At 38.3% G+C, this 241,608-nt stretch overlaps 8 protein-coding genes and 1 long non-coding RNA gene across 16 annotated transcripts; 2 read left to right on the top strand and 7 right to left on the bottom strand.

The window, feature by feature from the left end:
- Positions 1-4,307: 4,307 nt before the first annotated feature.
- On the top strand, positions 4,308-23,745 carry mrpl39 (mitochondrial ribosomal protein L39). Its single transcript, XM_030157781.1, has 10 exons — positions 4,308-4,490; positions 6,612-6,818; positions 8,289-8,428; positions 8,655-8,754; positions 9,179-9,246; positions 11,323-11,435; positions 14,170-14,235; positions 14,334-14,487; positions 18,908-18,955; positions 23,587-23,745. The coding sequence occupies exons 1-10, from the start codon at positions 4,454-4,456 to the stop codon at positions 23,656-23,658; spliced, it is 1,005 nt and encodes a 334-aa protein (XP_030013641.1). The 5' UTR covers positions 4,308-4,453; the 3' UTR covers positions 23,659-23,745.
- Positions 23,746-31,529: 7,784 nt separating this feature from the next.
- Positions 31,530-60,713, top strand: jam2a (junctional adhesion molecule 2a). 3 transcript variants are annotated; one of them, XM_030157801.1, is made up of 11 exons: positions 31,530-31,959; positions 39,180-39,245; positions 39,432-39,542; positions 42,841-42,990; positions 44,123-44,310; positions 44,492-44,594; positions 47,681-47,788; positions 47,931-47,943; positions 51,381-51,452; positions 51,737-51,770; positions 59,784-60,713. In XM_030157801.1, the coding sequence occupies exons 1-11, from the start codon at positions 31,911-31,913 to the stop codon at positions 59,820-59,822; spliced, it is 933 nt and encodes a 310-aa protein (XP_030013661.1). In that variant the 5' UTR covers positions 31,530-31,910; the 3' UTR covers positions 59,823-60,713. The 3 variants fall into 3 exon arrangements, with proteins under 3 accessions (XP_030013661.1, XP_030013653.1, XP_030013671.1); XM_030157793.1 differs by having other exon boundaries at positions 47,928-47,943; XM_030157811.1 differs by lacking the exon at positions 51,381-51,452 and having other exon boundaries at positions 59,784-60,710.
- A 4,964-nt stretch (positions 60,714-65,677) lies between these two features.
- atp5pf (ATP synthase peripheral stalk subunit F6) lies at positions 65,678-67,520 on the bottom strand. Its single transcript, XM_030150260.1, has 4 exons — positions 67,412-67,520; positions 66,564-66,734; positions 66,092-66,216; positions 65,678-65,777 (listed from the first exon to the last, which is right to left on the bottom strand). The coding sequence occupies exons 1-4, from the start codon at positions 67,501-67,503 to the stop codon at positions 65,749-65,751; spliced, it is 417 nt and encodes a 138-aa protein (XP_030006120.1). The 5' UTR covers positions 67,504-67,520; the 3' UTR covers positions 65,678-65,748.
- Positions 67,521-69,370: 1,850 nt separating this feature from the next.
- Positions 69,371-126,641, bottom strand: appa (amyloid beta (A4) precursor protein a). Its single transcript, XM_030150396.1, is given in 18 exon segments — positions 69,371-71,924; positions 72,365-72,511; positions 75,083-75,174; positions 76,620-76,673; positions 78,103-78,315; positions 81,804-81,903; positions 82,012-82,140; positions 84,319-84,477; positions 85,892-85,966; positions 88,361-88,494; positions 93,664-93,744; positions 93,747-93,830; positions 96,270-96,592; positions 98,446-98,636; positions 98,751-98,863; positions 99,237-99,366; positions 104,885-105,052; positions 126,466-126,641. Coding segments are annotated over 18 exon segments (2,355 nt in total). The 5' UTR covers positions 126,526-126,641; the 3' UTR covers positions 69,371-71,822.
- Positions 126,642-129,414: 2,773 nt separating this feature from the next.
- On the bottom strand, positions 129,415-141,679 carry cyyr1 (cysteine/tyrosine-rich 1). The gene is made up of 4 exons (XM_030150407.1): positions 141,329-141,679; positions 136,819-136,918; positions 134,537-134,697; positions 129,415-130,570 (listed from the first exon to the last, which is right to left on the bottom strand). Exons 1-4 carry the CDS (start codon positions 141,414-141,416, stop codon positions 130,437-130,439), a joined length of 483 nt encoding a protein of 160 aa, XP_030006267.1. The 5' UTR covers positions 141,417-141,679; the 3' UTR covers positions 129,415-130,436.
- Positions 141,680-143,352: 1,673 nt separating this feature from the next.
- Positions 143,353-150,359, bottom strand: LOC115430417 (uncharacterized). The gene is made up of 7 exons (XR_003936934.1): positions 150,123-150,359; positions 149,310-149,383; positions 145,059-145,116; positions 144,786-144,847; positions 143,961-144,006; positions 143,739-143,781; positions 143,353-143,535 (listed from the first exon to the last, which is right to left on the bottom strand). It is a non-coding gene; the product is annotated as an uncharacterized LOC115430417 (long non-coding RNA).
- A 2,008-nt stretch (positions 150,360-152,367) lies between these two features.
- Positions 152,368-159,451, bottom strand: adamts1 (ADAM metallopeptidase with thrombospondin type 1 motif, 1). Its single transcript, XM_030157586.1, has 8 exons — positions 158,338-159,451; positions 157,148-157,488; positions 156,925-157,057; positions 156,383-156,840; positions 155,350-155,536; positions 155,020-155,198; positions 154,587-154,762; positions 152,368-154,200 (listed from the first exon to the last, which is right to left on the bottom strand). The coding sequence occupies exons 1-8, from the start codon at positions 158,954-158,956 to the stop codon at positions 153,462-153,464; spliced, it is 2,832 nt and encodes a 943-aa protein (XP_030013446.1). The 5' UTR covers positions 158,957-159,451; the 3' UTR covers positions 152,368-153,461.
- A 4,553-nt stretch (positions 159,452-164,004) lies between these two features.
- adamts5 (ADAM metallopeptidase with thrombospondin type 1 motif, 5 (aggrecanase-2)) lies at positions 164,005-189,232 on the bottom strand. The gene is made up of 8 exons (XM_030155165.1): positions 187,896-189,232; positions 174,098-174,230; positions 172,344-172,511; positions 170,620-170,903; positions 169,416-169,599; positions 169,122-169,297; positions 167,651-167,826; positions 164,005-166,938 (listed from the first exon to the last, which is right to left on the bottom strand). The coding sequence occupies exons 1-8, from the start codon at positions 188,997-188,999 to the stop codon at positions 166,272-166,274; spliced, it is 2,892 nt and encodes a 963-aa protein (XP_030011025.1). The 5' UTR covers positions 189,000-189,232; the 3' UTR covers positions 164,005-166,271.
- A 3,773-nt stretch (positions 189,233-193,005) lies between these two features.
- On the bottom strand, positions 193,006-239,800 carry LOC115433711 (sodium- and chloride-dependent GABA transporter 2-like). Of its 6 annotated transcripts, XM_030155199.1 has the most exons (17): positions 239,717-239,797; positions 236,637-236,704; positions 236,096-236,126; positions 218,412-218,656; positions 215,897-216,031; positions 211,279-211,419; positions 209,276-209,366; positions 209,071-209,203; positions 205,308-205,442; positions 203,232-203,335; positions 202,686-202,810; positions 200,985-201,097; positions 199,652-199,789; positions 199,454-199,556; positions 197,067-197,167; positions 195,152-195,322; positions 193,006-194,397 (listed from the first exon to the last, which is right to left on the bottom strand). In XM_030155199.1, exons 4-17 carry the CDS (start codon positions 218,623-218,625, stop codon positions 194,242-194,244), a joined length of 1,860 nt encoding a protein of 619 aa, XP_030011059.1. In that variant the 5' UTR covers positions 218,626-218,656; positions 236,096-236,126; positions 236,637-236,704; positions 239,717-239,797; the 3' UTR covers positions 193,006-194,241. The 6 variants fall into 6 exon arrangements, with proteins under 6 accessions (XP_030011059.1, XP_030011051.1, XP_030011066.1 ...); XM_030155191.1 differs by lacking the exon at positions 236,096-236,126 and having other exon boundaries at positions 239,717-239,800; XM_030155206.1 differs by lacking the exons at positions 236,096-236,126; positions 236,637-236,704; positions 239,717-239,797 and adding an exon at positions 220,459-220,522.
- Positions 239,801-241,608: the final 1,808 nt, after the last annotated feature.

Raw genomic sequence — 241,608 nt, 5'->3', positions numbered from 1 at the left:
GTGTCAGTGTCATTTATCTTAAGTCACACCTGATATGTTAGTAGTCCGATGTTCAGAAACACTTATTTTCAGCAAAAAATAAATCTTTATGCACAACTGTGTCATGAGTATTTATTGAGAAGTTGCTTCATTTGAATGCTCAAGCTTTATTCTTGTGTTTAACCCTTTATAAAGCACTCATAGAAATACTCTGAAACTCTAAATGTGTGTTATTGAAGGACATAACAAGACTTGATTACTTTGGTGAAATATTTCAACATTTTTTTATTATTTTTGGGGCAGCTGTGGCCTGGATGGCTGGAGTTGGCTTGTGACCAAAGGGTTGCTGGTTCGATTCCCTGGACCGGCAGAGAGTTGCTGGTTAATTGAGAAGTCTCTAATCAATCTCACATAAATACAGTAAATAAATCATCACAGTTAACGGTGCCTTGTTCCCAACAGGCTTGTCTAAAAGGCTTTTTAAAAACTTAACAGCAAATGGGATAAATGATTTGAGATATGGGTTTGATTTGGCTCTGCATATGTGCCCTTGAGCAAGGCACTTAACCCTTTCATGCACAAATTATGAGAACCTTAATCAAATTTTTTTCCTGAGTGTTTTTATTCCTCTTTAGGCATGAAAAAACATAATGCGATTGAAAACTTTCTTCTGAAGAATAAATTTTTAAAAATGAAATAAAATAAATATAATTTTAAAAATTTAAAAAATACATTAAAAAAAAGAGAAAAAAAAATTCTTACGAACCTATTTTTCATGAAGTTGCAAAAATGTCTACTTAGCTGGACACCACACATTTAATTTTTGACACAGAAATATTTATTTTCTGATAAATTGTGTGAAAACTATGGAGAGGGCTTGTGATTCTGGGGGTTTATGCTCAGGAGAGATCTACATAATGTTACCAATTCATGTCAGAAAAGATATGTAGTGTCTTAAAACTTTAATAAAGCTATGTGTAAAAAAAAAAAAAAATGAAAAGAACAACAAAACCCATGAATATACAAGAGAACAGCTGTAGAATAGCTGTCCACTGTAGTGACCAGTATGCATGAAAGGGTTAATCCCCTATTTGCTCCCTGGGTGCCTGACATGGCGAGCCTACTGCTCGTAAGGCAAGGCAAGTTTATTTGTATCGCACATTTCAGCAACAAGTCAATTCAAGGTGCTTCACACAGGACATTGAAATGCAACGACAGGGAAAAAGAAACACATTTAAAACATTACACTGGGTTACAAAAAAATGTTTTTTGCAAGTTGTCTAGGTTTTTTCAACTGAATTAGGAGCATTTTGCACCGCTAAATCCAAAAATGACATGTGTTTTTCTCAATCAGGTCAGGTTTTTTTGCTAATGTGATTTTGAAAAATTTGATCTTCTCACAAAATTGATTACATTTTTGTGACTTTATCAGTTGATTTTTTATATAGTTCTTACCCAAAATAGTTTTTAAGAGAAAAAAAAATCACTTTCTAACAGGATTCCTGTTAGGTACAATGGTGTATTCACCGCAGATGTAGCAGAATATGTCAGGCTTATTTTTGCAAGATCTTCTAGTCGAAGCCATTTCATTCACCTGTAATATTAAAAAAAAACAATCATAAATTGGCAAAAGTAAAATCTTCAGAACTCGTTTATTGCAAGAAATATGAAAGAATTTTGTACCATATGATGTGAAAATGCCCATAAATGTAAGCAAAAATGTTAAAAAGCCAATATGTAGCATAGTTCAGAAAGTTGACCTGATTGAGCAAAATTAATGTGATTTTTGGATTCAGCACACCAAAATTATCCTAAATCAGCTCAAAACACTTAAACAATAACAACAATATCTCACAAGGTACTCTTTAGGTGATTATGTCTTATTTTAAGTGTGATGAGATATTTTGACCAGAAATGAGAAAAATACACTTGGTAAAATTTAGATTTTTTCCAGTGTAGAGTCTTGTCTCTTTGCTTTTACATTGTTAGAAACAGCCTTTATTTATTTATTTATTTATTTATTTATTTATTTATTTATTTATTTATTTATGTCAGAGTTGAACGTGAAAGAGCAAAAATAATACCAGTCTAAAACACTCTTATTGGAAACTGGCCCCTGTAATCAGTAAAATTCCCTTTTAAATGGATGTTTTTGTCAGATTATCAATATCCTACATCTCACTTACAAGTTACTCTTTAGGTGATTATGTCTTATTTCAAGTGTGATGAGATATTTTGACTAGAAATGAGAAAAAACACTTTGTAAGATTTAGATTTTTTACAGTGTAAAGATGATGTTTATGTGGGATGTGTTACTTCAGCTTTCATTTCCAGCTCCAGTTTATGACATTTAGGGGTATATTTGCACAAATGGAAAATAATATTCATAATTACTGCATGTTTTCTTTGGTGTGTAATAAGAAGAGTGTTTTTGTTCCCATGGTAGCTCTAAATGGACATCCTCCCCCTCTTCTTTTTTTTATTTTATAGCTGGTGGTAACCATTAAGATGCATTTCCTCACCTTCCATGTTTGAGTTCATTTCCCCTGAACTAAAAATCCAACAACAGACAAAACAAACACTGGCTTTAGAGACTTCTATTAATGTAGGTGAATGCAGAGGTTATTAAGTTGGTGTCAAACTGCAAATTCACTGCAAGATGTTGTTAAAAATTATGCATTAAACCTTTAATCCTCGAAGATTTAAACAGCCGCTGGCGACCAAAAGCCTATACTGATGTTTGATAACTTTTCACCCACTAATCTTATCAATACTTACAAATAATTCAGGTGAAATGCAGGTTCTGAGCTTTGCATTAGCATTAGATTTTGACGATCAGAGGCTTTGTTGAGAACATTGAAACAGCACTATCTCTTGCAACATTGATTTATTAATAAATCCTATGTAATCTGACAGAATGAGAGTGGTTTTCGATGCTTGTTTTTATGTTTAGTTAATGATATGTTTCGCTGGAGAAGTCACTTTTTCTTCAGTTTTCTCTGTTTTGATATCATAAGCTTTGAATTCACTCTGGGATTTTATTAGCATCTGCAACGTCAGTAAATTAAACATAGAAAAATGCAAAACACAGAAGATAATGTTGTAATAAATATTGATAAATCACTTCAAAAAAGTTTAATATTGAGAAAAAGATATTTTGAAGTCACAACAAAAATAGTTACAGGTCTTTAAGGGTTAAGGTCTTAACCGTGCTACTCATATACACAGACATTTGACTTTTTTTTGGTTTTTTTGTGCATATTTTGTTAAACTTTGGTTATGTGAGGTGAGACTACTGGCTAGTTCTTATGTTTTCTCTTCATAATAAAACGCGAGATATGAAATAAGGGTTAAAAATGACCATGAAATCTTTATTTTACATAGAGTTTTGGTTTCAGGAATGAACCAGAAGTTATCTGCTTTTTATTTACTTTTATATTTCAGGTATTATGACCGAACCTGACATTTATAGAAGATGAAAAAAGGTGCGTTTAAAAAAAATAAAATAAAAAAAAATCAGAATTTATTACAGGTCCCATGCTGATTTTACCTTTAACATCTATTTAGTTGTTGTTTGTATGTGGATTTAGTAGAATGTTTTGTCAGATCAGATCTTTTTTCACTGCTCGATTTATTTTTAGTCCATTAATTACAATAACCCTGATGTGAAACCAGCACCATTTCACCTTGAACATCTCACTTCTTCTCCTTTGACCCCCAGAGGTCACTCCTTGTAAAAGCCTCCTCTCTGCTTTGCTGTTTAGTAGTAATAATAATCTGGCTCTGTCTCGGCCAGTATCGAGATGATTTATGATGTTTTGGTCTTGCTGCAGCGTTCCCTGGCTCTTCATCGTCCTACCCCTGCTGCTGATATTAGTGCCAACACTAACTGCTGATTCTGGTCCTGAAAAATCCAACAAGCATTTGTCAAATTCTGAGTGCCATTAGAGTCCATTAGAGGATGAAACTGGGGACATGTGAGATTGTAGAGCCACGGTCATAATTTTGGACTTCATCCAGTCTATATGAGAAACAATCATTCATACATTGTGAATGCTGAGGTAATTGAAGAAGAAATTTATAGATGTAACTATAGTACTGGGAAAATATATCAGAGATCTCAGTCTATTTATATAGCAGCTGTCTTCATGTTAGCACTACTTTGATACAAACACCATATTTTATTGTCCCTACAGGATATAATTAAATGTGCAGTGTGAGTTTATGATCTATTAATTCAATTCAGTACTAACAGCGACACGTGGTGGCTTAAATCGGAACCATATTCTCTAGTCGGAGTCACACGGAACCGTCAGTGTCTGACTTTTGTTCCCACCGGAACTAAATACGTGTTGCACACGAAACAGGCATGGCGTCCTTCAGTGAAATTCAATAACAGAATTCAGTCATTTTCTTGTCCCTCTGTAAATATAAAGGGTTGTTTTGGTATTTATATGAACATATTTTCTTCATAATGGCGACGAGGAGCGTGTGTCTATTTCTCCAGCGACGTAAGTGACGTTAATTAGCGGAATTAGCATGTGACCTGAGCTAGCAAGTAGTAGTAATAGCATGTATCCTTAGTGTTATGTTATGGAATACGCTAAAAGTAAGTTAAGTCTGAGCAGTAATGTATTTAAGCTTTATCAACAGTAGAGGGCTCTATCTGTAATGAATATAACACTGTTAATTAAGCATTTGTCTTATCTTGGCTTCATATTTTGTGACAGTTACAAGTGCATATTGATTTTTTTCTCACCATGTTCAGTAGCACATATTTTAAATAGAATGGGCTAAAGTTGTATTAACATGACCATATAATAGGAACTACGGTGACTTTTATAATATCATTAATGGGTGGATAAATTCTGTGAACATATTAGAAAAAAAAATATTGAACAGCCATCTCGAGTTTTTTTTTTTTTTTTGTCATTACAGTATCATTACAGTACTAAGTTATTATACTTACATACACATTTTAGATACTTATATTTAACTATAGTATATCCAGGATCTATCTATCTATCTATCTATCTATCTATCTATCTATCTATCTATCTATCTATCTATCTATCTATCTATCTATCTATCTATCTATCTATCTATCTATTTTTTTCATTAGCCTTTATTTTCCATTCCACTACTTTTTAGTTCACTAATTTGTCTGACAGCTTTCACTACAGGGCATAGTCAAGCGGTTATGTAGGGTAAAAAAAAATGTTCAGATGATAATGAGTGGGCCTACATTTACCTGGCATATAAGTGTAATGCATGGATGGAAAGGGTATTTCTGGTACTTTGAGGCCATGTAAAGACATTTGTTAATTTCAGCCATTTTCACTGAAATCTTTGTAGGGTAAAAAAAAAAAAAAAACTACATAAAAAATTTGCAAATATTTTCAGCAGATAGAAAGTTGCTGTTTCACTTGAATTTGCCAAAATTAACATTATCATAGTGTGAGGTATATTGTTGACTGTAAGTCCTGCAATTTTGGTGAAAAAAAAATTAATGGGTCTAGGATTGGGGGATATCAATATGAAGGGAAGTCTGGTTACGTAGGGTAAATTCTCAAGTGTTAGAGGCTGGTAATCCAGACTGTCTGTCAAACACAAATGATTTAATATTATCCCAATATCATGCTTGGAGTGAATAAGTATAAATAATGCTTAAAACCCATAATTTTTTTTTTGTTTATTTTGAATATGCAACAAGACAAAGTAATCTTATTTAGTCCTTAGAAATACAACAAAGTAAGAAGACATGGGAAAGCATTAAGCATTAAGGTTGAGATATAAACCAGTACTCTGGTGAGCAGGTAAAGTATGAGACAAAAAATGTAAATGTGGATGTCAAACATAGATGTCAAAAACAATGAAAATCAATCTGCTTTTTTTTTTTTTTTTAAAGACATCATTTAGAAAGAGTAAAGTTGGTTTTAGGACTCCCAAAGAGTTATGTATCAGCTACAGCTCTTAAAGTATTTTTTTGTCACCCAACATGTTCATAGTCCTCTGACTGTGCCCTACAGCGCTTTACAGATTACAATTTCCATCCTCCTCTTGTGAACTCAAAACCATGTATCTTTGTGAGCACTGGTTTTGGATGGCTGCATTAAACTGAAGAATGATTTATTTCCTTTATGGGTAGAGAAGCCTGTCTTCTGTATTAAGATGAATAACTCTAAAACTCTTGGATTAAATTAAGACATGCATCATTGCAAAGCTCAAAAGAGGCCTGTTTTTCTAAACTTATGTGCTCCTCATAGAACAGCAACACTATGCACATATAGTTATCTCATAGAAAAGGATGCATTTCTGTTGATTAAACGACTAACAGTATATAAAATAGGTGAAATAAGTTTAACCTCAAGCATGTAAAGCAGTCAAATGTAACATATATATTAATTAAGCTGGAAAATGAATCCAAAACTATCCTATATTAGAGTAAATCACTTACAATGACACTTTTATTGCACAGTAGACATGTTTACTTTGATACATTTTGATGATAACGCTTACAAACTCTTACTTAATGCACACTTAAAGCACAACTTTTACTGAAGTCAGACATTTAAATACTTGTTCCCTCTCTGTTTATTTGTTGCTTCTGTCCTGCTCCTTCTTCTCCACAGGCTTTGCTTCTGCTGCAGCTGCCGTCCGTCCTCCGCCTTCTGAAGTTCGCAGCCAGCGTAATGCCATCTTTTCCAGAGAACAGGCCAGGCAGAGAGCTCTGTACCCCCGTATCGAGAAGATAGAAGTATCCATGCAGGGTCCAGGTCTGGATGGGACGCTGCTCATCATGAACAAAGGAATGTCCACTCCACTGAGCTGTGCCCGACGTGAGTAAAAGGAGGAAGGAAGCTGATGTTAGAGACATGGATATGTTTGAGTTTCCAGAATTTCTGTGGAACTTCACACTTTGCTTCATTTGCATCCGTGGACAGTTGATATGACTCAAACCTCACTCTGATATACTGTAGGCCGTTTCAGATGTCAGGAAATGAGCAACATATCACAATATCATACAATTTCTGTAAATTCAATTCATAAAATGACCACATTGGATAGACCTTAAGCTTATTATATTTTATATTGCATACTAATCAAATGAATGGTTACTGGCATATTTTTGGTTATTTTTCTTTTTCCACACTTTATTATCCACTTATTACAACTTTTATGCTGTAATTATTAAACTATACATACATACATATATAAACAATATAAATACATCCAACATAATTAGCTATTTATTATTATTAATATTATCATTATTACCACCTTGCTACTCGTTGTTTCTACTAGTACTTTACAGTGTGCAATTTCCCGTTTTTTTTTCAATACTTTTTTTTTTCTTCTTTTTTTTTGGGGGAGAAATTCTGTTTATTGACATTTTTTTTGTTGAACACATACAAATCACAAAATCAGTAAATGTACACAGCGGATGCCCTCATTCCCCTTGTTCCCCCCCTACCCCACCCCATGATCCCAGATCCTCTAAAGGAAAAGAGAAAACAAAATACAAAGGAGAGAGTGTTGTGATGAAGAAGGACTAATAGAACAAAGTGCAATATCCAAATAAATAAAATTAAAATGAATTAAAAAAAAAAAAAGATAAATAAATAGTAATAGTAGTAGTAAGTAAATATATAAATTTAAAAAGAAAAAAAGAGGGTAAAAAAACGGGAAATGAAATAAATAAACACAGCATTGGTTAAAGTTGCTGTTTTCTTTTTTATAGTTATTGTTTTGCTATTTTCTTGTATTTTTTTTCTTGTGTGTATATTTGGTGTTGTGCTGCTATTGGAACCTCAATTTTCTGAGGGTTTTGCCTGAAGGATCGATAAAGTTCTATCTAATCTAAACTAATCTAATCTATTTAGAGCATTTGTGCAAAGACTGAAATAAATACATAATAAATATAGGTGTAAAGTAGTAACTGAAACAAAAATTAATGTAACATAAATATAAGTATATAAACTGCCAAATATAGACGTGGAAGACTTTCAAATTTCGCAAAGTAAGGCTATAAAATGTAAAATATTAATTACTTTATAAAATAAAGTAATTAAGCTCCTTGTTTTGTCTTGGCTGGTCACACTTCTCTTTTCAGAATTACCTCTAATATGAAGCAATAGATGTTTTTATATTAGACTTTACTAATTCTGTTTTGATTACTGTTCATCTAGAATTTTGTTGGACAAATAAATAATGCTTTATGTGCCTCCAAGTTATAGCTAAGCTTTTTTTAATCAATAAATTGTTGATAATTTAGTCAACACGCTCTGAAACTGCTGTGTTTTCCACAGACTTGACAGAACATCATGTGAACAACTCAGTCCTGGCTTTAGTGGACGGAGAGCTGTGGCCCCTCCACCAGCCGCTCACCCACTCCTGTACACTGACACTGCTTACTTTTAAAGACAGTGACCCCACTCTGGTCAATCAGGTACTGAACACCACATCCAAACAGAATTTAAAGCAGAATATCATCTCATTTTAGATGTTTTTGTGTGTTCATTTCATGCAGAAGCTCAGTTAAGGTTTATTCTAATTAATTGAGGATCTATAATAAAATATTGTAATCAAGTTACTTTGAATTATCACCACCTGACCCAAAACAGTTCATTGAATGTTTTATTACACTTATTCATTGTGTTCTCTTTCCCTCTCAGGCTTATTGGCGTTCCTGCTCTGCCCTGCTGGGTCAGGTTCTGGAGACCGCCTTCAAGGATGAATACACGGTGGATCTGCTCAACACACCTGAAGTTCCAGGTAAAAAAAAAAAAATATTGAAATTTTATAAACACATAGTCACCAAAAAAACCAAAAAACTAACAAACAAACCTTGCTTGGGTATACTACACAACAATAAATTCACATTATTCAGTCTTTCCACCATTCCAGGTTCTGTAATCAGTCCATTTATTCCATTTTTTGTCCATTTGTGCTTCTTGTAGTCACAGTTTGTGAGTTATTTTTTCCATTGTATATATTCCCTCAATAATTGTGATCCGTTGGTCCTTTGTTGGTGGTTCTGTCTTTCCCCAATTCCTTGAAATAGCTTTTTTGTAAGCCACTAAAAGCAGAGTTTCCAGGTTCATATACACAGACTCACAGGACGTTAGTTATGACAGAGGTTTACAATGACTGACTGACAGATGGGTCTGTTCTATGTATTTGACTCTGTTTCCTTTAGTCACTTCAGGAGCTTTCTGCTGTGATGTCGTGCTCGACTCTCAACTGGACTCGTGGACAGCCTCTGAGGTGAGTGTCTGTGTTGGTTTATCTACAAAAAAACCTGTCCTTTTGCAGGATTCCCGTGAGGTCTTAAAAAGTCTTATAAGTCCTGAATTTACTGCATTTAATACCTTAAAAAGTCTTTAAAAGGCATTAACTTATAAAGACCCAAACATCCATCAGCGACCAAAAGCATCTGCTAATCTAAAATGTTTAATATCTGTTGGTCCACTAATTCCATCAATACATGTAAATAACTGGTGTAAAATACAGTTTATCATCTTTTCTTGGTCATCAGATATGACCCATTTGGACGTTCAGAGGCTCGGTAGTTACCGTGGAAACACCATAATCTTCTACAATATTGATTCACCAGTAAAACCCATGGAGTTTGATAAATGGCAGTGGATGGAGACACTTGGTTAATGGTATATTTTGCTGATAAAGTCGCTTTTTCCTCACTTTTCTGTGCCTTTGATATAATAGCCCTCAACTGTAATCTGAGTTTTTATGCACATCTACATGATCGGTAAATTTAATATAGGAAAATACCTGATTTTCACTTAAAAAAATGTGAAATACAGAGGATAATGTCATAATAAATTGTGATAAATCACTTAAGAAAAGTTAAATATAAAGAAAAAAATTGTTGGAACTTCCACAAAAGTAACACTGGGTCTTTATGGGTTATATTTGACATTGTAGGTCTTAAGTTGTGTTGTGTTTAAATGTGTCTGTTAAATGTCCAAACTGCAAAGAAAGTAACATTAGTCGACTCAGTTCCACCTGTTCCAACCCGATAATTTATATTAAAATTAGGAACTGATTACCGTTAACTTTGCAGCCCCCAGTGAGAGATGACTTGGAACGGTGGGAATTAAGGCGTTGGAATAAATAAATAAATTTTCCTAAATTCTACAACTCACAAATTTTTGCCAGTTTGGCTGCGAAATAAGCTGTGAAATGGCCATTAAATTCTGTTCTAAGTAGTCTTAAAAGGGTCTTAAGAAGTCTTAAAGTTAACTTGTAGAAACCTGTAGGAACCCTGTTTTGTAAATATGGTCTTTTAAATTTCCATTAGCTGTAGCCGCTTCCTTCCAAACGTTGAGACGTAGACTTTTTAGTTTTTAGTTTATGATGGTGTGCTACATTCAGGCTGCAGATCTTTCAAATCAAATGGAATCTGATTTTTCTAAATTTTATTACTGATTTGGTCGATTTATATATGTGGTCCTAAATGATTTTTTTTTTTTTTTATTACAATGCAGCCTCTCTGTAAAGGTTCCATAACTCTACCCTGGTGGGAGTTACTCAATGAATGCTAAAATGGACAACCTTGACTACTGTACAACCAGAGGGGATGTATAGTAACTAGTGTGTGTTTGACAGCCAAGTTAAAAAAAAATATATATCAAAAGACAAGAACAAAAAAAAAACATGATTAAGGTAAATGTGACTATTTCTCCCCTGGGTGTCAATTACATATAAGCTAAGATGGATAAAAAAGTCAGAACAGACAAAAAAAAATCATCTCTGTGTAATAAATGTAGCACTAAGGCTGACAGTGTGAACATAAACTGCCAACATTAATATCATTAAACAAACTCTGAAGTGATAAGAGCCGGACTCACCACTAGAGGTCACCAAAACCAACATTTAGCTGGATTCAAGTCTGATATAGTATTTAATTCCCATCTGTTTATTAGAGTGATTGTCCACAGTCACCATTATCGCTGTGAATGACGGCCCTTAGAATATCCACAGTCTTTATAATGAGTCATTATTTGGATTTATGCCGTTATTAGAGCTGTCTTCCACAGAACCTTTGGCATAAGGATTGATTTTTTTCAGTGTCTCTGATAAATGTGTGACTAAATTTAGTAGTGGGTAGTGTGAGACAGCTGGTGTATCCATAAGTAGACGTAAATGCGTTGAAGTGTGATTTCTGTCTCTAAACTCGTCGCCCTCCGAAGTGAAATCTGTGTCTGGCATCAGCAGGTGCACAGGAGGCATGAATCAGAGCTTCAGCAGAACATTGAAATGTCTTGGGAAGATGGAAACAACCTGTCAATCTGTTTGTGTTTTTTTTTTTTTTTTCTGCAGGAAGCGTTGCGGTCTCTGACCCGCGGAGCTCAGCAGCTCATCCACCAGGACCTGGCGTGGGAGCCCCTAGAAGTGATGCCTTCAGTGGCCCTCGAGGTCTTCTCACACAGCAGGTAGATGCATCATCATAGACTGAGACAGGCTTTATTTGTCATTCTACATTTACATCGGAAAATGAAATTTCAGTGGAGTTGGCTCAGGAGGCAGCAGCAATAAATAAAACAGACGCTATGGGTGCTCCTATGAAACTGGGCTCATTTTGGTACCAGCTTTTTAGACCCAATAATAAAAAAGAAATTTAGACATATTTCGCCTCAGGATGCACCCAATGATGACCTCAGATAAATGCAAAAAAAATTATACTCTTGTTCTGAGCCATCCCAAAATTAATGAATTTTTAATAAAATACTGGGGTCAAAAATAGGACCAAATTTCGGACATGAAAATCTACCTTGGTGTCAGTGCATTTTACCAGGAAAATATGGCTTGAAATGATCTTATATACCGCTATAAATAAAGACACTGTGTTAAATTTGTTGATCCTAGTGGTTTTTCTAATCCAGACTTGCGGGTTTTTCATGAATCTGCAGTCTCATTCCAGGTTTTGTATGTAACCCATCGTGTCCACTTGCGTTACATGCAGAACCTGCCCAGTTAAACACAAATAATTGTGAGTGATTTTGCAACAGCAGTCATTTTTGTGAAACACTCTGCCTAGCATAATTAGTTCAATTCCTAAAATGTGCCTGTGAGAGAATAAAAGATATTTAAGAAAAAAAAAAAAAAAAAATTGTGTGTAATTTTCTTGTCCTTTTGACCATGTTACATGCAGATTTTTGTATAAAAATAAGAAAAAAAAAAAACGATAAAAATGTGTTCTATCTGAAAAATAGTTTCTCTTTTATCTCTGTAAATATTTATTTTTAAAATAGACCCAGAGTGCTTCCAAATTTGCTTCCTAACATTAGTCTACATCTGGTTTGAATTTTTAGCCCCTCTGTCCTGTTTTTAGGAACCAGTTTCATAGAAGCACCCATATACAAGTTAGAATAAATATGCGTATAAAAACTATGGTTTATGCTCCATTCATTGGGTGCTGTATAAATATGATGGCCTTTTGCTGTTTGTTGGCCAGGCGGCTAATCTTGTTTAAATGGAAGTTTGCCCCCCCCCCCACTCCACCCCCCACATATGGTCAATGGATCAGAGGTTATGCACCATATTCACCTAGAAAAAATTTGATATATCATTCGGGGTTCCACCAGAAATTTCTAACATATCTATGTAGCTTCAGTATCTGTGTACCTGTTTACTTATTTATTTTTTCATTCATTTTTAATTTTCTTTCCCCTTATTTATTTATTTGTGTGTATGTGAACTTATGAATATGCACGTGTATATATGTATGTGTCTGTACATATATTTGAAGGGGGTTTATATATTTTTGTGTGTAAGTATATTATGTCCGGCTGCATATAAACTTAACGAAGGTCCAGTACTTAGGGTGGGTGGGGGGGCAGTTGGATATGAACTGGATACAACAGTTTCATGTTCAAGTTGTATGTTTCTTGTTGTACAGGGTGGGGAAGCAAAATTTACAATATTTTGAGGCAGGGATTGAAAGACAGTGTATGACCAATTAGTTTATTGAAAGTCATGAGAATTTATTTGCCACAAGAAAATGTACATAATAGAAAATATTTTTATTCTATGTGTCCTCCTTCTTTCTCAATAACTGCCTTCACACACTTCCTGAAACTTGCGCAAGCGTTCCTCAAATATTGGGGTGACAACTTCTCCCATTCTTCTTTAATAGTATCTTGCAGACTTTCTTGTAATAGTTTTGCTCATAGTCATTCTCTTCTTTCCATTATAAACAGTCTTTATGGACACTCCAACTATTTTTGAAATCTCCTTTGGTGTGACGAGTGCATTCAGCAAATCACACACTCTTTGACGTTTGCTTTCCTGATTACTCATATGGGCAAAAGTTTCTGAAAAGGTCTGGATAATAGTGTTAGGTATGATTATGACATCAATATATGTTTGGTTTCAAAACAATTGACGTAGTGCCTGCTGAGAAAAAACAACTACATGTTCATTGTAAATTTTGCTTCCCCACCCTGTACATTTGACAGGATTTCCGCAGGTCATTAAAAAGCATTAAATTTGATGTCCAGATGCATTAAAAAATTAAATATACTTGATGGGAAAAAAAGCATTGTTATTCACAATTTATTTTGATGATATAAACATTTAATTATTTTAATCAGAAGTATAGTGTGATGATTGACAGGTGGAACCCTTTAATGGACTGTTGTTTATGGCCGATACACGATGTCACAACACCGGATGCTTGGAATGCAACGAGCTGTGTGTGTGCTCATGCTGTGGTGAAAGAGCGGAGGGAATATTAGCAAATGTGGGAAAAATTTAAAAATGCAAGTTTCAGCAGGAGTGATTGGAGGAGGAACTATTCAGAACCTGATTAAAGCCTGTTGATGGGAAACTGTCATTAAACTATAAATATGAAAGTGTATGTGCAGTTGGACATAGGCATTAAATTTGTTTAAAGTGGCACTAAAAAGCATTAAATTAGATTTGCTGATATCTGCAGGAACCCTGTTTGAAAATTCACAAAATAAAAAAGACCTTGACAAAAGAAAAAAACTAGCTCAGTGATTTTAAAAAAAACTATTATCAGTTGTAAAAGCCATGAATCTGTTATCAGTTGACTGTTTTAGCCTCTTTATGGGTGCTTCTGTTCTCTTTATACCTCCTCTTTCAATGTTTCCTTCCATGGACTGCAGTATCAGCATTTACTGAGTGTTTGTTTTCTGGTCACAGTGTCAAACAGGAAGAGGTGGAGCAGAAGGCAGCAGACAGCCCCAAAGGCACAGTGTTATTGTACAGGTAACGTCCTCCGCTCACACTTTGGTTAGAACCTGTTTTTTTTTTTTTCTGTTTTTTGTTCATAGTGGACCAGTCACCCTTATCTGACTGTGTTGTAGGTGTGGGGACCATGTTCTGTTGAGTGGGGGTCCTCTTGTGGCCAGGACGGGCCTGTGTTCGCAGTATGAGGTGACGGCTCTCCACAGTCTGGGTGAAGGGCCCCGGGGTTTACACCGACGAGCACAGGGCCTGTCCCTCCCCCTGCAGCTGCAGGTACGAACACAGACACAGCCTCGATAAGAAAGATAATAAGGGGCTGTTTTTGGTGTGAGTGACCACCCATTTCATTCTGTCAGTGTTCCATAAAACCAGCTCTGGAGGTGTTCAATCCAGAGTCTGGACTACTCCCATCTGGTTCATGGTTATGAACGTTATGCCTTAAAACACAGGTGTCAAATATACGGCCCGACAAATGGTCCAATCTGGCCTGGGGGATGAATTTGTAAAATGCAAAAGTTAAACAAGGCTTTCATAATCATTTTAGTCCAGGGGTCACATACAGACCAATTCAGTCTCAAATGGACCAGGAAAATACTATCATAATAACCTGTAAATAATGACAACCCCAAATGTTTCTGTTTGTTTTAGTGTAAAAAAGTAAACTTACATGAAAATGTTTTACATTAACAAACTACCCTTTCTCAAAAATGTGAATAACCTGAACAAATATGAACAACCTGAAATGTCTTAAGAGAAGTTCGTGTAATGATAAAGTGCGGCCTAATATTGTTAAAATTGCACTTATTTTAAGACATTTCAGATGGTGTTTGTTATTCACATTTTAAATCAATTTCATTTTATTTGGAAAGCTCAATATCACAACAAGTTGCCTCAAAGGGCTTTACACAATTCACTGGAAAAAATCAAAATCCTACCAAATGTATTTTTCTCGTTCCTCGTCAAAATATCTCATCACACTTAACACAAGACGATAATCACCAAAAGAGTAACTTTTTATTGAGAGATATTAACTTATTTTTAGACAATAGATCAATGAAAATCGTGTTTGAAGAAATCTTACCAAGATAATTTTCACTTGTCCCATTGGCAGATTTTTTTTTTTGCTGAATTCAAGATGGTTTTTTTTGCTAAATTCAACCAAAGAAATGTGCCAGTGGAACAAGTTAAAATTATCTTGCTAAGATTTCTTCAAAATGAGATTTTCAAGATCTGTTGTCTAAAAATAAGTTCTTATATCTCACTGAAAAGTTACTCTTTAGGTGATTATGTCTCATTTTATGTGTGATGAGATATTTTGATTAGAAATTAGAAAAATACACTTGGTAAGATTTAAATTTTTTCCAGTGTTTGTTGACAGTCAAATAAACAGTCGATAAAGTAAATGGATTAATGTCCCAGGCTTGCCCTGTCCTTAGACCCTCCTTCTCTTCAAGGAAAAACTCCAAAAACCCAGTAGGAAAACTATGGAAACTTTGTAGACGTAAACATTCTCATGATGTACTTTGTCTTTCTCCACTGTTATTGTTTTACTGGTCCGGCCCACTTTAGATCATATTGGCCTGAATGTGGCCCTTGAAGTAAAATTAATTTGACACCCCTACCTTAAAATATGTTAAACATGACTGTAACAGGCCTTAAAACTTAATCAGATTTAGTGCTTTGTTGAAATCTGTTGAACAATGTACATGAAACACCCAGATTAGAATCTTAAGCAGGCCTATAAAGGTGCATGTGAGTCAGAAATACATGACATAAAAACGTCTGACACCACCCGTTATAGTTTTGCATTCACATTTGGATCCCCAGAGTCCACTACCAGCACAAGAGACAGGAAACCAAGTCTTACATCACTTTCATAACGTTTTTTAAAAAGGTCTTACAAAAGCTTATTATTAGTGAGTCCTGCAGAAACCCTGTTCAAGGTTTAAATACAACCACCGCAAGAACCCCATTGTTCCTTTGTGTTCTTACAAACACAGCCTGACCAAAAAAAAGGTTTTGTGCTGAGTTTATCTAAAAGTTTAAAGCAAGACATTTTATTCTTACTAATATTAGGACTTGATTCCTAATGATTGGTATCATCAGAATCATAATATCAATCCAATCCACTTTATTTACGTATATAGCACATTTAAACAACAAGAACATTTCCAAAGTGCTGCATATCATACAAACAATAAAACAATTAAGAGAAATACTAAAAACAATAAATAAGTAGATAAAACTACAGGAATGCTCTAAATAACACAAAATCAAATAGTTAAAAAGTAATAAAATCAATAAAAGTAAATAAATAAAAGACAGAGTGGACGATACAAGTCACACAGAGTTAAAAACCAGAGAATAAAAGTGGGTCTTAAGATGAGACTTAAAACACTTCACTGTGGGGGCTGTTCCGACGTGGGGGGGGCAGGGCATTCCAGATAATATTTTATTAATCCCAGTAAATTATTGTGTGTTAGAACAACAATTTGTAAAATATGTACTGGACAATGTATTATTAATAATTAAAGAAATATATATAAATATCTAAAATCTAAAATATCTAAAATAAAATAAAAATTTAAATTGCCCATAGGTGTGAATGTGAGAGTGATTGTTTGTCTCTATATGTTCAGCCCTGTGATGAACTGGCGACTTGTCCAGGGTGTACCCCGCCTTCGCCCCTATGTAGCTGGGATAGGCTCCAAGCGACCCCCGTGACCCTAGTGAGGATAAAGTGGGTTCAGAAAATGAATGAATGAATATATTAATATGTGCAAAAATATTATGTTTTTAAAAATTATGTGGTTACAATGATATGTATCGTCGCTGTCTGGTTAAACCTTGTAAGTCCATTTTTGTGGAGGACAGAAAACAGAATATATACACTTACAAAAAACAAATATAAAGAGAAAACGTAAATCTGCTATTTATATAAATATTTGTGTAAATTAAGATTTAAAATTAAGTATTATGTCCTCTTTGGTTGAAGATTCTCAGGTATGTTGTTAATGTTATAAAAAGACAATTTATGTTATGCCCAAGTTATTTATATTAGGAGATCCTCAGTTTTGTCTGCATTTCCCAAACCACTAACAGACTGGATACAGACTGTTCTAATGACTGGATGACAAATTATAATGAGCAACTGGAAGAAATATGGAGATCCTCTGTTCCGGGAGTGGATGACGGAAGTGGGAAAAGTAGCGGCATATGAAAAAATGTCATATAGGATGGAGGACAAGACAGAATCATGTCTTTTGAAATGGAGCAAATACCTGGAATCTTTAGATTTCAAAGACTAAAGGCTAAGAGGATTCACACTGAAAACACAAATATCACATCCCTTCTGTTTGTACACTACAAACAAAAAGTTAAGGATATTTTTAATTTTTGGGCTATTTTTTTCAGTTGGGATTCTTGCACAGCGCTTTTTACTTTTTGTGTGTGAATTGAATTGAAACACATTTTTTAATGACCAGACCTAGTTTTATTTACAAATGGCAAAAATGACCAAAACAGATAAAAAAAAAAAGAAATATCCTGAACTTTTTGTTTTGTAGTGTATGTGTGTATATTATGATTAGACACCTCTGTGTAGATATTAATGGTGTATGTATGTATTATACATGGATACTCAAAGTTTATGTGTGCAGGATAGAAAGCCACTATGTCGATGTGAAGACCCCTTTTGGTTTGGTTACGGGTGCGTGGGTAATTTACCAATGCTCGAATGTATTTGATATGTTTTGAAAAAAGACATAAAAAATGCAAGTCATAAACAAAAAATATATATATTTCCTGACTGTTGGGTGAAAAGCTTGTTACTCCATTTTTGGCCTTTTTTTTTTTTTTATTATAAAATGATTTCATTGGTCAGTCTTCATGTTCGCCTGATGGTTTTAGCGGTATTTAACCAATGAAAGGTGTTGAAAACGGCTTGTGATTTCATCTTTTAACTCTGTTCATTTATGTAGAAAATACACTGTTTTTCCAGTTTCGTGAAAAATAACCGTTTTGGACATAAGACGTTTCTGTCCAACCGCGACGATATAATGATTTAATCATATCAACTCTAAAATAATACACCTGCACTAAAGCCACACTGACCTGAAATTTAATTAAACACCATATTTCACATTCACATTCACACCTGCAGTCCATGAGTGTAAATTATTATCGACTTCTTTCTTTGTAACACCCTGAAGAAGGCACATGCAATACACGTTGGTGTGTTTTTAACTCCAGCCCTAATTAGTTAATCTACAGGCCCTCATGAAATAAAGGTGTTTTACAATTTCTAATTTCTAACCGAGCGAGTGCCTGGATTTTTGTCTTTTTCCTATTGTTCATGCCTTCTCCGTGAGCACCTCTGGTTTGTCTAATACCAGCAGCTCCCTGTGAAATAGTTTTTTTTGTCTTACCGTATTTCACATTGTGGAAAAAAAAAGAATTTCAGGCTGCATCTGTTTAAAGTTGAACACATTTGACTTTTACCCACATTCCAACAAAGTTCATGACATTGACTGCAGTAGTTTTTACGTAGTCCTGCTGACAGACAAGATAAACACCTGACCTCAACATTGGCAGGATTTGTTTGTTTGTTGTTGATTTGAGAGTATCTGCCGTTAAAGTACTTTGTTATAGTTTACGTGAGTCTGTGATTGACCTTTTTGATTTCTCTGTGCAGGCTCACCACACAGTTTGGAGGAAACTGCGGAAAAGAGCAGAGAAACTGGTGAGAACAAACCTCGCACACGTCCAACAGCAGCCACTTCAAAGCCAAAGCACTGAGGCCAGCTCAGGGACGGAGGACTGTGGGGGGTGGGGGGTTTGGGGGCAACGGTCTGGTCTACGCACTGGATACTTGTCCAAAGCGCCGGCTGTTCCACATTCAGCCAGCCGCGCTCCCTGGCTGCAGCCGTCACTTCACATTTCACAGAGTAGCCAGGGGTTAGGATTTAACACAGCTATTTTTACTGCTTTGCATTTATATTTTGGCAAAAACAGAGTGAGGAGGCGCAGTGTGGGCTTGAGCATGGAGGAGAAAACAGGTCTGATCCTCGTCTTGAAGGACAAACTGCTGTTTTGTCATCTCCGCATCAAAGCGACGAACACTAACTCCAGATCCAAAGGAGGAGTATTTTTTAATTCTCCTCAGGTTCATGGCTCCTACTCAAGACGTCATAATACTCGGATTGATACGGAGTCAGATCCATCTGAGAATAACCAAGTTTGACTTCAGCGCTAAAGGAGAAGCATAAATTCTTCAAATTCAAACTAGGCTACGAGTTAATTTTGGATGGAGCCATCTAGGCGAAATATATTTTGCTGCAGCCTTTCTGGCTTTCTCTGTGCATCACTGATTACGTAATGAAAAAAAGATGTTCTCATTAATAGCCACACTTGATTTGGCAACTGATGACATACTGCGCTATGTGGCCTACATTTTATTTTTGCAGACATTTGGTTATTCAGGGAATTGACGTAGCACTTAATAAAAAACAAAAGTACGAACATGAGAGTTGGACAGAGATTAGACACAGACGATATTTGGATCACCCCTTTGAGTTTTTCTAAGATCAGGATTAGCATGCAGAGCCACTCCCGAGGAGGCTGGACGTCACTTTTATGATCTTAGAGGACGCTGTCCCATATGAGTACCTGACACACTAATGTCTGCCCTGTTGAGTGTGCATGTGATGCGCATGGAGGACAGTCGTCTTGTCCTTTTTGTCCTGTGTTGTAACCACGCATCACAATCACTAATCAGCCAAGGAGCTATAAACTGTAGCAGGCTGAAGGGCGTTTATACGGTGGGATTTCCAGTAAACACAGGCCACATGCATGCATTAGTTAGGACACATATTCTCAGTTTTCATGAGACACTGATTTGATGCGTCGTGTCTGAATGCTTGTTTTTCCGTGACCTTTTCAACCATCGATGTCAAACTCATTTTAGTTCAGGGGCCACATATTTGACGTCAAGTGGGCCAGAGCAGTAAAATAAGAGGGTAATAACTTAGAAATAATGTTTGTTTTAGAACAAAAAAGTATTACATTTACAAGTTATTGTTAAATAAAAAATGTGAATAACCTTGAATTTCCTTGAACAACCTTAAATTTCTTCAGAAAAATTCGTGCAATTTTAACCCTATTATGCCACAGCTCATTATTTACACATGTGCATTACAACTTGCAGATCACAGTGGATCTACAAATGCACAAAACATTTAGTGACAGGCATCTGGAACTGAAAAATATAGAATTTAACTTTGTGATCAGTACAAATTGATTGTCAGTGTCTTTTGTGTTATCTTTGCAAAGTCAACCCAGGGGCCAGATTGAACCTTTTGGGGGGTTTTGCCCTTATGTTTGACACCTGTGTTTTCAGTGGTACCACGACAAACATTAAGCAGTAGAGAGTGAAGTAGAAAACTACATTCTAAGCAGGTATGAGGAGGTAACACAGCACTGCAACTAATAAAACCATAAAAAAAAAAGCCTGTGTTAACACCTGTGGTTATGAACGTAAAGTAGGCACGCACATTAACAGGGTAAGGTCTGAAAACACTGTGTAAAATTAAAATAATAAAACATGTGACAACAAATATTCAGGGTTCATACGGGTGCTTGAAATCCTTGAAAATGATTGAATTTCAGTGTTGTGTTTTCAAGGTCTGAAAAGTACTTGAATTTTAGTTGAAGTGCTTGAAAGTGCTTGCAATTCTAACTCTGTGATGGGATTTATTTATTTATTTTTCATATTAACTGAAGTCAAAGCTACTTACAGAGAGGTGATACTTTTTGAAAAATAAAACCTTATGTCAAAAAAGAAAGTTAGTGGGTGTTCTCAGGTCAACTCCAGGTACATTTTTATCTTAATCTATGTCTCGGTGCGAGTGTGACTGAAGAACGCTAATTGGCTTCCTTTTTTTGGGGGGGATAAAACTTTGTGTTCTCCTTTCATTTCTAAACTTTTTGCTATTAGAAACATAATTTTAGATGTTTATAGCACGACAGTTTATTAGTGCCACATAAGAAAATAAAAACGCTTGTCACTACAAGAATAAAGTCATAATATTTCAAGAATAAAGTCATAATGTAATGAGAATAAAGTCAATGTATTTAAAAAACAACCTCAGTATTTAATGAAAATAATGTTGTACTTTTATGAGATTAAAGTCATAATGAGAATAAAGTTGTAGTTTACAAAAAACCTCATTATTTAACGAAAATAATGTCGTACTTTTATGAGATTAAAGTCGTAATATTTTGAAAATAAATTCAACAGAGTTTCCGGTTATAAGCAGCAACTTCCACTTCTGTTGGACTGGAAGAACCCTGAATGAAAGTATAACCTCACGAAATGTTCCAAGTTCTCCATTATGTGACGACTGGGTACAACTTTATTCTCTTAAATTATGATATTTTTCCCACCTGTTCGTATTCTTGCAATATTGTGGCTTTATTCTCGAAATATTACGACTTTAATCTCATAAAAGTACGACCTTATTGGTGTTAAATAATGAATCTTTTTAAAACTCCGACTTTATTCTCATTATTTTATGACTTTATTCTGAAAAGTTTTGTATATTTTTTAATTAAAAAACACAATATTTTCTCGTGGTAGGATCCCCAAACACCACACATATCTGCACAAATCTTCCACAAATGCACCTCAACCCTGTACGCGTGATATGAAATGATGATAAAAATATAACTCAACAGAGTCACATGTCGGAAAAAGAGGTGACGTGTTCACAGGTTGTACATAAATCAAGACTAAAATGCCCAACAAAGTGTAGACAATGACAGCTTTGGTTTTATATCTAGAGTCTATAAATCAAACACCTGCCTTCTATAAACTGGAGTCGGCGCCAAGAGGGATTACACCAGCTATCTTTTAAAACAACACACAACTCTGAACATTTGTGAATAAATAGCGATAATAAATAGTTACATGTAATTCCTTTAGTGTGGCCTGAGTGATTTGTGGGTATTTATCCATGAAGAGATTGCTTATTGAGCATTAAAATCCACGTTTTCTATAAAGAGGAAGAAAGAAAAGGGTTCAGTTACAGCAGAGAAACAAAGATAAAATAAGAATAAAATATCATTATGTATCTTTAGTTTATTTCAGTCTCTGTTGGTTTTTGTTTTTGTTTTTTTTACTGAATTAACGCATAAAATATTCAACAACACACTATAATCGCATGGAAAAAACAAATTAATCCGGAAAAGGTGTAGGCTGATGCTATAGATGATTACACCTACCTTTTGTACATATTAAAGCAAACAGGGGCATGGGTTAAAGCAACACTGAAACAAAAACCAAAAACATCTTTATTTCTGTATGAAAGATGGGTAGTTAGCCGTATATATAATAAAAAAAGACACAAAAGAAAATACGCAATAAACATGCAGTGGGATCATGTATTATTTTTATATTTTTTCACCACCTTTTATAAAAATTCAGTCGCTAAACCAACAAAAAATTGCAGAAGAATCCCTCTACAGAAATGAATGAACTTGCGTGTATTCTGTAAATGCTCAGAAAAATGAAATGAAATGTTTATTTTGAAAAACTACTACTAATTATATTCTAGTTGAACTCCCAAGAGAGAAAAGCATTAAAAGCAGCACTATGTCTGTGTCTGATCCCTTTAAAGGAGGCGTAAAAGGCCTGTCGTAGATACTGAACGCGGTATCTACGGCTCGACTAAGCGCGTTTAGTGGAAACGCTACAGAATAAACGACCTTCATGTGGCTCCTGTGCCCCTTTTGGTTAATAGCTCTGAGACTTGGGAACACATACACATGGCCGTTATCCTTGAAGCGTGTGGTCGCCGTTGGATCAAACATGGCTCATGTTGTCTTCAAAACGTGCTTTCAAGCTTTTAATGATGTGAAGTAAACATGCACCTACTGATTATTAATTATTTATTTTATTCAGAGCTTTTTGGACAGAATAAGTCGAACGTATTCCAGTTTTGGAATTACAGTGTTTGGGTTTTTTGGGGTATGCGCGCCACCGTGCTGGAGCAGGTTTTACAAGACGAGCGTGGGCGGCGGTGAGTCGGCTGGAGGCGGTGGAGAAGCAGGTCCCCCCGTCTGCCTCCAGCTGGCGCTCCAAACACAACCGCCCACGCTCCGAACAGATTCTCCCAAATCGTCCCTGTGGGCAGCATCACGCCCCTGTCTTCCATCCCAGTGAAAAATGTTGCTTTAAAGGTTATTTTTAGACTATTTCTGCACATCAAACGCTGCATAAATACAGAAAAGAGGCCAGAAATGTAGCAGTATTAAATAAATAACATTGATGCCTTTTCCTCTCTCTCCCTCTCTCTCTCATTTTTTTTTTTGTAGATTGAAGTTCCGAGATCTGAGGCGACTCCGACATCTCCTGCTGACTCAACTCAACCCACAACCACCCAGTAACAACCTCCAAATGGCCACACACACATATATAAACATGTATCTAAAATGTATTGTTTGTTCAATAAATGCTTACAAATACACAACAAATTACTTCCATTTTCACTCTTTCTTATGCAAATCTCAGCAATTTGAAGGGAAACGTTCTCTGACCCCATTGTGGCACAAAGCACCGACTTATGCATTTGTGTGGAGGAGAAAAATCTGTATCTCCGCCCGGGGTGGGAGCGTTTTATTAGTCTTCAGCTGATTGTGGGCGTACAGGAGCGAAAGACACGTGTGAAAATGGAAATGTGTGTGTGTCAGCAGTTTGCTTAATAACAAAAGCAGAGTGTGTGTTGGCTGAAGGTCAGGCGGCCGCGCAGCTGTTGCGTCTATCAAGTCGGACAGGTGGCTCCGAATCCTCCGAGTGTGTTCAGGGGCAAGTGTGAGAATGCGTGAGCAAGTCTGAGGATTCAAGCCATGACACTGTTTTTTTTTTTTTGTTTGTTTTATGTGTTTTTTTTCCCCACTGTTCTTCGCAGGATTCTTCACGCTTTGACACTTAAGATGCAACACTATTGGTTTCTTAGGGATTTCACCTAAGATGCCGTCGTGTACTTTTTTTTTTTACATTATGACGTTACTTGTAGCCTTTTTTTTTTCTTTCTTTTTTTGTCGAAGTACAGCTGGTTACAGACAGCTGGGATTCTCTAATGAGCAGCAGTGAGTTTTACACTGATCAAAACAACAACATTTACTCAAGCACTTGCATTTTACTTGATTTAATATATGTTTATTTATCTACTCCAAGACATCTTTACAGGGTTCATATGGGTGCTTGAAATCCTTGAAAATGCTTGAATTTCGATGAATTTTCAAGGTCTGAAAAGTGCTTGAATTTCGTTCTTTCGTAACCTTTATTGAAACTCGGAGATATATTGAGGAAGCAACCTCATTTACAATATAGCCGAGACAAAACAAAACATTTAAAACATACAATGAACATATCAGAAAGTAAAAGTGGCAAAGATGAATTAAAAACAGAGAAGGCTACTTAAAAACATGAGCAGCTGAAGGTAAAATAAGATACAATTATGGATTTCAATTGTACTAATGAGAAACGTGTGGTAAGTTTCAGATGGTTTCAGTTTAAGTGCTTGCAATTCTAACTCTGTGATGTGATTTATTTATTTATCTTTTACAAATATCACAAAAATCTACCACTGCTATCAGTAAAAGCACATCTTATATACTCATAGTGATATTGGCTGATCTGTCAGTACATCCTTAAATTGATTTTATCTGCGTTTATTATTGATTAAAAACCTGTGTGTGACCTGACATTGATGAAATTTACTCCTGAGATGTTGTAATGTATGGTGAATCAAAGTTGTAGAAGATGGCGGTGTTTCCATGGTAACTATAGAGCCTCTGAACATCCAAATGGGTCATATCTGATGACCATGAAAAGAAGACAAACTGTATTTCACACCAATTACTTACATGTATTGATAGAATTAGTATTAAACAGTTTAGATATCAGTGGATGTTGAAGTATGTTATTGTTTTTACACAACTGAAACTATCCAGTTTTACTTATAAGAACACAAACTAAATCTGACAAATCATCACAAGATAAATAAGCGAGATACTGATTCAAAAATAAGAATGGGTGCTGAAGTTCAATACAGTCAGTAGTTAATTAAAACCCATAGAGTTGGATCAATGACACTTGGTTTTCCAGTTATTGATAACTTTTCTAAAAAAGTCGCTTTTTCTTAAGTTTTCTCTGTTTTGATATAAGAACCTTTGAATGAACTCTGACTTTTCATAAGCATCTAAATTAAATATAGGAAAATACATGATTTATAGTGAAAAATGCAAAGCACAGACAATAATTTAATAATAAATGGTGATAAATCCCTTAAGAAGGGTTAAGTAGAGAAGATTTCATTTGGGAACTGCCACAAAAGTAGCACTGGGTCTTTATTTACTTTACTTATACTTACATTTTTAGGTTTCTCATGCAGGGCTTTCATTTATAATGAAATCTAAATGCTACTTCTACTGTTCCTTTCTCTGTTATTCTGTTATGTTATAGAACTTCCTTGGACAGTCAAGATCATCGGGCTCAGTAGGGAATATATTAACCCTTAAAGACCCAGCGCTACTTTTGTGTCACTTCCCAAATGAAATGTTCTCTATAGCTAACCTTTCTTAAGTGATTTATCACCATTAATTATAATATTATCCCCTGTATTTTGCATTTTATCAGTATAAATCTGATATTTTCCCGTATTTAATTCACTGATCATGTAGATGTTTGTAAAAGGTTAGATTAAAATTGAGGGTTATTATATCAAAAACAGAAAACTGCAGAAAAAGTGACTCGTTAATTGAACATAAACCAAGCATTTCCACCTACTGTCATGTATCAGTCTCCATGGGTTTTACTGGAGAATCAATGTTGTATTAAATACATACTAACGTTTTTTCCTATATTTAATTTCCTATGCTTAATTTAGATACTTGTGAAAAGTCAGAGTAAATTCAAAAGAAGGAAAAGTGAAGAAAAAGTGACTTGCTTTTTTTTTTTTTTTTTTTTTTTTTTTACCTCCGCCAAGGAGGTTATGTTTTTGCCAGGGTTTGTTTGTTTGTCTGTCTGTTTGTCTGTCCGTTAGTGTGCAACATAACTCAAAAAGTTATGGACAGATTTTGATGAAATTTTCAGGGTTTGTTGGAAATGGGATAAGGAAGAAATGATTAACTTTTGGGGGTGATCCGGAAGAAATCCTGGATTCTGGATCACTTTGAAATTTTCGTTAACATTGTGGTAAATGGGGCCAAAATTTTCGTTTCCCAATATCTCGCTTAATTATTGACCAAAACTCATGAAATTTAACTCAGGAATTGACAATGGGGTCCTCTATCACATTTCAAAGGCTGATCTGGATCTGATCCAGAAGGCGGATTTTATTTTAAAAAATAAATGTAGGATTTGTATCACCGATTATGTGGGGAATTTTTGCGCTTGGCGGAGGTCTGCGCTCTCCGAGTGCTTTTCTAGTTTTTTACTGTAAATGTGTTTTCCTATGTTTAATTTCCTACATTTAATGTAGATATTCATGAAAACTCAAACTTAATTCAAAAGTTATTATATCAAAACAGAAAACTGAAGAAAATGTCACTTTTTCAGCAAAGATATCTATAACTTTATGTGAAAACAAGTGTCTCTATCAACTCATTGATCAGACTTCATGGGTTTTAATGGTGAACCAATGATGTAGAAGATGACGATGTTTCCATGGTAACTACAGAGCCTCTGAACGTCCAAATGGGTCATATCTGATGACCATGAAAGGACGACAAACTGTATTTGGCACCAATTATTTACATGCATTGATGGCTTTAGTGGATGAACTGGTATTAAATATTTTAGATGAGTAGATGTTTGGGTCTTTATGGGTTAAAGCAGATGGGATATAGCATTAAGTAGAAAACCCTGTTGTTTTTTCACATGACAATGACAGACGTTTTCCTACATTTCATCAGTCCGACTGCATCATGCTCCATTAGCAGGCAGCTGAAAATGGAGCCCAGAGAAAAGTTGGCCACTAACACAGCTGTTGCTCCCACTCAAGTATCCCACCACAACCCCCCCATACCATCACACACACTCACAGCCTGAGCCACACCCAAGGACATCTGCCTTTTGGACTTCCATCCAGTCACACCAGCAGCACAATTGAGATGTTTGAACCTGTGCCCTGAATTCCTCACTGCTAGCGCCTGAGCTGGAGAGATGTTTAGGAACGACTGCTGCGCCTGTGACGCTGCTGCTCAAACATTATTAAAATTGAATAACAACTAAAGCACTGCGGAATAATGCATTCGTAGAAATGAATTTATAATGTGTTTTTGTTCTCTGTTTTATGCTGAGGAGTCGATGCAATCCGAGTTGAGTCAACAGCCAAGTCACCCCAGAGGTTTTCTCATTTTAGCTGCGAGCTGAGGCTGACTGAAAGCTGTGAAAGTGTGTGTGAGTCTTCAACTTTAGCCAGATCCACCTTCAGTCCAGTGTGGGTTCAGTCAATAGTAATTCACTGGGGGACCATTGATCTGCAGGACTGGGGTTAATCAAACAGGCTGGATGTAAGGAAGTGGTGCTTCTGCTCTGACATATAATCTCTATAGGACTGAGATGAACCCCGAACCCCATTACTGACTCATGTACTGATTTTATTTATTTATTTATTTATTTATTTTTTTTTACAGTAAATCGATTAATAGGTCCATCTGTGCAAGTTTAGAAAATGATTTAAAAAAATGAACTGCTTGTTTTATTCCACCATCAGCCTAAAATCTAAAAATATTCATCTTATTATTAGAAATGACAAAGAATAGATCTGCACATCTGAGAAGTCTGAGTCACAATGTGGCGTGTGGAGTGTTTCCAGCTTTAAGAAGCACACTAATACAATGCATGCACCTTTTACAATAAAATAAACACAGAAACTTGAATACACTCAATACTTTTGGTGGTTTGCTTTTGTTTTCCGTCTTCGTGATGGTTTTCCACCCAATTCCTATGCTCAGATGTGAACTCATTCCTCCTGTTAACCTTCATTTAATCGTGGAAAACAGCAATAATGCAAAAGGAAATCCAGTTAACTACAAAACCTATTGAATAATTGAAGGTACAGTACTGTGCAGAGGGTTTCAACCACCATTAGGTTCTTTTCATGAGGCCATACATATGTGTTTCTTGATCACAGTATTAAGACACAGTTCATTCTGTGTATAAATAGCATTCAGAGCAAAAAATTAAGGAAAAAAGTGCCAAGTATTTAGTGTGACCTCCCTATGTGTGCAGACGATTAGAGATTGGTTGCATTAATCTGTTGCATCATACGTTTCATTCAGTACATAACAAACATGCACATATTTCCAGTATTTTCTCACCGTATCTTAATAAAGAGATGGAGAAATATATATACACGCTCATTATAACCATTTGAAATTAACAAAGCTGAAGATGCAGATACAGACAAACTTTATTGATCCACAAGGGGAAATTTCACTAAAGATGGTGTGTAAGACTTTGGCATGCTATAGTGATTCAGAATTTGCCTTTTTGTCATGGCAAATATAGAAAAGCTGTACTGTAAAAAAAAAAAAAAAAAATCTGTAATTTCTGCAGTAAAAAATTACAGTAGCTTCTTGTTCCAACTATTTACAACAGAGGTCTCAAGTATGCGGCCTGGGGGCCAAATTTGGCCCACCAAAGGGTCCAGTCTGGCCTGTGGGATGAATGTGTGAAATGCAAAATTACACTGAAAATATTAATCATTGTAGTTCAGGTTCCACATACAGACCAATTTAATCTCAAGTGGGTCAGATCAGTAAAACACTATCATAATAACCCATAAATACTCACAACTCCAATTTTTTCTCTTTGTAAATGTAAACATTTTCATGTCATTTTACTGTATTTACACTCAAACTATTATTTCACAAAAACGTGAATAACCTGAACAAATATGAACATTTTGAAATGTCTGAAGTGCAAGTTTACTAATATTCTGCCTGTTATTAAATGTTTGGTGTATTTGTTGATCCACTGTGATCTCTAAGTTGTAATTTGCATGTGTAAATGACAAACTGAGACATAATATTGTTAAAGTTGCAGTTAGTTTGCTTGAGAAATTTCCGTTTGTTCATGTTATTCACATTGTTTTAAAGGATAGTTGGTAGATGTAAACATTTTCAGTGCGTAATTTTACTATTTTCGCTCTAAAACGTCGAGGAAAGTTTAGTTGACATTATTTATATATTATTATGTTATTTCTGGACCACTTCAGATCAAATTTGCCTTAATGTGGCCCCCGAACTAAAATGAGTTCAACACTCCTTATTTACAAGATGTAACTGTATTCTGCAATGCATTATGGGTAAGAAAAAAATTACGATAATGTCAAACATTTGTTCACAGGATGGTTGTGTTTTCACATGGTCCTGACTGTAAACGATACAAATTACAACAATTATACACTGTAAGTAGTAGATGGCGCTAAAGAGGACATGAAGGCAGACATCCATCCACTTAATAAATAGTAAGTAAGACATTATTAGCCCACAAAATTCAAATGCATTGTAATTTGATCGTGTAGATGTCTATTTTAACTCGGCGTGTCATGTAGACATGTCAAAACTATCATTTTAGAAAGAATAATGGGTCTTTATTTGTGTGAGTGACTGTATTTCATATTATTATTTTTTTTTATCTTAGTGTTGTTTTTACGGAATATTCAGGATGTGGGACTCAAAATGCACCGTTTTTGCAAATGTTAGCTAACGAAAAACTGGCTAACATTAGCTGCGTGCATTAGCCTCGTTAGCGGTGACGTCACGAGTTTTCCAAACTAAAAAAAAAAAAAAAAAAAAAAAAAAACTAAAATGCAATAAATGGTTGTTTTTAATATAAAACAACAATACATAAAAAGTATCCCAGTAATTATTTTTTTACAGTAATTAGCAAACAGTTTTGCAGCACTTTATTGGCAGCTTGTTTTGCTGGTATTGACTGTAAATTCTACAGGGAATGTATTATTCCAGTGTTGGGTCAGAGGGATGGTGGATCTGGGGATGGCAAGGGTGGTATTGGAGGAGGGTACATGGAAATGGACGCGACAAAAGATCCACAAAATCATAGTGTGTGTGCAAAACAAGACTGTGCAGCTCTTAAAAAGTCAAAGTATTACCAGCAAAATGAAAATATGCCACAACAATTACCATTTCGGCTTTAAAAACTGCAGTTTTAAGGAGGTTTTTAAAATGAACATCCCACAAAGCTTCACAGTGGCAGTTTTGGGAGTAATACCTGAAGGTCTGGATAGAAAAGCAGATAAATACATTTTGAATATATTATTCACCGCTGCCTTAAAGTCTATAACCATCAGTCGGATGAAACCAGAACCTCCCTCATATAATACATGGATTCAAAAAGTTTGGGATATTTACCAGATGGAGCAGATCACATACTTGCTCAGGCTTCAGAAAACCATATTTACTAAAAGATGGGAACCTATGTTATCTTTACTATTGCAATAATATTTACTGGTGACGCAAGAATACTCCATGTTAGGTGCTGTCATTCTACCTCTGACGAAGATTTATATCTACAGCCTTTTTTATTTTTAGTTTTTTAGTTTTTGGAGTGAACATTGTTTGCTATAATTGTTATTGCTTTCTCAAATGTCATCATATGTGCCTGTGGTGGTGTATGAGAATACATTTGCAGCTGTGTAGGGGGGAAAGAAATTAATTAACTGTACTTGAATGTATAATCGTACCGTTCTGAAAAAAGAGAAAATCTAATAAAAATTGAGTAAAACAAAAAACAAAAAACTGCAGTATTTGCGTGTAAGATGTGGTGGAGCAAAGAAATACAGCACTTTTCAATCACTTTTGGTCAGTTTAATATAGGTGTGAATACTCTGGGATGCTTTTGTTATACATGGACGTGAATCAGAGCAAAACCAAAACTAGATGGAGCTCAACAGAATATAGAAAATAACTCTGAGGCAGTGAATCAGGAACACTATAAAGGATGTAAATACAAGTGAGAATTTGACTGGAGTGCACAATGATGTGGATCTGGAGGGAAATCCCCGCTTTAAGTTTGGGTGAAATCTCAGTCCTCCCACTCGTGTTTTTATCCACTCCAGGGGCTGACACACCTTGTCTCCGTCCCCAGTTGCCTCCTGTGTAATGTGTCCATTTGCCAGTGCAGTGCGCGTCTTGGACACGGCGCTGCGCTCTCGACGCTCCGTCAAAGCCCACCCCGCCCTCCTCCCCCTCCTCCTCCTCCACACCTCCGTCTCCACCTCAAACCAGCGCCGAAGCCGCACACGCACCAGGAGCGAACGGCACATTCACGTCCGCCGAGCAACGCCGACTCCTGCAGCCGGGACTCCTCCGCCGCTCCACCCCGGATCCTCCGCGGAGGTGCGTCCTGTTCATCCATCCGCTCCTCCGTGTGCCAACGCCAGCCGCTCCGCTCCGCGACGCACCGTCAAGTGCCGGCCCGGTCCGGTCACCCCCCCTCCCTCCCTCCCCAACACCCCCACAACTGGAGAACATTTTTTCCCACCCTGGACGCTGGATGCATCATTGGAGAGTTGTGAACAAGTGCGAGAAGAAAGCTGAGGCTCGGGATCTGCCTCGTCGCTCCGTCCAGGGAAGACCAGACGCAGCCGGAGTTGTGGATAATCATGGAGGGGACGTCCCTGTATCTTCCTATTGTTGTTTTACTGATGCAATGTAAGTGGAAAATGAGACCTACTCACTCAGAAGAAATAAGTCTGTGTTTGTGTTGGGGATTCAACTTTAGTCTGGACGCACATCATTACTGTTTAGGGTAAAATTTGATCATGTTGGAATCTTTATTTACTTTATAAAGTCAGCTAATGTGTATTTATAACAATTTCAGCGGTAGTTTTACAGTACACATTTCAATGTAGACCATGTTTCACACAAAAAAAATACTTTGACTTAATTAGTTGATAATCCTTGTGATTTTTTTTCACCCAACAAAGTTTATATATTTGTAAATTTTCAGTGGGCATGCAGATAAATCATGTGAATGTAATGGCCAAGTGGCTTCTTTCAACTGTTTATTAACCCTTAAACACCTAATCAACCACTTGCAATCAAAAACATTCACTGATCTAAAACTTTTCAGCCACTGATCCTATCCATACGTGTAAATACTTAGCGTAAAATGCAGTTTCTCAGGTTAATATGTTCTCAGTTTCTGTGACATTGATTCACGAGTAAAACCCATGCACTTTCATAAATGATTTTATCTGCAGTTAATGATATATTTGTCAGAAAAAGTCTGTTTCTTCAGTTTCCTTTGTTTTGATGTTGCAACCTTTGAATTTACTTTATGAACATTTACATGGTCAGTGAATTAAATATAGGAAAATACTTGATTTTTACTGAAAAATGAAAGATGCAGAGGATAATATAACAAATGGTGATAAATGACTTGGGAATGGTTATATGAAGAGAAAGATTCACTTGGACGTCGCCACAAAAATAGATAATAGGTGTGAAAATAACAAATTTGAGCTGGAAAATCAGTTTAAAGTAAGACAATGAATATGAGATACTAGTGTAGAAACAAGCAGAAGTGCTTGGATCTAGTGTTATTGAGCTTTATACTTAAGTGACACCTTGAATTCTTATAGGACATAAAACAATCATCTACTACTGTTAGGTCTTTGTTAATATTTCTGGACCTGTTCTAACGATCCTCCCAGTTTCTGCTGTGATTGTGGGTCATGGTTTCAACACAACCAGGCTGGACTCCCAGCACTTGGCCCTAAAGTTGTATTTGGCGTTGCTCCACCTGAGGGGCGTGGGCGGCACATTGGTAGCGGGTGGGCTCCCAGTTATCTGGCAAACACAGGTGGCAGATATGAGTGTGAGGTCAGCATGTTGGATTTCCACCAAAAACTTCAAACTGTTCTCAGTTGTGATGAGGTGTTTTCATAGCAGGGATGTTACCAGGACACTGTGAGGAGGAACAAAAACAGGGAAGTGGGGACGTTCCTGTGGAAATGAAGGGAAAAATGCTGCTTTAAATAGTAAATAGATTCTCTGTGATTTGCCTCCGTTGTGTGTAAAGGGAGTGTAAGTGTTGCTGGGACTCCTGGGGAGCAGTTGTGAGATGATGTGATGAGACAATGTGAATGAGTGGCGCCACCTGTCAGGCCTGGAGGTCATGGGTTCAGAGGTGTGTATGTGTGCGGTGGACAACCTGACAGGGATCACTCATGGAGAACATTTATAAGTAAAGAGGAGTGGACTGAATTATTTGGCTACAAAAAAAAAAAATGTAGTAGGAAATGTTTTGGGTGGGACTCCTGTGGCAAGAGACCCAACATCCCCCATCACGACTCATACGGTCTGACTGAGACAGCTGTTGCTCACAGGGTTACAGTCATACAGAGGGGCTTTGTTTCAATGAGAACACACACACACACTCAAACACACACACACACACATCCAGAGTCCTCACCCTGTTTTTCTCAGCCTTCAAACGTGTCCTGTTCACGTTATCTCCATCACGCAGCCAGACAGGATATTTCCTATGGGTCCATCTCTTCCATGTCTCATTTGTTCCCTGTTAATTTGAATAAGTGCCTTAATTATTACTGCGCCATCCTTTTGACCTCGGCTCGGGCCTGGCAACACCCACCTCCCCAGTCTCTGTAACACTCTGTACGGACCACGTAATGAGAGTAAAGCTGCGTGCCAAGGAGCGAGCAAGTGTGCCATCTTTCTATTTTTTGCTCAGGCGGGAGGGTGGCCGGCCCTGTGTGAGTTGAAGCTGTCGCAGTGTTTGCTTGATGTTAATGCAACACAGGAGTTGTGTGTTTGTGTCTGCGTGCTGACGTCTGTTTAGATGTCTGAGTACTGAGGCAGGCGTACATGACGTCTTCATTTTAGGACCAACAGGGACGAGCATAAAGAACATTTAAGAAAGTAAACTCAAGCAAACGTCTGCTCACAGCCTCGGAATATCTTTTTTTTTTTTACCCCTTTATAGTCAAACTTACTTTCAATGGCTCTATTCCACTGCCAGTTTTAGTTCCTAGTTGGGCAAAAAAAAATGATTGGCTCCCGAGCACATTGAGCCTGGCACACTTTCACTCCTGACGGGTGCAACACCAGAATATTTGACAAACCACAGGCGCCAAAACTGTTCTAAATCTGGCTCAGGTGCTGCTAAATGAAGCTGATTAATCTTATACCCAAACCAGATTTGGCAGCCGGATCTGACTCCGATTGATCCTCACAACCGTGTTTACAAACTCCCTTCTGCGATTTGCCTGAGTCAGCAGACATGTTTTACTGTAACGGTTCCTCCTTCTTGCATGTAGAAAACCACATCCAGGTCTGGACTGCAAACGCTTAAAGAAAAGACATACTAAAACTGAGCCCATTTCTGTGCGACACGTTCTAATTTTGAGTTTATCTTTCCTGTAACGGATCCATTTCCTTGATAGGATCACCCATTCAGCTCGCTTGGCACTCAAGTCGGCATGACTCACACTTTGGAAACATCAGTTCTGTGACCCAGGTCCTGCTAAAAGTGAGCTTAATTTTTTGTTCTGCTGCTCCAACTATTTAGCAAAATATCTATAAATAGATTATCATAAAGAAAAATGACGTTAAAGAATCACCAGATACATCAATCACCATTTCTCTGAGCCGTAGACAACACAGTTTACTCTCACATTGCCCACGATGGTGTCATGATACAGCGATTCTGCGATACTTGATACATTACAAGATATTAATCTGCAATACATCATGATGTCTGTGTAACTGAAGAAGACAACATACCCCTAAAAAGACAAAAAGTAGGAAATATCTATTTAATCACTGTGCTGTGGCGTCACTTTTACAGAATTTGACAACTGAGATGAAACAAGTACATAGAGCCACAGCTTGAACAGACACAAACTGTGGCCTCCGTCTCCACATAGATGTAAAATAATACCAAGAGGCAGGAGGAGAATTAATTTTTTAAAGAAAATCATAATATTTGGCATCATAATATGTGATATATTTGGGTTAGGGCTGGGCAATGTAGCCAAAAAAATCTAAACCTGACTGTTTTATGTGTGTCTTGAATGATTCATGATTTTATTTGATTTTTGTTCTATAAAAACATAACATCACTATCAAAAAAAGGCTTCTTTGAAACCCTATGTGCCAAATGCAACATGAGAAACATATTTACACTGAATGTAAAGAGAAAAAAAGGTTATTTAGCAAGAAAAGTCTCCAGAGGAAATATCCAGATTTTGCAGTTTTGACAATTTTAAGCAAAACCTTTATTAATCAAATGAATTGTATGTCATTATCTCCAACCTGTAAATGTAACATAATCCACAGCCCTGTTCTTGGTACTAAAAGATGATTTACCAAACATATACTAAACTAAAATATACTAAGTGTAGATGCATTAACTGAGCAGTTTTCCACAAACTAGAGCATGTCTCCTAATACTTTTATTTTCTGCATGATTTTCTAAAAGATATAGATTTTTAAGGGAGTAAAAAGTGGATTTTCTGTAGGTGGATTTCTCTCCTCCCTGTATGTAGAGTGATTATCGAGGTCTATTGTTGAGTGTTATTCCTGTTCATTCTCCACCACTTTACGCCTTTCGTGCAGACCTGCTGAGGTGTGGATGACTCCTCCATGTTCACATCTTTATATTTAGTCCTTGGCCCCAAAAACCGAAGCGTGACGACACGGTCCGAGCTCCTAAATGGCGGCCAGTTGTCAGCGGGTCGGCTTTGGCATACTAGCAGACCCTCCTCAACATATGAGCGGCTTTTATTACTTAGTTCTTGAACAGCGGCGGGTCTCAGATTTGGAAAGCTGGCTCCTGTTAGCGTTAGCCACCACGCAGTTGTAAAACGATGTGAGCGGGCCATGTGTTCACTGTGTGCCTCAACGCCTCTGTAGTTAATTGAGGCCATTGAAGCTGACAGTGTTCATAGTAGTACAAGCACGACACTGGGGCGGCGGGACCACACCAACACACATCTCTGCTCAGTTCTAAGAGTGTGTGTGTGTTGTTTTTTTTATGTGTGTCAATCAGTGTGACAGGCAGCCACGCAGCAGTAAAGTGCGGGCATGTTGGCAGCCCTGCTACATTTCCTTCCTCTCAAAGAGACACCCTTCAAGGTGGTGCTGGGCCTGGTCTCACACTATGTGACAAGAGCTTCTCCCATTCACATCCCTGCTGTCTGAGAGGATCTCCCTCGCCTTCAATCCCACTCTCTCTTTTATTCATGCTTCTACGGGTCTCTGCCCCCCCACCCCCCCATCCCCCACCCATCTCCTTACCAACCTCCACCTCCGCCTCTTTCTCCTCCACTCCGCTTCATTTGTATTCTATTCTTAGGGCCGCTCATCTCTGCTTTGTCGTTCATTCTTGTCCCTTTTTAATCTCATTGTATCTCCCTCCCTCGTCTTGTTCATCCTTTACTGAGACAATGCTCCTCAGAGGGTGTCGAGGTACGCCAGCCAGAGCTATGATGATAATCCTGTTACACTGCCACAAGTCAACACATGGCTCGGCCAGAGGAGTGAGAGTGTGCACTTTTAATTCACTTAGTTCAAAGTTTAACATGTTGAAGTTGAGACTTGTTCAGGGGAGTGTTCGGTTGGGTGGGTCCTCATTACTGTTATTGTCTGAAAATAACTGCTGCTGTTGAAATGAGTTAGACCTTTAGGTGCAACATGGCCGCCTTCCTGTTTCAGTCCATCCACACTTCCTGGCCTTTGTCCCAGTTTTGTATTCTTCAGGTCACCCCTTCCTTCGTACAGGAAACGCTCTTTAACTCCTTGTTATTCAGGAACAATGAGGCTACGCAGGAAGTCTCTGACAAACAGGAAACCAGAGAAGGCATAGTAATTTGTTTTTATGTTCTGGAGAATGGTCTGATTTAATCTACATCACGTCATAGGAGGAAGAAATTTCCAGTACCGTTAAATTCATGCATTGGAGTTAAATTGTGTAAAAGTTAAAAGCGGTGCCTGTCAGTGTTTTACTATGATGGTTTCAGGTTCATTTTACAGCTGCTCAGGTCCGTTTTGTATGGTGTTGGGTAATTTAACCTACAGAGATGAATTATATTCCACAAGATCATCATTTATTTGTAGTGTCACTGTCAACCACACATCTCTAAAAAGTCTATGTTTCATCAGCTTAGAAAAAATAATGCAATGACAAAGTATCAGGGCTTTAGTTTATGAAGGAGGAGGATTTTTCAGCCCATAAAGGAAAGGTTTATTAAACTAATAATGGAGATATGTGGTTTTCACTGGAAAGGAAGGGGATAAAGAATGATTTCAGCTTGGTGATGATGGATTTTCCACCTAATCCAAGAGGGTTTTATCTTCTTTAGAATGGGATAGGGCAAAATGAAGAACTGTAAATCAAATATGCATGACTTTATTTGATTTATTTGCTTCTGTATTTGAACATGGCTCCAATGTGACCCTTAACCAGAGAATATGGGTGACCTGGTGGATGTTAAGATGTTCAATGTCTAATGTATCCTCTTGAGACTCAGCTTTGCATTTTTGTTGTCTGTTGGGGAAAAGCTTTGTGTAAAAAGAGGAAGTCCAAAGCAAAGGACATTCCATTAAAAAATAACAAAAAAAATCCATGCATCCAAAACAGTTAATTTATACAAAATAGCAGAAACCTTTACTTTCCTGGGTCTCAGAAGGATATGGGAAGAAATACTTAATCTGCATCCTTAACAACTGACTGTCAAGGACTAAGGTGAATTTTCCACGCAAATCCTTAGGTGCACTCCACAACAACACCATCAACAGTCAGCTTAGAAATGGAAAAGTCCCTGTACAAAACACACTCCAACACAAACTCCTCATGACCAAAGGTGTTACATATTGTAGGAAAGTTTTCTCAACTGGGTAAACATAGTGTGTTAAAATGTACAATATTTGTCCCTTAGATGGAGGAGAGTTGAAGCATAAAGTACTATGAAGTGGACATATTCAAGTAAAGTAGCTCTAAATGTGTGCTTAAGTGCAGTACTTGAGTAAACGTACTTTGGTTAGATTCCACTGATGGGAATTATGTGAAAGTTAAGTTACCGAGTTTGTTAAAAAGCGTGTGAGAGTTGCTCCCCCCATGACACCGTAATTGCACCAAATTAAAAGTTCTCCAGCCTTAAACCCAAAGTTTTTCATCGCTTTTAATGTTCTTAGACCTCCTGAGGCCCATTCAACATTTATAACCTAATTTCAAAAATGCATGGCCTTCAGCCTTAAAATCCTTCTCTGTTTCTTAATTGGTTCACTTGTGGGAGCTTTCAGATGCCGCCCTCGCTCCCCCATGTCCAACTCCCTCCTCCATCAGGTGACCTTGGCCGACGTTTAACCTGCAAACAAACAGGACGACGCACAATAATCCCAAATCTAAACCAATCAGCGCACAGGAAAGGCAGCTCCAGCGTCTTCTTCCTGTTTAGATGTATGTTGGGTATCAGTGACACACAGACAGAGTCGAGGCAAACAGGGACACGGAGGCGTTTCGCCGTATGATAACGCCCCGCCATACATCACTGTAATCTGGACAAGCCGCTGTAGCAATCTTGGGAGATGCTCCCTTGACCTTGTCTTAACCTGCGCTTAAATAAACATACGGCTGCTGCTGCTTAGCCTGGTAGGATTAAAGCGAAGGAGGGAGTAATCCTGCCCTCACCTCAGATCTCCTGGAGAAAGCCTCAGTCTGCTGTAGACAGTAGAGCAAGAGTCCAAACACAGCCATTAAGCATTCTCCTCTTGCAGTTGGCGGGCAACGTGGAGCACTTTACCCAATTCACCTTGCCCCTTAATGGATGACAAGCGATATTACGTTCTGAACTGCTCTCACCCTTCTACTTTATCTCTTCCTTCTGCCTTTTCCCCGCCATCTCCAGGTTCCCCTTCTGTCCCCGTCACCGTGTCGACCAACAAACACAAGGTGGAGGTGCGCGAGTTCTCAGGTGAGGCAGCAGGAACTTTTTTTATCCCCTCAAAGGCCTTCTATCAGACTCCCTCTGTCAGAATACACTAAAAGGCTATAAATAAACTATAAATAGACCAAGCAGTTAAAACAGCCTGTGATTTGGCTTTGCTATGCCACCATAAATATCTCATTGGCTTCCTTTTTATTATTTTTTTTTTCCCAGACGCGGTGCTGTCTTGCATGTTTCGCACAGAAAGAGACCCGAACCCACGCATCGAGTGGAAGAAGAAAGGGAAGGATGTTTCCTTTGTGTACTTTGATGGACACTTCAGAGGTGAGAATGCAGCCTGTCACTGTTTATCCCTCGGGTGACAAACGGGGCATTTGTTTTAATCAGCTTGCAGTACCAGCTGGAGGGGGGGGGTTTGCCACATGGGAGGACATTTTGGCCGTGAGATGAGACTCCACCCGGGTGCAGACGCACATAGACAGGCAGGGATGATGGATAAACTGCAGGAGACGTTTTAGCAGTGATGTCAAGGCATAAAATCTTAACCGTCTTCTACCCTTGATCTCTCTCCTCTGTGGTTTCTGGTGTAGATTTAATGGGGGGGGATAAATAATGAATCATAACGTTGACACTATCAACCTTCTTAATGAACATCGCAGTTAGCCTAACAATTTCGTCAAATCTCAAAGCGTCAAAATGTCTCTTTGACCCATCACCTCCTCCTCCTCCCTCATCATTGGCAACTCCACTTTACTGAAGTCAGTTTATGAAGTGACATGAATAAAGAGTTAGCGATTTCTTAGAAAGAGCTGCTGCCAACACTTGACGATGTGGAAATATTACACAGCAGAGGGAAAAAAAGTCTTCATTTGATTTTATTTATGCGGTTCTTTATGCATTTTCTGGTACAGGATACAAATGCTCCACATCAGGCTCTCCATTTACAACAGACAAACAAAACACACAAAAATGCACAATATACTTGTATAAAATAACAACAGTTTCACAAATAACAAGTCAGGGTAACTTGATAATGCACAGTGCTCTGAGCAATGAGACCTCAGTTTAATTCCTGAAAAGATGGATCATTTACTACACCTCGTACCCCTACTCTTTTTTTTTTTTTTTTTTTTTTTTTTTTAACCTCACACATTTCCCCATCTTTATCAGTTAAAGGTTAAAATGCCCAAAAATGAGTCAAATGAAGGAGCAGTATGACATCAACTATAAGCATCTACTGAGCTAAAATGTTTAATAACTCCTGAACCACTAATCCTATCAATACTAATCCAGGTAAAATACAGTTTCTCAGCTTTTCATCTGCATCAGATATGACCCATTTGGATGTTCAGAGGCTCCATACTTCACTTGGAAACACTGTCATCATCTGCAACATTAATTCACCAGTAAAACCCATGTTGTTTTACTATTGCAGTGGTTGTAAATGCTTGTTTTCATGGTCAGTTAATGATTCATTTTGCTGAAAAAGTCGCTTTTTCTACAGTTTTCTCTGTTTCTATATAATAACCTTTTTAGCTTACTGTGACATTTTATGAACATCTGCATGATCAGTGAATTAAATATAGGAAAATACCAGATTTTTGTGGAAAAATGCAAAATGCAGAGGATAATATTATAATAAATGGTGATAAACTCTCTTAGGAACGGTTAAATATAGAGAAAAAAATTATTTGAAAGTAATAATTCTTGGTCTTTGTGGGTTAAAACATCACTATTATTATTTTCCATGTAAATTTGCTGTTTCTTAGACAAAGTTAATGTAAAATTGCAGCTTTGATGAAACTGAGGTTCCCCGAAATCACATGTTCCATACCCGATTCTGACTGATAATATAGAAATACTTTAAAAAACTAAATAAACTAGAACAGATCCGGTATCATATAAATATATTCCGGTTCTCTGAGGGTTAAATCATACCTTATATTCCAGAATTGGATATGTGCCCTCCTATAATCTGTAGTCACTCCACAGGTCATCTCAGGACACTTGACCTTGTACGGTTAACACCTTACAGTATTACAGAGAAAAATCCACCAAATCCCCTTCAAGGAAAGTTTGGAGGAAAAACTGTTTTTAACGGGAAGAAGCCTCTCAGGGTGGGCGACCATCTGCCTCGAAATGGTTGGCGTGTGTGGACAGTGGCAGGAAGAGAAAACACATAAACAAACACTGGGAAGGCAAACACTTCAGAACAGGCAGATCCAGGTACCTGCAGAACGGAGCAGTGAGAGACAAAACAGAAATGATACTAAACCAAGTTAACCCTCCGGTATCCCACCCCGAGAGGCCCTTCTAACCACCAAGTGTGTGTAACAGACACAGCTGCGGAATAACATTAAAAAAAAAAAAATAGTTTTTTTTCAACTCTTATACAGCTTTTTATATCTGATCAACTTGAGCTGTAAATAAAAATACCAAATACTCATTCCTTTTCATGTTTTTTAACCCTTTAAATGCCATGTTTGTAATGTAAACGAACCATATTTTTTGATGCAAAAAACTTTTTTTTCAATATACTGTATAAAAATTGGAGTACTTATTTTTTCATTTTTGCAGCCTGGCATATGTCAATGATTAACACCAACACTGGGTAATATGCATAATGATTTTTTGCGCTAGATCAAATGTTCTAAAATACTAGTACCTGTCACTGGGTGTGCCTAAAATGCACACCTATAAATCAAGCTATTAAATGTAATGAATTTGGTTGTTTTACATTGACGGCATAGAAGCCACAGATGAAGACATTGGGAAATATACAAGTGATACAATGATGGAGTGAGTTATGATGGACTCAAACATGTCCTCCATTAATGTTGCTATAATCAAAACTGGGTAAAATGTTCTGCTTCCTTCTGCAGCTTTCTCCTCTCTGTCCAAATCGAACTACTAAATAGTAATACACATGAGCCTTGACTTTGTTTCATACTTCCACGTTGAGCTAAAGAGTACAACAGTAGGCAGAATTTGATCAGCGGTGTACAATTACAGCTTTCCATCAAGTATTTAACCTCTGATCTCTCTGAAAACACCGGTGATTAGCCACAGGGTAGATTTTCTACAGCAGGAAAACGCAAGCAAGGAGTAGATGCAGAAGTGTCATGTCCTCTAAGACCACTTGAATTGCAATATGCGGAAAGGTAATAATGGATTTTTTTCCCCAGCGATGCTACAACACTATCAACCACTGCAGCTGCAACATGATTAAAAATAGTCAAATGCAGCTCTCATGTCTGGTATGTGGAAAGAAAGTGGAAATCAGCTTCCAGTTTGTGTTTTAGAAATGTCATAAAAGCATGGTTTCTGTGCTGATGTCTTGAAAAATTAAAGGTATATTTTCTCACTCCGACGCCAAGCCCAAGGTGGATATGCTCTGAGTTGTGTGAGGATGAGGAAGAGGTCTAATTGTATTGGACTGTATTGCATAGTATTTTGACCTTCTAGGATTTCAGTTTTTTAGATTTGTTGTAACTGTGATGCATTATGGACATGTAATACATTCCATGAGTCAGTAGTTGTTTTATTTTCTCCTACTCGGTCATTTTATGTGATTTTTTTTTTTTTTTTTTTTTTTTTTTGTGTCCTTACTCCCCATTCTCAGGTCCGTTCGAGGGTAGGGCAACCATCGAAGGGGCCACGGTGACTCTGCAGAGGGTGACCCAGGAGGATGCGGGGGACTATCGCTGTGAGATCAGCGCTCCTCTGGACTCCGTAAACCTTGGCGAGACCAATGTCACCCTCAAAGTCCTGGGTAGGTCTCAGTTTTTGCCTTCTTAGGCTAGTAGTTCTTCAGGAATGCAGTGTGCAAAATGCAAATCAGTACATTTACTCTTTTTGAAGTCTATTTTTATATGACGATTATTTTACAACTATCTTAAGGCAGTCACATATTTTAGGATACTTCATGATTTTTTAGACACTTTATTACATCAAGATGACTATGATGCTGCTACTTGGAATTCTACTTAAGACTGGTCATATTACTGCCATTATAACCGGCCGCCTAGGTGTCTTCATGTTTTCTTGGCAATAAAAGTCAGAAAATGTCTTTTTTTTTTCATCTTTGTTTTGCAGGAAGAACTTTACTTTCAATATCTGGTCATTAATTATCATTATTATAAATAATAAATGCTTAAAACAGTGTGTTTTTGTAAAAAAAAGGAAAAATGGACTTGAAGTTTTTGGCATATTTATTATCAGATACAACTGTAAATGTGCGTAATGAAACTTTTTGAGACTGCAGAAATAAACTTTCAGCTATTTTACATCTTCTCAAACATGCTTTTTGGGCTAGAACATTCAGTATCCACATTATGGCTTCATATTTTTTGTTATTTCCAGGTGTTTTTTAGCCTCAAACAGTTCCTTTCTACTTGTAATAGAGTCCCACATTGCTGCCATAAAGTGTTATATAGTATTGAAAAGCTCAGTGTCTCAGCTTTCCCATGTCATTTGAATTTTGTGGATTGTGCAAACGGTTCTGGAGTTACAGTAATTTGAATGCTGTGAAGTGCAAAATGCAGCGCCGGAGAGATTGTGGTTGTTAAAGGGTTAAGATAAGATAAGATAACACAACACAACACAAGACTTTATTGATCCCACCATGGGGAAATTTCACAGTTGGCAGCGGCAAGTAACAAAAATAAAGTGCAGGGAAGACGGGCTGGAAATATGCAGTGTGAAACATGAAATATAAAGACAAAAAAAAATGTGCCGTTTATATAAGTATTTACATATATATTTAGGTGTACTTATAATATACATATTTAGTTATTGATCAGTCCAATGACAATAAAGCATCAGTCTGAAAATCTGTTCTACACAGACAAAATACTGTAGATTTGAGTGTTTCTTTCTTTTCTGTACTTTGTTCCATCGTGCAGTGCCACCACACACCCCATTCTGTGAAATCCCCAGTTCAGCAGTGACTGGCTCAGTGGTGCAGCTGCGTTGTAAGGACCAGCAGAGCATCCCACCGGCCACTTACTCATGGTACAAGGACAACCAGCCGATGAGCCCGCCTCGCCGTGCCAACGTTACATATCTAATCAACTCTCACACGGGAGTACTGGTGCGTATGTGTGCGCCTTAGTCCCGATAAGAGACAGAAGAGGGATTGTGTAAATACTGTACACTGTCTGTTGTCTCTGTGGGGATTTGCTGAAGACAGTGTTTGTTGTGATAATAGGTAGCGGTTTCAAATGACGTCCAGTCAGCTCCATCCTCACCCTCAGTCTCCATCTCTTCTGCAGGAGTTTAAGGCTGTAGCCAAAGAGGACACTGGCCGCTACAGCTGCCTGGCGTCCAACGGCGTGGGCCCGGCAAAGATGTGCGAGGGCAAACACATGACGATAGGTGAGTGTGTGTTCGCGTGTGTGTTCTCTCACTTCCTCCCTCCTTATCCCCCTGCACATCCACCTCTCAGTTCAGGATAAAATCAGGGATGCAGTGGAGGGGAAAACCCAGTAAAGTTGTTCCACCCCTGCTTTAAAAATCTCAGTATGTGTTCTTACTTTTATGAGTTGACTTAAGAAAAGTCAAAGTCACTCACAAATTTGACCAGACAATATACAACACTTTGTCCTTCAAGCCTGAAAAGCCTGAGATAGAACCATCTGCAGGGATGGATGGACACCGTTACAGGGCTACAGTATCCTTTTTAGGTCAAAATGTTTTAAAGCACTTGCAAATAAAACAAGAAAGTAGGAAAACACTCTAGACTGACAAGACTGACCTCAGTATGCTGCTAGAACAGCGGTACAGACACTGAATTAGCAACAAATTAAAGTGTCAAATTATATTTCACCATCTATGATCATTTATACCATTTGTGATTTGTCTCTCAGATTCGTGCCCACCCTTTCTCAGAGTGGAGCTAGTTTTGTACTAAGATCTACATGCCTGGTGACATTATCAGCCTTGACTTCTTAGCTAATGGTAGCTTGTGTTGCTGCACAATGTTACTGCTGTAGATGAGCAGAAAGGAGTCACAAGCACATGGCAATCTCACATATTGAAACTTTATTAACTCTTTAAGTGCCAGACAGTTAAGGGGCTAATAAGCCTTAAAAGTGCCACAGAATTTGGCCGTTTTTCAGTATTTCGCGTCGTTTTTATGATATTTGAAGAATCCTGCAGGAAACCGCTCGGTAACATCCGACCGATTGCTGATTAGATTCAAAACGCACCGGACGCAGCCGATTCATTATTGATCGTAATTTGCATAATTTATAATAATAATAATAATAATAGTAATAATAATAATAATAATAATAATAATAATAATCTTTATTTATATAGCACTTTTCATACATTAAAAACTGTAGCACAAAGTGCTTTACATATCAGTTTAAAAATCAGTACCGCCCCCCACCCGCACACACACACACACACACACACACACACACATATACATGCAAACCCACAAGCTCACACATACTTAAGAAGACTGACTGAGCACGGGTAGACCAGAACAAAAATGTACAAGTAAAAGTAAAAGATCAATTTAGGAGGCGCTGTCTCAGGGAGCCATCCGCACCAGGATGCAGCCGCCGACCCCGGCGACCAGGCACCAGCAACACAGCCCCGCATCCCAACTAGTGGGAGAGGGCCAACTGGGACCCCCACCCACCAGAAAGGAGCGGACCCCAGTGAGAGAAGGCGCCACAGCCCCCGGAGTCCACAGCCGCCCCCTGGCATGGAGGGCTCCCTCTGATGAAACACCGGAGAATAAGAAACATTAAAAAGATAAAAAAATTATTTTTTGGTCGCGTGACCTCAAATTCCCGTCTGCTTGGTCTCAAAAGGGGGACACAGAAAGAACGTCATCGAAATGTGAGAAAGAAATGGGGGTGGATGGTTTGTTTGTACACAAATGTGGCGTGTTCTCCAAAGCCGATCTGATCGGCCCGTGGCACTTTACAGGTTGTTTTCGTAAAGCCGATTTAATCGGCCCATGGCAGTGAAAGTGTTAACAACATTAAATTGGTACAAGAAGTGTAAGCTACTGGTAAAAGACTTGTATTTTTTATGTGAAAAGTCAAAACTTTATCAAATAATTAGGCTAATTGCCAAAATCTACTTACCTCTCCAACAAAAACAAATGCCAACTCCAAATTCACTCTTATTTTGGAACAGTCTTTCCTCACTTTCCATTTAGTTCCATTTCGCTGTATTTTTTTTTTACTGTCCCGTCCTTTTCCGGGTGTCTCCCCATGGGATCTCACTTGGAAAAATATATGTACAGTAGTCAATGACAAGATCCTGCCTGATTTACACATATGATGTTTTTCAATGTAAAAGGTAATTTTGGAAGTTGAGAAACTCACAGTTGGATGCAAATCTGATGGTTAGAGAAAATTTGTAAATAGAAAATAAGTGATATCCTAACTAATCTCTGCACAAACTGCTCAGAGCTACTAAAAAGGTCTCTGCAGCTGCAACATGACCAGACCTGTATATGGTTTTCACCTCTCTTGATACTTTTCCACTCAACAAAAAACTAGGTGAGATGTATCAAGGTAACAGTTGTTTTGGTGTTGATGAAGTCTTATCATGTGAGACAAGAGATGAAGTCCACTGAGCCGTTTTTTTCACGTTACTGTACAATCTTTACTGTAAAATATGACTTTCTTGGAAAAAAAGTCATCTTTTAATTGAGAAATATCACATACTATAGGTAATAATAATAATAATAATAATAATAATAATAATAATAATAACTTTATTTATGTAGCACCTTTAAAAACTGAGTTTACAAAGTGCTTTGACAGACAAAGCAGAAGGGCATAACAGCAGAATACAAGATGCAAGCAGACACTAAAACATAGAAAACAACACAATAAAAGAGATATGTACAGCAAACGTGAAAACATGACACTCTGAATAAATTTGAGTGTATGGAAGTAGAGAGGGCAGAAATAATGTACCATGATGCTGTCAAATCAATGCAAACATGCAAAAATGAAGGAATGAAATAAAACAACATCATGTATGTCAATATAAATGACTAACCAGAACAGGGTAAAATTAAATATTCAACATTAAAAAGGGACAACATCACATAAAGGCAAGTCTATAAAAAAGTGTTTTAAGTAAGGATTTAAAAGATGTTACCAATTCCACAAGCCTTAGCTCCTGACAGCATAAATGAAGTTTCTTGTCAATATGTTTTTTAGAAGTGATGTCCCATGGGTCACACCGGAAAGGGCCTGTACTTTGGGTGGGGGCTGTACACCCATTGTGTAAAGGTTGCAGCCCAGAAACATCCTGAACACTGAAAAACAAGAGGATGATTAGAAAATACAGGCTGTAGAAGTACACCATCACACCTGCAGCCAGTTTTTAGGAATATCCTGCATCTGATGCTTTTAGTGTCGCATCTTTCCCCTGTGTTGTGTTCTCTTTACACCATCATTAACACATCCTGCTCTCACCCCCAGAGGATGTTAACGTCACGGCCGTGGTGGCGGCGGTCCTGGTGGTCTGCCTGGTTGTTGTGGTCTGCAGCTGTGGGGGGTTCCTCTTACACCGCAACGGTTTCTTCTCCCGTGAGTTTTTTTTTTTTTTTTACTCTACATGATAGTCTGTCCATTAGTCCATCAATTACCAGCAAAAGAGTTTTTACTTTGTCTGAAATAAGTGACATTTCCTGCTCTCCTTTCCATGTCCTCCCGACTCATCCGTCAGCAGGCCACAGAGGAAGGTAAGAGCTCAGTGATTGCATTAACATTGATGTGAACAAACACAGAAGCACGCTAATATCGTACACACTGAGGATTAAGGGACAGGGGAGGAAGAGGAGGAAGAGGAGGAGGAGGGGTGTGCGTGGGTTGTTGTTGCACTTAGACAGTGTGTCTGCGTCTGTGTGCTGAGTCAGGACTGTATGGAGTGACAGCTGTGGCTGTGTGTGTTTAAGTGTGTGTTAAAGCCACAGCAGCGCCTGTGTTTCTACTCACTTGGTGATTGGCGCCAACAGATGCAAAAACCATGGGAAAAGGTTGTTTTTATATTGATTGCCACTTCAGAGCAGATGTTGAAATCGTGTCAAATCGTACCCCGACAGATGATCTAGCAATGTCGGAAATTAAAGTGGGGAGAAATAATCAGTGCGACGTAATTATGGAATAATTACTGGCTTGTAATCAGCAAGGAGGAAAATATTGGCAGGAGGAAGAATTGAAGGCAATTAAACTGATTGGATAGCTAATTTGGAATAGATTGTTTAGATATGGTTGGATTGAAGAATGAGAAGGTGACATAACAGAGAGCTGTGGAAGTCCTGTGGAGGGTAAACACACCAGAGTGGGTTTCAGGACACGGTAATGCCCAACTGTCCGTTAAGGCAGAAACCACAGACCTAAATGCACGTCGACCTCGAGTGACTCGCCTAACTGGCCTGACTCTCTGTTATTTGATTACTGGCTTGTTACTGCGCAGCATTTGATGGAGAGACAGCGCAGAGCTCTCCTTGAAGCTGATGCGAAAGCTCTTTGTCTAGGTTAAAGTCTGATGCTTATCCCACTGAGCGAACCGGAGCTGTCAGTGTCAACTTCCTATTTATAGAACAGGCTTCTTCACAAAGACTCAAAGACAATGTGACATGATTTCTGATGCACCAATAGTCGGCACAAGTTAACAGAGGAGTGCACATCAAGGGTTCGGCCCTGCTGATTTTTCAGCTGGTTGTAGCATCCATGAAGAAAACAATGCACCTTATGGACACTTTACCTCCTGTTTACTTCCCTAAGTTTTCATAAAATGAGAAAAAAAATCAGTGTAAATTTAAAAAAAAAAACCACAAAACAACTATAGAATAGAATAGAATAGAATAGAACAGAATGGGCTTTATTGTCATTACACCAGTTGTGCAACAAAATTGAGGTGGTCTCTGCCAGCAACAGTGGACTTACATCTAAATAACAACAACACAATAAGATACAGACATACTGTATACTAGAAAAATATAAACTATAAAGTAGTGTGGAATCGAAATACGTGCAAATTAGAGATACACTGTATGACAGGGTAGAATTTAAGAACATAAAAGTAGTATAAAAATGTATAAATGTAACAGTGTAAACAATGTAAACACATGTATTCAGTATAAGTGTTCAAGTATAATAAAAAGTAGGTGGAAAGAAATCATCAATACAACAAAAAATAAACAAAATATACAAAATAAAAATGCAATCAGCAAGATGGGGAATAAATATATCCAAAAGTTTTGAGTTGTACATAAATAATGGGTGTCATGGGTTTATCATACTAAAACCAAAAGAGATAAATGAATACATGAACAGACGGAGAGCACAAAAAGGACAAGGTAAAGTGTGTTTATGGTATTTACACTAAATAATCACAAGATTGACGATATCTGAAAATTAATGCTGAGCAATATGGATAAAGTATTACATTTATCTCAGTGGTTTGGACCTGCTGTCTATATTTTTCTGTCACTGTGAACCAAAGATAAAACATGATTCCAAAACATTATATGTGCAATGTCACAGGCAACAATAACAAAAAACTAGAAGGACATTCAGAGAGCATTCACTGTTCCTCTCATAGACCAGGAATCTACAGTGTTTAAGTCAGAGGAACATAATCCCAGACTGTGCCACTTCTCTATGGATCTGCTCCAAAATGTAAAGTGTTCACCCTTCTACCATCCCGTTCAAGTCTCATGACAATCAGTGCTGTGATTTTTGTGTAATCCTGCTGAGGATTATGTAATCATTGCAGTGGTCAAAGCTCTCACAAGGGTGTCAATGTGGTCTATTTGTAATAAATATTATTTTGTGTTTAGTGACGGGACAATGTATTCACAGTCTTCAAATCTTAATTTTGTGATTTACAATTCGATATTACTAGAAATGAGTCAAGAACTATGATGAACTACGTGTCTACAAATTGAATATATGTATATGTAACTGCAAAATTACAATTTCACACTCAGAGGGTCCTGTTTGTTTTGATAAAATCATACATTTCAGTGCATGTCGTTCATTTTTGTCAGTTTTTTGTTGTAGGGCTGGAAACAACATTTTCAGGCACGTGTTACAAAAGGTCTGCCCCCATTGGTTGAGCTCTGTTAAAAGATGAATTGAATAAATAAATGAATGAATGAATGAATGAAAAGTTGGAGGGAAAGAGTTCCTTCTAATTTTTCTGTATTTATTTTGTGTAATTATGAATAAACTTGCAAATAGATCTGAATTGAGAAATAGTATATATTAACCCATAAAGACCCAAACAGCCGCCAGTGACCAAAACCGCCTACTGATTGAAAATGTTTAATACCTGTTGATTTACTAATCTTATCAATACATGTAAATAAATGGTGTAAAATGCAGTTGGTCATCTTTTCATGGTCATCAGATATGACCCATTTGGACAGAGGCTCCTAGTTACCATGGAAACACTGTCATATGCTACAACATTGATTCACCAGTAAAACCCATGAAGTTGGATCAATGACAGTGGATGAAGACACTTGTTTTTACATTAAGACTTTTCTAAATTAAGTATAGGAAATTGAATATAGGAAAATACATGATTTACAGTGAAAAATGCAAAATACAGAGGATAATATCATGATAAATGGTGATAAATCACTTAAGAAAGTTTATTAGAGAGAAAAATTCATTCATTCATTCCACATTAGCACTGGGTCTTTATGGGCTAATGTTAAACAGGAGTCAAAACTAAAAACTGCAATGAATTAAATTATTTCAATATATCACCCAGTCCATAAGGAGTAAATGAAGGCATTTTTATTGAGGATCAGCCACAAACATCAGAACAAAAAATCATTTTCAGCCTCAGATGCTTTAAACTTCAATCTGTCATATATAAACCACTCCATTCCTGGTATTCCAGTAAGTGTTTCCTGTGTAGAGGGGAGGTTGACTCCGGTCTGCTTGCCGGCGTTTGATTGCTGCATGTGACTGGCTCACCACTTGACCTGCTCACCAAAGCAAAACGATTTGGCTCGACTGCATCATGACCGGCTGCATGTCCAAACAGCGTCGCTGCTAATAAATAACCCCCCACCTCCTCTTAAAGCATGGCGTGCAGTGTGAAGCCCAAGCATTGACCCGGTTTTTTTATATTAAAGCCGACCAAACTGACCCCCTGCAGGTCGTTTTGGATCTCCCAGTGTCCTGGGGCAGCCCACATCAGCAGCCAAACCCTGCACAGATCTGAGGACACGTGAGTGTGATGACAGACACATACTGACACAGATGATTTTTATTTTTCTGTGCAGCAGCATGTGAACTTCCTGACTTCAGCTTAATACTGGCCTACTCAGTCATTTAGAGTTCACACAGGCAGTATTTCCTTTTTACCCACTGGGGGAGTGGCCATGTATGATGTGCATTATTTATGCAGGGCAAAGATATGAGTCAGGATGCAGCTGTCCGCCTCAGGTTTCTTCTCCTCTTCTGTGACTGTGTCAAACTGTCCAATGCACTTACAGCATCTTTGTCTTTCAGGTCCAATGTCAACTACATCCCACCGCCCCAAGAAGTAAGTGTGACTTTATTTTATCTGCCCTTTTCCTCCTTTCACCCCCACTCCCTCCATTTCTTTTCACTTTCCTGAGCAAAAGCCTGATTTGAGACAGAGTGGAGATTTGATTGACATGACACCTCTGGGGGATGAGATTTGTTCCAGTAGAATTAAAGGTAACGCCTTCCTCTGAAGGTTAGTTATTTCCACACAGAAACCGCGCCATTTTGTCAATATTTTCCCTTTAATGGTGTCACATATTCTGCTGATGGAGCCGAGTTCGTTATCGATTTCTATAGAAATTGCCTCCAAAGTAAATATGTGTCATTAATTATTAAATAACATTCTTATTATGTAACACTATATACATTTCACATCATATTTCGTGTGTTCAGCTGATCTGCTGTGACTAAGAGTGAGTCAGAGTTACACGTGCTCAGCTTTTGAGATGTACAGACTATTAAATATGGCTTTGGAAAAAAATGAAGGCACCCAACTGTACGATGCATGGAAAGGTCAGGGTTTGTCATAAATGTGGATCATAAACCCATCAGGGGTTTTCTTTGGTGTAAATGTTAACCACAGACTCCAGCTAAGAACACTTTAAATGTTTGCTTTACAATTTTTATAAAGAAATACATTTTTGTCCTCTGTAGGGGACAAGAGTTTCACAGCTTTACTTAGAAAAAAAATCCTGTCCACTGCAAAGGACATTCCATAAAAAAATTAAAATTAAAATTGTATCTGAAAAACTGTTGCATCATGCTTTTTCCAATCAAGACAATTATTTAATGTAAAAAAAGCCAAAATATTTACTTTCCTGGGTCTCAGGAGAATATAATGATAATTGCAATCCAATATTACTAGAAATAAGTCAAGAACTATGATGAACTAGGTGATCGATTGATCAATGAAATGAGCAAATTATTTAAAAATGACTTTAAAGATGAATGAAAAAGTAAAAATAGATATATAATAAATGTCATAAAATATATAGAAATATATATGAGAAATATATTTCATTGTCTGCATGTAAATAAAATAAAATACAATAAAATAAATAAAATTGAAAAAGAATATAAATAAATTGAATATGTAAAAATTGCTTAAATAAAATAAATATTTTTCACATTCTGTTCATCAAAATAATAAATAAAATGACAAATAATAAACTTGCAAATTGATCTGAATTGAGAAATGGTATTTATTAGGTCTATCAAAATTAACACGTTAACAGGGATTAATCGGATTCATCATGATTAATCTGATTCAAAAAATTTTACGTAATTAACCCATCTGCAATTCAGAATGACTCTGAATGTCTATGACGATGCATTAGGGGCAGTTTGTCCATGTAGAGTTAACGCAAATGGGCAGTTGATCCAGTAATGACAGGAAGATATTAAACAGCACGTTGGCCCTCTGGATGGGAAGTATGAGTACAAAAAAAAACAGAAGAGCTGACCAACATTAAGTATTATACACACTCTGCAGGAAGGAGTTTTCTATTCACCGAAGCACTTCCAGCTTAAAATTCCACATTAACATGAAGCATACGTTCGTTGGGGATTCTGCTAACACTCCGGCTAATGCGTCGCCCAGCTTGTGACAAACACGTTAAGTGCATATATATTCCCTTCTTTCATGAGTCTGTTTCCTCATGCAAAAATGAAGCACAATTAATATAGATTAACAATGAATGATATTCAATTGTGATTAATTGAAATTAATCCACAGCAACCCTGTGATTAATCGAATTGAAATTTGAATCGTTTGACAGTACTAGTGTTTATTAATATTAAACAGGTCAGCATTTCTAAGTGCTTTTTTTATGACACCTAATAAAGCAAAAGGAAATGACCTCTACCGACTATTCCCTACCATGTTTCCTGTCAGTTATGGGATGCGTCCGAATAGTCCTTTTTGCTTCGTTTTGCTCCAAATTGAGTGAAATGTCGCGGAAGTATCTAAGTGTCAGCCATGATAAGAGTTGTTTGAATTCTCTAAATGCAAAGGAAAGGAGCCTCAATGCTTCCTTTAGTGTGTCCTTCAGTGTAGGATACACTGGACCGTCCTTTACCAAAGGAGAGGACAAAATGATGACCCACAATGCACTGCAGCAGCAACATCAGCCAACCCCTCTGCTCATAAAACAAACTTTTAACATGTAAAATGTGAATTAAATGCATTTGAATCTGTCCTCAATTTGCATGTTATTCAGTTTCAGCCCATAGGAATATTATTTTATCATTTTTGCCTCCGTCAGTGAAATAGTCCTTAACAAAACTAACCTGTAAACAGTGAAACCAGATTGAATCAGGCTGAAGGAAGTGCATCTGTGGTTAAAACATAATAGTAAATGCAGGAAGATGATGTTTTTAATTTGACATATAAACTAAAGAAAGTCCGCATGTGGGATAGTAGGTTTTTAGGCATAATTTATGCTTATTTGGCATGGATTTGCTATTTTGATACACTTGTGCTGATTGATTGATCCATATTGACAGATACGAATGAACGTGAGGATGAGTGTAACTGACTATTACAGCAATTTTAGCCTTCGGGGCCGGCCGAGCAGTAACGGATGGACAGCCGCGCTGCTTTTTTTTTTCTGCCCTTTCACAACTATTTATGGTAGAAAGATGAATCATACCACATTTTGCAGGCAATAATGAGCACATTTAGATGTGTGATTGAAAAAAATGTTTTAATCTAATTTTGTGGCTTTGTAAAAACTCCTCAGTACCAGATGGACATAAAATTAACATCTGTTTTTGACCACTTTATACACTGCAAAAACGGGGTGTGAAAACAAGATAAAAACACTAAATATGAGGAAAAGGGTATTCAAAACAAGTGAAATATCAGTCCATGCAGTAAGGTCATTTCACTTTATAAGATTTCTTGAATTAAATCTAGAAATAAGCATGTCTACAGATGTATGATCACTTAAAATAAGAAATTAGCTTTATATATATATATATATATATACACACACACACACACACACATATATATATATATATATATATATATATATATATATATATATATATATATATATATATATATATATATATGTGTGTGTGTGTTTGTTTGTGTGTGTGTGTGTGTGTATATATATATATATATATATATATATATATATATATATATATATTATTGCAAAGCCTTATCACAATACAGAGTTGAGATCCCCTGATTGGTATGATTGTGCTTGATTTTTGATATCAACCTAACAAATGCACAATCAGAAATGAAAAGAAAACAGCACTGATAAAGTAAGAGGAAAAAAAACAGAAAGAAGGGGTCAGAAAAACAAAAAACACAAAGAAATTTACTCTTAAAACAAGATAAATTATGTAGCACCTCTAAGTACTTTGCAGTAAAACCTGCCTTAAAGTGTGGTTCCAATTTTCATGAAACTCTAAAATCTTTACTGTTGCTCCTCTAGGGCGTCTGTTTTGGAAAACAGTAAACAGTTTGTATTTTTTCAACGTAAGTAAAGGCATAAAATAGCAAGAGTTTTGGTAAGTGTTTCAGTATTGGATGGACGAGGAAGAATAATTACAAGTTTCAGTTGTTTATTCAGCATATTTATTAGTACATAATATCTACAAAGTCAAATACCTTAATAAACTAATTTAATACTTTTTAACATGTATGTATCTCAGTTTATTAGATATTTGTAACCACTGTAAAAAGAGTAGCAAAAGGTTTTTAAATAGACCTTCCAGCTGATCATAAGTATAATATAGGTCCGGTAGAAGAGGATCAAAGTGATGCTTTAACCTCCTCAGACCCAGCTATGAGTTTTCTGTCCACATTTGTGGACAAGAGTTTCACAACTTTATACAAAAAAAGAAAAGAAAACTGTCCACCACAAAGGACATTCCATAAAAATTTTAAAAACTGCATCTGAAAAAACTGTTGCATCATGATGTTTCCAATATAGGCACTTATTTAATAAAAAACAAAAAAAGCTTATAGTTTGCTGACATTTCCTGGGTCTCAGGAGGTTAAATTGCAAGCATACATTTATGCTGAATATACTGACATCTAAGTATTTTTAAAACATTTTTCTAAAAAAATAAAACTTGTACTGGACACTAGAAGTAATGTACTTTCAAAATAAAAGTCTTCAAATGGTGATTTTAACCCATAAAGACCCAGTGTTACTTTTGTGGCAGTTCCAAAATATATTTTTTCTCTATATTTAACTTTCCGAAGTGATTGATCACCATTTATTATAATATTATCCTCTGTATTTTGCATTTTTTCAGTGAAAATCATGTATTTCCCTAAACTCAATTCACTGATTATGTAGATGTTCACAGAAGCCCAGATTAAAGTTGAAGGTTATTGTATCAGAAACAGACAAAACTGAGGAAAAGTGGACTTTTTCAGCAAATATATAATTAACTTAAAACATAAAAACCAGAATCTACCTTACTGTCATTGGTTCAACTTTTTGGGTTTTACTGGTGAATCGATGTTGTAGAAGATGACCATGTTTCCACATTCACTACAGAGCCTCTGAACGTCCAAATGGGTCATATCTGATGACCATGAAAAGATGACAAACTGCATTTTACACCAATTATTTACATGGATTGATAGGATTAGTGTATGAGAAGTTACTAAACCTTTTACATCAGTAGATGCTTCTGTTTGCCAGTGGTTTGAGTCTTTCTGGGTTAAATGTATTTTTTGATCTAGATGTTAACCTTCCCTTGACCAGCCCCGTTTATTTAGTTCTACTTCTGCTGCAAACTTGATAATAAAGGCACTTTTTTGCCATGTTTATATCCCACATTAAGCAGGATGATAAGAGCACACTGGGGAAGTATCTGAGATGTGAGTTTTTTAATTGCGCATTTTCATGATACTGTAGTTTAACCACAGCTGATCCATGTAACATCTGTTGAGTGTAAGAGCAGGCGGATTTTCTCAGCATCAGTGTCTTTTCTTATAAATCCTCCTTATCATCTTTGGAATCCTCCCCTGAAAAATGGTTAGGAAGAGTAGATAAGAGGGATTTTTTGGACTTTTTGGAAGATCAAAACCCTTCACTGTCTTTGTAATCATTATTTTTATGGAGCACAAATGCAATTCTGTGCAAAAGTCCCAGGACAACATTAGGTATGTTGGTTTGGTGAAGTTCTAATGCCCACACATATGCATTTCTCAGTCTCTATATTAAAGTATAATGTGGATGTATATGTGAAGTATGTACAGCAGGAAAAACAGGTTTAAGGAAAACAACATTTAGTGTGACCTCCCTTTGCACTTGACATGATTTTAATGCTTTTGTTCAGACAATATGAGATTTATGGCATTCATTTTCTGATGTTTTAAACCAGGTTTCATTCAACACACTAGATAGTGACTTTAACCTTTAGAACCCATTTAGTTCATTTTTTTGTGTGTCTTTTAAGGCTATGCAAATATTTCCTGTGTTAATTTACTGTATGTGATGAAAAAAGTATGAGAAATAGATGTTTGCTCATTGCAACCCTGCAAAAACAACAACAATAAAGGTGGCGTCAGATTTTTACAGTACTGTATGTGAAGCATTACTCAGGTCAATGTATTTAACTGATCCACTTCTTACTAATACAGTCGTGGAAAAAATTATTAGACCATCAAAAGTCATCAAAAACAATGGTTATGCAATCAGGTACTCAGTACTTCCACCCTGCATACAGGTGCTGTTCTCAGCCCGAGAGTCCCAGTACAATCTTAGGGGGACCTGTACGTTCAAGAAAACAAAGACAAGTACCAACACAAAAGACAAATGTATGTCTGTAATTGGAGTAAAATTATGGAACAACCTTCATAAAGAATTAAAGACATGCACATCAGTCGCCACATTTAAAAGGATGTTTGAAACTAAGGTATTCAGTAAATATAAAATATCAGGATAAACTAAGCCAATTCTCAGTATGAATCAAAGATTTTGTTTAGATTATATTATTTGTTTATCTATATTATTGTTTAAAACTGTGCTTTTATCTTGTTTTGTTTCTGCAGCTTTCCTTGTTGTAAACAGGGTAGGCATAAATAAGCAGTTGCTTTTGCCTACACCTTTTCGCCCATGTTTAATATAGAAATCCAAACTGTATGTATGTATATATCATGTTTTGTTAAATGGACAAATAAATTACTTACTTACTACTAAGTACTAACTCCTGTGTGTATCATGTGACTAAAACACACAGAAAAGAAAACATGGAATGCCTAAAAGCACTGTTTTTGTCAGTACAATGCCATAGATACTGATGTAAGAACTGAAGTGATTTTGGTTATTATCAAGAAAACCATGGAAAATGGATAGATATCAGCTCTGAAATTAAACTCTTATGAGCTATTTTTGATGTTATTATTATATTTGTCCAAACAAATGTACCTTTAGCTGTACCAGGCATTAAAATGAACAAGAAATTGAAGAAAACAAGGGTGGTCTAATAATTTTTTCTGCAACTGTATCTTTGTGTATTAATCAAAACAACCTAATAGACGAATATTGCATGAAAAGTGACAGTTTTTAGTCAAATAACGTCCAACCCTCTAAACCTCAAGACTAAATAAATGACCCCTGATTCCAAATGCAGCTCAGAAACCTCAGGAAAACCTGCTGGACGTCAGCAAAAAGCAGCAGTACTGTAGGGCCACTTTGTCTGCTCTCAGATAACTGAAACCAAAACGTGAAGTTCAAGTTACTGTCTAATTTTTCTCAGTGAATACTAAGAAGCAAGACGATATATTATTGCAAATAATGAGCTTAGAAAAAAAAAATCAGAGGGGAATCAAATGTAAAGGAATGTGAGCTAGTGGGAACAGTACAGTAAGTCATAAACACTTGACCTTTGACCTTCACTGCAACAGCCGTCCGCTAATGGGGGCTCGATGTTGTAACACCTGCTGAGCACCAGCTGTGTGTCAAAACTCACACTGAAAAACACTGAAGCGTTCAACAAATCAGAGAGAAGAGTTGGGAATGCCAAAAATCAGGACCTTTGACTGCTGGGGCTCCATGGTCAAACACTTAAAAAAAAACGTAAGACACTTTAAACTGCAAAAAATGGTTTTAGTGCAGTTTTTCCAGTATGTTTTTTCTTTTTTTTCCTGTTTGGCATGCTATATATACTTGTGTACTCTAATAATATTAACACTACATGTCCATAACTTGCGATTTGTTGCAAATTAAGCAGATATGTCTGTTATTTGGCCATTTTTTTCCTTTCTCTGCTTTTATTATCTTATCTTATTTTCTTTTTTGTTATTATTCTTATTCTTATTCTTATTATTATTATTATTATCATTATTATTATTTTAGGGTTTTTGTTTTTCTGAGTACTTTGCTATTTTTTTATTACTATCATCATGTAGGACCAGGGGTGAGGGGTGAGTTAATACCTCTGAAATGGAATATTCAAATGTTCAGTTTAACTTAAATCTGTACCAAAAATTGCTAAATAAATATGCTAAAAAAAACAAAATCAGGACCTTTTTTTTTATCTTGTGCAGCTACTGTTTTAGTTTTTACTACAGTGCATTAGAATCAGTCTTGGGTGCTGTAATAATTCATGCTCTCACTGACCCTGAAGGTTTTCCCCCCAGAATGTAACGACACAGTTAGAAACTAAATCAGTTCCCAGAGTCTGGAATAAGGAAGAAGATAAAAGAGAGATTTTGCATTTGAGATACCAGCAAGATTGAACTCATGTATCTGCTTTAACCAACGTTTTCCCATGTTTTAACAGAGGTCGTAGTCTGAATTCTCATATTCTCATTGAAAACAAAAAAAAAAAGAATGTCAGCTTTACGTTTATGATCAAGTATGGCAAAGAAAATTACTGTTCAGTTCTTAAAATGTTGCATCTATTTTCAACTTTCTAAATGTAACTTTCATAAATCTCTAGAGGATGCTGTGGTGAATTCACATATTAAAGTATAAATTGTCATGTTGTTTTGGCGTAGTTCTCTTGAAATAAATCTAAATCTCCTCTTTTTCTTCTTCTTCCGCAGCCGCAGGACTTTAAACACACCCAGTCGTTCATGCTATGAGAAGCTGGCCTTCCTTTGAGCGTACATCCGTCCTCGTGAAAAGGTGCCAACACTGGATTCTCATTGGAGTTTCTTTTCTTTTCTTTTCTTTTTTTTTTTTTTTTTTTTTTTTTTTTTAATGAACTCCGACTGAGCTCTTCCAATGATCTTCCAATAAAAGACGATAGCAAGGCTTCTTTTTCCCTCTGCTTTGCTGTGTGGGTCACCTCTGTCATTTGACGTGTTTTCTGCTCATGTTGGATTCAAATCCACTTTACAAGGCGCTCTGCTCCCCCCTGGTGGTCAGAGGTGGGAACTGACTCAATCTCTGCACAGCCCAGGGATGAACAGAGCCTTTTTTCTCTTTTTTTTTTTTTCTTTTTTTTTAATACACATTTTCCTCTTCCCTCTGCAGGCCAATCATTTTAACTTAATCTTCAGTTTTCTTCAACCAAAGACTGATGTTTTTCTTTGCTTCTCAAAATCACAAGGGGATTCTCCTCAAAGCCATAGGGAAAGCATTGTATTACTCAAACACACTGTACATGCAGTTTACTTCTACAACATCTGCCAACGTTTTTCTCATCTCATCTGTGACCCTGGAGTCTGGACGCTCCAGCCAATAACTGAGACCGACCCCATTCCATCCTAATGTGCCTGCATGGTCTTTTTTATATACCTTGTGCCTTTTTAATTTGTCATATTTATCTATGGATCACTGTTTTTTGTAAAGAACTTGCCTTACTTTTTTCTGTCTTTATATTTTTGTGCCACAGTTTATCAATGTTTATCAAATGGTGTGTCTGTTTTTAGAGTGTGAATGGATTGTACAGAGTTTTATTTGAATGGTATACCAGTAATTAAAGGTTTTCTATTAAAAATCAAATGGGATTTAATGGATTTATGCACAAATACAACACTAACAAATGTAGTCTGTCTGATGGAGCAGATGACATCCTTCCTGTGCACATGTCCATTGGACAGTCAGGCTTGTGTGGGCGGGCCTAGGTGGATCGTCAGTGCACCTGTTTGCCACATGGTGCAAATGAGAAGAAAGCATGTCCAGTTACCTTCTACTCGACACATTTACATGTTCTACAACTTGAAATCTGCAAAACAAAACAAGACCAGAAGGTTGGTCAACTACTGTACATTTAATTGTCACACTTCTTATCAAATGTTGTGTTAAACTAGGTCAGGTCTCCATGGTAACCTGGGCTGCAGAGAGGATAAATGGACTAATCAGCCACAGGTGTTTACCATGAGGCTATGGGGGAAATGTGTTAGGATTTAAGTCAAACTGTGGAGTTTTCTTGTACTTTGTGTGACGTAATACTTCATCTCAGAGGTAAATATTGTACTTGTAGTCAAAATCCACACATTTGGAGATGTGAGCCCTTCACTGTAGAGGAAAAACACTTAAAAACACTTATCTGAAAGGTAACCAATGCTGTCATGTGAATGTAGTGGCTTTGGGTACTTGTCAGATTGCAGTTTTTTCATCTGTTCCCTGTATAGTGAAGGCCTCACATCTCCATATGTGTTGATTTTTGCATGTTGTGATGCAGCATTAAGTGTTCTATCATGAGCTGAGAAAAATCTGATTCTACTTACAGGACAGTGATGCAACAAACATGCTCTGATCAAATATGATGCATTCCTGTCAATTAACTACCAGCAGTATATACAGTTCTGAAAATGAGCTCAGCCTTAAGCGTCTACAACAGTAAAATGTGGCATCCATGTGAATGTAAAAGTAAAACTAATGAAGCAGGGAGCATTTTACTGTACACTGACTACTTTGACTTTTATATTAAGGCTGGATATGGGTTGTGGATGTGTTTTTATTGGGTCACCAGTTGTTATTGAATTAAAAAAAAAAAAAAACTGCCTGAGATGAAAACTGTATAATAGCTTACGTCCAGAATGCTTTGTAAAATATTTTTAATCTTAATGAGTCTACTGGTAAAATGTAATTCAAATGTAAAAGACTACAGATGAAAATGATTTAAAACATGGACAATAACAATATAAGAGACTAAATGATAGATAAGAGGGTCAGTGTATAATTGAAGAACTTTTGAAGTCCATGGGATATATCTGGCATACATCTTTATTCAAAGTAAAAAACATACTAATGTTTTTTTTATGTTTATTATGGTCATGTCTTTAAAAATACCCTAATTATTTAATTACGGAAGCACAATCACTTATTAATAAATAATTAATAAATGACTAGATCTGCTAAAATATCAACTAAATAACCGTCCAAATTTAATCACAATCACCTAATTAGCTAAACAATAATAAAATTAGCTAATTAAAAAAAAAATGTTTGATTGTGTTCTTTTTATAAAGTTGAGGTAATCATGACAGAACTTTCTTTTTTGTCAATATATCAAATTTTATATGGAAAATAACAAATTGTATCAGTGTCTAAGTTACCAATTACAAAAACGCCTCCAAATCACATGACCTGCTCCACATGATGTCATTTCCTCCTGAAGAAAACACCGGCAAGACTCCAACATGTGTTCTTTCTCCTTTTTCTTAGTTATTTAATATAAAGTAGTGTGTGAGTCAAGTGTATTTATCACAGTTTTGTGTCAACAGTGTTCCTACAATATCTTTATAAATAACTTTCAATTTTATTCAGTTGTATATATGATATTTAGACGAATCTTTCGGTAAAAATGCCATGTGCTGTTCTGGTTTTGTTGATTTTCGGCCTGAAAACAGCAAAAATATCAACTATACCTGTCCACTATGTTACCCTGTAGAGGAAACTCCAAAAGTCCCTCAATTAAATATTGACCCAAGAGACTTTATGCAAACATTATGGCAATTTCAAGAAATATGTGGGTACCAAGGAGACATAAATTTAATTCTGTTTAGGTCTGGAGCTGAATAGACTTGAACTAAATGCAGAAAAGTATTATTTTCAGTATCATTTAATCCTCTCTTAGTGTTTAATCTGTGAAACGTCCTTAAAGATAGTGAAAAAAACAAAACAACTAAAGTAATGCTTTCAAAATGCCTGTTTCGATCAGTCAGCAGTTAAGAGCTAAAAGCTGATCAGTTTATGTATCATTTTCACTTACTTGTCTGGCTTTAATATGGATGTTTTTCTCGAATGCACTCAGATGCCAGTTTTTATCTCCATCCTGATCATCAGAAGTCATTTCCTTGTCTCGCCTCTTCGCTCCGTCTCACCCAGGCTGAAACACTCTCTCCACTCCCACTGAAGGGAATACTCAAACTCACTGTCCCTGCCAGCAACATGAATCTTTCAGGCACATTTCCTCCTGACAGACATGTTGCATCAGAGACAGGTTGGCAGCTTGGAGCTTAGTGCATCAGTCCAACCCTAATTTTTAATTTAATATTTGAGAGAGGGACTATAAATAAAGCTGTGAAAGAACAGGTTTTTTAATTTTAAGTTTTTAGTTTGTACAGATGCTTTCATATACTTCCAAATACAGAGTTTATTTGTTATAATAAGGTACACATATGGGTGTTTTTAAAGTTTGGCCTGTGATGTTTAGTATCTTCATTAGTATGTATATTTTGTACCTAAAAAAAAAGGTTAATTTTTTAATGTATTTGTACTGAACACTTAAGAAACCCTAAGGATAATAGGTAACATGTATATAAGTACTTGTTGCTAAATCAAACGGATAAAAAAAAGTAAGAAATCATGAAGGAATATTTATGAATTTTATATAAACTGTGAAATATCCAGACAAATGGTTATTTGTCAGCTTTCATAATGGAGATTTATATATTTCATGTCTGTAATAACGATTAGAACTTTACCCATAAACAGCTAAAAGTCAGAAAACATAAACTTCTAAAGCTCTATTTGATGAAATCTGTCGCAATCAGCTTTTTATGCAACAAATATGTATCTGTAATATGCATCGGTCAGCCATAACACAGTGGTTTTAATGTTGGTTATTTCATTACAGTGGGACCTGCCAGTGGGTGGGATATTAGGAAGCAAGTGAACATGCAAACCTCGAGGATGATGTGGTAAAAACAGCATCTCCAGATCTTGTTAGTACCGACCAAAGGTGGTCTAGAGAAAAACCAGATCTTAACTAATCCAGCATCTGAGGTAGAACATTTTGACCACCTGTCTAAGGTTCAAGGTGACTTTATTAATACTCGTAGGTAGATTTGTTCTGCAGTTTGGAGAGGGCATCTCTAATAAACAACATTAAAACCACAGGATACATACAGGGGATAGATTTAAAAGAGCACAGACAAAAGACATGGACATGACCTCCCAGCAGCTCACCGATCATGGTTAAAAAAGACGAGAAAAAGCAACTTGTGAAGATCGATGGGAAAAAGTGGACAATGTACAGGACAACTGACACTGTTCTAAATGTTTGTGTTGTAAAATTTCAACAATGAAACAATAAAATATGAGTAAAAAAAACAGACTAGACAAAAATAGATAAAAAAAAACAGACTAAAATAAAATAAAACTAATCAGATATCCTCCTGAGACCCAGCAATGCATTTTTGTCCTCTGTAGTGGACAAGAGTTTCACAGCTTTACTTCAAAAAACAAAACAAAAAACTGAAAAGGACATTATATAAAAAATGCATCTGGAAAAACTTGCATCATACTGTTTCCAATTAAAGCAATTATTTAATGTAAAATGGTGAAAATGTTTACTTACTGGGTGTCAGGAGGATATCACTAAAATGCCAATATAAAATCTGTAAAAAGCATGATAAAAACATGTCTAATATTCGTCTAGGTTCCAGTTTTCCACAAAAACAGCTGTGATCCGACACCTAAGACTCCACCAGACCTCTGAAGGTGAGCTCTGGTATGTGGATCAGGATGTTAGTAGCAGATCCCTGAAGTCTTGAAAGTCGAGAGATGCTTAATTGGTCTGAGACTGGGATGTTCTTCCTTAGTCCATTTTTGGTCAGTACTAAAACCACCGCAGACCAGCAGCTGTAGAGAAGCACCATTAAAATATGACCCTGGTCAAAGTCACTCAGTTCAGTTTGCTAATTTTACTTCCTTCATCCACTAAATGTTCACTTGCTGCCTAATGTATCCAACGCAGTGAAAGGAACCATTGTAATGAAATAATTAACACTTCTGTCAGTGTTCAGAGCATTATAGCTGATTGGTGTATGTATTATCTATATTTATGTGATGTGTATATCAAATATCCTCTAGGTAGAAGATAGACATGTTCTATATTAATCCTTTGGCTTTTTTTTTTTTTTTTAGTTTTCTGTATAAATTTCCACCTCATCTCTTCCTATTTTTGTCCAAAATAAGAGACTGGCGAGTCTTAGAATATCTATACTCATGATGCAGCCAAGGATAAAAAAAAAAAAAATCAGAATAAAACTGTATTTAGGGTACAGATTTAGGACTTCACAAGGTCCTGTGAAATTGGAGGTTTTCACTTGACTTATTAAAAAAAAATCCATGACATTAACTGGGAAGTCTCACATGCTATTTATCAGTTTTAAGGATTATTGGTACATAAGACACATTAGATTTATGGATAAATGAGTTCAGTTTATGTGTGAGATTAACTTCAGTGCGCTGTTGTTATTCAAAGCAATTAATGAAAAAAAGTAATTTACTTTTCAGGCGCATATGCGTTTGAACAAAAAAGAAAACTGAAGATCCTGTGTGTCCCATTTATGTCAGTCGTTGTATACAATGTGTTCTAAGGCCTAGCATTCTCATTCTGACTTAATTAATTTGAAATATTGAGAGATATGTTTTTTTGTTTCTGCAACAGTGTGTCAGAGTTTTTGTTTTTTTCGATCAGTGTAAAAAGACACTAAAACTCAAAGTAAAATACAATTAAATAACAACCGGTGACTCACAATTCAACCTATTATCTTTTTTATTAAATACAACTTATTTGTGACATGTAGAGATTTACAACATGGACAGCATTCACTTGGGCACTTCATCCAGCTTGGGGTCTGGGGAGGAAAGACAGTAGATGAGAAATGGGTGTTTGCCAATGATGACACAAAGTGAAGAGATGAAAAGAAAGAAGAAAATTTCAATGAACATGTAAACAATACTGTTCATGAAAGTCTGTCATACCAACAAAAATACACTGAAACTGAACTAAAAAAATAACTTCATTTTAGTATTTTATGTCAAATTTTGTTTAAAAAAAAAAAAGGGTAATATGAAATCTTGCTCCAGATATTTAAACAATTGTGCTTGCCTCTAGGTAAAGTTTAAATCTGTTTGAATCTCAGGAAAAAGAAATGAGAGCCAAACTAACCTGCAAATTTGAAATCCGGGAACTTGGTCAAGTCACCACCACCGTATAGCCTCTGCAGCTTGGTCACCTCCTCAGTCAGGTTCTTCTGGTACGCAGGTCCAGCATCAACAACGCCACCTGATGACCTGGAAGAGCCAAGACGTGGAAGGATATTTAAGAGATAAATGTAAACGAGATAATTAAAACCAGGTTCCAACAGATTAAAAAAAAGGTCCATTTAGAGACAACACTGCACAGAGCTGGGGCGATTAAAAGAAATAAACCACATAAACTATTCTGACAATGCTCAGATTGTTTAGATAAGTGCAAAATAAAGATAAGCATGCAGGGTAAAAAAACCAGTTCTTTAACTCCGTCAGCCTTAGAAACGTTCCTCTATTTGGCCTGCAACCTACAACCTGAACAGCAAATAAAATAATGAAACTGCATGCAATGTGGAGTTTAACAGTAGTATGTGTGTGTTATGACTGACTTGCTCTTGGTGTTGTAGTCCCGGATCTTGTCCAGGAACAGCTTCTGGACGGGGTCGAGGTCTTTGGCCTTGTTGAACACCACCGCAGACAGGCCGATGTTCCTCCGCAGGGTCAGGCTCACGGCGGAGCGCAGCAGGGAGGACAACTGGAATAACCGATGCAGTGCCATTCTGTTGGGTAAACATAAACCAGTCCAGCTCTTATCAACTGTCACACATTTACCTGCAGCTGTTTGCTTACTGCCGGTGTTGTGCCAAGATATGTACCCCTGCTCAGAATTGTTTCCCCTGGCCGCAGGTGCATAGTTATGAGTTTCTCTGTCATAATTTCGCCTTTTAAACAAATAATTATTAATTTTTTACCCTTTTTAAAAGAAATTATCCCCGTGGTAAGTCATAATTATGAGATATAAAGTCGAAATTATGCTCTTGGGGCCAGGGGGAACAATTCTGAGCAGGGATACGTACTTTGACACAACACCGGTTTGCTAAATCCCTGAGTTAGCCTATCTAAGTTAGCATTGGTGCGTTACTGCTACACAGATGAGCTAAGTATACCTACTACAACTACATAAAAATGCCAAACGAATATGTTTTTGTCCGGTAGGTATCAAACAAAGTGTGTTTAGCACTCATGACCCGATTTGTTTTTCATTCAAGTTAACAAGCTAACAAGCTAAACTAGCATTAGCATCCAAACTGCATCTTCTTATCGTTTATTTTCCAGGACGTAACCGCAACAAAGTTTATCTTATTTTAGAAAACACAAGTGAATTCGTCAGACTTCAGGTCAATGACGACGTAAATGCACCTCTTTATTGACGTTCTACTTGTTACTCCGCACTCACCTTGGATTTGACACAAACAGCTCAGAATCCAAATGTGGAGAACCGCGGTGTATTGTGGGACAGTGACGTAAAGACGTATATGCGTACGTCATGACGTCACTGGTCCCTTGTGTGCAGTCTTCATTGTGTTTGTGTGAGGAACAGCAATGAATCATCACCTTGTATTGATTAAAACTCTGACTTTTCAAACAACAAATTACTTCAACAAATAATGATGATAATTAGAAGCTTGCTGTCAAACAAAGGCGGGAGATTGTTATTGATGAATAATCATAGCCAATTTAATCCACTCTTATTTGCCTGCTGTTTGTCTTTTCACAGTTTCCTCTGAAAGACAAACCTGCACACCTGACTCCATATGTGTGTCACAGAACTGGCACTGGGTAAGTAAACACATCTGATGAAGCTTGAAGGAATGAAAAAGGACTCCTCAAATACTAAATATCACCATGTAAATACTCCACTATAATGAAATCCAAAGTTGGAAATATTAGTGAAGTAAAATACAAGTATTATCTTCAAAATGTTGGCAAAAGTATAAAAAGTGGTGAATTCATTCATTATACAGAATATTTTCATTAGTGTTATATGATTCTACTATGATCACTAGTAAATACATTTTAATAGTTCCACAATGAGCCACATCTAGATAAATTGTATACTATTATTGTAGTGTAGGAATAGTGATACTGTGGTGCTGCATCATATCCATATCATAGATCACATTTTCTTTCCAAAAAAGAACACTGTGTCAAATATAGTGGGGTCATTTGTATAACAGTTGCCTGCGTTATATTTGACTACTGCGAATAAATAATAATAGATAATCAAAAGCCAACACCAATTAATACCATGAGTTCCAGTCTTTTTAATTTATCTATGCTTGGATTTCCATTGTTAGTTATAGATACTAATCTTTAATGGTTGTGTTTTCTATTTATTCACATGAATATTAACCCTTAAAGACCCAAACAGCCACTGGCCACCAAAAGCATCTGCTGATCTAAATGGTTTAATACCTGTTGATTCACTAATCCTATCAATACATGTGAATAATTGGTGTAAAATACAGTTTGTCATCTTTTCATGGTCATCAGATATGACCCATTTGGACGTTCAGAGGCTCCGTTGTGAATGTGGAAACACCGTCATCTTCTACAACATTGATTCACCAGTAAAACCCATGGAGTTTAATCAGTGACAGTGGATGGAGATACTAAGTTTATGTTCAGTTAATGAGAGACTTAACTGAAAAAGACACTTTTATTTCACTTTTCTCTGTTTTGATATAATAACCTTCAACTTTAATCTGGGTTTTAATGAACATCTACATGATCAGTGAATTAAATAATACATGATATTCACTGGAAAAAATGCAAAATAGGATAATATTAGAATAAAGGGTGATAAATCACTTAAGAGAGGTTACAGATGGAGAAATATTTATTTGGGAACTGCCACAAAAGTAGCACTGGGTCTTTATAGGTTAAACAAAATCTAGTATCCTCACTCAGTCTGTCATAAAGCAGTGTTTTTTAGGAATAGTGTCAATTTGGTTTCAGCTGAATCAGTGACCTGGCTCAGTTTGTGTCAGGATGCTTTTGCCCCGCTAAGGTGTCCTTGAAGGCAAAACCCTGTATATCTGGCATCTCCAAGGCCTCTGGTCTCATTCTGAGACAACACTATCTCCTTAAGACAAGGATATCAGCTTAGTGCAGACATTAATGCTGAATGTATGAATGCACAAGGTCACAGAGTGCTGAATAATGAATTGTAATTGTGTTGACTTATGTATTTGCGCAGTAAAAGCCATGTCTTGTACTCAGTGAGCTACAACAATGTAAAGTAGAGACTGTGCTGCACCATATGTTAAATCCACATCATTATTATTATTATTATTATTATTATTATTATTATTAATGAGTTTATTATTAAAATATCTCGAGACGACACAGCATCTGTATGTACATTCAAAACTTTATTATGGAATACAGTGTAGAAAGCGTTTTCCCAGTCAATGCAAATGGCCTGCACAATATTACACAGTGGAAAACAAAACTGATATAATACCCACAGAAAAAAGATAGAAAGAAAATCCGGCTTCCTCTTCTACTCTACTGCCCTCTGTTGGGCTTCTAATGAGCACCCTCTGAAAACCAAGGACCCACCCCACTGCAGCCTCCATATGTACATTTCACCCAGCGTTTCCTATAGATCTTAGCAGAGTCAGAGGTCACGCTGTATTTCTTTGACTGTCACGTTGAGATGCTGAGAAATATTCTGACTATTCCCAGGAGCTGACTATATGAGGATGAAGGTTGAAGGGTGCGGGGGGGGGAGGGGGAGTCTTCCCCGACGATTCGATCCCTGTTTTCACATCTCCGCCTGCGACTCACTCTCAGCTCTCTGGATAGTGAATGCCTATATCATCTATATATACAGACTACAGTGCTCTGCCTCTGAGGAGTCAAGTGTGCATTGATGGCAGAGAGGTGAGTAGCATGCCTGAAGGAAAAGGGAGGCGAAGGAGGGAGGGGGAGGTGCGGAGGGAAGTGAAAATCCATTATATATACAGACTGCCTGCCTGGCTGGCTATCCATCCGGAACTGCAAGTCATTTCCTCTCTACCTCGCCCTCCTTCCTCCTCTCAGCACTCCACCTGTTCTGTCTGCTGAAAGCGAAATGATTACAAAACCCAAAAGCTTACAACTGGACAAAACACCAGACTGAAAATGACAAAACACGTACACGCAGAATTACTCTTAACCCATCCCCCACGCCCCAAATCCTCACGTCTTCTCGCGTCCCCTCCCGGCTTGTGAAAACCTCTCTAAACATGCCCCTTCTGGAAAAACACAGAAAATATGAAATGAACAGAAAACCGAACAAAAATTAAATAGGGTGATTTCTGCAAAGGAGTTTTAACACAATATATTTTTTTAGTGAATAATATACAGACAAAAACAAAGCCCTTGCCTGGTCCTGCAGTTTCAGGAACAAAGCACGGTATAAAAAAAAGAAGAAATGACGAACACGTAAATCTGAAAATCACAGATTTCTCTTTTTAAATGTGTATTTTACATGATATCAAAGCAGAGCCCGTTCATCTAGATTCATATATATTTTTCTGTTTGAAGTCACGTGATCACGAGAAGATACTAAATGTACAATCTTGCTAAAATGACAATCTATACGTGAGAAAGGATCTCAAGAGCAGCGTTACGATCTTGTTTTTTGTTTTTACCAAATCCAGTTGTCATTGTTGTCATGCACTACATAGGAACAGCTAAGACTTCAGCATTACTTCAGAACATTACACGCAATTTAAAAAAAGGACTTTACATCGGTTGACTTGGTTGTTTGTTTGTTTTTTTTTCTCTGTTTTCGTACTTTTTTGAAAAAACAAAACTGGAAACGATAGAGAAACCTCTAAAATAAAAACAGCTCATTCGGAATACATAATTACTACCGTCACCGTCGACATATTTCATTATCATCGAGCATCTCCAGATATCCTTAAGAGCCTTGTGTGACTTAACACAGCCCAGCTGTCGTAAGAATGCGCAAAGAAAAGTGGATGGAGGGAGGGATGGTGGAGGAGGGGGAGGGAGGGGAGGCTCACTAATACTCCAGTGTCGACTGTAGAGTGAGTGCAGTAGTGGTGCATTAGGTGGGGAAACACTGGGCCTCAGTTGGAAAAATCACGTTGCCTGTATTTCATTATGATATTAATTAAAAACAATACAATCAAGACAAATGAATATCTTTATGTCAACACACTGATTAATTAAACCCTTCATTTTGAACAAAGCTTACTACGAATCTGCATGCAACCAGTTTTTGTAAATGAGGCCCAGGCCTATGTGCGCCTAAAATCCTACTGATCAGCGGTCAGATTTGCCAACACAAGTCCACGCCTAAAACCATCTCAAGCAAAAAAAAAATAAAATAAAATAAAACTATACACTGGCCCTGAATCAGTGTGGAGAGAATGCGCTTTTATTCCCATACGGGTGGGTTTGTCTCGATGCACTGGGCGGGGCCTTTTCTATACATCAGCAGGCCCAGACGGAGCGACCTATAAAAACCCCCTTTCCTTAATTAAAAGGCGTCTTTGCTCCAATAAAGTGAACAAACTTGGTGCAAACTGGCTCGGCCACAGTGTCCGCCCAGGCAGAAATGAAAGAAACCCTGGCTACAGTTGCTCCGAATGCTCGTAACTGACTATTTCAGTCACTCCAGGATCTAAGCCACACTGCCTTTTTGGAGACATGGGACTATTTGGGGAAGAATGGGGAAGGGAAGGTGCTTGATGAGAGGAGGAGATGTTTGTGAACTTTTATGTATGTATGTGTGTGTTTGTGTGTGTGTGTGTGTTTTTTTTTTTTATATGTTGTGTGTGACATTCTCCTCAGTTCTGCATCTGCTCAAAGAACTTGTAGGTTGGGTTCTCGTAACCGTTCTGCTGCATCTTAGACAGGTGGCGCTCCTCGGGGGTGACGGCAGCATCCACCTGGAGGACAGCCAAAGACAGACAGAGGGGGAGGAGTCAAATATACAGCACAGCCAATGTATACCTCTTAAACGTGCACACTAACACAAGCTTCATTTAATGCTTCCTGTGATTAAATTTAAGTGTAATTGGCTTTTTATGGGGGGAAAAAAGAAGCGTCCACAACTAGCCGACTTTAATTAAACCGCTAATGAAAATTGTAAAACGATAAACCAGGATAATTAGAGAAGCAGGAAACTGATAGATTAGGGACATATATTAAATTACAAATCCAGATAAAACCCCCAGTTCGGTCTAATATTTATCATATGAGCAGTCCATATGCACACATTTGCATTGAAATCCTCCACAGCTGATGAAAACAGCTTTCACCCCCACACAACAGATTGACTCCCATACAGCAGAACAGCTTGGATGCACACAGGTCAGCCGTTTCTCACCTCGATGACTCCGTGGTGGATGGACGTGTACTGCTTCTTCCTCAGCATCACCAAGGTGATGACGATCACGGTCGCTATGACGACACCTCCGACCATCAGGCCAATGATGGCGCCCTTGTTTGAGCCCACGTCCTCGGCAAAGAAGACCTCCAGGAGGTAAAGGGCAGAGAGCCGTTAGGCAGCTTGACAGATGAGGTTAAAACCGTTCACCAAAGTGAGGAAAATTACCCCTTATTTTTAGGTAAAGGCCAGAGATGGACTTACAAATCAGTTACTCTTGTTACTATGGCGAAGTAGTCTTTTGTGTCTTGATACTTACTATTTAATTTAAACCTGTAATTTCAATTGAGTTGATTTTAAGGTATTTTACTTAAACTACCCCTGAAAATCAGCATCAAGACGTGCTGTGATTTCCTGTGTGACATAAATCGCTTATTCAATGCAACATAAAAATAGACAAATAAGATATAAATGCAGATCCAAATGAATCTGAACACCAGGGTCATGTTCAGGTGAGACTGAAGTTTAACACAAATAACTTTTAATTCCACATTTCAGGGACTAGTTGAATTTTAAGTCCATTATGGCCTATAGTGTCTCTTACAAACTCTGCATTCAACCTGTGCAAGGTCATTTTAAATGCAGTGATAGTAAAAAGCAGTAGGTTTGTTAATGTACTGTGTGTGGTCTAGTGGATGTTTGCTGTGTGGACTATGAAAGATGGGAATCAACAGTTAAATCCAGTGGTTTCCAGCCTTTTTGGCTCGTCACCCCATTTTAACATCACAAATTTCTAGTGACCCCAGACATTCAAAACAGAGACTTTTTTTGTGTGCTAAAATTAATTTGTTTTTGATCATGTACTATGTGGCAAATAAACATTAATTTTAGACAACTTTTAGTCTATATAATGTATATTATTATGGATGGAGGCAGAAAAGCCAGGTGTAGATTACTGCACAAAGGGAGAATTTTAGTTTGTCATGTCTTTTATGGATTGGGATTGTCTCTCTCAACGCACCATACATTTTTTATAATTTATTTATTTTATTTTATTTATTTATTTTTTTTATTGGAACAGGTGACAAGATATCTTCAACATTACCATTCATATATATGCTATTTATTAGAGTCCTTTTTGTATTTCTTATTTTATACATACAAAAGTGTAAAAAAAAAAGAAAAGAAAACAAACAGTACAGGTACAGTTTTGGTATTTTTCATGTAAAAAACAAAAACAAAAAACAATCATAAGTTATAATACCTCTGGGTTCTTTAAACATTATGCAGATTTATGCAGAGAAAAACATAAAACAAAGAATAAATACAGGGAGATTATAAAAAAGAAGATATTTTTAGAGGAGTGATACAAATTCTGGGTGGCTAAAGGATACAAACTTGATCCATTTTTCCCAAACATGATAAAATTCTGATAGAGTAGTCAATTTTTCCATTTTGAATATTTGCAAGATGGTTTTGTACCAATCTTCTATTGTTGGAGTAAGTTTTTTTATTATTATGATTTTTATCAATTACTAGAAATTTCAGGTGACCCCATTTGAATTCCAGGCGACCCCACGTGGGGTCCCAACCCCATGGTTGGAAAAACACTGGTTTAATAAAACCAAAAAAATCTGAAAAATTGTTCCAAGTTACTTTTCTTTGTGTGCATTCTTGCTTAACTTTAAAAGTATATTGTGATCAGTAATTGTTGTTTATATTGTAAGCCTCTGGTAAAAGCTCACACCAGATTATTTACAGAAACAAATACATAATATTAAGTACTCAACCAGCATGAAGTCTGACAGCAAAACAAATGAAAGCTACAGTTCTGTGAAGGGTTCTGTCATCTGCAGAAGTCACATTAAAAGGCAGAAGGCAAATGGTGTCATCTGAACAGGAAAAAAAACACTAATACTCCTGTTGGTGCTGACGGTGCATTGTAGGATAACGGGAGGGGAACCTAGTCGACTGGCACACAGTTCACACAATCTTTCAAACTGCAAATAATCTAAAAGAAACGCATCTTCACATCTGCTTGTGTCTCAACACTTTTAGTGCTTAATTTCAGGCTGCTGCCTGCGGTCTTCACCTGAATAATCCTGTAGAAAGCTGCTGATTGAGGCGGCCGTGAATATTAATCTAAATAGTTAAGGAAAAAGAGTGCGATGCAGTGACTGCTCATTGTGAACGAGAAGAAATGTGATATGTAATAAAATGTAGGGATTAAGGGATTAAAGCCTTTAGGTGAGAGGAATAAGGTGCGTGGATTTGGATTTGACTGAGGATGGATAGAGGTTTTTGTGCTGGTATTACAATATCGAATGAGATTAAAGAGCGAGCGCACAAGTGGGCTGAAGCGCTCTAATGTTGGGTACGTTATCCCAAGGCTGACCGAGTATAAACAGAGTGAGATACAAACTGAACTGTGATCTGTAGATAGTGGATTTTTAGAGAAACGCAGACAGGCATGACGCACACATTATCACGGTTGTGACCATAGACACCTGTCTCCATGGACACCTGTCTCCATGGTGACAACCTTGGGAGTTGAATAGGACAAAGTGGAGACGATGTGAATGTGACTGTTGTTATGGGCAAGACGGAGCAGATGGCTTGTATGGCTTTGTTTTTTTTGCTGTGGAAGTCTCAATAGATGTGTGAATCATTTACTGTAGACATGCATTTGTGTACATTTGTGTGTGTGTGTGTGTTTACCAGTTTCTGATGGTGAACTTCATACTCAGTGCTCTGTCTGTCCTCCGTCTCCATGCGGAGCTCAGGAATAGCTTCCATCTTCATTCCAGTCACTGGCAAGGGAAAGAAAAGTACTATCTATTATAGATGGTGACACTCACCCGTGTACTCTATCCGTCTCTTACACACACACACACACACACACACACACACACACACACACACACATTTTCTGAAATCAAACTCACTCACTCAAGGAGGACGAACAGCAAAGCGTTGGATGTAACTGCACTATGAATTGAAAAGCGCTCACACTGCGCAGCATATATAGCATATACAATGACCCTGCAGCTGCAGCACAAATCTAACAACCACAGCTGGGCCTTAATGGGGGTCAAGTGGAGCCCACTTAATGGAAAACAGAAGGAGAGATGGTTAAAGAATACTGTCCTCACTTCTCATTTCTTGTCTGTACTTGAAACACGCTCGAGATTTACTCCGACAATCAGCTGACTTAACCAGAACAGGTGTTTTTGAAGCTTTATGTCACTGTTGGTATGCATCGATACCCACGACTTAACAACATATGGAAATGGAATATGTATATACTCTGAATTTCCATAAATGACACATGTACATATCATATGGATGCATTTCTACAAATAATATATGAAACCTGTTAGAAATTTAATCAAGTCCATATGTCCTTTCCATACAAATATATTATGTGCTTAATATGTAAAATGCATTTTGTCATCTGAAAATTAATCGTGTAGATATTTCTTGTATATGTGCAATACAAACTGTGATATGGTTATGTAATATTAATATAAATGGATATCTTCATATATTCATTATATGAGACTTATATGAGACTTTTTTTCTGCTTACAGTTGCGGAAAAAATTATTAGACCACCCCTTGTTTTCTTCAATTTCTTGTTCATTTTAATGCCTGGTACAACTAAAGGTACATTTGTTTGGACAAATATAATAATAACAACAAAAATAGCTCATAAGAGTTTAATTTCAGAGCTGATATCTATCCATTTTCCATGTTTTCTTGATAATAACCAAAATCACTTCAGTTCTTACGTCAATATCTATGGCATTGTACTGACAAAAACAGTGCTTTTAGGCATTCCATGTTTTCTTTTCTGTCTGTTTTAGTCACATGATACACACAGGAGTTAATACTTGATTGCATAACCATAGTTTTTGATGACTTTTGATGGTCTAATAATTTTTTCCACAACTGTACATACATCAGTAAATATTAAGATGATGATTTCCTGGCTGACAATGTCTCAAATTAATCGAAACATTAAATTCCATCCACTTTATTATTTCATCTAGTCATTTTTTTATGCTTTAATTAGAATTTTATTTCAGCTATTTTATCACAACTCAAAAAGCAACCAAATTGATACCACTTAACCTCTTGTATGACCAGCAGAGGGTGCATTCCCTCATTGATTACTAAGAAAATACTGATGAGGAACTGATCAAAGTGTGCTGCGTCTTATCTGCAGGGTCAAAACTTAAGAGGCGGTTTATCACCTGGCCGTGTGGGGATGCCTCTGTCCAGGTTGGGGCGAGAGTCCACTGGTTCAACTAGAGGAACAGAGGAGCACATTCAGGTAAATGTCATGATGAAGCACAGAAATAGTGCAAAACGCAAAAGCAACTTATGTTAGTCACACACTGGGGATATGGTCATATTCCAGCTGAAAAAAGTGTATAAATACAGAACAATGAGATTATATGAACAGTTAAGAGTTTTTACATTTTGCTTCGTATTTGTTTTGCATCTTGTGACATTTATTGACTCATTTTGGTCTGGTATCGTAATGGTTTTGCATCATTTCATCAGGTATATATTTATTTATGTTTTGCTTGTTTTGTACTTCCTGGATATGTAGTATTGCACTTGGTTTTGTATTCATTTTGTATTATCTTTGGATGTATTTTGTTTGGTTTGTCGGACTTTATACCTAGTTGTGCATAGCTAACTATTAAAGCTATTATTATTTAGAAGGGGGCAGGAAATATAAGATTTTCTTCATCCTGCTCCTTTTTTGAGCATGGGTGTGCACATGTTTGTTCACCTGATGATTATTGAATGTCTGCTGATGAAATGCACAACCATGAACAAAAGAAATGAAATTAAATGTAATGTAGACCTCAGTATAATGTATACTTGTAATGTACAGTCACGGAAAAAATTATTAGACCTTTAAAAGTCTTCAAAAACAATGGTTATGCAATCAAGTCTTAACTCCTGTGATTATCATGTGACTAAAACAGACAGAAAAGAAAACATGGAATGCCTAAAAGCACTGTTTTTGTCAGTACAATGTCATAGATATTGACGTAAGAACTGAAGTAATTTTGGTTGTTATCAAGAAAACCATGGAAAATGGATAGATATCAGCTCTGAAATTAAACTACTATGAGATATGTTTGTTGTTAACATTGTATTTGTCCAAACAAATGTACCTTCAGTTGTGCCAGGCATTAAAATGAACAAGAAATTGAAGAAAACAAGGGCGGTCTAATAATTTTTTCCACAACTGTATGTAACAGGACTCAGGTTTATGTTTAGCGATGGACATTTACATTATGTTACGACTTCTTCTTTTTTTTTTGACACTTAGTTTTTATTTGTCATTTATCATTTCATCACACAGAACATAACGAACAACCATCGGCAACAGATAATAGTCACAATCTAATAGTAATGATAATTTAGGTTACAGTTATGAAATAGCAATCAAGTTACCTAATTAATTAAATTTTTAGAGTAGCAGTTTATAAAGCATTTCACAGGACTCTTAAATTAAACTCTTATGAGCTATTTTTGTTGTTATCATTATATTTGTCCAAACAAATGTACCTTTAGTTGTACCAGGCATTAAAATGAACAAGAAACTGAAGAAAACAAGGGGTGGTCTAATAATTTTTTCCACGACTGTATAATTCATTGGTACAATTTGGATGCATTCTGAGATGACCATCCACGTCCACTGGTGTCAGATGTTACCTTGGTTGTCAGTGTTGGGCTGGTTGAAGCTCTCAGGATGGATGAAGCCGACTCCTGCCAGGCCCAGGTTGTCCTCCTGAGGCAGCAGGTCGGTTTGGCCGTCTCCCAGCTCCTGGTCGGGCATCAGGGCGTCGTTGCCATAGCTCACCCTCACGTCGGTCTGCAGGTTGGCCAGCTGCTGGGCCATCTCCGCCTGCTCCCTCTGCAGGAGCTCTGGTTAGACACAAAGAGGAAGGACAGAGGTCATAAGAGATGATAGAAAGGGAGTTTTCAAAGAGGAAAGGGTCATTTGTACTGAACTACATATTTTTCTCCCCCTAACCGGAAGGAACAGAGATCGTCCCAGAAACTGTTTTGTTGGTGGGATTTTTTTAATAGACCAGATGCCGAGCAATAACTGAATGGGGCTTTTTCTTCAGTGTATGTTTGTTCCTGCGTGTTTGGCTGGGCAGTACAGACTGTGACAGTCTCGGCGACAGAAACGCAGATGGCTGAGTGACGCACACAACTCCAATAAACCCAAAAACCCACAGAAACCTTACAAATGCAGCAGAGGGAGGGGTGGAGGGTGGAGAGTGGAGGGAGAGGGATTTATCTTCCCAACAGTTTCATTTGACTCTGAACAGAAGAATTAGGCCAAATGGCTCCGATGCCCTTATCAAAAAAAAAATTGCATTTTTCAGAGCTGGAATTTGGTGCTTTCAATCCCTCTATTATATGTATCACAATTAGGACAGTGTATCAGTGCATCTTTGGTGTGCCAAGGTCAGCACAAACCCTGGAGCCTGGAAGACGATCTCCAATCTAACCTTGGCATTCTCCCCGCATTTTAACCTTGTATGCACCAGGGTTATGAGCAACAAAATCTATCAGTGAAAAATGGAGCAGGGCATAAACATACGAAGCCAAATATAAAGTACAATGAACGATTCGGTACAAAGTCAAATTAAATGGAATCGGCTCATGTTTTCCGCTGTTAATGAGTCGTGTGAAATGCACAAAAATCGACCTTTTCACTCAACAGTTTTGTTAATCATATTTCATGTCGTGCCTTTCATCCTACCTCTTTCAGCTTCTAAAAATCAAGGCTTTCCTCGTAATATCTAAAGAAAATTAATACTAAAACTAATTAAGTCGTCAGAATGAAAAGGAACCAGAGCTACATATGCACTCACAAAAATGAAAACTGAATTTAAAGCAAAAAAGAAATAAAAATCAATGATTTAGTGAGTTTTTTAATACCTGTAATTGTGTAATTCAGGATCTTATACATACTATTGTAAACATACAAGTATTCCAAAAATTAATTTCATTCCAAATTTTAAATATTGTTTTAGTAGAACAACCAAAGATGTAATCTGACTATTTTTATTCTTTATTTAAGGATCCCCATTCTTGCTGGGGTCCATTCCCAAAATTAAAATATTACAATTTTTACATTTACAAAGCACATCGACAGAAAAAAAAACATAGTTGCATTAATTTAGCATGTTTCATTACTGATTACAGATTTCTTAAGATTTGATACACTGACTGATAGTAAGACAAATAATATATGGTGCATTTATTAAACACATTTAGCACAGGCAACATATTTACACTGGATCTGAACTTTGTAATTGGTTTAAGTTGGGAGTGTCGCATCCTGAACCTTGCCTGACCCTACATTCAGCTCTGTTGCTAGCTCCATATCATGCTCCACCAAGACATGAACGTGTGAAAGCCTTAATTAAATATCTCTCCAGAGAGATGAGGCTAAAACAGACTTGTAATATACTACATATTTCCTGATTCTATTACAATGATGGTGGTGATGGTAGTTACTATTTGCGTTTTTAACACATGTTCAAACTGGTTGTGACTGCTGTTTGCATGAGTCTTCATAAAAGGGACAAAAGACACGTTTCTGATTCTGTTGTCATTTAAGTTTTAGTAAACAGTGTGATTTATGAATATGAACTGGGTGGAGAGTTTCGTCACCGTTAATTCCAACCAAAAGTCACTTGTTCCACCCATATTACCATGAACTGCAAACTACAGTTGTGGAAAAAATTATTAGACCACCCCTTATTTTCTTCAATTTCTTCTTCATTTTAATGCCTGGTACAATTAAAGGTACATTTGTTTGGACAAATATAATGATAACAACAAAAATAGCTTATGAGTTTAATTTCAGAGCTGATATCTATCCATTTTCCATGTTTTCTTGATAATAACCAAAATCCCTTCAGTTCTTACATCAATATCTATGGCATTGTACTGACAAAAACAGTGCTTTTAGGCATTCCGTGTTTTCTTTTCTGTCTGTTTTAGTCACATGATACACACAGGAGTTAGTACTTGATTGTTTTTGATGGTCTAATAATTTTTTCCGTATTAGTAAGAAGTGGCTCAGTTAAATACATTGACCTGAGTAATGCTTCACATACAGTACTGTACAAAAGTCTGACGCCACCTTTATTTCTGTTGTTGTTGCAGGGTTGAAATGAGTAAACATATCTATTTCTCATACTTCTTTCATCACATACAGCAAGAAAATACAGGAAATATGTGCACAGCCTTAACAGACACACAAAAAAAATGAACTAAATGGGTTCTAAAAGTTAAAGTCACTATCTAGTGTGTTGAATGAAACCTGGTTTAAAAAAGAAAACTAATGCCATAAATCTCATATTGTCTGAAGAAAAGCGTTAAAAACATGTCAAGTGCAAAGGGAGGTCACACTAAATGTTGTTTTCTTTGCATAACTATTCTTTTTGATGACTTCTGATGGTCTAATAATCCTTTCCACACCTGTATGTATCTAGCTGTGTATCCACTAATGTAATATTAAATGTAACGAAGCATAACTGATTTATTAGCTTATTTTATTTATTTATTAATTTAAGTCTGTATTTTACAAACACCTTTAGCTCTGATGTTGCTAATGTTACTAGCTGAAAAGATGCCAATCTATACAGTCTTGAGAAATGGTCTAAAAAGCACAATGAGCTGTTCATGGACCACAGTTATAATAGTTTTGGATTTTTCATTATAGTTTTATTTAGTTCTGATGTTTTTCTCTAATTCAGTTAGTGTTAATTAGGTTTTAGAGTGGGTTTACAAGTTTTGTTAGTTTTTGTGTTTTTCTAAATGCTTAGTTTTAGTATTGGTTTTAGTTTTTTCATATCTTTTATCTTCCTCGCCGTCATATTCAAATAAATCCTGTACAGGAGCTGCTTTCTCCCAACTTTAGTCTCCATGTTTCCAGGTAGAGTGGGGACGAGAAGACGACTATAAACGACAAGTGACGGACCGTGAAGTGCCGTATGGTGCCGCCAGCTAAAATTGCTCGAGTGAAATAAATGAATTTCATACCACTCCAACATTGACAAAGACAAAAACTAAGGACATTTTATCCATAATTTTTATCCGTTTTAGTTAGTTTTGTAAGCACACAATTCAGTTTCAGTTATCGTTTTTTTCTTTCAACTATATTTTTTATTTAAGTTAACGAAAAAATTTTTTAAATTCTAGTTTCCTGCATTTTGCTTCGTCGGACCAGACTGTATAAGAGTTATGAATGTTTATTTACACTCATGCATTTGTGAATACTTATGTGACACTCAAGTTGGATATCATATTTTTACTGTTTTGTACCAGGTTTCCAGGTTGTATCCAGTGCTGCTTCGAACTGAAATGAAACTGATCTGCAAACTCACCAACTTGGTCCTGGATGTCATCAGCCACGCCTGGTACCTTGTACAGAAGTCCCAGAGACTGGTTCATACGCTCCTCGATGACACGCAGGTGAGTCAGGACCTAGATATATGAGAACACAAAGGAAAAGTCAAAGCGTGTCAGGGAAAACGGGAACATGACCCTCTCCGCCGGTACTTTGTTTGTGATGATACTCTGTGGGTGAGGTACCTGAGGTCTGATCTGAGCCGCCTTCTTGGGATCCACCATTCGGACATGCTCGAAGTGTTTGAGGGTGTGCTGTCTGTCCTTCTGCTCGGCACGTACATACTTCTTCAACAGGCTGAAGACATGACGGGGCTGCAGAGAGAGAACGAGACAGATGAAGGACGGACTGATGTGTTTATAAACTGGATCCAGAAAGTTAGTTTTCAGCTGTGAATCAGGAACTGTACAAACTAATGCATGTAATTTTTCAGTTGTTCTAATTTCAGATACTTAGCAAAAACAATAGCCAGGGTTCGTACACAGTGTTCAAGGTCAAATTCAAGCACTTTTCAAGCAGTTTTAAGGTTATCGCTAGGGTAAAATACATATCTACAGGAATACATATACTCATGATTATTTATTTCACTTCTTATCCCAGTGATGTACATTGTATTACACTATAAACATCTAAAATGATGTTTCATAATAGCAAAAATTCAAGGAAAACACAAAGTTTGATCCAAAAAACGGGAAGCCACTTGGCATTCTCCAGGCACCGAGACAAAGATTAAGATAAAAATGTACTTGAAGTTGACCTGAGAACACCTGATAATTTTTTTTTTGACATAAGCAGCTTTGGTTTGATATCTAACCCGGCAGAGTTAATATTAAAAATAAATAAATAAATCACATCACAAACACAACATTGAAATTCAAGCATTTTCAAGGATTTCAAGCACTCATACAAACCCTGAATAGCACCTGTGTTTGTGTATTAATTAAAGTTCAGACATGGAAGTTGAAATAAGTCCATTTTTGTACAGTGCACTGATATATTTAAGCGATTTATCTGTACTGTAAGTGATAAAACAAAGACAAAAGACGAACAAAAGAAAAAGGATTCATCTTTTGCTGCAGGTCAGACAAGATGACTCATGAATATAACAGTGTAGAGCGAACACTAAGAGTGAAGGTGAAGACTCTTAAAGGAAAACAGGCTGAAAATGGCAGAAGAAAAGTAAGAAGTAACAGAACATGAAAGTGAAAGATCCGTGTAGGTCAGTTCTGTCAAACTTATTTTAGTTCAGGAGCCACTTTCACACCTATATGATCTGAAGTGGGCGGGACCAGTCAAATAATAACAGTGAAAAAAAGTCCAATTATATTATGATAATGTTTACATCTGCAAAGTTTCATTAGAAATGTGACATGAACAACTGGAAATGTCTTAAGAAAAAGACATTTCAGGTTATTCAAGTTTTTTGTAAAAGGATAGTTTGTTAATGTAAACATTTTTCATTAATTTTACTTTTTTACACCAAAACAAAGAGAAAATTTATGTTAATATGATAACATTTTATCAGTCTGACCCACTTTAGATCTGATTGGTCTGTATATGTCTGTATGTGGAACCTAAATTAAGATGATTTTGACTCTGTTGATTGTTAATATCTTCAGTGTAATTTTTGCATTTCACAAATCCATCCCATGGGCCAGATTGGACCCTTTGGCGGGCCGCATGTTTGACACTTGTACTGTAGGTGGTTTTGATCATTGTTCTGATCAAGGTCTTTTTTTTTTTTTTTTTCAATTTTCAAATGCAAAAGAAGAAACATGACTTGGACATGAAACAATTGTATCCAGTTCCTGTCCACCTGCCCCCCCACCCACTCCAAGTCCTGGACCTTTGTTAAATGTATATACAGCCAGACATAATAAACTTATGTACAAAAATATACACTATAAACAAAAAGTTAAGGATATTTCTTTTTTTTTTTTTTTTTTTTGTCATTTTTGCCATTCGTAAATAAAACTCTATCTGGTCATTAAAAAGTTTTTCAATTCACACACAAGTTAAAAGCGCTGTGCAGGAATCCCAACTGAAAAAATAGCCCAAAAATTAAAAATATCCTTAACTTTTTGTTTGTAGTGTATAAATCCCCTTCAAACAAAGTACATGTACAGACACATATATACACACACATATATATATATATATGTACACATACACACACTCCCATATCTGTAAGTTCACATACACTTAATTAATTTACACTTACACCTAATTAATAAATAAGGGGAAAGAAGATTAAAAAAAAAAAAGTTTAAATAAATAAATAAATAAATAAAGCAAAAAGGAACACAGATATGTTGGTAGCTACCATGCTGTCTACAAAGCTTATAAATGGCTGCCAAGTGGCGTAGAATTTTTCGGTGGAACCCCTGATGGTATATCTAATTTTTTCTAGATGAATATTTGATCGTTGTTCTTCAGCAGTCGTCGATCGTCTGTTTCTGTTACAGGTTTTTGTGGATGTGTGCGTGGCCTACCCTGGGTGGGTCCTGCTGCAGGGCGGTCAGGTAGCTCTCCAGAGCCAGACGGCGCCGGTCGTTGAGCAGAGCCTCCACTCGGGCCATGTGGGTCTCCACCAGCTGCTGCCGCTCGCTGGCCGCCTCCTGCTCCAGAGCCTCCACCTTCTCCTGGAAACGCTGTAAGAATGAACACGCAGATCACATTCATTCAACACAGAGCGATGCACGGGTATTACAGTAAATGACCACTAATGAAACGCTGACAGCCACGTACATATAAGCCTCATAAAACACACTAGAGTGCAGTAAACTGACTGACACACATCTGCAGCTGTCTGTTGTCGATGGCAGTTCATTTTTTCTATATGCAGGGCTCGTATGCATTCTTTAAGGCCAAATTCAACCACTTTTAAGGGTCATTGTACAATTTTTTCAACACAGACCCTTATCACTGGGGTAAATACGTATCTACACAGAACAATACATACAGTCGTGAAAAAAATTATTAGACCATCAAAAGTCATCAAAAACAATGGTTATGCAATCAAGTACTAACTCCTGTGTGTATCATGTGACTAAAAAAGACAGAAAAGAAAACATGGAATGTCTAAAAGCACTGTTTTTGTCAGTACAATGTCATAGCTATTGATGTAAGAACTGAAGGGATTTTAGTTATTATCAAGAAAACCATGGCAAATGGTTAGATATCAGCTCTGAAATTAAACTCTGGTGGGCTATTTTTGTTGTTATCATTATATTTGTCCAAACAAATGTACCTTTAGTTGTACCAGGCATTAAAATGACCAAGAAATTGAAGAAAACAAAGGTGGTCTAATAATTTCTTCCATGACTGTATACTCATGATTTTTTTGATTTTTTTTCATTTTTTTATCACAATGATGTACAATGCATTATGGTATAAACATCTAAAATTATGTTTCATAATAGCAAAAAGTGTAGAAATTAAAGGAGAACACAAAGTTTTATCCAAAAAAAGGGAAGCCACTTGGCGTTCTTTAGACACAGTCGCCAAAGATTAAGATAAAAATGTAGCTGGACTCAACCTGAGAACACCTGCTAATTTTCTTTTTTGATAAAGTTTTATTATATCAAATGTATCACGTCTCTGTAAGTAGCTTTGGCTTGTCTAACCTAACCTAACCTACCATCTAACCTTCCTGGTGTGTTTCTTTTAAAACTCCTCTTCTTCGCCTGTTGTAACATTCGTCAACATCCATTTTTTTTTTTTTTATTCATGTGACTCTAGTTGTGGAAAAAGGTCTTTCCATTGCAGTTTTGCGTGATAAACCATTTGCACTTCGCCCAAAAAAAACACCGCTTGCCAGTGCAAAAACTGTTAATTGAAAAATTAAGAGTTTTGGCAAAATTGTTGTATTTCCAAATAGGCAAATTTTTATGCGCAAGTTATATTCACGCAATTTGAGGGTCAATGGGAAAAGAGACTATTGATGCTAGTAAAACTTATGTTCTAAATTGAAACCTGAAACTATTCGAACTATACAAACACAGATCTGGTATAGCGCCAGAAAGAGTTGAACGCCTAAACCGCCACATTTTGTGCGTCTCTTACCTGAATGACGGCCTTCTTGTCAGCCCGTGGCAGGTTCTTGGCTTCCCTCTCAGCCTCCTCCCACTCTCTCATCACCTAAGTACGAGAATAAGACGGAGAACATTAATTAGACCTGTCTATCTCCTTCATCTTTCCACAAGAGAACATCACAGTTGAGCGGAACATCTCGTTGCTCTTTGTGGCGGGGATCTGATCTTTTCCACGGCTGTCGAAGGAGAGGAAAATCTGACATTTTACGCAGCTATGGAAAATTCCAGAATGTAAATATCAGATCGTTCATAGCTGTGGAGTAATTATTTCCAAAACGATGCTGATGTGGAAGATTTTTGCTTTTTCATTGCGTCACAGATGAGTGAGATACAGCCGACAGAAGTCAATCAGTAGTTTCTATCCCCTTTTGGTCAATTGTGTTTTTCCGGTAACTTCTGTCCCCTGTGACTCACTGTGTAGATTCCTCTTTAAATGAACCCAGGACTTCTACCAAAGACATGACCTCACACTCTGTAAGGATGAAGTCGACTGTGTGGAATCAAGACACTGAGCCTGGAGCTACCTACACAAACAAACAGACCTACAGAGAGCGGAGCACAAACTCTGGCACAAAATAAACTCTGTTAGCGCTTTGAAAACTGTGACGTTACGACGGACCATCTGGCTCTCTGCCGGAGAGCGAGCCGCTTGATTAAAGAATACAATTAAAGTGGAATTGGCTCTGTCGGCTCACCCGGGAGGGATTAACAAACGCACCTATTTGTCTTATTTGCCACAGCTTTCCTTTTCTACTCACATTAAAATATCCTTTTCTCTGTGTGAATCAGCTTGAAGTCTAATAAATTAAAGGTTTGCTATGTACAGTTTTGAGGGATTTAGGAGGATCTAATTGCAGAAATGGAATAATTTTGTTTTCATTAGTGTATAATCTCCTGTTGGTAACCTTAGAATGAGACATTTATATGTGCAGAGGGAGCAGTTTGCCTTCTGTACTCTGCTTTACAGCAGGTGGAATCCAGTGTTGCATAAACCATTACCTGCTATGTTTCGGTGGGCTGGAGTTAAAATCTACTTTACCAAAAAAACTAAACGCAGGCCCTATGAGGACCTTCATACATTTTTCACATTTTTGGTATTTTTAGAGGCCACTGTTGTATGTAGAGGCAAGAGGTATTCAGGTGGTTACAGTCTGTACCGTCATCTAAAAACAACACTTTTGCACCTACTTCATTTGTTCAGGAGTTTCTGTTTTTTTTAGTTTTGTCCAAACTAAATTTGCAGGGTTGTTGCGTAGTTGGAACTGTTGGCTCATTACAGGAAGTTATGCAAGGCTAGTGTCACCGATAAACAGATGAAAAAGAGTAGAATTATATGTCACACTAGTTTGACCAGTGCTTATCTAAGGCCATGTCCTATGTCCATTTCACCTGTTTTGATGTTTTTTTTTTTCCTTTTAATTTTTTTTAATATCACAGCTTTCCTGTTCTAGGGAGTTTAGTTCTTCATTTTGTATTGTATAAATTATATCTTTGGTCCTCCCTCAGCAATACAAATCATCCTTATCTGTGTTGTCTGTGGAGTCACGGGGCTATCGATGTGTGATTCAATTGTAATTTTCAGATGAATGGATGAGGATGTTGAATTGTTAAGTGAATAAACATATAAACCCTGGAAAATCCTAATAAAAAGAGAACTGGAAAAAAAAAAAGTAGAATTAACAACACGCTGATGACAGACATACACCTGCTGATAAACACAAGTGGATGTTGATGAGAAGACGTACATATATGATGCAATACTGAATGAAGGAAGTGAAACTGATACCCTCATTCATGCACATTTTCACTTTTATTGCATCATGGGAAGATGGAGTTTATCAGCCTGTCAAAACTGGCATTGACTGAAGGTGCAAATATGTACAATGTAAAAAAAAAAAAAAAAGGTGAATTTTGGGGGATTTTGAGGTGTGAAAATGCACTAAATCACCATATAGGCTTGATTTTATTTTCACATATCAACGGTTGTGTTGTATGTACCATGGAAAAGATCACTCCCTACTTGAACATAGTTTTTTCTTTTTTTTTTTCTCTTCTTTTATTTGGTTATCTGCCTTCTTTTCAGTATTTGGACATAAAACAACAATATTAATTTGGCATTTAGAGCAGACAACAGATGTATGATATACACTACAAACAAAAAGTTAAGGATATTTCTTGTTTTTGTCTTTTTTTTTTGTCATTTTTGCCACTTGTATGTTGTACCTCTATGTCTGGTCATTAAAAAAATGTTTCGCTTCACACACAAAAAAGTAAAAAGCACTGTGCAAGAATCCCAACTGGAAAGAAAATTTAAAAAAATTTGTTTTTAGTGTATGTACATATGATGTACCAAATGTCTGATACTGAATGTCTATAAAAAAGAAAATGCACTAAATCGTATATATTTTTGCTCATATGTTCCCATGTTTTTCTTCAGTACCTGGGACATCCTCTCACGGTGCTTGGCCTCCAGACTCTCCTTGGCCTTCTGGAAGTGTGCGTGTTCATTTTCATCGGCAGGCGTTTCCAGGTAATGGTCCACAGCATCAGAGGAGCTGGGTGAGGCTGTGGGTACTGCAGGAATGCAAGGAAAAGAAAAGGAGGAAAAAACATAAGTCAGTTAGAGAGGTGAAAACCCTTCAGTGGGAGATCTTTTTATTCTATGCTATTGTCTGGACCTGCGTTGCCTCAGGACACACAAGCCTGAAATGGGTTAATAGAGTTAGTGAGACGAAGAGAGACAGAAAAAGAGACAGTAGCAGCAGCTGGAAGCCCGCACCCTCCAAAAGCAAACAAGTGAGTGCCTCGGATGACCGGCAGTCTTTTGTCGAAGAGAGACAAAACCTCTCTCTGATTTATACAGCTTCATTCAAACCATGACGTGGCTCTCATGCAAAAAAAAAAACAAAAAAAACCCAGCAGCTAGAATTTATCCCGTGGGCTCCGAAGCTGTGGTAGACTTTCCAGTCGAATAAATGGATCAGCCATTGCGTGAAAAGTGGATTTAATCAGTGGAGAGTTTATTATCTATTACAAGTATGCTATCAGGAACGGTTGGCGAATTTGTTAGTGTGTGTGCGAGCGTGAAGGTCGAACGTCATTGTGAAATTGGTTATGTCTGATGAAATCGCATGACTGCACAAGATACAAAAACACCAGGGATGTTATTTACTCTGACCTCAGTGGAGTATCAGTCTGCTTCTTTAATAACATTTAAAGGGGTCGCCAACAGACAGGAACATATTTTCTCATTTATGTCTGTCGTATGTGGCCAAAATTACAGTTCTCTACTGAGTTTTTTGTGGGTTTTTTTTTTTTGTTTGTTTTGTTTCTGGCTCAACTCAGTGGAAGTGATTGAAATTTTAGTTTTTTTTCGGTACAACTTTATACATCTTTAAGCTTCTACTCCACTACATCTCAGAAGCAAATATTATACTTTTTACTTCACTACATTAGTCTGATAGTCATAGATACTTTTCAGATTCCGGTTTTTCACCACCTTTCAAAAGTTTTGGTTGTAAATATCTGTAATAAACTGATGGACAAGATGTTACTTTAAGTCTGAACAAAATTCCCCTCCTTATGATAAATAAACTCTTTAAAAAAAACCTTTTGAGTGAAAACAGGTCATGAGAGGTTGCTTTTATCAGGGTTCCTACGGGTTTCTACAAGTTAAATTTAAGACTTTTTTTAAGACCACTTAGAACAGAATTAAAGGCCTATTTTATGGCCATACTGGCAAAAATTTGTGACTCATAGAATTTAGGAAAACGTATTTATTTAATCTAACACTTTGATTCCCACCATTCCAAGTCATTTCTCACCAGGGTAAAGTTAGTAATAACTGGTTCCTAATTTCAGTATAAATTGTCAGGTTGGAACGGGTGGAACTGAGTCGACTTTGCAGTTTGGACATTAAACAGACATTTAAACACATTTATGGCAACATAATTTAAGACCTGCAATATCAAATTTAATACCTTTTTAAAGTCATTTAAATCCAGATTTGTAAATTCAAGACTTTTAAGACTTTTTAAGACCACTCATCAGTATACAGAGACGAGGAAATGAGCTCAACCTTGAACATGTGTCAGTAAAATGCAACATACGCAGGAATATAACTAAAATTAATAAAAACCATTATATATTATAGTAAAAACTGAAAAGAACCATTTTCCTGTACATCGTCCACCTTTACTTTTCATATGTTAAAGGGGTCAAATTTTACTAAACCCACTTTTATTTGTCTTTGGTTCATTTATTTGTGTATTTGGATCCTAATAGTTAAAAAAGTTTGAATTTGAACCCTCCAGCTGCTGCAAAGCTATCTTTATATTCATTCCAGCAAAAACTGAGTGGATTTCTACAACCCGTTTTAATTCCTGTTTAACTTGTTACGTTTTATAACTAGTTATGTCACGACATTTGCACATATGAAGTCAAGACTTCCTACGAACATTTCTAAAAGTACGCCATAATTGTTTGTCAGCGGCAGCAGTTGTAGTAGAAACTGAAAATATGTCCAAACTTCGAGCCAAGTACCTAAAATGTTCAGTTGTTGGTTGTATTAATAACCACAAGTGGCTGAACGGGACAGGAAGCACAGTCAACAACCTGGAGGGGGTGGAGTCATGTGCATTTAAAGGGCCAGCGCTCAAAACGACCTTTCTGGTGTCGTTACTCAGAAATAGGGTTAAAGATGGACCTGTGGAGTTGAATTAATGAAGAATTCAGACCCAAGCAGAGCATTTACAGTTAATGCAGACCACAGGGAAAAGTTATAAAATGCATAATTCCATTTAAAAAAGCTAAATATCACTCCTTTAAGTATATTGTAGTGATTTTGACTTGTACTGACTGAGTATATTCTGTTTAGTATTGCTATTTTTACTTCAGTAAATTATTTGACTACATCCTCCTCCTCTTTATTAGACTATGCTTCCTCCGTCGCACAAAATTCTTCTCAAGTACAACCCTTAATAAGAGCAAAGATGTCACTCTCACTTTATTAATATTACAGTGTTGGAGCCAAAAAAGATATTTGCAGGAATGACTAATTAGTGTCACTATTATCATGTAGTTTCTATGTAGAAAATCTGCCCAAATGCCACCCTTAGCTGTCCACACATGTCCACAGCTGCAGTGTGTGGAAATGTGTATGCGTGAGCTGTGGCAAAAAGACACCCAAGCACTTTCTCACCTCTAATATGCTCAGCAGAGCAGAAATCCCACACCAAAACACACAGTATAAGCACACACTGTGGGTAAAATTAGATAAAAATATAGGGAGATGGAGAAGGCATTGCAGTGTTTTGCTGCAGGGCAGATCATGCACTTGCTCACACACACACACAAAATATATATATATATATATATATATATATATATATATATATATATATAAATATCAAGAAAGGTCAGTGAACCTAACACTGAAATCATAGTTGGCTGTAAACACACAGATTGTATGCCTTCAGGTCAGCAGCCGTAACACACAACCCCCTCTGAACACACACACAAACTACTCCTTGGAGAAATCGGTTGGTGTTCAGGTAGTTTGTGACTGAATGATCGCGTCTAACATCAGGGAGGTGAAAAATACTTTGCAAAAAAATCTCCATTGTCTCGACACCCTAATGACCAAACACATTACAAAGGTGGGAAAACGCTTTTCCTCATTTTCCGTGTTGCCACTGCTAATCAATCTTCGCACTGTGCTGAAGAATGCAGGTACGCTTAGTGTGTAATGATGTATTGATGAGTTTTCCCTCACAGCTGCCTTGGAAACATTTCACAGTTTTTTGAAATTACACCGGCATAATTTGACATCCGATTTTTAAATATAAGAAATGATTGAAGCGGGACTTTTTGCCAACGTGACGAGGGCTAAAGCTTATGTGAGCGGGCCCAACAACACATGGAATATAATGTGCTGGACGATGACTGTTACTGCTACAAAAGGTCATGCTCAGCTGATTTTATAACTTGTCTTTATGCTAGAGCTTGTGCCCATGAAATGATTGTAATTACAGAAATTATAGTAGTTTTCATAAATGCTCTATGTTGCCACGGCAACTGCCAGAAAAAGAACCTAAAGCATGTTATTTCAGGCTTCCAAGATGTCCACGGAGATTAATCCTCTGTATCTGACCACGGTTTTTAAAAGCATGCCTATTATTTGGCAACCTCACGAAAAGCTAAGTTACGTAACATTTCTCCATAAAATATCTAAAATCAATATTATTTGTATTTGCATTGTATCAGATATTTCCGATAATGTTACAATTCATTGCAATCCTTCCATTTCTTCAATGCAACAGCCCTTTTCGATGCCATGCTTACATTAATATTAAGCATTACTTGCTGCTAATTCATAATAAGTAACATAATCTAGAAGGACTGGTTGAAAAATTGTTGATGAAATTCACAAAATGGAGAGATTAACATTTATGCTGAGGCTGCAAGCTGAACTTTACATAATAAGATGGGGAAAATGGATTAGTTTCTTTAAATACAATTAATGGGTGGTTTGTGTCATAGTCCTGTGAAATGCTATAAACTGCTGCTCTAAAAATTAAATTAATTAGGTAACTTGATTGCTATTTCGTAACTGTAACCTAATTATCATTACTATTAGATTGTGGCTATTACCTGTTGCTGATTGTTTATGTTCTGTATGACAAAATGATAAATAACTAATCAAACCTAAGCTGAAACTTGCATTTTCCCATTTTTCCGACCTTTGCTAATATATTGCATGAACACACTCATAGCACGTTGCATTCCAAGCATCTGTTGTCGTGATTTTCTGTATCGGTTATAAACAATAGCCAATTAAAGGGTTCCGCCTTTCAATCATCACACTATACTTCCGGTCAAAATAATTAAATGTTTATATAGTCAAAATAAATAGTAAATAACAATGCTTTTTTCTCCATCAAGTGTATTTATTTTTTTAATGCATGTACTTTAATGCTTTTTAATGCCTTTTAAGGCCTTAATTTTCACAAAATCTATTTAATGCGTTTTAATGACCCGCAGAAACCCTGATAATGTAAGTGTCCAACACTAAACACAAACCTGAGTCCTGTCACATAGATGTTCATTGATAGTTGTGAGCAAAAACTCCCACAATCAACTAACAAACTCAGCGACAAACCAAACAAACCAAACTACATCTTCAGTGAGACCCCTACTATAGTGCTGCTGTAATACAGTTGCACTTACACTGTATAATCTGATCATCTGTTATTCATAACTACGAAATAAAAGCTCAGAAAACCGGGTCTTGAGCCTGAAAAAAAAAAAGCTTTGAAACGGCACCTCTTTCAATAAACCACAATATAAAATGTCAGTGCCTCAGCAAATATAATAAAGCACAGGTGAACACACAGCCCCGTGGATTCCAGCTAACTGACCTGGGTGAAAAAATAAAGGGAACAATGACTTCCAGACTCCACAAAGGATTATGGGAGAGGTAAAGTCTGTTTATGGGGCAAACATATGAACACACAAAGACAGGCAGTCTGGAAAAGGTTAGCCAAGTAGAGATAATCCAGTACTGAAACACACACAGGAAGAAACATTTTTTTTTTTGAGTAACTGTTAAGATCTGGCAGTTGGTGGAAAGTTCAGATCCAAAGCCAGGAGAAACAAAGGTTAGAGACGAACCAGAGGTGAAAACGGCTGGTACGGAGACCAGCCAGCTGCTAGTAGTTGTTAGCGGCCGTCGGCAGGACTTACTGACACTGCTGCAGACAGACACACAGTACTCCTCTGACTCAAAGTTATTCCTGTTGCCTCCGCAGCCACCGTAGATAACTGAACACAGCGGCCCTCCTGTCGGTCAAAGTACCAGCGGGGCAGCATGGCCCGGCATGGACCTGTCTCTGCATTGGCCCAGCACACATCTTCAAAAACACACACACATAAACACACACACACACACTGGTCACCACTCACCAGAGATCACTGTACACTATATACTGAGGGCATGTCATCATTTGTGTGACATTCTGTGCAAGTTGTAGCCTCTAGTGAAGATGTCAAGCACCGTTAAAATAAAACAATCCAGTGTGAGAAGTGCGCTTATTTGTCAGGGGTTAAATGTACTTATGCAAAGGCTACCCACAAGGTATTGATTTCCTCTTCTAAATCTATGCCAAACAATAAATTAGCATATTTCTCAAAATGTCAAATCATTCTTTTAAACCAGGGATACTCATCTGACTTTGTACCCGGGGGCTGCTTTTACAAAATGAAAGACTGCCAAGGGTTAGTTCAGAAATATTCAACAGATACAAGATATAATCATTAGAATGTCCATATCTCCTGTTTTTTGGACATTATGGTCAATTTAACAGACTTATTAGAGATTCAATACATGTGCATGTGTGGTTGTGCTGGCAACTGTTTGACGTTTGTTAACTCCATTAGCTTGTGTAAACAAACAGCAACAACAGAAAACACTCCAATTCAAACTAGCATACACATATTTTTCATAATAAAACTTTAACTTATTAACTTAAAGCTGCTTATGACTTTCGCCACCAATTTTTCATCAAATCTGTAAAACCCGAGTCATAGCCTAAGTATCACGAATCCGTAAGTCTTTCTGTGATTACGCACTTCCATGCAGCCGCATTATGGCTGCAGCGGCAACAAACACGGAAACGGCTTCATTGCCTCTTCTACTGCGGCTGCATGGAGCTCCGCTTCCCTCTATGTATGGTGCGACAAATTTCCAAAAACGCCTGAGTGACCTACTGGCTCTGTTTGTAAACAAATGGATTGTTTGTGGAGGAATACGCTTCGAAATTGTTCACCGTGAGGGAAGAGATTGTGGTGTGTAATCACATAAAGACTTTCGGATTTGTGACACTTGGGCTATGACTCGGGTTTTACAGATTTAATGAAAAATTGGTGACGAAAGTCATACGCAGCTTTAACCTTGATATGAGGATTAACACTAGATCTACTGTATATGATGGATACATTTGATATTTTAAAGCATTTTAGCTATAAATGCTTTAAATATACTTTGAAAAAGTCAAATAAAAAATGTGTATTTTTTTTTTTTTCCACTGTGAATTAGACAACCGTTGGCAGGCCAGGTGACTCCATACCTACAGGCCATAAGTCAAGTATCCCTGCTTTAAACCTGGGGATGAATTCTCCAAACACAGTTCTTGACGTTAAAGAACAAGCTTTGAACACTGCAAAAATCCAAATCTTACCAAATGTATTTTTCTCATTTCTACTCAAAATATCTCCTCACATTTAAAATGAGACATAATCACCTAAAGAGTAACTTTTCAGTGAGATATAAGAACTTATTTTTAGACAATAGATCTTGAAAATCTTATTTCAGGAAATCTTACCAAGATAATTACCTCCGCCAGGAGGTATTGTGGTCACTTGGCTTTGTGTGTTTGCGCGTTTGTTTGTGTGTTTATTTGCACGTTTGTTTGTTAGCAAGATAACTCAGAAAGTTACGGACGGATTTGCATGAAATTTTCAGGAAATGTTGATACTGTTACAAGGAAGAAATGATGAAATGTTGGTGGTGATCGGGGGGGGGGGCAAGATCTATCTTGGCGGAGGTCTTTTCTTGTTTTCACTTTTTTTTTGCTTAATTCAGCAAAAAAAATCTACCAATGGAACAAGTGAGAATTATCTTGGTAAGATTTCTTGAAATAAGATTTTCAATATCTATTGTCTAAAAATAAGTTCTTATATCTCATTGAAAAGTTACTCTTTAGGTGATTATGTCTCATTTTAAATGTGAGGAGATATTTTGACTAGAAATGAGAAAAATACACTTGGTAAGATTTTGATTTTTGCCAGTGTACCATAAGCCACATTTCAGTTTTCTTAATGCTACCTGCGATTCAATTTAAGACCCAATGAACGCAAACATGAAGAAATAAAGCGGGCACAACCAATTCGATTTCTAATGGAACGTAGCTAATGAAGGCCCTGAAATGATAAACGAGCACGATAAGAAATATGACAGCAGGAAATTAATTGTTAAGGAACATGAAGTTCAATTGTGTTTAGCAAAGCATAGTAAATGGGAAGGAAAACATGGTTTGCATGTTGCACAAGCTTGTTCGGCGTTCATCTAAACTGACACTCAAGGAAACGTGACACGGCTTTCAAGATTGGAATTCTGAAAACTGTATTTAAGGCTTTAACCTTTTTCTATAAATTAATAAATGACATGAGGCTTAAAGAGTTTGATGTACGCTGGTGATGACATAAAACACAACTCATGTAGAATGTAATTATAGCAGCAGATGACATCTAAAGCAGTATACACACACGCCTACGTCAGAAATGTTCCTCACCCCTGACCACCTCTTCCACAGACTCTGTTGTAGTGGTGGTGGTCGTCGTCATGGCGATGTTGGTGGTGCGCTCATCATCATCGTCATCGCTGTCATCAAGCGTGTCGATGAAGTCGTCGTCTCCCCCTTCCTCTTCCTTTTCCTCTACCACCTCTTCGTCCTCCTCTCCGTCACCATCCTGGTCATTGTACAGTGCCTCCTCCTCCTCTTCCTCCTCGTCATCTTCCTCAGCCACCTCCTCCTCCTCTTCCTCCTCCTCCTCCTCTACCACAGATGGCCTGGTTTCCTCTTGCTGCTCAACTGGCTCCGGCTCCCGCACCATACTGAGAAAGAGGAGGAAGGAGGAGACATATGGATGAGAGATGAGGATGATGAAGATGAAGAACTGGACATACACTCTAAATGGGGGGTCTCAAACAAGCCTGTGGGTCTTTCTCCATTGCCTTCCATCCCATACAATATAATCCGGCATCTATTATTATTTTCCATTTGGTATTTATTTTCTATTCTTTTTTCTGTTGGCGAAAAGATGACATTCATCAATGTCAAACGTTTATCTGTCCTTTTCTTTTCTAATAGTGCTAGATTGAGTTTAAGTGTCTTGTCTGATTCTGCAGTGGCCTTGTGTGCGTCTGAAGTGACGCAATGGCTGATTTAAATACACTGATGTTAAGTAGAGGTTTTGTCTGGCAGTGACTAGCACGATGAAAAACAACAAAAGAACATGAAAGCATCAGTATCGACATCGGTCCAGAATTTCCAGATCAGTGTATCCCATTTATTCTTTTTTTAATATAGTATTTTTTTCCCAGTTCTTTCACTTCCCCTTATATATTATTGAATACAACCACAAATGGCTGTAAACAACAAATGTCTCTTTACAAACTGACAAAAAAAATAAATGATGACAGTAAAGTACAGTCACAGGAAAAAATTATTAGACCATCAAAAGTCATCCAAAACAATGGTTATGCAATCAAGTACTAACTCCTGTGTGTATCATGTGACTAAAACAGACAGAAAAGAAAACATGGAATGCCTAAAAGCACTGTTTTTGTCAGTACAATGCCATAGCTATTGATGTAAGAACTGAAGTGATTTTGGTTATTATCAAGAAAACTGTGGAAAATGGATAGATATCAGCTCTGAAATTAAACTCTTATGAGCTATTTTTATTGTTATTATATTTGTCCAAACAAATGTACCTTCAGTTGTACCAGGCATTAAAATGACCAAGAAATTGAAGAAAATAAGGGGTGGTCTAATCATTTTTTCCACAACTGTAGAGTGGAAATTCTAACTAGGTGATGCACAGTTGTAGATCTCTCATAACCTTATTAGTATGAATAGATACACTGACATTCATTTTAAGATAAAATAGTTACAGAAAGGGAAGTCTGTCTAATGGAGGTGTGAAATAAATACATTTTTGCAAATTTTTGGTGTGAAAGGCCAAGAATGTGTACACTGCAAAAAATCAAAATCTTACCAAGTGTATTTTTCTCCTTTCTAGTCAAAATATCTCATCACACTTGAATAAGACATAATCACCCAAAGAGTAACTTTTCAGTGAGATATAAGAACTTATTTTTAGACAATCTTACCAAGATAAATTTCACTTGTTCCATTGGCCGATTTTTTTTGCTTAATTCAAGATTTTTTTGCTTAATTCATGCAAAAAAAATCTGCCAACGGAACAAATGAAAATTATCTTGGTAAGATTTCTTGAAATATGATTTTCAAGATTTATTGCCTAAAAATAAGTTCTTATATCTCAATGAAAAGTTACTCTTTAGGTGATTCTGTCTTATTTTAAGTGTGATGAGATATTTTGACTAGAAATGAGAAAAATACACTTGGTAAGATTTTGAGTTTTGCAGTGTATAGAATTTGTTTGTAGTATATTTTTGGTTGAGTATAACAAAAATGATTTCATAATGAAGTACACTGTCTAGAAATGCAGAAGTGGCCCTTTTATATGTAATGACAATATCAGTACTAACCCCACGCAAATTTTAGTTTGAGACCTCTGCTCTAAATTTATCACAAACCTGAAATTTGCTTTCAAGGAAAAAAGTGTGATGTTTCTGATAATGTTGCCGGTGAAAGTGGCAGTATCTGTGATCAGCTGATGTATTAGTCTGCTGGCGCCTCGCTGTCATTTATCAGTTTGTACCTGTTGTCAGAGTAGTCAGTCTCCGCTCCACCCCACCAGACATCAGAATCATCAGCATCCTGTTCGGCGCTGTCGGCGTCGCGCTCGGCCTCTGCAGGACAGCACACGAACTCCACACCTCGGAAACGGTCAATTCCGCAGGGCAACAGCATCCCGTAGTCATGGAGGTTCATGGTGCGGTCTCCACAGGACTATGAAGAGACACAGTGAAAGACAAAGAGATTAGATCAGGGGCTATTTCTGGTAGTTATTACTCTGGGATGTGTGTTTGTGTGTGTGTGTGTGTGTCAGGTGTGTGTCCTTACCTCCTTGGCCACAGTGTGCCAGTGCAGGTGGCTCTCACACTGATCCATGCGCTCCTGATGCAGAAACTTGCACTTGTCAGGAACGAGCAGGGCATCGCTCACAAATTCTCCCACTGTAGCACAGACAATATCCATATTTAAAATTCAAGCCTCAGTCCAGCTGCCTCACTACATCTGACAGAAACTTTGCGGTTGCTATGGCAACTGGTAGCCAGCACGTCTTTGTTTTTTGCTCCTTTTGATTCCTATAAGCCAAGACTACATTCTAGGAAATGAAAATTCTGAACGAGCGAGTCTGCAAAGATCTACGCGTTAGGGTCAGTGGCTTTTCAGAAACACGTCGACTATTGTTTCTTTTTCACGCTCTTACTCTGTAAATGAGTAAAATTTCTATTTTCCTGCTTTCTAACCCATTTATGAAATGAAAATTCACGATCTAAACAAACACTTAAAACAGCTCTCTTATGAGACAGTAACCAGACTCACCCAGGCAGCGGTAGGGCACCACAATGTGCATGTGACTGCGACACTGCTTGCGGCCTTTCTTGCACCAGTTCTGGATGCTGACTGGTTGGTTGGCCTCCACCACATTAGTGATCTGGAGCTCTGGGTACACCTACAGACACAGGATTATGGGTTATAGTTAGAATAGCACGAACAAGTGAAAACGATTCAATCCTGTTTTACTGTTTGAGTAATTACAGTATTCCTAACACAAATGTAATATTGACAACACAGGTTAGCATCTGCATATGCTTTAAACCAGGGGTGTCAAACTCATGTTAGTTCAGGGGCCACATTAAGCCAAATTTGATCTGAAGTGGACCGGACCAGTGAAATAATAACATAATAATATAGAAATAATGTCAACTCCAAACTTTCCTCTATGTTTTAGAGCGAAAAAAGTAAAATTATGCGATGAAAATGTTTACATCTGCCAACTAACCTTTAAAACAATGTGAATAACATGAACAAACTGAAATTTCTTAAGAAAACTAAGTACAATTTTAACAATATTATGTCTCAGTTTATCATTTACACATGTAAATTACAACTTACAGATCACAGTGGATCAACAAATACACAAAACATTTAATAACAGGCAGAATATTGGTAAACTTGCACTTCAGACACTTCAAAATGTTCAGATTTGTTCAGGTTATTCGCGTTTTTGTGAAATGATAGTTTGTTTTAGTGTAAATACAGTAAAATGACATGAAAATGTTTATATTTACAAAGAGAAAAATTTGGAGTTGTGAGTATTTATAGGTTATTATAATAGCATTTTACAAATCTGACCCACTTGAGATTAAATTGGTCTGTATGTGGAACCTGAACTAAAATGATTAATATCTTCAGTGTAATTTCTGCATTTCACAAACTCATCCCACAGGCCAGACTGGACCCTTCAGTGGGCCAGATGTTTGAGACCTCTGCTTCAAACTGACTGCTTGGAAAATATTCCTACCCATAAGAACATCACAAGTAAAGGCATCAGCATGATACACTTATTTCACCGCATCGATCATCATCACTCAGTGCAGTTCACTGATAATTAGATAATTTGCTGTTGAATTCATACTGATACTTAGAGTAGAATGTATGGTGGCAGTTTACCTTTTTAGTTCCATATTGGATATTTAATATATAATATAATAATCATGATCACTAACTTTATCACATCTTCTTTTTTTGCCTTATCTCAAATAAGGCAGTCAATTAATGTCAGGTGGTAATAAAAACAGGCAAGGCAAGTGGATTCATGCAGCACATTTCATACACAAAGGCAACTCAATGTGCCGTGCATCAATAAAAGGAACATCCACAGGGGAAAAAAAACAAAGTGAAGAATAATAGGGCAAAATATATTTTTTAAAAGATCCAAAATATACATACATATAAAATATAACTAACAAAATATCTTAAAAGGACTCGTGTCTACTCGACAGTTCAAAGGTATTTCATCTGCAGTGAATTAAAGCGGTCGCTGAGAGGCTGGACAGGGCTATACAGTTTCCTGTGAACAGCTGATCTTGTATCATCTTTACTTGTATCCTTTTGCTAAGCTTCTATTTCAGGGGCATTTCATTTCCGTTGAACTCTGACATCAGAGGCCTTTGCGGTCTGTATGACATTGCCTGGACCGTTCCTTCAACAGCCACGAGTTTTTAATTTCCACCTTTTTCATCGTTCGTGTTCATGTTCGTCCATATTCTGCTTCCTTATATTATGCGTGAATCGATTTGTGCCAGACCCACAAACATCTATGTGTTTCAGATCTCGTGCATTGCTGCAGCGCTTGTTGTGCTCGACAGATTCCGCTGCGTTCACCTCCATGTTCCTTTCAGCCATGCATGACATCTGCCTCTGCACAACACTGTGAGACGACGTGCCATCCCTCTCCAAATACCGCTCCTTGTCATTCTTTTTCATGACATTTCTTAGTGCGTTTTCTCCTCCCTCGTGCCTTTCTAAAGGCAGACGAGAAGAAAAAGTAATCCCATAACCACCTCGGTTCCTAGTCACACTCCTCTTCGCCAACTCCTCTTGTTTTTCCAGTTCAGCAGTGGGTTGGAAATGTTTCATGTTTTCCACTTCTTTGATATTTCTTATTCAAAACACTCATTTCTTTTCAAACAGGGACCTTAAACTAGTTTGGTAAGCCTGCGTTTACGGATTTATCATTCGTAGCAATGGAAGGATGATCTTCCAGAGAAATCTCACCACCTCCTCAAATCAAACATCATTTTATATCATTTCTTTGCGTCTTTTGCGCATTCCTGCTGTAACACTCATCATTGATTGAATTTTCCCACAAGAAATGACCTTGAAATTCCATAAGACTAAAAAGTGTCAGTCTGGTTAATGACTACCAGCACCCTATTGTGCAAAATTATACTTTTCCACAACTGAATATTAACTGTGTGGATTTTTGGATTCGGCTTGGTTAGTCTCTCTCTGCCTAATTACAAGCCAGCAAGAGCTTATGCAGAAATGTCACATGGACTTAAGCAGCTTGTTTACCAAGCAGAGTTTTGGCATCGTGTCATCATTCCAAGTTGGAGGATTGTCTGCGCTTGTGGCTATTTCCTCTAATTTTTTTATTCTCTCATGCTCCCAGAAATGGATCAAGAAATCCTTACCCCAGTTAAGATTTCAGTTTTTCGCTGGAGCCACTGGTGTAGATAACATTTTTTCCGGAGCCTTCAAATACCTTTTTGTTTCTGCTCTATCTTGCTTAACCCATAAAGACCCAGCATGACTTTTGTCGTAGCTCCCAAATGAATTTTTCTCCCTTTTTTGCTTTTCTTAAGTGAATTATCACCATTTATTATAATATTATCCTCTGTATTTTGTCAATTTTCAGTGAAAATCAAGTATTTTCTTCTATTTAATTTACTGATCATGTAGATGTTCATAAAAGCTCAGATTAAAGTTGAGGATTATTATATTAAGAACAGAGAAAACTGAAGAAAAAGTGACTTTTTCAGCAAAGACATCATTAACTGAACGTAAACCAAGTGTCTCCATCCACTGTCATTGATCCAACTCCATTGGCTTTACTGGTGAATCAGTGTTATAGAAGATGACGGTGTTTCCATGGTAACTATGGAGCCTTTGAATGTCCAAATGGTCATATCTGATGACCATGAAAAGATGACAAACTGTATTTTACACCAATTATTTAAATGTATTGATAGGATTAATGGATTGACATGTATTAAACTGCTTACATCAGTAGATGCTTTTAGCCATCAGTGGATGTTTGGCTCTTTATGGGTTAAAGATCAAGTTTAAAATGTGGAGCTCTCTAGAATCTTGCAGGAATGACTTAAATTACTCTTGGTGTGTGCTCCCCTGACGTGTTCCCAATAAAGAAACTGCACCGCTACCTGCTCAATCATTGTAATTTGCTCTCAAAGTGTCAGCTTAATGGCGAAAATGTAAATTATCCGACCCAAAAATCCAACTAAAATGTCAGGACTATAAACATTTATCATCCTGGCTTATTGCACATTCAAAACAAAATAAACGCTGGGTAATTATAGTTTAAGTATTGCATATATCACAGCATACATGGCCACATGAGGGACAATTTCGAGTCATACAAGGGAGGCAAAATTAAAAGAAAATGAGGTGTTCACACTGCATCCTGCACATCCTGAACATGCTTAGCTTTATGGTTATTTTATTTATCTATCTGGAAATAAAACTTTTCTTTAATGTGTCAATTTAGGGCAAATATTTCAACATAATGCACCTTAGTTAAAGATACAATAATAACTGAAGACATAAAACTAATGAAAAATATGATTTCTTTCCCCCCAGAACTGTGTGTGACGGTATGTGAAGATGCAGAAGGAGTTCTATGAACAATTATACTGATTCTAGCAGAAAAAAAACTCACATTTTAATGCAAATTAGGCTCTGCAGATCCAAAATCATACCACATCTTTCAGCTGGTGACTGTAATGAAGCCAGTGGTGGAGCCTGTACCAGTTTACTTGGAAACGTATGAATCTGTTTTATGTCTTTGAACTACTGCAAATATTTGGTTCAAGCAAGACAAATAAAATCTCAGTTGCATCTACAGTGAACCTTCACTGCACCTGTTTTCACTTACTGCGTCATAAAAAATGTAGATAGAGCTGAAGTAATGCTTTTAAACCGATCTGTGTTGAACTGTCCTCCCTTATGGCACTTTAAGTGATTAAACATGAACTCACATTTTGAGTTTTCTTGCTTTTTAAATGTAATCCGTCTGTGATTTCATAGGAGTGTATAAGAGTTAATTTAGTTTTGGAGGTGACAATAACTGAGAGCTGGAGATGAATGATAAGGAGAAGGCTCTATTGAAAAAGAATAACTCAGAAAAATCGCATCAGTATAGATTATTATACACTAACTGTCGTATATTTTATCAAATTTGATTCATTTCTTTCAGTGTTCACTCTCCTTCATGTTTGTTTGTGTTGCCTTTATGCTAATTTTCTGCATCCGACCTGTGGGATGCACAGATCCAGGACCCGAATGACAAAGAATATAGCTGTTAAGAGTGCCATTTAGGAAAATATGCGTATTTTTCTATCATTACACAACATATAGCACAGCTCAGTTCTGTATTTTAATATAGTTTGCCTGAATGGCGATGTACAGTATCAGAGCTCTATGTTTTCAGCTGACAGACTCTATACTCAATGCTAAGGTTTGTCTGTAAAAGGCCAACACAAGAATTAAACTGTATTTTTTGGGGGAGCTGACGAGAGCGGCTAAGTGGCACGCGATCTCAGTTTCTCATCTGGGCAAAAATGGTGGCAGGTCAAGATGCTTATGAGCTGAAGAGGAAGCAAGTACTTCAGTTATCCTGGAAATAGGTGTGTTCTTATGTAGCAAGGCCGATAAAATCAATCAAATTTTATTTATAGAGCGCCAAATCATAACAAAAGTTATCTCATGACACTTTACATATCGAGTTGGTCAAAACCAGACTCTAAGCCAATTTACAGAAACCCAACAGAATCCTCCAGGAGCAAACACTTGTGACTGGTGACAGTGGCGAGGAAAAAGTTCCTTTTAACAGGAAGAAACCTCAAGCAGACTCAGACTCCTGGAGGATGGCCGTCTGCCTTGACCAGTTGGGGTTAGAGATAGAGGGTAAAGGAGGAGAAAAAGAGAGAGCAATAGAGATAGAGAAACAGAATTATTTTTCAAAGTCATGTCAAGTTTCCAAAAACTCTCGCTGGAGTATTGCTATATATAAACAATTTGTATCAAGATGAGTAAAAATCAATGTTGGCCAAACAGATTTCTGACCCATTTGTCCAACAGAGTATGCGAAAAAAAAGACATCCGAGCCCTGATGGTTCATTTAAGTCTGTGTGAAATGACCTTTGAGCTGGCTCTTACAAACACTGTATCCTGCACACTCCTTTAACATTTAATATCGACACTCCTCCTCTGTTTATGGCCTCAGGCTTATACTCCCATACTGCACATGCATAAAGATTGATATCAGCTATAAAGGCTGTTTTAATATGGTCATAGGCTTAATTGACTCTGTGAGGAAATAAGTGTTGTTTACATATGTGATGTACAGTATATAACAGAAGGTGAACCCCGCCCCTAAACCTCACCTCCTGGCAGTACTGCAGGATGCCCTCCTTGGTTCCGATGCAGCTCTTGGTGCCCGAGGGGTCCGGTTCCCACTTGCCGCTCTGCACATTGATGTGCATGTTGAGTTTACCGCAAAACATGGCCACCTGGGGCTCTGCCAGCAGACCCATTGAAACATCTGTAGGCACCTGGAGGTGGAGAGAGCAAGAGGGAGAAGGATTTAATGAGATATAGCACTCACGTTAAACTCCCTGAGAACTTGCATTGAAAAATGCAAGACGGATGCAATTAAATTTTATTACTTGGATGGAAGGGGGGCCGGGAGAGGAGAGGAGATTAGCGTGTAAGATGAAACGGAAGATGAGGTGAGCTGGTTTAAGATGAGAGAAGCGGGAGAGCGATGAGGAAGAAAAAAAAGAGGAGGAGGGAGGGAGGGAGGGTTTCCACAGAGATGGGGAGCAGAAGAGGCGAGCCAAAGATGAGGTGTTAGCAATTTCGCCAACATAGTAGGTTTAATTTTTCTTTTCTGTGTGTTAGCTTGAAGCACCTCTGTTCTCTGCTCACAGATTTTCCTGTTTGTTTTATTTTTAGTGTAAGTGATATTTCAGAGCAAAATAAGCAAAGAAAACGTGATGGATATGGATAATCAATAGCTTTACAGGGATAAATTGCCTCAAACAACAGCCCTGGAGCAATCTGATGCAGAGCACACACACACACCCACACAACTGCCCTGTGTTGTGTTGTGCCATTTATGGGAATAGTGTACATCGGTGCCTATGCAGGACTTTTATTTATATTCTTCCAGGACACCATCATGTTTATATAACCCTCTGATGATTTGTGTGCATTCAACTCCCTCTATTAGTGCAGAGCAGGTTGGTTGGAGACAAGGGGGTGTGTGAGAAAGTCCGCCTTTGGCATGAATTTATTAATTTTTGTGTTAATTTACTCTTCTGTGTTGATTCGTGCCTGTGAGTGTGTGTGTAACTGTGTGTGTTTATGCCATTGCTGTCTGCCTGCATAAGGAGGTTTTGTGCTGAAGTCCCCTCAGGAGAGGAGGTGCAGACAAACCGCTGAATGTCTGCATTGTACTGGCAAATGAGCTAGAACAAAGTAGGAGGGAATACGAGGGGAAAAAGAGAAGGAGACAGAGGGAGGGAGGAGAGGGACTGTTGCCATTGTGTGCTCCCTAATCTTGTTAATGGTTTTGAAGGCCCTGGCAGGCAAACAAATGTTGTTTTGTAAGATGGATAGCATATTTTTTCCTCGGGACCTTATTCTTTCCAAGCAGCCAGGGGCTAGTCCTCCTCCAATATGAGCAAAGCCATAATTCTGGATGAAATCTGAAGCTGAAAACTTAACATCTTTGGATCAATTCAGTGTGCTTCTATGAGGCAGAGCAGGGAAGAAGAGTGACTTTTACTGCTGTTTCTTATGTTTAATTTGCACACAGATGGAGCTTTGTCAATCTTTATGTGATTGCGTCCTAGTAAACCAGGTCAGACAGAACAGACGTCTTGCCACGTGAACCTTGTAACATTTAATTTTGAAAGCTGTGTTGAGGTCACGTTAACTCAACCTTTTTGTAAGCTTGTATTTCAGTGGTTTGCAATTAAGAAAACACATCAAGGCTGAAGTGTATGGGTGCAAGACAAAAACTGAAGCAATATCACAGCTAACAACACCTACGCGAACATTTTCTCCAATAAGATCACACTAAACGTTTGTTTTGTTGGGGCTGCATCAGTCTGTATGTTGGGTTTGTTACAGAAATTAAAACTAGAACCAGTAGACGATGTCTTCAAGTGAAATGAATGAAAACATGAAAGCTACATAAATACAATGAATGGTGAACTAAAACTAAATCGCAGCTTTATTTCATTTAATCACAGTGTTTCTTTGTCAACAAGCACTAAACGACTGTGCACAATGTAGAATCTAGTCAAGTCATGCATTTTTCCATTCTTTTACAGCTTCTACAAATTTACTAAAACCCGAAACGAACATTAAAATGAAATAACTGTGTCGTTATGACTGCGTTCCCCAGTTAAAGATTATAATCTAAACTGTTTATGAATACTCTTGAGCTACAATTTGGATAAAATATGTGCATAATAAATTCATCCGGTCATGATCATGATGCAAATTATCCACTGGGAACACTTGTATTAGCTAAAATATGGAAAGATTTCCATTGAAAACGGCAAAACTAAAGTCATAAAGCTGCTACAAAGGCAGAAACTGTCAAAATATGTTTCTGAGCAGAGGTGGGTCACCTTGAATAAAATCAGACCTCTGTGTTCAAGAGCAATTGCATTTTTATGCCGTTGGTATAATAGATGTGACACTGCCCTGTATACAGTACATATGCATACATATTCATGGAAAATTGGTTAATTTTATGATGTGTTCACACCCCTGATCTCATGTAATTTATGCTGCATGTTTTAACTCTGGTGTTTTGTATATGGTGGTGTTTTTTAATAGCAGAGTATTATAGAGTTTAGATTTGATCAAGAAAAACGCATGCCCTGCTCTTGGGCAGGGAGATTAGATAAAATAACCGAATCTTGATTTTTCAGTGTTATGGACGAGTGATGATTTTGATCTTTCTTCCTGTCGACATGAATTCTCCATATAATGTGATTTAAAGGGTATTTTTCATCATTAAACCTACACCGGTGACCATAAAGTTGGAATAATTTTGTTTTGAGACACCTTTCTCTTTTTATTCATTTTAATGCACATCAGTTATCACCTTTGACCAGATGCCAGGTACACTTTATCAAGAATAGATCACAGTCACAATCATTTCAAGAGATCAAGCAAAAAAAAAAATGTTATTCCAGCTTTATGAACAACAGTGTATGCAGCAAATATGCAATACCGACTAGCAACAACAATAGCTAAAGGCTGCTCTTGCAGAAGTGCGAATGTGCATTACTTATAAGGGAAAAAAAACAATTACTTAATAACATAAAGCACCACTAGAAGGCAATGAAAGGAGAAATATATTCACAAAGAATATATCATAACACATAATACAAACAGGTTGTCTTTTGGAAACCTTAATGATTTTCATAAAGCAAAATCAAACTAATTCTACTTATAACCGGGTGCCACTCTGCATTATATGAAATATATTGTTATTTAACATGACAAATAGAACATGGTTAATGACTTTGGCTGTTGCTTGGACTGCCTCTTGCAATAAAATCTGATCACATGAAGAGATGTGTTAGTTCGATTCTATTCTTGACTAAATGACTTCCTGAGGGAACCCCTGAACAGGGCCCTGTGTGGTTCGACCATTTACTGCTGTCTGATGGGGGTAAAAACAGAGCGTGCACACACAGATCAAGTTACACATCAGAGCCACAGGCTGTAGTAGCATGGAAATCAGTAAATCCCACCCACACTTGCACACACACAAAGTAGGGTGTCAAATCCCCTCTTGCCCCCGGCCCTCCTCGGCTCCGACACATGGCTACTTCACAGTGGTGGCCATCACTCTTGACACTCAGCCATCTGCACTACACAGGGTTATTTAGGGGTCTGCCTGCTCCATTCCCACACCGCCATCTGCGAGTGAGCAACGCTAACACTCGTAGATCACATCCCATGATGCTTGTTAATGGTAAAACTCAAGACAAACTAAAAGCGGAAAGTTTTCAAATAATCTTTAGAAAGTCGTTCCCATGTGTGCTATCTTTTAATTAACAGGCTTTCTGAGTGCCCAGTTTCATTTTGACCTTATCTGCACACCCTCTGGCCTTTCCCTGTCCCTTAATGAAAGAGATAAACCAACTTCCTCTCTGCTTGAGGCAAAGGTAGGCAAATCACTGCCAACAGCTCGCTGACATTCAAATTCTTTGTGTCATCCTCTTTTGGCTGGCAAATCATATCCTTGCCAATCGCCCTCTCTTGCTTCCCTTCCTGCCCCTCAGCCTCTCCACTGATATCTCTTCACCGCTCTGTCTTCTGCTAAAGGAGGAGGAGGAAAGGGGAGGAAGGGAAAAAGGGGTGGGGGGGCAGCTGAGCTTTCGCTGCAAGCTTATAAATCAGAGTCCCAGGATGATGGCAGAGGCAGGAGCAGGAGGAGAGGGTGAAAGAAAGAACAATAACCACAATGGTGAGAGACGGCGAGAGATTGGAGGACAGATGAATTGGACAATAAGCCTTCAGGCTTGAGCAGAAGGTCAAGCACTCTGTAAAGCAGAAAGGATATGGGCATGGAGGGCCAGGGAAAGAGAGAGATGCTGGAGGGGACGGTGAAGGCTTAACAGAGCAGCGAAATTTGATGTCAGTTTTAAAGAAAAAAGAAAGTTTGACGCTAGTGATGATGAAGGGCTGCACCTGCAGAACGGTAAAGCAACTCCTCTGATCTTTCAGTGCAGAAGAAAGAAAAATAACAATAGAGGGCTGCTTCTTGTTTCGGTAGCATTACAGGGAAGCTGGAATCTACCCTGAGCTCGTAACAGATGGACTGAGAAAAAAGGCAAACTACCAAATGATGAGACATCAGCCGCAGACAAATTATCGGAGGAAACCCCACGCTTTATTCCTCTACTTCGCTGTCTGTTTCTGTCCTTATCCCACCAGTCTGCCAGCCGGTCATCCTGCAGGGACGAGGGGAGGGAAGGGGAGGGGAGGGGGAGTAGTAATCTGGGCATTGAGGATTAGGACGACAGCCTGGTCAGGATAAATATCCCCTTTTGGTCTCAATCTGGCATGATAGCCATCGCTGTAGCGGCAGGGAATAAGCCAGAAGGGAAAGGAGGCTGATGCTATATGAGATTGACCCCGAGAAGACAGTTCAATTAAAGTCAGCACAAATTCAGGATGCCACATATTGCTTGGCATGCCACTTCTCCCCAAATAGAAGTATAACTAAAGCAGTGATCCATCAAAAATGTTTCCAACCTCTTGCTGTTTTTATTTGTCACAGCAGCCTGAAGAAAGATTTCCATAGTTTGACAAAAGTGCAAGCAGTAGACCAAAAAAAACTACAACATAACAACAAATTCGATAATGAAATGATAAATGATAATTATAACCGGCTGTGAATATACTGCTACACACTGTACAAAAAAAAAGAAGTCAGACTTAATTTAAACTACAGGGCCTGCTGACCCATATGAAACCACAAAATGAAGTTGCACATGTACCATTCTATATACACACATGCCATGCCACAAAAAGCATTCACCATAATACTGCTGAAGATGAAGGAGATTTTACGGGACAATTTACCCTGAGGGAGGCCGACTCGGGAAAAGAAGAACACTAAAATCCTAAACAGACAAACCAACAATCTAATAATGTAATGCAATAACATACAAGTTTGTCTTATAAAGCGATTAAAGTGAGATTATTTGAGACTGCAATTTGATAAAGTGGTTTGCAACCACAAGGAGGTTTACGATGAGGATGACGAGCCTGCTGCAGCGCCTCAAATGGGCTGGTTGTACACATGTGTGAGAGATTGTGTTACAAGAACAATTCCAAATCACAGCTCTCATCAAAGACAGGTGACCTACTTCCTCATCTGACCCAAATTACGTTGAGGCGAACCTTAGGCACATGCTGCATGTTCCTCAGCTCAGCGTCATGTGTTTGACGGTCATATGTTCTGCCTTAAAGGGTAATTCTGCTGCAATTCGATCACTGTGCATTTGTTTATAAAAGCACTAAAATAGAGTTAATTACTGAGTAAGCAGCTGGGTCAGAATAAGAGTCGGAGATAAAAACACAAAAGTCATGAAAACCTTTTTGGATGGATTTGTTACGTAAAATGCAGAGTCTTAACACGACTACACGCACTGAAACCTGCAAGAAAAAATGTCATTCATAAAGCCATAATAGTTTAATTGACGTTATTTGCATTCATGTACATGCATTGGTGGATGTTTAGTACATTACTACACCAGGAATAAGATTTTAGGGATATTGGAATACTTTGATATGTGTCATGTGGGTGTTGATTGACAGTTGTTATGTCATGTTATGTTTGCTGTGTTTGACACTCACCAGTGGAGTCACATTTTCTACCTTCTATTTATGAAATAAAAATATATAACAGTACACCCCTACTTTAGTTTTGTACCTAACTAACAAGATTGCCAAAATAATTCTGACACGCATATGTGTCATGACATTTGGTTTTATTCCACAAAGCCTGTTAGCATGATTAGGCTACATTAGCTAATGTTAGGATTAATTTGTTGTTGCATTATCGGTTTTGTCAGATAGCTTATGAATTTGGCCAGCTAACCTGTTAATTATTGTGCATATGCTCCATGTTAGGTTTATAGGACTATTAATAAATTACTAAGTAGTTTTCCTTGGTGGTGTTTAACATAACATTTCCTCGTTGACTGTCGTGTGGCCTGTGTTATAAGTCATAGAAGTAACGTTTCAGGTCTTACTCTTCCACAGCTCCACCCCCTTTTCCTAATATGATCACTTTTGGGTCCAAATATGGTAATGGCTAAAATTCCAAACATAGGGGCATCAAAACAACAATTGTTTGTTATTTGTATTTATTCATTTGTCTCAAAATTTGAAGTAAAAAAGAAAAAACAACTAAAAAAAACCCAATAAAATCAGTCATTTACATATGCACCCATCAATGGTCATTAATCACAGAAAAAGTAACGAAATACAATAAATTTAACTAAGTGTACCTACGAATCAACGCGTAAACACAGTTTTAGAAGGGACAGAAAGAAGCAAAGGCTTATCTAGTCCTGCCCCTTCCTTACTTTTATAACCAAATATATTTCCTCCATCGGCAATTTAAATTAGAAAACAAGGAAAAACTAGTCAGAGCACCTTTATACTGGTTGTATCACCATTGCACAACCATTCTGCCAAAAATAAACATCAACAAACTGCTATGGCCACTTCTGTTATAGAGTTAATGATACTCACTGACTTTCTGCTTTGACTTTGACCTATAATGCTTCCCACACTCGTGTCTGCACACCCGTCTTGTGCAATGATTTTATTTTTATTAGAGGCAATGCCGAAATGCTCACTTTGGCTTCATTCATATTCTGTATCTGCACTGGCTGCACAGTGCTGCATCATGTAAATTGTCTATCCATTCATGTCTAAAAATCATTGTGCTCAGAAGACTGCATAAAATGTCCTGATACCGACCTGCTTATGGCTGATGCATTCACAGATGTGATAAGCAACGCTAAAAAGCAGGATAAGGTTTATTACCCATTACATGTAAACGTGGGTGGGTGGGTGGGGGGTTGTGTCAGAAAAAGAAATACTGCATCACCGTCGTACTAACTGCAAATAAATCCATTCTCACTCACATACACACACACCATATATCTTCTTCACGCTCATAAAAGCTGAGTAACATTTTAATGTATTCAGGCATACGCTAAGCACACACATACACACTCATAATCTTTGAAGTGTCCCTGTGGGCGCTGGTCCTGCGGTGCTATTAATTGTACAGTCTTATCTGAGTAGCCCAGGCCTGCCATGGGGAGTTGGGTGAGGGTGGTGAAGGGTGGGTGTTTTGGGGGCGGTGGGTGTCTTAGATCAGTTCACATCCCAAGGGGAGACTCCCGAGAGAACGAGGTGTGTCACAGAAAGACACACAACTAAAACCCATCTTATTAGTTGAATCTTTAGGTACATCACATAAGTGAGGACCTAACAGGACAAGGCCGAGATGTACTGTACTGCCGCATGTGAGATAATGTCAACTAGTGACAGCAAAGATAGTAGACAAAGGCTTAGATCCACAATCACTGTGTAGCAGAGGAAGCAGAGGCCTTTCCTGCAAGTGGCAGAGTAACACGATGTAAATAAGAGCTTTATTGTGTTATCCTTGGTAGCCTTTAAACATTTATGAATGGTGTTGCGCGATACGATACGCTTATATTGCTTTTCTTCAAGTCATTAATCAATCAATTGTGGTGGAATTGAGCAGAAGCGCTGCTGTCTGTGGGTTGTTTACAAGATGCATCACTGTGGGAATTTGTTTGCTTAGCTCGGGAGGATATGTGGCAGCTGAATTAGATAAGACCGGTGAGGCGACGGGACTGCTGGGCACTCACTTGTGCACGCCCATACACACACACGGCCTGTAATCACCTTGGCAGAGCAGTGCCTGATACCTAAAACCTTAAGATCATCTTTGACCGGACTTAAAGTGTGTGTGGAAGCGTATCCCACTCAAGTGTGTGTGAGTAATGCTATCTCCGGCTGATGTTTGGGAAGCGGTGATTACAGGGCAGCCAGACCCTCTTCCTTTATTCTCACACAGCCAAAGTTGAATTACAGAGTGCAAGTAAAAACCATACAGGCTCTTATTCCAAAAACCAGGGCAACCCGCAAGACTAGCCCTGAATATGTGGCAGAAAGGATGGAAAAAAAAAAAAAAAAGGGTGGAGAGTAGGATTGATTCCTTGTCTAAGCAGTGCTGCCAGTGTGTTGAGGTGGGGTGAATCAGGTTAGGGTGAAACATGAGCATCTCAAGAAGCACAGACCAAATCACATCACGCTCATTCAGGCATTTTTTAAATCACATATCTAAGTTTGCCCGGGAAAAAACAATTTATCTCCTGACTTCTTTGAGCTTAAAAGGTCAAACTGATGAATGAATTGCTCCCCCTATTCAAGACCCCCTATCAGATAACGGACATCCTTTTTTTAATCTTCTGGTATTCCTGAGTCCCATCCCCCCATATGCTGTGTATTTTCTCACTCTTTGCTTTTAGCAGTATCCTCAGAAGTTTCCTCCAAGTCTGTAAGGAGAATTTAAGTTTGTTGAAACAGTTATCTTCATTCATATTCAGAGCGATTAAGCTTTGTCTTGAGGGTTTCTCCGGAATTAGCATCTCAGACAAATCTGTTGAAAATCTGATTAGAAGTGTGCAAGAAAAATAATTCTGACTTGTGCCCACTTAATTTGTCTAGACGTGATGGGAGAGACTCTCGGTCGCCTTAGTTGTCGTCGCCATGGATATGCAGCCGCCTCTCGAACCCCGGGGAGAACGTCTGCCATAACCTCCCTGTGTCACTGCTGCGGCAACCAGAGGCAACACCATTATCCAAGTCACCAGAGAGCAGGAATTTCATCATCAGGTTAGTTTACTTTCATATGGTAGCAGGTGTGTGGTAGTGTTATCTTCACGGAGTCGGCTATGCACACAGTGTGTAAAACGAACATTAATCCAGTGTAATGGATTCAGGTCGGCGTGTTTAGTATCCGGCTCGCTAAACTGGCTCTGACCTCACTGGTGTCCAGCTGGGAGTTGCACTGCAGTGTATCGCCAACATACACAGATGGAGCACACACACACACACACACGCACACTGAGGTCACATCGTGGCTACTCGGATCTGTTTACAGCCTGTAAAAGCATGGCACCGAGAAGCTTTTAATATCAGCATATCGTTTTTTACAATCTAAGCATTTGGTTTAGTTTAAATTGTCTTCCTCTGCAGACTAATGAATCTGTAACGGATAATTTCATTCCATTTCTGACTAGAGATTATCTCTAAATGGTTGAATTTCTTGAGTTGATAAGCGTAACTGCATGGACAAGTGAAAGAAAAAACCCAATAGGAGTGGTTTCTTCAGTCATGACTGTCCCCATCTGTAGGGTGTGGGGGGCCATTGAATGGTTTGATGAGTAACAGTATCAGTAATGCGAATCAGTCACCATATCCCAACACAACTGATCACCTACGGGAGACTTTAATAATAGCGTGTAAAATCTTGTGGGATATACATGTATAATGGCCTAAAAATAAAAATAAAAACAGTTTTCATAGAATGGCCATTTAGTGGAAATAATTATTAGACCATCAAAAGTCATCAAAAACAATGGTTATGCAATCAAGTACTAACTCCTGTGTGTATCATGTGACTAAAACAGACAGCTACTGACAGGTACATATGAGTTGTTCATATTGTGTATTATGTTCTATAGCAGGGATATCAAATTCATTTTCTTTCGGGGATCAGACTCAATTGTCACTCAGTTTGATCTCAAGTGGGTCAGACCAGTAAAATATCAGCATAATAACCTATAAATAATGACAACTCCAAATTTTTCAATGTGTCTTAGTGTAAAAAAATAACATAAAATTATGAAATTACGGATTGATATACAGTACATTATTAAATTATTACATCATCAAAAGTCATCAAAAACAATGTTATGCAATCAAGTGTGTATCAAGTGTGGTTATCATGTGACTAAAACAGACAGAAAAGAAAACATGGAATGTCTAAAAGCACTGTTTTTATCAGTACAATGCCATAGATATTGACGTAAGAACTGAAGTAATTTTGGTTATTATCAAGAAAACCCTGGAAAATAGATATCAGCTCTGAAAGTAAACTACTATGAGCTATTTTTGTTGTTATCAGTATATTTGTCCAAACAAATGTACCTGTAGTTGTACCAGGCATTAAAATGAACAAGAAATTGAAGAAAACAAGGGGTGGTCTAATAATCTTTTCCGCAACTGTACATGCATTAATGTAGTCTGCACTGGCTGGTTTGTTCAGTAGCCTAGAATTTCCCACTACTTTTTATTTCTTCTTTATTATGGCAGGTGATGTACATTTTAAGGTGCGTTGCTGTCTCCTGCTATGTTTAAATATGGATCAGTCAATACCCAATTAACCAAAAAGCCCACAAACCATGCTAATTCATGTTTTTAGTGGCCACCAAAAGGGAGTGTGAGGCGCAGGGTATTCAGAGTTGCACTTAATGGAAGTAAATGTCACACTGAACCTTTAAAGGGGTCATATTTTGCACTTTTATTAGTCTTTGGTACATTGTGTATTTGGACCCTAATAGTTCCAACAGTTTGAATTTGAACCCTCCAGGTGCTGCAAAGCTATTTTTTATATTCATTTTGGCAAAAATCGAGTGGATTTCTGCAACCTTTTTCAATTCCTGCTTAATTTGCACATATCAGGTCAAGATTTCCGACGAACATTTCTCAGAGTACGCCATAACTCTTGATCAGCAGCAGCGGTTGTAGTAAAAACTGAAAATATGTCCAAACTTGGAGTCGATTACCTAAAATGTTCAGTTGTTGGTTGTATTAAGGAACACAAGTGGCTGAATGGGACAGAAAGCAAGATCAACAACCTAAAGCGAGTGGGGTGTGAAGCGGCTCATTTGAATTTTAAAGGGCCAGCGCTCAAAACGACTTTTCTGGTGTCATTACTCAGAAATATGATTGAAGATGGACCTGTGGAATTGAATTAATGAAGAATTCAGACCCAAGCATAGCATTTACAGTTTATGTAGACCACAGGGAAATGTTTTAAAATGTATAATTCCATTTTAAAAAGTAAACTAGAAAAGCACTCAGAGCTCAGACCTCCACCAAGGCAGATCGGTGCCCCCCACCCCACCCCAATCACCACCACAATTTAATCATTCGTTCCTTGTGCCAGAATCAACATTTCCTGAAATTTCCATCCAAATCCGTTCATAACTTTTTGAGTTATCTTGCACATGGACAGACAGACAGACAGACAAACCAACACCAGCAAAAACATAACCTCCTTGGCAGAGGTAAATATCCCTCCTTTAAAAATGTGTTTTAAAATGTAGCCTGTTTTACACCAAAAATGCACCAGTATGGATGTAGCCTAAAGCGCTTTATATTTATTTTTCCTTTAATTTGTCACCCTGTGTATCATATGTATCTATCAGTCTTATCATATGACAATGACACGCCTGGACTCTTGGCGTGTCGTACAAACAATCCAGCATATCCGCCCTGCTACATGACCCCGCCTGTTGGATCACACATTGGAGTCCTGTAATAAACCAAAAGAACTCAAGCTCACCTCTCAGCTCTCACTCATAATAATAAAAAAAACAAAAACAGTCTAGCTGAGGTCTTGCCCCCACCTTTGTACCGGTGGGAGTTTTGACATTTATTTTGGGTGCTGTACATGAAGTGTGACATGAAGAGGCTCCACAGGTTTAGTTGGTGAAAATCGGAGAAGCATACAACATTTGCTATGAATGTATTTAGATGCCAGTTACTTTTAAAAAATACATGCTTGCTAACAACAGCAGTACATTTAATACTGGGTTATCCTTTAATTTCTCACCCTTTGTGCACATCACATTCAATCCCACTTGTATGGTACCTTTGACTGCATTCACTTTGCATCATGTTACGTCATCTTTTCCATCCAGACTGACACACACTGAGCGTGCTGTCAGTCTCTACTTTGATAACAGATGGTTTGGACACATACGATATGTGAACCAAGCAATCTCCACCAACAAGAACATTCAGCGTCTTGCCCCATAAGTATCGTCTGTCTGGGATTATAAACAACTCCGGCTGCAAAAACACAGTGAACACTACTGTATAATTTAATTTGTTCCCGTTGAAGGTGTTTCAGGTGGGATTCAATTTCAAAGGAGTGAAAGCAATACAAGACTGATTTAAGGTTGAAATTATGCATGTGAGCTCAACAGGATTCCTAAACAATGGCCCGTGTATCAGATGTACACATACTGGGCTATCTGTGCTCTGCATCACCTCTGTCGATTGTTGAAATGCAGGAAGTCAACCTCTATCCTGGGAACCAAACAGGAAACTGGTCCAGAAATAGCAGAGCAAATGCAAGAATACCCCGTCCACTGTCTGACGCAAATCTCCATCTTTCCTCTCTCTCATTTACACCCACACACACAAACAGACACATGGCATTTCAAACAAGCGTTCCAATTTCACACTTGGACTCCGAGAAGACTCGTCATCTACAATTGATGGTGTGTCCCCCGACGCGTAGAGGTAACTTGTTTCATGAACCCTCTGAACTGTGAATCTCAGGCCCACAGCACAACGCACGTCACTTTCATGCTGTCAGGATGACACGGCGTTTCAGGACCAAAAAAAACCCCCATAAACGCACAGCTGACATATTGTTCTATACGAGAAAAGGAGGGAGAATACGAGGAATGGGTGAGAAGATGGACGGGAATAACACAGTAGCCTAATTATAGTCCATACACCAAGCACCTGGGGAAGACTCTGGCGCTATGGCAACGGTGAACACCCAGGATGGTGACTGGAGACTTGGGAAGAGAGAAATAAGAGGAAGAGGGGGATGAGATCATTTCTCTAAGTGGAGGGAGATAACCTTCGAAAACAAGGACCCTCGTGGGGATTTATGTGTGTTAGTCTGAGCACAGAGAGAGTGGAACGAGTGGAAGTTCATCATTAAGACGAAATTCTGCTCCATCAAAAGATCCCCATCTTTAAAATAGTGACTCAGCAACTATGAAATATCTGCAGGAATCAAAGATGTACTGGGGCAAAGCAGTTCCTTACCGCTCGTCCATTTAATGTCTTTAAGATGTGCTGCACAGAGTCCAATTTTACTGCAGATCCTGTTAATATTTTAGAGGTTGGATTGATTTTTGATATAAAAGACTGCGTTTGTGAATGGAACATGTTTGAATTTGTTAGATTGAAGTGAAGATAAAATAAAGATGTTTAAATGAAATGAACGTGCAAGTTAAATTTTTAATCGGGTTTGGCTTCGATTTAGTTCAGCGACTGAAAACAGAGCAAATAATAAAAAAGGAAGAAAAAAAACATCACAGAATGCACTGGTAATACTTTCACTTTTCTCAAAAAACCTTTTATTTTTCAGTATGAGACTTTGAAAAGTTTTTTGTTGCGGCTAGTCAAAGCTACAATGATGTGAGCTTGACTTTTTAATTAATTTATGTAAGAGAATCTTGTATTAGTGAGCGTTGTTCATTCCACACCTTGCTGAGAGGTCCAAGGGTAAATAAACTCATGCAGCGCGGAAAATATTTTTTACTTTCGAAATAAGTTGTGTTTTTCTTTTGATGTAAAAAAAAAAAAAAGCGCCTTGTCACTGCCACTTTTTTTTTTCGGTGTTAGATTATGGAGATCTCCTTTATATGAATGCATCGTCCAAATGTCTTCAAATGGTTGACACAGTTTATCATGCTACTTTTAGGTTCATTACTAATTCTAAAGCCATGACACATCGTTGTGAGTTGTATTCCAGAGTGGGTTGTCTGTGATCAAATGAGCATTTGTTCCTCTTTGTGCCATTTGTCCGTACAGAGCTGGGTAAAAGGGAATTCATCTACTCTGCTCCTTCCACATGGAATATGTTACTAAAAGAATGGAAACTGACTGTATTGATCTCCTTGAATGCTTTTAAATCCAAACTCAAAGTGCTAGAGAATAACTCAATGACTTGCACTTGTTTTTCATAGTTTGACTTGTCCTGTAAATTATTGTATGTTGTAACTGTATGTTGTATTTCATGCTGCCTCTTGGCCAGGACTCCCTTGGAAAAGAGGTTCTTAATCGCAATGGGATCTTTTTTTCCTGGTTAAATAAAGGTTAAATAAAAAAAATTAAAAAAAAACTTTCTTCTGACTCAATTACATTTTAGCCACTTTCAGTTAGAGAGCATATATTTTTATTTGTAAATTTGTGTGTTTTCGAACCAAATGTGCTGCTGTATGTCCGTCTCGTTTTCATGACAGCACCTCTTCACTGTCTAAATCTGTGGAGCCTCTTCATATCGCTCTCAGTGTGCGGCACCCAAAATAAATGTCAGAGCTCTCTGTGGCCAAAAAGGTAAGGCCGGGACCTCTGTTGAGCTGCTTTATTATGAGGGAGAGGCTGAGAGGTGAGCTTGAGCTGGAGCTTGAGCTTTTTTGGTTCATTACACAATTCAAGTGTGCCATCTAACAGGACGGTCACAGGCGGCTGGGCGGTGGGCCGGATCATTAAGTACAACATGTCAAGGTGCCAGGCGTGTCAGTGTTATGAAATGACATGACTAATACATACATGCGCTCCTCAGACAGGTGACAAATTGAAGCAGTGTCTCAGTCAGGTGTTGGGCCACCAGAACAGCTTCAATACGCCGTGGCACTGATTGTACAAGTCTCTGAGGGAGAAAAGGGATGGACCCCATTCTTCCAAAAGATATTACCTTATTTTGTGTTTCGATGATAGTGGTGAGGCCGCTGTCTAAGATGTTAGTCTTCTATAGGTCCTCAGGTGTCGCAGCATATGACTAGCATCATTTTCATCAAACTATTCAGTGAGTCTGCATGCCCTATGAATGGAGGTATTGTTATCCACCACTCCCATCAGGTTTTTTCTTTCTTGTCACCTGTCTGAACCTACAGTCGCAGAAAAAATTGTTAGACTGCCCCTTGTTTTCTTCAGTTTCTTGGTCATTTTAATGCCTGGTACAACTAAAGGTACATTTATTTGGACAACTATAATAACAACGAAAATAGCTCTTAAGAGTTTAATTTCAGAGCTGATATCTATCCATTTTCCATGTTTTCTTGATGATAACCAAAATCACTTGAGTTCTTACATTAAATGTTTTAGTCACATGATACACACAGGAGTAAGTACTTGATTTTGCGTAACTGTTGTTTTTGATGGTCTAATCATTTTTCCCGCGACTGTATACAGATTTCAGCGCTAGGCATATTATTTAAGTGCAATTATTTTGCCTAATTGTAATACTTTTATATCCAGATGTGGAAAACTAACTGGATGTAGGTAGCACAAATGTGTATTTCCACATGATTTTCCTACATTTTTCAGATTGACTGGTGCTCTTTAAATGACGTCATATTGTTGAACCTGTTAACTCTGACATAAGGGACTGTAGCCCTTCATCTTTCTTTCCATTTTACAGCAAGAAGCATAAAATATCACTTAGGAATATCACATACTATATCTTATTGTGGAGCGGATTTAATATCCCCTTAAATAAAAAGCGAAGAACGGCTGAAAAACAAACAGTTGCTAAAACAGGAGCTTCTACATTTTTGTGGACACTGTAGGGGGGGTATTCAGATAATTCACTGCAACTTCATCATTAGATATCACACACACTAAAGCAGAGGTCTCAAACATGTGGCCTGGGGGCTAAATCCGGCCCGCCAAAGGGTCCAGTCTGGACTGTGGGACGAATTTGTGAAATGCAGAAATTACACTGAAGATATTAGTCATTTTTGTTCAGGTTCCACATAAAGACTACTTTAATCTCAAGTGGATCAGATCAGTAAAACACTATCATAATAACCTATAAATACTCACAAATTTTTCTCTTTGTAAATGTCAACATTTTCATATCATTTTACTGTATTTACTCTAAAACAAACTATCATTTCACAAAAACATGAATAACCTGAACAAATCTGAACATTTTGAAATGTCTGAAGTGCCAATATTCATCTTGACAATATTCTGCCTGTTATTAAATGTTTTGTGTATTTGTTAATCCACTGTGATCTGTAAGTTGCAGTTTACATGTGTAAATGATAAACTGAGACATAATATTATTAAAATTGCACTTAGTTTTCTTTAGAAATTTCAGTTTGTTCATTTTATTCACGTTGTTTTAAAGGATAGTTGGTAGATGTAAACATTTACTTCAAATAATTTTACTTTTTTTGCTCTAAAACATAGAGGAAAGTTTGGAGTTGACATTATTTCTATATTATGTTATTATTTCACTGGTCCGGTCCACTTCAGATCAAATTTGGCTGAATATGGCCCCTGAACTAAAATGAGTTTGACCCCCCTGGTTAAAAGTATATGCAGATGCTAACCTGTGTTGTCAATATTACATTTGCGTTATGAATATTGTAATTACTCAAACAGTAAAACAGGATTGAATCTATTTCACTTGTTCATGCTATTACAGCTATAACTTATAATCACCACATAAACAACCACAAATTTGGCTTAATGTGGCCCCTGAACTAAAATGAGTTTGACACCCCTGCACTAAACCTTTAAACTTAAACCACATTTGACCTTCTGCAAAAAAAATTTGCTGCTCCCACTATCCGAATACTGCATGTCTTGTATTGCAATCTTACAGAATTTTGATAACCAGTTCAGCCCTTATGTGTACTGAGAAATACTCACACTGACAGTCATACAGATGTCAAATTAAACTACACAAATCCACAAATAAACCCTGAATGAAAGCACACCAGCATATCTTTTAGTGCAAAGGTCAGTGACTCATACTTTTACACTTTAGTGGGTGTATTGAACACACCAGCACTGAAGCCTTGAAAAGCACCTTGTAGCATCATGCTTTCAGGTGGAGGTTTTGTGCGTATGATTAGTGTGTGTGTGTGTGTGTGTGTGTGTGTGTGTGTGTGTGTGTGTGTGTGTGTGTGTGTGTGTGTGCATGTGTGCGTGTCGTTGTAGTGGATGTGCTCCGTGCTGCTGCTGAGTAATTGCGCAGGTCAGGGCAACTTGTTTCCCGGCCTATTATTCAGATTCAGTACCAACGGCTGCTTAGTCAGCAGCAGAGAAATGAAGAGTGTGTCTTCATGGCGCACTGCTGATATTTACAGATGGAAATAACGCTCCAATGGTGATGAATGGAGCTGCCTGGTGGGAGATTCGCTCACTAATATAAAAAGTGGGAGCAAGATTGTCATGTTCTTTTAAGTCTACAGCGCACCCGGCAATAATGCTTGGGCTGTTTGACCTATTAGAGCTAATTAGGAAACAATCATAAAGAGGGAAATGTTAATGGATTGAGTTGCAGCTACATTTTTGAGTTCTAACACCCTGTAAGCACAATTTAGATTTTCAGGCAGTGAAGACAGCATACCAAGTAGCACTGCCACACTTGAAACAGCCTTTATGTTTTGTGAACTCTGTCAGAATAAGCACTGAATCCACTCTTGACCTTACACCAGTTTCTGACGATGGTATACTTCCTCAAAACTAATGGCTACACATCCTACTGCTGAAACGGTCAGTTTCGAGTTATATTCTGCAGCTTTGTGGAAAACTCCTAAAACATCTCCATCCTCCATCTATACCTCTGTAAATAAGCACATTCTCTTTAAGTCAATAAACGTGAAGCCTGGATTCTCAGAGATTAGACGCTTGTCGGATCTTATCAAACCTTCTGGCATTTCTCCACAGTGTCTCATACACTGGCCAGGTTGCAGTGCACAAAGCAGGCTTTTGAGTTGAACACTGGGCCGAAATCAGCACTACCAGATTCCTACCATGCTTTGAAAGAGGGTGGGGGGTGCTATCTTTCAGATAAGGCAAAGAAAGGGCACAGGTGAAACAATATTCATTAATTTGAACTAAAGGTAGAAAAATAAAATCTGTTACTTCTGTACAGAGGGAGGGAGTGATGGATGGGCAGCTCTGGTAGACAGTGAGGCCACCCGTGTCCTCCCATTTCCAGAGACCATGACAACAGAAACAACAGTATCCAAAGGTCAGGAATTCTTTTCTACAGGACACAGACACAGGGGGATGGATGGGGGGGGGGGCATTAATTGGGAGCGCTGCTGTGTCACTGTTATTGACACATGCATGATGGAGAATGTGCTGTGTTTGGACAAGGAATTTTTACATTTTGATGTAAAAGATTTTAGAAAGTGGAAGAAATTCTTCTCTATTCAGTCTCACCATAAGGAGCCCATATCATAAGAGCTACTACAGGGATAGACAGTGCATTAAAATGAGATAAATTATCACAGTAACTCGAATACTAGCTGGGAGGAACAGGGAGAAGCACTTCAACGCCATGAACTTTCCTGGGTTGCATTTTTTCTTAATTAATCATCTCTGTGGGACTTATTTCCACAGATAGCTGTCAAAATAAATCATGTGCCATTGCAGAAATATTTCTGGTACACCATGAGGGAGTTTGACAGCAGAAAATATTCTCATTAACTGAAAACACATGGTTTTGGTGCTAGGCACTGACTTAACAAAATACTGATTGGGAAATGTATTGGGTGTAGGCTCATTTGACCTGAACAAAGTACAGTCAGAAATAAAACGCAAAAGTCCCTCACCACACTTTTGCTTTCAGTTGTCTACCTACAAGCATGCAGAAAGCCCTGGGTTCTCTTTGTGGGCTGTCAAAAAGCACAGTGGAAAAAGTAAATGATGAGTTGGAGCAAAAATACAGGCAGGGCAAAAGTGGTACAATAAAAAGTAAAATAAGAAAATGGAAAGCAAGAGGAGATATATTAGTGTTGGGAGGATTTCTCCTTCAAAGAATTGAAACTGCAGCGTGAGCAGCAAGGAAGGTGCCAGAGAGAAACACTGGCACTGCCAACAGGCATAATGGCATTAAGGCTCACTAATAAGGGGAGAGGGCTGGTCCGCCCCAGGCTGAAAGACTGCAGTATGCACACAAACAGACTGCCTGCACCCATCCAAGAGCCATTTCCCAAGGATTTACAAACACACAAAGGCTGGCATCCAGCTCCCATGCTCCACTCAGCGGCCCCTGTGTACAGGGCGGGCCCCGTCAGGAAAAGCAGCTTCCTAAGAGCTTTAAGAAGTGAAGTGTGTTTGTCCGACTGGGGGAGTCACGCAGCCTGTAAACAAGCTCAAACAAGATCAAGAACTCTCAACATCTCATTTTCAAATCAGATTTAATCTCACTTAAATCAATCCTGAGAATTAAACACGCAATTCATCACTTATGCTTTTGATGTCTGTAAAGTAAATAGAGGACTCAAAGGGTAACTCACAAAAACATAAGCAATAGATTACGAACAAAGCCAAAGCTCTGCTTGATGAGCAGCTCAAACTATTCATTCCAAGCCCCATGATTACAGACTGTGCGCAGGAAACAATAGAGATCAGTTGGTGCAATTTCACCTGATCCCTTAAAAAGAAAAAAACTGAAAATACAACTTGAAAGCTGACCAGAAATGACCCTGCCAGTAAAAAAAAAAAAGAAGCCCAAGTATAATACCCATTGTTTATTCACTACCGATCTATTACAAGTAACACCTTTGTAGTGTATGTGAGCTGTAATTTGTTACAAGCAGCGATTCCACAAATGGCAATAAACAGCAGCTGCTCCTCAGCCTCAACCACAATTGTTGGTCTAATCTGACACAATGTGGTTGGTGGAGGTTACAGGAATGTGTCATTTCTCTCACAACAGAGTCACGCTGTAAATAATGTTGACCGAGACAGAAAAACAGATCAGTTTCTCAATGTGAAATCACAGTTATTGCTCATAAGAAGAGGTGGAAATGTCATGACGTGTCTCAAATGTACTCCTTTTTTTCTGTAGAATTTTCCCAAAAAGAGGAAGTATACATGATATCATAGTATAAAAAAAGGACACTTTTGACAGTGATGGCATGACCTTAACACATGTGAGCCCTATAGTACCTGACCCTGGTAGACAAACTACTGCTGTTCACATGTTAATAACACACTGGTAGCAGGTTAAGGACGTGTTAAAAACAGGCATCTTTTACAGTGTGTGTTCACAAAGAGACATTCTTGGTAAAGACGCTTTAAAAATGGATGTGCAGTGATTATGTGAAACCAGCACCTCAGTACGGGCATATTTAGGGGAAAACCTTAGCTTCCCAAGCGGCTATCATTTCACCCAACTCTACAATAGATGAGAAAAGGAGCCGTGAACGCAACAATGCCAGTCAAAGCTCCTGTTGGCTTCCCAGTTCTCCGACCCTCGATAAATGCTGCAGTGCACCGCCGCCATCTTACTTCTCTATTCTCTACCATCTGACTGAAATATGAGGGAGAGCGTCAACAATATGTGTTTTCCCTGTTAGCTGACATCTTTATGTGTTATTTTGCGGTGTTTCAACCAATATCTGGCATTAATTTTTCATTACGAGCGAACGAGATGCCCCGTTGAGTAAATTTCCTTCCCAAACACGCCCACTCCCTTAAAAATTAGCCCTCGGGATATGGAAAATGAGACAATACGCTTTTCATTTATCACTGTAATTACTTTAACGAAATCCAATTACTCTGAACGGACAGTAAATAAGAACAGTTTCAGTAACAATTAGTGCTAGCGACAGTAAATAATTTGTTGTCATTCCCAACTAGTTCGTAACGTTGTAATTACGAAGGTACAAGTTACGTATCAGTTATATATAAAAGAAAAGGGAAATTTGATGCGTTTGATTCTAAGAAAAGACTGTCGGACATTTTCTATATTGTCATAAAATATCAATAAAGGCTCAAAAGGAGACTTTAGGGACAACCGAATAATCGAGTTAGATTGGTTAAATGTATTACCTATACTCATAATTCAGTTTTTACCTGATTTCATTTAAAATTACGTAACAAGAATTACTAACATAAGTTTATATATCTACATTACAACCACATTTTTGTTTTCCGAGGCTCTGAAATCGCCCCTTTGTAGATAACAAGCTCGGAAAACCCAAAGCCCTAACTTCCCTTTCGGTATTTTCAGCATAAAATATAATAAAACATATGCAACGTTTATTTCCTTTACACGATGTAAAACGCAAATGTAGATTCAAAGCCAATACATGAGTTGTAAAATTGTTTTTTTAAGTCGCTATTTTATAGTAAAAAATGTCAAAATTATACGATTCTGTCCTCAATGACACTTTCGATCGTTTTACGCTAAAGGTACAGCTTCCGGTTTGGACGTTGCTAACTTTAGCTAGCTCGACATTTTGGACCACAACATTACGGTGGAAAATGATGATAATCGCGTCCAAAAACACGTATTTCTTACCTCGGCAGCCAAAGCCGAAGCCGCTACAGCCAGCAGCAGTAAAGCCACTCGATCCCCCATGTCTCTTCGCGGTCACGACGCTCCTGAAGGCAGCGTTTCACTGAACGGTTCGTCTCGGTGAAAACTGTGTGTGTTCAACGCCGGTGACTCCCGTTGTCTGATGGTGAGCGATACCGAGGCTGCACAGCTGCTCAGCGCCGGATCACCTGACCACAGCCGAGTGGGATTACACACACACACACACACACACACACACACACACACACACACACGGACACAACGAGTCACGCACAGTTTCTCTCAGCTCAGTTCAGTATTATTTACTGTCCTGTAAACAAGGGATGAAATGATAATGTGTAAAATATAGTTCATTAAGTTAAAAAAAAAAGGGCGAAGGAGAAAAGTATTGCACATTTCCCTGTGCTCCATTGGCAGCTTCTGTTATTAGTTCATAATATACTTAAGTTTTACACCATGCATAACAAACTTTTTAATTCTGTACACTGAGGGAATGATCACACGCCATTAAACCACAGCATATTGTTAATTACAACTTATAATATTTTATAACCTGGTAATATTTTTGGTTTTCATGAAGAAATGTTAAATTTGTTGGCAAAAATTGTTTTTACCATCTGTTATTACCAAATTGCAGTTTGCACAGTGAACATTGTTTATAGTCTGCGCTGTGGCGTGCATACTGATCACCTACTGTTTTGTGTCACTTCGAGGCCAAGAAAACTGCACAAAGCCTTCATTATGCATGATGAATTTCAAATGTTTTATATTCTTTGTTCTCCTGCCAGTGGAACAAACAGGCCACAAAGTTATGTAAAGGTGTAAATACCTACTTAGGGAGAAAGGGGGGAAAAACATGAAGCTTTAATGTATTCTCTTGAAATATACAATATATTTTGTTATTCCACCCAGGACTATTGCCAGGTTATTAGACAACATATATATAAAAACAAACAAACAAATGTAAGTACTTTGCAGCCTTTTTTCCCCCATTACCTGACATTTTAAAAATGCAGTGTGTTCTCAGTGCAGTTAAATAAATTTTTATTTCTTTTGTCAAGTTCAGCAAATGATTTCAAAGGGCTTTACAATGTGTACAAAATGTAACACCCTCTGTCTTTCTCCTGGATAGAGTCCAAAAATGTCCTTTAAAGGACAAAAAAGGAAAATATCAGGTGGAGCCAAGGGGACAAACATATGAATAAACAATAACTACAGAAGATTTATGAATTTTATGTAATGTTTTGTAGCTGGGCTCACCTTTCAGATTTCTGTGAGGTAGTAACAGCTTTACCACACTGTAATTTCCCCTATACGTAAACCTTTCACATGGTTTAATTATATATTTCCGAACCTCCAATATCTCAAGTAATTCGAAGGAAAAAAAGTGCACAAAATGAAAACAGATTTGTGCATCAGAATGTTTTATTTTCTCCTGTTAATATTTATGTGATGAACCCTCAGGTTTATGGGATATCCCTGTATTTAAAGGTGTGAGTAGTACTTCAAACCAGATTGACCTCCCATAATAACATGCTGTAACAACACTGGTGCTTCAGTATTAAAGTAGTAATAATCCTATGGTGTTATAACAAGTACTCATTAAATTTTGCTGATAATATATATATGTACTATTATTTATATAGTCTGCTTCTTGTAATGTTATATAAATTGCAGTATTTATACTTTTTCTTAACCAACAAGTCACAGTTTTCTTACTCAGCAAGTCACATTTCTTTAAGTACTCTATAATTATGTTGTTAAAATTTTAAGAGGAGGCGTATCTATGTTTTTACCTCACCTGTCATATAACGTCCATCTCAGGTGCACCCCATGGATAATTTACATCTGTGGTTTAGAGTTAGATTGAGTTTTGGTTTGATTGCACTTTGTTCCATACAAGCATCTTTTGTTAATGTAATAATCTGATTTTAGTCGGATTTGATGAATGGTTGGAAAGCAGTGCTGGTCTGAGGTTATTAGAGGTGTTGGACTTAGGACTCTTTTGAGGTTCAGTTCTTAATGCCTGAAATCTCTGCATGTTTTCAGTTTTTCACGGTTATAATCTATAGACAATGGACTGGTTGTGCCTTGTGTGCAGTTGATGGTGTATTTCTGTAGAGTTTAAATATGGATCTGCAGCTCTGCATGCAGAGTCTCAGTGAGATGCTTGTCCCAGTTACTGGAGAGACAGATTTTGCTGACTGATTGATGATACTGGGTTTGTTGAAGTTGACTGTCAGGGTCTGGGTCAGACCCTGTCGCTCCAGGAAGTCCAAGTGCTGCTTTTGTCCTTGTGTGGCTGCAGAAGCAATGTAACTTTGTCATTGTTAAAGGTTGTTACCCTTGAACACCTGTTCCTCAAGTGACCAGATTTGTAATATTCTAAACTCTATAATCGAATTTAGAGTCATAAATGTTACAACTCACAGAAGGAGATCTGAGATCTGTGAAACTGAAGAACTGGTCTCTGTAAATACAAAGTCATTCTAAATCGATGGGAAAATGATAAATTTGGATGTTTTTCAAATTGATTGACTAATTGACTTTTAGTACCTTGTAAATTATTGATGTTTAATGATTGATGTATGGTTTTAGAACTGACTTATTGTGTTTTTTGTCAATTTTTAGTGTGAATGTATGGCTGTGATTTCTGTGTTGTGTAACTTCTCCTGCTGTCTAGGTTAGGACACTGTTGAAAAAGTGATTTTTAATCTCAATGAGCTTTTTTCCTGGTTAAATAAGAAAAGATAAATTAATTAAAATCCCTCTTTCCAAATAGAAAATAAATTACTTTTTAAAAATCAATAAAACACTCAAAAATAGCATCGATAATACCACACAAATCCCCCCAGTTGACTGTTCACACAAAGGCCTCAGCGTTTTGAAGTCGTACTTAAAAAAAAACAACTTAAAAAAAACATGATTTAATTGGATTTTTAATTTAAAACAAAGCCACTGAACACATTAATACAGTTAAATCCGTTCCATCATTCGTAGTCATCCATCACATGAATTACAGAGATGAATTCACGTTTGCTTATAGGCATTAATTAGGCTACAGCCGCAGTTCACATCGATCAGTCATAATTTGGAGGAAAGAATGTTTAAAAAAGAAAAAAAAAGGCAGAAGATGTACATTTTCCAGTTTCAAAGAGAGTGTACTTGGGTTGACTGAGCAGAACGTGACCCCCTGTCCACCCACACTTTGTTTCAAGTAAGACAATAAAAGCCCGTTCATTATCAACAACCCTCTTCTTTCAAGTTGTTCATGCTATTTAAGGTCAACATTATTATGCATTATACTCAATCGTCTGCGTTGGCGTATGGCAGGTCCAGACATGACTCCATTTCAAACAGCTTTAATCATCAGCTTTTACCTTCCACCACTGACATGAATCAAGTAAAAAAAAAAAAAAGTAGATAACTTTCCATAAAAGGACAGTCTATACTGTGTCCTGGAAAGACTTTTTCCCCCTCCAGTGATGTGAGGTTCCCCTCCATGCTGACAAAAGTGGTCTTCACCTTCATCAAAGCGGCGCGCTCCCTTTGATGTGCGCAGTGGGCGACGGATAAGGATATTGGTTATTAGTGGGGAAAAAGTAGCAGCTGCAGGCCAGTGGAGCTGCTCCGAGTTAAGTCTGTCCAAACCTGCTCATGTGGAGAAGTTCTTCAGCATCATGACCTAAATCCTTTGTTTCATCATTAGTTTTCCACCACTTGGCTGAGCAACTACTGAGCAAGAGAAATGCATTGACATTTACATAGAAGTACCAGTCTATAAAATGTGCACTGGCCTCTGGTTTTTTAAATACAGACTCTCTAGTGTCTTTAGCCCCATCTGTGGCTGCACAGCTTTAAAGGCCAGGGGTGTCCAGCCATCTTCAGTTTTGGAAAACCAGGTCATAGGAGCCCCTTTGAGCCAGCCAGTGGATGATCTCTGCAGGGAGGATTCACTTGCGGGTGCAGCCAGGGTAAGGAGGAGGTGGGGAGTAGTTGGCAGGCTGGGGCTGAGTTGGAGTGTAGGGCGGTGGGTGCAGTGACGAAGGGTACATCTCATAATCATAGGTGTATGGAGGTGGAGGGCCTACGTTGAAGAGAAAGAAACAGTAAGCAGTTAGTACATAAAGTTAGTGTCTCTTTCATGTAATTAAAGCTCCAGTGTTTCTTGCATTGTTAAAGGTGAATATGGCCCACCACAGTTCAGGCTGTCCCCATTTTTAAAGCCTTTAATGGGACAGCTCCTCCCTCTAGTGGTTAAACTCAGAAACTACATGTCCTTGAAAAATGACACAACATGACCTAACATTGACTAAAGTCCAAATGTGGCAAAAAGAGGTTTTGTTGACCTCGGTGTTTGAGACTCTCCAAGGGAATGTGAATTATTCACTGAAACTTCAAAGTAGCAAAGATAAAAAGAAGAGGCCAGTGAAGAAAGTCCAGGAGTTGCATCAGCAGAATCTCACATTTTTTAATTTTTTTTTAACAGCACAGCTGGACACGGATGTTATAACAGGACACGAGCTTTATTACTAAAATATCTATAGCTGATCTGGAATTTTTAGCATGATTTCACAGGCTTCATAAATATTCACTAAGGCATTGCTTCTTTAATAATTAAAAGGGATTTGTTGTCAACGCCAATCACAGTAAATTAAAATCACTGATCAGCATGGAACAGCCCATCTTTGTGTCGGTAAAGAAGCCCAATAATCTTCCAGCAGCAGCTCCCAGTCTGTTGAAAGGTACAGGAAATCTCCGTGTTACCATATCTGCTTGCCTACATATTGATGTTCTATTGCTTTGTGTGTTTGAATGTCAGGTTTATGAAACATGATCACAGCTGCAGCGCAGAGCCAATGGTGCTGGGCCAGTGTAGCATGAAGGCGATACACTGAGGAGAATGAAACGTGATAAATAAATGATGAACCCCAGAAAAAAAGCAGCATTCCTGGGGCTGGAGAGTGTCACAGCATGCGGTGTCTGATGTGCAGGCCATGTTCCTGAGAGAAACAATGTGGATGTGTTGTTTTTCGCCTTTCAAAGAAGATTTAACATAACGAGAGATGGAATAACACAGGCTAAAGTTGCACGTGGCGTGTATACAACAGAAGATTCAGTTCCAAAAACGCATGAATAGAGCTTATTTTTGGCTCATTTTAAGACTTTGCAAGTCGAAAAGAAGCAGATCTCTTTGTGTTACTGTATAGAAATTGTGCTCGGGGCCAAGGTGGAACTATGACTCATGATACACCTATTCATTCTGTTGCGACTACCGTTTTCTTTTCTTACAGCCTGAGGTCAACAGATGAGGTTTCACTGTTAGACAATGAGGCTGAAGTCGTGCTATAACTGTATAATATATCATGATCAGGTAGTTACTGCTAAATGAGTTTGTGCCCTTTTGTTTTCCCAGGTCAGTTCAGTTCAGACGATTACATAATTCACACTCTCTTTATTAGAATTCCTAACCTTTCATTTAAATATACAGTCCCTCTGTTAGTTCACTTAGCCCTTGTACTTTATTTTGAAATTTCAGAAAAAAGATACCGCATTAAAATTTAGTAGCATCGCCTTCAAAATGAGGAGCTGTAGTCAAACACTAGCTGACTACTGATTTCACACTCTGCAGGAACCTGGTCCTGGATTCTTATTATTATTATTGACCTGGGATGTTTAAAAACCTTTCATCCCATAATGGAGGTCAGTGCAGATCTCCAGTTTGATGGCTCATTGATTGTTATCTGGAAAAACTTTGATCAGACTGATGGAGCGTAGTAATTTTCTCAGGTCTTGGGTGACTTTTTGGAGAATTTCCCATGAAGAGAAGTGAAATGACATGAGATTACTGTGGAATTTCACTTCATTAAAATACAATAGTTGGGCTAAATTAAAAAGCCAGTGTATCTCTGTCAGAGGGGAACATCTTGGGAATAATCTGGGTCAATTTGTGCATTTAAAAGTTTGTATAAATCCAGTATAATAACAAAATATAGAACATTATCTGAATAAGTGAATATCTAGTTGTAATATAAAAGAATGCGGACAATAAGATATCATTGTGTATTGCTTATTTGTAAGTAATTAATTAACTGACACAAATATCAGGATTAGGAGATATTATCACATTTATTTAACTCAATTCAGTTTTATTTGGAGAGCCCAATATCACAACAAGGTCACCTCTCAGGGCTTTACAGAATTTGTTGAATATGAAAATAAGCAATAATTGTATTTGTTGTAAATAATTAAAGTGAATATAAATATTATAGTTAATATTAAAAAAAGGTTGATTATGCAAATGTCTTTTTGTGTGAAGTGACTTAAAAAGTGTTTGGTGAATGTTTTGCATGGATGTTTTGTGTTGTAAAAATGTAAAATAAAAAAAACAAAAAAAGTGTTGATCAATTTAATTATTAGTTTGTAAAAAGGGGGCGGAGTCTATAAGTTTACCTTCTTCCCACTCTTTTTTCGAGCGCCACAAATTTTGTTAGTCCATGTCGTATTGTTCTTTGTGATTCTTTTTTTTTGTGCTTGAAATAAAACTGAACTAACTAATTGAAGTATTAACGATTAAGGATTATTTGTAGTGTGTGTTTCGAGGCCCATTCAAAAGACACTTAGAAGCTCTTCATGGATATTTATGAGTAAAATTCAGCACTTTCCAGCTTTGTAGTTACATATCAAATAGCTGTTTTATATGGCGTTGCTGCAATGTCCTTGTTGTTTGCTATTGTGAATATTGATTATGCTATTAATATGCTGCTTCTTGAATGTAGGATCTGAGGCCAAAATATGTCATGGACCTACTTTTGTTGGGTTGCCAATTGGCTGTTTAAAATACATAACCATTGTATATATTAACATTTAAATAGTCTGTGCTTTCTGTATTCTGTCGCGTGTTGCTGGCCTTCAGTCGGACTTAACTCATTAGCTAACTTTGGCTGCTCTACTGGCTGATTTTCTGATTAGAATAAAGTGTAAATACATGTTGGATTACAGGAAGTATTGACAGGAAGTAGTAGTAGGATTTTCATCTCTTAAATTGAACAAATCAGGTTTCCAGTGTGGATTGGAGAGTTAAAGTCACTTTAATGCTGAAAGTTGTTGTTTTCTTCAATTTCTTGTTCATTTTAATGCCTGGTACAACTACAGGTACATTTGTTTGGACAAATATAATGATAACAACAAAAAAATAGCTCATAAGAGTTTAATTTCAGAGCTGATATCTAGCCATTTTCCGTGGTTTTCTTGATAATAACTAAAATCACTTCAGTTCTTACATCAATAGCTATGGCATTGTACTGACAAAAACAGTGCTTTTAGGCATTCCATGTTTTCTTTTCTGTCTGTTTTAGTCACATGATACACACAGGAGTTAGTACTTGATTGCATAACATTGTTTTTGATGACTTTTGATGATCTAGTTATTTTTTCTTCGACTGTATGTCATGGATCTACTTTGTTGGGTTGCCAGTTGGCTGATTAAAATACATAACCATTGTATATATTAGCATTTAAATAGTCTCTGTGCTTTTCTCTATTAGTTGATCTGTTGTGTGACTGATTAGAATAAAGTGTAAATACATGTTGGATTACAGGAAGTATTGACAGGAAGTAGTGTTTTCATCTCTTAGGTTGACCAAATCAGGTTTCCAGTGTGGACTGAAGAGTTAAAGCCACTTTAACGGTGAGAAGTGTCAGTATAAAATGTAGATGGGGTTTTTTTAAGTTTGGGTCTGGTCTACATGTAAATAATTTGACATTTGTATTATTTGAACTGACTGCTTTCGGTGTGTAGTTTGTGGATTTTCTCTAAAATACCCAGAGAAAATCCTAGTGTTAGTCATCTCTGTGATATTTAGAAATGTGAAGAAAATGTGTGCGTGTTCATGAATTGCCTCGTAAGTCACACTTTTCAGCCTTCACTAAAGTTTAGAAATCATAAGAAAATATTACTCATTCCTCACATTAGATAATCTTCGGGCATGTGCGTGGTAAATTGGTTGGTGCCACATTTTCAGATTTTTTTTGTACCATTTCATAAACCCACCTGGGTAGCCTTGGGTCACAGTGTTGATATAGGAGGTGCTGAAAACACCAACCCGTGCACCACGTCCGTTCTTCATGCACATGCACACACATAGAAACAGCGCCGCCACCGCCCCCATCAGAAACACCACCCCGAAGACGATGCCGGAGATGGCAGTGCCCCTAGAACACACACATATACACACATGAACACACACACACAACCACCCAGTGAAGTGTGAGAGGAGGCAGCTGTCTCAAACAGACATGCTACCAATACTTCTAAGTTGCTGCCATGGAGATGGACTGCAGCATCTGATGTAACTCAGCTGTGCGATGTGTGTTTGCGCCAAGTGTGCGACAGAGCGAGGGAGTGTTTGCACGTTGATGTGTGTGTGGTGTGTTCAGTGCAGAGGAGTCTGTGAACTGGCACTATAAAATAGAAGAGCACGCATCATTAACAGGTTGGTTACATCTTTGGAGTCAGCATTAGTCAGCGTGTTCCTGCGTGAAGGAGCAGGAAATTCAGACTTTGACAAATCATTCAAGGTTTTCTAGTAGGTTTACACAGTTTGGAGATAAATTGAAGAAAAAAACCAAGACAAAGTAGACTTTGGAAGCGGTTGGACAGGTTTGTATTGATCCTACAATGAAGTGAACTCAACTGGAGGGATGAACTGTATTTTTCTAAATTAGTTTTTTTCGGTGATCGTAGTGAGTGAGCTGTCTTCTACATCATTCCACAATTGAAGAAAAAAAAAAAAAATCAGTTGAATTGGGATCGAATGATTATTAGGCCACAGCGTGTGACTCACACTGCTGAATGAGTGCTCGTGCCTTATGAATGGGGGAACTGTCATCCAGAAAGAGAGCTATTTTTGTCTCGTCACTTGGAGATAGCGTAGAAATCCTTTAAAGAAACTGAATTTGTGTCAACGTTAAGGAGAAATCTGAGAATGAGGTGAAAGTGTTGAAGCAGCTGTGCTGAACTGAGACAGGACCAGGTCAAAGGTCAGATCTTTAAGGGGGTCTTCTGGCACATTTAAAGACAGCTGGTTTAGACATTCTCTCTTAGTTAAGCTTTATTTTACTAGTGCATCAACCACACAAAGATGATAGATGAGTCATGGAAGTACATTTTGTTTTTTATTTAACTTCCTGATCTCCATGATCCAGTGTCAGTCATTTGACTCCTCCACTCCACAGGAACAACAAACAGGAAGCAGTGCCCCCTGTATCAGCATATATCATATTGCTATCCTTGGTTTAATTAAATACATGTAAAACTGGTTTTAAATTGACAAAATAACAATGACAACAGGAGGTGCCAGGCACAACAAACCCCACCCCTCGCACGTATTGTAGCTTATTTTGGCATCGATCCAGCTGATGTCATCATGTCTATTTGTGTGCTAATGTCAGCATATCAGTTGCCTCTATATATGTGCCAAGTTTGAAGTAAATTGAAACAAAATTGATGTTTTTAAAGACGTTTGAAATTTCACCTATTATAAGTAAATGGGGAAAATATTTTACAAATTCATAAAAAATTTGAACTTAGACCAACTTTTCCCAAAATGTAACCATTTCTATTCTAGGTTACTGGCAATCTATAAACCCAATTTGTTATGAATTCAACCAATAGTTTTGCTGCTACAAACATGTGAAATTTCACACATTATAAGTCAATGGGGGGGGGGGGGGGGGGGGGGGATTTTTAAAAATTCATAAAAAACTGAAACTTTTACCCACTTTTCCCGAAATCTAATGACACTGGGTCACTGGCAATATATAAACCCAATTTGGTATGAATTCAACCAACAGTTTTGCTGCTTAAGTGTTAACAAACAAACCAAACCAAAAACAATACCCCTTGCCTCCCCTTCTGGAGGGGGTGGGGTAATAACTACTAGATTAAGTAAAAGATTCTACAGTGTTGTTTTGAGGACAGCAGATACTGCAGTAAACCTGTTGCTAGACAACTGCAAAGATAAGAAATAGTGATTCAAAACCAATTAAGGCTGGACTGAATCCTTCACCAACCTGCTATTATATTTAAATACAGAGACCTGGATGATGTCCTTGCCTATATTTAGTCACAAAGCAGCTAGGCGATGACAGAAAGTTGCTGGTAATAAAATAGACCTCAGCTTTGTATTATGAGGTTTTATCTTTATATTTGAGAATGAGAGAAGATGTAGAAGCACATATAAGGGGATAAGTATTTGAATGTAATGGTTCAGACTGAGAATGAGGACAGACCATCACTTCATTAGCCTGGTGTGGGTGAGTGTGATGACTTACGAGAGGACGTCCCCCACATAGGCGTAGTAGGAGCAGCAGAACGGTGGCGATCCATCACAGCAGTACTCTATGCAGCCCTCACACTGGCCATCGCTGCCTCCTGTAATACAATAAGATCATTTTGTGCTTTTGTAAGTGGCTCTTGTAGATTTTGACCATGACTATGTCTGGAAGCTATTCGATTTCCTGTTTCTATCTTAATAATAATAATAAGCAAGTAATATGTATAAATAAATATAATAAAATGGAGAACTGAGGAAATCCATCTTTTGTTGTGTCAGGGTTCCTACAGGTTTCTACATGTTAAATTTAAGACTTTTTAAGGCCTTTTTTAAGAGTAATTAGAACAGAATTTAATGTCCATTTCACGGCCATACTACAAAAATTCATAACTCTGAGAATTTAGGAAAATGTATTTATTTACTCTAACGCCTTGATTCCCACCGTTCCAAGTCATTTCTCAGCGGGGGTTGCAATTGGTTCCTTATTTCAATATAAATTAACAGGTTGGAACTGAGTAGACTAATGTTACTTTCTTTGCAGCTTGGACATTTAACAGACATTTGAACCTAATACAGTGAACTGAAGACCTACCATATTGAATTTAATACCTTTTAAAGACTTTTTTTAAGGCAGATTTGGTAGATTTGTAAATTCAAGACTTTTTAAGACCCCGCAAGAACCCTGTGTGTGTAGCCGAGTTGATAAATCTGTACCTTTTTAAGACTAAATCAATATTATATTGATGGTGTGTCCTCCCATCTAAATGTTTTATGGTTAGTTTGGATATTCTCTACCACATTTATTGATTTATTGATTTATTTCCTGCTCCAAACTGATCAGCCTTTACGTTATGACATATTGATATAAACCGGTGTATAAAATGGTGTTTTTTAATGATTGTCATAAATAACAGATGAGGTGCCTTAGTAATGTTTAAGTTTTCAGATTCATAAAAAGCCCACATTTGATGCCTTGTTATATTTTGAACAGTCATGAAGTCAGAAGCGTCCTTTTAAAAAGCACTTAAAGGGAATCATTAAACCAGCCTTATGTTATCTTGGAAAGTTTAGACTTCTTTTTTTTTTAACCTTTCCCCAAATGAAAAATGGCTTGAAAGCTGTGAAGAAACCTTTCATGCACTAACCTCCAAAGCAAACAGCCCATGCAAACAGCCTCTATTTATACCTTCAAAGACTGATTTAAAAGCATGGAGACATTTGACTCATTATGGGCCCAAAAGAGCCCTGAAACAGCGGGACTAAAATAAGAAGCAATCGATACCTGTGGAGCTTATAGGGAAAGGGAATTTTAAAAAGGCTCGTACAGGGACCCTGGGTTTTGTTTTAATAAACCCTGCCACCTCTGCAAGACTGTATTATTTAGATGTTTCATATGGGCTGAATCCGGAACAACAGTGCACCCACTGACAGAATAAAATGAGTTTCCACCGACAGCAGGGACTAACAGAATGAAGATGTCATATTTTTCCTGAGAAAACCCCCACATACATTTAAAGTAATAACAATCAACCGCCGCCGTGTAATTGCTGTGCAGTAATGAAGCCAGTTAATAGTAGACATCCTTGATTTATTTTCGTCAGCGCCTGGGCTGAACAGTTCAATCAACAACTGAAGGCTGCAGAGTTTCACAAACAAGTCTTTTCACAAAGCCTGGAAATATAGTGGGTACATGGGATTACTGTCAAAACTGGGTTCTGTTTACAATGTATTTCATCTCGGTCTTTTTGATATGATGATGGGAAAGCTGCAGACCAGTTGGTTTCTTTTCTTAACTTTGTAGATGGAGTTTTTGTTGGGTTGTTGGGACTCTTTAAAGAAACACTGGAAGCTACATGTGACATTTTCACATTAAATTATCATAATTAAGTATTAATTATTAGGTACAATTTCAGATTCATTCGTGCTATGGGAATTATGAGTTGGAATCTGTCATTTGTTTGTGAGCTATATTTCAAAGCTAACTAGCTAAAGCGAACAGTCTGAGTTTGTGAGTTTGTGTTTTTCTGCAAAAATACATATTTCATCTCCTGCGTTCCTCAGTGTACTATGGAAGAGGATTAGGGCCACTGGAAAAAAAAAGAAGGTCCAGTATATATATATATATATATATATATATATATATATATTTTTTTTTTTTTTATTATTATTATTATTATTATTATTCTGAGAAAAAAGTCTGACTTTAAACTCAGAATTCTTACTTTTTTTCCTCAGAATTCTGGCTTTAAACTCAGAATTCTTACCTTTTTTCTCAGAATTCTGGCTTTGAACTCAGAATTCTGATTATTTTCTCATAATAATAATAAAAATACATATTGGAACTTAATTTTGTTTTATTATTTCCAGTGGCCCTAATCCTCTTCCTCGGTGTACAGCTGTTGTTACCGTTGGATTAAAATGCAGTCAGCTAGTGGCAAGAAACAGCCAGCATAACACAGACTGACACAAATCAATTAGTCATCTTCATATTTCACTGTTACCCATACTGTGAAGTCAGTCCTGTTTTTATTCAACTCCTATTTGAAACTACTTTAGAATGAGCTAACAAAACTCAAATCTGTCACGAAATATCTGTAAACGTCACAGTTTTCTTTCTAGAAAACTTCAAGTGAAGCAAAAAATGCATTTCCGTGAACTGGTTTTTTGAGCAAATGAATGAGGCTGTGTAACGTCTGAAGGTGGAGGTACATTATAGATGGCTCTAATTAGCAGAGTAGAAGAACTAGTGCGTATTGTTGTTATCATCCATCTAAAATAGTATTTATGTTTTTTGTTGTTGTTGATCATACTACCTGCTGTACTAAAGTCATCTTTTAGTGCTTGATGTGAATATTTGGTGAGATGCATGTGCCATTTCCATAAATATTTTCTATGCAGACTTAGTTAATTTTACGAAAGATGGAAAGATCAATGTTTACTTTGCTCTCTTTGACCACACTATGGAGTAGTGTCATCTGTTACTGTTTTGATTGAGAGACATTGAAGTTTGATAGAGTCTTGTTTGTCGTTTAAAGGAGTACACACACCACTGTCTGAAGCTGTAACTCATCCTGTGGTTGAGGCAGACTGCGTCGTGTCTGAGATAGAACCCTGATAATGTCATCAGGCAGTTACAGCTTTCAGACTGAACGTTTTTAAGTGAAAGCAAACTGGGTGGGATTGTCTCAAAGAGTGAGAATCAGCCGACAAAGTGAATTACTGGATGTGTAGGTTGACTCAAACTCCAACTGTTTAGTGCCAGTGCTGTAGTTTAGAGGTTTACTTAAAAGCTTCACCGAATAACAAAGTGTGATTACTGTGCATCACATGTAGATCAGACTGTGGTCGTGAGAGACAGACGTGCCAAAGTGATCCAACCAGTGAATAAATTACATTTGAGTGGGAGGTCATTAGTACAGGACACAGCGGGCTGGTGTGTGTTTTGTGATTTAGAATTTGAAAACCCACATTTACCATTCGTTCACTGACACGATCCATGATCCTGCATGATCATTTTATGTCTAACATGCTTCTTCCCGCTATAGGCAGACGTGGATGCATTACCAGCTTTAGTGTGTGATTAATGTGGTTCATTACCCTCATTCCTGCTGAGCTTAAACCTCCCCATTCAAAGGCATTGTACACACAGCTGTGCCTCTCGTCGTACTCGTCTCAACCTGCTGCCGCAACAGGACTTTTTCATCTGAAGGCTTTTCCCCTCACAAGTTTTCTATATTTGTGTTTTCTTACCATCACGTTGAAGGCAACCATGCTCTTGTCAACACACTTCAAATACTGAAGGACACTGCAAAGAAAAGAAGCTCTGTGCATGTGTGTCTTTGGAAAGGATCTGCTTTTTCTCAGCAATCACTCACACTTAAATGATCTGCAGGCTGCCTCAAGGCACATATGCACATTCCCAGGTAGAGAAACCAATGAATCTGACCTTCCAACAAAAGTTTACACATCTCTTTTTTTTTGCGTCGTGTTAATCTTTCCAACCTCTATTAGGGTGTTTTTAAAGCTTTTTTTTGTGACCGTAGCATAGTATTTGATTTTTGATGGATGCTTCCTTTTATAATGAAGGTCACAGTCAACCCACTTTTTTTTAATTTAGCATTAACATCCTATTTCCATGTTAAAGCCCAGAGGAGGTCCCATTAGCAGACTTCTGGTGGCTCTTTCTGGGTGGTCCTGGCTCCTGTCTCTCCACACGCAGGAGACAATGGCACTATGTCCTTCACCCCCCACACTTTTTTTTTCACATCCACCACCACCACCACCTCCTCATTCTACTTCTACCCCTACCCCCCACTACAAGACTGTACTGCAGACTTGAGTCAGATGAAAGTTTTCCAGCAGTGTTTAGTCTGTAGTATCTCTAGACCAGATGTTTTGTTTTTTGTTTGTTCGCTATATGATGCTGTAGAAGGCACCTCATTATTAGTAGTAAAGCAGGAATGAGCTCAAGAATAAAACCAAGGGAAACAAATAAGATCCAAACTCACCAGTGAATAAACAAAGCAGCAATGAGCTCCTCAGCAATTTCCATCTCACCGCCTGCGTCCTCCTCCTCCTCCTCCAGGGGCTTTCCATGACCCCTTCTGCTCCCACTTTTTAATGTTCTCAACTAGTGACAGATTAGAAAAAAAAAAAAAAAAAAAGGTGCGTCTCCTCTGTTTGCAGCAGTCACCTATTTGGATCCTCCACACGCATTGTTGTTGTCCAGTCAGCACTTGCCCCTGTTGTTTTTATTCTTTCTATTAATGTTTATTTCCTGTTAAAAGTAAAGCTCCATTTGTTCCATCCACGTGTGACCGTCTCTGCTCCTCTGCCTGTCGTTTCCTCTCTTCCTACACCCCTGAGCGTTCAAGTTTTTTATCTTCCTCCCCTCCCCCTCCCCCTCCTCCCTTTGCTCAAATTACCCAGTTGAGTTTACACTGAGGAGAGAGAGAGACACAGGAGGAGGAGGAGGAGGGAGACGTGAATGGAGAGGGACTTCCAGTTGACCCTTTCAAAATAAGACAGATGAATGAATAACAATGTCACATTCAACGTTATGATACATGATTGTGGAAATGCTTTATGTACACTACAAACCAAAAGTTAAGGATATTTTTTTATTTGGGGGCTGTTTTTTTCAGTTGGGATTCTTGCACAGCGCTTTTTACTTTTTTTTGTGTGAATTGAATTGAAACACATTTTTTTAATAACCAGACATAGTTTTATTTACAAATGACAAAAAAAGAGAAATATCCTTAACTTTTTGTTTGTAGTGTTTAACATATTGTATATAGTTATATATGTGTGGAGAAATGGTTTAAAAAAAATAAAAAATTTAAGGAGGTGACACCAGGAGCGGATGTCCAATCTAAAATTATATTTGAATGTATTTCCATGTAATCATTGTGATTAATAATAATTCCTTTCTTCTTATTGTTATTAATAATAATAATGTCCATCAGAAAAATCAATTTAAAAAAAAATCTGTGAGAAAAAAAAAGTACAAAAAGTGTAAAAAGTATTTATTTGTTTTTTACAGGTGAACTCAGCTCCATGCTCTAAGTGGAAGCTTTGGACTCCAGTCACCAACTCTGAGAGGAACCAGGACAAAGCTGTTGTTCTAAAACGGTATGAGTTTGACAATATATCCATGTAATGCACTGTCTAGACTTTCTAGAGTTTATGTGATATATATCGTATGGTAGAGTTGTGTAGGGAATGAACCCCAGAGTTTATGTCATATCCTTTGGGCTAAAGCAGAGGCTCTTAAACTTTTTACAGTGGAGTACCCCTGAAATATGTATTTTTAGCCAAGTACCCCCAACTCCTGAACAATTTGGATTGAAAAAAAATTAGACAAAACTTTGTAAACAAACAAACATATATTTAACTTTAATATATCAACAATAACAAATCTTTTTTAATAAAAAAGATAAACTGAAAAGTGCCCTCTGTCATTGCTAAGGAAACCAAATTAAATGGTCATGAATGAATGAACCTTTCATCACCAGAAAATGATTTAATTATTCAAACTCATCTCAAATAATATGCAATAGAAATGTTCTTAAAATATTGCTAAAGCTTAAACAAGATTTGAAATGAAATATGTTCACGAGTGTCAATTTTATTATGAGTGTATTTATTGTTTGTTTCAGCATTTTCATTATTTATTTTGTATTCAGTATATAATAAGTTATTTAATGTTTAAAAATAAATAAATTAAGTACCCCCTGGGTGTACATGTATCCCTCTTTAGGAACCCTTGGGCTAGAACAATGAGGTTGTACAGTGTTTAATCTGAATCCTTAGGGATTAACTGTAATCTTAAAATCTACCACAAGATGGCAACATTGCTACTACTGTGTTGAGAGGAGAGTCCTTTTTCTAGTTTTCCCATTGAGAGTGTTTATAGTTAATGAAGTTACAAGTTAATATAGTTTGTTGGTTCTCCAGTTTACTACTACCACCACCACCACCACCCACCCACCCACCACCCCCCCCCAAATGTACAGTCTAAAATTACATTGCATAATAGTTATAGTCTGTCATCCAAGTCAAATGCTGATTCCAAAGTTTTGAATGTATTATGTGATGTATGAATGGAAAATAACCAAACTACTTTTTCATTTTTCAAACTTTTATTTTAAATCCAGTTCCATTGTCCTTATGACCTCCATGGAGAAAAGAAAACTCTTCATATGCTGCTTCAGACCTGAATAATGACAACAACACACACCAAGATGTAACATGAAATTGTTTTATTGTATTTAAGTGTGTGTGAGAGAACAGTCAGAGTAGGAAGAGTGAGAGGAATGGGGGGGGTCAGAGAACTGAGAGAGGCGTAAGGGGAGGAAAGAGAAGAGAAAGGAAGAAAGAAAGAAAGAGTGAGGGTGGGTAGAGAGAAAAATGACTTACCCAGTGCAGAGAAGATGGTTCTTCATCTACTGAAGCAGCAAAACTACAAGTGTGAAAAATGAAACAGCTGTTATTTATTTATATATTGAATTAAAGGCTAAAATTGTGGAAACCTGTGTGTACAGTTGTATATGCAACATTTTACACCCTGTCTTCTGTAACCACATTGCTGATGTTGCTTGATAATCTTTCAGTTAAACTGACGTGTTGTGCATGACTTACATGTGTGAACTTGTCTTTGTGATGGCACCGCTCACAGCTGTTAAACCTACAAAAATGAGAACAATAAGAGGTGGTCACGTTCATGAACACTAACACATTAAAAAAGGAGACAGTAATGATAAAGACCTACTGTGTATTATATACAGTAGGAATAAAAAGTATGTGAGTCATCAGTACAGTATCTATAAGGGAATGTTACATTATATACAGTCTTTAGCAGTGGAGACATGAAAGTAAAGCAAAAATGTATATCTGAACACCAACTCCGCCCACTTCATAAATTCATGTAAAATTTCAGCTGTTTCTCTTCTCCTGCTCCATAACCCCTCCCTGACAGATCTGCAGAAACCCAGAGGGGACACGGTCCCCTCATTCCCTCCCTCCCATTCAATTGCTTTTTGGTGCTCGGGCTTCGCGGGTCTCGAACCAGTGTCTCCCGCTGTGGAAAACCCAGGACGAAACCACTACACCAACACCAGTGCACTGGAGACTCTTCTGACAGCTTTTAACACAACTACAAAGACACCGCAACAAATAAACCTCCTGACAAGCAAGTCTGAATGTCATCCATCTAACGAACTGACAAATCCAGTCACATGACACAATCACTGAGCAACTAAACAACATGTGAAACATAAACAATTCAAACCAGACTGTGTTAAAGCATAAGATCTAAACCAAAAAGACCACAAATGAGCAAATATCTGAAAAACAACACATCCGTCAAACAATATCAACACTATCTCTGCATTAGTCCTCACAAATCAACCCCAAAACACTAAACTAAGACACAAAGCAGAAGGTAATGAAGATAAAATGACTTACCCAGCGCAGAGAAGACAGTCTAAGTAGGTCTGCATGTTTCTCCATCTACTGAAGCAGCAAATCTACAAGTATGAAAAATAAAACAGCTGTTGTTATTTACAGCGAAGAAGTAAACATCCTACAGAGAACACGTGCGCGTGCGTGATGATGATGAAGGCCTATTGCAAACATGTTTAGACATTACATTATTGATATACTGACACAGGAATAACAAAAGTGATGTTCAATATGAGGTAAAAACAGGAGTTTGGACACAAATGGACAAATACTCACATTCATGTGCTATTCGCCTCCTTCACTGTCTCCATGGTGCTGCGTTCACGGACCACACCTGCATGTGCACATGTGTATTTTAGTTAGAATCTCTGAACTATTCTGGAAAATGTGTCCTTGTTTCAAAAGCAGGTAACTGTATGTACCCTGTATCTGTGTTAAATCTGTACATTTTTATACAAATAAAACACCCTGTGCCCTGCAATGAACTGGCTCTGCCACCTCTGAAGTGGTTAAATGAATGAAAACAACCTGTCTTGCTTATAAACAGCTCTGGAAAAAAGTAGGAGACCACTGCAAAATTATCACTTTCTCTGATTTTACCATTTATAGGTATGTGTTTGAGTAAAATGAACATTTTTGTTTTATTCTCTAAAAAACTACCGACAACATTTCTCCCAAATTCCAAATAGAAATACAAACAGCAGTTATTCAAGGTTTGGAAAAAAAAATGGCAAAAAGTGCTGTTCCTCAAGGAAAGTGCAAATATATAGCATACCACACTTTACTTAAGATCTGAGAGTCCGTTATATCCAAAAATGAAACTGATATCATTTTTACTTTAGTTTTAAAAGAAAGTAATTCATGGTAACGGAATAAGAATCCAAAAAAAGTAACGGAGTGAGGAGTTTGTTCAGTGTGATGCACCATAATAATTATTAAAGATTTTATTTAGATACTGATAAAATTATCAGTTTTTGAACACAAATGTTTGATTAATATATTTAATACACATCTTACTTAGGGCTGGGCGATATGGGAAAAAATCATATCATGATATCTTTTTCATCTCAGACGATATCAATATGGATCATCATATAAATCATATTGCTATTTTTGTCAAGCTTAAATTTTCTGCTACTCATAAGTTAGTTGTGAAGACATCAGAAGGTTATTTTTGATTTAAATATGATTTATTTTCTGTCAGAGGTTGAACATGACAGAAGTGCTTAAGAACAATACAACTGTTTTTTTAAAATCATAAGTAACTTTCAAAATCATTATAGTATTTGATTATTATGAAATATAAGATTAGACACAGGCATATATTTTGAACATATTTACACATTGCTATTTACATTCTGAATTTATGCTGGATATATATTAATTTACAACCTTTACTATTTTTAATGTACACTGTATTTTATTTACATAAATTGTACATTTGTCTTATATAAAATTATATAATCATATAAAATATAATTCAGTTTTACATAACTCCTAAAATTACAGCTAAATATGTGTCCAGAGTTAAACCTTGTTGAAGAGAATGTGGAGATGTCAGTGTAAATCATGGTCAGGTCTTTTGTTTATGTCCTAAACTTGGATGATTTTGGGATAACATATATTCAACAACTGTTAAGATATTGGGTTATACAATTCCTAAAACATGTTTGGTGATGTATTTCAGATGTATTATTGGTAATAATGTAATTAAAATGATAGACATTTATTAAAAATACTTTTGGCAGCCTGTAAAAAGGATATTACCAAATAATGGTGCAGATTAGAACCACCTACAACTAACGACTGGCTACAAATTGTAAATGAAATATTTGAGATGGATTTTCTGACCCATAGATGAAGGACTTGAGAAGAGCAGTGTCAAGATAAATGGGAAAAATGGACAATTTTCATTTCAACGTCATATTAATAAAATCAAATGCTAATCACACAAAGGGTTTTTTTATAGTCAATGTATCCCAAATTTCCCTTATGTTTGCATTAGCTACACAAAACTCAAAACAACAATAAAAATAAAGTAACAACAAAAAAGGGCCATTCTACTGAATTGGTTCAAATTGCAGTCCCATACTAAAAACCTATTTAAAAATATATATATATTGAGATCCTTGATGTTTATAAATGTCATTTTATGATCTATTCAATCCAAAAGCATTAGTTCAGATTATATTCAATTAAATATATAAAATGTCCTCTTTTTTATGTGACATTGTACTAGGAAGTGGCTGTCCCATTTAAATGTTTTGTTTGTTTTTTTTCTAAAATAGGGTCCTGTATCTTTTTTATTGATTTTGTTCTGAATTAAACACATTTTTGTCAAAAAACTGTTCCATGTTTTCATGTGATTACTGAAACATAGGAGAAGCCTATTTTCACCACATATGCCAAATGTTTCAAAAATATCTATTTCTGCAACTACATAAATAGTTATATATATTTTTTGATAAATGTTATGTTTTTCTTTATGAACATGTCTTCATATATGTAACTGCTTACCATTTCTGACCTAGCTGTGCTTAGGTCTTTACGAATTAGCTTAAATTGTCACTATGAAAACAGTCACTACTGTAATATATAGTAAAGTTACAGCTGTGACCTGATTTGTTTTGATAATGACAGAGTCAAATCATGTTAATTACTTTTTATACAAAAGAATGCATTTATGTTTTTTACACACAGAGATAAGTCTTATTTTTATTTTATCAGGTATTTTCCAAGGGAGACATAAAACCAGGGTTCCTACAGGGTTCCACAAGTTAAAGGTAATACTTTTTAAGACCTTTTGAAGACCACTTAGAACAGAATTTAATGCTCATTTCACAGCCATACTGGCAAAGATTTGTGACTCCTAGAATTTGGGAAAATGTATTTATTTACTCCAACGCCTTGATCCACATCGTTCCAAGCCATTTCTCAGCCAAGGCTACAAAGTTAGTGATAACTGGTTCCTAATTTCAATACGAATTATGAGGTTGGAACAGGTGGAACTGAGTCGACTAACGTTACTTTCTTTGCAGTTTGGACATTTAACAGACACATTTAAACACAATACAAGTTTATGGCAACATAATTTAAGACCTACCCTATCAAATTTAATACCTTTTAAAGACTTGTTTTAAAGGTATTAAATACAGACTTGTAAATTCAAGACTTATAAGACTTTTTGAGACCCAGTGGGAATCCTGTATAACATTAAAACGCCGACCAAAAAATGAAAATGTGGGGCAGAGTCATCAAGGCCATACACAGAAAAACAGAGAAATGACCCATGACCCAGTGATATAGATGTTTAAAGCTGAAATCAGCTGAGAACAGTTAAAACTGACATTTATTTTATTTTTGAAATTTGAGAAAACTTTTCTGTATTTCTGAAACTTAGAACACCTTCTTTGTTCATATAAACAATAATACTGATTAAAATGGCTGTTTTTATAGAAGTCAAAAGATTAACTATTATTATGTTTGGTTTGATTGAGTAAAGGCTCTTTTTGTTCCTCTGTGACAGGAGTGTTTAAAGTTTATCAGCTACTGCTCACACCTTGCAGCTTTAGTTATGTAAAGTGCACACACCTTAATGCCTTCTTTATCAGTTCCAACTTTCATCTGTAACTTTACCCAAATGAATGCGTAAAATGTTTTTAGTTATGCACCTTTGTTGTCCATCCAAATAAATGGGTATAGAAATTTTTCATCATGATGTTGTATTAATATATAACTATCTTTCACTACAATGTTCTATGACCACCTCTTTTATGTTTATGATTGACATTTGTCATTATTTAGGCCATGTGAACATTCTAACAAAAATTATGTCACAAGTTAAAGTTTGATCTAACTAGTTACGGTATAATAATATAACTTTTCAATCTAAAAATGATCACATCAGTAGTTAAATAGCACTACTGAAACACGTTATCAACTAACATTTTATGATAATGATTGTTTAGGTCTATGTCTAATTTCAACTATCCAACACTGCGAAGGCAATGTAATTATAAACACAGTCATACTTATAACTTTTACGAAGAGAGATTGTAATAGACTTTTACTGAATCTTAAAAATTTAACATTAAAATGTGATAATATTTCTCAAATGTATTTTGTAAAATTAGTTATAAATTAATTTTTGTAAAATAGTCTGCACAGGTGAGGATGAAGAAAAATTACATAAAACAATGATATTTATTCTGAATTAAAGCATTTTTTGGTAGTAACAGATTTCAGGAAAATAAGTTATTAAGAGATGGTTTGAAAATACATATGAAAACCAAGTATACCTTTACTAAATATGCATTGATTAAATATAACATAACAGATATATGACAAAGGTTTTTATGACATAGCATAAAAACTGCATCAAATTCCAACAACAACATTTGAGCCAATTCAGTAAAACCAGCACAAGGAAACTAAAAATATCACTCAATTAAAAGCTCAAATAATATGAGGTAAATGTGAGGAAAACACAAGGATTTTTATGCAGGACAAATAAAAATAAATACTCACATGTTCACGTGATGTCCAAGTCACTGCAGTTCATCTCCATCACTGTGTCTATGGTGCTGCGTTCATGACTACACCTGGATGTACACACACATTTTCAAGTTAGGATTGGTTAGATCAGAGGTGTCAAACTTAGATCCTCGAGGGCCGGTGTCCTGCATGTTTTAGATGCGTCCCTCTTCCAACACACCTGATTCAAATGATCAGCCTATCATCCAGCTCTGCAGAAGCCTGATAATGACCGTCAGGTGTGCTGGAAGAGGGGAACATCTAAAACATGCAGGACACCGGCCCTCGAGGATCTAAGTTTGACCCCTGAGTTAAATCAATAGGGATTATGTGAAAAGTCAAAATGAAAGAATTAGTGTGTTTAATACATTTTTTAAAGCACAATGTGCTCATTAACCTACACAGACCTCTAGTTCCTTTACACACCAAAATAGTTTGATACATCACTGATGTTGCTACAAACTCTTAATTCTACGGTAAAACTGTAACACTTTTATATACACAGTGAGATAAAGATGCCAGTGATGTACTTGTGTGAAATTATTTGTGTAAAAGTTGATGCAATGACACAAATTTCGCTTTCCAAACTTTGCTGCGCCAGTTTTTAACCACGTGTGTCGAAGCTATGTAGCAGACAATCATCAAGTAGGTTTATATGTTTCGGATACATTTATTAGCAAATAATTACATTTATGCAAAGAATGAATTTGTGTCACTGACAAAACTTTGGCTGTGGACCAGTCAAATGTAAACTCAGCAGGTGTGGGTGAATTGTTTACTCGCAGGAATGAGCTTTAAGCTAGTCACCTTAGCTTTTTAGCACGTGCTGAGCTGCTCCCGAAGAGAAACGTCGGCATTTTTCTTCCGTTAGTTGTCTTTTCATTTCTTACCACATCCGCATGATAAATACTTTTTAATGACCCGCAGATGAAAGCTAAAATATTGACTCTGAGTTTTCTTTTACGTACTTTATATTCAAACTTTTCGCCGGTAGCTTGTAGCTTCAGCCCTGCTAGCTACCATTGTTGTCAGCGTCAACGCGCCTGCGCAGTAAGTGATTTCTTCTTCTCGCATAAGAAGAGACGCTACTTGTCGAAGTGCTGCCACCTACTGCTCTTTATAACAGCGTAAATTGTGAGACAAACCCTGTGGTTGCGTTTGGCAAGATGGGACACGTTCCCTAAGCTACAAAAGGCTTTCTTTTCAAAGCTATAACTTCTGTCTCATGTATAAATACAAACTGAAAATCATTAATTAAAAAACACACAAGTACATTTGTCTCCTCAGATCTACTTCACAAGACCTGTTCTTCTCGCACCCTGGTCCTAAACACAAAATGTTAACCAGAAATAAAGTTGTGTAAGTTATTCCATGCTCACTGCTTTCTCATAATAAATTAAAACAAAAAATATCAACAAAATGCAAAATAAATAAATAAATTCAATACTCTGCTGATTTGAATTTTTTCATAGATTGTATTTATTTGCGACTTTAATTCTGCCTGAGACTCAAACGCAGATCCAGGATGCCATAATTTAACTATACTTTTATGGGTAACAACGGGAGGTGGTGAAAGGATGTAGATAATTTAGTTCTCAGAAATGCCACCCACGTTGAGCGGCAGTGATTCATAATGTCTTCCAGATGTTTCTTTTAAGCTTTAAGGATATGACGTAAAGACATTAAAAACATGTAGGTAATTTAATTGCAGACGTTCATATTCACAAGGACACTTTACTCCTGGTTTTGCATTTGCTCCGAGTTAAAATAAATCATTCAGATCTGAGGGGAAAAAGGAATATGGAGTCGTCTATTTTCCTGAACCCACTTTTTTTTTTGTCTTGCCTTTCTGAGAGCGGTGACACATTATGCTCTTATGTAGATTACAGAGATGGCTAATCTTCTTCTTAACCATCCATAATTAGAGGATAATGATTTCCTTTGTGCTGCTGTGGGAGCCGGCAAAGAAGGAGATCATCTTCCTCAAGGCAAAACAGGAAGTATTACAAGCTTCAGCTTTTAAAGGCAACACTGAGTTTCCCTTTTACAGAGAAGGTGTTCAGAAAGTCAGTAATATACGACAAAGACACAGAAAGTGAGGGAAAATATCTAAAGGAGGGAAGAGTGGGTCCAGCTTATGGCATTTGATAGTAAGTGTCTTACTGTTTTTAAGGCAGGGCTGTGGTGTGGCAGGTTAATGCTCACTTCCTCTCATTTGTCATTCTGTGAACACCTCAGGGCCTGAAGGAGTCGACACACCCTTTTCCTGGATATGACTGGGCTTTAACCACTGAAAGCAGAGAAAAAGACAGATGTTTAACACACTGGACTTCTTCCTGTGTAACTTTTCTTCTGTCAGGACATTACCTTTATTACATTTACTTTTTTTGGGTCCATTTCTGTCATGGAATGGTAAGTGTGAGGTGTCCAGTGCAGGGACACAAATAATGACTTTTTATTTATATCAGGAAAATACTGCAGGTCCTCCTTCATTCATAATGTTAACATAAGAGCAAACTGTTTGAAACCAGGACTTTAGCATCATCTTGTGGTCATTTGGCAGAATTGCACCCCCTGTTCCTTAGGTATCAGGACAATTCAAATGTAGTCATTTTGTAAACTTTATTTATTTATTTTTTGTGTGTTTACCTGTTTGACATGGATGAAATGAGAAGGAATTGGGAGAAGCACTTATAGTACCTTAAAATAAACATAAATACTACTGAAAAATATTACAATTAAAAAGAGGTTACTATAGGCTTTGTTGGTAAAATGCCTACTAAAACATGTGAGAGATTTTTAAAAAGGCACAATAATTTGCTGCTGAATACCATAATGTTTTAAAACTCAGCATACCTGAGTGAATACAATTAGTTGAATAAAGATAAATACTACCATCTAGTGGACAAAACCTAAAACTACAACTGCTTTTTTTTTTTTTTTTTTTTTTTTAAATCAAGACATAACACCATCATGACAGTGTCACCCTTAAATCTTGAGAGTGATTGCTTCAGACAAAAAAAACAAAAACAAAAAACACCAGAGACATTAGTTGCAAAGGTCAATGTGATATTTTATTCATGAACCTAGGACCATATATATATAACACTGTATAAATACTCTATATATTCTACTTCCTTCTGTGATCTCAATAACAAATACCCAATAAAAAATATTAAAAAGCCACATGATTATATTTAACAGGCTGTACAAAAATAAATAATGTTTGGATATTCTGTACAAAATGGAAAAAAAAAAAAAAAAACATGCCTTCGCAGAAGGCAGGAGAGACTTACTTATGAAGTAGTAGCAGGAGACAAGTCCCTCTTTATATCTCCATACACACTTAGAAACACACGTCATTCACACTGGCACACACTCCTCTTTGGTCTTTGAAGAGTTCCCTCATTAACAGCTGTGTACATGAGGGCAAGATATGGCTAAAGGACATAGTACTGAGGCATTTAGAAACAACTGGGTGTTAAAATGTGCCGCTGGCAAAAACAAAGATGAAGTGCTACAGATTTATGATAAATAAAGGTGAACTGTAAAGTTTGATATAAACACTGACTCTTAACTATCAAATTTCCATACCTGATGGGGTGAGCAAGTACAATATGAACTTTTCTCTTTCATTTGTTTCTTTATAAACTCTGCAATAACCTCCCCCACCCTAAAACGTACAGGTCTGTCCAGCCCAGCTTGGACAAACATCATATACATTTAACATTTGATTCACACACACACTCACACTCCCAACACACACACACACACACACACACACACACACACACACACAAGCATGACATTGGCACGATAAGCAGCATGCTGTTAAGGAAATCAGGAATGTCCATGCTTTCTTCTCCTTGATGGGAGGCAAAATGTGCCACTGCTGTGGCGCTAGCAGTCATTATCGCTGCAAGGCCACATTGGACCAACATGTGGTCCAGAACAGCTGGAGGGGGACAGTCACTGCTGAACCAGCTCGAACCCAGAGAAACCTGCAGCCCCTCAGCTCTGGATGTAAACATTCAGCAGCCTCTGGGATTGAAAACAGAGACAGTGAACAGTCTGAGGTCTGGAGGAGGATGGAAGGATGGATGGAAGGAGGGAGGGAGGGAGGGAGGTGGGAGTAGGAGGCGGTCTTTAGCAGGGACCCTGATTACACAGTTCCAGAAGGGGTCGCGGCCTGTCTTTGGGGTCACAGCTGTCATTGGTCAGTGTGCGTCCGTCGTGGCCGATGCAGCGCAGTGGGCGTTTCCTGAAGCCTCTGCCGCAGGTCTTTGAGCAAACCGACCACTCACCCAGAAGCCAGGAGGGACAGGACTGGGATGCGCAGGACCGTGAGGCCAAGGGGCGGAGCTCTTCAGGGCAGTCTTTTGATTGGCGGCCCTGGGGGTCCAGACACACCACTTCCCTCTGCTGCGTACCTCCGCCACAGGTCTGGGAGCACGGGCCCCACTCCCTCATGACCCACTCGGCTCCACCCACCTCTCGGATGGCGTTGATGGACTGGCGGCGACCTCCGCTGTTAGAGCCTGAAGCAGCATTGTTAGGTCTGGGGGCGAAGTAGCTGTACTTAACCCGGGGCCTTGGGGCCTCCCCGACAGACAACACCTGGATGGTCAGGGGCTCAGGGAGGGGGGCAAAGCTCCGCAGGCGCTCCAGGGTGGCAGAGGAGCCGCTGTACCTCAGCAGAGACCCTCTCAGGGCGATGTCGGTCTCCATGGTCATCAGCTTATAGTCACCGTTCAACAGATAGGTGCCATCCTGGCGACGCACCGCCAGATAGCTGTTGTCATGACGACCGTTGCCAGGCGCCCGTTGTTTAACATCCACATGGGTGGCACCAGCAGGGATAGTAACAACATCCTGATAACCAGGCCTGAAACAGATGAATTAAAATGAGTTAAATTAGAAAATTAAAGATTTGCTGCCATCAAAACTAATTACAATGAGGATTATTCAAATTATTTGTCATGTTGGGGTGACACAGTCTTTAGTTTACACATGAATCATGTCTTAATTGCTATACCAATGTGACTCTCTTAAATAAACAAACAAACAAAAAAAAACATTTACTTGAAATATCACATTAGCCTCTTAATTTGAACTATTTCTACATTTTCAGAGAATCTAGGAACAGCACAGTTCATCCTTTAATTGCACTGAATAAAAATAATAATAATAAACTAAAATCCCACTGTGGTCATTATAGGGTTAATAAGGCCTAATGGTTACATAAAACATGAGTGGATGTGGTTTCTTTACCTGGCTCGCTCCAGAGACCCAGACACCTTCTTGCAGGTGGAACCGTCGCCGCCACACACACCACACTTATCAAAGCGCTGGTTGGAGCCAATGACGCGATCACATCCAGCCTTGACGCACTGGCCTTGAACGCAGACGGAGGTAGAGTCTGGGCTGCAGGGTGTGCCGTCAGCCACCTGGGGGCAGCAGAGAGGTAAATACAATTGAAGGGCTCTGTCTGTAACACTGTTACATAAGAGACTGAGTCAAATGATAAAAAGTAAAAGTAAGGCTGTAGTAAGGCCAGGGGGCTGAGACAAGGTGCAAGAGCTGATCCTTCAAATTACAGCAGGACTTATGAGATAAATAAGACTAAAACCCTGTGAAGGTTTTAACACTTTCAAACACATTATCAGTAAAAAAAAGGGTTGTATTTTGACATTGAAAAACTCACCTTAGATTTGAGCACAAAGAAGTACCCGGTCCCCTTGGCCCTGCACACCAGTTTGCAGCGGTCTTTGGGTGAAACTCCGGCATACTTCGGCACCCACTCGACTCCCTCGCCTGAACCCAGTGACACTTGGGCCGACATGTCGTTGTGGGCCAAGCACTGTTCCTCCCTGAACGACAGGCCTGAGAAGCAGGCAGAGGAGGGTCAGATTTACTGCTTGGTCAGCCTGACCTGGATGCTAACTCTCACAGCGATGTGACAGAAAACATCAAAAGTGTGTGTTCTGCAGCCATGAAAGCCACAGGGTCATCCATCAGTGTTTGTGTCTCTTACCGTTAGTATCAGGGCAGGTCTCGGTGTTACAGGAGCGGTACTGGATCCTCTTGCCCTCGCAGTATTTGCCTCCGTTCTTGGGTAAAGGGTTATCACAGGAGCGAAAGGAATACTGAACACCTCCTCCACAGGTCCGGGAGCAGTCACCCCAGGGACCCCAGACCCCCCAGCCACCATTGACAGGTGTCTGAAACCACCACAGACATGAACATTAGGACTTTAATCTTTGAACATATAGGTTTATTTGAGCAGTACACTCTCAAAAATAGAGGTATCAGCTTGTACTTCAAAGGGTACACATGCTTGTCGCTGGGGGTGTACTTTTTTGACAGACATTTCTGTACCCTTTCGAAATGGTCCATTTTTGTACCTTTAGTACTTTACATGGAAAGAAAACTCTCGTATAGTTGATAATGCCATGATGTTTAAAGTTTGAACTGGTGGCCTAACTGAGAAAAAAAAATAAATAAATAAAATAATATATATATATATATATATATATATATATATATATATATATATATATATATATATATATATGGCATAGGCAAGCTACGACATCAAGACATGGAGGTGTGAATGAAAACTTGATAAAACAGAGATTATGGCAATAATCAGAGGTTCTAATAAGCTAAATAAATTATTAGGCTATTATCAATGAGCTAACTGGGATATTAAATTAAAACAAATTATTATTAAATATAATAGAGTAATTACAGTATAATATATAATAAATAATGTGCTAAGCCTAATGTTTGAACTATAATTAGACCTACTGTTCAGTTCTCCTAGCCTATAGCCTGTTCTCATGGTATACACACATTTTTTAATGCTGCAGGGTACCTTATAGTACAAATTTGTACTTCACATAACTTTGGACCCTTTTTCATAGTCTAAAGGTGCAATTCTGGCCTCCTAAAGACCAATATTGTACTTCTGAGAGAACATTCTTAAAAAATGTCCTTAAAGGTACATAAATGTTCTGATCTCGTACCTCTATTTTTGAGCAGTACCAGTTGGATCTGGGTCCTACCTGGTGTTTAGCAGCTTGGGTTTTCGTGAGACACTGTCCAGCCAGGCAGTAGCTGTCATGCCCACATGGTGTCCCATCAGCCCAGGGGAAGTTCTTGGTCTGACACACCAGCAGACCATTGGATGTAGTGACAGTACACCACAGAGCGGCGCAGGTGGTGCTCAAGTCCGGGCAGTGCTGCGAGTCTTCTCCAAACGTCAGCCGACACTGATGGTCTGCGTCGTACACTGTACCGGGCAGCGGCTGGGGCAGTGGCTGAGGCTTGACCGGCTTGTCCAGCAGACACTGACCGTGGCCGTTGTCCAGGAATGTGGTGACCATCAGGGCAGAGCAGGGCGACCACGGCTGCTGCTGGTCCAGGTTGGACAGGGTTGAGGCCATCATGTGGGAGCCCCAGTGAGCACCGTTGACCCCAGAGCAGAGCTGGGCGTCATCATGAGGCATGTTGAAGACGTGGCCTGGAACAGAAACATGTTCTGTGAATACGTCTGACCGATAGAGTCACAAAATTTCATGTGTTTCAAGCAAGAACATGGACTTACCCAGTTCATGAGCCACGGTAAAAGCTGCCTGGAGGCCATCGTCTTCAATGATGGAGCAGCTTCTGTCAGGGTCACACACAGTTCCAACATCTGCCATGCCCAGAGTGTCACAAGAGTGGGCGCCGCACAGGTCCTACACCCAGAACATAGAGCTTCAGCACCTTTGAACTCAGCTTTTCTGTTTCTGTCTGTCATTCAGTCGCTGCATAAACCCATTACTCACCGTCCTGGTGAAGAGCACGGCGGTGTCATAGTGCTCCGGGTGGCGGTCGCTGGGTGGGTTGTGCTGTCTTTGCCACTGGCAGAAGTTGCGGAGGGTCATGGCAGCGTTAGATGAGACCTGGGGGCCTCGCTCCTCCTCGTAGACCACCAGCAGCTTCACCACAGCCAGGCTGATGGAGTTGTGGATGCTGGGGTGGCGGTAGAGGCGGGATGCCACAGCCATGATGGTCAGGAGGTAGGGTTTGAGCCCAGCACCATGAAATTCAGCCATGGACTGGTCAGCCACCAGCATGATCTCCAGGTAGCGAGGGGTGGAAACAAACCTCCTGGTTCTGTGATGGGCTGAAGGAAGGAGAGGAAAAGTGGGAAAATGGGAATGAATGAATACACTGCAGTATGTTCCAGGGTTATTAATAGTGATTTCTGCTTCTGTTTTACATTTTCAAACACCTATTTTTGCCTCAAATCTATTCAGTTTTGTAGCTCAGTTTGGTCTCCAGACTGTTGAGCCTCCTACATAAAAGGCTCGTTTCTGTTTGAGGGACTGGAGCTCCCACAGAGCTCCGGATATGCCTGGAGGAGCGTGGCTGCCGTGACTCAGCGTCACACCACCGGCGGCTCCTCCTCCTCAGGCTCCACATTCCTAAAATGACCTTTTCTGGTGGAAAAATATGCGAGTGCGAAAGGGCGACGGGAGAAAATCCTTTCTAGGGAAAAATGTCTGCCGGTGCGATTTGTACCAGGAGGCGAATTTGGTCTCAGCACCACCGGGCTGCGGCTGGCCCCAACCCCTACCCCCTCCTCCTCCCCCTCCAGTCACTCCTCCTCCTCTTTCCCCTTGGAGAAGTCTCCCCCCACCTCCTCTCCTCTCTGCGTCCCCTCCTCTCTTGTAATGCGTAGACGGACTGTCAAAAAAGCAGCCAAGTCCGTTGCGCACGCCGCGCGCCATGACGCACCGAGCTCCAAATGAGCGCACTTAGGACTCACATTTAAAGGATAACCTATTGTGTGTGTTTTTTCAATCAACAACATCACCGCACTTTTTCATGACTATAAACTCCATTAATGCACTTTTTAAAAAAATAATTTCCCCACACTATGAACCCTCATTGATCTGCTAAACTATAATAATAATAATAATAATAATAATAATAATAATAATAATAATAATAATAATGTCTTGTGTCTTACCTGTCTGCTCTGAGTTCGCGGCTTCCTGCCTGGTTTCCTTTTCCAGATTCTTTGGCACCCTCTCCTCGTCCTCGTTGACCCCACACTTGGAGCTCCCCTCCTCGGCCAATCCTGCCCGACCTCTGCGCCGGATCGAGTGCACATCCTCCTCCGCGCCCCTGAAGTCAGAGGTGTTCAGGGGCTGGATGAAGTACTCTGCACCCTCATAGTAGAATCCGCCGCTCAGTCCGTGGCACAGGTTGAGCGCAGCGGCGGAGTGCTCCTCTCCATTCACGCGTCCCGAGAAGAAGCATCCCTGCTCGGCCCCGGTCTCGGGTGTCTGGGTCGGTTCGGGACTCCCGACAATGTGGAACACAAAACCCGGCGCCAGGAAGGTGTGATCGGGCTCAAGCTGCAAGATCAGTTCCTTTCCAAATACGTCCAACCGGTATACTCTCATCTCCGCCACTTTCTCCTTCTCCTCTGTGGAGAGAGTCCGCCGCTGTTCGGTTTCGCTCTCCGACCGGGCCGTCGGGTCTAGTCGGACCGGTACCACCGTGCTCTCCTCCCAGGCGCTTTGCGTGGCGCCGACGCACAGAGCGGCTAATAAACCAATGGAAACGCGTAAAAGCCACATCATGTAACTGATATCCGACAAGTGGCGAGAGAAACTGATAATAAAGTCCCTATGATGAGGCGAGTTAAATCCTTTCAAAGGTTTTTCCTCTATTTGCTACACAGCCAAAGTCTTTCCACTTCCACAAAACTGTCCCCAAAATTACGCACACGTATAAAAAGCTAAAAAGGGATCAAATCCAGTGCAAAACTCATTTAAAGTTATGTGCAGGTCTGGTTTGTTGCAAAAAAAAAAAAAAGTCTTGTATTCATCGAATTAAAAGAACAGCTGTATCTCAGCAGTAAATTCCACCAGGTTTCTATCAGTCTGTCTGTCTGTCCGTCTGTCCGTCTGTCTGTCTCCAAAACTCAGTAGCTGTCTCTCAGTTGTCTGTTTGCTTTTATGTTGGACTTCGGGGGCAGGTTCTGCTCTGCTGGCCCGTCTAGTCTGTTCTCTGCTCTTGCCTTGCAGTCAGAACAGAGCCGGTCCTCTCCTATATATCCCCCTGCCCCGGGACCACCCCTTTCCTGAGGGCCCTTTGATCTAAGAGGGGCCAAATCCCGTGCGCAACGAAAACGCACCAGCGAATTTGGAGCGTTGCCATAATAATCAATCATTGCGGAGGACACAGAATGTGGCTCGAGGAATGGTTTTTTCCCCCTGCTTGTCTCTTACAAATGTACACACTCATCTCCCAAGTATTATCACCAGACGAGTGTTTTATTAATATGGCCTTTATGTTGTGTGTTTTGGGTTTTAAAGCATTTCAGATAAAACCTCAGGGCTGACCTTGGCTCTGCTGCTGCTCTACTTTCTAGATGTGTCAGTGAACTACACACCACATATTAAACTCAGCCCTTTTCCAACATAAATGTGGGTGACAGGCAGCTGATGTGGAGCAGTGTTGTGGTGTCAGTGTAACTTTAGAGGGGACATGGCACCAGGTCGGGAATGGTAACCATATCGTGCTGGCCTGGGCTCCGGGAGCAGTACTCACCTCCTCTGTGCCAAGCCGGCTGTGGCGCGCCGTGGACGGGTTCCGCAGCTCTGCTCCCCGGAGAGAGGGAGCAGAGAGGGGCCGCTGAGGTCTTAAGGTGGACTCGCTTCTCCATCGGGCTGTCTTTGCGCTTAAACCAAGGCACACCGAGCCCATGTCCTCAGGTTCGTTCCCCCGCCCGTCCGGACTGTTCCTCCACTGCAACAGATAGAAGAGTTTACCTTTAAAATAACAATTAAAACAATTATTTCACATTAACAGTGTCCACACAGATAAACCAGTCCATATAGGTGTCAGAAAGTAAAATAAAATAAGCAAAGACAACAGAATTAAGTTGATTTTATAAAGTGGATCATCTATAATAACCTGAATTTACAGCAGAAATGTATAATAACACACAACAGTAATAAACATGAGTGATAGAGAATAAAATTAAACATATCCAATGACTTTCCATGAGTGAAATCATTCCAACAAAAACCTCTAATCTGTCTGAAGGGACTTATTGTCAAAGTCCACCTTAAAAGCAACAGGTCAGAAAAGTCACATCAGTGCATCTTTTTCATTTTCCAGTAGATGGAGCTGTTTAGTTAAAGGTGAACTCACTTATTTTCCATGACATGTTGGAGCTGTTCTGTGTTTCACCGGCAGAGGGCGCAGTTGGACCGTGTTTTAATTCAGGTCAAAGCAGCGGGATACTGAGGCAGGTAAGGTCTGGAGAGGGGGTCAAAGGTCATGGACTGGAGGGTTCTGGTCCAGAGGGAAAACTGGGAGTTCTAAAGATATATATATATATATATATATATATATATATATTAATTAAAGAAAATGGAAAATATCTTCTATTCATCTGTGTTTCTCTTTAATTTGAATGCTTTTCTGCTGGAAAACTCTACAAAACCTTAGTGCAATGACTGATACACTGATGATGACTTGTTTAATTTATTTATTTTTCAGTTTGGTTTGTTTTTGTTGAGTACATTGTGAAGGGAATTCCCTCCTGTGGGTCAGTACCGTTTATTTCAGTGCCAGGAGTTATTGACTATTTTACACAGAACTAGGAAAGAACTGTATTATGTCCAAATTACTTCTATTCAGCTGTTTGTTTGCAGATTTTAGATGAACTAATTCTGTTTGTCTGCAAATAAATTAATGTATTTGAGTCTTTTTTTTTGTAATTTCTACAAAACAATTTGTTTTTCTTTGCATTCTGTGACTTAATATTTCATTATAGACGTTAATTAGTAATATCTGCTTTAATATAACATTTTTACATCTGGTTTTCTTCCTATGCAGATGTTCAGCAGTGTGTATTATCTCCAATAACCTAAATAAACAAATAAATGAATAATAATAATAATAATAATAATAATAATAATAATAATAATAATAAATTAGATTTCTATGGTGCTTTTCAAGGTACCCAAAGCACTTTACATTCTTGATCCATTATTCATACATAAATAAATAAATAAAGTTTTGTTCTTTCTGCTTCTTTCCATTTACCACCACAAGACAATTAAAACTGTACTAGCATTGATTTTAAGGAACACATGCAGTTGCAACTACAAATACTGTTAGCATCAGGTCTCTTTCATGAGACACGAATGGACTGGAAATAAAAAAATAAAGAGGGAGAAACAAAGACCATTGGATCTGTACTAAAACAGAGGTTGGTTTTTATTCGGTGCTCAGTCAGTAATGACCTCTGTATCTATATAGAGCTAATAAACCCAGTCCAAACAGATAAATAGATTTTCTAGTTTATATTTAGGCTGAAAGTTGCAAACTCTGGTCCAAGCAGAGGTGTTTTACGGAGGCCTCAGGGCTGGGATTAATCAGCCTCCATGGGGGATTTATGCTTTTACTGCATCTATTAAAATAAAACCAGAGAAAAAAATCTTCTGCAAATGTGTAAAATAGAGCATTTTTCATTAATGGTAATAAAAGGACAGCAGTATTATTATTATTATTATTATTATTGACCAGCATGTTTTCTGCTGATATATTTACATATTTGTTTACATATGGCCAAAACGACTTTTATTTTGTCCATTTAGCTTCAATGCAACTTCATGCCACGTAAATAAAAGTGTCAAGTGTGTGGAAGCCGACACAAACTTACATTTTTGTTTGAGTTTCTACTTTGACAGATTTACATTCCATGTTAGTACCATGAGAAAAGAAACAACACAGAAGCCAAACTTTAAATATATAGATTTTATGTACATATATTCATGTGGATGACTAGAAAAGAAACACTATATTCTTACAAAGAAATTATTCTCCACAGTCATATTCCTAAGTTAAATAGTAATTTGATACAAAATTACTATAATAAATAAAACTCATCTCATTGTTTTTTTATTCACACATACCAGTTGTACAAACAATAAATTACAAGTTCAGTGCTGTGTTTCTGTCGTTCAGCGGAGTGGGTTTCCCCACAGGAAGAGTCAGAGTGGGCTGTGTGTGGAGGGTTACTCAAATACTGCGTACATGTTGTGTTGGCATGTGATTACTGTGTAAATAATACTAGCACATATATGAAAGATCGATTAATTGTACAAAAATGTCTACACTGTGCACTCTTTAAATAAGTCCCAGCGGGCGAGGGAAGACGAGGGAACGTTTAGTGACCTGAAACCGTTTTTTTTTTTTTTTTTCTCTCATGGTTTACTTTGTGCTGCACAGGTGCCAGATGGGTGAGGTTTGCCACACAGGAAAACGTGATGGGTGCCAGAGGGTTTAACACAATTACAGGAAACTATTTTAAAGTCCATTTAGTTGAGTATGTAAGGCTGGGAGAACTGAGGTAATGTCCACAGTATTGAATTCTCATGCATTTTTCTGTTGTTTCGCAAGATGTTATTCATTTAGATCAGCAAAAACATGCATTTATTCATAAGCTCCGTGCACAGCTTTGGAAATCACTGCACACAACTCTATAACATTAGCTTTTCTATGCTGGGAAAATTAACTGTAATCCAAGTGTCATAGAGTAAAAATCCTGCCACATATTGGTTCGACCTGTTCTGAGAGTCCACTAATTATCCCATCTATCCTTGTGTTCATCAACGTGGGCGGGTTCAATGAATGCTTGGAGAGATGCAGAGATTCAAGAGAGGTGGCGAATTCTGCTCCAGAGATTCAAAGTCCTACACACATATTTGTTTCAACCATTCGCAGAACCAGCCCGTTTTGATGAACACCACTCCTCATCCAGGTAGATGACATAATTAGTGGCATCACCTGTCTTATAGAAGTGGTATTTAGCTTTTTTAAATAGAATTATGCATTTTAAAGCATTCCCCTGTGGTCTACATAAACTGTAAATGCTATACTTGGGTCTGAATTCTTCATTAATTCAACTCCACAGGTTCATCTTCAACCCTATTTCTGACTAACGACACAAGAAAGGTCGTTTTGAGCGCTGGCCCTTTAAATGCACAAGCCACTTGATGCCCCGCCCCTCCAGGTTCTGTCCTGTTCAGCCACCTGTGTTCATTAATACAACCAACAACTGAACATTTTAGGTCATCGGCTGGAATTTGGACATTTTCGGTTTTTGCTACAACCGCTGCTGCTGATAAACAATTATGTCGTATTTGGAGAAATGTTCATCTGAAGTCTTGACCTTATATGTGCAAATGTCGTGACATAACTAGTTATAAGACATAACAAATTAAGCAGGAATTGAAACAGGTTGTAGAAATCTACTTGAGTTTTGCTGGAATGAATATAAAGATAGCTTTGCAGCACCTGGAGGGTTCAAATTCAAACTTTATGAACTATTAACATCCCCAAATACACAAATAAATGAACCAAACACTAATAAAAGTGGGTTTACCAAAATATGACCCCTTTAAAAGGAACAAGATGACATCTCCCAGCCAGCTGCCAACCAACATCACACTAGTTCGCCATTTTTGATGTGGAATTCATTTGTGAGAGGGAGAGTTTCTGTTTTCTGCATTTGTAAATACTGTAAATAGTTTGTATATATTCATAGCAGCACCAGGTAAGGGTGAAAAGCCTGTTTTTTTTGGTCACCTTGTCTCCTGTTTATAATTTAGGTGTCCAGGTTAGACATGTGTATTATAGTTCCTTTATTTTGTTTGATAGGGAAGTTTTGGGTTTTTTTTTTTTTATTATTATTTTGGCAATGTTAACCCTGAAGAGAATACGTTTTGTACTATTAGGGTCCAAACACACAAATAAATGAACCATAGACTACTAAAAGTGGGTTTAGCAAAACATGACCCCTTTAAGTGAACCAATACATGGCAGGACTTTTCCTCTCTGACGCTGGGACTACCCACCTCTGCTGTCATTACATTATTTTTCACCATCTGATGGGTCTTAATTTGTGTTACTTGTTGGTTTTTGCTGCCAGTCATTTACAATATTTGTAAATTAAACAGATTGTTTCCTCGCATTCTCATATAATTAAACTCTAATGCCTTTCCAACTCACACTTATGACAAATGTTTCCAAAGCTGAATGCGTAAGAGGTTTTCATTCATGCAGGTAGTTTTAGCTTTTCCTTTTTCAGACTATGTGCTAACAAAAACAGCATCCAGGCTGTCCTAATTCTTCTTCTTCTATCATTTAATTGACAGATTATAACTAATGTTAAAAGGTGCATACCACCACCTGCTGTACTAGTAGTTCTTGAATCTCCCTTGTGCTTATTTTTAATGTAAAGCTGATAAACATCACTCACCAGATTGCTCTGTGTGGATCCTTGTGGTCTACAAAACATCTTTAGTGTGTTTCTATCAGAAGAAAACTTTATGCACTGATTAATCCAGGTGTGTCTGATTACAGTCATAATGAGGCACACCTGGATTAATCACTGAGTCCAATAAGAACAGACAGGCTGTAAATTCAGGAAGTAGTGGTGGTGGTGGGGGGTGGGGGGCAGTGTTCTTCTTTTTTTGCCTGGATTCTGTGCATTTTGACTCATTATCGCCCCCTGTAGTTCAGTAAAATGCTTTGCAACCTTGAATCAAATAAGCAGGCTGCACTAGTTCATAAAAGCCCTCATTCATTTGGAGAATTCACAGATTTTTAGGAAGTCAAGCTAAAACTCGCTGCATGGTTGTAAAGCACTCAGACTGAATTGTAGAAGTGTGACAAACAGCAGCCATCAGGCTTTAGAACAGGTCAGACTGAGTGATGTCAGCGCTGAATTGCAAAAGGACGGGAGCGATTGCATTAGCGTCCCTCTTGCAGTCGTTGCAAGTATCCAGGGCACACATTGTCATTATCTTTCCTAAAAGTACACAAACAAACACAGACTGGAAGACGTGAAGACGCAACAGAGGACGAAAAACATATGTTCACGGTACATATACTGTATGTGCCTCCAACACAGGCATGGGCACACGGATGTGCTCGCAGGTGCACGTAACATGCGCACAAAGACACACACGCTCGAAACACACAAACATCAAAAGTCAAGCATGAATATTCTCCAAATTTAGGAGTGTCGTTGTCAATTTAGCTGTAGTAGTTTGTCCACTGAAGGCCACTGTAGTTCCAGGTTATTGTCGTTAATGCGTCTCATTATATCACATGTTTCAGTCATGAAGTGGTACATTGTATTTTTTACAAAACAACTTCATGGTTTACTACATGATGCTCAGGTTTTTCTTTTTTGAGTGTTTTCTTGTTATTTTTGCACCTTTTCAGTATCATGTTTTCCACCTTATAAGCAGCAAAGAGGACTGCTTATGTTCTGAGGATGAGTTTCTATTCTCAGTATTTCCCTTAGATGTGATACATAGATCCAGGACTGTGATACGTGTTCTAATGGTCCCAAACCAGGACCACCATTTGGACAGAAATCCTGACAAAGCAAATATCGAGTGCTTCCCACAGCTGGGGTTGTCGTCTCGAACATATAACAGAACAAACGGACAGAAAAGTGTGATTTCTGCATCTCCACAGTGATAACAACACATGGACTAGCATAAAAAGACAACACACATGCCAATACAGGGCGCACTACGCCTCCACAGACAGAGACGGAAGTAAAGACAATCATTTATTGTCCATGCAACTGAAGTCCTTGGCTTTGCCGCGTCAGCTCCTCCTGGTATCGTGTGGAAGCGTCTGGTCCACTCCCGCTCTGTGGAGATACTGGGATTCCAAGACTTCCCTCTGGGATAAAGGCAGAACCACGGCCGCCGGTCTGTCTCAGCCCACATTCACAGTCCTGTTTAAGGTTCTGTCTTCAGTTCATTGGTTCAGTTCGAGTTCTACATCCAGCACTTGTGACCTTTTCAGATTTACACATTCGATCTTCTGTTCCTCGTGTCATGAATGTCTTGAGTCTCAACATTTCTTCACCTGACAGTGTCTGAAGGCGGAGGGCCGGGCCCCCAGCTGGCAGCCCTTGGACAGTTTCCCGTCCTGGTCCTTACACTGGACTGTCCTGCTCTGCCAGCCGGTGTCACAAGTCCTGGAGCAGATCATCCAGGACCCCGTCACCCACTGAGGCCCAGGGGCCGGGGTGGGAGGACCTGGAGCTGTGGGCTGCCCCGGGGCCAGGATGAGGGGGGTGGAGGAGGACATGGTGGTGCTAGTGGTGGTGGCTTTCGTCGTGGTTGAGACGGTGGTCTTCTGGTTCGGGCCGAGTGGCGCTGAAGGCTGCTGGGGCGTCGTCCGCCGTGGCATGTAGAAGCTGTAACGGATATCCAGGGGCTTTTTGGCATCAGTGGCTAAAATCTGGATCACCAAGGCCTCCTGGATGGCCCCGGGGCCCATACTGTGGAGCCACTCATCCCTTTGGCTCCAGCCGCTGTAGTTGAGCACAGAGCCGTTGAGTGGGATGATGGTCTCAGAGGTGGAGATCATGAACTTTCCGTTCAGGAGGTAGTCCCCGTTTGGCCTGCGGAGCGCTAGGTAGGCGGTGTAGCGCGTCTGGTCCTTGGCTTTGTGTTGACGAATCTTAATGTGGGTGGAGCCTGCAGGGATCTTCACCACATCCGTGTATCCTTTACTGTTTGGAAGCAAAGACAGAAGAGGATCAGTGGGTGGTTCTGTCACATATGAAGCAAAATAAACAGCAGCTGGGTCTATGGCAAACACATATTTAACCTAAACATGTCCTACATCCATGACTAGAACCTGGAAACTCATGACTATGTAAGAGATTAAGAGATTCATGTAATTTTTCATTGATTTTTTACTTTGTTCTGTCTTTTATTTATTTTTATACTGAGCTCTTGCAGCTCGTTTTCCAATGCAGTTTTTCTGCAAATGGCAAATACACTGATTCTGATTCTGAGATTGGTTTGATTTTCCACAGATACTGTTAGCATAGACATGGGGCGGGCTAACTCCAAGCACATCACATACTCTAACATCAATTTCATGAAAAACACAAGTGTCCCATTGCATCTAATATGGAACTTAATGAATCTCCATCAACAGCAGTGCTTTCACTGTGGCAAAAACACCATAAACAAAGGTGAAGCATGTGGAAGAAAACAGGAAGTTTGGAACTTTACATCTTTCATACTGTATGGAGGTCCCATGAAGCAGGTTTTAAACTGCATTCATAATGGGTTTCAACATTCCCGTGTCAGGATTTTCTGACAGCTGCAGTAATGCCGTCTGTTTCCACTTTTGCCTGAATGCAGAATCCAGTCCACTTCCATCTTATTCGTCACATATACTGGGGCGAAGGCAGCGTCTGTATTCGGTCTTACCTCTTCTTGGTGAAGTTGCCCACTACACGTATACATCCCGTGCTGTCGCCTCCACATATACCGCACTTGTCAAACTGCAGCTTGGAGCCGATGATGCCGTCGCAGCCCGTTCGTACACATTTCCCCTTCACGCACACAGAGCTGCTGTACGGTCGACACTCGGTTCCATCTGTCACCTGCAAACACAGTCACAGTCATGTCATTTTGGCACTAACTCAGTAACTCATCTACTGTTATTATTATTATTATTATTACCACCTTGCTACTTGTTGTTTCTACTAGTACTTTACAATGTGCAAATGCCTGTTTTTTTTCAATACTGTTTTCTTTTTTAGAGTTACTGTTATGCTATTTTCTTGTAGTATTTCTTGTGAGTATATTTGGTGTTGTGCTGCTATTGAAACCTCAATTTCCTGAGATTTCTGCCGAAAAGATCAATAAAATTCTATCAAATCAAATTTGCCAATGACTCGTCTGTTTAACTTCACTGTTGCACCTTTTTTGTCTCCTCAACACCCTGCTGTTTATAGTTATGTTATATTTATTAGGGTTTTTTTTCTGCTATGTTCATTTTGGGGCCTTAGAGTTTTGTAATTTCACTTTTCTGTATGCGATGTACGTGCGGCAAAAGTGACGGTAACTTTGACTTTTTGACTTTGACTAAATATTTTGGAGCATGTAAATAACGTTAACACTAATTTACACGCTAAACTAGAAGCACAGAAACAAACCATAAAAATGACAAGGAGTAGCCTGGTAAGATTTCTGCGAATCATGCTGCCAGATAATTCTTTCTGTGGATTTTCTCATCCATAGCATAAATACTAACACATTATTGAACATGGATAACTGTCTCTGTAGCAGCTATTTGTCATCAAAATTAAATTAGCTTAAAAGTGACTGAACTTAGGACTTTAGCATAATTCAAATACCCACTAGATGCACCATGGGTTTGTGGTTTACACAGTCAAAAACACAATGTCCATACCATAGATGTATTCCAAATGGTTTATTTTCAGGATTTTTGCAGGTAAACAACAACCAAGGCCTTTTGTGCTGTCTCTCCTGCTCATCCTGTCTGACTGTCTGTCTATCTGTGACTGACTGGTAATAAACCATAGGTCCACCCAGGTGCATGATGGTCTAACTTGGTGCTGCCTATTTATACCCAGGTGCCCACGGTCTAAACCAATAAGAAAACCCAAAACAAAAAGGTGCTAAATACTAAAGAATGAAAGTAATAACCATGAAAATCAAAAAAATATTCTAAATATTAAACAAACAAGCAAACAAAGCAAAAATAAACAATTAGCAAAACATACTAAATGGCTAAACAAAAAGGTAAAATTAACTTTAAACAAAAAACTAAACAGACAAATAGCTCCTACAGTCTCAAAGGCCTGTTGACACCAGAGACCATGTTTTATCTCTTCATCATATGTCTGTGCACGTTCCTGTTGATCTAACTCACCCTCTGAGAGAAGACGACGTAATACCCTGTTCCTTTCGCTCTGCAGGTCAGCTTGCACACATCTTTGGGAAGAACTCCAGCGTATTTAGGCACCCACTCCACAAAGGTCTTCACACCTTTTGGATCAGTCTGAGGACCGTTGCGCACCTCACACTGCTCCTGCCGGAAACTCTTACCTGCAGGGCGGGATTGAAAAGAAGGTGTTGACAGTAGGAACATGTACAGCCGCAAGCCACGAAACCACAATTAGACACTTAAAAAAACAGTCTGTGAGCCTTTAAATCCGGTACGTACTCGACGGTGGACAGGGTGTGACGTTGCAGGACCTGTAGATGGCTCTCTTCCCTGTGCAGTAGCGGCCGTTGTTGCGCGGCGGCGGGTTGTTGCACAGTCGTTGGGCGAACTGAACTCCGCCTCCGCAGGTTCTGGAGCACGAACCCCAAGGACCCCAGGAACTCCAGCTACCGTGGTTGGACGTCTAAGAGACAAAGACAGGACAGTGAAGTCATCAAACCACAGCCTTTGGAGAGATCTGCGATAAAGAAGAATGTAGTGTTCTGCTCATGTGATACCCAAAATCACCCCATTCATAAAAGTCTTTTATCAGAAGAGCGTGACTGGATATGTGGCGCAGTTCTCACATGCTTCCCCTCAAGAGATGCATGAATGAAACCGAAGATAATGTGCTCAATTCTGATTTTCCAACCACCGCTTCATGAGTCACCGCTGATCATAACGACTGGATAAGCAGCGTTTTATGTTCGCGGTGCCTCAGCTGAGTCCTTCCACACTAAAAGCTACTTAATCTGCAATCACACTATAAGAAATACACGAAGGTTAAAGGATTCTGAAGTCTAAAATGGAGGGGTTTAATGGCTCCGAGCATTACAGTTGTCGTCATGCAAGCCGTGAAAATGAAGCGAGTCAGAACTTGGGCTGATTCCACTCGTGCGTTCGCCTGCCAAACATCGAGTCAGACTCATCAAACGTCATGTGACAAATAAACACACAAATTCAGATTCTTTCACGCCTCGCGCCCTGACACACACCCACGGCGTCTCCAGCCTGCCAAAAAACAGATCTGGTCCTTAAAGTCATTTAGGCTAAATTCAATTTAGGTTAGCTTAAACGAAGACAAGAGGACGAATAACATAGATCAGCAGTGGCACAAATAAAGCCGACCACACAATGAAGTCATCGACAAAACCTCACATACTTCCTCTTAAGTGTCTCTGTCGCTCTTTTTCCTTTTCTTTCTCAGCTCATACTGTTGTTTTGGTGCACCACACAGACGAGTTTGTGCTTAAAATACCCATTTAGAAACTATAAAAAGGGATCTATTTTTGAGTTTTGTCCCGTTCCTCATCTTATCTGTCACTTGAGAAGCACGTCCTCTGAATAAACACTAAAACTGACACTTAAAGACCGTTTCCACACTCTTTTCTCTGAGCACCTTTCAAGTCAACAAGTTCTTAAAGTCCTCAGGAGGGCCTCTTACCGAGTAGTGTCTCTTGCGTGTTTTGTCCACACATTTTCCCTGCAGACAGATGCGTCCTTTGCCGCACGGCGTCCCCTCCACAGCCGGAAGCTTCTTGGTGAGACACACCATCTGTCCCTGGCGAATCACAGCGCACCACAGCCGAGAACACACGTCCATACCCGGGCAGACGGTGTATTCTGGACCGAAGGCCAGGCGGCACTGGCGGACGGCGTCGTAGCTCTGGCCGGGGAGCTCCTCTGGGCCCAGGAGGGGATGGCGAGGAGGGTCTAGAAGACACTCAGCTGTAGCGAGACACAAAGAATGGAGTTCAATAAGGGTGAAAGAAAACTTGGTATTGGTTGGTACTTAACCCATAAAGACCTATAAATACATGTTGACCCACTAATTCTATCAATACATGTAAATAATTGGTGTAAAATAGTTTGTCATCTTTTCATAGTCATCAGATATGAACCATTTGAATGTTCAGAGGCTCCGTAGTTACCATGGAAACACAGTCATCTTCTACAACATTGATTCACCAGTAAAACCCATGGAGTTGGATCAATGACAGTGGATGGAGACACTGGGTTTATGCTCAGTTAATGACAGATTTGGCTATTTTTCTCTGTTCTGATGTAATAATCTTTGAGTTTCATGAGTATTTGAAGTAAGTATAGGTAATTACATATAGGAAAATACATGATTTAAAATGAAAATTGCAAAATACAGACAGCAATTTTCCAAATATTTAACTTCTTTTAGAGAATTTAATTACATCTTATACCTAGAATAACTCCTGAAAGTCATTATTTTATCATAAATAGTTCCAAAGTAATGATTTCCTGAACACAGCATCATTTTCTGTCCCATTCCACTGCTTTTTTTCCCCCAATTTTTTTCCTTTATATCAGAAAAAGTAACAGAGATATGAGCCTCAAATTTCATATGGTCTTATTTTTTGAACATATGAAGCTATTCAGAGATGGTTCAATCAGGAATATTTTCTAAAATCTGACCATTTGAGGTGGATTTACACAAAGACTCTTGTATTCAGGTATAAATATCACACAGTTATTGGCCTATACAGCACTCGGTGTAAACAGCATAATTGGCATTGGGTGTAAATAACCACATGGACTTTTCTACTGTGGGTGTGAATCACATTCAACACCAGCAGTAACTCTGGTTACTAAAGGTGCTTTTTTCACTATTCCTTCCCTTCAAGATTACACATTTGTTCATGTCTGGGCTTTATGTGTCAGATAAAATCCCTTAAACTATGAAGAACAGTTACAAACTCAATCAGTGTCTAAATGAATGTGATGTTAAAACACATATTGTAGTGGGTCTGAATCATTTATATATTACTGCCACTCTATTGGGGACAAACACTGTGTGGGTCATTAATTTTAGCCTGGTGACAAATTACACCCATACGACCAGTCTGTTAATTAAAGTGCTGGAGCAGTAATAGACATTATGGACCAGTGCTGCTGGTGTATCCATTACACTGGAGGCACAGACATAACCTCTAAGTACTGTGGAAAGTATCTATCAAAAGCCCAACTCAGATGGATGCAATTTGTAGACAGAGAAAATAAAAATTCTACGGGCTGAGAAAAGTTCTGACTGCGCTGATAAATGACAAATTAAAAGAATTACAGATGTTTGCTGCTGTGTGCTGAATTCCAGATGTTCTCTGAACCGCAGGCATGGACTCAGTTTCTCCTCAAACTCACCATTGCCATCGTCGAAGAAGTCGGTGATGGTTGCCGAGGTGCAGCGGCTCCAGGGTTTGGAGGCGTCGATGGAGGTGAGGATGGACGACATGAGGCGTTTGTCGCTGTTGACGCCGAATCGCTCCTCGCAGAACTTGGAGTCATCGTGGGACAAACCCAGAAGGTGACCTAGGACAGAGGGTTTCATTCATTCATTCGTTTGTTTCGAGCAGAAGAAAAAAAACCAAAACATTTTTAGGTGTACAAAGAACCAACAGCAGAGCAAATACATTAATAAATAAAGGTGATCAAGTACGCGAGTAATAACACAATAAATTCAATATGTACTGCTCAAAAAGGAGTGGGAAGAAAGAAACATTAAATCTTACTTGTGCTTCCTTAATGATAAAGTTACATCTGTTTAGAGTCCTAATAATATAAATAAGAGATAGTAAAGAGATTAGGAAAACTGATGTATATTACACATAGTAGCTAAATGATGGTCTGCATAACTAATAATACAATATATTTCAACAATAATTACAAACCAACAACGGTAATGGAAGTGACACATACCAACATGATAAACAATGACAAGCACAAACCAACAGTTAGTGGAGACTGTTACTGGAAATGAATCACCGTGATGCTTTGTTTTACATTTAGTATTTTATTTTAAAGTGGTATTTTACTTCTTTCTCTCTGTAGCACTTTCAGATTCTGTTGAATGAAAAGCGCTTTAATTTATTACTATTAGTATTAAATAGGGATGGGAATCGTTAAGAATTTAACGATTCCGATTCCATTATCGATTTTGCTTATCGATCCAATTCCTTATCGATTCTCTTATCAATTCTCATTGGGTGAGGGAATAAAAGAGTAGAAATGGGTGTGTTTGCATTAACTGTGTTTTATATTTCCATCTCTGCACAGAAAATATAACATATACAGTATATACAAATAATAATAACAGATGACGCCGGACCCGGTTCGGGGTGGGGTGGGGGGCGTACAGTGAAAGTGAAACTAAAGACTCTTTACTAATTCCTTTATTGCCGCATTTCTACTACGTTGAACCGGTTCGACTCGGCTCGGCTTGTCTCCCGTTGTTGTGCACCTCATTTCCTTTCCCTTCTTACCTTCAGAAACTTGTATTTGAGGAGTTACGACATTTGTTGCCCGCATCGGAACCGGAACCAGCCCGGCGTTCACTCTGCCGCTACATTCACAAGCGCCGCTAAGTAGAGTATCAAATATGTGACATTCCTGTAAATGATTCACATGCTGTGGACAAATGTTTGAGGATATTGGAGGGATTCCACCCTTTTGAAGACACGGAAGCTTTGACAGTGTTCCAAGTAAGTGGACCTGGTGTCGTCTTTTTAGACCGTTTCTGACTCAACGCCATGTTAGCTCTGTTCTGACCAAAACAATGCAGCATACGTGTGACGTCATCGAGCATGCACAACAAAGGCGGAATTGATAAGCAGAATCGTTAAGCAGGCAGGCAAACGATTCCAAGGAATCGAGCTACTGGGAACCGGTTCTCAAAAAGAACTGGTCCTCGATTCCCATCCCTAGTATTCAATAATGGGATTTGCAGCAGGTTTCTATATGGACCAATAATAGGAAAAGAAAACACACACACACAGCGCTGGGTTCTGAGATGAGTGACATCGGTGTAATTAATCACAGAAATAAATCTGCTGAATGATGGGATCGTGCATGCCTCGACCTGTCAGTGTTTATGTGTGTGTTTGTGTATCCATGCCTACCGATCTCATGTGCGACAGTGAATGCAGCGTGAAGCCCGTCGTCCTCGATGACAGCACAGCTTCTCTCCGGAGAGCAGATGGTGCCGACGTCCGCCATACCCAGGGTGTCGCAGGAGTGGTGACCGCAGAGGTCCTGGACACAAGAAACGGGACCGAATGTAACACTTTATCTGAACCCAGAGAGACCCAAACACCCACTAAAGGCATCTGTTTCATACCTGCTGATCCACTAACCCTGTCAATACATGTAAATAACTAGTGTAAAATGCAATTTGTTGTCCTTTCATGGTCATCAGATATGACCCATTTGGACGTTCAGAGGCTCTGTAGTTACCATGGAAACACCGTCATCTTCTACAACATTGATTCACCAGTAAAACCCATGGAGTTGGATCAATGACACTGGATGGAGACATTCGTTTTTATGTTCAGTTAATGATATATTTTACTGAAAAGTCACTTTTCTTTGTGTTTTTTTTTTCTGTTTTGAACCCCTCATTCTCAGAGCTTTAAAGAACATCTACATGATAAGCCAATTAAACAAAGGAAAGCAGCTGATTTTCATAAAAAAAGCAAAATGCAGAGGATACTACTATATTAATGGTGATAAAGGATAAATAGAGAGAAAAATTCATTTGGGAACTGGCACAAATATCCCACTGAGTCTTTCTGGGTTAAAAAAGTACCAATAGAGACAAGTCCTGCATGTTATTACAGGATTCATCAAGTTCAGGATGACTTGATTTCAAGACTTTTAAAGACACTTTTTGGATAATTCCAAAAAAATAGCAGGGCTTGCACAAATGTTTATGTTCCAATAGTCAAAGTGGGGTATGTATGAGGTAATGCTGACAGTGCAACCTAAAGTATTACTCTTTGTAACACCATCTACTTTTTTTTTTTTTTTTGTGGATGTGATCATATTTTGCTCTTATGGTGACTCACTGAATGATTCATAAAACTACTTTCCCATGACTTTAAAGGCTTGATTTAAGGCATTTTAATACCAGTTAAAGCCTTCTGTTTGTATTAACAAATTCAGTGCTTTTAAAGACATTTTTTAAATTATCTGCAACACCCTGATTTAATCAGCACAAAGAAAACCTTTCATGATGCACAAATCTGATTCCATCTTGCTCTAACATTTCATAAACACAGTCAAAACATCTAAAAGACTCACATCAGCTTGACTTCATTTTCTATTCTGTCTCTTCTTCTGTGTCAAAAACCCTCCAGTGTTTCACAAGAAACTATTTTATAATGTTCATCTTGACAAAAACAAAATCTGACACAGGAGATCAGATGGACTGAGTAGTGAATGTAATGGGTGGACACTGTTGGGATGGTATGGCACCAGATTAAACATGTAATAATCATGTAATATAACATTACTTTTGGGTACTTTTTTGTTTTTTAAAAGGTTTTTAATCCAAGTCCAACACCACTTACAGGATCATTTTATGCATTAATAAGGGCAGAGTAAATGGTAAAGATGGCAAAGAAACATCTAGTTTAGTGCGAAAAGGCTCAGTGGACTGCATCTCTATTAAATGTTATACACTTCACCCACACCAAATGCTGTTATCTTGGCACGTTTTATCACATTACTGGAGGACAGAGTGAAAAAGGATTAAAAGAGGTGAAAATCATGTGCTGAAGAGACATTTTCAGCGATTCTGAACAGATTGTGGAGCAAGACAGTGCCATTTTCAGGTGTGTAGTCTTTGTATTTAAGTATTTTCACAGTCTGATACTTCTACAGTTATACCACAAACTGGGACTTTTTTTTTTTACTTTTTCAAAATTATCTTTAAATCTGACAGATAACGTGTGAATTATGCAATAACTCAAACAGGATGAAATATGACTTGGGTCTTGGTGGGTCTTCACCTTTGTATGAAGCTATAATTTAAACCAACTTTTATTAGAAGTTCTTTAATATGACTTAATTTCTTATTTTAACCATAAATCAAATATGTAGGTGGAAAAAGCAGCAAAAGAGAAGTACATTCTACATAAAAGCTTTTATAGAAAAGAGTATGTATTTGGAAGAAACCTTGACATAAGCACTAATATTTGGATTAGTAACTTAGATCATTTAATTAGATTTTTCTCGGTACTGTAACAGATTACAATTACATTTATTTGGTAATTTAATTAATGAAACTAGATTCTGTCCAACACTGACCAAAGAGCACAGTACCATAACTAGTTTTGCACCATTTCAGACTAACAGTATTCCTCAAAAAGCACACTTTTCATTTTTTTCTCTTATCTTTCTTTTTATCTAGATTCTTTGCTCTTAAGCTTAAACTGAAGAATGAATGAGAATGAAGTGAAGAACTAAAAAGCTACAGATAATTGTACCATGCTCACACCAGACCTACACCTCAAACATATTGAACTGAAAATACCAAGAGTTTGGCCTCTTTGCTGAGGGTAAAAATAAACTTGACTTCCCATAATCCTACTTAATTATTCCCTCAACGCCACAGAAGACTAAAAAGAGGACACAAGTGTTTTTCCGTCTGCACGACAGTTAAACTCCCTGACCAAAACCAATGTGGGAGTGCAGCTTTAAGTGTCTTCCAGTGCTTTCACTCTGTCTGTGCCGTCTCATTGGTATCCAGGGTTCACAGTATTGATCTTTGTTTTGATTCCCACACATGTCCATGCAGATGAAGGCCCGAGGGCGCTTTGGCTGAGGCCGCGCTGACAGATCAATCACTTAATCACATCACATCACAGTGCTCAGGGGCCCGTGCGTACATGCATATTCTCCCCGTGGCCGATGTGTACATGCATTCATATCTGACCCAAACGTGCAGGCACACATGTGAAGGCTGAAACACACACACACATGCACAGACACACACACATGCACATACACATGCACAGACACAGGCCCCGTGGAGAGGATGAATTGTCATGTTAAGTGGTGCTGACAGGCCTGCTGGGTCGTGTGTGAGAGGCTTTCTGGGCAGGGTGTTTACCCGTTCCGGGCAGATCGGTTCGAAACAAACTGCCTTGTGTTCCACGCTCACACATGACTGACTGGGCGGGACCATCAGACACACACACACACACACACACACACACACACACACACACACACACACTAGCACTAACACACACTGCACATACAGTCGCATGAAAAAATTATTAGACCATCAAAAGTCATCAAAAACAATGGTTATGCAATCGAGTGTGTATCAAGTGTGTGTATCATGTGACTAAAACACACAAAAGAAAACATGGAATGCCTAAAAGCACTGTTTTTGTCAGTATAATGCCATGGATATTGATGTAAGAACTGAAGTGATTTTGGTTACTATCAAGAACACCATGGAAAATGGATAGATATCAGCTCTGAAATTAAACTGTTATGAGCTATTTGTGTTGTTATCATTATATTTGTCCAAACAAATGTACCTTTAGTTGTACCAGGCATTAAAATGAACAAGAAACTGAAAAAACACAAGGGTGGTCTAAACATTTTTTCCGTGACTGTAAGTATATAAAAATGTAGATGTTGGAAAAGGAACATTGCAGGTGCACTTACAGATACAGAACCACATAAAACACACTCAACATATGCTGTGTGTTTGCAGCTGTATGCGAATACACACACACCCTCACAGACACACACACACACACACACACACTACAGGAAGTAGAGGCCTGGTTTTGCCAATTGACTGCTGGACACATGGGATGCAAACAAAGAGCGAGTCAAATGCGCTGACTGCATGGACGGCTGCTGAGCCCAGAGCCAAACTCTGCTGCATTTTTTCTTTTTTTTGTTTTTTCTTGTGATGTGCAGACAAGACTGAAAACTACAGAGGGACGCCTGTTTGTTTTGAGTTAGATACTCACAATGTACGACGTTAGACTTCATATTTGTCTGTTTCTCTTTCCCTGTTTCCCACACTCTTTCACCCCCGAGTTACACCTCTCCTTGTTTCATTTATTTATCCATTCAACCGCTCCCAGGCTTGTGTTTTTGTTCTCATTTTTTTGTATACATGCAGTTTGTTTTAACAACATGGCATAAACGGCACACGTGGGTAAAAAATGCGAAAAACAGCAGATTAGAAATGACCAAGTGACGTGTCAGGAATACCTGAAACAACCCCAAAAGTCAAATCCCATGTCTGAAGTGTGTTTTCATTCAAAAGCCTCTCGTGGACAAAGGAGGGAGTAGAAGCAGACGGTAAGTTCAGGAATCAGACACCGAATAGGAGGGTGGGGCGGCAGAGGTGGGTTGGAGGGATGCCGGAAATTAAAGTGAGAAACTGAGGGAACAGGGGAGTTACAGAAATATTGGCAGAAATAACAGGAGAACAGGTGGTAAGCTGGTCGTGAAGGTCAGGAGACCATCTGAGCTGTGGGCTTGTGTGAGAAAGAGCAGGACCACTTGCACGGCTAAGCCCGGGTCTGTGTTAAACAAACAGCCGGCCAGACACAGGAACACACACTCACAAACACACACACGTCTCTGGCCAAGTGAATTTAGCCCTGCCGCTTAATAGTAACTTATCAGGTTTATTTATTGTTCACATTAAATCTTCAAAGAGCGGTGAGATTATGTAAAAGGTTGATGTGTTACTATCTGATGTGCTCATGTGTTTTCATGGAGTGTGTGCAGTCTGGGCTGGGAGCTGGTCGTTTATTACCACCAAGGAACAACAAGGTTCCTACAGGGTTCTACAAGTTAAATTTAAGACTTTTTAAGACCTTTTTGAGACTAAGAACAGAATTTAATGTCCATTTCACAGCCATGCTGCAAAAATTCATGCCTCCTAGAATTTAGGAAAATGTATTTATTTACTCCAATGCCTTGATTCCGGTCGTTCCAAGTCATTTCTCACCGGTTACCACAAAGTTAGAAATAACTGGTTCCTAATTTTAATATAAATTGTCAGGTGGAACTTAATAGACTAACATTACTTTCTTTGCAGCTTGGACATTTAACAGACACATTTACGAGTAAAAATCAAAACCTTACCAAGTGTATTTTTCTCATTTCTAGTCAAAATATCTCATCACACTTAAAATAAGACATAATCACCTAAAGAGTAACTTTTCAGTGAGATGTAAGCACTTCTCTTTAGACAGTAGATCTTGAAAATGTTATTTCAAGAAATCTTAAGATAATTTTCACTTGATCAATTGGTAGATTTTTTTACTTAAATTAAGCAAAAAAAAAAAAAAAAAAAAGAACAATCTTGAATTATGGAAAAAAATCTGCCAATGGAACAAGTGAAATTGATCTTGGTTGGGCTTTGATTGACAGGTTTGTATGACACATATTAATATGTTCCATGAACAAGACTGTGAAATGACTTACATTATTACACAATACTTGATGAAGATGATCATTTTACACAGTCAATAAGCTAGCGTTTAGCATTAGCTGACCTCGCATAGTTGCCTATTTTGTCCAGATGTGGTCACTTCTAACTCCAAAAGCCAAAACACAAAGTACTAACTTCAGAAACCAGTGGATGATATCAGGCTTCCTCAGAACATAGACAGAGCACTCTAACTCCTCTATGTAGGAATTAACCCATAAAGACCCAAACTATCTACTGATGAGCCACTAATCCTATCAATACATGTAAATAATTGGTGTAAAATACAGTTTGTCATCTTTTCATGGTCATCAGATATGACCCATCTGGATGTTCAGAGGCTCTGTAGTTACCATGGAAACACCGTCATCTTCTACAACATTGATTCACCAGTAAAACTCATGGAGTTGGATCAATGACAGTGGACGGAGATGCTTGTTTTTGCGTTTTAGCTGAAAAAGTCACTTTTTCTTCAGTTTTCTCAGTTTCTCATATAATAACCTTCAACTTTAGTCTGCGTTTTAATGAACATCTCCATGATCAGTGAATTAAATATCGGAAAATACCTGATATACACTTAAAAATGCAAAAATATAGAGGATGATATTATAATAAATCATGATAAATCACTTAAGAAATGTTAAATAGAGAGTAAGAGTCCTTTGAGACCTGCCAAAAAAGTAGCACTGGGTCTTTATGGGTTAAACTATACAGTTAAAGTCAAAAGTTTCTTGCTTATTATTGTTCTCAGTGTGCCTCAGAAACACATGGGAAAAAAGTGGACTTTCAGCTGATACCATGGACGGAAGCGACCTAGGCCATCACCGGCTTGAAAATGAGAACAAACATCACCAGACTCAGCCTGAAAATGAACTCCAATATAAACTTCACCTGATTATGAGCACATCCATCATACGGCACCTTTAAAACACAACTCAAGTAAGATGAGATGCTACCTTCTACCTTCATGACCCAATTCCCCCCCCCTTTTTGTTGGAGTGTGTATCTGTACAATAGTTATGACATGGAAAATGGAAATTAAATGCACAACTTGACCTAAACGTCAGCTCATAGTTAATCAGTATTAGTGACCTATTTTTGTCATTACATAGTAGGTTTTGATTCAGGAGAAACCTCATCTTCAGTCACGTTTTGCTCTCTTTAACAGATTATACAGAATCCTATTGGTAGAGTCTAATTAGATTCTCAACCCTTTATCGGGCAAGTGATCATATTTGGTCATTTCCGCAAACATTAAATATGGGGCCAATCCTGTGCCTCAGTGAGATCAAGAAACATGTTGGTTTTTTTAACATTATACAGTAATTCAGAGAGATTTTATAGACATTTTGAATTTCTAAATAGTGAATATGAGTGATTTTTGTTAGCTTATGACGGTATAACAGTTGTTTTATTGCATGGGTTTACTTTTTAGCAAGTGCTGCTCGGATGTTTTATGGCAAGAGGAGGGAGATGACGATATCCAGTAACACTCTAAAGTTGAAATTTTGAATTTCAGAGTAAATCAATGAGAGCCCTATAAAGGATTAATGCTTAATATACATCTGTTTTTGATGGAGATTGGTCATTTTTCTCCCAATATGAATTTTTGTTCTGAACACCCAGTGGTTATTGACATTATTAGTGACTACTGCTGCTCCTGGGAAGACACCACATTTATCTTTTGGGTCTGGAGTTGAAAACATTTACATTAGAGTGTTGAACCAGCCTGGGGTCAGCGCTCAAAGGAAACTCAAGACCATGATTGCAAACAGAAGCGCTGCTTAAATTCACTGATGCATTACAGTGCGAAGAGGCCGTCGTCGAGGCTCATGTGTTGTTGCCGGGGCAGATGGACACTTTGGCTGGTTGTGTATGTCGTCAGAGCCGGGGTCGAGGGTTTGGGTTCCATGAGCTGTCTGCAGGTTGTCAACATATGCCAGACGATATATAGAGAGTGTGAAATATCAAGAGCAGCGAAAACAAATAGAGGGAGTAGCTGCGACGGGGCGAGGGTGGGAAATGTACACTTTAATGTACAGAAAGACACATAAACAGAGCAGAGGAGGACCAAACTATTCCCCCGGGCGTATTTTCACATCGTCTATAAGAGGATAAGTGATATAACTATATGTTCAACACATGTGGAGGAGGCAGCGGCGGAGGAAAAGGATCATTTATAGGTGCACGCACACGTCTTACATCACTCATCATTACATAAGGGCTTTTCAGCAGGATCATAGTCTGATATGATGTATTGTTAACGCGCCAAGAAATCATAAGAGATGATGCTTTCACTCCAAACTACACAAAGATGAGAGTAGTAGTCATAGTACTACCAGACTAAAGGAGAAACTCAGCAAAACAGAATCTATTACTAATATCTTGTCTATTTGAATATAGGTTTCACTGATGATGAAATACTTCCTCTAGAGACACTTGAGAATCAGAACTTTAAAGACTGTGTAAGACTGCTGTCATGACTTTTGAGAGTTTCATCTATGGTAACTCTATATGTCCAGTTGGTAATCCTGATTAACACTGTTTACTTGATTATTTTGATTTTTACTTTATTTGACAGACTCTCAATACCAGGAGAGGGAATAAGGGTGGAAAGGGAGGGCAGAAGGGTGTGTTCTGTGTATAATGTAGGTGTAGTGTACAAGTTTTGTTGTGTAATGTTGAATTTGTTTGTTAATTGTTGCAAATTGAAAATCAATTAAAAAAAAAAGTTGATTACAAAAAAAAAAAAAAAAGATTAAGTAAGAAAGGTGTAGGTCTATAGAGTCCTGATCATTTTAGGGAAGTAAGCTTACACCATAGTATTACAAAAAAACTCACATTTTCTACCAAAATATAACTACTAATAGTGTTTTTTAAAACTAAATTTGACATATTCAATTTTTTTATTTAAAAAAACGTGTTATTCTCATGATAAAGACCCTATTTTCCAAATACTACAACTTGTCTTCACAATGACACCACTGGTCATGAATGATTTTGGAAGATCAAGCATAAAAACACCCTATTTTACACTACTATGATATGCTGCTGATAATAATGACTCAAACTGCTGACATGATTTAGTCAAGAGTTCCAGTATTTGACAGTTTTTTCTATTGTCTAGTGTACTTTCCCGAAAGTTACACTCTTATTCTTGCAATATTATGACTTTATTCTCAAAATCTATAATAAACTGTCATTATGTGCTTGCAATCTTTCATTATATTACATGAATCCTGACTTCCTTCTACAACTAAACTCTTAATGTCACTTCTGATAAGAGGATATGCATATTTATTTATTATTTTTTATTTATTTATTTATTTGTTGGCTTAGAGTCTGGTTCTGACCAACTCTAAATGTAAAGTGTCACGAGATAACGTTTGTTATGATTTGGCGCTATATAAATAAAATTTGATTTGATTTATGGTACTTGATTAACCTGTTTCTGTCTTATAATTTAATCATGCTTTTAGATGTAAAGCACTTTGGGCCTATGTAAATAAATTTTGATTTGATTTGATTTGAGGGCTGGCTCATAAATCACGTGGAAATTGTAAAGTCTTATTACATAACCTTTTGTGTTTTGAGTCTGAGTGCAGTGAAAGTGACCCAGCCTCCACCTGGGTTGAAAAGGTGAGCACTTGAGTCCGACAGGCATCACAAGTAGCTGCCAGTGTCTCTCCAAATATTTGAAGGAAAATAAAAAAGAGGGATAATAGCACAAGCGTGCATGTGAATACAGTACGTCCACAGCTCTGCGGCTCTCGTTGGCCACGTTACAGTAGGCCTTTGTCTACTGTCCACGCTCACAACAACTGAACACAGCCATGCATAACATTTAATGTTCCCGTATACACTGGTGCGGACACACAAATACCCACTCAGAGGAGCTGCAGTCCCCTCAATGTGCCTGTTGTTTTGTTCTGGGGCTGGTATGTGTGGAACGGGGTGACACTGCTGCATGGGTCAACCCGCTCTGGGGACTGGGTGACGGAGTAATTGGACCCTCCAACCCTCTCTGTGCTCTCCTGTTGCCCCCCCACCCACCCATGTGCGAACAGTGAGTGGGTCTGACCTCACAGTCACAAAGTCTTCAATGACCTTCAGTTCTTGTTCACTGAGCTACAATAATCAGGATCTAATTCACAGCCGCTCTAGATAAGAGATGGAAAATTTCGTTATTATATGCCTGATATTTGTACATCAGATACTAGAAAATCTGGTTAAATAGGACACACAAGTTTGTATTTCCCCATTAAAAGTGACAAAGGCCTCGTGGACATTGTTATTTATCAGGTATCAGGAACTTTTCTTTTACTCTTTTCAGGTGTAACCTTTCCTTATGTCTATCAAAAACCTAATTCCACACTTCAGCTTGTATCTATTGTAGCTACTTCAAATAACAGTTGTGGGTTTTTTGCTTGTATTAACAGGCACCTGTCCATTAAAAAGAGTCAAACCCTCTTAGAAGAAGATGTAAAATGATAAGGGCTGTCCAAATGAACATGTTACCGCAGATTAATCCATCATCATGATTAATCTGATTCAAAATTTTAACGCAATTAACCCATCTGCAGCGCAAAATGACTCTGAACGTCATCTGGGGCAGTTTGTCCAACTACAGTTAGTGTCGCACATGAACAAATGGGCAGTTGATCCGGTAGTGACAGGCAGCAGAACCAGCTAATAAAGACAGAAGATGCTAAACAGTGCGTTGGCCCTCTGGATGGAAATATGAGGACAAAAAAAAATACAAAACGGAACAGCTGACCAACATTAAGTACTATGCACACTCTGCAGGAAGGAGTTTTCTTTACACTGAAGCACTTCCATCTTAAAATACCACATTAACGCAAAGCATACGTTAGTCGGGGATTCTGCGAGTACTTTGGCTAACTCAGCCCAGCTTGTGACAAACACAATGTGCATATAAATTCCCTTCTTTCTTGTGTCTTTTTGGTCATGCAAAATGAAATGCTATTAACATAGATTAAAAATAAATTATATTCAATCGGGATTAATCAAAATTAATCCACAGCAACCCTGTGATTAATTCGATTAAAAATTGTAACCATTTGACAGCACTAAAAATGATAAAAACTAATGCTCTAAAGATGATAATTTAACTCCTGGAAAATGTAATGTTAGAGATTTTGTTACAGTGCCTGATGTTAGAGTCGAAGAATTGTTCCCACGAATGCCTAAAAGACGGCTCTCTCAACATTAATTTCCACTTCCACTTGATTTACCCGTTTTCTTGCAGGGCTTAGATGTACACAAATCACTGCGAATCTACCCATCATGAGACACACAACAGCCACAGAGGTCAAAGGTCAAAGTTAAAGTCAGTCAATGGCCGAGTGAGTTTGTTTGGCTTAAACACTTAACTCTGGAGAGGTCATGACCCTGCAGTCAGTTCATGCATTAGCTATGTGCTTATTCTGCATGCTGACCAGATTTAGAGCCAATTAGGCTGATTTGTTCAGCAGAAACACAACAGACAGTCTGTGCTGTATTAGAGGGTCCAGAAGAGACCGGACAGGGACCCCCTGCCTCTTCTGCTGAGACTTAAGTCAACAGTCCATCATCAGTAGTGACGGCAAAGGTGTAGAAGTGAATACAGATCTGCAGACAGGTTCACAATCAGCAGTAGTGGAATGTAGTGAAGCACTTGAACTATATCTCAGAGGCAGATATGGTACATGTTACATTTATCTCAGATGTAGTTCCATTTCAGATTAGTTTATCTCTTCTCTGTTCACTGAAAACCACACTTTCTTATCAATATTCATCATAAACTGAAGGATTAAGCATACCTTTAACTGCTGAAAAGAATCTCCTCCTTCTTAAGCCAAATAAATTCTTTAGTTTAGCTGAAAAATGCATTGTAATAAAGCTAAAATGTTCTGATCTTATAGAATATGATGCATTGCTGTACATTAAACTACTTGTGTGCTCACCTTTAACCTTCGAAAACCTAAACAGCCACTGGTCACCAAAAGCTTCAACTGATCTAAAATATTTAATAACCGTATAACCACTAATCCTATCAATAAACAGAAATAATTCAGCTTTTTAGCAGAATCAGACAAGATCCACTTGGACATTCAGAAGATGGAGACACTTATTTTTACTTTCAGATAATGTAATATTTTGCTGGAAAAGTCAATTTTGCTCCAGTTTTCTCAGTAATAATATAAAACCTACATGATTAGTAAATTTAATAAAGGAAAATAAAAAAAATTAAATGCAGAGGATGTTACAATAAATGATAAATCAAAATACAGAAGTTGAAATATAGGTCTAAGTCTTTAGGGGTTAACACGTACAGGAGTAAAATGCCACATATACATGAATGCAGGGTTTGCAGATAATACTAAAATTCTGAATGCATAACTTTTACTTCTACTGTAGCATTTTCATGTAGTTAAACATCAACTAGATAAGAATGACAGGTAAAATACATACTATTAACCTTGTATCAGAATGGTCAAGCCTTCATTTAATGATGTTGTGAATGATACTGTTTGCAGTCTCTTCTGAAGTATATTCTGCGAAGTTTCAACAGATTTGACGGAGATGAAAAGGTATTTTAACCCATAAAGACCCAAACCAACTACTGATGTCAACTGTTTAATACTTGTCGATCCACTAATCCTATCAATACATGTAAATAATTGGTGTAAAATGCAGTTTGTCGTCTTTTCATGGTTGTAAAACCCATGGAGTTGGATCAATGACAGTGGGTTTGTATTCAGTTAATGATATGTTTTACTGTTTTTTTCAGTTTTTTCTGTTTTGAAACAACAGCCTTTGAATTTACTCTGAGTTTTCATGAACATCTACACAATCAGTGAAATAAATATAGGAAAATACAGGATTTACACTGAAAAAACCCAAACTAAAGAGGATAATATTACAACAAATGGTGACACATCACTTAAGAAAGGTTAAATATAGAGAAAAATGAATGTGGGAACTGCCACTAAAGTACCACAGGGTCTTTCTGGGTTAAGTCATTGGCAGGAGTGTGACGGTCAGCGCCAGGTTATTTTAATGGGATCAAAGCCTGAGCAGAACAGAGAAACATCAACAGGGCACCACCTGTCATGTTTCATTAGTTTTTCGTGTCTGTTTTGACACTTCACCCTCTATCCCCAGGCGGCCTTTGCCAGTATTTCCGTGCCTGCCTGACCCCGACCACTGTGGATGCCATCGTCTTCGTGCCACCTGTCTTGCCATTGCAGGTGTCGAGGCAACAAGGTCTGTGAGGAGACTCGAGCTGGTTGGCCTACAGCACCCACTGCCAGCTTCCAGACCTCAGGTATGCTCTAGTTGCCGCTGTGCCAGTGCATGACGCCTTCGTTGGCTCCAGCAGATCCAAGGCAACGCTCTTGTTTCTTTGCCTGAACCATGACAAGACCTTGCATGACTTGAACACACCGCAATCCAAGGAGAGCTATCTGACATATAAACTGGAGCTAACCACCACACAGCCACGCCCGCAGAGGTGAAAAATGCATGTAGATCTGCTGTTCCTGCCCTGCGGCTTTGGACCAGGCAGGGAGGGAAAAGGGGGGGGGGGGAATTAGGGGAGGGGGGGAGGAGAAAGGGATGGTGAAAGAAGGGATAAATGAGTGTGGTCTCGGTAAACGTATGGCTTCTCACAGGGTGGATGTGTTTGTTTTTCTGACAGCTCCCAGCCCCAGCTGACAGGCGCTTGGAAAAGTAACTGGGAAAAAATGTGCAGACTGGAGTGATGAGAGGGGAGAGAGAGGGAGAGAGAGAGAGAGGCAGAGAGGAAGTGCATGGCTAGGATGACTACCTAATTAACTGCACTTTCAAGGCAAGTTTAAGGGAGATCTGTGTAGCACATCCAGCTGAATGTGCATGCAGGATGGAGGGGAGCACCACAGATCCCAGACTCTGAGGGGTTTGTCTGTCAGGGGACTGGGAGGGGGAGGCTTTAGACTGAAGAGGCTGCCTAAAAAAACAGGAAAGACACTTTTTATGGATGTTTCAGACGCAGCGCTGCATTACACACGCGAGATTCAGCAGAAACAGAAGGAGAAAGAAAACAAATAAGTGGGGTGGACTCGGGGACATGTGGGAGGCAGGCTGTGCAGTCATCACTTCCACTCATCCACATGATGCACGCGCACTTCCCACAAACTGAGCCTGCAGGTTACTGTTTAATGGGATTCCTACGTTACATTTCCCAAACATCAGCCAGGGCAGTGAAAGGGAGATGCAACCGCGTGCACCATCAAAATAAAAACAAACCGTGGCGTCACTCCGCCGCCTTGGCATCACACCGGGGCGCTATACCGCCTCTCCTCCGCCCCGAGTGGGAGTGGGATGGGAGAGACGCGGACACGGCGCCGCGCTGACACTGCGGACAGCCGGAGCTGCGTAAAACGGAGCGGGCGTTTGTTTACCTGCCTGGTGAAGAGGATGGCGGCGTCGTGGTGGTGCTGGTGGTCGTCATCCAGGGGGTTCTGCTGGTTCTGCCACTTGCAGAAGCTCTTCAGAGTCGCCGCCGCGTTTTTGGACACCTCCAGCCCCTTCTCCTTGTCGGTGGTCGTGATGACTTTGACCACTGACAGGCGGATCGGGTTCTCGATGCTGGCGTGTCCGTACAGCTTGGATGCGATGGAGGCCAGTGTGAGCAGGTAGTGGTTCAGATCCTTGCCGTATTTCTTGGTCATGGTCTCGTCCGCCACCAGGAGCAGCTCCACGTGCCTGGCTCTGGACACGGACCTTTTGCGCCGCGCGCCGGTCTCCTTAGAGGGCGCTTCTGTGAGCCGGCTCCACCACCTCCGACCCTGCGCGCCGTGCTCATCCGTCTTCTCTGCGCCCGGTCCCTCTCTGCTCCGTCTCCCCCCGCCGCGACCCCTGTGCCGGCGTTTCCCCACCGCATCCCTGCGTCCTCTGCGACCGTCGCGCGTCCCGCAGCTCTCGCGCCCCTCGCGCATGGCTTCAAAGCTGAAGTTCTCGCGCGTAAACACGTGGAGCGCGCTCTCCGCGTCCCTGTCCTGCAGAGTGCGCACATCGTGCTCGTGTCCCTTTGCCCTGACGATCGGCGTGATGGTGTAACGCGCGTGGTCCACGGCGAAGAAGCCCTCCAGACCCCCGCCGCACAGGTTGAACACGGCCAGGGACTCCGGCTGGTTGTCCACTGTCCCGCGGTACGCGCACTCCCGCTGCAGAGGCGCAGAGTTGTCCCCCATCATAGCGCGTACGTACTGAGGGCTGAAGTGATGCGACAGCACCAACTCGTCCCTCTCCATGTCGAGCTGAAACCGCCTCCCATCCAGGTACACCAGGTAGCCCACCTTCCCTCCTCCGTGGTAAATCCGGTCAATGGTTCGCACGATCCCGTCTGTCCTCCGGGCAGGTGCGAGAAGCGACCCGTTCGCAGGTGGAAGATAGAAACCCTGGAAAGTAGGTCCTGCAGCTGCCAGCTCCAACTCCAGCATGCACAGGAGCAGCAGCCTGCACCAGAGCATGCCCCCGGCCACAGCACCAAGGAGCCGCACCATTGTTCACTCCAGCCCCAACACCATCTATATGTTCACTAACACAGCCCCGGACAAGCCGAAGAAACAAGTTGGAGTAGTTGTTCCTCCAAAAAGCGCATCCTCCCGGTGTCCAAACGCTCCATGAAAAACCCACTCAGTAGTAACCAACAAGCAGCAAACAAAACCACTGGCATGAAAGAGGACAGAAAAAGCAGCAGTGAGGAGAAATGTGTGCAGTCTGGAGAGCACTGAGCTGAACTTGGAGAACAAAAACACAAAGTTTGCTCTTAATAGGACCCGGAGAGAAAAAGTCCTGCCCCCTTTGCGCTCAATCACCACTTCTCCACCCCCCTCCTCTCTCTCTCTCTCCCTCTCTCTCCCTGTGTTCCTCAAATCTGAGTAAAGTCAAGTGTTGGAGGAGAGAAAAACCTTACCAGTGCTGTCACTGGAGTGCCCCCCATTAAAACTCCTCAGTAATGCTCTTTTGTGTTTCATGTACCAGTGACAGTCATTGTCTTTGTGTTTTCACTGAAGTGAATGGAAAACATTAAATACAGAAGAAAAAAAACACACCAAAGTTCCTCAACACTGCTGCTGTCTCACTCAGGACCGACACCATTTATCTCAAATTTAACATGTTTCCATTAAACACCCGCCTGTTATTTTTACACTTTGCCGCTTTGACTCCTTTAATAATTTAGAGCTGAAGTCCAACAAGATCTGACTGGAGAGTTTTCAGCAAACTGGAGGGGAATAGATAATTTATGGCCACTCAAAATAACAACTCTGGGAGGAAACTGGTGTGTATTAGGGAACAGTGAGTGTGAATACAGTAGGTGCTGCACAGGGAAAGAAAAAAAGTGTGTGTGTGTGCAGGTGTGTGACAGTGTCTGGAACTGCCCTGGGAGCTGTCGTGATTATTTATTGTACCTTAAGGGAAGTGTGTGTGCCGCTGCCAATGGGATGTCATACTTGTGTGGTTAGGGGGATTTCAGCCATGCATAGCTCACTGGAGCTGAAGTCACTGCTTCTCATTCATACACAAACACAAACACACTCCAAAAGTGCAGCCAGCCTGAGAGTGGCTTCTCTTAAAAGTCTTAAAAGTTCCAAGACACTGCTCATTTGCTGAGTCACCTCATGGCTATTACCTTCACACACACACGGGGGGGGGGGGGGGGGGGAGTTCACTGTCTGCATGCCAAGGGGAAGGCCTCTGTCCACCGCCGCCATCATCACCACCTCTTATAGAACCTGAGAACTCAAAGCACATATTACATTTCAGCTTTGTTGCGTCAAACACAGAGGCCATGTCAGTGCTAATCCAAAGACACTTTTACGTGACTGAGCATTATGGGTAGTAGGAGGTGGACGTAGCCAGGGAGTGGGCTTGAGAGTGGCCGTGTGGGCGGACGCAGGAAGAACGTCCAAAAATACGAACACGGTGTAATGCCACTGTAAGCTGTGTCGCCCCTGTCAAATCCCACCACACGCGAAACATCCCACACCGAGGATGCACGACACTCAAGGAAACTGTCACTGTCCCAAACAGGATTAAAGTACGCTGACATCACTTGTAGTTGGTTATCTGTGTGGGAAATGTGTGGTTTTGCAGTGAAAAATGGAAGCTTTCCAAATGTTTAGTCAGTAAACTGGTAAAATGTAAAGGAATTCATGTTTTCAAAGTGGAAAAAGTAATGGAACTTTATCAGAAGTTCAAGCAGAAGCCAGTGATTGAACTGGGAAAGGCTGGAAAATCTGGAACTCACTCAAAACTTTTTAATTTTTGCAGCAGTAAGAATGTTTTTCCTTTGTGAGAAATGACACAATTTCAGTAGAAAGAACAAACAAAAAAACATGATATGCTTTATTCAACCATCTAAGAAAAATCTACCTGAGCAGACTCATGACAAATAAACTATAACAAGTTGTCAAGTCACAGGTAAATAGTGGTTTTAGGCCTGCCACAGTTATTACATAACACACACATCAGACATAATATACTGTAGTTTATCATTATCTCCATAGTTTCCTCTGTTGTTTAACTGTCATTCATCATCATATTGTGTCCCAATTCTTCACCTGCTATGAATTCAATGCAGACCTCACACTGTGGTGGGTTATTTTGACTTTGTGCCTTATTCTAGTATTTCAGTAATGGGCTTTGTTATGTAAGTGAGTTATATCATATCTGTATTATGGCCTTTTTTGGCCGTAGTGCAGGTTTATTTGGATTCTGTGTCTTGGTTGAACACGTCAGTACAGAACTGCATACATTTCGGTCATGTTTGTGTGGTCCAAATTTCTACTCCAATAAAGGCGTTGTCTTCTTCATACGGTATCAGTACAGAAATAAACTATTATTGGATATATTCAACAGTGGTGGTATTAAGTTTAAAAGAAACAAACAATAACACTGATAACTGCAGTTATTTGTATGATAATAAATTGCCATCTGAAATCATCCACAGTGTGACAGCTCTGGTAGAAAAAGAGTCGATTTAATGTCCAGAAAGTGTAAAAATCCAGTTGAAGTATTTCGTCTGGTTGTGATGGATTAAAGGCAAAAAAATATATATATACAATAATAAACAATTACGCACCTCTCCTTTTGGTGTCTTTATAGATGGATGATTGCATCATGGGAACTTGGACCTTCAGTTTCTCTCCACACAAGCTCCTAAACTTAAAGATGGTATTAAAATAAACTTCAAATGTTCCAATCACTCTGCTGTTATGCAACAACCCCCCCCCCCCCCCATAGCGTCTCTTTTTTCTCTCTGTCCTCGAGTCTCGTCTCCCAACACCCCCCTGGCTGCTTCTCCTTTACACCCAACTGTCAAGTGTATTATCTGCAGTAAAAGACGCCTGTAAAGACAGAGCAAACCCGAGCTGTGTGTGAGAGAGGAAGTTTGGTCAGGGTGGTGTGATATCAGCCCGGCCTTTGGGTTTTTCTGCGTGGAGCTGAGTGTGTGTGCATCTTTAATATGCACTATAACCATAAATCTGACTAGTTTATTTCCCATTAATGCACACAGAGGGATATTTATTCGATGTGGTGAGAAGGGCTGCAGCTGCATCATAGTGGCACAGAGCCGGAGGCAAAAATTAGGCAACTTTCCATAGTATTTCAGTGTTTTTTAGTGCTACACACACATGCATGCTTTGGCTCACATCCCCACAGTGTTCTCCCCTCCCTCCCTCTTCCTCTCTCATCTTTGACTCACACACTCAGCCCATTGGATCATTTTTAATCCCTATCATCTGAAACAGAGATGTATGCCAAAAGCAACCATATGGACATAAACCGCCGCCCCCGTTTTATCCTCACACACACACACAAACACACGCGCCACACTTCCTGCCGTTTTACACCTAATGCACATGTATTTTACACACAATAACACTGGAAGCGTGCACACGTGCAGAGCGTGCTGCATACGCTTATCGGCCGTCGCCACAACAACTTGTATGCGTGTGTGTGTGCGCCCGTGTGCCGAGCCACGTGTGTGCGGAACCAGCCTACTTCCTACGGCGGCTAGGAGGGGAGGGAATCCAATACGGTTAATTGACAAGCCAAGCCTTTTACATAACCAGCAGGCTCTCTAAGTGGTGGTGTCAGAATTCCCCCAGCGCTGCATCCCTCCCTCCTCCTCCTCCTCATGTAAGTGTTCTCTCCATCCTTCTCCCTCCTTCAGCCTTCATAGATGTTAAACCAGTAATTCCCATGACGATGAAGGGAACAGCAATCACGGTGCTTGTTCTTGTGATGGCTCAACAGCTGACAGTGTGTGTGTGTGTGTGTGTACGTATAGTGTGTGTGTGTGGGCACTCTACCAACTCTCTTCCTCTTTCCTTCATCTCTTTTCATAGAAACCAGGTGTGCTCACAGAATCTGTTACCATGGCGCCAAAGGAGGTAGCAATGTCTCCTGGGCATCATCTAACCTCGGTCACAGGTATACGCTGTCTGAGTGACACAAACACACACAGCTTCTAACGTAAGAAAACACAGTCAACAAACAGTGTAAGGTATAAACTTATATATAATCATTTAGAAAAGAAAAAAACATAGAAAGGACGCTCATTTACACAATGAGGTACATCTGTAAACCGAGATGACAGAACAGCGAAGTGCATAGAGTCTCCGAGAAGACGCCACATGGCTTGAGTACATCAGAAATCTGTTACATTAATGTTCATGTAAAACCCCACAGTGCACTTTTATTTCTGCATAAACAACCTTCGTTTACTGATCTCCAAACCTGTTCAAATAAATCACAACTGTTCAGACTGAAAATGTGCTATCAAGACTTGAAAGAGATTTACACCCGTTTTTCCCCCCAGAAAAAGTTCCACTAAATCCCTCTCAGAAAACCTAAAAATCCCCATTCTTTACTGAAACTCAAACTTACATTAAATAATATTTTTTATACACAACAGCAGCAGTAGAGTGGAAATGGAATAGATGTGATGATTGCATGTCAGCATGACATGATAGTTGCCTTAGGTACAGCGCATAAAAATGCATTTTACAAGAATTTGTGCATACAAGACAGTAAACAACACAACAAACAAAACAAACACAAATAAAATTCACTGCTTAGTCAAAATAAGAAGACATTACTGCATTGTCAGTGGCTTAAAGATAACCTTGAGTACTGGATAGTTGTTGTGTAATGATTCTGGAATCAAGACCTAATCTGCGAGATGTCTGTGGTCTGGAGTGGCAGTTTCTGTATCTGTTTTGTGTTAATGATTTATGAACTGAAAAACAGCTATAAAAATCAGGTATTGAACTGAACTGGATCTGCAGAATCATTACACTCCTACTGCAATCTTGCATTAGCATTACTTTTTCTTGACACAAAGCCTGTTATAAACCATTATAACTCCATGATATGGCGATCACAGATGATGAAGCTAAAGTACAAAAAGTCAAATCAATGTATAAAACATGTCTGACTCATAGAGTCATTTCAGATGATATTTGCACCCAAACGAGTCAAAGCTAAACAGAGATGCTAATGCAAGCAGTGATCTCTCACAGAGAGTAAAAAGTTAGGCCACATAATGATCACGCTGTTATTGCTGTGCTTATGGTCCACTTATACAAAGGTTTCACCAAGAAATAAAAATGACAACATGGAGAAATGGAGTAGGGGAAGGCTGCGAATGAGGAGTGTCTGTTGTTTAAGAAGAGTTGTTCCCTGTGTTGCCACACCTGACTGGCTGAACACCATCTGATGTTTAGTTGTCAGTGATCATATTATTATATTATCCTGGATGTCGCCGTTGGATTCTTTTGACTTCTCATTCAGAGGCAGTGGAGAGCTGTAGGCCACAGTAGCGTTGTTGGTGTGGGGGCAGTGGAAGGGCATTTTTGAGTCTATGGTGGGACTACACAGACGCTGGAAACGCTGCAGGGTCAAAGAATCAGAGTCATTAACATATGAACAAATCTGTAATTCAGCAACTTTTTTCTACATCTTAAAGGAGTGATATTTTGCTTTTTTTTAAATGGAATCGTGCATTTCAAAACATTTCCCTGTGGTCTACATAAACTGTAAATGTTATGCTTGGGTCTGAATTCTTCATAAATTCAACTCCACAGGTCCATCTTTAATGCTATTTCTGAGTATTGACACCAGAAAGGTCATTTTGAGCGCTGGCCCTTTAAATGTAAATGAGACACTTCACACCACGCCCCTTCAAGTTTGTTGACTGTGCCTGTTCAGCCACTTGTGCTCATTAATAAAACCAACAACTAAACATTTTAAGCAATCGGCTCAAAGTTTGGACATACTTTCAGTTTTTACTACAACCGCTGCTGCTGACAAACAATTTTGTCGTACTAGGAGAAATGTTCGTTGGAAGTCTTGACCTTAGATGTACAAATGTCATGACGCAACTAGTTATTACATGTAACAAATTAAGAGGGAATTAAAACAGGTTGTAGAAGTCCACTCGATTGTTGCCAGAATTAATATAAAGATAGCTTTGTAGCACCTTGAGGGTTCAACTTCAAACTTTTTGAACTGTTCGGGTCCAAATACACAAACAAATGAACCAAAGACTAATAAAAGTGAGTTTAGCAAAATATGACCCCTTTAATGATAAACTAACTTTTAGAGGTACATGGGCTAATACAATCAAACAGAAGGCTATTGTAACCTGTGTCAGGGTTCCTGGGGTGGTGACAAAGGCATAGATGGCCCAAATAGGGAGCAGCAACACGGAAGAAAGGGTGAGGATCCATCCCAGAGTGGTGGCCCAGGCTGGAGCCACCAGGCCTTTCCCCAGGCTCAATGGGGACCAACGCACCAGGGAAAACACAAAGGTAGCCTGAAGGAAGACGACATCAGGGTCACTTAGTGCAACAACTGCAATCTACAGACTCTGGAGTCGATCAGTAGTCATGTTTTACAGATAATCTGTTGTGGTTTGAAGCTTTTTGTGTCTATATCTTAACACTTTTAAATACACATAGAGCCACTGCAGTACGAGGAGTCCCTGTTCAGACCTGGTGATGCATATGGCTGCATTCTTTTAGCAGTGTCAATCTAAATACTTGCAGAAGAGACAGTCAGAGCCCAGTGAGGTGAGGTACACACATTAGGAGTGCAATGTAAGTGTACTTTTGCTCCAGTGCAGCACTAACACACTGCCACACAAGTCAAATCACATTCATCAACAGGTTTTAAGCATTTGAAGATCCAGTCAGTATGTGTCGTGCAAAAGCATAGTTTAAGTCTCATGGTGACGTTTAATTCCGACTGAGTCACAATGTCAACTCATATATTGAGTAATACGCAAGAAAACATGAAAACATTCCACCTTAAAAGTTGCCTGTCAGCTTTTGAGCTTCACAGTGAATTAAACCCACAAATAAACATGAAAAGGTTGGTCTGTTACACTTGAACAGTTTCTGCAGTAAATGACAGCTTGTGGCATGTTTGTTTTAAAATGTCTGTAACAGCAAAACTATTGGTTGAATTCACACTAAATTGGGTTTATACATTGCCAGTGACCCAGAACAGATGTGATTACATTTTGGGAAAAGTAGGTCAAAGTTCAAATTTTTTATGAATTTTTTTTACCTCTTTTTTTTTCTCCCATTACAAAATGTATCTAAAAACATCAATTTTGTTTCAGTTTACTTCAAACTTGGCACATATATAGAGGCAACTGATATACTGACATCAGCACACACATAGACATGACAACATCAGCTGGATCGATGTCAAAATAAGCTATAATATGTGCGAGGGGTGGGGTTTGTTGTGCCTGGAACCACTTGTTTTTATCAGATTCACATTCAGATCACTTTTATTGTTATTCAGGCAAATTACATCAGAGATACACTGCAGAAGGAAATGACGATGCAGGGTCAGTAATAAAAACACACATAATTAAAAACACCTGAGATAAAATAAGTTATAAAATACTGGTGCGGTAGTGCAGTGAATGAAATAAGTGTAAAACAAGAGAATAAATAAGTAGTTCTAAATAAAAAGTTAAGTTAAAAAAAAAGTTGAATAATTTTCATCTGTAGTTTACATTGTTTTCATCTTATTATATCTGGAATTTCCCCTTGTGGGACTAATAAAGGAATATCTTATTTTATTTTATCATCTTCTAAGTTGTTTTCATCTTGTTATGTCCTATATATCTATAACCTAACATCCTTATCCAACAGCAGGTAATCCCCAGGCTATGTGATGCATTGCACTTAAAAAATAAAAACCTCAATTAACTGCAAGTCCTGTTTTACTTGAAAATGTTTTGTCTTCAGATATTTTTATAGATTCAACCAAACCAAGAAGAATCACTTCTGTTTCAGATTATGTTCAAATATGGAAAATATGGTGTTGGCCGTGAGGATATTCTAATATTAACTATTACTGACTGGTACAAAATAAGACTTTAAACAGAAAATGTGCGTAATGGGAGGTATGTTGACTGAGACGCTGAAGCAGGAGTTTGTATGAAATCCCAAACACGTATTTATTTATTTATATGTGCGCTATTTCATAATGTGCAGACACTAATTTGTGTGAAAGCAGGTCAGTGGGGTGGGGTCACTCACAGTGCACACAGCTGGGGTCAGGTATTTCCAACACAGCCTGAAGACAGACAGGGGGTTGTAGCCAGTCATATCCCTGATGTTGGCACTGAAACGCTCCGCTCCTGTGGGGGAAAAAAAAAAACTACCTCACCAGAGTGGCTGTGGTTCAGTTTGGTTTGGCATCTTGCTTTGGTTTGGCTTGTTGCTTTTGGTGGAGATGACCAACTTCAGTTAGAAAAGTCTGTTTTCTGTCCCCACCACTAAAGAGGAAATGACTAGAGAAATGTCAGAGCTTCTAGCAGGAACACTGCTTTAACTTGACATTTCATTGTTTTTAATACATAGTGACAAGACTATGCATAAGTCTACTATACATATTACATTATATGTCTATATAAACACTGATTGGTTTATATACAGTCGCGGAAAAAATTATTAGACCATTAAATCAGACCAAAACAATTCTTGGTTCACCCCTAGTAACCAAATTCTCATCGGTTCATTCCTGTGTCTAAGTGGAATAATGCGATGACTAAACCCATCTTGGAGGCAGATTAAGCTCCACCCTCTTCTGTATCTCAAATTTGTGATAAAAGTTTTGTCAAGGCTGTGCTAACACTGGGTGTCCCTGTTTTTCATAACGTAAAATGTACATAACCAGCACCTGAAGAGTGTTGGTGTGTGTTAAGTTCTTAACAAACTGTCAAACTCCATAGTCGTAAAAAAGGGGAAAGGTGCAGCGGGGTCCTGCCTGATGCACTACCCAGTCTTCTCCTCCACTCACCTACAGCTGACAGTCATATAAACTTCCTCTGTGTCCATGCGTGCACACACTCCAACCTAACTTGATTATCACCTTTAATGAGACATTACATCCACATTTTTCTGGGTCTTACTACCCCTTTAACAGTTGTTGTGTTCTGGTTCTGTCGTGCTCTATACAGGACATTCCACCCATCTCACACTAAAACAAACAAGGTTTTTGTGAATGCTGTAGGGCCCCAGGTCTGGCTGGGATAGGGGTTCCCTAGGGCTGTCAGACTGAGACCTGGAGGCGACGGGGCCCGGGGCTGATTTAAGGGCCAGAGGGAGACAGACAGGGGCCTGGCGAGCAGCCAGTCTCCTCACAACAGTGGGTAGCGGCAGCCATGTTAATATATTGTCGACTGACTCTGAGAAGAATGTGAAAGGAGCCGCTTCACTGTGTGTGTCTATCACACTTCAGGAGCTGCTCCAAGTGCCACATGTAAGCAGTGGTTATACAAAGGCTTTCAACTGCAACAGTGATGAATAAGGGATTCACTAGAGGAGGGCAGTGCCTCTAAAAGATCAGTGGGAAGCTTTTAAGGCAGAGGCTAAAGGATCACTATAAACTACAGTCTCGGAAAAAATTATTAGACCACCTTTGTTTTCTTCAATTTCTTGTTCCATTTAATACCAGGTACAACTAAAGGTACATTTGTTTGGACAAATATAATGATGGCAACAAAAATAGCTCATAAGAGTTTAATTTCACAGCTGACATCTATCCATTTTCAATGGTTTTGTTGATAATAACCAAAATCACTTAAGTTCTTATATCAATATGTAAACAGTGCTTTCAGGCATTCCATGTTTTCTTTTCTGTCTATTTTAGTCACATGATACACACAGGAGTTAGTACTTGATTGCATAACCAATGTTTTTGATGACTTTTGATGGTCTAATAATTTTTTCTGCAACTGTAAATTGAGATTTGCTCTCTAGTCTAGAAACATATTTGGGAATATTAGTAGAGGTGGAAACTGTAAAGCATCCATTGAGTGTTATGTTTGAGGTGTTAAACCAGTACAAAAGAATGTGCTACATACTAAAATAACACAAAAACACCTACTAATGGACAGTTACAGAGCTGGCAAGGCACAACCTATCTCAAAGAACTTCCTCAACATATTATCTCTGCTGATTGAATACTACAGTAAACTACTGTATATGTGATAGGGTCGCCAAAAAGATATGGTTGTGAGATATATTTTTTTGATCTTAGGAGAAACACTGTAGATTAAAAGCAGATCCTTCTGTGGTACATCCAAGACTACAGATGACAAACATGAACTCACAATGAACTGAACAGCAACTGATCTCTGCACTTTATCTACTTCTTGTGGTATTTTCCCGAGTTATTGTGTAATTGTTCTTTGTAGTTATTTTTTCTTTCTTCTATTTCAAGTGGTATCATTTTGTATGTGTGATTTGGGCAGCACTGTTATTTATTTATCAATTGCAAGTATGAAACATGTATGAAAGTGAAGACAGGAGAGTAGTACATGAGATGAGAGGAAAAAGAAGAAAGAAAAGTATATAAAAAGAGAGGAGATGAAGTAAAAGGGCAAAGAAGAGTGGGAGAGGAAATGACTTGAGATGCGAACCATAGAACCAGCCGATGGCCAGAGACTGGAAGATGGAGAGGAGCAGCAGACTGGCTCCACTGCAGGAGAAGTGGTCATAGATCTGGAACACATAGAGGCCGCCCTGCAACACCAGGACAGAGCACACACAAACGAAGGACAACACTGTTACTCCGTATCCCAAACACAGACTCACCATCCACTTTGAGCGTGACTTACCGGCGTGACCATGACCAGTCCAACCAGGAAGCAGACGATGCAGACAAACATTAGCAGCAGCTCTCTGCGGTGGCCTCGCCTGATCAGATGAGGGTACAGGTCAGTTACTGACGTCATCAGGGCTTCAAGACTCACAAACTGAGGACGAGAGGGAAGAAAGGGTCAGGGAGTCATCTGTGACGACAATCCATCCAAGTACAATCACGGAAAAAATTATTAGACCATCGAAAGTCAAAACAATGGTTATGCAATCAAGCACTAACTCCTGTGTGTATCATGTGACTAAAACAGACAGAGAAGAAAACATGGAATGCCTAAAAGCACTGTTTTTGTCAGTACAATGCCATAGCTATTGATGTAAGAACTGAAGTGATTTTGGTTATTATCAAGAAAACCATGAAAATGGATAGATATCAGCTCTGAAATTAAACTCCTATGAGGTATTTTTGTTGTTATCATTATATTTGTCCAAACAAATGTACCTTTAGTTGTACCAGGCATTAAAATGAACAAGAAATTGAAGAAAACAAGGGTGGTCTAATGATTTTTTTCCGCGACTCAATGTTGCTGAAATGTGCTTACGTGCATTGTACATGATACCCAATACACCAATCCATGTAAATGTCATTTATTACAGTCAGTTGGTGTTTACAGGGTTCGTACACATTTTTCAAAGTCAAATTCAAGCACTTTTTCAAGCACTTTTAAGGGTCATTTTCAAATTCTTCCAGCACAGCACTTTATCACTGGGGTAAAACACATTTCTACAGGAATACATATACTCATGATTACATTTTTTACATTTTTTATTCTTTTTTTTGTTCATTTGTTTGTTTCGAGCAGATGAAAAAACAAAACTTTTATGTGTACTTTTTATCAGTGATGTACATTGTATTATGCTATAAACAACTAAAATTATGTTTCATAATAACAAAAAGTTAAAAAATAAAGACATTCAAAAAAATTTAAGGAGAACAAAATTCTATCGGAAAAAAAAAATAAAGGAAGCCACTTGGCAAAGATTAAGATAAAAATGTACCTGGAATCAACCCGAGAGCATCCGTTAATTTTCTTTTTTGGCATAAAGTTTTATTTTTTTAAAATGTATCACCTCTCTGTAAGTAGCTTTGGCTTGGCATCTAACATGCCAGAGTTAATATAAAAAAATCAATCAATCAATCAATCACATCACAGAGTTTTATAATTGCAAGAACTTAAACTAAAATTCAAGCACTTTTCAGACCTCGAAAACACATCATTAAAATTCAAGCATTTTCAAGGATTTCAAGCACCTGTAAGAACCCTGTGTTTGTGTGTGTGTGTTTGTATATACCTGTGTGTCCAGCCCCAACATGATGATCATGAGGAAGAAGCACACGGCCCAGAGTTGTGGCAGAGGCATCATGGCTACGGCTCTGGGGTATGCGATAAAAGCAAGGCCTGGACCTGAGGGAACAAACATCGTGAAAAAAAAATATCATGTGGCAGTTTGTGTGATATGACAGTAATCTCAAATCTCAGTATTGGTCATTTCAGATCCAGATAATGACACATTTGGGTAAATTCAATGTAGTAATAGTTAATAACCACATGAAAAGGCCTCTTTTAATATATTTCACAAACACATTTGGCTATTTTTCTCCATTTAGAATTGTAGACTCAAATAGCTTTCGACTCTACTTTCATAAAAAAGAAAACTAACTTGCATTTCCATTGGGCCTCAGATAATATGTAGTTGTTTGCAGAGGTTGTCTGTCTACATGACCACATGACTGAGAAATTACTCCCCATTGAAGTCTGCTTTCTACTCAGACTTAGTGATAATGTTCCCCTCTTCTGATTTAGTTTCTTACACATTTATAACAGCTGGGAGATAGACAAATGTTTGTTAGTGTGCATTGTTTGTCATCATTTCATCCTTTTGAGATTAGGCTCTTTCTGAATTTAAGTTCTTCCTTTCAGTGAATATCCACGTTATTTTGTGACACAAGCCTCATTGAAATTCCACCCAAAACACTTAAAACACTTTAACTTCTCATCAAAAGTGCAGCCTCAAGACTCCTCAACCAGGAAATAAGATAAATAAATGTGGAATAGAAGGACAAAAATGATGCAAATCCCATCAATCACAGAGACTTTGGTTAACGCAGGACTAATATTATCACAAGGACATGTAAGTTTGCTGAAATAAGGGAGGTATTTTATGGTGGAAGATTTACACAGGATTCAAATCAGAGATTATTGCTGAGATCCACGTGATAGTGGTAATGTCAGGAGAACGAAACATTAAATGATTGAAAAGGTGTGGGATTAAGTAAGTACAATTTCTATTAAGTATGTCTTCTGTATAATTACATAAATGTCTTTCTTAGTTTTGTTTGTTATTCTGGTCATAATTTGCTTTGGATTTTTGCATTGTGTTGTTATAGATCATGTGATATCAGCATCCTTGAGATTTGTACCTTTTTTCTTTTTGCTTTTCTTCTCTAGTACTATAGGGGTGGATCCTGGCAATCGAAAATCACTGTTCTTGACAGCGTTTTAAGTGCAAATCCAAGGAGAGTCGTGTATTTGCATGGCATAAAGACCCACTCACAGAAAGGGAAAACTCAAATCCATCCCAAGAGCGAAGACACTTTTGGCAGCGTGTCTCACCAACAGACTCACAGGATATTATGTGGTAGCTTATTACTGGTAAGCTTTGACAACAGATCGGGGGATAACGTCAGTGAATTTGTGTAAGCAAATAACTTTGCTTATCCACATGAGCTCCTCAGGTATTACCGGTCCCATATGAACGTGACTGAGTGTGAGTTTGAGCTCTAAACTGACTCTCTCTGTACTTTCTGACATGACTCTTGCGTAGGAGTTTATTGGCATTCGAGCTTGTTGTTGCTACCAGTCTGCAGCATAATTTCCAAAGTACGGTTTTCTGGTCGATGTCAGACTATTCGAACCCAAATCATGTCCATATATGGTCATGTAGCACAGCCTTGTTGGGTATTGTTGCCAACCCTATAACCCTGTGTGTTACCTGACTGGGCCACGGTACTGATGTCCACTCCCTGCTCCTCAGCCATGAAGCCCAGCACAGAAAAGATAGCAAACCCAGCCAGAAAACTGGTGCTACTGTTCAGAAGGCACAACAGGAAAGAATCCCTGGGAGGACAAAAACACACCGCAATTAACAAACGGAAAAACAGCATGAAGAAATACATTTGAAGAAAAGTGGACACACAATGTTGAACAGAACATAGTGTGGTTTTGCAGTTGGATTCTGGCCTTGTACGGTGGAGCCGTGGCCTGTTTCTGTGCATACAAGCCAAGTGTTAAGTGCCTGGTCCTTTCTGTGTGTGTGAGAGTGGGAGTCCTAGAGTGTGGGAAACATGGCAACGAGGGCTTTTCTTTAAGGTGTGGCTGTATCACTGTGTTTTCTCTGTCCATTCCTGCCATTCCTCCTGCAAGTCATCTGACCAGTGGGAGCTTATATCTAACATTTCAGTGAATATGGTTTGACTGAAGTGGAGTGTAAGGGGCTGCAACTGCTTTTATTATTTTGTGTGTCTCCAAAGAGTCTCACTTATAGCAGTCATTGTTGTATTTGTTGTAACTGCCCAGGGCTGTGAGACTCCCCAAACAGATTCCATAAGAGAAAAAGATCTGGGTACCTGCATCCATCCATACCTGAAAAGAGCGAAAGACAAAGAGAGACAGATAGAGGGAAGGAAAGGAAAAGAAAGACATGGACTCAGCTGCATGTATTGTGTGTATAATCCTACAGTATATTAAATCTCTGGCTTTTAGGTACATTGGACACTGAAAAGTTAATATACAAAACATGCTAATACTGTCACTCCACTTAAGTATAAAGTGATATAGTCTTCAAAAAGAAAAGACTCACTCAAGACCTACAGGTGAGTGACAAATTTAAGGAAAATCATTGCTGGAAGTGGTCATAATTGGTCATATTTTGCTAAATCCACTTTTATTAGTCTTTGGTGCATTTATTTGTGTATTTGGGGACCATAATAGCTCAAAAAGTTTGAATTTAAACCCTCCAGGTGCTGCAAAACTATCTTTATATTCATTTGGGTGAAAATCCAGTGGATTTCTATAGCCCGTTTCAATTCCTGCTTAATTTGTTACGTCTATAACTAGTTACGTCACGACATTTGCACATATAAGGTCAAGACATCCGACAAACATTTCTCCGAATATGCCATAACTGTTTGTCAGCAGCAGCGGTTGGAGTAAAAACTGAAAATACGTCCAAACTTTGAGCTGATTGTCTAAAATGTTCAGTTGTTGGTTGAACGGGAAAGAGCAGCACGGTCATCAACCTGGAGGGGGTGGGGTTTTGAAGTGGCTCATGTGCATTTAAAGGGCCAGCGCTCAAAATGACCTTTTTGGTGTCATTACTCAGAAACAGGGTTGAAGATGGACCTGTGGAGTTGAATTAATGAAGAATTCAGACCCAAGCAGAGCATTTACTGTTTATGTAGACCACATAATGCATAATTCCATTTTAAATAAAGCAAAATATCACTCCTTTAAGGTACGAGGATGCACTGAACTGTGTGATAAGTATGAGTTTATTACACTAATCATAGTCTTCACAGTCACATCTAAAGGCCAAGGGACATGTTTGATCAATGTCTTTTGGAGGAATGATTTTGATTTCTCCAGTGGACATCACAGACCGGTAGAATCAACACCAAGATAAAGAGATAAATAGTTATTCAGCTATAAGATACTTTATGTTAGGGTTTTCCTTTAATTTGTCACCCATCTGAACTTACAGAAGAAAATAGAGGACACTTAGGCAAAATTCACATCTTACAGTGTTTTGGTGGCTGTCTATCATACAGGAAACAGTGAGTTTCCTGGCAAAATATTATTAAGTGTACATAAACCTTGACTGTGTACACAACATACAAGCATGTATTTAAAATTACTGTAAAAATCAATAAATAAAGAAGTACATTTTCTTCATCTGTTAATCTCTTAACCAGCTATTTCCTGTATAGCAAATTAATTTGCATATTATTAACCTTTGGGTACCTGATCATTTCTTTACCCAGGCGTATGCACAAAACACTGCAAATTATGCAAAATAAGAGACTACAAATTCACCCCTTCATGTACATACGCTATAAATCTGTATGTCGGATATAAAACATCTCATTTCACAAACACTGCAGTAAAATTCACACAATACAGACTGTAGTGGAGGCTATGACATATTACTACACAGTCCTTTCATATGTATACAATGTACAAATATGTCTTTAAATGTCTGTGCCTGATGACAATAACAGAAAAAATACATAAAATAAGGGAATATTATCAAAGTCACGATCTTGACTTCAACCTTCAGTATCCAACTTGTTCTCCAGCAGTAGGATTAATATTAGGTCTGTTTTTGTTTTTTTTTGTTTTTTTTTTAGTAACAACTATTCTCACTCACTTTTTCGTCCACACCTCCTAACCAGCCCTTCCTACTGTACTTTTAGCATGTCTACTTACCTGACAGCATGGGTTCCAGATTCAAAGGAGCTGCTTTACCACCTGAAATACCGGACTGGAAGAGTTTCTGTTTTAATGCTGCATAGTCTAAAGGCATCCAAAGTGCGTGTTTGTGCCTGTGTTTTTGTACCTGTGGGTCTGCCAGTCTGGTGTGGTTGGGTTTGAGGTAGTAGATGATGCCCTGGGTCGCTCCTGGCAGGGTGGCACCGCGCACCAGCAGCACAAACAGCATGACATACGGAAAGGTGGCTGTCAGGTACACCACCTACAATGTACACACAGCATGCAAGAGGATGTGGTCAGGATGGCACAGAGGCAGAGAAAACAGGAAGGACAAGACTGCGACGTCCAGCAAATACTAAAAAGGCAAAACTCTCATTAGGAGACGTGTTGACTGATGGTTGAGAGGGACACAAAAAAACAAGTGAGAATGTGCAGCGTCACCAGCTGTTATTCCATAGGACACTAAACGATGCATGTTTTGTTTTCCTGCCGCTAATGCGCCATCCCTCAGGGTTTTGTTGTGTCAAAAAACAGTTTGTGTCAACATAAAACCTGCAAGTCACTGCTCAGGGATACAGGGAATTAATGGTTCTTTCAACATGAGAGGAAACGAAGCATAAAAGAGTGTCCGTTAAATATATAATTATAGACTCTACTGCCACATGAATCGTCCTCCTTACTACTGGATAGATGTGAAAACCACAAAACAATGGATTAACTCGACAGAGAGGGAAGCAGGTGCTAACCCAAATCAGACCGTATGGGAAAAAAAAATACATAAAACAGTTATTTCTAAATAGTTTTTCATCTCAGATTGTCAAGATATTCAATGTTTTGTCTGGTGAATTTCATTTTATTTGTTGTTATTAGGGAAATCGCGGGTGCTTACAGACACTGTTAACATAAGGCTTCCTTTTTGCACACTGAGGTTTGGACTGGCACTGGTAGATGTAACTATATCTTGTAGAAATTCACAATAATTTGCCAAAGTAATCCAAATCCATGTGGTGATATCACTTATAGAAACAAAGGTGTAGGCTTGAACCCTTATCGGCCAGAATGCTCCAGATTCCTTCAATCTTTTAATTATGTTCTGCACCACAGAGTGTGAATTATCCAAATCTGTTCCAGTCTTTCTTTGAGGACCATGGTTTTTAAACCTTCTGATGACTGATCCCAGATGCTGCCTATTTTTTTTTTTTTGTAGCAAATCATGATTGTAAACATGTGCTGATATTAGGCAATGACCTTTGTGTGTATGTGAGGCTTGATGATGTGTTTCAAATCACATCATTATTTCTATTTTTACACCATTCCTAGCCCTAAACTGCCCCAATACCAGTATTTTTCAGTGTTTTTCATGAATGGCAGGGAGCAGGGATACATCCCTTTCAATATTTACAATGTGTATCCCCCCCTCCCCCCACAATAAAACACAAAGGGGTCTGGGTAATATAAATATGAATAATGAGCTCGTAAGACCACTGAGCATTACATTACAAATGTAATTACTTCCACTCACAGGTTGAATTGATGTTTTAATCAGTTACACTCTGAATGTACAGTAGGTTGAGTGTAACTGAAATTTAGCTTTAATATTCCTGTAGTCATCCAAAAACACAGATCTATCTTGAGATCAGTGTACAGAAAATTTTTACCCATAAACACCCAAACATTCACTGATGACCAAAACCATCTACTGATGTAAATTTTAATATCTGTTGATCCATTAATCCTATCAATACATGTAAATAATTGGTGTAAAATGCAGTTTGTCATCTTTTCATGATCATCAGATATGACCCATTGGACGTTCAGAAGCTCCATAATGAACGGAAATATAGAGAAAAATTCATTTGGGAACCACCACAAAAGCAGCACTGGGTCTGTATGGGTTAAACACAAGAAGACATCTTTGTCAAACATAAACTGCATGAGCTGTTAAAATCAGTGGGTTTATAAATGAATAAAATGAAACCAATTAAACGTCTACTGTTACTTCCATGTAACACTAGGTGAGCTCAGGATTGTCATGTGATTTACTTTTGACATAATTTCCTTAAAAAAATAAGTAATACTGCTGTTAGAACTTTTCCACTATGCTAGCATTGGTTTTACATGACATTATAAATGGCATTGTAATTCTGGTATTTAACAATGGGTGTAAAGGTTTGTAGCATTAATGTCCATAACACAATTCACTGAGCTAGTTGATTTTTTCAGTCATTGTATTGTGCCTGTGTTAATTTGCACAGTTTGTGTTAAGTGTTGATTCACTGTAGTGGAAGACATAATGATGATGAATGACATTAGTGCTGCGTTCCAGGCCACCCATAACTCGTGTTTTTCCAACCTTCCACCAGTGAAAATGCACTGGAATGGCAGTCAAACCTGTGACTTCCCACCCATGAACTCATACTAGATTGATGTACTCCCAGTTCCGACGCCATGTAGCCCGTTAAACAACAATGGTGGCCCCCATGGATGTGGTGTTTATGCCAAATTGTTTATTAAAACAAGGTATTGGTCTAACGTTATTTATCTGTAAATGTTATGCATAATCAGCAGTTACTCTAGCGTTAGGACAAGAATAAATTAATGCCAAATACGTATCCAAATATACAAATAAAGTAACATAAAAGGTATAACAGCTTCTCTTGCCTTACGCGCCGTTTTTCCTCCTCTGTTTCCATCAAATAAGCAGGGAAGAAGCACCTCTGGTGATAGAAATGATTGTAAACGAAAATAAGCCCCGTACGGTCCGCCATGCTGGTTTGTTGACATCTAGCTATCACAATTCCCTACGCTCAGGCATTTTGGCAAGACTTGCCTGGAACATTACAAAGTCGTGAGTCGTGATTTGAAGTCGTGAAAAGTCGTGAAGTCTCAAAAATTGGCCTGGAACACACCATAAGTCCATCAGCTGTGAATCTAGGTAATTCATGGGAGACTGATCTCATGAAATCGTGTTGTATGTCACGCCTGTTCATATGGCATTTGGCGTGCATATATGTACGCATTTGCGACCTTTCATGTGTTATTCAACGCCATTTGATTGCATGTCAATTTATGTTAAGGTTCGCAAAACCCTAACCGTAACCCTAATCCTAACCCTCAGTGTGTGGTATTTGACGTGGCGTGAACATACACACAAAAAGCAAATAATGCGTACAGATAACACGCCAATTAAAAGTGCCGTGTATATTTACACGATTTCATGATATCATGTTGTTCATGGAAACTGCAAAGGTATGTACGAGAAAATGTTGATTACTGTTTAGTTCTTTTAGATGCTGTCAATAATAATGTTGGTCCAAAATTATGATATTCTTGTCAGATAATAGGAAAAATCACACACAGCCTGAGCCTCTGAAATCCAGAGAACACAACAAGAGAACTTGGTGAGGTGAGAAAACTATGATTCAGATCCCTGATTGAGATTCTGCCTCAAAAGGTCATCATATGATCAGACTGCCTGACACATTTCCCAAACAAAGGACAAAGAAGCGGGTAAACATTAGTAATACAGAATGAGTGAAAGTTAACTGTTGTCAGATTTTTGGGTGTTTAAAGACATCTACATCATTAACTGATGAAGAAAAGGCAAAAACATCACCGGAATGCAAAAAATTAAGTTTGTGATGCTTAAAATATGCAGAACCCTGATTGAATATGTCCAATGTTCTAACTAAATCTAAGCCCATGATGGGAGGAATGGATGCATATTTACATATCAAATAAAACAGATCAGATAAAACTACAAATACTGTCGGTGATGAATAACAAGACATAGTATATTTAGAAATAATACCTTTCTGTTTTAATGTGCTTTCTCCATACTTGGCCCTACTTTTTCAGATTTTGGGGACGCGTTCATGTTTTCGACCCACCTTTCCAGTTGACTTGACTCCCTTCCAAACACAGAAGTAACAGACGAGCCAGACGCTGGCCAGACACAGAGCCAGTTTCCAGTTGATCGGACCCAGCTCATCTAGAGTGTTGGACAGGTGGAGCACCTCCCGCCTAAAATACAAGCAACGGTTATGGATCATCTTACTGAATAACAAAGAAAGAAAACCAAGAAGCCACACTCACTCCCAAAACTCCATAACGGGTGAAGTGGCGTTCTCAGGGAGGTTACTCCCAGTAGCTGTCTGGTTGTGGTGATCAAACAGGAAACAAGAATCTGCAGGAACACACACATGATAGTGTATTAAAAACCGTGTTGGGAGAAACACATTACAAAAGTAATGCCTTACAGTAACAGATGACTTTTTGCTGTAACACAGTAGTTTAAGGCATTACTAATAAATTTTCAGTATTATTTTACTCAGTACATGTTCAATAGCGCTTTTCATCCATAATTAAATTGCTCAAATGAAAAAAAAAACAAAAAACAAAAACAGCAAGACCGTGAGACCTTAAGGAATCAAAATCTGTAAAGTTCTATTTCCTGTTGGTGTTCAGCCAATGGATGAAGACGGCAGAAGACAGTCCATTGTCCACGTGGACGTACGCTCATTACCAACCCTAAACCTGCTTTACAGAAGCTAGTTAGCATGATCCCTGTGATCAGTAATGACAAGGTAAGCTAATGTTTGTAGGACTAGTTCGAATTCTTTATCCACTGCAGATTTATCTACCAGCATCCTCTGTGCTGTGCTCTCTATTTGATCATGTAAAATGTTAAAAAAAAATGCAAGCGTTCCTGCTGGGATTCAAACATCGTAGACCATAGCATAACTTACTGATTTATCTGTCCACATGTACTTCGGAGCACAAATTTATGAATCCCAAGGCTTTCCTATTGTTTGTATTGGGTGGGTGGGCTATTATTTGACTTTGGGTCGGGGGATATTAGAAATACCTCTCCCCGTCTAGAAGAGATTGGAATTCCCTGTCCTGTCCTGATTCCGTCTCTGCTGCAGTTCAGAGACTGGACATACACCCGTGTATATTTGGCATGTTTTTTTGCGCCGCCAATTCAAAATTAACATTGTTCTGTATTACAAACTTCTATGTGTTCTGTGTGCTCTTATACTGAAGGGTCAAATCGGATGTCCACAAATAAAAACTTACACGGGCTCAGTGAGTTCCAGTTGAACTTTACCGATGGCTGTGTATGTGATTGTTCTCCCGTGAATTGGGCGAGTTACCATGGTATTCCTACCCGTAAAATGTCTGATGCAACAAACATCAGAATACACTCTTCTTCAGTCGCCATTTTGATCTGAATATCACCTGGTTTGACACTCGGACTGTACCTGACTCAGAGTTACCCCCTATGGCATTTTACGCATCGCTTGCGATCAGTGTGTTTATATGAAGAGAAATGTGTCGCTTGCGTCACAGGCATTGACTGTGTAGGCAGCCTAATACAGGAATTATGTAATGCATTACAATTCTGAGACAGTAATATTGTAAGGGAAGGAATTACTTTTAACCCATAAAGACCCAAACAGCCACCGGCGACCAAAACCACCAACTGATCTTAAATGATTAATATCTGTTGATCCGTTAATCCTATCAATACATGTGAATAATTCACATAAAATACAGTTTTTCATCTTTTCATGGTCATCAGATATGACCCATTTGGATGTTCAGAGGCTCCGTAGTTACCGTGGAAACACCATCATCTTCTACAACATTGATTCACCAGTAAAACCCATGGAGTTGGATCAATGACAGTGGATGGAGACATTGGGTTTATGTTTAGTTAATGATATATTTTACTGAAAATGTCACTTTTCCTTCAGTTTTCTGTTTTTGTAATAATAACCCTCAACTATAATCTGAGCTTTAATGAACATCTACATGATCAGCACATTAAATATAGAAAAATACCTGATTTTGACTGAAAAAATACAAAACACAGAGGATAATATTATAATAAATGATGATAAATCACTTGCGAAAGGTTAAATAGAGAGAAAAATTCATTTGGGAACTGACACAAAAGTAACATTGGGCCTTTATGGGTTAAATAACAGTAACAAGTAATCTATAATGCATTACAGTTTGGAAGTAACTTGTACAACACTGATTAAAACTGAGTCTAGGTGCTTTAGGAGCAGAGGTGGAGGTTATTTACTGACTGGTGTTCCAGGTGTTGTTACAATGCGACCATGGCAGCACCTCCTGGAAGCTGTAGGTCAGGTAGAAGACAGCCCAGGCCAGGATGACGATGTAGTACACACAGCCGTGCAGGATCATCACCTGACTTGCATATCCCAGACCTGGACAGACATACACGAAGATAAACAGTGTGAAGGTTAACACAACATCATCTGATGAAAGCCATAAAACACACATATTGTTACATAAACATCAAGCTCCCACACGCATATATTCTATCGTCATCTCCAAGCCACTTGAGTTTCTGATAAAAGTATCTATTTATCCCAGTACTCAACTTGCAGCCCACATCGAGTATATCTTCGTTAAACTGAATGATGCTCTTATGAGGTTTAAGTGGGTTAGAGAGCCAAGGCTGTTTGCCCAGACAAATAGCTGTTTGTGGTTTTCACTAATGAAATTCAGGCCTTATTCTGACACCAGTGACAGCCTATATATGTGCAAGACAGAGAAGAATTCCAACAGAAGCATCGCTTTGTTCAAGTTTCTTCATGTATAGCTAGTGTCTGCACAGAGAGGCCTGAGGAAGTACTGCATGTGCTCCTCTAAAAGTCCAACCTTGTGCTGTGTGTGTTTCTGTCGACCATATGGACTGAGAGTCATCAGCCACACACATGTACACATACACTCGCACAATTATCGTTTATTTGTCATAGCTCCAAAAGCTTAAATGAAGGTTTACTGGAGCTCCAAACACACACACTTGCTCTGTTTACAGTGTGTTTCCCAGGTGGTCCAGCTAGCACGGTCCCCGCCTTGGCTGCACCTGCACATGGAAAGGTCAGTGCCTGTTTTACAAGAGCTTTGACTGTGACTAAAATAAGTTTTACTGGCACATTTCATGTTCTGTAGCCTCTCTGAGCCTAACCAGAGTCAAGGCTATAGCTGACAGAGAGTATTCATCTGTTTGGTGCCTCAGAAGATACTTGTTGTTTGTTGGTTTTACTTTAGTATACAGGGGAAAGAGCATGATTAGCAAGCACTACTCAGCTTTTTCAATGTTTTGCAGACATTCAGATAGTTCTAAACAAAGTCTACCAGTTTGAGACTCGCAACACGATACCTCAGAAAAATCCTGATTTAAAACCTTAAAATTTGGACAAAAGAATGAACAGAATTTGCTGGACAAAGGACGAAGATGAAGGTTGCTGTTAACTTGCAAATCCTGTTTTTAGTTAAAAATAGTTGCAACTGGGATAGCTGTAAACTGATACTGATGTAATAGTAGATGCATCTAATCGTTGTTAGTTCAGTATCAATTTTATGCATTAACTTGAAAAGTGGCCCTTTTAGCTTCAAATGTTTTAGAAATGTCACCATAAATCAGTCAAAAACATACACCAAAATCTTAACTAACACAAAACCAAATTATGCAAACAGACAAGACTTAGAGACAACAGACAAAATGGCACAACTTCAACATATTATGGATGAATTGCAACAAGTTTGGTGGAAAAATATTCCATGTTTTTTCCACTTTGACATCAGAAAAAAATTGATAACAGAGAAAGACAGATTGGTATACAGTTAGATGAAAAATGAACTACATTACATATTACTGTGCGAGTCTTACAAGTTTTACAACATACTTCATGAAAAAAAAATCCCAAAACAGACCCATTTCAGCTGGTTCATAAGTCTTTTATCACAACTTGAAATTACCTGCTATACAATATCAATAAAAAAGTACCTGTTTTTGTGAAATCTGACATTATGATACTATGATCTTATATCAAAAATTGGCAGATAGGCAATGTCTGGATTAAAGACCTTATGAAACATCTAGCATTAGAGAAAATAAGATGTACCACAAGAGGCAATGCAGCCAAATTCTACGCAAGCCTGTCCTATCAGATATTGAAAACATGGACACAAACAACTTCTCATTCTAACTAAGGACACATACTTTATTATCTATTGATTTTAAATTAATTAATTATTTTATTTTAGGATTTATTTTGGAGGTGTGGGTTTATATATTTTGGTTGGAGTATGAGGTGCATCAGGGTTGGGATTCTGTTAGAGTGGGGTTACATAACTATGTTGTTATATATTATGTACAATCAATTCTACAATTATGATTGTTACAATATAAAAAATCAATAAATAAAACTTTGGAGACAAAAAATAGGGACAGGGCATTTTTCCAAATCATTTGGTCTGAGTAGTCAGTACTGAAGTTCAATACTCAGCCCTGAGTTTCATATGGGCTCAGTCAGTCAACACACCAACTGTGCCTGTTACAAAGAACTGAATGACAAGTATTGATAACATTTACACATTACACATTTACACATTACTCACTGTGCTGCACCTATAAACAAACACATCTGGGAGAAATGCATGGACAACCAAAAGAAACAAACATGAATGACTTTTTCTTATTAAATATGTGTAGAATACGGTTTTCTTATAGATATATTTCATAGATATAAGTTATGTATGAGAGACAACCAACATAACGCAGGCTTTGCATTGGTTGGATAGCAGGACAGTGTATTAGACAGCGAGCCATGCACCTGTGATTTGGTTAATTTTCGAAAAGCACGGCCAAAAAAACGGTTCAGGGCTTGCTCAAAGCCATGCCAATTATGAAAATATTGTTCTCTTACCTTGTCACGGCCTAATTTTGGCTAAATCCATCTATTTTTCGAAAAAGTGAAGCAAATCATCAATTAACTCTAGAGGGTCCCTGGACGCGTCGGCGCGTCCTGGTGACATGCATGATTTAAGATGATGTGGAGCAAGACGGAGCCTCGCTGAAGCTCTGTTTCAATTTATGTGGAAAGTGCAGATGTCAAACTAATACTGTAAAGTCAATCGTGTTGAAAGCACATGGAAAACCAAAGTTATGAGACAATAAAAACATTATTTTTCGGTGATAGTTTCATTCTGTTTGGTGTGTGTTCGGTGCAGGTAGAGACGGTAAAAACGGACTTCTAAGTGAATTACACTTCCTGCTTTCAAGAAAGAAAACATATCACCCTATTTCTATTGGTGGAAAAGCCAATCAGAGGCATCCATACTGTGCCGTGCATAATCTAATATAACTTTTATACCTAGTCATCTCCATCTTATATCAATTTCGACTTAATTTGCAATTCTAGTCATGGACAGTGACTAGAATTTTATTATTTTCATTACTTAATTATTTATTTCTTAACTATTTTTGCACATTTGTACTTGGCTGAATAAATCTTCTAAACTGTTAAATGTTGTTTGTGTAATGAACAGGATCTGACAATACATTCAACGACATGTGTCACCTTTATCCCCACCAGAATATTATACACCCTGTTTTTTTTTTTTTTTTTTACACACCCTGTTTCTCCATTTCTGCCAAATACACTGTAGCAGGATACAATGAAAACATAATCTTTCACCTGAATTGTGTGTTTTTATTGGCAGGAAAGTTGCCTTCTGCCTCTCCCTTGGATTGTTTTGAACACAAAGCCATTTTAAAATACCCTGTGCATACCTGAAGCTGGCAGGGTGTGCCAAATGTCTGATCTGTCACTGGTTATACAACTTCAGGAGTGATATCATCAGTTGGTATGAACAAAGACCAGCAGAAAGTATTAGAGATTAAGGTGATTAAAGTCTGTTAAATTGGAGTATGAATGAGAAAAGCCGGTGGAGAGGAGACTAAGGGGAAAGAATATGAATTATGGTTTATGACACAGACTACTTTATTTTACATATATTGGATACTCAAGTGAATTAGCAGGGTTCCTACAGGCTAAGATAAAATTTAAGACTTTTTAAGACAACTTAGAATAGAATTTATTGCCCATTTCACAGCTGAAAATTTGTGTCTCCTAGAATTTAGGAAAATGTATTTATTTATTCTAACGCCTTGATTTCCATCAGGGGCTGCAAAGTTTGCGATAATTGGTTCCTAATTTCAAAATAAATTATCAGGTTGGAACTGAGTCAACTAACATTACTTTTGTTGCAGTTTGGACATTTCACAGACACATTCAAACATAATACAGCAAACAAGTTTATGGTAACATCACTTAAGACCTACTAAATCAAATTTAATAACTTTTAAAGACTTTTTTAAGGTATTAAATGCAGATTTGTAAATTCAAGATTTTTAAAACTTTTTAAGATCCAGCAGGAACCCTGATTATTACTGCAGTGCTTCTGAGGCAAATATTAAAATACTGTGCAAAATGTACATTGTATAGTGTAATTTCCACTATATTCCCCAGTGAAAATATGATCCGCAGGAAAATACATGTTTACAAGCTGGTAAACAAAGCCAAAAAAGCAAGACATATGAAGACAGTGACTGACTATACAACCAGACATGGATATCTGAAAGCATTAGTATTCCACTGTTTGGAAATGAATGAAAACAATTATTTGCATTATTCAAGGTCGGAAAATCATCAGAAAATACTGCATTTTTGTTGTATTGTCATTTTCTGTAAGTAAATGCTCTAAATGACAGTATTTTTACTTAGACTTTGGGGGAAATGTCATAGAAACAAATTCCTTTTACTCAAAAAGACCCTTCAAATAGTAAAACCAGCTGTCTTTTCATTTTACCAAGCTATTTGTAATACATACCTCCAAATAACGGGCATATGGTCCTCCAGGCACTGACCCCTCCCAGGCTGGTGTACTGTCCCAGCGAGGTCTCCAGGAGGAACAGGGGGATGCCGCACAGCACCAGGAACAACAGGTAAGGTACAAAGAACACACCTGGACACACACAACGAGCTATCCTTCATTCATCATATTCATTAATCCCTTATCTCAAAAAAAAAAACAAAAAAAAACAAAAAAAACAAACAAACAAACAAACAAAAAAAAACTCCTACCTTCTTTAAATGTAATCTGAAATCAACAGCTCAATCCCAGTCTAAACATTTTACTGTGTGTAGACATAGAGCTTCAACAACTATACTTCTACACTTAAAGTCTGTGAAAAGCAGAAATAAATATGTTCAAAGTTTGCCAGATATGCAAAAGTAAGATAAAGCTGATGAAAAAAGCTGTATTCAATGCTCTGTAATGTGGGGCTGTGAGTCCACTGAAGGAGAAAGAGCAGACAGGCGTAGCAGCCCAAAACCAATATAAGTACAGGAAATATGATATAATGCCTAAAATAAAAGCTAAGAGTCAATTACAAGCTGAGTCTCCGAAGGTGAGGCTGAAGTGAAGTTTAATTTAATACTCAACAATACAGGCTACTCCTGCTATTTTGGACACTGTGTTGTTCTGGATCACTTATCTAAAATGTTATTGTCTGATTTCAGTCACTGCAGGTGTATGTCTTAGTTTTTTTTTTAACAAAACTGTCATTAGTCGCTTTTCCATTGACCCTTAAACTGCATGAATATAACTTACGCATAAAAATTCACTTAATGTAAAAACGACAATTTCGCCAAAAGTCTCGTTTTTTGATTAAAAGTTTTTTCGCTGGCAAGAGGTGGTTTTTCTGGTGTAGCACAACTGGTATATCATGCAAAATTGCAATGGAAAGAGCTTTTTCCGTAACCAGAGTCATGTGAATTAAAAAAAACAAACAAAACAAATGTTAATGGACGTTACAAGAAGCGAAGAAGAGTTTTAAAAGAAACATGGTGCAGTATGTGTGGACACACCAGGAAACTGAATATTTATTTATTTATTTAATAATGAATATATCTGTAAATCAAAACGATAATTACGTTCATCGCCATGTTTATGGAAAGGCTTCTCATGTCATCTTGTGATAATAAATAAACAAATCATCGCATTTGTGATTTAATGGAAAAACCGACATTATGCACTTCTGTTTTTTCAACATTTAGTAAATATCGGTCAAGTTTTGCGCAGATGTCCAATGGAAAAGTGACTATTTGGAGAAACTTACAAGTGGCAGAAGAAGGTAATGTTTTCACAATAAAAGCTATGTTAAGCAGTGAATGGTTTCTATCAACTGAAATGACAGAGGATTTTATTTTGAAACAGTTATAGAAGTGTTACATTTATAGAAAAGCAAAATGCAGTACTTTTAACACCACAAACACGAGTCTTTTGTGCCACATAGGACCATTCTATTCAACTTACCTAAATTATTAAACACAAGAAGTTATATATATATGAAAAAACCTTCTAATATAGGCCTGATGCCTGGGTAAATAAAAGTAAATAAAGACCCCAGCCACAATTTAAGGACATTTTGCATGTTAAATATTGAAAAAAATCACAATATTTGGAATATTTTCATAGATTTATCTTGCCATCAGACAACTTCAACTGTAACTGAATACTACTTCTTTCAAAGCCATCACACTTTCTTGCCAAAAATAATAAGTTTATGGCCTGGAACAAGGGTCCATAAGGTCTGTATGGCATGAAGAAAAACACTGAAAATATCTAAAACATAAATTTAAAAGTTGGGTCTTTTTCAACTGGCTAAAATACAGTTCACAGCAGTCGTCTATGTTGCGTAACTTCTGCTTCAGCTAAATTGCTTAAGCATGCCAACATACATGAAAAACAACTGTGAAATACCACTACCTCCCTTTTGTACAAATTTTCCTTTTCCATTTATGCAAGTTGGTATGCTGATTCACTGACTACCATAATGTAGCTGTGAGCATGTGGGAGGAATCACTGATGCTACTGTGATGTCATTGTTAAATAGTTTATAGTGTTAGGGGAGGGGTCATGCTGAGTACAGATCCCACTCATTGCCAAAAGATCCCAAAAGGACAGTTTAAGTTAGTTTCTCATTTCACAATTATGTGCACAGTCTTACTATGTTTTAAGCAAGTACTTTCCAACATGTACAACTGAATCTGCTTCACACAGACTTTAAGCTAATGTAGCAAAAAACAGAAAGCTCACAACTAACTTAACTGGCACAGAAATAAGAATATATCTACCTTGAAACTTTAAGCCCACAAAAACACTTACTGTCCCACTATCTTACAATTGTAACCTCTAGGCTGAGGAAGAGATAAGGACATGAGGTGAAAAGGGAAGGTGAGGGATAAAGAGAGCAGAAAGGGCAAAAAGTAAGACAGAATTTACACCGTTACAAACTTTTTCAACCTTTTCAGCTGAAACTTCCAAAGTGCACATGCCATACCTCCTCCATTCTTGTAGCAGAGGTAAGGGAACCTCCAGACGTTTCCCAGACCTATAATCTGCCCCGCCACAGCCAGAAGGAACTCAGCTTTGCTCGCCCACTGGCCCCTGGCGTGCAAGCCATCTTTGGTGGCCCCTTTCCCATTGGGGAGACTCCCTTGGGGCACCTTGTTCAGCAGTGGGTGCCCTTGTTGTGGAGACAGTTGGTCGACCATCACTGGCTCTGGCAGAGACACGCACACAACCCTGAAGACAAAACAACAAAAGAAAACAGGAGGAAAGTCAAATGCAGGTCCATTTATCCAGTTAAGCCAGGACAGAAACAGCACATGTAACCTTCAAAACACAAGAAAATGAAGCACCGTCTACTCACATCTGCACAGCTGGGTTTGAATCACAAGAACTCGTGTGAATTTTCTGACAGTTACTTTTGTTGCAGGACTTATCAGTGACCTATCTATCAAGGATGGTACTGCGTGGGTGTGTCCTTTATCTGTACTCCGCAGCACACTCAAGGCTGCAGCCTAACAAGACAAAATTAACTTGTGCATCTGGCATCTGTATCTGCAAACAATAGGGTTTTCTATTAGAATCATTTGTCTGTATTTCTTATGAATCAGGCAATCTACAGTCGTGGAAAAAATTATTAGGTCACCCCTTATTTTCTTCAATTTCTTGGTCATTTTTAATGCCTGGTACAACTAAAGGTGCATTTGTTTGGACAAATGTAATGAGACCAACAAAATAGCTCATACGAGTTTAATTTCAGAGCTGATATCTAGCCATTTTCCATGTTTTCTTGATAATAACCAAAATCACATAATTTCTTACATCAATAGCTATGGAATTGTACTGTCAAAAACAGTGCTTTTAGGCATTCCATGTTATCTTTTCTGTCTGTTTTAGTCACATGATACACACAGGAGTTAGTACTTGATTGCATAACCATTGTTTTTGATGACTTTTTAATGGTCTAATAATTTTTTCTGCAACTGTACGCTGCCAGAAAGCAATGTCAGAGCTGCTTGTATTCAATCCAATACTTTCATATCTACAATGAAATAAAATAAAGCACAGCAGCAATCATTTTTGGGTAACAAGCTGGAATGAAGTGATTTCCACAAAACATAAACCTATAAAAATAAAAGACACTACAAACTTCTATATATCCACAAGTGATGGATTTACGGCTTTGGGCTGATGATGCATGGGGATACGACCCAAAAATGACATATGCAAGGTTATAATACTTCCTTTTCAAATATAATATAGTGTACAGTCATAGTATACATAACACAGCACCACAGCATTTGCATTTATGATCCAACAAAAACAACACAATGAAACTATCTGCTCTTCTACCTAGTCAATACTTTTACTGACTTTAAAGTGCATGACTCAGCATCATCAGACTCCACTGTATGCATTTCCTTGAACCCCTATTACATATTAATATAGTAATAACTGCATTTCCAGGTTCTACCCAGCCTTTCTTATAGATTTTAGCATTAAAATATTAACAAATAATACATTTTTGAGTAATTTCTACCTTTATCCACGTTACTTGAGCCTAAATTCAGACGATGGAGCACTCGTGTGACTTTTAATCTGTTTTTTTTTGGTTTTGTTTTTTTTAAATTGCTGTGGACGTCTTGACCCCGGTATCACTTCCTTTACCTCCGTATTAACTCCTGCTGCTCCATGTGACCACACACCCCTGTGTTATAACCTCAACAAAGCTGATTTTATAAGCCACCGGTCACTTTCACTTTCACTGGTTCAATTTCTCCACACAGACAATGACAACACGGCGAATTTTTTGGATGGAACACCTTTCGTAACGTTGCTGTTTTAACCCGGAATGTCACATATGTAACGGGTTTCCTTATCGCTCTCGCGCTCAGACTGGTTTAATTGCAGAGTTAAGTGAAGATTGCTCAAATACTGTCAGGTTTAATAATTTCACCAAAGCATTACATTCAATTTTTTATGATAAAGATGAGTTATACGGTGAAAAAGGAACATGAATTCGGTGTTACATAGCCTACCTCTGTGTTCCCGGTAGTTCTCAACACAGCGACCACCCCCGCACACCCCTGCGAGACCGGTAAGGTGGTATGTTCCGGCACAGGGGCAGACACTAGTTTGGGCTGGTGCATGGATGCAACACTACACACATATGTAACAACGTCACCTTGTCTGATATAATAATAATAATAATAATAATAATAATAATAATAATAATAATAATAATAATAATAATAATAATAAATAATAAAAAAAAAGAAGGTAATAATCAAACTGCGTCTTTCTGTAAAGTAGGCTATATTATAACCAGAAGTACCAATATGTCAGCAGGACTGCTGCCTCCCTGCAAGATACTGTTTAGTTTAGTTCAGTGTTTTTCAACCTTGGGGTCGGGATCCCCACATGGGGTCGAATGAAATTTCTAGTAGACAATCACAATACTTTAAAGGCAAACTGACAAACTCTGAAGCTGCAACTGAAGCACTATGGTACTGTTTATCTTTCAAATGTTCATTGTGGTCAGTTTCAGATCCTGCAGCTCTTTAACTGGTTTTACACAGATATACATACTGGTTTTATAGGAAATACATACTGTTAATACTGATAATTGTGCCTATTCACACTTTATCCAGTCTTATTTTTTATTCTTTATTCTACTAAGCTCTATGCTTATGCTACATTGTTAAATTGTAGGACATTTTCCTTTTTTTTTTAAATTAGATTTTCTTATCTTAATTTTTTTAGTTTTTTTGTAATTTTATATTTGCTCAATTCTTATTTCTGTAGCGCTGGTGTTTGTAAATATTAATGCACTGACTGGAGTTACACCCCTAATTTCATTGTACACACAATGACAATCAAGGCTATTCTATTCTATTCTATTCTATTCTAAGTATAAGTGCTGTGATAATCTGTAATATGTGCCACCAGTGCCAATTTATGATTAACTGGTCTGTTGTAGGTATTAACAGAGGCTTATTTACCATTGTACGATGATGATTTAATTCTCAGATATGTTGCAGCTTGTATAAATTCTTGGGTGGCCTAATCAATCTAACCTGACCTGCCTTGAGCACATAAGTTATACAAAGCTTGGCTGGGATACAAATCCCACAGGTGTAGGTGTATCACCTGTGGCTGTGATTACAAGGTAATCTTAGGACAATGTCACAACATTAATTTCTGTCATGTTTTGGACATAAAACTTTGTGAACCGAGATGTAACCTACTGAATCAACCCCAGATCATAACACTGCCCCCACAGGCTTGTTCTGTAAGCACTATGCATGATGGGTAATCACTTCATCCACCTCATCCATCACTCTGGAATGGAGTCAATCTGGACTCATCAGATCACATGACCTTTTTCCACTGAAACAAAGTCCAATCTTTATACTCCCTAATAAACTGATGGTTGTACATCAGCTGAAGAATTGGAACATATGAACCACTGCATCTGACCTTTTTGCTGAGTCAAATCCACTTGGAGACTTTCAGAAACATTTCATTTTATCAAAGTCAAGAGTCAACAAACATCTTTTTGTTATTTTTGGATTGATGTGTGCGTCTGCCAAACTCTGCTGTGGTCTGTGGGTCAGTTCTCATAAAGTAATGGCTTTGCTTTTAAGACTTGCGATTAGTTTTGTAAAAATATGAGATTTATTAAAAAAGCCTAAACTTTTAGAGATGTTGAGCTATTCAGAAAACATTTGGAGCGGCAGTCTTGGAAATACAGAACTAATGACACCAATGGTCCACACTGTTAGCGGAATAATATTAGAAAATACAAAAACCTAAATGATTAAGTCAATTTTGGTGTAGAAAATGGTGGTATGGCTTTTTAAATCTTATTCAAATATTTTATTCAGCCCAGTAAAGTGTTCACCGTATTCCCTACTTCTTCTATTTGCCATTAACTTTGGAAACAACTAGAACAATAACTAGTTGTGATGTCCATTTCAGCCTAATACTTTGGACTCTGTCTTGTAAATTGTCTTGGCGTCTTAACCATTTATGCCAGCACAAGTGGCTCTCAGCACGCTTAACGGCCTGTGTCATGCGCTCCTTCAGCTGAGCTTTTACAGCTGCAGTAAAACAACCAGGCTCCTGCAGATTAGGTTACATTACTAAGTTGATAAATTGACTAGTATGAATTTATCAAACCAATTCCTACAAAGAGCATGTGGGGAAATATTTTTCACAGGTTCCTCATTGTTTCTGCAGCTGACTCATGGTTTGTAGTGTACTGGTTTTGGCTGTATTGTTTTTGTATTCAAGGTCAGACAAGCCAAAGGATACAAGAGAAAACAACAAAAAAAAATACATAAGCCTGTATCTTAGTGCTATTATGGTAAGTTTCTAAAAAGCAGAACAAATACCTTTAAAGACATTGGAGTTGAAACGTTCAGACTGGCAGTCCAAACTAGCATGACTAAGTGCCTCAACAATGTTTTGTCCCTATTTATAACAAAATTAACTTAAGTCTCCCTCATTAGTAGAATAAATTCCCCAAAGAAAACCTAGAAGTCAAGGGCCAAGAGTCAGGAAGTGGTAAAACGTTTTGCAATCATATACCTGTACATTGCACAAATTCCTCAACTATTCGAGTGGACTCCACACAAACACACACACACACACACACACACACACACACACACACACACACACACACACACACTAAGCCTGCATATCTTCTTTCCAAATGCAGACTCTGCTTAGCCTCCCAGGGGGCCACATAAAAACCCCCACCTTTATGGGCCCTTCAATACAGTCACCATTGTTCTGTCCTGACAAACCTGCAGCCCCTGTAAACATGGTGCCATGGCGTGTAACTCAGACCAGCCGTAGCCATACACAATTTCTGCAGGCTTTACGGCTGCTTTTACTGCGTCTGGCATCCAGGGCAGTGGGTCACTGATATACAGTGGAAGGTATTGTAAAAGTCCTTCAGCTTAGGACTACACTGAGTTTTATTGTTGAGCTATGTTAAAGATAGTGGTGAAAATTCTGCTTTTTATTATGACATGTGCACGTGGAGCACATATATACATATATATATATATATATTCCACACACACATGCTCAACTTACCCAAGAGCTTATTATGCCCTCAGAATTAACCAAATAAGATACCAGCAGAATAATGAGCTGTTCAGTGGCAAAATACATCCTTATATTTTATCCTTTATGTTCTGCTTCCAAAAATGTTTATGGCTTAGAAGTAAAGAGCAAAAAAGCGCAGGTACTCTCTCGATAGAATTAACTTACCAGTTTGATCCTTTCTGTTTGTTGCTATCTGTTGTCAGGAGATGTGTGCAGTGAAGCTGAGTCAGACAAAAAGAATCAATCATGGGTGTTGAAGTTCTTAGACATAACCCTCTAGGGCCAGTGTCGTATTCTGGGATCTGTTAAAGAGCTCATTCAACAAGCGCTGGGTCTCGTGTTCAGAATGACGGCGTAACTGCTGCAGATAAGATATCTGCGTGCTGTTCATTTAAAGACAACCTTGGTCCCAGCTGCTGAAATAGTGCCACAAGGTGCCAGAGATGTACAAACACACTCTTTAATGTATCATCTGTCGCCTGGATAGCAGATACTGTGAAGATAAGGTCTCATGAGTCATTCATTGGTTCACTTCACACCTGGCGTGAGCATGTGTCTCCATGTGCATCTCAGGTGACCACTTGGGATCGGACCACACTTCCCTGCTCTATTATGAAGAACAAAACATACATCACCTAAGTAGTCAGCTGGAAATGAAAAGGAGACGGCAAGGAAATCAAAACAATTAAAGATATGCCATATTATCGACTATGTACACAAAATCCATACTAATGTCATGTATAATGTCATGTAAAGAGCTGATTTCTAGGCACTTTGCTCAGGTTGTGAACACATGTTACTTCCTGATAGCTTCCTTGCCAGCTTGGGGCATGTAACCTTGGTAACCAGCCAGTCTCACCTCTATCAGCATATGCCTCTCTGTACAACTATAGATTGTACTGTTTGTGGGTAACACTACTAACTAGAAGCACTCGGAGAGCGCAGACCTCCGCCAAGGCTGATCAGTGGGCCCCCCCGTGGGCCCCCCCACCCCCGATCACCACCAAAATTTAATCATTTCTTCCTTATCCCATTTCCAACAAACTCTGAAAATTTCATCCAAATCTGTCCATAACTTTTTGAGATATGTTGCACACTAACGGACAGACAAACAAACAGACAAACAAACAAACAAACAAACAAACCCTGGCAAAAACATAACCTCCTTGGCGGAGGTAATTACTGCCTACAGGGATGTGTTTACCATCTGTCATTGCACTTTGTCTCTATGACTGCACTGCATTGTAAGATATTTGTGTTGGCAGAGGGTCTAGAGCATAAGTAGTCATGCAGGCTACATATATAGATTTGAACAAACACTACACACTACCAGGGTGTATTCATTGCACGTTCCAGAACAAAACCAAAACACAAAAGATGTTTGACAGACGTACTGGCCGTACAAACATTGTGGACAAAGCCAGACATTACAGACTTCCTGCACGAGTGTGTGATCTTTAGTGTCATCTAACAGCTGAATACCCCTTTGCCTCTCCCTCCCCTATGGTGGCCGCAAAATGTACAAGGCTTTCATTAGGCCTAGTGTTTGGTTTAGTCTGTTCTAGGCTTTTAGTTACAGGGATACATTAAGTCTGGTCCACACTCCAACATAGTGGGTTCACAATAATGGATGCCACCCACCATAATGTGCAAAAATTAACCATCAAACCAGCTCCAACTGTGGTCTGAATGACTGAATCTTAGGCCATGTCCACACAAGACAGCATCTTTTCCCATCCGATCGTTTTCTTTGTTGTTTTCCAAAAAGTGCTCCGTCAACACAGTCATTTCAGGAAATATCTGCCTCCACATGAAACCACTGAAAACGACTGAAAATGATGTTGTACAAATGCCAGGCCTGTATGTGGCATTGTAATGCTCTCACAAAAAAACGAGAAGAAGACGTGGAGCATGCGCATAAAGCTTTTTGGTTCTACTGGGTCTAATCCAATAATTCCTCCTGGCTGCCCATCTCCGCAGTAGATCCAAGAGGATATAGTGAATGCTGCTAGCTATGGTTGTTTGTTGCTCATTGAAATGAAAGAGTAGCAGAAGATTTTGATTCCATATTTCCAGTAAGCTCAATAGCGGTTGTAGCACGAGCATTTTTCTGTAGTCTGTCATTGTTGTTGTTGTGAAGTGGCGTCTTGCTTCAGGGGTGAAAGGTTAGAGAGGTGGGGCTACGACATCATCATTTTAGAAAAGTTGCGTTATGGTCGTACAGACAAAGATGCGTTTTCAGATTTATCCACTCTGGGACCTGGTTTCAAAAAGTTGTGATTTCTGTGACTGAAAATGCCAGTTTTGTGTGGACGAAAGGCCTATCCAATACAAAACTTTTGTGGATATGAACGTCTTCGTACGGACAGGGTCTGAGTCTAATCTCTAAGCATTATAGGTGCATTCCTTCTGCTAGTGATCAGATCATCAAGAAATACATCTCAAGTATGAACACAGCCTTTGTCTGACTTATAGTCACTATCATGGAGCAGACTTTCTTTCCAAAAACATCATTAAAAAAACTGCCCAAATCATGCCATATGTATGCGATTAAATTCCATCTATTCAACTCGTGCTCATGTGTATCTCATGTTAAAATATTCCTTTAACTCAGAAGTGCAAAGACATCATTCACCCACTCTGTCTGTGGCACTGACAGACTAACAAATGCCAAAAACAAGTTAAAACCCAACACCAATAAACTCTGACAACTTAACAAAGGATGCAAAAAACCTGTTAATCATTTATTTTATTTTCTTAGCCCCTCCACAGAGGTCAGAGGTCAGGTCCACTTCTGCAAAGCTACAGCACAAGAGGACTTACTCAAGTAAACAAGGTCAATAAACAATAAATATAAGACAAAGTATTTGATTATGGTCTAGAAGCTACCAGACCTGCACTGAGTGGCTGCTTCAACATCAGCACAAACACTATAAGGTCTTGAACGGTCCCCTCTCCTGCTTTGAACCCACTAAAAAAGGAATTCCTAGGGCCCTGATGTGGTCAACATCAGACAACCTCCTCCACATTTTCTACTTCCCATGTCCTAAATAGGTAAACATTCCTGTGGCCTAACCCCCTTCCACTTCAACCTGCGTGGAAAACATACCTTATAAACGAGGAGTCATTTAAGTTTAACCTCTGGCCTTATGTCTACACTGTACAGGCTCCCCAGAGGCATGCGGTAGGCCAGATATTTGGTGTTGATAATCTTTCCTGGAGATTTTATGGGAATGTTTGGAGGGGCAATTCCCTCCATGACTCTTTTTACCACAGTGGGCAGTCCCATGAGGTATCGCTGAAGAGGTCTGTGGGGCTGCTTTGGAAATCTTGGGCTAGTTTTGTGTCTGTTGAGATTATTTCTTGATAGAACTTTGACTTTAGTTAGTGCTTTGGTTTGCTCTTTTAACAGACTTTTGTTTTTAGTGTATTAATGTTTAATTAAGCGGTACCCAAGGTAAATCTCAAAAACTTTACTCGCAAACATGCCTGAAACTTATATCATGTAAGATATTGTGATAGCGACTATAGACTTGGTATTTTTTTAGTGACAGAAAACTAAATACAGCATTTTTATTGGCTGAAAAAATGTATCCTTGAACTGTGGGAAAGTATAAAACAGGATACTGGCTACTGTATGACATTTTATGGACAAAATGATTAATAATAACAACTTTAGATGTGTTTCCATCCTGATTTACAGTTTACGCATTTAATATTTCAGTGTCAAACATTAAAAATATGGCAAAAAATATTTTGTACACGTGGGAGAGGTGGAAAAGTTAATGTTAATGGGCAATGGAAACATATTTAGTCAATAATTACATGTGTGCACCAACACAGAGACTGCAATGTTCACTGACTTAACCAGAGACACAAACATTAATGGTAACACACACATAGCAAAACGTGCAAGGGCTTGACAAACCATAGAAATTTTGGTCGATTATGATTGATGTTTAAAATATCTAGGTCTATCTGCTCCTTCCTCAGCAGTTCAAGTCATATGTTATTGTATGAAAAACTACCTACAAATACATTTTAAACCATGATAATCATGGTGCTAAAGAACCATCTCGCAATATTCACATAACAGTAGTGGATAGAAACACAACAATTTGTTTTCTTTTGCAGAATTTCTGAAAAACTGGTTAAAATCAGCAATACATTACACATTACAATTCATTACATTACCTGCCTTAACGCAGCAGGTTAAGGCAAATATGGAGCTTGAAAGTAACTCCATGCAAAATTTCAAACAGTGAGGTTTTTAAGGACAGAGGTAAGCATTAACATCCAGCTTCTATCCAGTGAATCAGCTGTGGTGTTCTTATACATGTAAACTGAATGAGGCTCCCACACCTTCACACCCTGGACTGAACTTGCCCTGGGGAGGAATGTAAGCCTGGATTATCTCAAAACATGGAAGAGTAAGCCTCCCTTTTCGCCACTACAGACCAACAAGCAAATAGAAAGACTTCTGAATTTCATCCCTGTGGAGGAAGACATGAAGAAAACTCTGTGGGAAACTGACTATGTCTGTAACTTGATGAACTGCCTGGATGGGATTTGGTATTTTTGCTTTTATAAGCACACTAAAATAATTTGATTAATTATCAGTGACTGGAACCTCTCATGTTTCCATTGTTGTGCACATGACTTCCTTGTGGGATACCTGCAAAATCATTATATCATTACAGGCCACCGCTTCCATTATAACCTGATTTGATTATTTCATGTACTTCTCTTACTTGGCAGCTCTTGTACATTCCACAGGCTGCAGTGTCATACGCTTGAATGCCAAGAGACTTAATTGAGGTTAAGCATCTCGGTCAAGGGGCTCTGAGGGTCACACTGGTCCACGGGGGATTTACAGAGGGCCCCTTTGAGTCAATGACCAACCAGTTTACAGAAAACGTAAAATACAGGCAGGAGCAGGGTTCAGAGAGGTAACTGTGAATAGTATATATGGACCATGTTAGACTGGTGTACTGTACATCAAGAGGATGAAACAGAAGGCAAAGAAATGTGGATTAATATATCCATTTACCACAAATATATACATATGCATCCGCAGTGCTTCTTTGTTAAGTCTTTCATACAGGCATGTATTCCTTCCAGGAAATAGTCATAGCCTGGCACACAATAATTCATTATTTACATAATACATTACTATTTTCAAAACACATGTTGCACTCCAAAACAACTTCTTGCTACATTTACAGTAAAATAGACTGAAGAGGTGGCTCATGGGTCACGTTCCATGATTTTATCCTACATATTAATAACTAAATGACTGTGATAGAGGGGGTTCTGGAAATATTTATACGTAAGAAGTGTGGGCTCTGTCGGTGACTGGACTGAAGATGTAGATGAATGAGGAGATGGAGTTCACCAAAACGATCCCCAATAACCACAGTTCAATATGGGAAAGATTAAAATGGTAATAAAAAAAAAAAAAGACCGCAGTGACATTACGAGAAGATCTACGGCACAGTGTAGACAAATACAAGAAGGAACGTATCTAACATAAAATTATACATGAATGAAACAGCTCAAAAAGAGTCAAAGTCACAGCAGTGAATGGCTTAGAGGTGGCACACATCTACACACCTAACATTCCTTTGGTATTGTCTCTCTGATGAGATGTATTGGACCAAACAACCTTTTCCACAACCTCCACTACTGTGTTTACTTGAGGATAAATCTCTTCTACCATCGGGGTTTGTAAAGCAGAGTTTGGTTTGGCAGTAGCCTCTTTTTTCTACAGCAGCAGCCACATTTATTCTGCATAATTGGAAGTGCTCACATACTGAACAGTACACTAGACCACAGAGAACAGAGAGGCCTAAACTTGTGACAGAGACAGCGCCTTTCAAGGGTTTTTAAGCAGCGTCAATAGAACAACATAACGTACCCACGCTTGAAAACCCTCAGCCTTCAGTCCACATCAAAGTTTTTGCACATACGGACTACAGACAGACGACGAACTGATGACAATACCCTGCGGTGAGGGCTGAGGGTAAAAATGACCCAGCAAGAAATAAAAGAAGGTAAAATAGTTTAAGAAATGTTGCGATTGCTGTGTTTTTGTCTCGCTGCTTTTCATTATTTAGGTAGATATCTGCTGCTTTTAGTTTGTTCTTTATAATTGTGCTGTAAATTTATGTACAATGTTTAATTATCAAAATGACAATTACAAATACCAACCGAAAAGACATATATTGTATCTAGAGCTAAAGATCTAGCTCATGACCCTGAGGTCATATATGTATTCATGTATTGTGTGTTGCTCCTGTTGTTTATTTGTTTTTTTTATCTGTCTTGTTATGGTTTCTGCCTTCCTCCCACATTGGCCTGCAGAGGGCCTGAGGTGTATCTAAGCGTGTGCATGTTTTGGAGTGCATGTGTGAGTGTGCGTGTTTGTGCAGATGTGCGTGCGTCTAAGTTCAGGCGGCTTTCTCTGATTGCCCAACCTTCTCTGACTGCCCGACCCGGAACAACGCATGGTCTGCTGACTGGTCGAGAGAGACTGAGCCGATCTATAAAGGAGTGATATTTTGCTTTTTTTTAAATGGAATCATGCATTTCAAATCCTTTCCCTTGGTCTACATAAGCTGTAAATGCTATGCTTGGGTCGGAATTCTTCATTAATTCAACTCCACAGGTCCATCTTCAACAACATTTCTGAGTAATGACACCAGAAAGGTCGTTTTGAGCGCTGGCCCTTTAAATGCAAATGAGCCACTTCACGCCCCGCCCCCTCCAGGTTGTTGACCATGATTCTTTGTCCCGTTCAGCCACTTGTGTTCATTAATACAACCAACAACTGAGCATTTTAGGTAATCAGCTCGAAGTTTGGACATATTTTCAGTTTTTACTACAACTGCTACTGCTGACAAACAATTATGTTGTACTCGGAGAAATGTTTGTCAGAAGTCTTGACCTTATATGTGCAAATGTTGTGACATAACTAGTTATAGACATAACAAATTAAGAAGAAATTGAAACAGGTTGTAGAAATCCACTCGATTTTTGCCAAAAAAAAAAGATAAGATAGTTTTGCAGCACCTGGAGGGTTCAAATTCAAACTTTATGAACTATCAACATCCCCAAATATACAAATAAATGAACCAAAGACTAATAAAAGTGGGTTTACCAAAATATGACCCCTTTAAAAGGAACAAGATGACATCTCCCAGCCAGCTGCCAACCAACATCACACTAGTTCGCCATTTTTGATGTGTAATTCATTTGTGAGAGGGAGAGTTTCTGTTGTCTGCATTTGTAAATACTGTAAATAGTTTGTATATATTCATAGCAGCACCAGGTAAGGGTGAAAAGCCTATTTTTTTTTTTTTGTCAACTTGTCTCCTGTTTATAATTTAGGTGTCCAGGTTAGACCTGTGTATTATAGTTCCTTTATTTTGTTTGATAGGGAAGTTTTGGGTTGTTCAGTTTTTTTTTTTTTTTTTTTAATTATTTTGGCAATGTTAACCCTGAAGAGAATAAATTGCTGCTTATTTTTGGTTTAAAAAAGTCTTGTCACGGTCTTCTTTGGGAGTGAGATTCAAGTGTGAGTCACTTTTATGTTATGCCTTTTTGTAACCCTAGTCTAGGTCATAACATCTATTATATCTGATATACAACTCAGTAAGCACAGCAAGTTGAACAAGTAAGTCAAGATGATAGATACCTTCAGGGGCATGAAGATCATGAGGTATGTTATCTGTTTGCATTTTTCCTGGTTCAGGTCAGTGTATCTTTTGGTAATTGGATTTTCTTCTCAGAAACAAAGGAAGAGCTAGCTGTTGTTTTAAAATAGAAGAATTAACATTGAATTTCAAGGCTTCTTCCGGTTCATGCAAAATCTGGACATCGTAGACATGCTCCCTCACAAATGTACTCAAACTCCAGATTTCGTACAAACTGGAATATTCATACAAACCCTTTGTGACCTTGGCATTAGTGCTCTTTCCTTGAAAATGACAACATCCGGTTTCAGAAAATAAAAAAAAAAGAACAGGCATTTTTGATCTGTTTTTCCATTCCTACCAGGTAGTAACTTTCTTTTTACCTTCTCCAAGTGTAACGGCGGAGGTTATGTTTTCATTGGGGTTTGTCTGTCTGTCTGTCTGTTAGCAAGATAACTCAAAAAGTTATGGACAGATCTTCATGAAATTTTCAGGAAATGTTGATACTGGCACAGGGAACAAATGATTAAATTTTGGTGGTGGTGGGGGGGCTGATCTACCTTGGCAGAGGTGCTTTTCTAGTTTGTTATTAGAAAGAGAAAACAAAAATCAATCCATTTATAAAATTTGGTTTATCTGTTTTGACACTGAAAAAGAAAAACGCCTTGAAATTCAATTTTAATTCTTCTATTTTAAAACGAAAATCAATTAACCACTAGTTTTTCTTTTCTTTCTGAAAAGAAAATCCAATTACCAAAAGATACACTGACCGACTTCATCTCAATTTTATTGTGTATTATTCTATGCTAAACTTCCACACTAAGTGCATTTATCACTAAAATAATCTTTAAACAAGCTAATTTGGCTGCAATATTAATAACAGCAGGCTATGATGGCAGATAACATCTTTGAACACATGTTTCAGATACAGTATTATTTCCATAATGGAAGGATGACACAAAGCAATAACTTCTCAGATACAGAACTTAAGCCCACCCAGCCTCCTGCAGGTTTATGATCTAATTTGTACTGAGCCATACTTTATAAACACATCATAGCATCCATCAGGTTGTTCCCTTTTCCAGTGACACGACAAGGATCCTGGTAAATGCTGTGAGAAAACTGAGCTGGTAATACTGTAAAGATTATTTCCAGGTTGCTCTACAGTTATTTTGCTTAAGCCTCCTGCCAGCAACTCATCAAACGGGGCAGATGTCTCAGTGTGGGCCAAAGCCCCGCCACACGGTGATGACAAAAAGCAGCATCTGCCAAATCCAAGTAGCTGCCTCAGCACTGTGGTTAGATCACAAGAAGGGGCTGGAAACATGCGTGGTCAACTTTGGCAGGCAATACAAAGTCCCCATGCAGCTAAATTGGGACCACAAATAAAACACACGTGCTGTAACAATAATGACTTCATCCTATAGACGCGAGGAGAAATGAACTGTTCTATATGTATGTTAAACAAGTGACTCAGAGTACATATGCTGGGTGTAGACAATATATAGAACGTGTAAAAAAAAAAAAAAAAAAAAAGAACTTCATTGCTCTGATTTTTTTCACAAATAACAGAAACCACACAGCAGGAAATTACAAAACATGCTTTTAAGTCCATTTTACAACTCTGCATGAGTAGTTATACCATTTCCAACTTCACCTAAATGTTGACTATGTCCTGATGAAGTGCAACACATAGTATTAAACAGGCAAACAAACTATTCTCATTCATCTACAACATCACCTCTTATTTATATTTGACTGAAATTTGTCATGTGTAAGTTGAGCTCAGAGACATTGTTCAGTGATCATTTGGAGGGACCTGAAGAAAAGGTTGTTTAAAAATGACTAATCATGTAAAATTTGCATGGTAGATTGACCGAAAACATACTGTTAAAATATAGGGATGTATCAGATTTGTCCAGTAACAGAGGGGTGTTCTGGTTGTAGTGCATGCTTGATAATCAGCGACTATTGTTCTTTATCAGGAAATGACAAATACTCAATACAAATAACCAAAATTGGAAATAGTAAAAGGGGTATCATTAGATGTGTGCAGTTGTAAATTGTAACAGGGCTTATATTTTGGTACCAGACGTGACTGACACATCCATGCTTTGTTATAGTGCATCTTGATATATATATCTATATCTATATCTATATCTATATCTATATATATATATATATATATATATATATATATATATATATATATATATATATATATATATATATATATATATATATATATTTTTTTTTTTTACCTTCCTTTACTTAATTACTAAAAAAACTTCTCTGTGTATGGTACCATAGGGTAAGTATGGCAGGATTGTCCTTTTTACTATCTGCATGCTATCAGTACGTAATGTAACATAAAATCTGCAGCTACACCCTGAAAATTACAGGTTTTGACAGACACATCTCTTTTTATGTGCTATTTTCTTTAGTGTTTAGTTATTCTAATGCCATGATGTGCACATTAATTTCTACTAATTTACACTCACATGCAAATGCACAGTTGTGGCATCCTGCACTTAGCACCACCCAAGAACCAGCCTAACAACTGCGATAACTTTTACTCTTATTCCATAGCAATAGTTGAGGGTACTATCTATGGCACTGGCCCAATGCTAACTAAGTGTGAAGGGTTTTTTTTCTATGCTAGACTGTTGTAATTGCAGAGGTGCTCTGGTGTTTGCGCACTTACTAACCTTTAAACAAACCAGTGTCAGTTTACTTATCATGCTAGGTACTCTTCAGCTTCTAAAAGGTCCTTTAAAGTTATCTGTGTCAAAGCAATGCAAACAGAGTTATCTCAGCTTCGGGGTCTAAACACACAAGGCAGTATTACAGGTTTTGGTAAGAAATTTAGTGAGTATAACTACAGAAGACTGAGTGCTGAGTGACATTATGGAGAACTGCTCTGGTGATCAGAATTAAAACCTTGAATGTTTGGGTATCTCCATTTTTGTTGTATTTATTTCCAACTTTACACATGCCAATACTTGAGACGTTTCTGCAGGTCTCTAACAAATCTCTAAAAATATGAACATTACATTAATATTAGAATGTGTAACATCTACAGGGATTTTATTATACAAATTCTGATTAAATTTTTTTTAGTGTCTAATCACCAGGAAATAAGAGTCAATGACAATAAGCTTTTATATTTACAGAAGGGGCAGGTCTGCTTTAATGGAGTCTACAGGATCTTTTGTACTTGTTTGTTTTTATTACTGGGAGCATCCATTATTAAGGTATGTTCCCTCACTTGCCATATCTGAGTGTGGACTAGAGTTAATATTCCTCAACTAAAAGCCCTGAATGGACAAAACAAACACTGGCTTTAACGAGAAACGTCTGCTTTTTAGTGGATGAGAGTTGAAGGAAGATCTGTGAAATCTATGACTTCATGGCTAGATGGCATTTAAGGATATACAATGAACCTTTAACCTCAGCTTCAACTGTTGACCGTTGATTATGGTACAGGAAAACTACAAAACCAACTCAACATGGAATCATATGACCAGAATTTGTTGGAACATACTCACTAATATGTCGCGATGTGGTTGGCTAACAGGTCTCCAACTTCTAGAAGCAATAATTGAAGTGTTTCTTTTATCATCACTTTCATTTAATGTGGGTAAGTGCAAGTTCAACAAGATCAGGTTCAAGAAGGGTGCATTGAGTGCTTGAAAAATACTAATTAAAATCTCAATTGATGTAAAAAGTCACCAGTAAACTCCTGCAAAGTCACCAAAACAAATGTGGGCGTCAGATATTTACAAGCCACAAGTAAGCAAATCTCAGGTCTTAACCTTCAAGTTTCAGGTTAGTACCAAGTTTCTGTGGTGAAAATCAAGCAAAGCAGGTCAAGTCATTGGTTTGGTAAAGCCAATGATGAGTCAGATGACATGAACGTCAATTGATTTATTGTACATGACAAGTTATAAATTCCAAGCTTCCCAAATGAACGACAATGGCAAGTGGCCAAAGAGTCCCACCCCTTCCAGTTGTACCCCATAGGGCCGTATTTTGGGGGGGGAAAAAAACAAAACAAAAAACAACTTACTTTTTGGTCTTGTCTGAATTCTGCATCTTTTGCACATACGACACATGCCAATTTTAAAGATAATTTTTTAAGTCAAGAAAACATCTTTTGTGTGGAATCTGTGAAAATACATGAACATAAAGAATACTCACTCGAGGTAGGGTCATTGTAATTGCCTCTCCACAGTCTGTTCAGGGTTGTTTCAACATGACAAGACTGTACCTGATTTTCACCTCTTTTAATATGTCTTCACTTCACTATTGAAGATTATGGTAAAATGCTCCAAGACTGGGTCTGATGTACAGTGTATCACATCCAATGACAGATGCAGCTCATTGAGCTGAACGCACTAGTGTCCTTACCATCTTTGCAAAAAAACTGTGACTTTTTTGGCTCATAAAATTATCTTTTAAATTGGCAAACATAATATGTGTAAATGGTGACAAATTAATTCAGGGTTGAATAATTATTTGTCTCTTGCCACTGTTCATGCTTTCTCTGAAGTTAAGTCCCATGAGGCCCAGCAAAGTGTCGCTTCTTTTGATTGGAAGATGTTTTATGATGATTGACACACTGCATTAGATATAAGTACATTTTAAAATCAAACACGAATTCTCGATGTGTTTCTGAGGAGGATGACTTGTCAAGTCAATCAGGTGAAGCTAAGTTTTTTGAAACCCAGTTTTTAACCTTTTAGCTGTTTTTTTGTGTTGTCATTTGAGCACAGAACTCACTGTGACTCACAAACACTATAACTATATTATTAAATGGATTTAAAACAAGAATTATGTGCTTTTTTTTCTAGTCACCCACCTGTAACTGGACTGACACAGGTCTCATCCCACTGCAAACGCAAAGAAAACTTCTATAAAGAAATTAAAGTGCTCTCATTTTTAATGTGAACTGAAACAAGAACTAGATCAGCTTACAGTCTGCTTTATTCAAGCTCTGTGTTTTCAGACTGTATCACATTACATACATACTATACACTCATAGAAGGAGATGGAGGTATTCTATGCTCAAATACAGTTAATATGTTAAAATTGTACCCAGAAGTTGGTATTAACTTCAGCAGTTCATACAGATGAATTCTTTAATTGCGGTGAAACTAATGCAGTAGATAAATAAATGTATCTAAATAGGGAAAAGTGCAGAGTTCAGCAGATTCTTGATTTATTTCATTATTATATTACAGTATGATGTGACCAGCGTACATCCAAAAACCTGGATGTAAATGTTACTAATGCATTGATTCAACATAATATTCCAGAATTTTAATAAACACCACTTCTACTTAACGAAGTGCAGAAATTCCCACATGTATTCATGCATATCTTCAGATATAAACACTCACCGTTGGTAACTTGGCCCTGTTTTCTTTGTAGTAGTCACACGGACCAGTCAGTACAGAAGGACTTTATCCTGGAGAACAATAAAAAAAAACAAATACACTCAGGTAGGTTTGAAACCACAGCTGAGTGTGTGATAAGAGTACACATATAGTGAATAATCATGTAATTCAGCTCTGTCCTGAGGGCGGGCCCAAACAAGTTATTGGTGGATAATGAAGGCACGACAGGTGAAGCAGATAAAGTGGGAGGAGCTAATGAGAGGTAGGAGGATGGGTGAAAAAGCCTAGCTCATCATGACTGTTCAAGTTTTTGGGAACTGGACTGACATGAGGGTGCATGTATTATTCAATAACATGAGAGACACAAATACAGCAGGTACTAACTCACATATCCCTGCTTGTTGAACTAGTTGAAGTTGAATTTACCGTCACCATTGGATTGAACAGTTATGAGGATTGTTGGTGTTTATACCCAAACCAAAGAAGATGAACTTACACCATGGTGTGAGTCTTCAGTGTAATCCTGTAGGTGTTTTTCCCCTACAGTATTTATTTGTCATTTTTGGGCCTTTTCAGTTCACACCACAAACCTTTTTTTTTCTCTTTATTTTTTTTCCATAATATTTTTTATTGGTATTCAAGTTGTATAATGAAAGGCAAACAAAGTAAATAATAATATACATAAAGAACATGAATCAAAACAACACAAACACCCATGCACACACCCATTCACACCAGGTAGACTTGCACCAAATGACACATATATAAATAACATACACAAAAATATATTCTTATAAACATGTATACATATACGAAACAATAAAATTAAAATACAGCTGTCATAATAAAAAAAAAAAAAAAAAAAAACAGTAATAATTTGGATGTCATGCCCCTTTTTCCAGATACTACAATGTTCATTTACAGTTCCCATAATAGTACAACTTCTTTCATTTTTCCTTTGGAAATATAAGAATATAAGCTCGTCTTTCCAGTCTGATGCACTCTGATAGTTCTTCTATCCATTGTTTTATAGAAGGTGCTTCCATGCTCCTTCAGTTCAAGGCAATAGCTCTCCTGGCATGCAACAGTCCAAAGTTCAACACTTTAGTTTGTTTCTTATTATGTGTAAAATCCTCGGGATATATTTCCAGTATACATATATATAGAGAGCCCTGAAGCTCTGGAATGATCAGTCTGAGGAAATCAGGATGTCTATTTTTAGGTCTCAGAGCTTACATTTAGTGGAAAGCATATCCTGGCTTTATCTAAACCGCTTGTTCACCTTGTTATTTATTTGTTTATTGTTATCTTTTATTCACATTAAGGTGAAGATGCACCAAATCGACTGCTAATCGTCACCATAAAAGGTAGCCCAACTGATCAGTCAACTACCGTCTCACCGACATGGTCAAAAAAGCGCAAAGAACACACCAAATCGACTACTGACTTGAGCATACGTTCTGCGCTTGTGCAAGACGTACTGCCTCCATAACAGCAGCCAGCGTTAATCTGTATTGTGGCCCAAAAAAATGAAAAACCGTAAATGACGGAACATCTCTCTCGACCAAAACACAGAGCTCTCTGTGGTCAGTCACTGTTGTCAGCAGAGAATGTTGAGTAGTCAAGAAGGGTTGTTGAACGGATGACCAGTGGTAAGAAGATGCTGGTGTTGTCAGCTCTCGGCTTCTTCTTGTGGAAGAAGAAAGATTCCGGTCTTCTTGTTCACTGGGCTTCCAAGGGCTATTTCTTTATTTCTTTATTTAAGGATCCCCATTAGTCTCTACCAAAGTAGAAACTATTCTTCCTGGGGTAAGTATTAAAATTTTTACATTTACAAAGCACGTAGACAGAGAGAGAGAAAAAACATATTTACATTAATTTAACATTGTTTCATTATTACTATCCCTCCACCAATCACATTGGTCAGACTGAACAACTGGGTAATGGCCGATTACACGTGTTGAATTGGCTGAAAAGAATGGCGATGGCTTTAACACGGAACACACCCAACAGAATCATGTCACCAACCTTGCCAGACTGCCCAACGACGTCCAACTGCCAAAAATCAGGTTGGTGTGTTTTCACCTTTAGACTTAAGACTAGGATTTGTACACACCACACACTACATTTTATCTGTGAGTGTAACAAGTGATGGAAACATACTGGGTCTCATCAGGTGTCGCGTTCAGATCACATTCAGAAATTGACCTGGAAGATGTTAATTATCTGTACAGTGTCATCTTTAACCTTCAGGTCCTTCCACTTTCAATGATTTTCCAGCAATCTACCTCTGTGAAGTCTTTTGTCCTGCTGAGGTGGGCCTCTATCTCATCCTTAGGTGAAATGAATGTGGAATTTCCCATGTATAGTGACATCCATCCTCCCTTCACTAACATGGAATCTGCCTGAACAATGAGAAGACAAACAGCCCCAAACCATGCAAGGTGACATGGGTGAGCCACCGAGAGACATGGGAAATTCTGGCAGTTTAAATACACCTCCACACGTGTCAGTGTTTTGATAGATAGTGAGTGGGCATGTTTGTGTGTGTGTGTGTGTGTGTGTGTGTGTGTGGCAGCGCAGCTCATGTTGCCTGAAATGACTCATCACTTCTTCTTCGCTTATCATCACAACATCTAGGGAATCCAGAGCAATAAAAATATATATATATATATGGGAGATGATAAATCCTGCCAGTGCATCTACAATACAACGCCATATGTTCATAAAGATAATTACTACCTTAAGAACGCTGACTTTGTGCCATACTGAGTTCTTCATACCAGGTGTCACAATTTTCTTCACGTGAAAAGTTGTCTGGCAACTAAACTAAGCAGATCAGGAAATGAATGATGAAAGTTGTGCACAGTCTCTTAAAATATGAAAATAAATAAAACAATCTGGTTTCTCTGCTGTTTTTTTTTTTTAGTTTGTCACTTACTATATCAAACACAACATTAGCTGGAATATCTTATAAAGACAAAGTTACATGATTTCTGAAATGAGATTATGTTTCTAATGAACAGCATGTAAAAAAAGATTATTTTTATGACATTTACTAGAAACAAAGCTTTTTAACTTACTTCCTTTCGGGCCGTGAAAGCAAACTCCAACAAGTCTAGTCTTCCAAGGTCGCCTTTTCATGCCATTACACTACATGTGATTGTATTTGTGAGACTAGAAAGCCCTGTCAGGTGGGCGTGGGGTTTTGTCGGCTGAACACACGGAAGTCATGCGATCACAAAGCAACAAGAAACAAGAGACTGTTGAGGCTGAGCAGAGCAAACTTCGGATAATGCTGCTTTATATTTTCCCCCTGACTTGTTTTCTGAAATAAATCCATTTGTATAAGTTGAACACGTGTGAATGGGATCAAAATGTGAGAATGCTTGGACTAGAGGAAATTCTGGATGGCTTTTCATGGACAATGACTCAGGACTTTCCAGTTTCCAAAGTGATGATGTATATTTCAAAAGGTGCAGGGCAATGACATATTAGATTATTTCACTATATTACATGATATGATCAGCACAGATCAAGAAATCTAGGTGCAAACATTACTAATGTTATTGAATCCACACAATGTTTCAAGTGTTTATATAAACTTTTAATATTCCCTACTTTAATATAATTTTATAGTGAAAAAGTGCAGATATTCCTCTGTATGTGCATGCATTTTAACAAGTTTAAATATGCTTGTACTCACCAATGGCAACCTCAGACTGTTATATGTCATATTTTTTCTTGTACACAACGCAATCCATGGTATACATGTTCTAGGAAAGTCTTTTTACCCCCTTGCTGTTTGTTTGAGGCTCTACTCACATGCACACACAAAACAGCAGTATCTACAAAGAGTAGGATGTGACAAGCCTCAAGATCTACAGTATGCAAAAGATAGTTTGAGGGTTTCCCCTATTCAGCAAATTCTCAGTTCTGCTGCAAAAAAAAAAAAAAACATAAAAAAAAAAAAAATAACACTGACTTTGAAGTAACATGATGTGCTAAATTTTGTCACAAGTTGTTAGCTTCAACCTCCTCCCTCCCTCCTCTCTCTGCCTACGCTACTGAAGCAAACGATCTGGAATCCATATAGAATGGAAAAGAAACATTGTAGAACCAAGTGCATACTGTAGCGGAGTTTTCAGAGCGTCAGAGAACCGTACCCATGCTGGTTCCTGCACCTAATCTTGAACCAGCCGACGTGTTCACACTGAGAGTGTTCGGGAACTGAAAATTTGGTACATAAAACACATCTTTTGGGAGTTCTGTGCCATCTTTATTGTCGCTCGTACATTCACTTGCAGACAGGTGGTTTTTCGAGTAGAAGTACAAAATTTCACAGTTAACGTCTGCCATGAGCTGCCAATTATTCCCATGACAATAAGCCTGGTGGTCATGTGACTATATGATACACTATAGAAGTATACTGCATAAATAGCACATATGATTGCAGTGTGTAGTGACCAGTGTGTGATCCTGAACACTGTTGATATTCCTGAGGTCAATAACCAATAAATCACTAACATTTATTACATTTTGGCCCAACTTCTTGCAGTTTTTCTTAATAAATCAAGTAATTTAGCAGATGAACACTTTCTTTGTGAGGCTCTTCCAACTAGCAGTATTATTAAGTAATAAATCATGATAAAATAGATGATGGTTATTTTTTGGCACAACTTTAAAAACACACACACACACAAAAAAAAAATCCATGGTGATCCAAGCACCAGCTGCTGAGATATTACAGCTGGCTCACCAACACTCCTATCCCTTCTGCTAAAATGTTTGGTTTCCATTTCGCCTCTAAATATACCGTTTTACATTTCCACACACATGCATGGATTCTCTACACATATTAATGTTTGCACCCACTGTTGGTAACCTCAAGCTGTTTTATCTGTCGTGGTTAGACAAATCAGTTAGCACAGGACGAGCTTCTACATGACAGATCAAATTCTAAGTTGAAGGGGGA

The sequence above is a fragment of the Sphaeramia orbicularis genome, chromosome 2, assembly GCF_902148855.1.
Source record: "Sphaeramia orbicularis chromosome 2, fSphaOr1.1, whole genome shotgun sequence".
Taxonomy (NCBI): domain Eukaryota; kingdom Metazoa; phylum Chordata; class Actinopteri; order Kurtiformes; family Apogonidae; genus Sphaeramia; species Sphaeramia orbicularis.
The sequence above is the reverse complement of the archived record's forward strand: the minus strand, read 5'-3'. Positions and strand labels throughout refer to the sequence as shown.

Excerpts from the sequence above, each read along its gene's own strand:
- atp5pf (XM_030150260.1), bottom strand. The coding sequence starts at position 67,503 with ATGACGTACGCATATACGTCTTTACGTCACTGTCCCACAATACACCGC. Across the intron at positions 66,217-66,563 it reads GACTACAACACCAAGAGCAA|GTCATCAGGTGGCGTTGTTG; the intron begins GTCAGTCATAAC and ends TGGCTCTTCCAG. Across the intron at positions 65,778-66,091 it reads CCCGGATTTCAAATTTGCAG|ACCCCAAGCTGGATGAAGTG; the intron begins GTTAGTTTGGCT and ends TTTCCTCCCCAG.
- mrpl39 (XM_030157781.1), top strand. The coding sequence starts at position 4,454 with ATGGCGACGAGGAGCGTGTGTCTATTTCTCCAGCGAC. Across the intron at positions 9,247-11,322 it reads ACTCGTGGACAGCCTCTGAG|GAAGCGTTGCGGTCTCTGAC; the intron begins GTGAGTGTCTGT and ends TTTTTTCTGCAG. Across the intron at positions 14,488-18,907 it reads CCCTCCCCCTGCAGCTGCAG|GCTCACCACACAGTTTGGAG; the intron begins GTACGAACACAG and ends TTCTCTGTGCAG.
- adamts5 (XM_030155165.1), bottom strand. The coding sequence starts at position 188,999 with ATGGTGCGGCTCCTTGGTGCTGTGGCCGGGGGCATGCTCTGGTGCAGG. Across the intron at positions 174,231-187,895 it reads CCATCCTCTTCACCAGGCAG|GACCTCTGCGGTCACCACTC; the intron begins GTAAACAAACGC and ends TCTTGTGTCCAG. Across the intron at positions 169,600-170,619 it reads CACGCAAGAGACACTACTCG|ACGTCCAACCACGGTAGCTG; the intron begins GTAAGAGGCCCT and ends TTTGTCTCTTAG.
- adamts1 (XM_030157586.1), bottom strand. The coding sequence starts at position 158,956 with ATGATGTGGCTTTTACGCGTTTCCATTGGTTTATTAGCCGCTCTGTGC. Across the intron at positions 154,763-155,019 it reads TCTTTGTGCTCAAATCTAAG|GTGGCTGACGGCACACCCTG; the intron begins GTGAGTTTTTCA and ends TGCTGCCCCCAG. Across the intron at positions 154,201-154,586 it reads GGGTCTCTGGAGCGAGCCAG|GCCTGGTTATCAGGATGTTG; the intron begins GTAAAGAAACCA and ends CATCTGTTTCAG.
- cyyr1 (XM_030150407.1), bottom strand. The coding sequence starts at position 141,416 with ATGGAAAGCCCCTGGAGGAGGAGGAGGAGGACGCAGGCGGTGAGATGG. Across the intron at positions 136,919-141,328 it reads GCTGCTTTGTTTATTCACTG|GAGGCAGCGATGGCCAGTGT; the intron begins GTGAGTTTGGAT and ends ATTGTATTACAG. Across the intron at positions 134,698-136,818 it reads TATGTGGGGGACGTCCTCTC|GGGCACTGCCATCTCCGGCA; the intron begins GTAAGTCATCAC and ends TGTGTGTTCTAG.
- LOC115433711 (XM_030155176.1), bottom strand. The coding sequence starts at position 220,113 with ATGGAGCAGCAGGAGTTAATACGGAG. Across the intron at positions 199,790-200,984 it reads TGTTGGGGCTGGACACACAG|TTTGTGAGTCTTGAAGCCCT; the intron begins GTATATACAAAC and ends TCTCGTCCTCAG. Across the intron at positions 195,323-197,066 it reads TGACCCCAGCTGTGTGCACT|GCTACCTTTGTGTTTTCCCT; the intron begins GTGAGTGACCCC and ends GTCTTCCTTCAG.
- jam2a (XM_030157793.1), top strand. The coding sequence starts at position 31,911 with ATGGAGGGGACGTCCCTGTATCTTCCTATTGTTGTTTTACTGATGCAA. Across the intron at positions 44,311-44,491 it reads ACTCTCACACGGGAGTACTG|GAGTTTAAGGCTGTAGCCAA; the intron begins GTGCGTATGTGT and ends TCTCTTCTGCAG. Across the intron at positions 44,595-47,680 it reads GGGCAAACACATGACGATAG|AGGATGTTAACGTCACGGCC; the intron begins GTGAGTGTGTGT and ends TCTCACCCCCAG.